General features: G+C 40.4%; 2 protein-coding genes across 5 annotated transcripts; one reads left to right on the forward strand and one right to left on the reverse strand.

Moving 5' to 3' along the window:
* Positions 1-26914: 26914 nt before the first annotated feature.
* qdpra (quinoid dihydropteridine reductase a) lies at positions 26915-40827 on the reverse strand. The gene is made up of 7 exons (XM_044040797.1): positions 40643-40827; positions 40463-40555; positions 39315-39411; positions 38210-38350; positions 35446-35554; positions 30012-30095; positions 26915-28942 (listed from the first exon to the last, which is right to left on the reverse strand). Exons 1-7 carry the CDS (start codon positions 40724-40726, stop codon positions 28840-28842), a joined length of 711 nt encoding a protein of 236 aa, XP_043896732.1. The 5' UTR covers positions 40727-40827; the 3' UTR covers positions 26915-28839.
* A 32683-nt stretch (positions 40828-73510) lies between these two features.
* Positions 73511-241981, forward strand: fstl5 (follistatin-like 5). 4 transcript variants are annotated; one of them, XM_044040724.1, is made up of 17 exons: positions 73511-73719; positions 109534-109675; positions 117108-117138; positions 137073-137321; positions 164266-164462; positions 168500-168620; positions 185195-185361; positions 189127-189138; positions 192590-192710; positions 203765-203926; positions 204568-204702; positions 218577-218603; positions 218847-218965; positions 226110-226259; positions 229602-229709; positions 231940-232064; positions 239010-241981. In XM_044040724.1, exons 1-17 carry the CDS (start codon positions 73673-73675, stop codon positions 239710-239712), a joined length of 2616 nt encoding a protein of 871 aa, XP_043896659.1. In that variant the 5' UTR covers positions 73511-73672; the 3' UTR covers positions 239713-241981. The 4 variants fall into 4 exon arrangements, with proteins under 4 accessions (XP_043896659.1, XP_043896661.1, XP_043896660.1 ...); XM_044040726.1 differs by lacking the exon at positions 218577-218603; XM_044040725.1 differs by lacking the exon at positions 189127-189138.
* The last annotated feature ends 11341 nt before the right edge of the window (positions 241982-253322 follow it).

The following is a 253322-nucleotide window of genomic DNA, read 5'->3' on the forward strand; positions in this document are numbered from 1 at the left end:
TGGTGACCTTTCACCCCTTCATTTGGTTTTGTGTATTAAAGGTTTTTTTTTGTGTGCCATTCAAAAAAAAAAACAAAACAAAAAAAACCCGTCTGTGACCAATTTGGTTTTGGAGAGTTTGTGATGAGTCATAGATGCTGAGTGTTACTCACGCCTCCATCAGGGCGGTGTGCTCTGATTGGCAAGAGGAGAAAACTCAACAAACTCTGACAACAACACTCTTCTGATTTAACTGCACCTTTACAAGTTTTATCTAAAATGACTGGCAGAGTTTCTCCTCCTCATACACCACGGTTCTCAACGCGTGGTACGTGTCCCACCGGTGGTACGCGAGCTCAAGAAATACTGTTCTCATGCATTTACCAGTGTACGTGATCGGTGTGGAGCTGAGGGAATAAGTAGTGATTCAAATATTAAATCGCAATTAATCGCACATTTTTATCTATTGTAAATGTACCATTATTTTTTCTCATTTTAATGCTCTTATCATAAATGTTTTTTTTACTGAGACAATATCTCTGTCACCCTGCGTATTTTGAGTATTTTGAGTGCACAGCGTTCACCATCCGTTAGCTTACTACTCTCTGGCCGGCTCGCGTGCCTGTTGTTTAGTTTCCGGTCGAGCTCGATCCGGTGTGATGTTGTAGTTTTTCGAACGTTACTAGTTGTTGTAACACCATGTGAAAAAAACGACAAAGTTTGCTCGTACAAAAAGAACGTTCATCTCGCCATAAAAAACATTGACGCCGTTAAAATGGGTTTGCGTTAACGCCGTTAATAAAGCGTTAAACTGACAGCACCAGAAATAAGACAACAACAATAATAATAATAATTAGAGTCCTCTTATCGCTCACTCCATCTTCATCTAATGCAGATTAAAGTATATGTGAGGAAGAGGAGGATGATGACGAGAGAGCAAATCATCACAATCTGACTTTTCTCTCCTGTATTTTAACGTAATGTTGTTACTTTGCGAGCTCAATATTTCAACACGATGATGATGATGATGATGATGACGACGCCTTTGTTATAGAGAGTCTGAGTTTTGTGTCCTGTGTCTGTCCTCGATGCAGGAACAGACAGAACACGTCTGTCATGTGAGGCTGCAGCTGCAGACAGAGACTCTGTGTTTGTCATTAAACTGCTGGAAATCTTCTTTAAATGGTTGTGACGTCATTTTTTAAATCATTCACATCTGTACTTTACTTTCTTATTTCTTTATCTACAGCCACTTGTTCTTTTACTCCACTGCATTTCCACTAACTGGTATTATGGTCTGTATTTATGCAGAACTTTTCCAGTCTTGATGAGCAGCTTTACACTACAGCCAGGAATTGAACCCACAGCCTTCCAGTTGAAAGACAACTTGCCCTACCACTGATCCACCATGGCTCAATCCTAACTCCTCACTTTTTTAAGTACATTTTATATCAGAAAATGACTTTTATACTTAAGTACAGTAATGTCATTAACTTTAAGACTTTTACTGAAGTAATATTATTAAAAAAACTGACTTCAACTTCTACCAAAGTCATTTTCTGGTAAAGATACTTTTACTTTTACTCAAGTTAAACTCAAACATGTTTATTTTTAAATATGTTTTATGCTGTTCAAATTTCAAGTTTATCATCATGTATTGTGATTTTTTAAATAAAACTTTGTGTTTTCTTCAGTTTAAATTGTCAATGCACTATTTGAACATGCAGAAACTTGTAAATAACTGCCAGATATTGAAGATTATTCTGGAAAAACGGGCAAAAACTCTTAGTTACGGGGCATTTTCTTGCCCTTTCATGGTTAAAATAACCAGACGGACACTTTGAGGCTGAGGTGTTAAAGGGTTAAATGTGTGGGTTGTCGTTGGTTGGGTTCGGGGGCGACAAAGTCTACGGCTGCAAATAATAAAATTAATACAATCAGGAGAAAAGTAGAGAATAAAGTTTTGAGTTCACTGAGCTGTTGCTGTAAGAAAATAAAATAAAATAAAAATGCTGAAGCAACGTCAACACAGAGCTTCACACTAAACACAGAAAAAGTGACAAAACTGCTACTTTTCACTCTTTCTCTTCATCAAAACTTGTTAATATCACGACGTATTGATTGTATTCTCAAAACGCTACAAAGCTTATGTCAGATTATTATTATTATGGGATTGTCATGCTCAATTTAAGTGATTGAAATGTTTTTTTTTCTCTTCTTGTCAGGATTTAGTGAGTGAAGCAAATGCAAAAGGATTTAATCCCATTTTCCACAGTGGCGTGTGCACCACGTCTGAAGCAAGAGAGACGGAGAGATTCCACCACCTCCATGTGTAGATTACCGTCACTGTTCCAGTGGGATTAGCAGATTGTAAACTGGTGTCGCTGCAGGATCGGCTTTGTTCACAGACAAGACCCCGTCCTGTTTTCCCGGGGTTACACAAGAAAAACGAGAGAGAGGGAGAGAGAGAGAGTGAGAGAGGGAGAGAGGGGGAGAGAGAGAGAGAGAGAGGGAGCTTGTGAGGCGTCTTTGAATAACAAGCAATTATAATCTGTGTTCAGTGCAGTTTAGACCCTAATGATACACATGGCAATTCTGTTATTTTCCCCCTGCTCCTTCTTGCCTCAACAAGAAAATATAATCCAGCTGAATTACATCCATGGAGGTGGTGATATGAGGTGTAATGCGAAGACTCACACCCTAATTGTAAATGAGATTTTTTTTTTTTCTTCAACTAAATGTCATTCTCCATCCACAAATAGACCATGACAGTGGTGGAGAAACGGTGGAAATGGTGGAGTAAAAAAAGAAGGTAGAGACAGTAATAAGCGCACACACACGCGCACGCGCACACACACACACACACACACACACCTTCAATGAGGGCCACTCTATGAAAAGCCAAAGACGGCATTTTACTCCATGGAAACAGACATTTTACGTCTGAAATATTCACTGCACTTTTTCAACTGTAAACATTTCCCATCTGCAACATTTGTCAGGTATAGCATACAGAGGTTATCATTATAATTATTTTTCTTCCCTCTCTCTCTCGTGAGGCACCTTCTGTAGATTTTTTTTTCTTTTTTTTTTGAAAGCCCAGCCTGTCTCAGCTCTGGCTGTTTGTAGTGCAGCAAGCCGAGGCAGCAGCGTTCTCTTTGGGGTTTAGCCTTTCAAAAGTCCTCGTCAGATTTCTAGCACAGACGTTACTTCTGCTGCTTTCCGCCCCCACATCTCTGCTCCCCCACCGCCGCCGCCACCTCGCAACCACATCTCCCCATCCTTCTAACCACCATCACCTCCTCCTCCTCCCCTCTCCTCCCTCTGCTGCAGATGTTTTTGGATGTGTTTCCTTAGAAAAGGAAGCGGCCGCACTCTGCCAAGTGCCGATTAAATGCCCCTCGGTCTTCTGCGGTGCCGGCCAATGGCTGTCGAGTGAGACGTCAGCAGGAGCGAGCGGTGGCCAAACATTCCGCAGACTGAGTGAGGTCACGCAGGGGTCAGCGCCGATGGCTGCCAATGCGCTCTAACAAGATCCTAATTACACGACATGCGAGCGCACGTCGGGAGAATGTTCAAGTCGTCAGCTGATACTGCGTGATACTAACGTAAACGCTTCACTAAACACGCTGTAAAAAAGAAAAGCCGTCACTGTCATGTGACAAGGACGACGTAGATGAGCGTTACAAATGTCAGAGTCAGGTGAAGCAGAGGGGCGACTATCCGTGTGCTCACACACCACGAAAGCTGGTGGTGTTCAGTTGTTGTCTTGTGGTTTCCTGTTTTATTTTGAAATCTCTCCTCTCATTTCAGATAACTTGCTACTTCTCCTCATGTTTCCTGCCAGTCTGATTGTCTGCCCCGCCCTGATTTTTTCCACCTGTTCCCCTCTACCGTGTGCATATTATGGTCTGCCAACCGTGTCAATCACACGTCCAGCATTAGAGTGAAATGACCGATGATGTGTCAAACTCAAGGCCAGCAGGCTGAATACGATTGGTCAAAGAAATTATATTTAACGTCACCTGGAGTCAAATTTACGTTAGCTAGCCTGTAAAAGAAAGGACCAAACAAAAGTTTGTGACTTTTTATGTTAAATTTGATCACCCATTTGTGAGTTCATTTAATCTATAAGCTCAGTTTAAACTTGAGGGCAAAGGCTCAAATTTCAATTTGTGTTGAAAACGTACAGCCTAAAAGTGCATCAGACCACCTGAGATAAATACCATGTGGTCCAGGAGAGGGTGCTATGAGAAAATGAATGTTGTTGTTTTCAATCACGAGTGTGGAAATATTCACGGTTCTACAGACAGAACCTAAACAACTGTGCGTGTTAGCTTAGCTGTTAGCTAAACGCCCCTAGAGGAGGAATCACAGTGAACTTGTACTAGTAAAGTAAGGGAGCAGTGAACTTTAAGTTAAGGGAATAGTGAACTTTAAGTTAAGGGAACGATCCCTGGTTCTCTTGAACATGAGCGTGGTAGTGAGACCTGTAGAATCATCCTGAAGGGGGTCGGGCTCAGTCTCCGGTCAGCGACAATATCCTTGTACCGTGCTAAAGAATATTGACCAGTTTGGCCGTAGACTTAAGTTAAGTTAAGCTAAGTTGTTTAAAAAGACTGAGCTGGGCTGAGCGTTGATATTGTATCGACAACAGATAAGTGAAAGCATAGTATTTGAGCCAGGGCTTGAACCTTCATGAGATTGAGGCGAACAGGAAGAGCAGCGGTGTGTGTTTTTGTGCCGCTCTGCTGAGTTCGGACACACAGGTCCGGCCACTGTTTGCAGGTTTTTGCACCACATGTGACAAATATTTACTGATAGGATTTCAGGTTGACTTCAGCTGGACTGTGCAGCTCATTAGCCTCACACTGTCCACACAATGACCTCGTTTCAACTCAGGTGAAAAACTTTTCCTCTAACAAATAAACTGCAAGAATTGTCACTGTGCTCATGATAATCTGATGAAGCACACGGTCCACTTCTCTTTAATATTTATTGCTCAGCCGTCAATTATTCCGTGTTGATTATGCACAGTGTAGCTCGGAGGACGTAGCGACGCGTTTGAAAGTCCTGAATTAACTCAGACACCTGAGCAACGCCAATGTCGACTCAGCACTTTTCATGCATTCATTTGGTGCAGATCATGCTTCGCATCCAGTCACCGTCTCATGACTGCATAAGAGGTAATGATTACTTGATAACTTTCATGTATTCATTTCGGCAGTTTCAGCAGATTCAAGTCAGAATCTATGGAAGTGGATTTGTGTCGATATTTTAAAACAACACTTTATGAATTAAGCACAAACTAAAATGAACCAGAAAATAAAAAAAATACACAAATTGCAAATAAAATATCGATTTAATCATTCAAAAATATTGTATAAAATATAGTTTGAACAAAAACCTTTTGTTTGTTCGCTCCAACTCTTGTGTTTTTGTGCTCTGTGATTTGTTCTTTGCGTTTTTTGTTTGTGATTCTGACCACGGGCGTAAAAGCAAGAGAGGGAACGTAAAAGAAAAAGTGAGGGAGCGTAACAGCAAGCAAGGGAGCGTAAAAGCAAGAGAAGGAGTGTAAAAGCAAGAGAGGGAACATAAAAGAAAAAGTGAGGGAGCGTAACAGCAAGCAAGGGAGTGTAAAAGCAAGTGAGAGCGTAAAAGCACGTGAGGGAGTGTAAAAGCAAGTGAGGGAGTGTAAAAGCAAGATAGGGAGTGTAAAAAGCAAGAGAGGGAGTGTAAAAGAACAAGTGAGGGAGTGTAAAAGCAAGAGAGGGAGTGTAAAAGCAAGTGAGGGAGTGTAAAAGAACAAGAGAGGGAGCATAAAAGAACAAGTGAGGGAGCGTAAAAGCAAGAGAGGGAGTGTAAAAGCAAGTGAGGGAGTGTAAAAGAACAAGAGAGGGAGTGTAAAAGAACAAGTGAAGAGCGTAAAAACAAGAGAGTTAAAGCAAACAAAATTCCGATCCTTGCAAACCAACAGTGTATTTCCAAACAAATAAAATACAATATTTTTAACCGTTAAATCACAATCACACAAATCTAATTCCAAATTCCAAAAGAAAAAGTTTTGTGATGTGAAAATCAGGCTCACGTGTTCTTCTGCTGTGTTTTAACAAACTACATTTGTCCAAAATCCTTTCTCTTCTCTCGGTTCACCTCGCCGTGAAAAGCATCAGCACAGCATTCTGAACAGAATCAATCAAAAAAAAAAAAGAGCGTCTGTGTTTCTGTGTTGCCTTAATTTTACAAACCAGGTTGTTTGGAGAGAAGAAGAGCGCGCACGCAGGTACAGAGCCAAGCATAACGAGTGTTAACAATGTGGAGGAGGTGAACAATTAGAGTCTATCATCTATCAGCGCTAATAACAACCTGCTTTATTCCCAATATTTCCTTCAGCTGTGAACCGCTCGCCCTCATAATTAGCGACGTGCTGTCGCGTATTTCACACGCGAAACAACGGATTTATCAATTAACAAATGCAGGCATATCAAACTTCACCAAAGTGTAACATCTGTAATGTCAGCATCTACAAAACGATGGCTAATCACCACGTTATGGATCAATAAGTGTAGAGAGCTAATCAATAATCGCGTGTCCGATATGAACAGATGTGTGCGGCCACGTCTTTAACCAACAACCAGTGAGGAGGACACGGCTGAGGGGAGACCAAACTTGATGTTCAGGAGAGAAAGAAAGAAAAATAGCTGGCTGTGCCGCTACCATCCCCCATCTCGTAGGCATGGCAGCAGCCTCGCACACATGCGCCTGCACACACACACACACACGGACACACAAATACACACGCACACAAAGCACACACACATCTCTCTTTGCTACCTGATGTGAGGCAGAGAGAATATTCCAGATACCAAACACAATGAATGTTCCTCTGCTCCTCGCACAAAACAGAGCACCACACTGTGACGACGGCGGCGGCGGCGGCGGCGCACAATTTCAAATAAATCAACACACAGTATTTAAAGTCTCTCAATTATCTATTTTACTGCAGGAAACAGAAAGACGTAGAAGAAGAAGAAGGATAGAGTGAATGTGAGGGAGAGAAAAAATGTATGGTATAGTTTGTTTGTGTGTGTGTGTGTGTGAATAAGTAAAAGAAGCAGAGTGGAGCAGCGCTGGAGGTCAGAGAGCAGCTGTGCTGATGTGAGCCGGCCCTGACGCTCGCGCTGCACCTTCACAGCAGCCACAGTGGATTCTTTCACCTGCTCGGAGTTGTTTCCTGGACATTTTCTTATCAAAGAGGTTCTGAACATTTTGTGTTCATTCCTATGCAGCGGGGGTGTCTGGTGAACATTAATATGCCATCATGATGTCACGCTAAAGATATTAATGATGGTGTATGTCACAGAAGTTCAAAGTAAAAACATACGTGTGATGGAGAATATTGAGTGTAACATACTGGAATAATCTTATTATAATGATTTTACACGTGTCGCTAACAAGCATGTATCATATTCTGTGTCCCGCGAGCCGCAAGTTTGACACAGATTACAGGCACTGGATTATCATTGCTAACAGAAATGCATGAACAGACATGAATTAGCGCGTAAGCTGAGACATAACATAAATGAACATTCTCATTTTCCTTGTTATTGTGGCGTCGACGACAGAAACTGATCCCAAAAATGACCGATTTGTTGCTGCTAGTAACGGCACAACTTATAAAACAACCGTATATGCTTTTTTCTTTTTTAATGCTAATGCAGTGCGACTCACAAAAGACTATTGTTGGATTACAATTAGTTCATTAATGTGCGAGACATTTGCAGACCCAAAATACTGCGAGCGCCGCTTCACTACGGGGGCTGCCAAAGTAAAGCCGTTCCACACACGAGTGTAATTACTAGTCGTGGTTCTACCTGTTCACAGTTATAATTATCATTACTCGTGGTGTTTTAGTGCAAAGAGCTGGGAATATCTGGCTTTTCAGAGTGACTGATTTAACAAATGTGATCTTAAGTGAGTTGCTTATCTTCACACAAAAAATGTTTAAATTTCATACAGAGCTTTTATTCAGAAAATGTATGAACATAAATATATTCTGTTGCTAGAATTGTGAGCAGAGCAGTTAGGTTTGGTGAGTAACTGTCCTTAAAATAACTACTATCATGTTAGGCTTAAAAGAAGAAGCAGCAGTAATTCTTAAAATGATAAATATTAACCGTACACGTGTGATCAGTGTGTCACACGCTTTTGTTTTTAACAATAAGCTGCTATTAAAGACCAATGAAGATACTATGTTTTGGTCCAAATATGAAATTGCTTACAAAACTTTTTGTAATGTAGTTATGAGCAGATCAAATGTGTCAACTGTACATAGAAAAACACTTAGAAAATAGATTTATATAGTTTAAATCAAATAGTGTCCATGAAGAGTTTCAGTCTGCCCCGCCCTGCTCTGCTGCTGTATACACACACATGCTCCCTCAATCAGGGCTGATAGTTAATATTATTACATTGTTTCTGTTCATGGAGACATGGAAACTGTAAATTAGTAACAGTATATACTTATACTATATATATATATATATATATCATAGAATTTGGTGAACGTGGTTTACTCCAGGATCTGTCACATTTAGTTTGAACGAGCTGTAGCTCTATTTTTCTTTTCCAGAGGACATCGTCTTACATTCATTTCCTGGAGACTTACCCTAACCCAGGGGTGTCAAACATACGGCCCGGGGGCCAGAACCGGCCCGCCGCAGGGTCCAATCCGGCCCACAGGATGAATTTGTTAAAATTTCACACTACGGTTACAATCTAAACGTAATGTCAAATACAATATTTTTTCTCATCCAGATACCTGTGACTAAATGCTGTGCCTTTTCAGATCCTGTGTGCTGTGTATATAGTATATTTGGGCACAATATTGTTGACATTGCACTTCAAGAAATTTCATGTGTAAAAATGTCCTTCATTAAATGTAAAACAAAGGAGAAAAAAAGCAAGGAGTTCTTGTTGTTCATAGGTTATTATGCTATTATTTTACTATTTTTACTGGTCCGGCCCTCTTGAGATCAAATTGTGCTGTATGTGGCCCCTGAACAAAAATGAGTTTGACACCCCTGCCCTAACCTTAATCCTAATTATTACTGTCCCAATCCTAATCCTGACCCTAGTCTTAACCTAACCCTGACCTCAGCCTAACTATAAAACATGTATTCACCTTAAAATGTAGTCATTTACTTTATGGGGACATGATTTTTTGTGACTGTGTGGACAGATGTAGGTCCCCACAACATAAGGAATACCAGATTCACACACTTACACCCACACCCACACAGGTTTGCACAGCTATTCTTCTGAGGACACTGCATTGACTTCCATTTATGTGGACAGCCTAAAACAAAGCATCATCCCTAACCTTAATCTAACCACAATTTTAATCTCATCTCTAAACTTAACCAGTTCCTGAGACATGAGATTAGGACCAGGTTTTGGTCTCCATGAGGACTACTGGTCCTGATAACACAGACACACACGGGGGTTCAGTGCTTAATGTATCCCCCGTGTTTACCTCACCAGGTTCAGTCTGTGTCCCTGTGTTTTCTTCAATTATCCACATTTTTCTTCTCCCGTTTTCTTTTTTTCCAGGCTTTTGTGTAACCACCATCATCCCAAAGACGATCAATAGTGCTTCAGAATTACAGTGGACTGTACTGGATGTTATCTCCAGGCCTGCTTATTATTGGACTCTGCATAGCGCTGATTCAGTTTGCTGGTGTTTTTTTTTACCAGCAACCAGGTGTAACTCGGGAATAGATAAGTGTTTGAACAGGAGCCCAAAAGCTTCTGGCAACTTCAGTCCAAATCAATGCTCAGACCAGGGCATCAGATCAATTGTTCCCCTCCAAAAAAAAAAAAAGAAAAGGACCGATACTTCCTGATTTCTCAACGTTTCCTGACTCGCTTCACTTCATGTCGTTTTTTAAAAATAAGACAAAACAAAGAATCTGGCAGCAGGAAAATGTGGCAAACTTGGGAGTTTTTGAAGCTCTGTGGGAGGTGAGAGTGAGGGAGGTGAGGAAGGGGCGGGTTTCAAATAATGAGCTTTATACACGCAGGTACAGTTGTGTTAAAATGATAGGAAACAGAGCAGAGACGCATGCAAATGTGCCCCAACAGTGAATCTATTATTCTGAATATGTTCAGAAACAAAAGGACAGAGAGAGAGAGAGAGAGAAAGTGAACTGCTTCCCTCACTCACTGCCTTAAAAAAGCAGGAGAAGGAGAGAAGAGAGGACGAGAGAGAGAGAGAGAGAGGAGGAGAAGGAGGGGAATGAAAAAAAGATGCACAGAGAGAGAGCGAAGGAGAGAGCGAGCGAGAGAGAGAGAGAGAGGGGAAAAAATCCTGGGCCCTGTTTCTTCTTCTTCTTCTATTTTTTTCTCTTTTTTTTTTTAAAGCAATGGCATCCTGTGTTCTTGGATGTGTCGTTGCCATGGCAACTGTAACTTGGTGACCTCGTTATTTCTGCCTAATCCCGGCGCTGAAATTATGGTTGCTCCACCCTTTTGCCTGGCTGCCCTGATAACATAATCATTGCAAATGAGGCAGGGGAACGGAGAGGAAGAGGAGTAGGAAGAAGAGGAAGAAAAACATTCGGCACATTTTTCTTTTTATACGTATGTATACATCACCACCACACGCTGCTGTATACTGTCCACATATATATATATATATATATATATATATACATTTTCCACGTGTACACCGACTGCTGCCCTCAGAGTTTAATGATGGGCCAGAGTAATTAGAACACACACTTAGCAATAATCGGCGGCGAGCGCTTGATTAACCGTATCGATTCCAGATCATTCATGAGTTTATTACAGTGAACATCGTTGCCAAGTCGACAGAAACAAAAACACGGCTCTCCTCCACTCCACAAAGTTTGTCCTGTATTTATAAAATGAAGACAAAAAGTAAAATCTACTGCAACATACAAGCAAACAAACACGTGAATTACTGATTTTCACTGTTTGATTGGATTTACTTTGCTTTGAAAAATTGATGGATTCTTCTTATATATGTGTGTGTGTGTGTGTGTGTGTAGATAAACATGCAAACTAATAAGAACTCCTCAGTCATGCCTATTCAATAATTCACAAAATTTACATATTATTATTGGCATCTCTCATTACCGCAGACCCAGACACACTTATGTATTCCACAATTTTTTATTAGTTGAGTTTTCTGTGGCATAAATTAACATGAATAATGAAGGACGAGAGCTCCTTTAAAGTCACAGAGTCAAAGACGTCGTCCTCATTTGTGTCTTTGTGCAGTCAAACAGGACACAGACTGTTTACCCGGGAGCTAACCCTGTAAAGTCTGACATCCATAGTTATTGATTATGTTCTACTTATATTCTGATTTTAAAGAAGGCAGTGCCATGTCAACATCATGTAATCTGAATAAGTTCATACTCTGTCCTGATCTGAGTCACAGAAATGAATTTAATGTATTATTATTAAACAGTTTTATATTAATTGAGAGGCATATTCAATTAATAACTCATTTTATTGTTTAAGTCATAATCTAGTGAGTTGGATTATTGTTGCCCATGCAAAAGTAGTACATGGTTTGCAGTGGTTTGGATAAAAACAAAAAAAAAAGATAAAGATGTTTTCTTGTTTTCATGGTGATAATCCACCATAGCTAATCCCATAAGAGGAATATAAATCAAGTTAATTCTTTCTTTTCAAATTCCTCCAGCTCTGATTAAAATCTCAACTCAATGGCAACCAATGTTGCCCCGGAGACAACAGATGACAATCAGCTCAAAGCTAACTCTGCTGCAGTAATTGGTACTTAAATAAAGTCAAATACCTGCTTTAAGATCCAAAATTTCCACTTAATTATTGTATTCACCTTGGTTTTGAATAGATGTAAAGAAAAGTGTGTACATGAGGCTCTCAAAGAGGGCTGCAACTATAACAATTGGTCTCATAATCGTCACGTAAAAAGAAAACTATTTTAAAAAATGTTAAAATGATAAGTGTATCATCAACCAAATCAAATAATTAGGATCTAAAATGTCTTGTTTTGTCCATAAACCAAAAATGATTAAGTTTTAATGATTTCAAAAAATAATTGACATTTAACCAGTTGAAAAATCTGGAAAAATCTGTCAAAAAATGAATTAATTATCAAAATAGTTGCCGATTAATTGAGTAAACTATTGATCATTTTTTCAGGACACACGTGGACTTTTAAAATCCTGTTTCAGTCAGAACGGTGAGTAAAGCTGTGGAATCTTCAAACCCTTAAGAGTTCCTAATAAAAAACTTACTCATTTGATCTTAGCGGCAGAAAATGTCACCTTCCCAAAAATTGCTGAAAAAATGTTGTATATTAATATTTTTTTTCCCACTTTAAATCAGTCAGTCTTTTAAAGCTACTTCAGCTTGAAATATACATAGCAAATATTAAATATATTTTTTTTAATTTTAACCCTTTAAATGCCAGAATGTTTACACAACAAATGGCTTAACAATAAAAAATGGCAGGAACTCTTAAGACAATAACAACAATCAGCAGCGACTGCAGCCTCTAACATCTCTGACCACGCCGCGTTCACTACGTGAAATAAGACTTTTTTTTCCACCTGATCCTGACTTGGTGGTCCTCACTTCTGCAACAAAGGCAGTTAAAGAAGAAACATGTGGTGAGGCCACCGGCGACCGCCGTGTCAGCTCAACCTGAGCCTGCGAAACACAGCACCTCATCCAGATAATAAAAGTGGAACTCTTAACAGATGGTTTTTTTTGAACGAGCTCTGCCGTCACCCAGAAAAAAGTTATTTATTAACCGTATTTCCAATTTTATATTTCGGTCAGCGCTCAGTCTGTGGCAGCGTCTGGTTTTCTTTTCTGCCTGATGAGTCAAATGAGTCAAAGTCAGAGGAGAATTATTGGAGATCAAAAAGGTTCTACGGCTACTTTTGTTTATTCTTCATTATCTTGTCAAAAAAAGTCACTCATTCGTCTCTTTCAGTAAATAAATACTGTGTATGTACTGTAATACTCGACAACATCATTATGTAAAAGGTTGTACCTGAGTGGTTGAACTGCAATTATATTGAATGAAGGGAGAGAAACCAACAGCACAAAAGGTTCATTCCTCCAGTAAAATACTACGATTAATTATTTCTTGCAAAATGACAAACATTCTGCTTATTTCACAGAGCATTTAGGCTGCTTTTTTTTAACCATTACTAGGTATATATGTGCAATATAGAGAGTCTTCTAGACTTTTTTTCAGCACAACCAACAGGCAATTTTTCATTTTCACCAACTACGTAAACACACCTGAGCGAAAAAGTCAGATTGAAGTCAAACTCTGATCCAATTTAACTGTTTAAAGTTTGCTTGAACAAAAACAAAAGAAACATAGATTTCGGAACTTTAAGTAAAAAAAAAAGATTAATTGAGCATGAACACTAAGGGTTAAATACAAAATTCATGTATCTTTACTTTAATACTTTAATTATTTCTTGCAATATTTCTTTACTCCAATAAATTTTACCTAAGTATCTCCATTAGCACCAAATAAAAATCATAAGAGGAGTCGGTAAATGTTCTGTATTTATATTTTTCACTTTCACTGTTTGGCCATTGACACATTCACCCACATTCACTCACACATTCATACAGCACATCAACGTGCAGCACAAACATCTTTCATACCCATTCACACACTGCCATGAGGAACAGTGTCTTGCCCAAGGACACATTGGCACACAGACTAGCAGAGATGGAAATCTAACTCGCAGTGCAGTGAATGTCATTTACTTTAATTTACTGTAACTATTGTCAGTCATTTTCTGGTGAGACACTTTCACTCAGACCCTAACCCTCACTAACCCTCACTAACCCTCCGCCTCTTACGTCTCAGATGTTTCCCTTCTCTGACACACCTGATCCAAATGTCCAGTTCATAGTTGAGCTCTGGAAAAGCCTGATAACGAGCCGCTCGTTTGAATCAGCTGTGTCTGAGGCACAGAAACACAAACCCAGCACATCACGATGCAGACGTTAGACTCTTACACTCCCGTCAGACCTGATATTAACCTTCTTTAATCTTCTCAGTAATCTGTGGAGAGCGCTGAATACAACTGGCCTGAATCTGCGGCGTGGACGTGATCCTGCCGTGTTTAACGTAGTGTGACTGAACAGAAAGAGAAGACAGACACTCCAGTAACGAAAAGAGATGACGTGATGATCAGTGTTGATGTTGTACATGCTGTACAGTCATCGGTCTGTATTTACAGTATATATAGCACCAGGGCCGGCCCAAGCCTTTATGGGCACAATTATTGATACAAATGTAACACAATAAAACGCATTACTTATATTATTATAACTGTTATACTGTAATTATACTGTAATTTCACTATATATGAGTACAATATCTCATATTCAATCCTGTTTATGTATATAATGTACATTCTACTCTTTTGTTTACCTTTACCTTGTAGATACTTTTCTATTTATCATCCATGACCGTTATCATTACTGTCTTTGCTGCTGGGACAATGTCCATTTCCCCAGTGTGGGACTAATAAAGGACAATCTTAATTGTTTTTCTTAACATTAGTAAAATCACAATAATGACCTAGGTTTAATTTGCCCTTTTAGTGTAAATTGAGTATGTTGATACTGAAACTTGAATTAAACTAGTAAACCAGTTTAACAGATGTGCACATTTCCACGACAAAATAAAAACAAATAACTTTCGATAAACACAATTAGGATATATTTAAATTCATCTAACGATATGTAGATTTCTTCAGTAGAACACTCGTACACTGAAAGCTGCTTTTCACTACAGTTCTGCCGTTCACTCACATGTTCACAGACAGAGACGGGAATGGAACCCTCGCTCTTGCAGTTACAAGATGACTCACTGAAACCAGAGGTGTCAAACTGAAATGAACTGGGGGCCAAATGAGCGTCTATTCTGGGCAAGAGGGGCTCCGGGAAAACAACTGCTGGGTATCGAGTAGTGTCAATAATGATCTTAAAAGTACAGAACAATATTCCATCATGATGTCAAAATAAAGATTTCAAATTAAAAGTTTGAAATCGTTTGTACGGATATGGAACGATGCACACAATAAAAACATGTATATCTATATAGTTATAGTATATAGTTGTGTGTATATATATATATATACACATAGAGTTATTTACAGTATTTAACTGGCAGTGTCATAAAGCTACAGACGCGATATCTTCAGTCATCAGATATTTGTCTAATTCCAGATTTATAACAAAAGCGTCTTTGTTTTTTTACATGAAAATACTGATAAAAACAAAACTACATGCAGAAGGACTTGAGATGTTTCTGATTGACCCCCCCGCCACACATCCATCCACCCACATACAACCCATCTTTCATTGAACTTCGACCCGGGATGTAAATGAGAAGCAGATGTGTAGGAGGCTGCTGCTCAGACTGAGGAAGCAGAAACTTGGATGTTTTGGACCCCGTTTATCTGCACGAGGCTCCGTCCTGGGACGTCCACAGAGAGACAGAGTGACAGAGACGTGCAGATGTGGACAGATGTGTGTGGACAGTGTGAGTGTGTGTGTGTGCGTGTGTGTAATCCGCCCCGAGAGAGACGACTGCACGACTCCCAAGAGGCTTATCTTGGTCAGATCCTGTTGCCTGTGTGGAAACTCTCCATTCAGTCACATCATTTTTTTTCCCAGTGTATAGTAAACCCCACACACACACAGGTTTGTGCAGCTATTCTTCTTAGGACACAACATAGTCCACCTTAACGTAACCTTAAGATAACCTTAACATAACCACAACCCAATTCCCCAAACCAGCTCCTCAGAAATGAGTTTATGCCTCATTAGGATCAGGTTGTTGTCTCTAGGCGGACGACGGGTTCTGACAAGGTCAGTGTTTACGCCAGAGAAGGTCCTAAAGAGGTAACAAATACAAGTACACACACACACCGCTGACCTGGATTTGACTGGCTGCCGCCTGCAGTATCCACCCACATCTACTCTGACATCCTGGAGTCTGCGTGTTGTAGCTGCGAGGGGGAAAAAACTCCTCGGTACACTTTTATAAAATGTTATTCAATAGAAATGTGAAAGTCCGGCTCGATAAGCAGAAGAAATAAAGAGAACAGCGTATGAGTGGAGATGGTAATGAGAGAAGTACAGCAGCATTAGTACACTTTATAATATTAGCACTGGTGCTAGTTATTATAGAATTTGTTTTTTGCTTATTTTAACCATAAAGGGGCCAAAAAATGCCATTTCTCCAGAATACCTTTCAATATCATGGATAAATTTACAATTTACTGCACGTTAAAATAGTGTATTAATGATTTAAATTAAGGTTCATTTAGAAAAAAACACCATAGTTGTACACAAACACCAGATTTTGCGCGTTAAGTTTGAAATATGAGTCGTATACAACACATTTAAAGTAACATCCAAAAACAGGCCACAAAATGGAAACTACAACAGCACGAGTGAAATTACCGTAATAACCACATGTTGGCTTTGACATTCTGATGGCACAAACCTTCACGTAACTACGGTAATGCAAAGTGCAAACAAAACAGGTTATTAATCTCACCTCAAAGTCCATGTTTGTGTCTAATCTGGAGCTTTTCATCCACATCACACACTTTACCATAATCTCTAAATAAAGTGATAATTGTTAACATTAATAATATATTAATAAATAACTGACTTGTAGATATCCGACAACTGACTCCCGACTTAAAAATGAGGTAAACATTGAAATAAAACGTGTGTTTCTGCAGGACTGCAGATTCACTTTTCAATACATGGATATTCTTGTATTTTCCTGTTGCTGTGTGTAGTTTATTTCATTTTATTTTATTTATTTCTATTGAACATACAAAGTTCGGGAGCATGCTGGGAGCACAGAGGCCTCCAAAATAATTCAAAAAACAGAAAAAAACTAGTCTGCGACTGCACGGGTGACGTTTCCCTGTGTGTTAACGATGCTTTTCCTTCAGTTTATCCAGGGTGAGTGGGTTTGTGTGTAATGATGGGGGTGACGGTGGGGGTGGGGGTGAGGGTGAGGGGTGGGTTCATCTCAGGGGAGAAAAGCTGCAGACATCAAACAGGTTGTGTTTCCATGTTGTGCGTTACACTGAGTTATCACGTTATAACCGGCACAGTTGAATTCTACCTTTTTCCTTTTACTCACTCCGTTTCGCTCCATTTTTAAAATTTTAAAAAGTAAAATAAAACTAGGAAGTGAACTGTCCGAGTTACTGAGCGTATAACGAACCTGTCGGCCTGTCTAAATAAACTGTACTCAGTCACCTTCCTTATCTCTCGCTGCATCTTAATCTAATCTCTGTGAAGTGAGGAGGAGGAGTCTATTTACGCCGCTGTGTTTTAACATTATGGTGATAACAACGTTACTTTTGCCACTTTTCCATGACACAGTTCCAGCTCTACTCGGTAACAGTCACGTCGCTTTCCATTACTACAGCTCCTCCTCAAGGTGGGCGGGGTCATCATAGTGCCTGCGACGCCCTTTTATAGCGACTCAAAGTCGCAAAGCAGTTGTTTTCAGTGTAACTGAATCATTAGAAACAGTTCTTTAAAGAGATGAGTTCCAGTACTGAGTCACTGAACTGAAATACGACTGAACGGGTTGTGATTCGTCTCACGATCGCCGGCTTACACCAGACTCCTCTGTTAAATATTGAGAATTTAGACATTTCCTTTGCTAAATGTTGGAGATTAACGTAGGATGTTTTAAGTCTGATCTACAGCAGCAATGTTCGGTTTGATTCTCGCGTCGGACGTCGCGCTCATGACTCTTCCAGTGACGACACTCTCTGACCAATCAGTGGTCGGCAAATCTGTCAACGCCACGTTTTAGTATCTGCTCAGCTCGCTTGGAACCTCGTCAGAGCAGGTACCAGGTATCAGGTACGATCGCTAATGGAAAAGCAAGCAAAGAAAAAATGTGACTTTCTGAATCGTCTGAGTCGTGCTAGAACTGCACTCTTTCAGAGCACAATAATTCAATAATTCAATAATTGAGATCTCAGGTGGTGTTTGGTTTAAAAAGTTTGAGATCGAATCAGTGTCTTTGTCACCAGAGAGGGAAAAAAGTGGGAGAAAATTTTCCATTTTTTGGACATTGAGACAAAAACTCAAATTTGTTTTATTTCAAATATATTGTATACTGTTCAAATTTCAAATTTAACACACAAAATCTGGTGTAAAACTTTTTAAATGACTCCACTATTTCAATGTGCAGTAAATTATAAATAACTGCCCGATATTGAAAGTTAATTTGGAAAAAACAAACTCACAAGATAATTTTCTGATGCACATTTTGAGGCTTAGGTGTTAAAGGGTTAAAAATAAAATGCTTAATTCTAATCTACTGCAGGGATTAGAGATTAGAATCATTAGCCGAAAAATCAACAGAAACGACCTGTGTCAAGCCCAAAATTCACCCCCTGGTGGCCAGATCAGGTACCGTGCACGACAGCTCTTTCATTTATACAGCTATTGAGCTCTAACTTCATAATTGTGTAGCAACAGCATGAATTTGTGTGGAACAAATCAATAGTGTGCATAAAACACAAAGACACTTTTGTTGCTTGGAGACGACGCAGGTGAAACCAAACACAATCCGGGTCTCTCTCGCTCTCAACTGTGATTTTTTTACTTGGAAACTTGGATTCTTTCTTGGTTTCGTTCCATATTTCATTTATATTCATATATTTTTTAAACGCGTATTTAACTATTTATAGTAGTTATCTTTTTCATTTGATGCCAGTCTCTTGTTCCGTCTGCATGTTTTCACCTCGTCTCTTCATTCACGTGGCAAATAAAAAAAGGTCCTTGAGACCTTGAACGTGTGCTCATGAACATGGACTTTTTTTTATTTTATTATATTTTTTTCCTTCATAAATTGCTTCTGAAAAGCAGAGGATTTGCTGTAAGAAAACATTTTAAATAAAATAAATAAAACTTCCCTGAAAAACTGAGACCATGTGTCACTGTGTCCTTCTGAGTGCTCAGAGAAGAAGAATCTGCTGCTGCACAGACTTTTATATACACACATATACAGTATGTATATGTATATATATATATAGTATATATATGCTCTTCTGTATGTGTGGGGGGAGGAAAACTCTGTAAAAACCCGTCTGTAGCAGAGTTTTGACAGAAAGTTTGTGCAGAGCGAGCCGCTGCTGTCAGGCTGTCGTTACAGAGGGAGCGACAGGAAAAAACACACATTCCCACATAATGTGTTGTGTGTAATCACAAATCAAAAACCCTGCAAAGGCACTGAAACCTCTGTTTGTGTGTGTGTGTTTTGCAGCTACAGGAACCACTTTTTATATTTATATATATATATATATATATATATATATATATATATATATATATATATATATATATATATATAGATATAGATATATATATATAGATATATATATATATATTCTTTTTTTAATTTCACTCACACACACTCACTCCTTTACCGTGTAAGAGTATGTGGAGCAGGTTCTCATCAGCCCATCATTTATTCATTGACATGGATTTTTCCAGCAGAGGCTCAGCCTCTCCCTCACTGAGCAGATGTTGAGCAACCATCTCGCTCTGCCTTGATCTTATGAGACGACCGGACCTGACGTTGCCTTTTTTGAAATAACAAACAAATAAATAAATAAATAAATAAATAAATAAAACGCTGTGCTGTGAGTAACTGTCACTGCTCCGGGGGCTTTTAATTAAATCCAAAACTTATCAGTCACATTATTATTTTTTTAATGACGCTGCCACTTCCTTCACTTGTGACTTAGTGCCATCTAGAGGCCGAGCTGGAAACAGCTTTAAAAAAAAAAAAACTGCTTGTAACATGGAAAATGTAACATGAGTCTTCATTATGTACAAATACAGCATGTGATGAATGTTTTCATACACTGGACGGTTTTTAAACGGCGTAGCGTTAAACTGAACGAGGCGAACAGGAGTGTGTGTGTGTGTGTGTGTGTGAACTCTTCCACAACATGTGTTTACATTTAAACGTGCGGCTGCTGTGTTTTGAAATTGTGTTACTTCCTGTCGTGGCTTTGACCGAGCGAAGTGAGGCACGTGAAGGGTTTGACACGAGGAGGAGGAGGAGTATTTATCTGCTGAAGGACAGATTATCTAATTACTCTGTTAGTTTTCTTATTCTATATTTATTCTGTATCATTGTCTTACAGTTCAAAGTGTTTTTGTGTGTTTTTAAAAGCATCTTTTGCAATTTGGTTGCATCAAGTAACAATAAAGTAACAATGAAGCTTCTGTTCTAACACAACTGCTCTGAAGTAAAATGAGTCGTTTTGGATTCTAAGCAGTTTTGACTTTTTGGACTTCTTTGTGGGTGAAAATAAGGGAACTGGTCTCCATGGGGGGGAAATTCCTATTATTATTAAATCACATGATTTTCTATGTCATAACAGAGGGAATGCAACAACACAAGTATCAGTGTGTGCAGTCTGACACTGACCATAGATATTGAAACTTGTCTCTTACTGTACGAGGAGAAACGCTCTCAATCACGTCGTCGAGTGGTCAAGACGACGGTGGATCTGCATCTGACCTGGAGACAGAGTAGAGAGAAGAACAAAGTCTGAATTCACCCCAAATCGTCTCCGAGTCGCGTTCAATCCAAGACGGCGGCCTTCGTGTTGGGTTTAGACGTCAGGATGTCCTGTACGTCAAACCCGACACCAGATGACCTGCTAGAAGTTTATTTGCGTCACTTCCAATTTTTCACTTTCACGCGTACATTTTCACCAGGATGGATGTGGACGCAGATAAATCTGTGAGTTTCTGGGGGTGAATGTTCACTTCTACATGTGCACCACAAAAAAGGGATTCATTTAGGGGAATAATAATAATAATAATAATAATAAGAAGAAGAAGACCCTGTGATGATGACATGAACCAGTGTCTACACAGTGAATTTGAGTAGTGATGTAAAACACAACAATTTAAAAGCGGTTTAGTTCCTGTAGGCGTGGCACAAAATGAACAAGAAGTATTGCATATTATCTCTTTACATAGTCATAGTTATCCATTTATTGCCGTATGTATTTTATTTATTGCTGTTTTAGTTGTGGTCCAGCAGGTCAGGTATTAATAAATTATCACGTATTTTAAGTCTTTTTTTACTTTGTTTCACAGGTTTTTATTTCACATGTTGTATTTTTTGAACAGTAACTCCGCCTCCTTCTTAAAACTGCAAAAGTATTTTTTAAAAAGCATTTCCATTCCTTTCTAATGTTACTTTGAGGGTTAAAGGTAAAAACATAAACACACATATCAGACTCTTAATAACATCTTCACGGGACCTCACGGTTCCGTCCCTGAACTGTTTCCCCCGTCTGATCCCGTTTGTTGTTTTAGTTCCTCGCTTTAAAAAAAAAAAAGCTGTGAGAGCAGGCAGCCAGGAAGCCGAGAGGCGGTTCCTGAGTTTTGGGTGACTTACTCTCACGCAACACATGTGGCGGCCGGTCCTTGGGAGGCAGCGGGGTCCTCCCCTGCAGGTCAGGTTACCCAGAGCAGCCGAGGGATAACCACTACCATGTGGCCTCACCTTCCATGTTCTCTGCCGCTCCAGGTCTGAATGGCTTCCACATGGCGCCGCGCCATCCCAGACGTCCAACCTCTGCAACACACAAACACACGGAGAGACACACTCAGAAAACACACACACACACACAACGACTGACGTTCACACGCCACGCACAGAACAGAGGATTTATAAAAGCACAAGCAAGTGCACAGTATATATATGTATATATATATATATATACATATATATGTATGTATATAGATATAGATAGATAGATAGATAGATAGATATCTATATCTATATATATAGATAGAAATCTATATATCTATCTCTATCTATATATAGATAGAGATAGATATAAACATAGATATACTGTAACAGTTAAAGTCATTAAACTGATTTACTTGTGTGATTCAAGTTCAGAATCAACACACTACAAAAGTGAGAACTTTTTTGGTTTTACTGCCTCTAATGTTAAAAAAAACGGGCACTTCCTGTTTCGTGGCGAATGCTCAAAAATCGACATAATCCCGATGGTTGCCGTGGCCACGCCCCTTTTGAATCTGCGATAACGTTTCATCTTTATTGTGTCTTGTAAAAATCGAGGCATTTTATGTCCGATCATCGCGAGTTTGTTCACGTACGAAATGTGCAAAATCGCCAAGATGGACGCCACATTCAAAATGGCCGACTTCCTGTTTTTTTTGTTCGTCTTGGGCTGTGACACATTTCCACCAAATTTGGTGAAATATGGTGCCACTTGGGGGCGCCACTGAGCCGTTTTTGCACCACTTTGACCTATTTTCTAAAAGATTTTTGCCAGTTCTGCCTCAAAAATGCGAACTTTTCAGAAGGAAAACAGTAAATGTTAAGAATCAGGTAACAGAGCGAGTCTTTACTCACTGAATATAAAAAAGGCAAAGAAAATATGGCGAGCAACGTGTCACATGATCGCCACACAGCGTCATAAACTGCACAAAATGAGCAAAAAGTGCAACACCCACAACGTCAACATGCACATGCACACGCACACGCACTTGCACACACATACATGGTCACACATTAACTCACTGCACAAAAGTGAAAGCACATGCACATGCAGGGCCGCATGTATTTGAATGGCGAGTGGGGGAAGAGAGAGTGTGGGGGCTTTAATCAGGAAATTCACCTCCAGGGGTTTTTCATCTATAAGCAGCCAGACTGGCCGCTGCTGCTGCTGCTGCTGCTGCTGCTGCATTCTCTTCCCCCTGCTTCACACACACACACACACAATGAATCACTCAGACAGCCCCGTGCTTGAATCCACTGTCAATAAAGCTAATGTTATCACAGCTTCCTCTGTGTGAAAAGTAATCTGTTAAATGTTTTTTTTTACATGCAGCGTGCGGCGGAGACAATCAACAATTACAGTTACCTGTTTAAATATCGTGTCTGATAACATCGCATTTATCCTGCAGCTGCTTTAATTGAATAAAATAATAATAATAATAATAATAATAATACCTATACATGCATATACAGGGTGTATAGGGAGAACATGTAGAGCCTAAAGGAGAGAATAATAAGCAAGAAGCTGGTCTGACCTCAAATTAACACCACGCTCTGTACACTGCATATTAAACTTTGTGCTTTACCGGGTTCTAATCATCAAATAAAGACCAAACCGGGGCAACATTACACTGCCTGTACAGTATGTTTGTATGTAACCTTGAAGCTTTATGCTGTTTGCAGACATCTCTGAAGCCACAGACACTTTCCATCATCACTCTGCACAGAATTGTGATTTTTCATAGTTCACTCCTCCAGATTTCTCTGTAATAATAATAATAATATTATTAAAAGATAATAATAATGTGTGAGCGTCAATGCACATGCTGTAAAATAATCCCCTGCGTGGTTTTAGGTGAAGAGAAAGTGCTGCACACTGTGAGAGGTGAGCTCTCGTCTTTGGTGCTGTATTTAACAGAATAAGCTGCACGAGCGACACTTGTGATAGGATTAATTAAAAAAGAGAGCGAGGTAAGAGGCGAGAGCCACTTTGTTTAAGTTGAATACATTTTTCAGTTCCATATTATGTGAAAGTAAATATAATAACAAGCGACGGCGGATCAGTCGACTCCTCACAACCTGATTGTGTTTGTTTTTACTTTATTTAAGCAGGAAAGTCAAATACAGAGATATTTATATTCAGGACGATCACAACGACAATAAAGATTATTTGCCCTTTTTTAACACCTTCATTTAATATTTGATTCCTTTCTTTGTAAAACTGTTCATCACTTCTTTAATACATTAGCATTTTTATTCTTCCGTTTGCCTGTAAATCTTTACATTATCCCCCCTCACTATCACCTCAGCCATCTTTCTCTGTATGTTTTGTATCTACTTTGTAGAATTTGCCCGTTTTACTTCATCTTTACTCGATTTATCTCGTTATATGAGGACGTAAAGTGACACGATACAAATAGTATATAAGTATAATTTGCGTCCTGCGTGCACTCAAAGCTTGTGTTTAACTACACGAGTGTGGAGTTTCCCCGATGTCTCATGAGGATCTCGTACTTTTGATCTTCACAAACAGCAGATTTGCACTCGTGACCAGTGTCACCTTTTATTTTTGATGTGTTCATGGATCTTCCTCAAAGATACAATAATGTATGATGACGCTTTAATCATTTTTCTCCAACAGCCACTGATCCAGCTCTGCTGTTTAAGTTATGCCGCAGTTTGTCATTGCAGTTTGTCATCAAATTTAACTCAAAAACAAAAACAAACAGTATTTTTTTACTAATTACTGTGTCCAGTAATTAGTAAAAAATGGAACTTTAATATCATTGACTGAGCAGAAACTGGAGCAGATGAACTTTTAATCACTGTGGACTTGTACCGTTACTCTGTAAGTGTTGTAATTATGAACTACCTCTCATTATTTCCACATAGATGGATAAATAAACCTAGAAACAGGTCAACAAAAAACCCCAAATCACAGGAGTAAATAATGAAATTCGAGCTTCTACAGTTCCAGGATAAACGCTGGTTCATGTAAGTCATAATCTCCAGATTTACATTCATGTGATGAGTAACATTCGTGGGTTTTGTTATCGACCAAGACGAACAAAAAAAGTCCATCGGAACCACGGCCTCAACTCAACAGGAAGTCGGCCATTTTGAATTTTGGTGTCCATTTTGGCGATTTGCAGCCTTAATTTTGCTTTGTTATTCATATATATTAGATTATGCTGGAATATCCTGGATTAAAACAGCGGGAAATAGTTTTGTGAGCACTAAATAATGGACAAAATCCAAAATGGCGGTCTCCCTGTTGGACATGGCCAAAAACACCAAATGACTTTTTTGTGCGCCTCGGCGTGACACACCTTCACACCAAGTTTCATACGCCTGCCTCGCTCCTGCTGCGTGCTATTCCTAAAAAACATACGTTTGCTTTGTGCTCTTATTACTGTTAGACAGAGACCTGGGACCAGTGTCAGATTATAATCTCTGCAGGGTTAGGGTTAAATTTCAGGCCCTCAGGCCTTTCGAGATAAACAAGGAGATAATGTGACATGACGTTATATAAATCAAAGGTTTTCCCTCGTATTCCCAGCGGTCCCCGACGACGTGGCGTGACTGAGACATGAGATTATTTAAATCACTTATCCTCCGTTTAGGGCCCCGCCCCCCGTCACACACACATATGTACAGCTGCAGCTTTAAAGAAGAGCAAGCCCCGCGTAAATTCTCTTTAGCGGCCTCCGCTGCACCTGTGACACACACATGATTTGCCTCCTCATACGTTTACGTCGCAGGGAAACGAAACAACATGCGTCCGTGGTGACAATTTATCTGATGCTCTGTCTCAGCCGTAATCTCTGATCAGTGGAAACGCTCCCTGGGATAAACATTGACTTGATCCCCATGGGCAATCACTCTATAGTGCCGGCATCATGGGAGGTAATGTATGCATAGACATGTTGAATTTGCCTCGGGCCCTTGTACACACACACACACACACATAAACACATACACACAGTGAGATGAATTGCTATGCCACCAAGAATAAATACATATCAGCAACAGTGAGCCGTGGTGCTTTGCTCTTTCCTATTAATCCCGGGCATGGTGATTTATTGCAGTGTGCTTGTCAACAGCCACACAGTCCCCTGGAACTGTGGCCCCGCCACGAGAAACAGTGGAGTTTAAGACTATGGCCCCGCAGCTGCCCTGTAGTCTGTTCATGTGCACGCCGGTGTGTGTGTGTATATGTATGTGTGTGTGTATATGTATGTGTGTGTATATATATACACACACATATCATATATACATACATGTATATACATATATACACACACACATATATGATACATACATATACATATATATCATATATACATATATGTATATACATATATATATATACACACACACACATATATATACACACATACATATATACACATACACACACCTCGGCTGAACAACATTCTGTGCAAAGAGAGGACAGGTCGGCGCTGTAATAATCTATTCGTCATAATAATCCAACTTTTAAATTGATGTCTTCCCAGATGTCGCTACTGTGGACATTTGCATTTTCCAAGGTGGAAAGGAAAGGCCCGGACGCTCAGCAGCAATAGCAACAGCAGCGTGAATACTAAAGAGCTCAGCTCTAACTTTGTGTGTGTGTTTTTTTACAGTGTATATAGTGTTCATCTACCGAGGATTAACTCCCACTTGATTAAAGCCAAAACACACACACACACAGAGAGGAGGTGCAGTGCAGCAAGTGCAGGAGACTTATTAAAGAGCTCCATCTAGTGGCTGTTACATATACTTACTGCAACTCATCATTTTCATTCTTGACTAAGCAGTGGAATGGATTTTCTAATGAATTAATAAGATGTTTGGTGCATAAAAAAATGACAAAAAAATACCAGGGATAGTGTTTTCCACACCTCAAAACAACAGCGTCCTCAAATGCCCTTGTAGTCCTGAGAATATTCACATTTAAAAGGCTGAAAATCAGAGAACTAATCATTGTATATATGACTAAAGCAGTGGAATGGATTCTTTTTAGTTAATTAATAAGATGTTTGGTGAATAAAATGACAAGAAAACAGTGGTGCAGTGTTTTCCACACCTCAAAACAACGTCTTGTAGCTTCCATAAACCAAATACAACCAGTTAACTCAAACAAACAACAGTAAATATTCACATTCAAGAGGATGAAATCAGAGAGCTAATCTTTTTTATGTGTATTTATTGAATGTCGATCAGTACACAATCACTACACAAAAAACGCCGTTTTCGAAACTCTGAGGCCTTAAATTCTTTTAATGACAGCCAACAGTATATCATAGATAAATATGTGTCCGTCTAAACTCAGTGTCTATGTTGGATTTGTTTTGTTGTTGTTTTTTTAAATAGGATGTGATGAAAACAAGAAAATATAAAAGAGAAACCCCCAACTCTTTCCTTTTTTTTTGCATAAATATACAAATCTATATTTATTTATATTCTTATATATTGTTGAGACAAAGAGAAAGTGACAAAAATAGAGAATAGGAATAGTTTTTTTTCCTTGTATTTTTGTTCATAAAAACGAGGCGAGCGGACTTTGAAATGTGACGCATTTCCAAAATTTCACAAATTCAATCTGATTTTTAAAAGACTTTAGTACTTTCAGCTCAGGTGTGTTTATTATAGATCATATTGCCTATAGTTTGTGCTGAAAACGAGGATGTAAGACACATTCTTATAGCCTCTGTATACGCAAAAAAGGATCAAAACACATCATTAAATGATTTACGCCCTCACAATCGGGCAGATTGTGCATTGCACTATTTTCAACCATCCACTCGTTTTGTTAACAGCAGTTTCCAAGGTCACGAGTCACGACTGAACTCGTATAACTCTCACTCTAAGTGAAAGTGCAGAACCATTTGCTTAATAGACTCTCGACAGGCCGACTACAGTGAGCCGCGTGTTTGACATTTACAGGGAAGGGAGTCATTCTGCAGCATCATAAAAACTGATAATCATCACGTGCAGTATTTTAACCTCCGATTTGAGAAAGTGATAAAAGAGCAGAGAGACAGAAAACATCAGTGAACTCTGAAGTGTGTTATACATACTAAAAAAAAACGGCCTCGATGAAGTGATGAGGAATGAACTTGAAAAACCTCAAATCCATCTTTTATTTTCACTCTTTCTTTTTTTTTTTATTGTGAACGTTGACACAGTTACAACACACAGAAAAAGCACCTTTTAACACACCGTGGACACCAAGGACACTTTGTCTTGACGGGGACAAACCGCAGCACTTTTAAGTGTATTGTACGTTTGGGAGAAGACAGCGGATTTATTTTTATATTTTTTCCTTCAAACCTTCAAACGGCGCGAGACAAAAAGGTCGACACATCTCACACAGGACGGATGCTGTAGGCGCTGAGCGTCAGACAAAATGACGTTATGAAGGGGCTGAAAATGAAATTTCAGAGGGGGCGGAGTCCTCTACCACCTGCTTTGACTCGTCTTGACATTTTCAAATAAAAAATCCTTTTCCACTATTGTTTTTTTTATGTTCTACGACAATTAAAAGGTGTAATTTATGCGAGGTGGAACGGTTCACACACCTTTAACTGTCTCATTTTCCATCTACTATTTATTACACAGGAAATATTTAAACAAAGCAAGACTGTAAGAAACGCACGTAAACCTGCAAATAAAATCATAGCTAAGAAAAATAAAATCGCATCTAGAGACTTCACGTAAATGAGTAAAAAACACTAATTAATAATAAAGATTCACACTTAGTCGTCACAGGTGATCACACGCAGCTTCAGCATAAGGACACGTACGCCATTTTTAAACGCGGGTTTTTTGAACACAACAATCAGCTTGTGATTGTCTTCCACAAATGGGAGAACTGTAGTGTAGTGTTGTGCAGCTAGATGGCGCTGTGAGGCTGCAATTTCAAATTTCATCCTCCTCTCCTCCAAAACAAGCCCATCTTGCTGTCTCTCTCTCCTTCCCCTCCTCCTCCTCCTCCTCCACCCCCTTTTATTTAGCTCCACTCTGTCGCCATCCCTCTTCTTCACCTCCAACCCTCTTCTCATCACTCCCATCTCTCCTACACTCCTCCTCATCTCTCCCCCCTCCCTGCGTCCATCCATCATTATTTCTCGCTCCCTCCCTAAACGAACACCCATCACCGTGTCCACACCTCCACTCTTTGTCGTCTACGGCGCTGCCACAGCCTGGGTTTCACCTCCCGAGGTCATCAGCTGCATCAGGCTTCCCGACGCCGGCCGCTGCACGCCGGTGGCCCAGCTGAAAAACGTCCTGTAATAAAAAAGAAAAGAAAAAGAAAGATGAGTTTAAGTGATTTTATTTTACCCAGCGACCAGGATATGCCACGTATCGCTGCGTTAAATCAACATTTCAATTCTGTAAAAAGCACCTCTTCCTCCTCCTCCTCCTCCTCCTCCTCCGTGGCTTGAACGCTTGGAGTGAATTTACGGTGGATTTCACAGTAAAGATGAAACATGAGGAGAGGAAAGAGGCGACTTAAAGTGACTAATACTTCCCAGTGGGAATTGAGAATGAGGCATTATTTTATTTTTTTTCCCACTTTCAGTCATAAAATTATGACGGAATGGAAAAAGAAGGGGAAAATATGCTGGAGGGACACGTGCCGTGGTATTACAAGAGATTAATCATTAATTTCTAATCTGATCGTGTTACAGTGTGAGTTTGAGTCACGAGGGAGAAAATGACTCAAAAATATCAACAATTGCATTTTAATTTTGGATTAAAAGGAAGACAGTGCATATGCTGGATTAGTTAAAGATGACTTTTTTCAGTGTACAGTCGCCGTGGAAATATTGGAATTATGCATACATTTATTTATTCTATAACTACACATGAACCCTTATTTCTATTCAGGCAAATGTTGCTGCCTCTCTGGATTATTATAGAATTTATTTTCAGTCATTTATTATTATTGTTATTATTATCTTCACTAAACAAATAAAGGGAGTAGTTTTTGTATCATAACTGCAAAAAGCGCTCATTTTAACTAGCATAACATTTGAACGTTGAATAATAATTTTCACAAAGTAATTATGCTGCAGATTAGACACGAGGTATTAAACAAACAAGAATGTAAATGAGTTAAAAGGACAAATAAAAATGGTAAAACTAAACTTAATTTCCCCAAAGCTTCAAACCTCCACAGGTTGTTTCTGTTCATTTGTTTCCTTCAGGATTATCTAAACTGGGTGAAAAACCTAATCCTGCTTTACAAAAATGATGTGATTAAAATAATCACTAACATTTAACTCAACCCTAAAAATAAAAAGTTGTTTTTTTTTAAGCCATAAATGGAACCACGATGATCACAAGTACTTACTCTGCAACGTACTCCAGTGGCGTCCAGGACCCGAAATCTGCGTCAGGCATGAACTTCCTGTTCATCGGCGTATCCAAGGTAACCCTGTTAAAATAAAGCAGATGACGCAAGAGTATGAAGCCAGACACACACACACACACAGACACACACACAGACACAGACACAGAGCTTTTGTTTAGATGAGGACAGACAAATTACATTTGAGTCACAAATCTGTTTTTGTCTTCAAATATCAGAGTGCATCATTTAAAAAGGGGACGTGACCATGTGGACACAGAGCAGCAGCTGCAGCAGCTGCATGTGTTGATGAAAGCATCAATATATGCATCACTGTTATTCTGTTAAATCACTGTTAAACTGAGACCCATCTTTGGCTGCTTAAAGTGATTTGTGGCCGTGTGAATTCTGTCATTTTGTGAACGGAGCGGATTTGATCTAAACATTTAAGAATTAAACTGGGGAACAATTTGTTTCAATGTTTTGTGATCATGCTGTGGCTCTGTCGAGGAATTCTACTGATAAAACTCAATGTTTACCAGTTACTTATTCAGATTCACAGCGATTACGGTTCAAGCAACACGCTGATAAAAGACTCTATCCTCAACTCAACTTGGAATTTGGTCATTTTGATTCCATTTGAGTTTTTCTATTGGCCCACATACATATTTATAATAGAATAGTCTTTATTGTCCTTGTACAATGCCACCATGCACCACAAAAAGACAAACAAAACAAAAGAACATCATTATACAAGATTAAAAAGAGGCATTCTCTTAAAATAAAGACATAAAGTGCCCAATTTTCTTCACTTAAGTGACCAGTTATTGAACAACAGTGTCTCTCCCTGCACTGCAGTGCGATTATCTACAGTGTGTTCCATAAGAAATACAGAATAAACTAAACATACATGAAAACCTGGTTGGACAAAATGAGGATTGAGGCTGTTAAATATTGGAGTAAATGATTCAGTTTGTCTCGATCAGCATTTCCCAAACTTTTCTATATGTGGACGCACTTTTCAAAGATGGCAAACTGTCGTGACCCAAAAATCACAATATAAATCACGACAAAAGCAAATATGGTAAACAAAATTATTTAAAAAATTAATTTTATGCTTGTTATTTAAAACATTTATACAAAAATCTTGTACCAAAAAGTTGCAAAAATTCTGCAAATTTCTCAAAAACCATGTCCTGTGACCCTTCTGTGGGTGCCGCCCCAGTCTTTGGGAACCACTGGTCAAGATGAAAGTTGGGCTTCCACATGGGGATGAATAAAGTCGTATTGTATCGTGCTTTATTGTAGACACTCTATAAGTGTTGTAACCATTCATCTTGATTGTACACGTCTATAGTGTCAATAAAATGTAAAAAAAAAAAAACTTATTTTAGTTTCAACACAAATATTACTCTCTGAAAACATTTTAAACCTGTATTTCTGCACTTTGCCCAGATGTAAAATAAAATCTGATAACCAACTGAGTACAAGTATAATCACAAAGACGCACTGTTGTGATAAAACATCCTTTTAAAGTTGCCTTTGCATCGCTGTGATAATCCCCATTATCTGGCGTTTGCAGGAGAACGCTACACTGCTGCAGTGTTGTTGTATACGATGTTAGAGGGTGTGTGTGTGTGTGTGTGGGGGCAGAGGCTGCAACAGAAATGCAAGTCATGGGGCTAATGCTGAACAGATGTGACAGCGAGCTGGAGAGGCAGTCCTGCCTTGTTTTGTTGGCAAATGCGACCAAAGAGAGAGCAGGAGCAAGAAACACCCCCACCCCCCTCCACCCCGTAGAAAAAGGCAATTTTCAAGCACCTCACGATGACAGTGCAAAAACACTGGGGTTTGAAATCCAGCCGGTGGGGGTGAAAAGAGAAGGCCGTGATGAAAAGGCTGCGGCGCGAGTCGTTGGTCTCACACAGATCATGTGCACGGCCACAGATGTCCTGGGTGAAACTGGCAGCCTGATCCATCTTCTGCTCCTTCCTGCAGCTTATCTTCACCTCACACTTACGCACCCGACATTACAGAAGGAGCGCGTTTGTGTGTACTCGCATTTGTTAGCGCTGCGTGACGTCTGCTGCCACGGAAACAGCGATCTTGTCGGTGCAGGAGGCCGGAGTACAGCCCTCGTGTGTAAAGTGTGATTTTGATTGTATTTACACAGTATATTCACTCACTAATACAGGAACAGGAACATGTGTTTACCCTGGATTATTGCCCTGGAATAATCTAGCATAGGCTGCGTTAACCCCGGGTTTATCCTGGATAGAGCTGAAACAACTCATCGATTACTAAATTAAATCGTCAACTATTTTGATAATCGATGAATCGGTTCAAAGCTTTTTTTTCATGATTAAAACAAGGATTTCCGATTGTTTAAGCTTCTTAAATGTGAGTAAGGAATCATTGAACGTGAATCATTTTGGTTTATGGACAAAACAAGACATTTGAGAACATCATCATTTCCAGGCTTGACGAACACCGATCAACATTTTTTTAGGGTTCTCTGATATTTTATGGACCAATAATCGACAGATTAATCGATGACGAAAATAATCGTTAGTTGCAGCTCTAATTCTGGACTGACCTGGGTCTCATGAGGCAGAACCTCATTACTGAGGAACTGGTTAAGGGTTGAGCATTAACAGGTTATGGTTAATGTAAGGGTTGAGGCTTTAGTCGGGCAGCACGCTCGCGGCGACCAGGAGCATCGCAGTGTGTAATATTTCTGTGCTGCAGAAAATAAAAAGCTGCAAGTTCATCTCGACACGGAGCACAACGTGTGGCTACAAGATAAATATAAAATAAAATAAAAACAGAGAGAGAGAGTCGCAGAGAGAGAGAATAAAACATGAGCAGAGAACAAACGGTGAACAAGTGCCTCGATCCAGATGAGGCTCCAGAGGTTTTTAAAAGGTTGTGCGTCTTCTTTTGTGTCTTGTTTTTACACGTTCCACTCGGCCTGTGAGACGGCTGTATAACGTTTATTGCTCTGGAGGAACGAGTTTAGTTTTAAAGTTTTGTCCTTGAAGATGCAGCGATGTCCTCCTGCTTGGACTTCTGAGAGGTATAAAGTTTTACTTTTTTAAGATTTATATTTTATTTGTGCAACAAAGTCAATTATTGTTATGCACAATTCCATGACACATATCTTTGCCGTCTGTTGTTTTATCCAACAGAGAGGGGGAACTTGGGTGCTCCTGTGTACTTACTGCTGCAATACTACAGGAAAGAGGTTATGACCTTTTCATGGCTTGTGTTTTGTGCCGTAGCTTCCTTAATTATGTCTTTTATTCGGTTTTCTTGTCGTACGTTAACTTATTTTCATTATTTCATTTGTTTAGGGGCTCCACGTGTGTCTGACTGATGGGTTTGTTTAGTGCATTTAGATGTCAGAAATCAGCTGGAAACTGCCTCAGAGAGAGCTTGTGGTCCAGCTGTGGCTTCAAACTCAGAGTGTGTGACCCCAGTGGTTACATTTAATTATTCCCCTCTCCTTCATTCCCCCTGTTTGTTCCAGAGGAATGAGTTTGTGGCTATAAATATAAATGTTAAGCACCAGTGGATGAATGAACTCCACTAACAATGTTTATATGTGGTATAGGATTTCATCATGGTTTCTTAACTTTACTAAAAAGTAATCTTGATTGAGTGTAGAAAATATTCCAAGATCAATGATGACATCAATGTGGATACTAGGTGCAAAAACAAACAACATATTTTATGAACCGTGGCTTCTCTCACTCATGTGGCACATCATGTCTTAAAAAAAAAAATGTTCCTCTTTGCAGAAATAAATGAAAGACAGACTCTGGTGTCTTTGAGAAAGAGGACCCCTTGTCTGTGGCACCTGAAGTGTTCTGTTAGTTTCAGAAGTGCAGGTGGCAGGTCAAACACAGAGGAGCTGATTTTACATTCAATTAAAATCCCATGGATGTGACTTCCCTCTGAATTAAAGATTTAAATGAAGACTTTCAAAAGCCATTTTGAACGTCTAATGTTTTAATTCACCCGAGGTGAGGGATTTGAAACAAGGAGAGTCAAAGGAGCTCAAATGAAAAATGTGATTTCATCTCTTCTCCTGCTGCTTTTATCACTTCAGTCTTTTTATGATTCAGCTTTTACGAGTGCTCAGGTCGTTAACCTCTGTTACATTAATAGGACCTCATTTTTTAAATAGATTCGTTTAATAAATTGGCCCAAGCATCATTCTTGCATTGTCTTTCAGGAAGGTTTTTTTAAAAAGACAAAATATATGAAAGTAAGTCATTATGTTTCTGTGGCTGGTGAGAAAACGACTGAAACTCTGCCACACACACACACTCTTCAGGAGTCAGTGAAGACTGTGTGATGAAAAAGCACTTCATAAAGAAAAGCTGCATCAGTGTGTTAAATGTCACTTGTAAAAGTGGTTACAAACTACACAAGTGTCGCATGAATGTCACCCTTCAGACAAATCTGTAGAAATTAATTAAACTACTCATTTATTCAGTTTGCCTCTCGACCTGGAGAAGGAACTCACATCTTGAGTGTCAAACACTCAGATACAGACGATATGTATGTATCTATATGTTATGCAGCAGACGTGAACATTTGCTGTATTACTGCAGTTCTGGGGACTGAATAACAGAGTAAAGGTCAGCTGACATGGGTTTCTCTATGAGCTATGAAAATCAGAGCGGTCCATAACAAATACATGGAGCCAAATTGTTTCCACATCTGCTAAAATAGGACATAAAATGTCTTCATTTAGATAAAAAGCAAACCATATATGTTATTATGTCGAGTCATAAAGCATTCATTAATAAAAAAAAAAAACTTTAAACTAACTAACCTTAACCTATATGGTTTGCTGATTTGCACATTACAGTAAAAATAATAAACAGAATTAAATAATAACATAACTAAAATCACACACACAAATCGACTTTGTCAAACTTTTGCATGTAAAAATCGAAAGTTTTAGTGACTTTTTAGTGAGCATTTATCAAAGTTCCTAGAAGTAACTGTACAGAAGTAAATGTGCATAAAGTTATAAAGCAGCAGATTACATAAATAGAATATAATAAATAGAATAATTATCCCAATTACTGATTAATAACCTAGAATACTGCAGTACATCATCCTTCATTCAAGAACAAGATGTAAACTAACCTACAAACCTGGACCTGGACCTGTTCTCAATGGTCTTATTTTGTCCACAAACCAAAATGATTTCATTTGAATGATTTCTTTAAAGCAAAGAAACCAGGAAATATTCACATTTAAGAAGCTAAAAAAATAAATAAAATCAGAAAACTTGTTTTAATAACAAAAAAAACAAAAAACGATGAATCGATTATCAAAATAGTCGAGTGAATGTTTCTACCCTAGTAAACTATACAAACTTCATGTCACTGTGCTGCAGATGCTCTAACGCAGTACTCACGGTAGGATCGCCACAGCAGCAGCTCCTGCCGGCAAGCCGCTCTTCTCTTCTGCGAGACTCTGACACAGCTGGTGGACGGCAGCTTTGGCCATGCCGTAGCCGACCATGCCTGAGGATTACAGCCGGAAAACATTCTTTCATTCATTCATTCATTCATTCATTCATTCATTGCACAGGTAGAGACACGCAGCTCATTAAATGCTTCACACGCTGTGCACAGGAGTGGACGGGTGATTTAGTGGAAAGAGGTCAAGTGGATGAACATCAGTGAACACGGGGAAGGTAACATTTGAGATTTTTCAAAGTCTGGCACAGCAGCGAAGCTAAAACGCACACCCAGGTCTTCACACTGTGGTGTAAATAATGCACAAATCAGTCTGAGAAATACAAAATAAACTTTTCTGAAGTCAGTCTCACACGAACTCAGAGTTAAATCATGTTTTATAGTTGCAGCATCTGGAAACACTGATGTTTCTCCCTCTGCATCCTAATGGCTCTCCTAAAGAATGCCAAGCATCTGTTTACGCCTCCTAAACCCGTCTCATGACAGGCTTAGATGTTGTAGAACAGGCCAATGGGAACAAGGGGAGGTGACATGACTGTTCATTCAAGCTTTAGTTGTTCTGCAAAAACAAAAGCGTGACTTTTTCTCTCTCTTATGGGAAGCATGAGTTAAGGGCGCAGGCTGCAGTTTAAAGAGCCTGAATTGATTTTGTCAATAAGCGCCTTAATTATCCAGATTGTTCATTAAATACAACTCAGTCACTGTGCGTAATGATTAGGGGACAATTGGACAAACAGTGACAGACAGTTGAGAATATATTAACTACATTTTTACACGTTTTAGCACGAAAAGCACAGGTTGCTCTGTTCAGGCAAGTTTCAGTGTCGTGACTGTCCAATCAGGAGGACAGTATAGTTTGTACGTGTCCTCAATTGCACCGCATGATTGCAGGCCGCGCTGCGCTCATCTCGCCCTATCAAACCATCTAATGTGATTCTAGGCTGTATATTTTGAATTTGAAACAGGTTTTTAAGGGTTCAAGTTGAATTATAACCCTATGACAGTATACTATATCAAATAAAGTGCATTAATGCAACTAGTTTGGGGTCAATTAATAATAATTTCGATAATAAACATTCATATTGACATACAAAACTTAGATTTGCTGATGTATGAACTTGCAGCATTAATTGTGTGAAAATCTCTTACTAAACCACACAAATATGGGGAAGAGATACATCTCTAAATGAAGTCAATCAATTTAATCAGAAACTAATCAAATTGGTATCTTAAGAATGGGAATAAAAAGAAAATCTTATTTTACAAATTCATACAAATTCATATTATGTGCTTTGTTTAATCAAAGAATGCAAGAAAGAAAAGTTTTCTCTCAGGGCTACTTATTTCACATTTTTAATGACGCCTTAAAGTTTTTATATTTTTTTACCAAATAACTATGATCTGGTGAAAAATAAAACCTCTATTTTAAAAGAATTGAAGCCCTGCCATGGGAGAACAATAAACATGGATATATGAGGTGATCCGGTCTCATTCAGTGGTGTTAACACCCCTCAGTCCATGTGGATAATGTCTGTGTACAGACACAAATGCTGAGTCATTCGCTTGCTAAGTCTGCAGCCAATGAGCTCGCGGGCCCGGGTGCCGGCTGCTGAGCCAGGGGTTTTATGCGGCTGTGGAGCTGAATCTCAGCCCATCACACAGTTGGCTTAGAGACAATCAGGTGGGCAGTGGGTTTGTTTGGGACATTCAACACCACATGACATCACACTGAAACCTCCGTGGCTGCCACAGAAGCTGGTCAGATGGCGGTAATTAAGTAATATTGCTGATCAATAATCAGGTACAACCATAAACGATACATTAATCTGTTGACTCATTATTTGAGTCCTGGATCCAGTTTTCCATGGTAAGAAATCACAGTCAATATTTAAATAAAATCCAGCTGTATACTTGTTACTATAAAATACAATAAATTGAATTCTACAGTTGCGTTCTTGTATAGTTTGTCTATAGCAAATTGCATTTAAAGTCAAACCAAACTGTGCATTAATTAAAATCGTAGCAATATATACATTCGGTGAGTAGATAGAAATAGATGACAATTATGCCACAAGCTAAAATATGTTAATATGCAATTTTAAAAAAAAACATTTCTTTAAGTAAAATACTGTGCAACATACATTTGCATCAATAAATAAATGTATTTATTCTTTATCTTCACTTTTCCTCATGTTTCTCTGCTACTCAATGATTTTCATGGTCAGTTAGATTGTAAACACTAACAAACTGTAAACAAGAGTAGGAGGGAGAGTGTGCAGGTCTGTCGCTCAAGGACACAAAACAACACGTCTGCTGTTGGACAAATGGGTCATTTTGAGAATAAAATTATAGATTTTTGTGTTTTCGAAAACGGCCTCTCTAACTGCTGAATCCCACTGCTGCCGTGATCTCATTAGTGCCCCTGGTTTTTGTGCTTGTTTTGTTTGTGGGATCCATTATATTGACACCATTTTTCGTTGTATCCACCTTTATCAACTCGTCTGATCAGGATGTCGATTCCCCGGTCAAAGCCCTGAGGTGCATTTTCTAACCCACATTAATGGAATTGACAGGTCGGACAACAAAGACATATGTGCGGTGGTGGCCTCCAGTAAATCAAAGTCTGCCTGAAACCCTGAGCGACACGTGGATGAACCGGGTCACCGTGACGAGAAAGGTAAACAGAGATGTGTGCCTTACCTGCAGTGCCTGACAGCGCTGCTTTCGCTCCGGCCAAAGTCAACAGTCCGCCTGGTTTCAGGTGCAGAGCGGCGAGGTGACTGGAGATAGTGGAAGTCCACACACTCTGTTTCCACATCAGGTCTGTGTTTTTGTATAAATCTGAGAACGACAGGCAAAACTATGACAAAGGGGAGTCTCATTTTCAGCCTTATATCTGTCGAACTACAAAACACTGTTGAATGACTTCATGGTCACACATTGCTGATTAAGCTCCACATGACCCTGTGTTTCTGAGTATAGCTGTGATTAGATCTTTTGTCGCTCGGTCATATTTGGAGACGACAGCGACACTGTGCTTGTGACAGCTACAAAACACAAACCTACGTACAGTGAATTCTACTGCTCAAAAAAACCTAGTTGTTCACCAGTTTGACAGGATAAACACTTCTTGTCCCCACCCACCCATGCACATCTGCTGCATACACACAAATGCTCCCTCAGACAGAGCCTGGCCAAAGTTACACACTGCCACTTTAAAAAGGAGATGCATTAGTCCATAAATCACAATATTATGTTTGGCTTTTAAAGGAATAGTTCAATATTTAGAAAGACCTTTACAGTTCATGATGAGGATTTCAACAACCCTCTTATTTTGGCTGTTACATACAAGTGGTCTGGTAGCTTAACGTAACATTTTGCACGCGTAAACTCACAAATCAACATGCTACGATTTATTTTGTTAACTTACACATAAAACAGTGTAACAAGTGTAAAAAAGAGAAAATTACATTTGACAGAGAAATAGGAGCATAATTTTATCTTGGCAGGGACCAGAAATCTCCTGCTTTTCCAAACTTAATGCCACAAAAAAATATACTTAATATAAAGGCCACTGTGCTTATGAGTTTAAAATAGCTGAACTCTCAATCTGTTACAAGACAGTTAATATACATTTTATATATTATATCCATCTTATCTATGTTTTTTATCTAATTGAATTTATATCCTTGATTACAGTAATAATAAAGTACACATTTATTGAGGTTGTCCTCAAAATTAGATATGACCTACTTCCGGGTAATAAGTGATTAATGTTGTAACAAACAAACAGTTGAACTCTGACCTTTGGAACTACATTTCCCTCCGGCCCATCCTCCAGCGACGCACAAGATGGCATCCACTTTATGTTCTCCTAGCAACTGGGCCACATCCGTCGTCACCTGCACAAAACAAGAGAGATATCTGCCATCATAATCTGATCTTTTCATAAAGCCTCAGGGCTTTGTTGAAAAGATCAGCTCACACAGCAGGTGGGAAAATGTTATTACATGTGATTCTGGGCTGCATTCAACTCAAAAGATAAGAGGAGATTCGGTTCAAGCACTTTCAGCTGTCTACATGAAATAAATAGTTAGTTGTAACGTGTTTTACAAAAGAAAAATGCCTTTTCTTGTGCTTTGTCTGGTTAAAAGTCCCCTGTTGTAAGACTCAAAACTGTGGACAGCTGCAAAACCTGTGAGTGAAGTCACAAGGAAGGGATTAAAATAGTTGGACTAAGAATATGTCTTTACTACATGCATTTGGAAGCGAATCAGAGCTGAAAATATGCAATAATAATCAATTTAATAATAATAAAAAATGAATAATGAACTACTGTAGTTGACTAAAAACACCAATACACAAATTGATAAAATCATGTTTTTTAGGAGGATGAGTATGCTTCATTAATGGAGTCAAATTAAATGACGTCCCTTAAAGTTTGATTTATTTGCTTATTTCAAATATAAACATACAGTACATATGCATAGAATGTTGGTGTGCGGTGAGGGCTGCAATAATTCAATTACTCACTTAATCCACAGCTAGTATTTTGATAAGCAATTAATGTGTGAGCAAACGAATGATAATTCATTTTACATTTTCTTCTTCTTGAAATTGGTAAAAAAATAAATAATAATAATAAAACTCTAAAATAATAAACAGCGTTTGCAGATGAGTGGACGGTGATGAGTGGTACTTGTACAGCTTTTCCCCTTCTTCTCAAATGGGACCCTGAACGCAGCATTAACTTAAAGCGACACTGAACCGGCGTAATACATTTAAATAAAATAATGATAATGACTTAAATGTATTCTTTACGCAACTCAAACTTGAACTGTTTTTACTTGATAGGCTGGTTGTGTCAAATTCACAGCTGACAGTTAGTGACGTGACTAGCCCGTTAGCTCTGATTTGTGTGAGTGTGTGTGTGTGTGTGAGTGTGTGTCTCACCTGTCCTGCCTGCTCAGTGAAAGATTCACTCATTTTTACTATCACGTTTTCATTCGCCTCGTCATTTGCAGCCATGTCGATGCAGGCGACCCACTGTTAAGAATAAACACACAGAATGACGCACAAAGACAGTTAGCTTGTTACTTTAGCGGCTGTTAGCATACGTTAGCTTCCACTCACCCATCCTTTGGACTTGAAATGTTCGACACACTTGGAGCCCAGTGCTCCCCTGCCTCCGTAAACGATTACCCGGTTAGCGGCCATGTCAGTGTCGTGGTCAGTGGGTGAAGAGTTTGTGGAGTGGACGAGAATGAGCTCCACACATAAATACACACGGAGGAGGAAGAGGAGGAGGAAGAGGCGTTTCTCTGCTGCTGCAACAAGTTGGTTGAACCGATGCTGCGTTCAAAGACTGTGGGAAACGGGGCGTTTCATCTCACAGGGACGTCAAACTCATTATAGACGGGGGCAAACTTAAAAATAATTTCCAGCTCGAGGGCCAGACCAGGAAAAATAATCTAAAATCGAGAACAAACCAAGCATACACATTAATTAAAGAAACAAATCAGAGATCATGTTTGATATCAAAGATATGTCATGTTATTGTAGTGAATGTGAGTGAGAATGTGAGTAGTGAGCTACCAAATCCCGGCTAGCTCACTGCTAGCAGTACTTTCTATGTTTTTGTATCCGTCTCTATAAAAATAAACCATACATTTACAGTTTGACACATGCAGTTAAAAACACCAAGATGATTACAAATCATAACAATGCTATACTGTACATTACCATGTATAATATAAAGTATAAAGTATAACACAGTTCCCCTTAAAGGTTATTCCCACTGCTGACTAAGTGTCTATATATATATATATATATATATATATTTACTAAAATGTTGAAATTTCCTGACTCTCGTCTCTCAACTTTTGTTGCAAGAAACTTTAAAAAGTGGGAAAGTTTCACTCTCTAAAAAGTAAAATGTTAGATGATCTTTAAAAAAAGAAAAGTAAGTTCAATGAGGCTTGTGTCTCTCCCTACAATTTATTTTTTCATACAGTGAGCACTAGATGCTGCTATAAGACTGTGATGGTGATGACACAGCAGTGAGCTACAGCCTTCCCATTATTTTGCAGTTGTGCTGTCTGTGCTGTCTGTGCTGTGCTGTGCTGTGCTGTGCCACAGCAGAGTGCCAACTAGACATTCCCGGCTCTCATGAATAATACAAGCACGACAGCCTTGGTTCCCCATCACTGTAGTGAAGCCCCCGATCTGTCACACTCACCTGGATGTGACACACATTTTTGCTACGGGAATAAATGGCTGGTTTGTCTAATGTGACACACACACATACACACATACACACACACTGACACACACTTTTTCCATTGTTGTACACAAAGGTATTATGCCATCCCCTCCTGCCTGTCTGTCTTACTGCCTCCTGCAGAAAAACACACATAGGTGCACATATACACAAACAAACATACATTTCCTTTAGACTGTGAGATGAGGAGGAGCTGTTTGGGTGATTGGAGTCAGTGAGGCCTGGACCTCGCTTCTTCTCCAGAGATGGGTGATGTACCAAGGAACACACACAATAATTATGTCCTACTGGGTGGTTCAGACCTGGGAGAGACATCCTGCCGGTTTCTGACAGTCGACAGAATTAGAAGTACGCCGCGGCACAGCAATCTGTGCCAGCTGAGGTATGTGTCAGCAGCTCAGCAACTCATGGCGTGGAGTGGACACAATAATGACTACAGCGTCAGCAGTGGCTGTAGCAGATACCGTGGCTGGAGAAGTGATGGCTTGACCAAAGATGCCAGCTGAGGACTGAGTGGTTGGTTGGTTGGTTTCCGTGCTGGTGGACCAGGAACTGGAAAAAAAAAAATTAAGTTCAGACATGTCAGTGAAGGTTCTCGGTCACCAAGGTCACTGTATCTTCAAAATAGGCAGTAATGGATGTAGGATTTTCGTTTTTTTTTATTATTATTTTAGGACAGGAGTCATAAAGGGGCAACATTTTACGCAGAGGGGCCAAGTGTATGTCCAACATCCATGCACACAAACCTTGTATTTCATAGGTGCATGAACATTTCACCACCCATGCCTTATACACACTTTGTTGTGTGTACACAGTGCTGAACAGATGTATAAGACCACCAACAAAAGCCACAGCTGCCCTAAATTAACAGCACTGTGACTGTACATGTGACTGTAATGGTTAATACACCAGTTTATAGAAACTCTATAACCTAAATTATATTTAAATGCTACTGTTATCCATGAATTTTAAAATGTACTGTTTTACAAAAAAAAAAAAATTGCAGAGCACATTATTATTTCTTGATTACCATGTCAAGTTATAGTTATTGTAGGGGCCAAAATGCATATTTGGTCTGTTTGTTTATTGTTTATTTTGAAAGGTCACTCATACTGTTTTTTTGGTCATGTCACTTCCGTTTTGATTGACACATGGGTGTGGTTTAATCTATACACCTGGGCACTCGGACGGGCGGTGGGTAAGAGAGAAAGGGGGTTAGTGGCGTTCCTGATTTATATTTTCTGTTTACCGTCAAATCGTCAAATAACCAAGAATAAATCGTCAAACAATAAACATCACTGGACTTGGATTCATTTGAATGACGCGTAACTGCCTGGAGCCCACCTAAGCCTCTTAGCGACCTTTTATAGGAAAACTGTCGCTACAATTAGTAAACAGAAAATTCAATCCATAAAACACCACGGCATGGACGGAATTCAACGTTGCTCTTACCGCTTGGATCTCGATGTTTTGCACTGAACGAACTATGCAACACATTGGACTCTTTTCCGCGGACGCCTTGGATCAGAGACATAAGTGACAGCAGCGCATCACAGCCATCGGAAACGGTATGTTGGTTGATCCTCCTGTGTATTTGTTTGAAGTTGAACACAGTTTGGAGAGGCTGCCGTTTTGTCCATTGGGGACTGTTTGTTTGGGCTTGTGTTGCGCGTGCTTCGTTTGTCGCGATCGGCAATTGTTTGGGCTGATTTGACTGTGTGGTGAGCAGTGGCCGCCGTGCTGTGCTGTTGTGTTGAAAATCGCATTGTGGCTGTTGCTCAGTGCTTTGGTGAATTGTGCACGTTGAAAGTTCACATAATGAGTGACGCAAATGAAATGGAAAATACGGAGAAGAGAACGGTCAAGCTTACAGCCAAAGCGCTGGCTTGCAAAATGGAAACTCTTCAAAAGCAACGTCAATCTAATGTGACAAAAATGAAAGCACTCTCACGCGAAATTAAAGAGCTCATGAAAAATGATGAAAATGCAAAGAAAGTGCAATTCAAACTGAATGAACTCAAACAACTGGATGAAAATGCAAAGGCAGCACATGAGTCAGTGATTGTTTTACTTCCCAAAGAGGAAAAAGTAACACAAAATGAGTGGTTTGGACGCATAATAAAACATAACACAGACTTCACTGATGATGTAAAAACATGGCTCTCTGAGACTGAAAGACACTTTCAGCAAGCAAGAAATGTGACTGCAGATGTGTTTGCTGCACAATCAGTCAACTCTCCCATTCCACCTGAAGAAGAGGCACCTGTTGCACCTGTTGAATTAAAGGAAGATATACCACACTCTGATGTTCCAACTGCCATTCCTTCTCAACAGAATAAAGCAATATCTGACATGCAGGATGAAATTAAACCAAGTGACAGTGTGTCAAATGTTACCAACAGGAGTCACAAATCACATTCTTCATGCTCAAGATTTTCCACCACCTCATCTGCATGCATCAAGGCTGAGGCTGAAATGGCTGCTCTTATTGTAAAACAACAAATGCTAAAAGATAAACATGCCATAGAAGCACAAGAGCAGCAGCTAAGGAGGAAAAAAGAGCAACTGGAGCTGGATGGAAACCTTGCTGCTACAATGGCAAAAATGAAGATTCTTGGAGCCTCAAGTAGATCTGGTGTGTGCAGCCACAGATCAAGAGTGTCGGATGGTATGAACTCGTATATGGAGAAAAAACAACATGAAAAGAAAACACAAATGACTGCCACTGCTGACGGAGACAGTACTCAAACCCGATCTCTCCCCACAGTGCCAGTGACAGTACAGTCAAATACATTAACTATGGATGCACATGTTACAATACCAGCCACATTGCCTGCTCCTAACAATGGTGAACAGAGCAACATGCTTAGCATCATGGAAAAGCAAAATGACATCACTGCATTAATGGTCCAACAACAGTCTCTCTCTTTAATGCCCAAGAAGGAGATTTGTCGTTTTTATGGTGACCCACTTCAATTTCAAACATTCATAAAATCCTTTGAACACAACATTGAAAGCAAGAACCCAAACCCCACAGATTGTCTTTATTATCTGGAACAATATACAGAAGCACAACCAAGAGAAATGGTGAGGAGCTGCCTTCATATGACAGCAGACAGAGGATTCAGGAAGGCAAAATCTTTACTGCAGGAGCACTTTGGCAACGAGCATAAAATTGCTACAGCCTACATGGAGAAGGCTCTTTCATGGGCGTCAATTAAACCAGATGACACAAAAACACTACAAGCATACACTCTGTTTCTAAGAGGATGTTGCAATGCCATGGAAGATCTCAACAACATGCAAGAGCTCAACATGTCAGCTAACCTGCTAATTATAATTAAGAAGCTGCCATATCGACTGAGGGATAAATGGAGATCTGTGGCATGTGATTTTCAGGAAAGGTACAAACAAAGGGCTACCTTCAGGGATCTGGTCAATTACCTTGAAAAACAGGTGAGGATTGCAACTGATCCAGTATTTGGAGACATCAGAGACACTCCAACACCAAGCAAGGATGGAAGAAGTTTTATGTCAAAACCACCTCATCCAAGAATCAAAGGAAGTACATTTGCAACCACTGTGACAGTTGCACATGAGAAAAATGGAAATGGACCGAGGAAAATGGAGAGTTGGCCGGCTGTAAAAAGGTGTTTGTTCTGTGGAGGTGGACATGCTTTGGAGGTGTGTTTCCTATTGGAAAAGAAAGCACATCATGAGAAAATCACTTTCCTTAAAGAAAATGGAGCCTGCTTTGGTTGTTTGCAGATAGGACACATGAGCAAGGACTGCAGGAAGCGACTCAGCTGCAACATATGCAATTTGAAGCATCCTCAGATGCTGCATATCCACCAAAGGAGATTTGAAATGGACAAACATCAAGCTCAAACAAAAGAAGAAGCTGACATCAGAGCCATAGCCTCGGTACAGACAAGTGGTCTTACTGGGGCCGGTGAAGACAATTGCAAACTCTCAATAGTGCCTGTGAAAGTAAAGGCCAAGAAGGGGAACACAACAGTGCATACATATGCATTCCTTGACCCGGGAAGCACTGCGTCATTTTGCACATTGGGGCTAATGACTAAGCTAAATCTCCAGGGAAGAAAATCTAATATTCTTCTGAGAACAATGGGTCAAAAGAAGGTCGTAGAAACCAGCATTGTTTCAGGCCTAGAGGTTACAGGACTTCATGGCACTGATTTCTGTGATCTCCCATGTGTGTACACTCAGAAGACCATGCCTGTGCATAAAGGAAACATCCCACATCAAAATGACATCAATCAGTGGCATCATTTGAAGAATATTCACTTACCTGAACTGGACTGTGAGATTGAGTTGTTGATTGGCTCCGATGTACCAAAGGCTCTGGAACCACTTCAAGTCATCCGGAGTGTGGGAGATGGACCGTATGCCGTCGAAACAATGCTCGGCTGGACAGTTAACGGACCTCTGGGAGGAAAAGATGATTATGCTCAGGAGCAGTCAGAGATCAGGGTTAACAGGATATCAGTTGTTGCACTTGATGAGCAGTGGGAGCAGCAGTTCAAGATTGACTTTCCTGAGTGTGTCAAAGATGACCAAGAGCCTTCAAAAGAAGATCAGCAGTTCTTGGATTTGGTATCAACATCTGCAAAGCTAGTTAATGGACATTACTGCTTTGGTTTACCATTGAAGGACAGGGAAATCTGCTTGCCTGACAATAAAAACTGCGCTGAACAGAGGGCACTAAACTTAAAAAGGCGTTTCCAGAGAGATCCAACAACCAACTTCATCCATTACTTCTCATCCTGGAATCAGTTGAAAAGGGCAGTAGCATGGATGCTCCGAATCAAAGGACTGCTTCTGCAACGAATCAGGAGGAGGAAAACAGCAAGTGGTGTTCTCTCGTTGCAAGGAAATCTTGACACCCATGAAATCCGTCTCACAATCGGTGAATTGGAGAACGCAGAGATTGAGATAATCCGCTTCTGCCAAAAGAAGAGATTTGGAGATGAAATCTCAAATCTGAAAAAAGGAATGAATGTTAAAAGGACAAGCCACATTCATAAACTCAACCCCATTCTGGACAAAGATGTGTTAAGAGTTGGTGGTCGCCTAAGCAGAGCAGCAATGCCAGAAGAAATGAAACATCCTGTCATTCTGGCCAAAGACTTTCACATTGCTGACCTCATTCTACGACATATTCATGGAGAGGTGGGACATGGTGGTCGCAACCATATGTTATCCAGACTGCGTCAGAAATATTGGATTCCTGGTGCCACAGTATTGATCAGGAAAAGCCTGTCTAAATGTGTTGTTTGTCGGCGTATAACTGCTACTCCTGGACAACAGCATATGGCTGATCTACCCCTGGATAGAGTCTCTCCAGATGAACCACCATTCACAAACGTTGGAGTCGATTACTTTGGACCCTTTGGAGTGAAGCGTGGCAGAAGTGTCGTGAAGCGATATGGTGTTATTTTCACCTGTTTGGCTACAAGAGCAATTAACCTTGAAATGGCCTCATCGCTTGACACAGACTCTTTCATCCATGCCCTTCGGCGCTTCATAGCCAGACGAGGCCAAGTAAAAGAACTACGATCAGACAATGGAACCAATTTTGTGGGAGCACAGCGCGAGTTGAAGGAAGCTATTGAAGGATGGAATCAAGGTCAGATCCATAACATACTGCTTCAAAGGGGAATAAACTGGATATTCAATCCCCCTGCTGGCTCACACCATGGAGGTGTGTGGGAAAGATTAATCAGATCAGTGCGGAAGGTTCTCAACTCAACACTAAATGTGCAAAGTCTAGATGAGGAGGGACTCCACACAGTCCTATGTGAAGCTGAAGCTATTCTCAACAGTCGTCCAATCACAAAGGCTTCTACAGATCCCAACGACCTTGAAGCACTCACACCAAATCACCTTCTGCTTCTCAAAACTACGCCATCCCTGCCACCAGGACAGTTTCAGAAGGAAGACCTATATGCTCGCCGCAGATGGAGGCAAGTTCAATATATGTCTGACTTATTTTGGAAAAGGTGGATTAAGGAATATCTTCCCCAACTACAAGAACGACAGAAATGGTCCAACATAAGACGCAACTTCACACCAGGAGACATCGTCGTCATTGTGGATGATTCCGCGCCTCGCAACTCCTGGTTGACTGGAAGGATTGTGGAGACCATTATGGACAAAAAGGGACTTGTACGTCAGCTTCGGATCAAGTCAAAGACCGGATTTCTGACCAGGCCCATCAACAAAGTCTGCCTACTATTGGAGGCAGAGGATCATTGACTGACCCAAACTGACTTTTGACCCCTTGACTTTGTTCCTGAACACTTGACTTTGACTAATCACTCTTTCCTTAGAGAACGTATATTGGATTACAAATAATGAAGAAAGAAGATCAAGAAAATATATTTATATACTATGTTGATTATGTCGAAATTGTAATTATTATTTGAAACATAATAATTAGGGGCCGGAATTGTAGGGGCCAAAATGCATATTTGGTCTGTTTGTTTATTGTTTATTTTGAAAGGTCACTCATACTGTTTTTTTGGTCATGTCACTTCCGTTTTGATTGACACATGGGTGTGGTTTAATCTATACACCTGGGCACTCGGACGGGCGGTGGGTAAGAGAGAAAGGGGGTTAGTGGCGTTCCTGATTATATTTTCTGTTTACCGTCAAATCGTCAAATAACCAAGAATAAATCGTCAAACAATAAACATCACTGGACTTGGATTCATTTGAATGACGCGTAACTGCCTGGAGCCCACCTAAGCCTCTTAGCGACCTTTTATAGGAAAACTGTCGCTACAGTTATTTTTGCATTTCTGAACAGAAAAATTTCTGGTTGCTTAGATTCATGATTATTTAAAATAAGTGTGTATGAAGTACATGTGAGGAAGAGGAGGATGATGAGAGAGCAATGGTCTTATTGTGCAATAGTGATGTTACTTTGAGAGCTCAATATTTGATATAAACTTTTGAGAACCACTGAATTTAGAGAAACATGTAGCATATTCAAATTAGCATTAGCATTTAAGCTGTACAGTTGTGCCTGAACAGCCATATTAAATGAAGGAGGTTTATTTTACTCTGCAGCTTCACTAAGTGCCACAAAATCCTACACACTGGTCATTTTACCACTATTTGAACATTAGTGACTTTTGTGCCCTCACTTAGCTGAAAATATCCCACTTGAAACCCCCTCCCCCCCACACACACACAAAAGTAAATAGTCAGAATTATTATTGAAATTTGCTTCCTGTGTGAGTTCAAGAGCATCCCTGACTGTGGCAGCTTCCAAACAGATTGCATAGATTTTACTTTTAGTCCCTGCGCGCACACACACACACACACACACACACACACGGTGGAACCAAACCTCTGACAAGACTGCAGGAAGCCAATATGCCATGTACGTTGTTTGCCAAGAAATAATTGCAGCACATGCTGTAACGTGCCCGAGAATCACAAATAAACAAGACACATGGTGTTTATTGAGATTTGGAGGTCATGGCTCCCTCTGCTTTCAGTCTACATGCTAAGCTAATACTAGCCGACTCCCCGCCTCTATACCCACTCAATTACATTCAACATACAAATCTAAAAACCTTGGAAAGTACTTTAATTAACAAAATAGTCATTTAAGACAGACAGTTTTTTCAGGGCAAGGGCTGGTTGAGTATCCCCACTGGTGACAATTACATTTCTTGGAAAAGTAAGAAACGGGGTGATCAACGTCATCTTCTCCCGTCTGAAGGAGTGACGGAGATTAGCTCTCACCCCCACGTCACTAGCGTCAATGGAAAGTTTAAACAGGCGTGAAGTTAAGCGCTGCTAGAACTGGGGCAGTGGTCATCAGCGCTTTAACGGAGTCCAACGCACGCTGGCAAGCAGGAGACCACTGAAACCTAAACTTCGGACTGAGCAAATCTGTTCTTACAGAACCCTCTGTAATACCCCGCCATTTTGAACTTCCCTCCCCATGATGACGCTTTCTCCCTCTGCACTCACAGCGCAAGGATTATAATCCCTGAAATGGAACACAGGTGCGTGGAGAGGAAAGAGAGAAGCTGCACGCAGCCGCACGGAACACTGGACCACTCTTAAATTGAGTTCCCAGAAAACAGACTTAGTATTTTATGAATGAATAACGCTTAAACAAATGTTGTTGGTAATCTTTTCACATACACCAGGCTGCAATAATCAAACCAAAAAGAATCCAGTTTGCGAGCAGTATATTGAAAACAAAACATTTACCGTGTGTTTCAGACCATAAAATGAAGGTGCAACATGACAAAAAAAAAATTTGTAATTAATAATTGATGTGTATGAAAAGGACAGATGTTGGTTTATAAAATTGAGAAAAGAAAATGAAAAAAATGATTTCATTAATAATCATTTACACAATCGTATGAACACATTTTTTTGCTCAATGGACTTTTTTTTCATTTTCAAGACAAAAACAAAAAAAAAACACAACAAAAGGATGTTGCGCAATCATATCAGGAATTTGAAATATACACAGTTCACTTATCTCAAAAATCTGGAAATGTCAACGTCTACTGCAAACTATTCAAAGGCTAAAGAAATAAGTTTTTTTACTGTGAAGTGTAAAATATCTTTGGTGGTATGTAGTCGGCATAGACTATCCATTTCTTATACAAAATATTTTCTGAGAAGCAAGTGAAGGGTTTAAATGAAGGATTTTCACAGTGCCAATGTGTCTGAGTGAGAGTGGATTCAACATCACATACACTTTTCAGCTATTGTGGAGAATGTATGAGACCCAGGTGGCTTTTGCTTTGTCTTGGTTTGAAAATGTGACGGCAGGTAAGTGCCTCTGCCACCGTCTTTTATCCTTTTTTATTTCCGATATAAGACGCAATGTCTAGACTTGCCACAGCTTTTGATATCCCTGCCTATAGCCGCACATATTCAGGAAACAGTTAAAAAGCAGCAACCTCTGAGTTGTAAGTAAAAACCTTGACTCATCACAGCAGGAAAGCACAGGTCTAAAGAATTAAATGGAAAATGGTCGAGTTCCATTTAACCTCCTCGGTTTCAGGGGTTTCACTGTCACACTGGCCTTAAACTACTCCAACTGAACAGAGTCCGAGTTTTTCCTGTTAAAAAAGGGCACTTTAGGTCATACCGATGTCTTTTGTATTATATGATAAGTTGATTTTCACCCAGTTTTAAATTAGACGTCTCCACATCGACCCTAATGGGAAACAATGACTCATGTTTGGGTTGTTAAAATTGGACTTGCATGCACAAATGTAACACAGGGAGCATGTGACAGTGGTGAAATGATGCTGAGAGGTTCCAAATTTAGACTGTATATAAAAATGTGGGCCCAGAAAGTGAAGCCATTGTCTAAGTGCCCGAAAAACCTGTCTATTTTTAATTGACCATTCACTGGCTGATTTATAGCCTCAGAAAACATCCTCCTGAGGAGTTTATGGCTTCAATCGCTCGCTTCGGCTCATCTTCAATACAGCATTACGTCTAGTTTGTAAATTATTGTCCCAATTAGAGTCAGATAGATGATAGAGCATGGTTTGCATTGTGGAGTGGACACAATGGGATTGACAGCCAGCACCATCCAATTAGTGCTAAGACGGCAGCTGCAGTCGGGATGACTGGTGTGTTATATTTAAGAGTTTTTAATTACAAATATAATGATAATAACTTTGATTTCTAAAGCTCCTTCCACAAAAGCCAAGGTCACTGTACCAGGAACAACACTGTAAGTAGAAAAAAAGACAAAACAATCAGGTAGCAAAAAACTGACGTGTTGCCGAGGTTTGGTTCGAGTGAGAACCCTGGCAGCAGAGTTCTGAACATGTTGGAGCCGGTCCAGGATGTAATGAATGCATGGATGAGCGTCTCAGCGACAGAATCAGGGAGTGAAGGCTGGAGTCGGGAGCTGATATTTCTATTTCTATTTGGTGTGTGTGTCGAATGATAGAGTTGAGTCAATAACGACACCCGAGTTGCGGATCTCCGTGGACAATTGAAGTGGGGAAGTCATCCACAGAGAGGACCAGATCCGCAATCAACTGGAGCGGGTTAGAAGTCGACCAGGTTTACGCTGGTACCTCTGCACCAGTGAATCAACACATTCCCACAGAGACCAACAGAGCCGCTGATTCTCTGTGGATCACAACACCAACACCTGACTGAATATGGTGACTCCTGCTCTCAAGAAACACTCGGCTTCAACAGAAGAGTTCTCTGGCCAGTGGGTGGAGGTACAGGATAACTCAGCTGGTAGAGCAGGAACCCTTTGGAGCAAAGGCCCCCTTCAGCTGCCAGGTTTGATTCCACCCATGTCTACCCCCTCCATCTCAACCTTTCCACGCTATACACTGTCTTCTCAAAAAAAGAAAAAGGAAAAGAAAACAGTGGGCGATGTCACAGTGAGCTGCCATTTAGTTCCAAATTTCACAAGGGTTGTTTTGGCAGCTCTGTCTTTTGCAACCAAATAGTCTGGACTGATTTCCTCAGATCTGAACGAGGACACACTGTGGTTGCATCCTTTTCTCTCACTCTGACTTCTGGGACATAAATCCTCTGCAGCTTCTGCATTCATCCTTCAAGCTGTGTCAAGCATCACTTTGTTGCCATTTGAAATCTCTGTTTCACTGTGGTTCCAAATGGCCACTCGGGGAGTCTTGGTCTGGCGCAAAGTTGCTGATTGCGAGGCTTTATGACTTGTAAATGTGTCTGTGTTTTGCTGAGTGACTTGGAGTGGGCTCTTAATGGGAGCTAATCACATTGCGGGGACCAGCAAGCAGCATGCGAGTAAAGAGGCAGACCTTTATACCTGATACATGGGAGGGAGGCTCAGTGGAGCCGCTGGAGTTAAACAATAACCCCCGTAAGTCTGGACCCACGGGGGACGGAGACACAAATTGACAAACAGTTGGAAAGACGACCCAAAAGAAATTACGAAAAGGTGAAATAGTGAGGCTGTGTTAGAGCAATAAATGTTCCATATCAATTCATAATATCCTTAGATTGATCTTTTCGTATAAGCTAAGTTTTTTTATGATGCACACTGCTTTGGTTGTGTTGGTAATTGCTTCAAAAACGTCTGACGGCATTTCTAGGCTGTATAGTTTGAACACAAAGTGGGTTTTTAATGTCCAAGTTTGAATTCTCACACATGACTGCACCGTGTGGCCATATAAAGTAAAAAGTAAATTAATATTTTCAATACTGCAGCAGGTAATCAAATGTTTGTGCATCAGTTCCATGAAACTATCTTCCGTAACCAAGCGGAATTGATGAATTGAATCAAAACAAATCTGAAATTGAATCAAATTGGAACTGTGTGTGCACCTAATCAATTCGGCAAAATACTGCAAACACAAAAACTACAAAAATACCAAACAGATACAGTCAGAATATATTTATAGGATGAATAGCCTGAAATACAAACATCTACTATATTTTATCTGATTTCTACTTGTTCATTTTCACCCACAAAGATGCTGTGTGGGAAACACGGAAGTACATCAAAATGTAAAACTGTCAGAACTGAATTTTGTTTCACGCCTCATCCATCTTCAGCTGCACCTCTGTATCTCCCACTGTCAGGATGCAGTGACAACATATGGTGCATCTCTCATATGCTCTTAGACAAATTAAATGTGCAATATTGCAGATTTCCTCTTTAGGTAGTCTGGGAAATCTGTGTCCTGTCTGTTTTGGGATGAGGATTTATCACTTCCACATCATCATAACTGGGAATGATAAGGAGTCTGTATGGTTTTATGCAGGAAAAATAATAATACTAAAGAAAATGTGCTCACTCAACACTAGATGTCCCCATTAGCCTTTAATACAAATGGAACCCACACCAAGCTGTTAGCAGTGTTCCAACATTTGTAAACATGCCTTTCTATTTTAAGTATAAATCAGGCAAATTAAGAGATTACATCGAGATTATGCAAAGAGGCAACCGTGTACATACTGTGTGGCTAATGGGAGGTAAAAGAATAAACATGACCCGGTTTATCGCCGGGCATCCTGTGGCATTAGCTTGTGAATAAATAATGAGCTCTGGAAACAAAACCCTGTGTATTCTGGGACAGGTGATCTAAACAGAGAGGATTAGACCGCCAAGCTTGAGGGCTGCAATGTCTCAGATCTCACAGCAGCTCGCCCCAAAGTGGATTATGAAATCATAATGGTGTCAGAAGTTTACTGGAGGGGCAGTGAGGGGCAGTGAGGGGAGGAGAAGAGGGGGTAAATGTGTCAGTTGACAGAGGAACAGACGTGTGCAGTTGATACAGGATAAGGGTATAGTTTGCCTCCAGTAAGACTTAAGATCAGCGCGGAGAAGCGATAAAGTGTGATGCTGTGTGATTCCGTACAGAGGCTGAGGGAGGGTTATTCACAGGAGGGTGAAGCTGTGATTAGAGAGAGATTGGAGGTAAAATCCCAGGGAATCTCCAGCGTCTGCAGGTGCCCATTGAAGTCTCACTTTCATGAACGTGAGGAAACAATCACAAAGGAGTTGTGGAATAATTGACACAAAATCTGCAGCACAGGCTCGAAAGAAGAAAGAAGTGAAGGAGTGCTTGTTTTTTAAAGGTGCCACCAGCTCCCGCTTGTCTGCACCTTGTGTTTTGGGATTAATTGAGTCTTGAACACCTTCAGTCTTGAACACCTTCAAAATTATAGCTAGCATGGTATAATTTATAATATTTATAAGAAAATCAAAACAAGAAAACATAGCTAGCTGGCCAAGTATCTAGTGACTTGTTTGAAAACTGTAGTGTAAAGCAGAATTACTAGAATGACCAATTCTTCTTCTTCTGACATATAGATGAATTTTGTACTTAAGTACAATGACAAAGTATTTGTACTTTGTTATATTACAACACTGGAGAAAAAAATAAAATGATTTAAGCAGTTTTTGAAGATTTCTGTTGTCACAGGGGCAAGTATTTGGTAAAACATATCCAACAATAAACATGACCTTAACTCTGCACCGCTCAGAGTCTGCTTAAGAAGTAAAAGTATGACTCTTCTGTGTGAAGACTTTTCAAAGAGCTTTAAAAGAAAGTGTTACGTGGCTGCGGTGTTTTTAATATTCAACAATGCTGCTGAAGACGATCATACAAAAGTGGTATTATTTAAAGTTTTTTCTGACTGATAAAAGAAGACATGCTATTCATTTTTGAAGTAGTGTGCAAAGTCAGAAACAGTTTAAAGAGAACTCGACTAGATTTTAACGGAGGTTTGACATTTGAGACACAAACATCACCGAAATCAACAAATCCGTGTTTTGTTTCAGCTGTTCAGACAAAACATTATTGTTTGACTGCGCCTTTCAATGACTTTAGACGCTGCAGCAGGAAAAATAAATCATTTCTATGATGTGACCTTGCCAATGTGTTAGAAGAAATAAAAAATCAAAACAAGAAAAACGGGAAAAGTTTAGGGAAACAGTCTTGATTACAGACAGATGCTGTAACAATATGATATAACACCTAAACCTATAAATGAAGAGCAGAGGCTGCAGTACCACTGATTCAGAGGAGGAGGGAGACAGCGAGCAGGACTGTAGCTTAACCAGCTCTGTGTTTGTGTACGGTATGTCGTTAAACTGCGATGTTTATTCAAAAAGGCGGTTACATTCTGGTGCATTTAGGTTTAAATTCTGTACAGGGATGTTTATCTGCCTCGGTCCCCACTAAACATGCATGTATTTTCATTTCCTCCAGTGGACACGCCCAGCAGTGTGACTAAAAGGTAGACTTTAGTTGCACGAGGATTAGGGGATTAGGGTTAGGTAAATTGGACACTCTAAATTGACCGTAGGTGTGAGTGTGAGAGTGAATGTTTGTTTGTCTCTATATGTGGCCCTGGGATGGACTGGCGACCTGTCCGGGGTGTGACCCCGCCTTTCGCCCTGTGTCATCTGGGATTGGCACCAGCGCCCCTGCAACCCTCATGTGGAGGATAAAGCGATTTTAGGATGGATTGGTGCACAAAAGAGTCGCTCCATCCATCATCTATACACTTATCCTCTGTGGGCCTCGTAGAGAAAACCGGAGCCAATCCCAGCTGACACTGGAATGAGAGGCGGGATTCGTCCAGGGCAGATTACCAGCCGGGTGTGTTTTCAAGATGGAAACAGGCGACTGTCTTCAACCAAACGCCTCCACAATATAGTCTGCTTTTTGTGTTTGTCGCTCACACCTGCTGCCTCGCATGCCTGCATGCTTTAATGTGTGGATGAGATTCAATTGATTTCACTGTAAACTGATGCAGGTTAAGTTTGTTTTCTCATTTGCTCCAAATTGATTTGGAAGATGTTTGGGCTGCACTTTTAAACATTTAAACTTTTCTTTCATTACTTCATTATTGATCTCATTAGCACTTATTGCACTAATATCACACTTTTTTCTAAGATGGAAAAGTACTGTTCAATATTTTATTTTAATAACTAAGAAAAGACATTAGGAAAAAGCTGTGAGGTTCATGAATATTAAGATCAAAAAATGCTGATGGATGCAGCAGTGACAAAAAAATAAAAAATCAGCCAACACTGTCATTGATTTACAATGTTTTGCTTCATTTGCTGTAAAAAAAAAAGATGATGATTTAACAGATGTGCAGCGTCACTTTTGTGACAGCGCCGTGATTAAAGATCGCATCGCTAAAGATATTTTCTCTTCTTCCCTGTCAAATAAACCACAAGAATTATAGTATCGATATTTAAGCTTTTCATTCCTAATTGAAAGACGGCAACTGCAGCCAAATCCAAAACACGCTACATGACAAACAAGTCAGTGTGTGATTGTTAACATCACTCTGCGCTTTAAAAAGCTTGTTAATTGCGGCGCACGAGGAGACAATCTTTGCATGAACTGAACATCTTTGTCTCCTCTTGTCACACTTCCTCAGGAAACATATTCATTTGTGTTAGGTTTGTCAAATCAGTGTGACATCGCTTATTTTGAAATCATTGAATCGTGATCACACCTCCTTTTGTGGAAAGGACAAAGGAAAATTGAAGGAAGGAAACACACGGACACAGAGAGGATTGTTGAAAGTACAAAAGAACCGTCAGATTATATATAATGAGATCTGATCATAACTTAGAACAGAATGCAGACGCACATATAAATTATAAATGTACGTGCAGAGGCTTGATTGGATGGTTCATTGTAGATGTAATGAAGCTCTCGTGGTTAGGAAATCTAGTCAGTGTCAAGTCAGGACACGGGAGACTTCCTGTCTAAGCACAAAGATGCAGAAGCACAACCTCCAACCTACCTTTAAAATGTGTGTATAATTTGTGTCTCATATGTATGAATTGTGTATAATTAACACAATTCCACACTATATGGGATATCAATGTTGCTAAATCAAGACCCAAATCCACACTTTACGACGAGAATGCTGCTCAATAGTCTTCACATATGAAACACATACAAACTTCTCTTCTAAAAATGAAAGCGCAAAATAACACAGGTTTCGTTAACAAATTAAAAGCTCACAGGAAGTTAACCCCATCATAAAAAAGTTACATTTTGAGCATCATTTACATGAACAGCTGTTACACTTCAAATTTCTAATATCAAAAACAAAACAGTTACTTACCTGTGGTCGTGGATGCACAGGGAGGTGTTATCTCGTAGCTCCTTAAAGCGCTTTTTTCTCCCTATAGAGCTCCCCCTACAGTTTTGAGGGAGACTGCATGTTTTTAACCACACAACCGTGAACAACCATCCATCCATACATCCATACAGTCTACCATTTTATCCTCACTGCTGTAAAATCTCGCTAAAACTCAGGATGTAACTCTAACCGTCTGGTGACGAGCGACTGCTGCGGAGCCAGAGCATAAAAAGTCTGTATGACGAGGAGACTGAGAGCAGGTTTGCTCCCGACGCAGGTGAGGTGATTGCATGCAGGAGAAGAAAAGGCGGAGCATGACAAAATATCCTTAATAGTTTTGTTTTAACACTTACAACTGCTGCTTTTTTCCATTACTATGTTTAAACATATACAGTATACACAGAGGGTATAAGAATATGTAATATAGCGTGTCTTATATCTTTTTTACAGCACAACACATGCAATATGATGAAAAAAGAATTCATTTTCACCAACCATATAAACACACCTGAGCAAAAAGTACTAAAAATGTTTAACATCAGATTGAATTTGTGAAATTTTCGAAACGTGTCACAGTTCAAAGAACAAAAAGAAAAGAAGAAAAACACCCGATGTTTGTGACTTCTGCACAATTATCGTTACTTATATCACTACTAAGAAATGCGATCTAAAATGAATCATAACTTTGACTCAACAACACATGAGATGATAACAAAAAAACACATTTTTTTAAAGCCTGAATATGTGACCTATAAACACACGCCCCCAGGATGTCCATATAAGGAGTTGGGTATTATTCCCATGACAAATGACCATGGGTGCACCTGCGGCACAGATCCACATTAAGAGTGACGCCGATTAATGTCTTCATGAATTTAATTTACATTAAAAAAACATCAGAAATGTTATTATTATTGTTATTAATGGCAGTTTTTTAGGTCGCATGCTCTATATTGCACTGTGTGTGTGTGTGTGTGAGTCCTCCATGATGTTATGCACTCACTGTGCTGTAAAAAGCTTGCAGCCATTTGATATGAGTGCAATTCTAAAAGCAATTTAATCAATGTTTGTTTTTACATCCACATTACACCATCGATCCACATGTAAGATCTCTGTGCACCTCACCGGCTTCAGTGTGCACATCTTGCAGAGATGTTGTATTTGAGGCTTGAAAAGAAGAAGCTTTCACAAAAAGAGCGTTTCATCTTTTTTTTTCCTTTCATTTCAGAGCTTGGTATTGGTCAAAATCTACTTCTTCTTCTTTTCACTCAGCCTATACGTGTATACCACCTCCTCCTCCTCCTCCTCCTCCTCAGGTTTACATTTACATACCACTGTAAAGAACATCCTTTTTATGCTATTTTATCCTTTTTTTTTGCAGTAAAACACAAAAAGCTAGAAACTATGATATTTGAATGAATAATAAATGTGTTTCCCAAACTGATTTTCTTTTTTTCTTTTTTTGAATCCTTTTCAGGTGTTTATGAATTATTCTCTAATCCACCAGAGAAAACCTTTAACATCTTTGTGAAACTAAAATAATGAAACAAACAAATGATAAAATATCCATTACAGAAACGAGAGAAAGCTACTTGGGTAAAACAAAACAGTAACTGCATTATTATATATTATTATTGTATTATATGACATGTTAAGTGTAAGTAGATAAAACATTAACATTAACAACAATCAACAATAAAGGAATGATCATAATTACAATAAAGGAATTATTTACCAAGCGTGAAAAATCTTGTTTTACTCTCCGCCTTCTTGCAATGTCTTGCAAAGGTTATCTCATGAATGAATGAATGAATGGTTGAAGATATAGAGTTTTTACACAATTTCATTTCATAACTTTACCCCCAAAACTGACACAACCTGATGCAACGTTTTTGTGCATCCGTCGGAAACTTGTATTTACCATAATTCTGATAGCACATGAGGACAGCATTAGAGCATTATTAGCACAATTAGCATTAGCTTCACCCACAAACAGATCTCAAATAAGGAAATCATCTTTACTGTCATTGTACAATCAATAATGCACAAGAAAATGCCGACACCAGATGGAGGGTGCAATCCAATCCAACTTTATTTATAAAGCCCTCTAAAAACAAAGTGTTGTACATCAGAGCCGCTGCAATTGAGCGCACCTGAATAAATGTGTCTAACATAGCTAACCGCTACTACTACAGCACTAAAGCTTCTAACCGATACTAGCCACTGTGCCACCGTGCAGCCGCAATAAACACAAAAGTCACTTTTGGTATTTTTAGGGAACGCATCAATCTGAGGGATTCAAAATGGCCGGCAATGAAAAAGTTGTTTAAGTGTCGTTAGGGAACAAAATTGTGTCGCTAAACACCGACTGTGTAGCATCTCTGACAGTTTTACAGAAATGGTCGAGCTGCCTGAGTGAAAACCAGGAGGAAACCGTTGATTTTGTCAGTCGTTCACAAACACAAAGGAAGCTACAGTCTGCGCTTCAGTCAGAACATGGCGACTCCTGGTTTACACAGAATATACAAATAAAACTATAAGAGCGACTGAACACGACCTGCTTGTCCGTCTTGTGAACAGGAAGGAAAATGCAACCACGTGTGATATGAAAATGGAAAATCAGTGAGGATACCTTCATGTCATGATGTCATCATTCTCCAGCACCCTCGCGCTTCTCTGTTGACAAAACTGCCGTGCATCCATTTCTGTTATTACGTTTTTCCACCGTGCGAGTTGAAGTCTTTACACCTCCTTGTTAATTGGCCCTAATGCTATAAATAATTACTGTCTCTCGCTCTCACTCTCTGTAGATTGTGACTCTAGTTCATCAGTGAGAGTCACTGTGTTTGTGTACTTCCACACAACCACTGTGTTCTCTTTTGATTCACTGAAAATGTTTGTCCAGCTGCTGCAACACAAGTTTAGAAGTCAGAGAAGATAAAGCAAAAAAAATCCCTTTTCTTTGTCTCTTTTATGGCTGTGATCTTGTTCCTGGACCCGTTTTTCTTCATGTCAAATAAAACCATTTCATGTGTTTGTTCCACTACAACACAAACTGTAGCCGAGGAAACACATCAAAACACTTGGGTGCATTATCTACATGAGGTTTTGATCAGTGGTGATCCACTTTCTGGTCCTGATCCTTCAGGGAGAAGGTTTGGCTGCAGTAGGAGGTGCTAATGATCAAGAAACACTTTTTTTAGGAACCATAAGGAGGTCCAAAGTCATGAAATATGCAAAACAGAAAAAAAAACTAGCCGTCTTAATTAGTAAGCCGCACGCTCACTGCTCCACTCTCGTTATTTATTCCATTTGGAACAGATATTCAATCTGTTCACAGTTTTATTTTCTTTATGAGTCCAGCACTGATGCTGGGACTGGCGTGGCGTCAGTGTGGTGACTGTATGTCCTACTTGGAGGGTGCTGTTGTTTGGGTGTCTTTGCTATTAGAGCGATGTTTGGATTCCCAACCTCCAAACGGCCCGAGACACACACACACACACACACAAAGTGCGGCGACTGCTGCATTATGAATGCACCAGCAGAGTATTCCATTAGGAATGACTCAGCAAAGACTTCCACTCATTTTCAAAGAATCACTCTGTGCATAAATGACTACAGCCGAGCAGTTAGGTGTGTGTGTGTGTGTGTGTGTGTGTGGGGTCTAAATGGGGATTTGAAACATGGCACTGGATTTGACTTTGGTAACATTTAATATTTCAGGCACTTAAGACTGTGTCTGGTTGAAGTCAGATTCAATAAAAATCATTTTCTGCTCTTCAAACATTCATGCAGGTATATCTAAAATATTATTTAGGTTACAGTAAGTCATAGAAGGTTATCACAGCGTAAAATGAAGCAGTCGTATGTTCTCATTGAGTGGAATGGTTCACTTTGCTTCAGTGTTATTTTGAGTTTTGAGTTTTTGAGTTTTTAAAAAAAACTAATTTTAACACGTGCATTATAAAATAAATCACTCTTATCATTCATTATCTATTCCTGCACTTGAAATGATACACTTATTAAGGATTTGTAACCTGTCTCCTTTATCTAATCGAATATTTATTATGACATGTGCTGCTGATCTCTCGGCCAGGTCAGGTTGGTTTTACCTGGTTAAATGAACCCAGTACAGGACTCTCTCCTGCGGCACCAGAGTAAACCGGTTCGATCAGGTCAGGCTGGAGCTAGACCGGCTCGGAACAACGTCACTCCCTGATGACCGGTGTCAATAACCCATGGAAGTTGAGACAAATTTAAATAGCATTTTCCCTCAAATGGCATATTTCCACCGGCTCGTCTCGACACAGTGAAGTTGCGTTCCCACTAACAATAACATAGTACCTGATACTTTTTTTAGTTTTAAGGGTTCCAAGCGAGCTGAGTGGATACTACGCGTGATGTCGCCAGACTGCCGGCCACTGATTGGTCAGAGCGCCGTCACAGGAAGAGACGTGGGTTAATCTGCAACCAGTTACCGGAGAAAGGTCTAAAATCTCAAGATTTAACAGAAGAGTTTAGTGGATTTAGAGACGTTACAAACCCTGCGGCTGTAATTCAGACGTCAAACAAATATTTTTAATGAAGTGATTCTAATGATACAGTTACACTGAAAACAACTGCTTTACAAGTCACGAGTCACTCGTTTGTGTGTGTGTGTAAAACCGCACTTTCACGCAGTCAGTAGTCACGTGTGGTTACACCGCTCGTTTTCATCCAATCACGACCTGACGTGCTCACCGTGAGCTCATTAATCAGATTATAGAAATGTTTGCCGCTGCTCATTTGCATGAAGTTGAAATCATGCAAATCAGAGGCGGAAACAACAGAGATTATCTAACGAGATTGCTGTAACCGACAGACTTATTTCTATAGAACCTTTAAAACAACGCGTGCATCGTAAGATACGAGCAGCAGCGGCAGCGAGCTCACACGTGCGCGAGCAAAGAAAGAAAAGAGGTGAGTGTAAACTCGCTAATGATCACACGTTAAACAGTGCAGGGTTATGTTCTCTCGTATGATTCATTGAGCCATGAAATGTTTCTTCCACAAAAGTTGTGTCACATTTTCTTTTCACTTGGAAGCCCCGCCCCTCTGTGCCACTGCACCGGCTTCCTTGGGATGTAGCTGTGTTTATTTGATGATGGTAATTTGGCCTCAGAACACAGTTTCCGATATTTCTTTTTAGCCCCAAACCCCCCAAAGTATTCAGTTCAGGCTGACATGAAACTGAGAAGAACAGAAAATCTGCACACTTCTGAAGTTGAAACCTAAATAAAAGCGTCTCGCCATCGCGGGGCCACGACACAACATGAAAAAGACTCCCCGTTCCCCTCAAGTCCCGAGCAGCAGCCACACTCATTCTGAGTCTTTGTCTTAAAGCCGGGAAAAGGCAATTTATTTTACAAGGCAACAGATTTTAACAACAACAAAAATGTGGATAAATTATTGATTCTTCAAACGTAAGTGGTACGAGTCCAATATAACAAACACGACCGAGCTAACTAGAAGGTCAGTTGTGACCTAAGAGAAAAATAAAAACACAACTGACTAATGGCCTCACAGGAGAAAGAAGAGGAGCAATAATAAAAATGGCAGTCGACCCCCACGGATCAACAAAGACAAATGAACAAGGACAACAACAACAACAACAACAACAGTGTGGCTGGTTAGAAGTTCAGGGTTGTAAAGTGTCTCTCACTGTTGCCATGTCAACCAGCTTCACGCATCAACTTCATACAACAGTGGACATCGTTCTGTTCTTATGGAGCGAGAACAGCGACAGGAAACTGAGGGATTGTAAATAAATATAAAAGTTAAAGATAAAACATTAAAACATTACAATCGCACAATCACATTTGTTTTCATTTCATTTTGATATTTTTATACATTATGAGGTTTATTTTTGTCAATTTCAATCTTTAGATTTTTTAAATTAAAACACAGAGTGTCTAGAAGCTCCTCAAACTCCAAACGTTTCAAAAATATAAGCGACACAGGGAGAGAGAGAGTTTGTCACCATTCATGACAAGAAGGTTAATTTTAATGATGTTTGAAGTTGTTCACCTGTACCTCTCATGCTTTTATTGTGAAGAAGCCACAATAAATAAAAAATAGTCATATTCACATGTGTAATTGCTCACTTTGTTTAAATACTTTTACTTTTACTTCTAATACTCAAGTACATTTCATATCAGAAAATTACTTTTGATACTTAAGTACAGTAAATGTCTTAAGGTACTTTAAGAATTCTACTCATGTAATATAGTAAAAGGTGATTTTAACTTCTACCAAAGTCACTTTCTGGTGAAATACTTCAAGGTCTTTATATTGTTTAAGATTGTTAGAATGACAACCAACTTTGAAAACTTGGAATTCAGTTAAACTAAAATGATCCTCGACACCAGCGGTGACGGCAAACGTGCTTATTTTATTTAGTGTGCGCTAATTCAAGTATTTCTTTCAAGTCTGTCAAACCATTTCCATCGAGGTCCGTCGAGTACTTTTCAACCAATGTGTTGTGACTGTGAATGAAACACTACTTAAGACTTACTTCAACATCTTTGGACTCTCGCGTCTCTGTAAATCACTGAATTAAGGAATGAGTTACCAAAATAAAACAATATTATTGGCAGAATCTCAGTGTAAAACCCACAGGTCTTGGAGTTCTGTTGTCTTAAGTTTCCTCAGAGTCTGAATGCAGGAGTTGATTCGTCAGCACATTAAGTGCTGCATTAAGTCACCGAGGTCACACATAAAGCCTCCGCTCGGGGAAGACGGATCCAAAATAATGTCAGCGTGTTTGAGCCGAGGCCGCAGAGTGGGGAAGTGGAAGCCGCATATGCTCAGCGCTAATGCAGCAGTCACAGTGAATGTACACAGGGATGACATCGCAATCTGGAGCCCGGGCTCGACACCGCGTGGTTTAGCGGATAATGGGATCTGAATCTGGTCACATATCACATCTGTGTGAGCATGCTCCTGCTCACACTCCCTGTACAATGTGTCACTATCTATTATAGTCACCACACACACACACACACACACAGAAAACTGTCCTCTGCAAGAAAATAACTGAATTCACTCTCTCTCTCGCACACACCCACACACACACTCACAGAACTGCTGAAATGACGAACACACACACAAACAAGCACAAACACACAAGCTGTGCAATCCAAGAAAACGTCACTGTCACACACACACACTCACTGTAACACTGTGTTTATGGGTCTTTTTTCATCCTCTCACGTGTTGTTGAGTCAAAGTTATGATTTATTTCCTGTCGTGATTTAAAGACGTTTTATTTTTTATTTTTGTTCATAAAAACGAGCAAAAGTGAACTTTGAACTGCGACGTGTGCATGGAAGAGTATGAGGGCCACGTAAAGAAGGACTTTAATCCTATAATTCTGACCTTAATCTCAGAATTGTTTTCTTTCATCCTTTCATATTTCTACACATGGCCTGAAAAAAGTCAGAATTCTGACTTTAATCTCAGAATTCTGACTTTAATCTGAGAATTGTTTTCTTTCATTCTTTCATATTTCTACACATGGCCTGAAAAAAGTCAGAATTCTGAGATTAAAGTCAGAATTCTGACCTTAATCTCAGCATTCTGACTTTAATCTCAGAATTCTGACTTTAATCTGAGAATTGTTTTCTTTCATTCTTTCATATTTCTACACATGGCCTGAAAAAAGTCAGAATTCTGAGAATAAAGTCAGAATTCTGACCTTAATCCCATAATTCTGACCTTAATCTCATAATTCTGACTTTAATCTCCGAATTCTGACTTTAATCTCCGAATTCTCACTTTTTTCTCAGAATTGTTTTCTTTCATTCTTTCATATTTCTAGACATAGCCTGAAAAAAGTCATAATTCTGAGATTAAAGTCATAATTCTGACCTTAATCTCAGACTGAATGCTGTTTTATTGTTTTGTTTTCTCTTCCGTAAGTGTGTTTACATCGTTGGTGACTTCTGTATAAACTGTACATTTAAACATCGTAATGGGGAAAAAGCAGCAGAAATGCTCTGTGTTCTAAGTGTTGAATATTTGTGGTCGACACAAAACATGTGTGTTTTGTGTAAAATGTAGATGACTGATTCCCTACTGAATTCACTCACACACACACACACACACACACACACGAGCAGAACTTGCTATATTTCACTCACAAAGACAACTTCTGTCCCCCGTCGTCCTCGTTTAAGGATCCGGGCATTAATTGTGCAGATGATGAATTAAAGGCATCTCAGCCGCCCGCCGTGTGACACACACACACACACACACACACGCGCAGATGCAGCAACATAATCTCCAGGATTCACGGGGAGAATGTCAGTGGACAGCACTCGCGCCATAACTTCCTCTTTTTGCTTGAGCAGCAGCACATGTGGCATATGTTGCTGAGTGAGCGTCAGCGTTGATCACGGCGACTCGTTTTCGGGGATTTACATAAAAACATGTCCAATATTTACACAGTATCAGTCTCCAGATTTACTCTGTAAACGTCTGTTGCAGTTTCGTCATTGTCCTGTTTTCCCTGCGAGAGATTATTTTGTTTTTTCCCCCCATCATCTTGAATGTAGGAAGGTTACCGAGGCCTCGAAGGTCAGGAGGGACATTTTTATTCAAGCAAACCTTTGCATTCTCTCACAAAACTTTTGTGTTTCCTCCCCAGGGCTCACCGTGCCTTGCCCTAGCCAGAGTTCTGCAAAAACTGGAACTACAAATAAACAGCTGTAATATACGAAGCACAGTTCTCTGGCAATATGTTGCCTTATTTTAGTCAAAAAGTGGCCAAAGTTCATAATTTGGCCTTCTTTAAATGAACAACTTAGATTCCTAAGCACAAACCAGACAAACGCAATTAAAATCGAGTTCCCGAGACTTGGTGGAAAGACGTTATAGACCAAGACGAACAAAAAAAGTCCACAGTAACCACGGCCTCAACGCAACAGGAAGTCGGACATTATGGCGATTTGCACCCTACGTAAATGAACGAACTCTTCCAAGCGTGGTTGTACAGACAAACGTGCTACGTGGTGAAAAGTGGGCGAAAGGTTTTGCAGATTCAAAAGGGCGTGACCATGGCAACCATTCGCCAATTTCGACCATTCGCCACAAAACAGGAAGTGCCCTATAACTTCGGCATACATTGACCGATCGCCTCGAAAATGTATACGTGACACAAGAGACCAACCACGAACACGTCTACGGACACAAACTTGACCCAACAGGAAGTCGGCCGTTTTAAATTTAGCACAAAACAGGAAACTGCTGCACTCCAGGACTGGGGTGGGGGACACAAGTCCTAGTTAACAAAGAATTCATCATACTTATGATTGTATGTTGACATGAATCAGTTAACTTTCAAGTGACAGAGTGAAAAATGAGATTAAATTAACATTACACGGTGGAGATTTGCCAGTTTTTAACAATGTCTTGTGCCGTGCGGTGGATTCTTTATTAATAGGTTATCGATCCACTAAAACACTGGACACTGATGAGTCCATGACTTACACGACTCTAATGATGCCATGAATACATCGGGGGAAGAAGAAAGACAGAAGCAGTGAGGTGTGAAGAAGAGAGAACAATAACACTTCTGCACGCTGCCAATATCTGCACTAAAACATATTTATTGCAACAGTTTGGACCAGAGGTCCTTATCTAATATTGCCACTGTTGCATTTCACTGCCGGTTTACTTTCAGAATGATGATGACACGTTCTTCACGCTGTAAAAAAAAACAACAACAAAAAACAAATAGACTTTATAGAGCAGTGAACATACTTGATCGATAAGTTAATTATCTGTTCTTTTAGTCGGATTCTTGAGTCAAAGTGCGGGCGAAGTGGAGGAGCTGGGATTCCAGAGAGCGGGTCGGTAATTCTCCTCGGCTGGAGCAGAACTGACCGTACGTGGAACGAGTTGCACTGGGACGAGGTCTGGAAAACGCAGAGGAGTCTATACTGAACCAGTGTGAGGTCTGAGAGACCGACGAGGCTCAGCGACGGTGACTAATGCTCACAAACTGCCGCTCCCTGCTCCTCACACACGCTTCAGGTGGAACAGACCGAGCAGATGTTCCAACCCAACACCATAGAAGGTTAAATGACTGTTACACAGACCATGATTACATTTGAAAACAACAGCTACATACACAACACCGAGCGTATCACCCACAAAAAGCTGAGAAGTTGCACATTAACGCCAACGTGTGGTTATTACGGTAATTTCACTGGCGCTGTTGCAGGAAGCCGCAGAATCAAGCAATGGCATAGACCGATGATCTGGATTACGTTGATGTACAGAATGTTTACATATAAACCTTAAAAATACTGCATCTCTTTTGAAACTGAACATTAAGGACTTTTTAAATTAAACCTCTCACTTAAACCACAAGGTGGTGCAGTGGCAATGGTTGTTGCCTTGCAGCAAGGGGGGCACCGGTTCAAATCCTGGTTTGACTGAGGGTGAATGGTTGTCCTTATGTGTCGACCCTGTGACCCCTCGCCACGACCTCCCTCCTAAAAGTCCTCATCACCCACATTTACTCATGTGTTTAAAACAGTGTTCGTTGTTGATGTGTGATGGAGAATTAAACGTAGAAAAGGAACTCGATTTATATCAAAACTCGGCAAAAACAATAGACTAATCGGGAAATAATCCATGAATAATACACATAGTTACATGCGTTCGCACACATATAAAATATCGGTGACCATGTGACTGTGGCACAGAGTCATGAAGTCATAAATAGCATCAACCTGACCAAGGTACAGTGAGGTTTTAGAGTCTTAATAGGATATTATGTATACAGCACTAATCAAAAACCAGCATGTACAATTACATCTTTGTTTCCAGCTCCGTTAGTAGCTATAGAAACTGTCGGGTTCAATAATCTCCCCGCGACAAAAGGATTTCAAATCAACGTCTGTGGCTCTCTGCGCGATGATGTGAAGGTTGTGTTGTTCTGGGTGAAATGTCACATTTTCCTTCCTCACTTGTGTGATGATAAATGTAAAATATTAAAAGAGTGATGTGTGAAACGATGCTGGTTTGAGAAATGATTTCACCTTATAACTTCACTTACTGGAGGATGAAGTGCCTCAGTCTCTTCTTCTTTCTTCACGGTCGACCTCCAGTATCATCGGCATCTATCAGAGAATGCATATCATTTATTATAATAATAATAGTCATTTATAAACATCAGTTAACGTTCTCCTGGAGAGTTTAAGGTCTCACTCACTACATTTGCGTCTTCTTTAATAGAAAACAATGTTCTAGTGATGAGTGAGGTTTTATTTTGATGTCATATCAAATTATCAGTATTTTTTTTTTACCTGCCTCAGTGAAGAGCTTGTGTCAGATCAGCTGTAGCACTCACAGCTTCCTTCCTTCCTTCCTTCCTTCCTCTCTCTCAGAAAAACGGTCATGTGGGTTCATGACTGCGAAAAAAGGAAATTAAATTAGAGGTGAAATATAAGTACAGCGTCTCCAGTAAAGCACTTAAGTACAATTTCAGATCGGGGAGACAATCTGTATCTCAGACGGAGAACTAAGATCCCCGCTTTTCTAACTTCTTCCTCTCTTTACATTTACGTGGCAACAGCTCTGATGGACTTTCGCTGCATTTTAACGTCATTTGATGCTCTCTTCAAAATGTCGAGCACACTTTAGCACAAGCAACTTGCATGAGAAATATCTAAATAGACAAACAATGAACATGAATTAAGTTTGATGAGTTGAAAAACAACACAGGAAAAGCCTTTGCAGAAATAAATACATATATGTGTGTATATATATATATATATACAGTGTTAAAATATACATTTTTTCTACTCACTGCGTTTTCATTGCACTTTTAATCCATAAAATGACGCTCAGAGAGCTTAATAAGATTAGGAGCATAACTGGATAACTAACAATTTAGAAAGGAAAGTTGTTTGAGATTCTTGAGCATAAGAGCCGGACCGACAGCAGGACTGTTTGGCCTTGGTGTTCCACTGAGAGCCGTTCTAGTGCTTTTTCCATTTTATATAACATCCACTTATTGTTAACATTGTAAACATTTCACTTTTCCCCTTCAGTGCATTTATTCAAACTGCTGCACTTGTTTAATATCGTTACAAATAAAATGTTTGACGAGCTCTGATGACAGTATACGTACATAAAAATATAATAACATAACATGAAATATAATATTTTACAGCTGGTAAACACTTGTTAAACAATTATTTTTCTTTTATGTTTAGCTAAATACAAGGTTTCTGCTTAAAGTGGAGCAAACTTCACAACAAAACATAACTATGGGTGAATGAAGGAATTACGAAAATAAAAAGTTGACAGTATGAATAACAGCAATTTTGGTCCGTTTGGTCACTGTCCATTTTTAAAACGCATCTTAAAACCCATTTTTACTCTTTGGCTTTCATCTTCTTTTATTGTGTTATTGTTGTGTTGTTTTTATACTTCCTACAGTATTTTATTGTGCTTTCTTAGGCCTATTAGGTCTCACATTTTTATATTTTAATTGTTTTGTTTATCTCTGATGTGAAGCACTCTGTCTCAGCTGTTGTTGTTTTATAGTGCTTTATAAATAAAGTTGGGTTGGATGACACTAAATGTCATAAACTTTAAGACTTTTACTGAAGTAACATTATAAAAAACAGCGACCACAACTTTTCTGGTAAGATACTTGTAAATATCTGTAACAAACAGGATTCCAACAGAACTGCAGACGACAGTAATTGCAACATTCTTACGAAAAGCTTTAACTTGTTGTTGTTTCATTAATGTTCAAGTGAAATATCTTGTTACTTCCTCAGCAGCAGGAGAAAGTTGCTTGTGATTATTTGTGAACACAAATAGATTTAGTTTAAATGTTGTGAGTGCACATCTGTCAGATGATTCCTCCTGAGGTTACTTTCAGTTTTCCAGTACAGGTTAAATGTTTCTATGCCTCTAAGGAAGGAGAATGTAGAGATTATAAATCCCTCTGAATGTTACGACCTCTGGGTTTTCTCCAGGCGATTTGTGTCGTGTTCTTTGTGTCTGCTTTTCTGTTTTCCTTGTTTTATTTTGTCGTGTGCACCTTGTTAAGCGTGACTTCCTGTCCTGATGTGAATCACCTGCGTCTGATTTCACCTGTGTTTGATTATCCTGCCTCGCTCCAGCATATTAAGTCTCTTTGCTCCTCACTCCAACTGAAACACAACTATGGATCATTTTGTCCAACGCTTTGAAAACGACACATAGGTATGTTTGATTTTTAACACACGCTGAGAATTGAACCCATTTGAAACCCCATATGTAAATTTTTACAGAAAAATACTTTTGATACTTAAGTACAGTAAATACAGGCAGAGAAAAAAACCATAGTATTTCTTGCGTACTTATTTCCAATGTTGGACGAGAGGAAAACAATATTTTCTAGCGGTCATTTCTGTAGTCCTTTTGAAAGGGGAGAAGCAACTGAATTATCATCACGTTATTGTGGTATAATTTGAAGTCAAGTTGTTGTGAGACACCCAGAACATGCATATGAACCTTAATTATGGTCTTCATTTACTGTAGGGTATAGTTTCTTTTAGTTAGATGTATATGTGTGTGTTAAAAAAACGTACCTATCATATGTGTCTTATTCAGGGGGTCGATCCATAATGATCCATATTTATGTTTCAGTTGGAGCAAAGAGAAAGAAATGAGAGGAGCACAGAGATTAAATATGCTGGAGAGAGGCAGAGATAATCACACACAGGTGAAACTAATCAGACACAGGCTCTAGAAATACAGTTGACTTGACTTGGTTACAAATATGTGAGTAATTAAACTCAGAATTAGAATTTTCCCTCACAAAATGAACCATTTTGACATTTTGTCCTTTTGTTCTTGTTAAGTATTAATCCTTACAAAAAAAAAATCAATCAACATTGTGTCTGCAGCCAAATCTGATTCTGACTCTTAATCAACGCTTTTAAATACTTCAATTGGTTTTTAATTGTAAATCTAAGTAATAAAATACAGCAAATATGCACAATAGAGTACAAATTACCGTGAAATGAACATAAACCACTTTCAAATTGATTAGAATTCTGAATTAGAGACTCTTTTTTCCCGGCCTCTGTACTCACTAATGTTTTAGAGGTCATTTGTCCTGTATATGATGCTCAGCTGAAGGTCACACAGACACTGTGCAGTGCTGGAATAAAAGAGTGAATACAGCAGTTTATTTTCACCACTCCATCGTGTGTGTGTGTGTGTGTGTGTGTGTGTGTGTGTGTGTTCCAGTGCGAGTTATTTACTCATGTCGTGGGGACCTAAATGTGACAACACACTCACGTTACAGGGACTTCTCTTCCTCATGGTGACATAAATCCAAAATCTCCATAACATAATTTATTTTTTATTTAACATTATTCCAATAATAAAAAGCAAGAAATAACTTACTTAAATAAATAAATAAAATAAAGACATTAAACAGCAGTTTAATCCAGGACGGTTACAGAAATGCTAGTCTTGTTTAAAGCCAGACATAATCCTTGTGTTGTAGAATATGAGAACATTAAGAACATTGTATAAAATATTGTGTAAATAATTTGGTGATGGCATAAAGTAGACAATAAATTGAGGGTTATACATATATGTATATATATGTGTGTGTGTGTGTGTGTGTGTACATATATATGTATACATATACACTAAAATAATATTAATTATATTTAATGAATGCTGTCATGTTAATGTGTGAAGGTTGTGACAAATTAACATTAGGGGAATGTTCTCTAAAGGTTCTATGAAGGTTGTAGAAAAGTAACGTTCTGAGGACCAAATGTGCAACCAAAAACTAACGTCAGGAGAACCTACCCAGCTAACAATTTTTGGTTCCCAGAACGTTACCTTTTGGTTGTGGGAACGTTACCTGAAGGTTACCCTTTGGTTGCACATTTGGTTCCCAGAACCTTACTTGGTCACAACCTTCATGCAACCTTTAGAGAACGTTCCTTAAAGGTTCCCATAACGTTCCCCTAACGTTACTTTTATACAACCTTTAGAGAACGTTCCTTAAAGGTTCCCATAATGTTACCCTATAATGTTATTTTGTCGTTTATTTTTGTTGTTTAATTTCCGTGAAGGGTGCAACCTTTGGGGAACGTTCCTGCAAACCAAAAGGTATCTATCCCTCTATATTATTACATGTTGGTTAGAATGAGGTTATGGCTCAAGTTAGTGCATGTACAACACATTTAGTCTGTTTGTCGCCTGCTCCAGGGTTAAGAATCAGTTTCGGTTAAGGATTAGGATTAAATTTGTAGTCGTGACGGTGAAGATTAAGTATAAAGTTTGTTTGGTTAAGGCTGTGGAAATGACTGAAAGTCACTGCGCGGTCCTCACGAGAATAGCTGCGCAAACTTGCGTGTGTGTGATGCGTAAAACCGCGTAAAACCCATCTTTACTTTTTTCTCGTCACCTTCTTTCTGTCAAGGACACTTGTCGGTTTCCCCACAGAGGAATTTCACCGCTCCACGTTCCGCGTCTGTTCTCTCCCTCTCTTTTTCCCCCTCCCCTCCTCTTTGGTTGCTTCTGCTCTCTTCTACTACGGGACAGTCGTGATTGGTTCATCCCTTCCTCTCCTCCCTCCTCCTCTCTCCCTCTCCCTCTCTCTCTCTCTCCTCTCCTCCCTCCCTCTCTCGCGTGATTGTATGTAAATGCAGTCGGGACTGAGCCAGTATAGGTGAGGGCTGGTGGCTCGTGCTGGTGCTGGTGGCTCGTGCTCTGTCAGAGCGGCCGAGGTGAGATTCTGCTGCTGCGCCGTCCGTCGGAGCTGTCCACTCTCCCGTGGTGCTGAACTCCACTCACACACTCACACACTCACACACTCTCTCCTGCACAGGAGCTTCATCTCATCATCTGCTGCTGCTGCACACTGGTGATATTTTTTGGGGAAAAGGATTTAACAAACCTCCTCTTTGGCTGCTTATAGGTGCAAACTTCTCCTGAGGACTCTCTCGCTCTCTCTCTCTCTCTCTCTCTCTCTCTCTCTCACTCTCTCTCTCTCTCTCTCTATCGCTCTCTCTCTCTCTCTCTCTATCGCTCTCTCTCTCTTTCTCATCTCACATCGGAAATTAACATCGCCAGCTGTGGATTAGACCCGCGCGCGCTCTCCAGATTGTCAATATAACAATAGTTTGTTGACAAGTGTTGCCTTCCTCCTCCTCCTCCTCCTCCTCATGTCGCTTGGATTATTCTCCTGGATGGTTTATATCTGGACACAAAGGTAAGAGAAATTAGGATTTAATTCTGTAATGTGTGTGTGTGTTTGAATGTTGTGTGTCTCACACACCGGGTTATTTCACCCTCACCATCATCATCATCATCCTCGGCGGATGAAGCGCGCACCAACTCTTCTCTAATAATCCGTCAGGTCACTCTTCTGTCCTCCTCTCCTCCCATCTGCTGCTTTAAGCTTTCTTTTTTTTTACCATTACATTTGACTTGTCGCGAGCTCCCGGATCCTCAAATCAGCAGATATGATGTGAAGTGAAGGTGTTTTTTTTTGTCCCCCATTGAACCTCATTCAATGTGTGTTATTATGTGTGTTTTTGGAGACGCGCTGCGTCGCCCGGAGCTTTTAATTTATCCTCTCAGTACTTAGTGTGTTATTCCCCTCTCTCTCTCTCTCTCTCTCCCCCTCTCTCCCATCTCTCTCTCGCTCCCTAATCCTTGAGTGACACCGTTAGCAGCAGTGGGATTATACTTTTGTTTTTCGTCCTCAGCTCTGTGCCTGACTCATTTGGCAGTGCATTACAGGCTCTTGCAGCAGGGAGCGATGGCCAGTAACTGTTTGTTTTGCTGTTTGTTGGTTTGGAATTATTTCATGGGGGGTAAAGACTGTTGTTGCAGCAGCAGATGGAGTTAAAACCTTAAACCAGATTAAGTTCTGCTGTCGATAAAACAGATCCTTTGAAGAGGTTCCTGCAGCAGCGACTCTACTCTTTTACCTCTGTGGGAAAAACAGGATCTGTGTACACTGTGAATGAATGAATGGCATAAAATGAGCAAATCCATGGATTTGGTGTAAAGAGGGTTATAAACAAGCAGCTCCTGAGATATTTATCACTATAAGAAAGGCTTCAAAATGGGAATATTTTCACATTTCGCCATTTTAAAGTTACTTAAACAACATTATATACTGTATATTCACTGTAGTATATGAGTTATATATGAATGTATAATTGTATATGAACACTTTTCTTCTCCTTTTTACTCTAAATGTCATTATTCATGCAAACCTATATCTTATCTTATAAGAATGTGCAATTTAGAGAGTCATATATACTTTATTTCCATCACAAATATGTAATCTGATGAAAAGGATGTTTTTTTTTTCATTTTCACCAACGATATAAACACACCTGAGAAAGAAATGACAAAAAAAATGGTTTTGTGGACAAAAATACAAGGAAAAACCACTCAGCACTGAGAATAAGTACTAGTGTAATTGACTTGAATTCCGTGTGTTTATCTAATCACACCATCTTTTGGACTTATTTACGTATTAAGGCTGAAGATACTTTAGATAATTTGATCATTTTGCCATTTTCTTGTTGCACTGGCAGATCATTGAGCTTGAAACAAGTCATTTTCCCCTAATACTGTAGTTGTTATATTTCCTTGTTTTTTAGAAGCATTTTTAAAGCCTTTATATGTGACCTATAAACACACACACACACACCCAGGAAGTCCATAAAAGGAGTTTAGTGTGTGTTATTCATGTGAGAACTAAGGGTTAAGAGTGACATGTCAGGAAATTCAAAATAAACGGATTATTTCTTGTATTAACGTTGGCGCACGAGCCAATTTTCCATGTTTTTTACATTTGCGAGTCATAATTTTTTTTAATCCAAAAAGAGACATAAACCATGTGATAATCCCTACCCTTCAGAGATTGTTTGATGAGCACTTCTGTCTTTTATGACTCTACTCTTCTTTCTTCTTGTTTTTGTGGTGGGCGAGATCGCCCCAAATCTTAATTAGCCTGGTGACAACTCTATTATTCTACAGGCACATTCAGGACAAAAGAATGAAAAGAATATATCGCTCAGAACTTCATCTTCATCTCCTGGGCAGCCTCCCTCCCTCCCTTCCTTCCTCCCTTCCTTCCTACACACTACATTCATTTCTCTTTATGTGATTCACTGCACACACATGCAGACACGCAGAGACATCCCGACGCTTCTCTGAACTAATTGCGATTGTAATTGAAATTCTTGTGGAGGAAGCACGGACGCTGCATTTAAAAATGCTCAGCCGTTCGTGGGAGTTTATACTTAATCCAACTCTAACCCGCCCCCCTTTATTCCCACTATGCATCCACTCCATCTGCGGAGAAGCTCTTTGAAACCAACAAGATAGAATCTATTTCAAGTGGCACCACTGCATGAAGGAGTGGATCTGGGTGGGTTGTTTTTTTTTAAGACCGCACCACTCGCTAATTGATTCTCCACTTGAATGAGAAAACCAGGGACCAAACAATGTGTCATCAATATCAGCTATAAAACAGTATATCATTCACAGTGTGGAGGGTCTACACCAGATAAATGTGCTACAGTCTTAGTAAATAACAAGCTCTGTTGTTGAAGGATGGGAAAGTGCATATACCAATAAATTGTCTCGTATCTGGTATTAATGGTGTAAAAAAGCAGTGGTGCTTGAGCCGATAGTTCCCTTTTTTTACACTTGTGAGTCAGAATTTCCCACTTTTAACCCTTTAACACCGAAGCCTTTGCTTATTTTAGGCCAGAAAATGTCGTAACTAAGTGATTTGGCCCATTTTTCCTGAATAACTTTCGTTATCTGGCAGTTGTTTACAATTGACTGCATGTTAAAATAGTTTTATTTGGATAAAAACACACACAGTTGTACACAAACACCATGTTTTGTGTTGTTAAATATTAAATTTGAACAGTATACGACATCTTTAATTACCGTAATAACCACACGTTGGTTATTTGATGTGGAACTTGTCAGCTTTCAGAAACTGTTACGGTTTTTTCCGACGGCACAAACTGTCGCGTAACTGCAGAGATGCAAAATTCGCAATGTGTCATCTCATCTCAGTGTTAAAGGGTTAAAGGTCAAGCTTTAAAAGCAGTAGGACTTCGTCATGGAGCTTTATTCAGGTTTCTGCTCTGAAATGATTCAGAATATCATCACAGATAAACATTACGGATAAACATTAACCATGACCTTAAATGATGGGTGCACTGATGTTGACTAAATAAAGTTTATTTCTATAGCACTTTTGGTCCTCAGTTCACCAATAAATGACAAACAAAATAAAAGCAATTGCATTAAACATTAAAGCATTGGGCGAAGAAAGGCAATAGCAATCATAGATCTACAAAGAAATCCTTTGTTTGTGTCATTTGGACACTAATATTTGTGAGTTAAAATGTTAAAATTAGCCACTGATTAACCACTACATTATAAATCTGAGCCAGTGTCACAGTGTTTGTGACCTTGACGACGACGTGGAGGCTAAAATATTTTCACTTCAGTAGGAAAAGAAAAAAAAAGTGCATTTGGTGCAAAATAACGTGCTATTTTTACTTTTTTCTCAGTGATTATCACCTCAACTGTCGTCAGTGTAAGTTTTTCCACCACACCAACAACAGAAATCACTGCTAACTCGAGATAAACGATTAATCATACAGTTATTTAATGAATCAGCTGATTGTTATTTACTTATTTATGTACATTTACACGTTCAGTCGCTATTTTTCTTTCAAAATGAATACGACAAACCTTGTTTTTTTACTTTTTATTCATGTGCAAAGTGTGTAAACTCAAAATACAGATTGCAGACAAAGACCGTCTGTGTGGATCAATAGATTCTTAAGTGAAATGATTTTGAGGGTCTGTCTGCAGGGGTACAAGGCAGGGGCGGGACTGTAGGTGTGGGCGGAGCTACAAGTTGCCCAAGTAAGTCAAGAGTTAACGAGACGGCAAGCTCTTGGAATAGGATGAGAATAACGACGAGGCCTAAATGCTGAGATCTTTCTGCAAAGAATAACGAGCCACTCGCGCTCCAGTAACAGCGTTCGTTCGACTGTTCCACGTGTTCAAGTAGAAGTTTTGTTGCCCCCTCTGCTTAATAAAACAATAATAACTTTAAGGAACAGTAGTTGAAACTCTAACTGACTCTAATACTAACACGCATCATTTGCAAAAGGATGAACTCTGCTTGTTGCACTGTTGCAGGCTCACCATTAGATGTCGCTAATTCTTGCACACTCCTTTATTTCCCTCAACTTCAACTTCCCTTTATATATCTATCTAGATAGGTAGATATATGGATAGATAGATAGATAGATATACAGTATATATATGGTGGTGTCGTCAGCAGACAGTGGTGTTAACAGAGCTTCTCCTCTTTTCATTACAATGACGTCCTTCAAGCCAAAAAGGCTTTTGAGTCAATATTTCTCTTTTTCCGCCATAGATGAGAGATGAAAGTGTAGTACTATATGTAGGGGAAATGATTAAAGTGTTTCAGATGTGAGAGGAGAAAGAATCACTCTCTCTGTGTGTGTGTGTGAAGGTGTGGGCAGTTTTGGGCGGGGCAATAAAAAAAAGGGGAAAATTGCCATCGTGCGGCTGAAAATGGCACCAATTTACCTCCTTTCCAATGATCTGAGGTGTCGCCGCGTCTCAGCGTGTTCAAAAATCTTTACCAAATGACCCTGCATGGTGTTTTTAAAGAGCACACTCTCTCTATTGTGGACAAATGCTGCTGCAGCACACTTTTCAAGGTCCCGCCCCCACACCCCCCAATTCCATCTCCACCCGCTGATGTGATGATCTCGCACAAGCCGTCTTCGGGGCGACTGTGCTATTGTAAGCGTTTGCAGTAGCTTCTGCTGGGACACTGAATAAACACGGGAGATCAAACAAACTGTACAGCCGAGCGCTGCCACCTTCTTTTTTTGAACGGCAGGGATTTACAAAATCCATTCTGTTTAGGTGCCTTTCATGGTGAACCATCACAATGCCAGCGCACAAATGTGATGGTGACAGGCTGTACAGTGCTGCGCTGGTGTACATGGAGCATGTCTTAATGGATTTGACAGTAAAGGGCCCACAACTGGAGCTAAATCACCGTAATGCTACGTTTGATTTCTCTGTTAAGGGTCAGTGCACTCGCTGTTTCTTTTTCACATATTCACACAAGGTTGTCTACAACCCCAGTACAATAAATATGCAGTAAATACACAGTCAACACCGATTCTTCATAAAAATGATTCAAAATGCTGTGTTTTTATTTGACCAGTTACACGACGAGTGCCCAGGAATTTCTGTGCAAGCTTCTTGAGTCCATCTCAGCTGACACAGGGACACATATCGAGACACACATACAGTCAATTTAGAGGGTCCAATTTACCTAATCCTCATATTATTATGTTTTTGGACTGTGGGAGGAACCCAGAGAAAACCCCACGCTCACCACGTCGATGATGTTTGTGCTGAAAAAAAAGACTCTGTATATACGTTAGCTGCCTAAAATCGTCTTAACACAAATCTATTTAAGTTTGCATGAATAATGACATTTAACCTAAAGTGCAGGAGAAGAAACGTGTTTAACTCGTATACTACGGTGAATATCCAGTATATAAAGTGCAAAAACGTTGCTTAAGTAACTTTAAAATACGAAAATAGTTTAGTTTTGAAGCCGTTCCTAGTGATAAATATCTCAGGAGCCGTGTTCGTTTGTTCTTGTTTCAACATAGTAATGGCCTAAATACTCTGTATGATGGTTAAAATACTTTCAAATAAAATAAAACACACTGTGAAGCATTTATGGGAGCACATTGCACAGCGTCACAGTTACATGTCAAATTAAAAACAGTTAACAACGAGGTGCAAAGTTCCATCTGTGTGTATGCACAGGTAACCTGCCAATACTTTTTCTACTTTATTTACATTCATCGATCTAAATTTCCTTCCACTATAATATATATGTACATATATATATATATATATATATATATATATATATATATATATATATATATGTGTAGTAGCCGTTTGTCAAACAAATAGAAATCAAATCAAACTTGAAATTATCCCTAATCAAAAGGCCACTGATGCACCATGGGTTGTGGTGTACGCGCATTGGAAAAACATGAGGTCCAAACGAATATCCAAAGTCAACAAAAAGGTGGTTTATTTAACCAAAAGTGCAAACAAACAAAGAACAAAAGGAAGTCCCATGCTTCTCCTGCTCAGCGGTAAAAAACCATCATTCCACCCAGGTGCATGCTGGTCCCTTACCGACAGCCTACCTATATAGCCTCAGGTCCCACTCTAACGTGCCCAAATATGAAACTAAAACACAAACAATAAACTAGAATACTAAACAAAAAGGTAATTATAATTAAATCAAATAAATTGATTGAAGATAATTAAGAATAACCAAAACTAAATACTCACTAAACAAAATACTAAACTAAACAGCACTAAATAGTAACAATTAATAAATAGCTCCAACATATATATATATATAAGATATGAAAAAGCAGCGTCGCTGTTAGAGAGCTCTATAGATCTCAGTGGCTGCAGTCCATCTCGGCTCCAAGGCCACGTCTCAGGCAGCACAGGAGGCTGCAGCAATAAATTAAATGTATGTATGCATTATATTTAGTACTTTTATTAATGGATGGGGGCCAGCGAGCGCTTGCTCGCTCGCCTGGCGAGATGAAAACACAGCTGGAAACGCGGCACTTTCCAGGGTAATTTGGCATCAGTTTATGCTGCAGTTGAAGACTAATTTGTGTTTCGCAGAGTTTTTAAAGTAAATACATATTTATATGTAATTCTTTATGGGATAGTACAAACTTAAGTCCTTTATTCAGCGCGTGAATCTGTTTCCATTGCATTTAAGTTTTCCTTGAATCTTCTACTGTATGTTTCCATCCTGCGTGTAAAATAAAACAGGGAAACCAGGGAAATAAGTCAAACAGTGAGTTGGTGTATGTCAGAAAATGTTGAAACATTTTAATTAGCATTTCCCAGTCCTCAAAGAAACCAGAAAATAATGTTTTCATCATTAAAAAAACACATTCAAAACAAATGTAATGCAAGTATTTGATTAATTCTTGCAGCCCTATACCAGGATTACATAATCTCACTCTGGCCATCTGGATAATCTTTACTATAAAACCTGGAGCACATTAATCTGGATGAGGGTTTGTCATTAGTTTGCAGAAACACGATTCTTGTTATGAATGTGGATGTGAGTGATGTGGTTAAACAGCTGGTTAGAACTTCTACGAAAAGATTTTCCTCGCAGATTTACGACATCCTTAAAAGACACTCTGGAATTACAGCACAACAAATCTCCCAGTGTTTGGTCTCACGCCGTAATCTAATGATTTGACAGACGTCTCATTACAGATCGATACTAAAACCCTCCTCCTCCTCCTCCTCCTCCTCTGCCTCCTCCTCCTCCTCGACAAATACTGTACGTTAGACTTGCTGGACGTCGCGTTTGTAACGTTTAATGTATAATAGCAAGAGTCAGGAGAGAGTGCATTGATCTCCTCATAAACTCGCGGTCCACAGAGTGAATAAATACAATCCTCAGCATGTCAGACGTCGAAATTTGGGTGCCACTCCCTTGGTGCAAAATACAATATATAAATAACAATTTTAAAAGAGAAAATAGAAATATTAACAATAAAATAAGAATATGAAATGTTGTTTACATTTTTCCAGAAACTATGACTATGTATAAATTAACATAAGATAACAAAATATAGCAGCAACTTTAGAACCAAATCGCAAAATTTTATATGTAGGCAAAGGTCAAAGGCCAGGGAACCAGTAGCGATTTATTCCATCAGCAGTTAATCTGTAAATTGTCGTCCATAAAATGTCAGAAAATGTTGAAAAATGTGAATTTGGTGGTTCCCCAATCCTCAAAGAAACCAGCAAATATTTGTTAATAGTTAAATTAGTATTTGATGAATTATTGCAGCCTATAGGAATATGCAAGTTTGGATATAACTAATGAGTGTTCTTTCTATAAACTATATCTGATTGGCTGTCAACTGAACATAAACTGAGCTGCTGTTCAAGACTTTTGGATGCTGAGGAACGTGTGTGTAGGTGTTTAAAGAGTGCTCATTTGACTGTCACTCTACATGGAGACTGTAAATAAAGGCTGTAAATACTTGCATTGACAACACTTCATTACGATACTTTACTACTATACTTTTTGTCGACAACATACAACAAACATGAGTCTCTTCGCTTAGTTTCTTTTTTTTCTCCGCTCTCATCCTCAGTTTGCTTTCTTTCGGTTGCTAGCTTGATGTTAGCGTGGCACCGCGCTAGATGTGTCGTTAAATTACTTACAAAAAGTGCATTTAAAGTGCACAGTAAACACTGTCTAATGTTTTATTAATAAATGTATTTTACGTCTGCTCCTTAACTGTTGTTGTTGTTGGTGTCTGTGACTTGTTTGAATTATGCTGCTGCTGCTGCTGCTGCTGCTGCTGCTGCTGCTGCTGCTGCTGCTGCTGCTGCTGCTGCTGCTGCTGCTGCTGCTGCTGCTGCTGCTGCTAAAAGAGAGTCTTAATCTCAGTGTTGACGCCGACTTCCTCTTGAGATTTGTTGACTTTCACACTCACAGTTTCAGCATGTTCACACCTGGGATTTGCCCATTACAGCCAGAGTGGAGCAAAATTTGGACAGAAATGTACTTTTCATACAGTATTTTCCTCTCACCTGTTTTTGGTGTATTTGTGGTGAGTTTTCGGTTCATATGACACAACAATAGTTACGTACAGATATTGAAATGGTGACATAACAGTGGCGTCGTAAATCTAACGCATTTCTACCGATATATCGATCTCATAGAAACACCGTCAAAGTCGGAAGACGCTCTAAATCTTCCTTCAGCGAGAATCTTGTGTTTAAATGTTTTCTGTGTATTTTCATAAACCTAATCGTATTTTCCGCCCCAACCTTCCTCAACAATAACAATTTTTATGTTGTTTTTTTTCCATCTCCCGTCCTCAAGTAAAAAATCTTTAACTGCTGCCAACTCCCATCTGTGAGTCTCTGCGTCTGCTTTGTTGTTTCCCCCTCTTCTTTATGAGCTGCAGACCCACACACACACACACACACACACAGATATGTTATGCCTCTGCCATGTGTAGGAGAGACTATCTCCTGACGTCCTTATATCTCCCGGCAAACATCTCCCGGTTTGTTTGAGGATGTTTCCTCCATTGTGCGCGTTGCCTGATATTGGGCTGTATACAGGAGGACCTCGTTGTTGCTGAAGAACGAGAAAGAATGAGAACAAGTTGTATTGTGATTTAAATCGTCAGCGCATGCTTAAAGGTGCTGGTTTTATGTTATCATTCTGCCTCGCGTTTGGTGAAAATGATGAAATGATAAATTGTATGAATGTGTCCTTCATCTGAAGACAGGCTTTGTCAAGCCAAATGTGACGGGAAGAAGCGTTTATCCCATTTAACAGTATTATACTGCTAAATGAACAGGATTTTTACATTGTGATAGTTTCCGCGGACGCTTCATTGTGTTTTCAGACACACTAATTATTATTGTTCCCTCTGTGTTTCATCTTCTCAAAGTTAATTTATAGTCATTTAGTCATATCACATTTTTAGTCATGGTATAAAGTAGCAATGATTGTGCAGAAGTCACAAAAATAGAGCGTTGGGCCACATGTGGCCCGTGGGCCGTGGGTTTGAGACCTCTGCGCGACAGCTTTAACTCAGGACAGTCGGATTAAAGTGTTTAGAATCTTGTGATTCTGAAAGTCTTCAGTTCTAAGACGAGATAAGCACACGTCACTAGTTTGTTCAGAATCAGCTGTTCATTCGTCTTACGTGATTTTCGTATTCCCGTAGCAGCCTCCGCGTTAAAACCACAGCTGTCCTCTGTGGGACGACGCAGAACAGGTCACTTCCACGGAAGCTCAGCTTCTCTGGGAGTCAGTGGAGCAGTGGGCGGGGCTTGGACACTGGGCTTCTGCGTGATGATTGGAGGAACCTTTTCATGACACACGCGACATCAGCGGAGCCTTTTCTGCCTCAGTCCCGTGTGGATTTTGCGTAAGTCTGTCGACAAACAGCTGCTCATTGTGTGTTATTTGTAAAAACACAACATAATTATTCTAGTTACTCTCTTGTTCTAGTTGTTTGTTTGCAGAATTTACGCATAAATAACTGGGTCTGAAATGAGCTTCCTGTGTTTGAAACAGCAGCTTGTGCCACTGCTGGATCTCTACTGTGAAATGTGTTAATTCTTCCTCAGATAGAGTTAAACTAAGGCCTGTGTGCAGCGAGGTTAAAACCGCTGACATTTTCACTGAAGTTTATGATTTTTATTATTTTTTTTTTTTTTTTTTGCTTCATGAATATGAGGCTGTGACTCCTGACTTTTCAAACAGCTCTGGGGTTTTTTTTCTCAAGCGTAGCTTCCTCCACTCCAGTGTCTGGATCTAACTCCAAGTGAATTGTTAAATTGTTATTGTCATAACCTCTTTCATAGAGCACCGCAGAACGAGGCTTTTGTGGCTGCTTTTTAAAAGCGAGTCTGGGTGAAATATGGAGGCCGCCCTCTCTCTCTCTCTCTCGCTCTTTAGCAGACGGTCAGACCATCATAGAAGTTTCACAAACCTTAAGGGTAAAGGTCAACGTGCTCTAGGATTGTGGGCTAATCCTGTCAGCGCACTGATGGCACATGTGCCTCGAGGCAGGTGCAGATTGTAAAATATGTCTGTGTGGGTCCGGTGGTTCTGGCGAGGACCAGATAGCAGACGAGACGGTCTGTCTTTGAGATAATAACACTGTTGTGTGCGCTTTTGTTCGCAGCGTATGACACATTTGGGAGGAGAGTGTTGAGTGTTGGGGGGGGGGGTGATGTGGCCGTGCGCCGCATTTCAAATGGTTCGCACTTCAGTGTTCACTGTGGTGTGATGGGAGTGTTCTCAGACGCGGCGCAGTCCATCAGCTCGCTCTGATTATGTAATGATTGTTGCCTCCGTCTGGTTGATCCTGCAGAGTTGTAATCACAGCCTGTGCTTGGTGACATTTTAAAATAGCCTATAAATTAAATACCTATAAACTCAAAGTCAAGGTGTTTAGCTGCGGCGGCCTCGTATGTGCAGAAGCCTGCGACCGTAAACGACGGTAACGCAGAGCGCGTAGTCATCGCGGCACATCCTCCGCTCTGCAGAGTGACTGCCGCGTGTGTTCTGGTGCTCACTCTTGGTCTCAATTTCGACTAATTGTGGCTTTTGGAATAATCTGAGCCTGTTTATAATTCTCAGATGTCGTGCCAAGTTACACAGAAATCCTCGGCATGACAAAGGATATATTAGAATCACTTCAATTTCTCGCTGGGTGGTTATTCTGAGCAGCGATGAATAATGCAAACGCACTCTCCGAGGATGAATTAGCTCACATTTTTATGAAGTATGAACTGGCAGGAAGGGCCCGGTCACAGTGTGCTGTCTGGCATTTCATAGACGACTGCCTGGGTGGATCAAAGACATGTGATATGTTTTAAGAAGGCCCAGAGCCTCTTTACAAGAGCTCGCAGCCTTTAGGCCCCAGAAGATCCAACGAGTTACTTTTATCAGCTTTAATTTCAGTAAATATCAAGATGTACACAAACATCCTGACAGAACGAAGAAGAAAAAGATAATAACAGCAGTAATAACTTTATTTGATTGTACTTTTCAAAACAAAGTTCTCAAATACAAAGTTGCGTTCCATAGAGTAAAACAAAGAAATAACAACAGATAAAACAGAAAAACTGTGAGTAATAAAAGCAGTCGAACAGCAGAATAACATAAAACCAGGCTATTTAATGTTTTAAGAGGTTAAATAATACTTTTAAAAGTTTTTATATCAGAATTTTCAATAACAAAACCACTCAATAACTCGACAACAGTTAATGTTTTCATTACAAGGTCCGTTTAGTCGGGTTTGTGAGGCTTTCACTCACATCGTCGCTGTTTGTCCATCTGTGAAGGAATTTCTTTAACGTGAGTTCAAATTTACAACGTTATGAACTCGTTCAACCAGTGGTTTCGTGTCTTGGTTCAAAACATTAACTCTATATGTCGACGAGAGTTAAACGCGGTGCAGTAAATAAATACAACAATAAACACGACAGCAAAACATCGAGGTTAGAACAAGTCACATCCTGTTCTTTGGCAAAGATTAAAATCCCACCGGATTTAAATTGACCGAAGGAGATAAATCAAAAATGAAATGAATAACTGACACTGGAAAAAGTGATGCGGTCATTTTCCTTGTGTTTAATGCTATTTTATTTTATTTATTTATTTATTTATTTATTTATTTATTTATTTATTTATTTATTTATTTCATGACATTTAGATCACTCATCACATAACAGTGCAGTTCACACAATATACATAACCGAAAGGGAATGCGGGAGAAGCAAAGCTTAACTAGTCCCGCAAAACCCTAAAAGTAGCTTAAAAAAAAAAATAATAAAAAAATCAAAAGGATTACCAGGGATACCTGAAAAAAAAAAAAGGCAAAATAAGTTACCGTGGCTGAGTTATTCTGTCCTGTCCAAATAAAGGCTGGCAGATTACAAAATACGCTGTTCATTTAGTCATCAGATAATCCTTATAATCAGTATATAGTAGTAAACAATGTCAAATACTTCAACTTTAAAAATGTACATTTCCTCAGTGACAGAGAAACTAGACTCTCCCTGCACCATCTTTCTCGTTTTAATTTGTTTTTCTCGTCATTTCCCGTAAACATGGCCTTGTTCCAGGAAAGGTCTTTGAGCACATCCCAAAACGACTCTAATGCTGTAGTACATACGCCAGGCCTGAGTGTGGCGCTGTGACAAAAATGGAAAAGAAGACGTGGAGCACGACATCGTTGTTTTCTCAGTATTGTCCGAGGGAGCTGCAGCATCGTTCTCCTCTTCTTTTGGTAGGAAAGCGTCCAGACGTGTACCACCACCCGATGGTGAAGTGGGGGTACTGCAGGACGCTGACGCACGCGTATACCAGGGTACGCGATATTCAATATCAGTATAGTTAGTATAGTTGAAAGTCTAATAAGGACTACACAAAATGTAGTAGAGTCAAAGTACAAAGTCTCACCAAATAATGATACTCGTGTAACGTACGGGTACAAAAGTACGGTAACAAATGACTTGTACTGAAAACACAAGAGATGATTTCATTTTAGCGTTTTCATGTATAAAAAGCCAAAAACTATACAAAACCTTTGCATAACTCACGGCCCAATAAGACAAATGAGAAGATAAAAAACCGGACTTTGTGAGTTCACAAAGTCATTTCTTTGTTTCTCTGCAGGATCCCTGAGGCTCCTCCTGCGATTCACTGAAAGCCCACAGACCATAAGAACAACACGCACAGTCCTGCTGAGAACAAAGCCGTCTCCTAACTTAGAAACACATCCGCGGCTCGTTAACGTTCCACTGATTGACCGGCTGAACTCTGGTTCACCTCAACTTTCTTTCTTAATGCTTCTTTGTCTCGGTGTTTGCGCGCACGTCGCTGACGTCTTTATGATTCCAACACAAGTCTTTTTTTATTTCCCACATACAGAATAAAAGTCAGGGAATAATTACATGAGATACTGGTGTTCTCTAAATGCAAATACACGCCTTTTTTCTCTTCTCTCTTCTGCTTCTGCTGAAGCTCCGTCTTTCTTCCGAGCGTCGAGGATCATTGAAATTCTGTGTTTGATTTCAAAAAAGTTTCTTTGCCCAGATTTGTACTGCCTGCCAGGATTTATAGCAGATTAACTTTCAAAAGTTATTCAGCTGCAGGGTTTTTGCATTCACGGCCTGCGTAGAAGAAGAACTTCTCCCTCATCCAAACCGTCGCCTCACATCGTCACACATGCACTAAATATTAACCAAAACAATGTCAAATATCACACGTGTGTGTATCAGGACTTAATTAGAGGTGAGTGGCAGTCGTGTGTGTATAAAAGCAGAGATAAATATAATCTGAGCACAGATGACCCAACAAATATGCTGCCAGTATTTGTGAGATTTCCTTTAGTGGTAAAAGTTTAACTGCAGGACACCGGGGATTCAGTAGGAGGCGCTGTAACATAGTTAGACTCACGTCGTTTGTTATTAAAGGGGCAAGAAATGCTCTGTTTTGTTTGTGTTTCTTTAAGTCAGAATTCAGCATAATCAGGATTTCAGTCTTATGAAGCTGGATCTGTTGTTGCTGGGTTTAACCCGGGGGCGTCAAAGTCATGTTAGTTTAGGGGCCACATAAGGCACAATTTTGGCCAGTAAAATAATAGCATAATAACCTATAAACAACAAATTATGAACAATAAATACGGTTTTATTTTACTGAGGTTTACTGGATCATTGGTCCTCTACACATGACACTTACATGATTATTTACAGTAACACAACCAGGTACTGATCCTCTAGAGCAGGGGTGTCAGACTCAAATGACCTGGGGGCCAATGAGCATCTAGTCTGGTCAAGAGGGGGCGGGTCTAGAGAAGAAAAGTGGAAAAAAAACAACTATTTAGTAGTGGGTGGGAAATCTAAGATAGTTATTATAATATTAGACAGAATTGCAAAGTAAAAGTGCTTGTTTTTGTTATGAAGTGATGTAGACTTCACAATAAAAACACATTTATGATGCACAAAAACAGAGAAATAAATAGAAAACTTAGCAAATAATGACGAGGATAACTGTAATTAAAACATGTAATTTAATTTTGAGTGTAATACATTTAATAAAGCAATGATTACAAACAAATGTCTTATTACTATTATAATAATAATATTGCTAGCAAATATGTATATACATATATATATATATGTAGTCTTATATTCTGTCTGTATTCTATAAACTGTTTGTTTATTTACAGATTCATTTTGGGTCATAAATACCTTTTTTTTATGTGAACTATGGATAAATTCTGTGAACTACTGAACCAGATTTAATTTTTATGATATAACTTTCCTCACCTCTACTAAACAGATGATTTTTGCCAAAACTATTTGACATTTTTACACTTCCTGACCAGACTAGACAGTTCAGTGGCCCCGAGGTCATTTGACTTTGAGACCCTCAGGCTAAGTTATGGAAGCGTAAACGAGGCCCCAGAACGAGGCAGAGGAAGGTGACTTAAGTGTCTTTGAGTGTGGCCGTCGCACAGGCCGCTCTGAGTGTTTCAGAAATAGCTGATCCACTGGGATTTTCACACAAATCTCTGGAGTTTACAGAGAAAATATCCAGTGAGCAGCAGTTTTCTCTGGAGAAAATGTCAGTGGTCAGATGAGACTGTTTTGAAATGATAGCATGATAACAGGAATTTCAAAGAGAGGTATGAGGATGAGCATCTCTGAACACTCAACACATTAGACCCCGGAGAAAAGAGACAAAACCAGGGAACCAGGATTTTTACTCTCAGTCATATTTCACTCGCTAAATTCACCAGACTCAGAGTTCACTGACTCATTAAATCATTAGTGTCGATTTCTTGGGATCTGTGAACCCTCACTTTTTTACTAGACTGCACACATTTCCCCCTCTCTCTCTCTCTCCAGACTCATTAGAAGAGGATGCACATCTCCACAATGGCAGGCAGATAACAGCAGTGTGCACCAGATAACAGATAAAGAAGGAGATTGCCCCAAGTTTAAATTTGTTGGCATATTGTGACGCATAATTCATTAACCCCCACACACACACACACACACACACACGTCCCCCTCCATCCCATTTCACAAACCGGTTATCTGTTTCACTCAGATATCAATCCAAAGCCATAAAATGTGATTACACTAAGCCTTAAACTGCTGTCCTGTATAAACCTGCCACTGGACTCTGGTTTCAGGTGGTGCTCTCTCTCTCCCTCTCTCTCCCTCTCTCTCTCTCTCTCTCTCTCTCTCTCTCTCTCTCTCTCTCTCTCTCCCTCTCTCCTCCTTGCGTGTCACCCATGTCAAAATCCTCTTCACCTCGGGTAATGAGGCAAACCTCTGAGCTGGATGTTGAATTCAGTTCAACACATCAAGAATAGGTTGAGCCAGAAGGTTGCGGGATTGAATCCCAGTTGGACCGAGGGCCTTTCTGTGCAGAGTCTGTATGTGTGTGTGTGTGTGTGTGTGTGGGGGGTTAACTGGATACAGGTTTGTGTCTGCCCTGCGATGGCCTGCCGTCTTGTCCAGCGTGTTCCCCGTCTCTCACCCTGTGTCAGCTGGGATTGACTGCAGCCCACTGTGAGCCTCATGTGGAGGATGAAGCGGTAGACGATGGATGTGGAAGAATACGTTATCTTTGACTTAACCTATCGTGGGATATCTGCGTGTCCTGTGTTGCAAAGCTCACAATAAACATTGATCGAGCACATTCTCTTTAATCCACCAGCTCGAGATCGTTTGACCAGCGATCCTTCCACTGTCATTAGCTATGTTTACATGATGATCGTTGGCGTGTGCGTTCAGTCCGAGTTGACTGTTTTGCCACATGCAGAAGAAGAAGAAGAAGAAGAAGAAGAAGAAGCTTCACTTCCACTTTAGCAGTAAACAAACATGTCTCCTCGTCTCCTCGCTGTCCACTCTCCAGAGAGACATGATCGGCTCGACCGTTTATATGAATGATGATCATTTAGAATGAAATGTTTGGTTCCCAGGACGTTCTGGGAACGTTCCCTGAAGGTTCCACCCCAAGGTTGATATGAAAAGTACAATTGGTTGTGTACACAAATATCTAATCAGCCAATCATGGGGCAGCAACTCAGTGCATGTATTGTAGACATAAGATAAGATAAGATAAACTTTATTTATCCCTCAAACGGGAAATTCACTTATCAGAGCAGCAAAAACATTTAAGACGGACAAAATTAGAGGCAAGCAAGCGATTAAAGAAAGTAAAACAGAAAAAAGGACATTATATACACTGAATGAAGGCTAGAGAAGTATTGCACGTTGCGGGTAAATAAATATAGTGATTTTTGTGACTCAGTAAGAATAAAAATACTATTCCACAGGCAGAAGGCTGAAGGTTGTGTAGTCACGGTCAAGGCCAGCAACTGAAGTGCAAACACAGAGACACGTTGTGCGTTTACCTTTTATATGGAAAATAAAAAGTTACAATCAATGTTCTCCATTAAAATGAAAGTAGTAAATTCCGTGTTTATCCTGGGGAAAAACACACGTGGTGAGACTTGATAAACAAAGGCGGAGTTTCGCGTCCATTGCTCCTCCACTTGCCCGTTTTGTTTGAAAATTATTAGTTGACTTGCCAGTTGATTTGGGGCCAAGCAAGAAATACTGCTGTCATTATGCAGAGTAACGGCTCGCTCCGTGCCACACTGGAGGCCCATTTGAAATTGATCTGAAAATGAATGCCGCACATAAAACAATAGGCAAATGTGTTTAATTACATCTGCTAATTTGTTCATCATGTCTCTGATGCGAGATGCTTCGTAGTAAACACCATTTAAAAAAGCTCCACTCGTGCAGAAAGGCTTGACTGAGCACAAAAAAACAATGCCACGCTTCATAACACCCAGTCACACCCCACAGGTGCAGGAAACGAGCACAGTTCTTCGTCTACGGCCAGTGATCAGCCCCGGTGGAGCGACGGGGGGTTAAATGCATCTAAACAGTGGATAATGAGGACGCAGTTCAGCATCGCAATGAAAATCTGTTAAACACACTGAAACCTAAAGGCCTGCGTTACCGAAACAATATTTAACAAAAGAATTAAACAGCATGCGATGAAATAACATTTTATTAATGTGCATAAAAGACTCTTTTATGCTCGAGCTACTTTGTCTCAGCGTTGGAGAAAAACAGATTAGATCTGCAAATCAGGGGGAAACGATGGCGTCTTCGCAAGTCGTTTACAAGAAAATCTGCAGTTCAGTCAGGAACACTGATCATAATTAAGCCAATCAACGCCACAAATGGAAATCCAGATAGACTTGGCATTGGACGCTTACAGGATTGGCCAAGCAACAAACTAAGCCAAAATAGGACCACCTCACACGAGAGAGCGTGAGGACTTCAGACTTCAAACAACTACCCACTCTCACTCTTATGTTGCACGTGTTTGGACTGTGTGAGGAAACCGGAGAACCCGGAGAACCCACGCGTACATGGGGAGAGAACATGCACACTCTAGGAGAAAGACCCTTGTTCTGACCGGATCGCGGGTCTTTGCTGCGAACCCTCGCTGTGTCACTCTAAATTGACTGGATTGGAACCAGCACCTCCCACGATGTGGAGGATGAAGCGGTAGAAGACGGATGGATAGACGGATGGATAGATGGATGGTAATGGTGCCAAAGCTTTGTAGTGAGGCATAAGTTAGGAAGGAGTTTCATTTAAATGGTGAAAACTGAGAAAATCTCCTGGACAGTTAGACTTGATTTTGTCTTGGTATTTAAGAAAATAATGTCGTGGCTTCACACGCCTGAAAGAGAATGATATCAGTTACATGTTTTGCAAAACGCTCACACAAAAGCAAGTTTTAAGGCCAAAGAAGACTCCCTCAGTGTGACATGGAGGTTCATGCAATTAGCCCGTGACACATGAGGATTTACAGAAGAACATTTAAGACACACAATGACAGAAATGTGTCTTTTGTGTAACTGCGAAAAGACGAAGCCCCTCACCGTTGAAAAACACTGGAGTTTTTTCAATGGATGTGTCACTGAGAAGGAGACTGTTTCTGTGTGTGTTGAATAATAAAAAGGTTTTACTCATTCATTTCCTACAGTGGTCATTTCTGACCTGAAAGTAAGTTCAATAAAAAGGCTAAAAAAACAAAAGTGAAATGAAAGTGGTGATGAAAAAAGGTCTCGATGAAAAACTCAATATTTCAGATTAGATCAAACACCGGAGGAAACGTGTGAAAATACGCTTTGGATGAAGCAATCCTGACAGATGTCAATGACCTGCTCCACGATCAAGGAGCTTCAACACGTAAGGACCATGAGGTCTCAGCCTCCAGTAGTTTAATAAGTAAAGTAAAAGGCAACCTAAGAACAATAAAAACAACAACAACAGCATTGGAATTAAAATGGTGCAATGGAGGAGCGACAGTGGAGCAGATTAATGTGGAGCTAAATAACACAGTGAGCTGTGAAACTGTCCTCAAATGCAGGACGAACTTCACCAAAGACTTGGTGTGCTTTGATTTATTTGAGCTTTTAGGCTGTTTTTGGCTTTCATTAGGATTTGGTTAGTTTTCTTCTTTGTCTTGCATTTAAGGGTGTCGTATTTTGTCCTGTTTTGTTGCCTTGTTTTCTGTTCGTCTTTCCCTCCTGCGGTGTCTTGCTTGGTGATTGCGTTGACCTGCACTGATTACATTGTCGTGGTTAACGCTCCTGCCTTTGCAGCAAGAAGACTCAGCTTTCCACATGCAGAGGCATGTGTGCATGGATTTCTCCAGGTTCTCCGACAGTCCAAACCTTCATGTGGAGTTTTTAGAGCAGTTTCTTGTTTTCACCTTATTCCTGGACGGGTTACTGGACCAAATGTTTATGGATGTAACTTATCGCAGCAGAAGCATCAGTAAACTAGTTCTTTTCCAGTGGCAAAACAGGGAAAGAGGAGAAGGAGGAGGCAGCAGCGGCGTGGCTGTGAGATCGCACTGTTCCTGCAACGCATGAGCATCCTGCAGTTTGAAAATCACCCCATGTTTGAAATGAATACCCCGGCTTGGTGATGTGGGACACTAAGACTCCTGCTTGGCTCTATCTCTGCCTTTAAATAAATAAGATTGTGTCCCGCCGACCTTATTGCTGTGTAAATACTGATGCACCTCGGAGGTTTTCAGACAGAGTAAACTTAATTCTTTACATTTATTATTCGGGGGGGGAAACACAGACACTGCTGCGGCGCATTGTACACAGTGTTAAAGTAACAGTGAAGGAGTCAGTTCAACTCTTAATATTAAACTTTTAGTTTATGAATTTAACACAATCAGAATTGGTGACACATTCACGCCGCTGTTTGAACTGTGTAGACGAAGGCAGGTATAACACTGAGATCAAATTGCGGCTCGGACCTGGCGAGGATGCACCTTGAACATAACAATACTTTTCAACCTATTTGAGCGAGGGGCCGCTTTTTTCCTCACATGAAACCATCAAGTTTAAGTACAGATCCAGGATGACGAATGGCCGCCTCGTAGCGAGCCCAAACAGCTCCTGCTGCTCGACGGTGAAAAACTAGAGCTGCCTCCCAGAAGCATTTATTTCCCTCTTCTATCACTTTCCCAACTTGGAGAAGTAACTTTTATTCCGTCTGGATTACTTTTTTTATTATTATTATTTCCTGTGCGCACATTAAATACCTAGATATATCTCAGAAAGCTCTGGACTTTATGAGTAAATCTGGGTTTAGGAGAGGTCTGACACCCCTGTGTGACTGTCTGTCATATTTCAGAGTAAAACTGCAGATTGTTTGATCTCCTTACCTGCTTTAGAAGCACCTCAATGCATAAATCTGCATATAAATAACAGCATTTTTACATCTTGACAAAAGCAGTACGGAGCGGATATTCAACACTCTTCTATGGAGACGTTTACGGCGACATTAAGTATGTAAATAAAAACAAGGGAATTAATTAGCTTTGTGAATTAGACAGAGTCGCGTTTACAGGTCATTTTTTCGAAATGTCACGGCGATCACACGAGAACACGGGGGCGCGGCTCGAGTGTCTCTTATTTGCTTATGATCCTGAATATCTGAGGGATGATTGAGGACGTGTCTCAGGTTTGAGCCGCAGCATTTCATGGCCTGTTCACATTTAGATTGTATTTGGACTTGAAATGAGCTCCACAAGAAAAGAGAAGAAGAAAAATACACCCTTTTTGAAATGTTCTCCCCTGAGATGAGAGGAAGGAAGGAAAGAATTGTATTTCTTCCACATTTTTCCCAAATTACCGTGCTATTAGCATCTCTTTTGTCTGGTGATGACAGTGACAGATTTGTGAGGTGACCTCCTGCAGGCACAGTCACACGATGACAGGAGTGAGAAAACAGATCACACGCTATACCGAGTGACAAACTCGGCGACTGGTTGAATGCGTCCACACCGTAGGTAAACAATAGATAATAATTTCTTTTCACTGTGACTATTGTAACCATGACAACAAGGGACATGCACGTATACCTTAGGGATGCTATTCCAGGACACGCTCCTATGGGGACGGTCGGAGTTGTTAATTTCTTACCTGTGATTTTACTTTTTTGGCAGTAAATGAATATGCTACCCATCTTTGTGTAGTTTTTGGAGCCTGAGAATAAGTAGAATAAGTATTTTTTCGCAAGGACTTTGGTTTATGGAGGGCTCAATTTTGCACTCGCGTGTTTCTTGCAGCCCAAAGAGATGCTTTTTAAGTTTAGAAGCAGAAGAGCAACAGCATCTACACATGTGAGAAAAGAAGACGTTGTTGATAAATTGGGATCTTGTAATCTTGTAAAGTTTTTAACTTGACCACCCCCTACTGGCCAGACTAGATGCTCAGTGGCCCTCAGGTCATTTGAGTTTAAGACCCTTGATACAGACCAGCGGTCTCAAACTTGTGGCCCTCTGATCCATTTCCTGTGGCCCTGTATGTGATGTATACTTTTTTATACGGAGATAAATTTTGCATCACAATTACAAGTCAACACTTTTATTTTGAAATTCCAGCCGCCTATTGGTCAGACTAGACACTCAATGGCCCCCAGGTCATTTAAGTTTAAGAGCCCTGCTCTAAATTGACTGTGGGTGTGAATGTGAGAGTGAATGATTGTTTGTCCTGCGATGGACTGGCCATCTGTCCAGGGTGTGACCCTCCTCCCCCCCCTCCGCGAGGATAAAAGAGGTAGTAAATGGATGGATGGATGGATGGAAATGTATCGCAATCGCAGGACAATTAGAAGCTGCACACGATGCAGTATCCATGCTGTCCGTCAGCGGGCACAGCTGCCAACACAGCTGGACGTCTGCAGAGAAACCAGCTCTCATTTCAGAGAGATGCTGCACGTGCTCTCACCCAAACATCTGTCACTGCGTCATATACAGGACGAATGGCTGGTGATTATAAAATAAGTGTGTTTGTGTCAGACTGCGTCTGGTGCCACAGCCTCCTGAACGAGGGGGCCGCGCTGATGTAGATGCGTTACATCAGAAACTGAAATCAATAAAAAAACTGACATGAATAGAAATTTAATTCTGTGTCAGTTAAGGATTAAAGTTCCGGCCTCACACAGTCGTCACGCTCCACAGGTTCTACTTCAGCAGCAACCATGTGGATTCATTGAAATTCAACATGTACCTGTGCCACAATAACTTTTTCAAAGATATATTACTGGTATTCACACAAAAAACAGCCTAATAATAGTCCTTATGTTGTGGTGTTCCACTGAGCCTGGGAACTGTTTGTTAAATGATGAAAATACACCAAAGGATATAATCTTCTTATCTAAATAACAGATTATTAATTGTTTTCCCAGGAAATGGAAATGTTTTATTTTTAATCCCAGCCAGTGTCATGGAATAATCTAAGAATATCCCAATCATGACAGCTTTCACACATAAGCCTCTAATCACCTGGGTTTTGTAGATATTTTTTTTGTTTTGTTTCCCAAGAAAAACCCTGTGGCACACGGTTGGTAACGTGTTTATCGCTCCAGCTGCTGGAACAGTCTGGAATAAACAGAAGGACGGGGCAGTTTTCACAAGCAGAGGCAGCATCGCAGCAGCTGAGTCCGTCGTATACAAGCGGGAGGAAATTTCAGCCTCATCAACAAAAACGTCAGAGGAGAACGACGCCTAGAAAATTTAATAGACAAGTGATCCCTGGCAGTGCGGCATTAAAACTCTACAGTGGTGATTATGTCGCTGCCAAGTTGTTGCCAAAAAACAAAGGAGGCGGTGTCTGTGTTTATGCTTTACAGCACAGCAGTAAAACCCAGTGATAAAGCACCAAACTAGAAAGTAGCAAAACAATATCTGTCACTGCTAAAGGTGACCTTTACACGCATCTATTTCTTTCTTTCTTTTTTCTTGCATCAAAGATAATTCATGACCTTAGAAATGGTTTGACAACAGCAGCTCTAAGTCATTGTCACGACTGGCCTTTTCTGGGGCTTTTTCAACATATTCAACGTTCCTCATCCATGAGGGGAAAAAAAGTCATTATGGTGAATTATGATATTAAAAATATTGGTGTTTTTCCACTACACAGTTCTAGCACGACTCGGCTCTACTTGGTTTTTGGCACCTGCGCTGGTGAGCTTCCAAGTGAGCTGAGCCGATACTAAAATGTGACGTGGACAGACTGTCGGCCACTGATTGGTCAGAGAGTGTCGTCACTGGAAGAATCAAACGGAACAATGCCGAATGAACTGTAGATCAGTTGAAAACACCTGAAAATCCCTGAAAACATGCGTAAATCTCTTCAATATTGAACAGAGGAGTTGAGTTGTTTTTTGTTTCTCTCACGTTTCATGTTTCCTGTTTTATTTTGAAACTTACCTCTCCTCTCGTTTCAGATTGCTTCACTTCCTGTGCCCCTGTGTGTTGATTGTCTGCCCCGCCCTCGTTAGATTCACCTGTGTCTCGTTGCCTCCGCCCACCTCATGTGTATATAAGCTGTGATCTGTTTACTATCGCCTGGTTACTGACTTCTGCCTTTGCCTTGCCCCTTTTTTGGATTTGTTTGTACTGAATCTGCCTTTAGAGACAAGTGAAGTGATTTTGTTTGTGCTAGAACTGTCGAGCAGAAAAAAAGTGCCTTAAATGATGCAGGTGAAAGCTCCTGCTGTAAGTGAACTTTGAGTTTTGATTGTATATTGAAAGAGAAATAAAAGGTACATTTATGGAGGCAAGTTGCATGTTGCAGCTTAATATCGCGCACTCTTCTTCTCCATTTGTCCTCCAGTTAACGTTAAATCTCAAAATACGATACATTTGTCTATTTTGGGCTGCTGTAAACACATGATGTGTAATTATTGTATCTTACATGTCTCACAACTACAGTGTTTTTGTAACATTAATTGATGATAAAGCCTTTTTTTAGCATGTGACTTTGTCCTCGTCTTAATAATTAAATGTTAAACAATGAAAATGCTATGTTTACACTAACGTTCGCCCCACACAGACTGAATCACTGAAAGTTGGGCTGTGAGTGATTTATTTTGTTGACATGCTGGCATTTGTTCTGGAAATTAACATGATCACATTTATCTTAATTTGCATCTCCATTAATGAATGAGCCGGGCACAGAGCTGTTATCAGCGCTGTAATCAGCAGCTTTGATTCACACGCTCTGGAAAGGGAGGGTTCTTTTTTGGCATCGACGCTGCGAGTGAGCCGGGGAAATGTTTTATGCCTTCATTCTTAAAAGGTGAATAAAAAATTAGATCCTGTAAAAGATTCACAGCCAGTACATGGCTCAATTTACATTTTTCCCCCCCGGTTTATAGCCTATATATTGTAGCTGCTTCAGTTTATAGCAGCGTGTTATGAGGCCCGTGTTTGGAAATGTTAAATGTGTAAAATAAAAAAATGTTATTAAACAAGTCCACATCTGGAGTCAAATATCAGATTATTGATTTTTCGTACCCTTTGTACTTCTACAATAGATAGTGGTGGGTTTCCCCGGCGGGGGGAACTCAGCAGTGTTTTCAGAGAGGTGGTTGTGGGTTGGGAGGTTGCTGCCCCTTCAAACGCTGTATTTCTCTGAGCTAGATACAACCTCACTTTCACCAGCCAACTCCTCTAACCTCGAGGCAAGTGCTGCCCCTTTTCATGAACCCACTTTCCATTTATTAACTGACTCGCTGACTGCAAGTTCTTGCAGAAGGAAATACAGCGCAGTACGGCCCGCTTTGAGTCGTAAGAGTTTGCTACTCTGGGAGAAAATAAAAACCTGTAATGAAGGGCCTTTTTTTCCTCCACCCGATGCAATCGGCTCGCAGCGTGTTCCCTTTCAAACCTGAAGCGTTTCATTTCTATGCACGCCATCGGAGAGGCAGCTGATGTTTCCTTTATGCACCGAAATAGTAACAGTGTCGTCGTATAGGACATAAGGACTTGAAACGTGAAAATTACTCACACAGTACAGGCACCGTGCAGGGGCTTAACATGAATTGCCTACTATATGTATGACATTCAGATTGAACCCTTTTTTTGTGGAGAACTGTTCCATTTTAAAGATTCATATGGCATTTTACAACATTTGCACAGGGGAGAATAAGGGCTGGGGGGTGGCGGGTTGTCACCTGTAGTTTTGGACGTGCTTTGAACTCGACGAGTCTGTTATCGCGACACGTGTGCATGCAAATGCCACGATAACTCCGCCCAAATAAGTCGTGCTGCGGCAGGGAGGCAGCAAACGTGCAGCAGATGCTCCAGTGTTCTTCAGATTATCTCGGGGAGGTAGCTGCACTACTCCAACCAAATTGATCTGTACACAGGAATACTGCTGAGCGTGCTTAAAGAGTTCTGCCCACAGGGGGTCAGGGATGTGTCAGCCGAAGCGTATTGTTGTGAAGTAGGTGGAGAGAGAGGTAGGGAGAGAGAGAGAGAGAGAGAGAGTGAGAGGGGTAGGAAGGGCAGTTTATTTGCTGATTTATAGTTCCCCTCCAGTGCCCTAATGGAAAATTTTGAATAATTTCTAACATGCCTCGGCCGAGAATCATAGGTTTACACAGCAGAATTCAGAGCAGCGTGAGCTGAACCGGGCTCTGCAGTCCAATGTGCAAGTGCCTTTAATTTTCTGAGCCCAGGAAGAAAGTCATTTTCCCTGTATTGACCTGGCAGGGTGAGTGTGAGAAGGTGACAAAGGTCACACAGTCTGAAGTTCACTATAGACTTCTATAAAACAAATCAAAAGAGTAAAAAACATTAAATCATCATACGTGGCACTAATCCATTTAGTAAGAGTGGGCGGAGAAATTGACATATGAGTGGCATATTGTGATATTTTGTGTCACGATATTAGAGACACCAAGTATCGTAACTTTTTGTAGCATAAAAACGTAGTATTGAATAAAAATATTCAGAGCAGCAATCAACAAACTCTGAGTATTCAAGAGGAAAATCTGAAAATATTGTATAAAAGTGACAATAGGGAGTAGACAAACCTTGCAGAATATTAATGTGTTATCCACCCTATAAAGAGAGAAATAGTCCCTTGCTTTCTTGAAATTGATGCGTTTTTCCACGCCTGTGATTTTTGGATATATTTGTGTGAAGAAGCAGCCGAACAGTCGTACCTAATAAAGTGGCTGGTCTATAAATCTACATATGCCAATAAAACCATCTTCAATGTAACACACTGGACTTTAAAATAATCCCTGCTTTACTTATACTGACTAAACCTTTTACAGTGTACTCTAGAATGCACTGAAGTAAAGATTTATCTGAAAATAGCAGCTTTTACTCCATTGTCATTTCACCTTCTGACCAGCGGGGGCAGTAGTGGGCTTTGCGTGGGGAAATCTCAACGCCATTTTGTCTACTTCCGGTTACTTCCGCTCTGTGATTGAAAATCACCTGCAGCTGGTCTTACTTGGATGTTTCCGTGCCTCCGTGTTTACTGCTTTACTCTGCAGATAGACATGAGTTTGTTCGTGTCCTCCTTTTCAAAAATAATTAATTACTTATTATTTATTTAAGAAAAAAAAATCGTCCAAATATGAGCTTTATTATCACCACTAACCGGCAGAAACGTCTGCTTCTCACGGATATATGCAAACATGGTCACAGTGGTGAACGTCACCAGGTGAGTTCCCTACAGACACATATTATGTGAATTAAGTAGACATTCAACAACGTTCATTGTATAAATATATAAATAAATGTTTTAGTCTGGTTAACTTAGAGTTAAATCCACCTTAGAGTAACAAATTAATTGTTTTAAGCCAAACATGCAGATTTATGAGCAAATTAAATCTTTGGGGAATGTTACCCTTTTGTTGTTATTGCTTAAATTATACCAAATTACATTATTATATTAAATTAATTAAGTTTTTTCAAACATATCTTAAAAGTCTCCTGTTGCCATTTTATGCAAACGCCTTAAATAAATTACTTTTCATTGTTTTATATTGACTTCAAGTAAAATATACGAACAATTGATTATTTTGCTTACCCAGGTCTTGTTTATGGGTATTTTATACATTATTGGTGCTGGGAAGAACTTGCACAAGTGTGGTAAATAAGGTGAATGCTTATTTTCGGTAATGTGTTTGATATTTTGAGCTGCATGAGAGTTTGTTGTGTTTTAATTTAGTCCACTGACAATGATGAGAACAGCTCTTCCGTCAGCACAGCTGGGTGAGACGTAGAAGCTTTGGGCTCAGTTTTGCAGCATTTCTGATTGTGCTGTAGTGTTCCCTGATGTAAATCTCCACTGGCTGACTTTGAAGCCCCGTGACTGCAGAAAAAACCCCATGCAAGCTCAGCAGAGCAGATAAATAACAGTGAGCAAATGAAAAAAGTGGGTATTTTCCCCCTATTTGCACTCTCCCTTTGCATTTTCCACTCATAATGAAAACAGAACATATCTGCCAAAGTGCTGAAAAGTTGCTGCCAAGGGAGGAGAAAAGCCTCAAGTGTCATTTCACATGACAGATTTCAAACAGTCTGGAGAAAATATTATGTAGGGAATAGTGTTGTTGGAAATTGTCGACCCTGCAGGACAGAACCGAACAAAACTTTGATTTTTAAATTACCATCACCCTTTGTGCTGTTTGCATTGCACCTGTCATCACTTTATTCTCTGCCTGCATAAAAAAATTGTGGCAGGAGTGCGGTCTTGTTTATGTGTTTATTAATCTGAGTGCAAAGCTCTTGAGAGATTTGATGACAAACAAAAATTAAAATCCCACATTTGTGAGAAGCCTCTACTGTAGATAAATGAGTGTAATTGTCATAAAGATCAAGTGTCTTTGTCAACACAGCACTGTGACCTTCGAGAAGTCTTGAGTCTCAAATTGGGAAGTTGTAAGTGGTTGTTTGGCAGCAGTTGACTGAGCAACTGTGTGTGTTTTCCAGCAGTGTCTCATTCTCCTTCATAGATGTTTACCCCACTCACACCTGGGAGCTGAATAGTGTGCAGCCACAGCACTGTATTGGAAACTTTCAATGCTGTGAAATAAAATAGAAAGAAATTTGAACTCTGTTAGACATAAAATGTGTCATATTTAGGTCCAGTTTCAGTTCAATTTCTGATTCGATTTAATATCGATTCATTTAGAGATATCTCACTTCCATACTTCCATATTGTTTCATTATCGAAAAGATTTTCACAGAACTAATGCTGCAAAAAAGTAATTAACATCATGCATTTATTTCTTTATTTATCATGACCATACAGTGCAACTCTAAAATAGTAATGAGTCATCATTCAAACTCATTCAAGTTCAAATTACAGCCTAGTATTGTATCAGATAGTTTGACGTAGCTTCTAGGTTGTCCAGCAGAGGGCACTGTGAGTGCGGCTGGGCGTGTATCGATGCTTATTAGAGGAATATGGCAGCGATGTTGTGTTGTTTCGCGGTGATGATGGAGAACACAAACTAAACTAAACTATTCTCTTCGGGTAAGCACTAACGACACCGACTGGGGTGAAAGACTTTGAATAAATATGTCATTGCGATTATTTTTGACTGATTTTTGCGATGGCAAAATGATTTGCGGTTTGAGAGGAAATAGTAATTTTGACATCATTATTCTCATTTTAATTTGAATAACAGATTTAAAATGATTACTGTGTGATGTTTGTGCAGATCTGTGAGGAAACAAATATGTTTTCTTCAGTCTGTAGAATATGATGTGTACAGGGGAGAGGACAATATTTTTGTATCTAAAATTCAAATGCGACACATAATTTAAACACATAAAAGAAATATTGCGACAATTGCAGTAGGCCGTATTGTGATTATGATAAAATTTCAATGACTAGCCAACGCATCTGAACAGCAGTGTGTGGAAGTGTTTGTCTGTGGTCACGCAAGAGTATTGCGGTCACATGAGACGGGAAATGGCATATGTCGAAAAGATCAATCCAAGGGTTTTATGAATCAATATCAGATCTTTCAAATGAAGATTGATATGAATTGTAAAATCAATTTACTCTATCCAGCCTTAAGTTATTTATTTTATTAATCCATTCATTTGGCTGCAGCCTCTAAATCACCAAAGCTGCTTCTACTCTGGAACCAATGCGACAGTTCTGATGATGCTTTTTTTTTTCCCCAGGTTGAATTTATGAGGCCTTACATTAGCATTCATATGTACATGGCAAACATAACACATCGACAGATGAACTAAGAGCTGGGTAGTTCTTTCGCAGCATGTGGCAGTACGACTTCTTTTAGATGTTATGACTGGTTGCTCTTGTTTTGGATCACGATACAAAAGACTTGTTGCCTTTGTGGTGGCAAGTGTTGTCAGCATTGGCTCATGCACAGCTTATTTCACTCTGCTGTTGTTTCTGAGACCTGTGTGTGTGTGTGTGTGTAAAATGGTGCTGCAGCATGAGAGAGATGTGTCCAGACTCTTTTAACATAAATATAGCAGTAATAATGGGAAATCTATATTCATTTTTCCAGAAGCCACAGAGAGCAGAATGTCGGAGCTTATTGACACGACTATCTTAAGAATTTTGCCCTGTGGCCCGTTTAATATTAGGTTTCTGTGCCCATTGCTATTCTTATTATTATAAAGGGAAGAGAAGAATTATCCATGATTTCTTTTTTATATCTACACATGTCAGGGTAATTGCACAGTTTTTTCTGTGTGAGAAATTAAATTAATTAAAAGTTTTCTTAAGAAATAGTAGCAAGCAGTGTTGGTTGTGGCTCGTGTTGCCAGTAAGTAGTGTTCTTGTTCTTGTGGGTTGAAATTGAATATTTTCTTCTTCCTTCATTTTGACGTATTAGGATTATCTTAAGAAATTGACACGTGGCACTGTCAAAAACCCATCTTTTAAAGGATCAAGTTCAAGGTCACTTCAGAAGAAACATTCCAGCGTGGCAGTGTTCAGAATGGAAGTAAAATCACCACGAGACAAAGACACAATGATATGTGTCTTTGCAGCAATCAGCAAAAAAAACCAAAAATGTACAAATGGAAGACTCCTCTGCTCACTCCCTTTTGTCCCCAAGCAAATCAAGAAACGTTGCATACAAAAAAGAACGTGGTTCTTGGTTTGTTTTTCGATAATTCAAATGGCAAAATGCATGGTCTGGTCCGGCTAGTTTGCATGATTATGCTGCTGTAGAATCATGCCATTGCAAAAAGTTACAAAACCAAATGATTTCTATTTTAAAGCACTTGTGTATTCAGTTTCTGCCCAAACTGTAACACTCTTTTCTGACTTCTCTAGCTGTTCTCCCATAAATGCACCCGTTTGTAGCTTTGTTCTGTATATTTATCAGGAAATTCAAACACTGTTGTCTCATCCCTCTGTATATGCAAGGGAAGTCTGACTGTAAATAATTGCGTTACAGTACAACGGGTCGCTTGACAGGCTTCAAAATTGGCAGGTGACTTACTCGGGGCACTAATGTGTGCAGTGCCAACTTGTTTGGCTAAGAAAAGGAAGTGAAATTGGTCGAAATCCAACCGTTCCGCCACCTCTCATGCAGTGCAGAACTTTTGTTGTGTAATGGTAACCGTGACCATTCAAAGAAACCCAAAAAATACACAAAAATAGACACACATTGAAAGGGTACTAAACTATATATATATATTTTTTTACAGCCCTGTCCATCTAAATGATAGACAGGAAAATCTGAACGCAACCTCTGCTCAGAATTTCCCGATGGACCATCAGCCGCATTCTAATTTTTCTTATTGCTCAAGGGCTTTGTTTAATTATATTTGAGACCTGCTCAGTGTAATTAGAACGCTGTATATTGAAGAGTTATCAGCAATAAGTCAGAATTGGCCTAAGCAGACTTAATGTATAATAGCCATGTGGGGGAGGGATATTCCTGGAGGCTGTTTTGGGGGAAAATCGTGCATAATAATATCAGGAAAATGAACGGCAGTTTTAATTATGCATTCCTATTTTCCAGAGTTATGACTCGCGAAACACGCGTGACAGCTGATAGTAAATTACAAATTACTGGCTAATGCCTTGCTGTGCGAGACACATGGTATCTTTAACAGATGCTGTGTTGTATGGACGTCTGTTGTTATGCTTGTTCCGTGCATTGAATGACAAAAATCTGCTGCATGAGACTGATGGGGCGAGTTGGCAAGAGTGGTGGCGGTGGCGGCTATGAGCTTGTCAAAACATGATGCATTGTGTACATAGTGGGAAATGGGGAGTCTTCATTTGAAAGTCAATGCTGAAGCTTAGACGTGATCCGGGGGACTTAAAAACCTAGAGCTAGAGTTATGATGGCACTCCCTCGGGGGTCCAAGGAAAACTTCTGGACCGTCTCTGCTTCTGGACTGTTTATTACTGTCTGCTGTGCTTCCAGGGCAAATAAATAAGACGTGAGACTTACAGTGCTGATACACACTCTTACACACACACACACAGACTTGTGCATGCTTAGACATGTTTAGCAGGAGATGATTTAAGTTGGGGTCCTCTCTCTAACATTGAAATGCATTCAGTGGCCCATTAATTGCTAACTTGTAGCTAAAACAAATTCAGTCCCACACAGCAGACCTGTAGTAAATCCTGATGGTGATTTTAATGTTCAGCTCTTGTCGCTTAGGTGTAGCGCTGCATCTAATGATCGTTATTATTATTATTTCTTTTCCATTATTGATTTATTTACTAAGTCATTTCTCAGCATTTGGGCTACAACGTGTTAGAAGAGAAAAAGTGAGAAAGGTTTCCAGAGTCTGTCTTCAGAGGTCACAACCCTCTGCTCTGCTATCTGTGGTTATTTGGGATAAAAACAGTTCATACAGCTCTACTTCAGTGACCAATTTAAAACAAAATTGTTACAGATACATTTTCTGTAGTGTAGTTGTACACAAGGTTTCTGTGTTAACTGGCATTTATTCCAACAATACGCCTTAAGATCATTGTCTTAAAAGGAATTAGCAACATCAGAAACAACTCAGCTCAGCACCACAGACCAAGCAAACATTGCTTCCATCTCATTGTGCAGCACATAGCCAAGCGGAAAGAGAACCTGGCTTGTGACCGAAGGGTTGTCGGTTTCGAGTCCCCCCCAAGGTACCCAATCCCCCTTGCTCATTGTTTAGGAACTTGTCGCTTTGTTCACAACTGTAAAATTGTTCCCGTCCACTAGGTAGCAAGTTCGATTTCACACCTGCAGAGTTGTCCCAGTCCGGTAGTTGGCAGGTTCACAGACCTGTGGGGTTCTTCCAGTCCTTAAAGTGACAGATTCCGTTCCATAACCGTGGCCAAAGTTCCAATAAAAAGCTCCCTAACCCCCTTTCATTTCTTGAATTGCCCTCTGGAGACAAATTCATTCAAATTTTTGGAAATTGAAATTGGAGATTGCCATTGTGCCAGTTGAGCAGTGGTGCACATGAGGAAAAGAAACGGACTGAATGACGGGACAATTACCTTACCAACAGTCACAAAAAAAGAACAGCTTTTTTGAGGAAAAGATGCTTGCGTTACAGCGTAGCTGGCAGTTCAGAAACTCGCAGTTTGATGTTTGGTAATTTATTTGTCAGTCGAAGTAGAACTGGAAAATAATTGCAGCTGTGACTTATTATAATGAGTCAAACGTCTGTGAGAAGCTGTGTCGTGTGACATGGTTAAACTTCTTAAAAACGGTGCATATGTCTCTGTCTCTGACACAGCATCCTCTCAAAAGTTAGTCCATTAATAACCCATTTAACACTAGGGCGCTGCAGAGAAGTTGATTGATTGTGCCAGCAGATATGGTAATCCAGCAAGTGCGACTCAAACACTGTGCAGCAGAGAAGTGGAGCAACAGCAGCTGCGGGCAGGTTTCCTACCTGAAACTGGAGAGTTTACAAATGCACAGAATATGAATATGATCACACTCTGAGGCAGCGAATAAGCCTGTTAGTGTCTCACGGCACAAAATAACTGTGTATGTGTGTGTGTGCAGGATATTATTAACTGTGTTTTTACAATGACTTTGTCAGAAACTGCTCACTGGATTATAAACCGGCTATTAATACCCTCCATATTGCAATGTCAGGGACTGACATAGTAAAATGTTTCATCTAATGACTTTGTTATGAAGGAAAAATGTTAAAGACCTAGTTTACATGCAGCAACCGTCTTAATTGCCTTCACATTTCAGTTTAATTTCCTTTGCCTCTACTTTTCTGTTTGAAGTTTCCACTTTATGTTTCTATGAATTCAACTGTGAGAAGTGGATACATTGGTAGTTGGGCTAGTGAGTAATCCAGCTATTTAAGGTGACTCTAGAGGCTTTTCCACCGCTGAAACTAGCACCAGTAACTCTGGACTTTACCAAGAGCTGGGGGGGGTGTTGTGACTGTACAGGAACCCTCTAGGTGGACCTTGAAGAGCTGTATAGACCTGGTTTTGCTCCAGCGTTTTATTTCAGAAGATCAATCTCCACAACAGCTCGTAAAATCTCCTCCCATTTAAGGTCCAGCAGCTCAGGTGTTTTTAAATCCGCTTTGTTACTGGAGCTCGTCTCTTTACTGCAGCATGGCTTGAATCTCTTTCATGTTTTACTGCTGTTGTCGTTTTGTTACGTGTTGCTGTAAAATACCTCGACTGTGGCGGCCTTACATTTTATTTAGTACCATCGCAGTTTAATAATGAAGTGGTTACATTTGGATATTAATTAATGTGATGTCTGTTCAGGCTCTGCTGTTTCACCACTCAGCTGATGAACACGCCGACGATGTTGGTGCCTTCCTCTATCTTCTATTTCTTTTATACCTCCACAATTCAACCTTTATTTATACTGATAATCTCATTGAGACCCAGAGTCTCATTCACCAAAAGAGACCTGTTCAACAATGCATAAAGTATCAAGTAGAAGCAGATAAACACACTAAGAACAGGAACAGGTTTCCAAAGAGTCTCTGCCTAGTGCTCTTAAAATACTTTTTTTAAATCCTCTAGTGGCTTAAAGATGGACAGCTTTAGTTCATGCTGTTGTGTATTCCAGTTTGAGGGAGCGGAAAAGGCCGCCATTTTACTCTCTAGCTCAGGATGTACTGAGGGAACAATGAAGGCAATGAGCACAGCCTATGACTGCACGGTTTGCATAACATGTAGGAGGATAAAATATTTGGCAGCAAACCAGGTATGGATTTGTAAATGAAGTTGTACCAATGCATACGGTTAATGATGACCAGTTAACGAGAGAGCACAGGGTGTAATGATGAGTGAGGGGTTTACAGCCTGTTGTAAATCTTAATGCCCCATGATGGATACCATCCCTTTATTTATCACTGTTACTGTGATGTAGCTGGCAGGTGAACATCACCCGCCACTCTGACAGCTATGGAAGAAAAGAATCGATAGATATAAAGGTCACGCATTCATAATTTATGGAAGAATAAATGAGTGAATTATGTGGTGAACAATGGTGACGTTGTTGGTCGTCTTTTATGGGGGGAATAACTTGTTGTGGCTGTGGGTTGTTCACATTAATATGCCTCATCTTCCCTGGTCTTTCACAGCTGTGGAAACTTTTTCGGTCCTTGGGAAAAAAACCCCCAAAAAACTGGAACTTTGCAGTGGAAACACGGCTCCTGCCAAGGTTGTCTCAGAGTTTGACAAAGAATATTGATTTATAAATGTCTGTGTCTGTAAAGGTTGAGCAAAAAAAAGTTCCAAAATTGGCAAACAAGTTGTAGCCAGTGCCTAATTATATGTATCCAGCTGTTGATATTTCTTTTTCTAATTGGATGTACTAGATATACCTCCTTCTGGATGAGTAACATTCAGTGCACAGACCAGGCTCTTCACACCTGTTCACGAAAGATGCTTTTAAAAGTAAAGGGATGGGATTTCAAAGCAGGAAATATTCAGTGACGCTCCAGGTGTCGAGCAGCGCAGGAAGGCAATAAAATTCCCATAAAGTCACGGAAATAAAGTTTCAGTGTTCCCTGTTTGTCCAGCACATCACAGTGTTACACAGACATGCTGGCACAACCTACTGACCTCCGGTGACGGGCAAGTGGGCCCGTAGAAGTGCCACAACAGTGCTATTGTTGTCTGACTCAGTGTCACTCTGTCAGAACAAAGAGGCGGGGTCACCGTGCTGCTGTCAGTCATCTCGCTCCACTGAAGGGTGATAAGAAAGCAACTGGTGGATGGAGATGATGTTGGAAGTACAGCTCGGTGTTTGCCTGTGAAAATGTAACAAGTCAAACTGAGTCAAATGTATTTATACAGCAGCTTGTAACAACGGGAAGATTTGTTGTGTGCTGTACACAGAACCAAGGGCATGGATGCATGGAGAGGGTGGATAAAAATAAGAAGGAGCAATTGCATTGCAGATAAGAGTGTGCGTGCAACACATAATGTACCTCCTGCATTCGCTGTATCTTGACTTTCGTCAGGGTTTCTGGGACATGCACATTTTCATAGGGAATCTCCCTCCACAAAAAATGGTTTTGTTTAATTCATGTCACGCAAAGGTCAAACTCGTTTTTACAAAGCGTGATGAATAATTGAAAATGCACTTATGTTGGAGAAGTGAATTCTCCTCATTCCCTTAGATAAATTTGTTTGGGCTGCATCGCTGCGAGGGTGTAGGGGAACAGTCTCAGACGCAATCTCTCTGCTGCTTCAGATGCCTGACTCAGACATTTCTCCTAATTGCCTTAACATATTGGCTTTTTGTTTTCTTTATTTTGACTTTCTCTTGTCTCTTTCTCCTTAATTGATCCAAAAGGTAGATCTAATCCCGCTGCATATTGATAGCTTTAGTTTAAACCCGTGACAGTTTGTGGTGCCTATTGTCTACACTAATTGCAGTGGACTTGATGTATTGTCTAGGCCAACAGGAATTGAACCTCCCGTATTGTCAGAGAAGCCTCCTCACCTTTATTGTTTGTTGTTTTTGATAGAAAAAGACCAATGAAGACGTCCAGATGGTGGTCGGCGGCGATTTTGCTGTTGGGGCTCGCTGTGCTCAGCGCCGACGGGAGACCCAACAAGGAGGGATTCGGATCGCCGCCCTATCGACCAGTCGTGAGATTCCGACACAAGGTATCGATCGCCTTCTTTTTCATTTACTGTCCTTAACGAGAGAACCGTGTGCTTTTGCCAAGTATAAAACTAATTACAGTGGCACTTTCTTCCTGCATTAGATGACTCTCCTGTGGCGGTTGTTTTTCTGCCCACTGGAAAAAAAAAAATGTAAACACTTGATGAATCATTATTCCCCCCTCTCTCTGTGCCAGGGGACGGTCTTTTCAAAGAGGACATCACATTATTGTGAGGCACAACAGAGAAACAATGAAAATGAGCTGTGCATGAAATGAATATGTGGCATTTTAGCCGCACGTGTAAAACAAACGACGTAGCTGAATTGTTCGTATGTTGTTTGTTTGGTCGTCTCCGTCCCTGCATTTAATGTTGTCCTCTAAACTAGCGTACTCTTGTTTTACTTCTCTCTGAATTGGCTCCAAAACCCCAGAGTAATGGAGCTGGATCAATTAGAGCCAGACTGGGAAAGAAACGGACAGTTTTGGCAGACTGTGACTTGGATCAAGCAACGTCTTTTTGTCTTGAGGCATTCGTCGGGTTGTGGCCCTTCAGTACATATTTCCCTTGCGCCCCGTTTGCAAGTCTGTTCGCTTGTAAGAGAGTCTCCTCTCATTCTCTCTCTTCAATCCAAGATTAAAAATTAGCTGTGACAAGAAGAAAGGGCTTAATTTCTTATTTTTTACATCAGACAATCTGTCATCATCCTACTAAAAATCGCATTTAAACCCACGTCTACATGGGAATGAAATGCAAAGATGGTTGTCGTTCAGTATGGGTACAGGTTAGGTATGACTAGAAACAGAGATGGAGGGAGACAGTGGCAAGAAAGTCACTGCATGGTATCAGCATTGAGCTGGTGATGGTCACACACATTCTGACCTTTCACACTGTTTATCCAGGGAGATGCATTGGACTGCAGATATCAACTGTACCCCTTCACCAGGAAACTGTGTGTCAGGGAAGTAAAAGAGATTTAAACTTCAGTATCGGAAAAAAATAAATAAATCCCGTAATGTGATCTAAGTAAACTGCAGAGATTGTGCTTATTCCAGGCTGTTTTCTACTGAAGGCAAAAGAAAGGCAAACAATCCCATGTTTATGTCTGCTTGAATGGTTTTGGATTTCAGCTTTGAAGATGTTGCATAACATTATCTCTCAGCACAGTGTGAAACTGCACCATACGCAGTGAGGGTGGCTTCAGTTAAGAGGAGCAGCTGGTGAAATGCATTTCATCACGGCCGCAGGATCTACAACACGTTGAGTTTAGAGGAGCTGCTTCAAGATGCATTCAAGCCACCTCTCAAATTTCATCTGCAAACACACATGCAGGCAACTGACCAAATGCTTAATGCTGCTGCCATCTTGTGTAACAGATGCACCACAAATGAGGTCGTCGGTGGAGTACAAATACATTTTTAATTACTTTTTTTGACAAAATGTTGGATTTCAAACCTTCAAATCATGTCTCTGTGACTATTGTGATGGTGCCTCAACTCTTACAACAGGGTGAATGGCCGACGTGATCAGGTTCTGCATCGCCTGCTTTGGCACTATGGATCTGCTAGTTTTTCGTCTATGCCACAAAAATAACTTTGCAGCTAATGCGTCATTAACCTTTGATGGTTTTCGGATCGTATCGGATTTTACCATTTCCTATTCCCAATATCTGATTCAGTGATTTTGACCAGTGTTGGACAAATACCGATAATTAATATTGTATCAACTGAGTGCTGCACTGAGTGCCAAGTTCGTAGCGTGTCAAGGAAGCCTTTTGACATTCATGTCAGACGGACAAGTTTCTTGCATTTATAGATGGATAACTGGCTCACATCATTCCAGGGTGGAAATAGTGTTATTTTTCTTGTGATATTACACTAATAATCATGATATGGACATGTAAACAAGGTCAAAGTCTCTTTTATATTAAACTGTGGAGTCTCTGCTTCACCTCCCGTGTACTTTCTCCTGTGCAGGTGCACAACTTTTTGAATTTCTCTCTGTTTTATTGCCTCTGTTTGGAACCAGTGTGACTTAAATAATTAAAGTAATGTATGTCCACATGTAGCACGGATTTGACGAGAAGCTACAAAAATGATGTATGTGCCTTTCCGGTCCAATGAAATTAATGTGCCGGGCGCTGTGATTACATCGCAGAGGGAATGTCATTACAGCATCTGCATACCATTACGATTCGTCTTGTGAGGGGACAGAGGTAAACTCTGCTCATCTATCCCCCTGTCAAATGAACCAGTGGTAATTTACAACCCTTTGGTGAAAAATGGCCACACTGTGAGCTCTTTTCCAAAATATGTAATTGGCCTTTTTGTTAGCTGGGACATATTCTGCACTGTTGGAGAGATTTCATTGAGGACTAGGTCGTCCACTTGCCAACACAGTTGAGTGAGCGGCATAAAAAACAAACAAAACAAAACAGCAATTTCATATTGACACAGCTGATTTTAAAAAAATGTTTTGTCCTTGAAAGTAAGGTAGCTTATCAAATGTCCTACTTACAAAAGAACACGATTTAATTTAGTTTCTACCTTCCACTTCAGATTCAAGTAAAACCATTTTGTGTAAAACTTTTAATATAATTTCCTCATGTTTACATTTGAAGCAATGTGTTTTCCTTCAGGCTAAAGTATACACCAGTGACTGTTAATGCTGAGGCCTTTTTTCCTGGGCTTTGGAGGAGAGTTTTTGACAAGGATAACAGGATAGGATACGACCTTATAAGCTGTCCACACAAAGACTTCAATCACCGCCAGGGAGTTGGTCATAAACAGCTGGCCACGCAGTCTACACATAATTCTCAGGGCATTATTTTAGCAAGTTGCTGTGAAATCCTGCACACGGGGTCAAGTATAGGACAAACATCCAGTCCATCAAAATTCAGCCCTAACTGTTATTGGCTAAAATTACGATATCACTCCGTCATGGTTGCTGTGCTGAAGCTTTTATAACGTGGAAATATTCTTCTTCTTCTCTTTTTTTTTTCAGGGTCCCTTTTCCTTTTGAGTTTCAGGCTTGGTCCTCACAAGGGACAAAAGCAATTATTTTTGTTGAGTTTGTTGCTCTGACACCAAGCTGTTTATGACAGGAAAAACAAAATGGAGGCAAGGACAAACTGTGTGCAAAGCCCCATGCATCCAGCCCTGGCTCAGCCACATGGCAAATCTAGATTAACAGTGGATAAACAGAGTGGGAGATTGAGACAGACAGACAGGCAGAGGGCGGGTAAATGAGATTGAGATAAAGAGGAAGGAGATGAGGAACATAACAAGATTTAATTCATGAGCATTGGTTTTATATATTAATGTATCTAGTTTGTAGTGTACAGACCTCTGGCATGTCAGAACAACACAAAAAAACAGTAAAATAAAGTCTAAATGTAATGTCTAAAACATTGAGTGCAGAGCTGAGCATCTTTTTTTTTTTTTTTAAAGTTGTATCTAAAAGGGCTCCAGCTCCTCACGTCGTCGGGCAGGGTTGTCTTATTTGCAGCAGCTAGATTAGTATGTTTAGTATCAGCTATATGTAAAGTAGCTGCTCTTATAGCTGCAGTACACAATGTTTGTGTTAAATATGGCTACTGTCAGTCCTCCCTCCTCCCTTCTCCCTCCTCAGATGGTCAGCTTTAACCCCAGCCATTGTCACTCATCTTGAAGAGCTGTCTACTTTCAAATGGCAGCCAGCCTGAGGCTGAGGTAACCAGCTTCTGTAAAGTCTCCACAGGGGCTGAAGAAACAGACACTGTATGAAGCCAATCTGCTGCAACAACAAGGTGTCAACGCCGATGCTGGTGTGAAGGTTTTTCACATGCTCCCCTTTGCTGCTTCACCTACCAGTGATTGACGTACAGGCGATGTACAGTCAACCACAGGCCACATTCAGCACACAGGAAATCTTTAAATTCCAGGGAAATGTTGGACATTTTTCACACATGTATTTATTTATTCTTTAATCCAACATTGCCACAGGTGAAGTTGCAAGTGTATTGCAGTGTAAGCTTTCCCAAATGTAGTTTATATGTGATGTAACTTTTTTCATCGTCTAAGAAGACATGGTCGGCAGGCATATTGTGCTTGACAAACTAACTCTGGAAAGTTTCCATGAAGCCGGCGCTCTGTTTGCACTGTTAAACCACATTCATAAGTTACAAATCGGAGTGTGCTTACATGCTAATGTCATGGAGCGTAGAGTGGGATGTGAAATCTGTGCAGGAGAAGATGGTATCGGGGGGGCTACAACAGGGTGAATGGCCGGCATGATCAGGTTCTGCATCGCCTGCTTTAGCACTATGGATCTGCTAGTTTTTGGTCTATGCCACAAAAATAACTTTGCAGCTAATGCGTCATTAACCTTTGATGGTTTTCGGATCATATCGGATTTTACCATTTCCTATTCCCAATATCTGATTCAGTGATTTTGACCAGTGTTGGACAAATACCGATAATTAATATTGTATCAACTGAGTGCTGCACTGAGTGCCAAGTTCGTAGCGTGTCAAGGAAGCCTTTTGACATTCATGTCAGACGGACAAGTTTCTTGCATTTATAGATGGATAACTGGCTCACATCATTCCAGGGTGGAAATAGTGTTATTTTTCTTGTGATATTACACTAATAATCATGATATGGACATGTAAACAAGGTCAAAGTCTCTTTTATATTAAACTGTGGAGTCTCTGCTTCACCTCCCGTGTACTTTCTCCTGTGCAGGTGCACAACTTTTTGAATTTCTCTCTGTTTTATTGCCTCGGCGCTCTCTTTGCACTGTAAACCACATTCATAAGTTACAAATCGAAGTGTGCTTACATGCTAATGTCATGGAGCGTAGAGTGGGATGTGAAATCTGTGCAGGAGAAGATGGTATCGGGGGGGTTGAGAGATGAATCCAGTGAGTAAGAGGGAGAGAGAGAGATACATGGATGGATAGATGGATGTGTGGGCGGTCAGCCAGCTAGCTGTGACGGGGCAGATCAACCACGGGTCGTGCAGCTGGGTGCTTCACTGTCCCCCAGAGTCTCAGGGCAGCAGAGACGGGCCTGCCAGCAGCCATCGGGGAAATCAGTCTCTTCTTACAAATGAAGTGTGAACACTGGCTGCCATATGCAAATAAGCCCCATTTGATATCCTCCCTACCTGTAGTGCACTTCCAAATGTCACCTCCTTTGCAAGGTGGAGGGGATGTGAAGAATGTCAGAGAGCCACAGGTGCTTTCTCTGCGTACTTGGTTGCAGTTTTGACAGTGTTTTGTACAAATATCCATACTTGGCTGACGGCTCGCTACCACATCCCGTTGAACTTGCTGCGACGGTTCATTGTTTTAATAATTAAAGCATATTTGTAGTCATGGCAGCTGCCTGGTTCTTGGAAATGTTGGTTTTGATCCCTCTGACCACTTCAGTCTCAACAACTCTGTTCGCACTCTCCGCACAGACATTTGTGGCACTTAGCGAAATAAATCCCTCTGAGTGGTTCATTGGCCACTCAACCCAAGATAGTTAAAGTGTGTTTAAAATCAAACCGTAAAGCAAAAGTAGCAGGCAGCAGTGCGAGTGTATATTATCCATCCTGGCTTTTAAACCCTTGAGTGAGCTGAGATATTTTGCAGTCAATATACATTTAAAGCAGACTTCTTGGATACAGATGCAGCGTTATGCTTTTAAAATACTCCACAGCGTCTTACTTAATAATTTCTTTATTATTTAAATTGATTAATGTAAGTATACTTTCTGTAAACCCAGTAAGTGGGTAATCTATTTTCAGCGGGCAGTCAGGGACTGCTGCTCATTATCGACAGTTGACCTGTTGCACAACACATGTTCTCCCTAACACCACAGTGCTGTAGCTGTTAACAAGAGAGACTTCATTTTCTGCACAAGCACAAGAAGAGAAGGATGAGCTCTGCAGATTTCGCTGTAGGGAAATCAAATATTTATGCCTCTTTCTTTCATATTCATGGTTTGTACAGAGCAGCTTCCTTAGAATAGTAGTCCTGATGGCAGCGTTTTCTACAACCATCATCACTGCGTTGAGATTTTGCCGTGCACCCAGGTGGTCATTTTCTTTGGATGTCTCTGCACTTGGGTGTCTCATCAGTAAATCAATCTTTTCTGTCAGATATGTATTCCTTCAAATTGTGTTTAATCTTAGAGATAATTGGGAAGAACTTTGAATGAGACAACAATTATCATGGGATGGAGAATGCGTGTGAGATCTATAAATTGCTGGAGGAGAACCATGATGTAAAAGAACACATTCATTTTGTCATTTTGGGCTGGGCTTGTATGGTAAAACTTATATGCAGATCATCAAATGAGGTGTGTATTAGAGCTGCAACTAACGATTATTTTCATCATCGATTCATTGATTCATCGTTTGGCCATAAAATATCAGAAAACCTTAAAAAATGTTGATCGGTGTTTGTCAAACCTGGAAATGATGATGTTCTCCAATGTCTTGTTTTGTCCACAAACCAAATTATTAACTTTTATTGATTTCATTGTTAACCAGAGCAAAGAAATTAGGAAAATACTCACATTTAAGAAGCTTAAACAATCGGAAATCATGTTTTATTCATGAAAAAACCTTTGAACCGATTAATTTACTCATCGATTAATAATCGATTTATTGATCGTTTCAGCTCCAGTGTGTATTGACGGGTAAAACAAGCTGTAACCATGGCAACATTTGGGTGAGGGACAGAGCAACACACACTTGGCCCAGATTTCATCAACCGCATCGGGGCCGGGGTCAGTTCTGACAGAACTGTGGCTGAGCCGCGTGCTGACATAATTTTGTATAAAATAAAAGCCAGCTAATTGATTATTTATTAATAGTGGTGATAATATGCTTTTGTATCTTTGTAGAGAGCTGGTACTAGTTTAAAAAAAAATGTCTTGTTTTGGCTCCAGCATACAGAATCCTTCATTGTGATCTCTTGTGTTCTGCTGCTGTTACGGGCGAAGTGGGTTTGTCTCTTATGTCCTGGCTATGTTTTTTTTCCTCCCTTGCATGCTCTCAAATCTGTTTTGGGGTGACAATTTGCCAAGATGCTTTTTCATATGTTAATATTCCCTGATGTGTAGGTCACGGTTTGGCAGTATCTGCATATTGTTTTTTTTATTTTCATTGTCTGCCACCTTCATTTCTTTGTCATTTCTTGACACGGGGGAAAATGAAATGCTTGCAAATGTCATATTTAAACGCCACTACAGAATTTCCAAGTCTTTAATTTTCTCCGTCTGTCTCTCCTACATCCATTTTTTTTCTCCATGTAATACTTCCAAAGCATTGAAGTTCAATACTCGGGTATATTTTTGTGGTCCTTGGTGTGCTGTAGAATCCTGACTTGTGTTTCAGTTGTGTTGTTGATGCTATGATGTTGTGGTTTATTGTAACTCTTGTTCTTTTGTTTTTTCTTTCAGGATGGGGTCCCAGAGACCTTGAGGATAAAAGGTGAGTTTTCTTTCCTTTTGTCTTTTTCTCCTTGACGTGCCGTGTACATCCTGCACCGGGCATCATGCTGGTTACTTGTAGGAGGCCACAGCATGACTTTAGCTCAGCTGCTGGAAAATATGTCAAGACTACCTGTCATGTAAAAAAACTTTTTCATGGGAAGCTCCAGAAAACACCAGATACAGAACGTACCTCAACAAAAGCTCTAAAATGTATTTGCATTGCTGTCATTTTGTTTGCAAATCCTTTTTAATTGTTTAGAAACAAGGAAATCTCACCTGATAATCACATTTTAACACAGTTGGCAACCACTCTAGTCGGGGGAGAATCTGCTGTGATGTTTTTCTCCCCCATAAAGCTTCCCTCTTTCTAATTTTAGGTGGAGACTGAGGAATGCTTTTGTATTGTATCATGCCCGAGTTACAGTTGTTACTGTTACAGGACAAGTGTTGTATGTGTGGGGAAATGGCAGTAGAAAATATGTCCACAACTTCATTATGGGCATTGAACTGTGATAGTTGTATTAATGGGAGTCAGTAAAAGCAACTTTCTTTGTATGAGGGTTTTCAGTCCTACTGTAATGTTGTGTTTTATTGAGGTTAGTAGAAGAAATTAGATCAGTATGCTAGCTATTGATTAAGTTGAGATTTTAAATTTTAAATAATTAATTTGTAGGTAAGCTGGCAAATATTCTGATTTGAGGAACTGGAACAGTTGATTTTAGATTGACTTTAGTTCTCAAATGTATAACTCTGGAAAGTTACCATTAATGTATACAGTTGTGTTGTGGATGCATTAACACACCATGGTCTTCTTGCTGTTTGACAGATGCATCTCATCCGTCAGCCTGTCACCTTTCTAATACCTGATCTGTCTCCTCTAAACCAGAGTCAGTGTCAGTCAAAAGGTGATCCTGCTGCCCAACATGTCTGCCACTAAGTGTTTAAAAGGTCCGCTAAATGGACGTCTACCCATTTTTCTTCACCGGGGAAGGTCGAAGCAGTAATTGTAGAGGGTGCATTACCATAAAGGGCGGCCCCAGCTGTCTGCCGTGATTCACTTTAATGCACCATGGTCTGTAAGCTGAGAAGGGAGATCTCACTTTGGCCAGTTTTCAGCAAACTCATTTACAGCCCCAATAACGAGAAGGCAAGCGAACTGTAGAGGAAATCATAAATAATTCAAGCATCACCCTGTACATTGGCGGCTTCTCATTATTATACAACTGAGGTCAATCTGGCATTAAAACTTCACTTTTACACGATGCTACGTCACAAGCTCAATTATCAATGGACATCCAGAAAGGCAGGAAATGCAGAGAAATGCCATTCAGTTAACAAAAAAAACCCCGAAACAGCCTCCTGGCAGAGAATAAGTGGCGATTGAGACCATTTTAAAATTCTAGCAGAATGCATTTGTTATGGATCTGACCCTCCACCATGTCCATAACCTGAGGCAATCCCACAGCTCTTTTTTAATGTGCCTGTCTGTTGTTTTTAACATTTCTCCCTTTAAAATCTAAATGAGGTGATCGTCTGTTGTATTGTAGATTGGCAAATTTCCTCTCAGGCCCTTCAGCGTTCAATTGTTTGAGACCATTATATTCCTCACCCGATGATAGAACGGTGACCGGTCTTCACCTAAATTGTGCTGTTACCCTGAGCAAGATGGGCAATTTCCAAAATGGATGGATGGATATTATATTGCTCCGTTTGGTGGGAATGAGAAAACAAAAAAATAATTACAGTTCGTGGAAATGCAGCGGCCTATAAACTGGAGCTGAATGTCAGCGCGGAAGAGACAAAGACAGAGAAATGCCAGCCGTTTTCCAGAATGCTCTCTTTAATTGGAGTCCCAGAACAAGCATGTGCCACATTCACTGAGCTTGTTATGTGGGCTGCAGCAAGACCTTGGGCTGCTGGTGAAATGCCATTTTATGGAATAAATGGACTGATTTAACCATATGAAATATCTGATAGAAATCTTTGAGCCAATCTCACATCCTTATTACAAGTAAAATGTGTCAGTGGTGTTATCAAGGAAGACTTGTGCTTGTGCTTGCACGATTGAGAGAATGCAATTTTATTTTTGATTGTTTTTTTTTGCTTTTGCTGGATTAAAAACATTCCTCAGGCTTTTAGTAAACAGTGTTATAGAAGCTTTTCATTGTTAGGATTGTCACACTTCTGAGGCCATACTAGAAATCCAAGATGACCACTGTACATTAGTCTCAATCAAAATATAATTGGAATCGCATCACTTTCAGCACAATTTAAAAATTCATGCGTACCAGATTAATCTTCCTATGACAGTAATTATATCTGAAGACTCTCTGCATAATCTCTTTTGGAGGCATTGATCAGTTTAGTCGGGTCACACCTGTCCAGTCAGTGATGCCAAGGCCATCTACTTTGGTAAATGTGTTGTGGTCGTATTACTGCAGCTGCATGATAACGACATTTCCATCGCATGCCAACCACAGTGAGGTGAGTCCAGAATGAAAAGGCCACATTCTCCTGTGTTTGTTGTTGGTGGTGAATGTAATCATTGCTTTAAGGTTCACGTGCTACTGTATTTTAGCTTGTGCGATGAACTCTCTTCTTGCACTTCTATGAGGAACGCCTTTTGTACTGCATGTTCATGCAAATTTCCAATCTGCCAATTGTGCAGAAAATGCACACAATCATGCAGATACAGGTCAGAGGCCTCATGCTCCCATGTAACATTATAATAGGGGATATGTATTTGTTCTCAGTGACTTTGACCTTGGCGTGATTGTTGATACCAGATCGGCTGGTTAACGTATTTCTACAAAGAGTCTATATGATGTTCAGTACTGTTAGGATACACATCCAGCCAGGGCGAGTTCTGTAGACATAAACAGCTTGTTGATAAGAAAAGGTCATATGGAAATGGCCCCACTGGTTGAAGCTGACAGGAAGTCTGTAGTAAACCAGATAACCACTCTTTGCAACTATGGTGAGCGGAAAACAAACATGTTGAACCTTGAGGCGAGTGGGATACACAACAGAACAGAAAATCTGAGGCAACAGTGGGCACAGGCTCACCAAAGCCGGACAGTTGAAGACCGAGAACATGGCCTGGTCTGATTTATCTAGCTTTTTGTTGAATTTGCAGGACGATGGGTCAGAAAATCCTTGGACTCAACCTGCCAAGGTTGATGCTTTGGCCCAGTTTGTAATACCACTGATTAGCATTGGTCATGGTTCAAATAAGAGAGCTTGTTTGACTTATTTTGTCGTTGCTACGTCAAATTCAAAATTCTCTGAACATGATGGTAACTTCAGTGGCCTCGCCATGTTCTTGATCTAAATTTGATAGAACTTTCTCAAGATATGGTAGAACTGGTGATTCAGCTGCAATAACATGAGGACAACATGACCTAGAATTAAAAAGAAATTGTGTCGATTACATGTGACAAAAAAATAGGCTATTTCAAAAGAAGGAAGACTCACATGGGTGTGCTTTTTAAAATGAAGTGCTCTGCAAGTGCAACAATTTAAAAAAAAGTGGCTTACAGTGATGATAAATTAGTTTGTAGCAGGAAAAATAGGGTGCTCACAGCTGTGTTTTAATATGTTTTTATGCTTTTGTTAATATTTTTAAGTGTTCATTTGAAGCTACCTGAGTCAGATTTGATTTAACAGCATGGGACGCCACTTCACTGACTGGGTGAAGTGCAGACTTTTCTTGCATGTAAATATGGCCACTGAAGATTGATTTCCCCACTGACAGACTGCAGAATTAGTATTAAATAACAAGCAAACATTCTCGACTATTTCCATAAGGTAAGTTGAACTCCGCACTAGAACAAACAACTTGTTTTGTTGCCTGTCACTGATATTTATGTCCTCCTGATCTATGTTGTCTCCCATTCTTTCATATGCAGACATAATATATTAATCTGTATGCATATGGAGCGGCCTCACCCCCACCAGACCCAAACCCAAAGCAGCAGCACATTTAAATAATTTAGCGGATGCAAACACCAAGCGCTAAATTGTATATTAATTCTAAAATTACACACCACCCCCCTGAGCTACGGCTACACTTTTAATAACTCGTCACAGCTGCACAGAGGAGCGGTGAGTACTGTACTGAACTGCACAGACAGGATTACTGGAAGACTCCCTGTTGTTCCATCTCGCCTTTCAGTGTTTGGCCACTTTGTAATTTGTAAGCTTTCATACACTAAGTCTTAATCAAGTTACTGTAGATTGCTTTCAGTTTATTTCATTGGGCAAGGGCAGCAGTTTTTTAAACACACCCTGTGGGAATGCACTGCAACATCTGCTTATGAGCATCACTCACTTGGAAAAGTTGGGTTAAAAAAGACCTATAGGGTTCTTTTCTTTTAATTCTCAAAGGATTCTCTGAAAGGCTTTACTGGCCATTTATGCTTCTTGACCTACTAAGCAGAGCAGTGAGAGGACAGTTATGTATGGCCTAAATAATGTACAGTTCAACTATTCACCTCCTCAAGGGAGATCACCAGCCATACAGTACCTTCAGCTGTCACATTACACTTCAAATGCGATTGGACAGCACTTTTACTAAAATACAGTTTCTGATGATTAAGATAATATTACATGTGGTGTGGTGTCTGCCTCCCAATTCTTAAACTAATAATTTGCTGGATTTAAAAATGCTTCTACTACATGCTAATGCTCTTTAAATGATGCAAATCTTAAAATATCAAAGTACTGTATAAATTACAGCTAATACTTAACATGATTAGCATCTGAGAAGGACACACTGAAACTTTAATGGTCTTTCTTCCTGAGAACCTTTAATTCGGTCCAAGAAATGTCTTTGGGCTTCTTGTTTCATTTCCTTGTATGGAAATGAGACATTTGCTGTGGTGTCTCCTTTTTTTTGTGCGTCCAGTTTGCTTATCTTGGTTTCCGTTTACATTTACTGACCGCTCCAATCATGATTAGTTTAAAACAAAATACATAAAACCCATATTTAATGGACATGTTTTGTTGTAATTGCCATGTGACCAACTTTGTTGACAAAGTCATTTTATTTGACATGACATTGGCCTTTTTTTTTCCCCTTTCTCTTTTTTGTTTTCTGGTACAGTTGACGCCTGCACAGTTTTCCACTGTAGACAAGGCTTTCTGGAAAGCTTCCCCTCTATTTTGATTAGTGGAAGCACCACTGTTGCCAACAACATGCAGGTCAATGTTGTTTGCCAGTGGGACCCTGCTATTGTGCTTGCTGGTTCAATGATTTATCTGACTGCTACAATTTAAAGTGAGCAAAAACATTAATGACATTATGTTGGCTGCACCTGTATTTTCAAAATATACCCATCTATTAAATTAACCATCCAAACTAGGTTTATGCATTCCCAAGGGAAGGGAAGGTACCCTCAGAGGTATTTGCATTTACATTTACTTGACCATTAATTACTTCAGCCTGTGTCCCAAGTGTAAGTTGATTCCTAATTCGATCGATTCATATTGTGAACCATTGAAATTTCTCCTGCATTGGCATTAACTTCTAATGAGCCAGTATTATGTGAGAAATTGTGAGAAAAGTGTTTGGTAAAACGCACATTAAATGAGATGACCAGGGATTCAAGTTTTCCGTCGCTATGAAAGATTTACATCAATGGTAAAAATGAATGACACATGTTTTTGTTGTGGTTTTCAGGCATTAAACTGATGCTGCTCTCAATCAATAAAGCTAGCCAGAGCGTGGTATACCCCTGCAACTGCAAGTCTTGTATAGCTGGTCTCTGTGCTACTTGAACAGCTGTCAACTCGTAATCAGTGTTTATTCTTACGACTTCGGTAACGCAACTGAGACGCTTGCGTTTCCTCCACCACTGGAACCTCTGGTGTCGTACAGATACAACTTGGTTCCCGCTGGCTTATAGCTGATAACTGGCCTTCAATGAGTCTGGACCAGCACTTTATTTTCATACAGCAGAGCAAACATGTACCACACAGCCCTCTGTTACTATTCCCGCTGTTATTTAGGAGTTTCATAGAGACTGTTGCTGCTGACCATCACACAAACACTTTGTCTCCTTTTCTTCCTCTCAACTTTTTCACTTTCAGTACCCACAAGGCCGCGCCCTCTCTCAAAGGGCCAGACTCAGTTCGCAACACATGTACGTACAGTATGTGCTGTATGTAACGGGTGGATTATTTGTATGACTACAAAAAACATTTAAAAACACTAAAATGACTTAAGAGCAAACTTAGAATACAAAGGCTGTTTGAAATCACCATCTTCTTTTAAAATGCTATCAATCTTGAGTATTTGAATGGTGCATGGACACATTATACATGCACAAAAAAAGGGGCCTCTCTTAAAGTGTGGGGAATATTTTTGGCTTTAATCCCTGGATGGCTGTTGGCTGTTTGACAGTTTTGCTCTATGGTCTCTGCATTGACTTGACTAGTTTTGAACTGCGCCATTGCAAATGAATAGAAGATAGATTTTTGTTGACTCATAATTTGATTTCTTTGAAAAGCAAATGAGTTTCACACTTGTGTTAATCAATTCTGATGCAGAAAATTCCCTTTTAGATCCAGGGTAAAAATAACACTTTCAAAATATTTTTGTTTTCTATTCTATAGATTTTGAATACTGATTGCACAAAGGTTCAAATTGAAGATAAGGAGGACAATTATTCATGCACAGAATCACTGACTGACCGTCCACAGCCATAGGAATAACATTTATGAGCCATTCACCGCTATACCGTTATGGCATGCAATTCATTTTCAGGTCTTTGAATTACTTAATGAACTTGTGCTAAACTGCTTATTTGAAAATAACAACATGCAAACACAAGGATAGAGAAGGGTTTGATAGGCATCATGGCGACCATCAGCACTGCCAAAGGAAGCATAACGTGCTGCACACTTAGCAAGATCAACAATATTACCATCAAAACTCATCTTCAGCGTATAAATGACTCCCAGGTGGTTGATGCCCAAACCCTACCCTGGATGTGTTGTATTAAATGGAGTGAGACGAATCTAATTGAAATTCATCAATAATTCCCAGTGATTTGCATGGTCCCATGCTACTTACAGTGGATAATGATGCGAGCTTGGCAGTAGAACTGGCTTTTTACCCATGTGAAGGTCAACACGGTAATCACAGGAAGGAGCATTATCTTGAAGGACGGTACCTGCTCTCAACCAAGATTAACCTCCATGTACCTTTTTATTTGTTTTTTTTATATCTGAATGATAGAACCACTTCAGTGTACAAACATGAAATACCTCCATGAGGAAACCACTTAGCCAGGTCTCACACAAGTACTTTTGTTCTTACACTCTTTTGTATCTATTTTACCTCCATAAATGTGTAGACTCGTATGTCTTACTTTGACGAGCAGCTTGATAATAATGGCCTAGTATATTTAAGTATGAATGGACCATTTGAAAACAACACACTGAGCTTCATGGTTTGTCTTTCAAAGGTCTTTTTTCTGTTGAACTGCTAGTATCACTGTTTGAAAATAGAGACATATAAAAGTTTGACTGACGGTACGCTCTCGTTGTCTCGTGTAGCCTCGCTCTCAATAGGAGGTTCGGCTCATCACTGCCGTTTGGGGGGAAAAAACAAAACAGAACTGGGAGTGTTGTTTTCTTCTGTACCTTTTATGAGCAGAAGTCTTAGATGGTTTTGTGCGTTCCATCATGGCAAACAAGCCTGACTCGCTCGCTGTTTTTTTTCTTTTCTTGTCAGACGGGATAAATGTGTGCTTTAATCCTTTAACGTGCACAGCGTGAGGATTGTATTCCGCAATTGTGCCCTGCTTTGTGGCAGTAGATTTGTTTCTTTTGCCCTGTGAAAAAAGCCCCCGCTGAGTTTAAACGGCACAATACTGAGGAGGATAGATAACAAGACCGATGATCCAACACTCTTAGCTCTTCAGCCTCGGGCAGAGAACGACAACCACATGACATTAATCACAGATAAGATATACATCACTTCAGAATTTTTTTAAAATGTTGTCAGTGTTAAAGACAGCATCTTGGCTAAAAGACTTGATTTTTGAATTCTTATCCCAGGTTATATAAGACCAATAGCCCCTCCTAGTTGATGAGCATGGACAGATGTATATGACCTGTATGTGAGAGGTTACCTGGTTTAGGTGCAGCATTTTGTTCCAGGCATTTCGACTTCTGCTGCTGCAGTAGTGCTTTGGTTAGTGCTGTTTGCTGATATTAGTCAAAACTGGTCAGAAGTCTTTTAGCTAAACTTGGAGCTATTTTAATAATCGGTTATTTGATTTTAGCTTTCTGGTTTTTCAGCTTCTTAAGTGACATTATTTTCTAGTTTCAATTCTCCATTTGACAAACAAATCACTTGACATGTGGGAATATTGTTTCGAGGTTTGGGAAACACCAACAAATATTTTTCATGACATTTTATGGACCAAATAAACTTGATTAATCAAGAAATAATCGACAAATTAATCGATTAAAAGATTAATTTAGAACCTGAGACTTTATATTCTGTGCCCTACATCTGTCTCGTTGTTAAATGTGATTGCACTTGTAATTGTATCATAAACCTTAAAGTTGACTGCTCTTAAACCTCTGCACAAAACCAAAGGATTATTTTAATTACATACCATACCATATCATATCATACCATGCTGTTGGCTTGGTACCAAACTGTAATTTTAATGGTACAGCCTGAATAATGTCAGTACTACCAAGCACTAAAACGTCTCCGACGTCATGTGCCACATAGAACCATGAACTGCTCCACCTCTAAATGTGAGCTAGAACACAGTAGGGGTCTGAGATAATAAGGCAACAAACTGAGTTCGAGCCTTAACCAGACAGGTTTTGTATCCAACGTTGAGCTGTTGGGACATATTTTTCACAAATACAGCTCAATTTTTGTCATTACAAAGAAAGTGAAGCGCTGAGAAATGGTACTGTTGGGAGACAAAGTCAAGGTCTCGGTACCAGTACTGGTGTGAATTCAAATGTGAATGGTCCTCAACAAACACTGTACCTCAGCATCATCAGAATCCAAAATATCCAACATGGAAAGAGAAACTGCTCAGTTTTACCTATTATCCCGACAACCCACTGTAATGACAGTAGGGTTGGGGGTGCTTACAATTGGTCAGCAGTCTCTGATAAATGGGGTTGTTGGTGGAAACGCTCTCAGTGCTGCATCTTGATGTGGACAGAGCGAGAGAGGAGCCAGGCCCACGTGTTCAGTCATTAGGCGAGGGAATGAAATGGGACGAAAAGTTGCCAAGTGGCTGCCAGGTGCTCTCATATCCACTCTGTAGCACATGCACTCATCCAGGAACCCCCACACAAACCACTGTAAGAGGGTGGAAGTAACACATTTTCTTTCTGCTGTGTTGCTGAAACTGAATACATTTTAAAAAAAAATTTGTGTTTTGATAATGACTTGTTTTTTTCCCCACATCACTGCATTTTGTGCACGTGATGTGTATGAAAGTGTAAAACCGGAATAAATGTATAAATATTGCATCGCATCTGTTGTGTTGAATTCACTATCTTTTAAACCGTAAGAAGATTATTCAAACTTAATAAAAAGCAGGTGCACATTAGAGTGATGCATTTGCAGTGTCAATTTTATAGCATTAGCTGACGCTTCAGTCACATTGTGCATGTGTCTTTGTGCAATAGTAGGGAATCTTTGACCTCCAGGTGAGACACTGCAGTCGGCCACACAAGAGGGTCTATAAATATAAAAACAGCCATTTATAGGGATGACAAATAAAGAAGTCATGGCAGCACTTAATTTTTTCCTGATAATAGAAGAAACTGTACGTATGCAAGGTCATAGTCAAGGTGAAGTCATGTAGCTGTGTTCACTGCTGACAAGCGACTGTCAAGAAGGAAGATGCTGAATGGTGCACTTTGCAAGAGCGATGAGGACAAGAATGGTGTAGTTTGTGGGGACACGCTTGCAGGGATGTCCGACTTTGTTGTAGTAGATGTTAATGCTGTTAAATATGATGAGATATGAAATGGTTATAACTCTTAATATTATGAAGGCGTTTACCAAAGTTGCTCTGCTCTTCCTCGTTATTTTGCTTCAAACTCATGTTAACAACTCTGAAAAGAATTGCCATGCTTGCAAGATGAGGGTTAAATTTGATCAATTAATGTTCACTTAGGGCAATTTTTACCTGTGTATGCAGCACCTCAGGCCATGTCCACACAGGAACGGAGCAAACTTTCAATCTTTTTCTTTGTCATTCTAAGAAATCTTTTTCCCCCTTCTATTTGCAAATTCCCCCAGTATTTGCTTCTATTGACCTGCCCTTGACAGTAACCTTGTAGTAGTTATTGTTGACAGTAGCCTTGTGAAGTTGAGAGAATGTGAAGCCTTGAGGCTCAGGTAATAGTTGAATTCTGGAAGAGGAATAATATTTTTTTTTGCTTATAATTGAAAATGAATATATACATTAAATGAAGAACTTCATTGTATCAAATCAAATGACTCCATAATAATAAAAGAAAAATCTCCGTATCCTAGCCCATATGCATCAAATCATTCTTCAAAGAAAACATGCACAGCTATGACAAATACCAGGCAACTATATTCAGTTTAGATGGTTTAATTTTAAAGTAAAGCATATTTTCCCCAACTCCGTTCTTTTAATTTTAAATGTGAAACATTTAGTTGCAGAAGTGGAGTCACAGATATCTTGTTTGTAAATTATTGAACATTTAAATGAGTGACATTACCTGTGCAAATGTAGTTTCAGTGCATTTCAATGAATCAGCATTTCACTCCATCCCTGACTGATTATGCTAAGCTTATGACATTTCTAAGTTGTTCCGTCCAAAGATGAGATTAAATTACCATCTGTAATCACACTCAGCTGACGTGGCAGAAACAGTGGCAGCCTAATAATTTTTCAAAACTCAAATAACATTTGAAAAGTGATGAGCCGCACAAGACGAGACATGATTGTGCCGGATTAGTCTGTTGATTCACCGGAGCTTTAATCGCCATGTGACTGATTTCCCATTGTTTTCCTGCTCTGATTAAACTAAGGTTTTGGCAGCAGGAGAAACAAATGCAAAAATGCTCCTCACAGAGGGGCAGGATGGTCTTTTATGGAATTTTTTGTTTTATTGATTGGCTCAGTGGCTCCAAGGTGCATTGATCTGATTCTGCTTGATTGTTTTTGCAGCTATTTTTGCTTTGGGCCAACTGTCTACTGGTTAAGATCGTTTGGTCTGTTGATGAGTGCATTTTTGTAACCAAACCTGACTTTTTGCTGTTGATATAACCTGAAGGAGAAGACATTGCTCAAAGGGTTATTCCCCACATTTTTAAACCACTCTTGCAATTAGTAGAAAAAAAAGACAAGCTGCATCAGAAAGTAATATTTAATGGGTGTAATTTATCTCCTGGAACACAGTGTTTGTAGATAACAGACATTGTTTCTGCATAAATTGTGGGTAAACAAAGATTTAAAGCTTTTATGCTAAAAGAAAACGCTTTCACGACTACATTAAAGGAGCCTTTTTGCTTGTGATCAGTGTCAAAGGAGCCTAAATAATCAGCTGTAATTCAGAGTTGTAAAATTAAAATAAAGACCATTCACCTCGACAGTTATATGGAGCTGTTGTGGCTTTTATCTTGGAACCCTCTGACAGGCCACAGAATATTCCATGTTTGGTTTATTTACATAGTTTAATTTGTATTTACAGTATGTTCTTTGTGCTCTGCAGACTGGTGTATGATGAATGTGTCAGGCAGCATATTATGAATAAATTGACCATGACTTGATTTCGGTGCTCTGTTAGATTTTACAAACACCCAGCACAGTCTATTTGTGCGCTGTCAGTTGTGTTTGTGCAGAGCTGCAAGATGAATGTTCGCCATACAACACCCTATTGCAAATATGCCTCCTATACCTGCCTGTCCCTGTTTCTGACTTGTTCAAATGTGTAATACATTTCCCGCTTTGCTGTATTTCTTCGTCTCGCACAATCCTGTCATACCCAATAATTGAATTTTTTTTTCTCTTCTCAGTAGTTTTGACCCTTAAACTTTGTGACTGCTTGTACTTGTAGAGAAAATTGCATTTCACTGTTCAATCACCCCCATTACAGTTAAATGTCTCGACTGACAATGCAAACGTTGAGGGTTGTATTTTTACAGTTAGAAATCAAGGACGCCAACTAATGCTGGCACTGTTACCAATCAGCAGATTGCAGAAATTGGCTTTCTTATTAAGGAGTAGGTCCTTTTTTAATTAGTAATAATACCAAGGACTTGTCCTCTGTTCACATATTTGAACTGGATTGAATACAAATACAAAAATAGCTAAAGGAAGAGCAGGGGAACATTAATTAAAATATGCAGCGTATGATCCAAACATCCAGTAGTCACTAAGGTGTTTGTCTGACTAAGGAAGTCAGTGTGGTTACATGCATGGTAAAAGTCCTAATTTTAGTCTGGCTTTGGTCAGTTTTCTTAACGTCAGTTAAACAAGTTAGTTACAGTTCATAGTCCGATTACTCCTACATGTGTATGCTTAGTTGAACTTGGCATTCTGCCACAAACCCCCCCCGGTCTTTGATCCAGTACTGTTGCCAAGAAAAGACCAAATAAACGATGACGTTGGCGAGAGCCAAAGCTACAGAGAAAACCCCCACGTTTGACTATTAACATGTACAGCAGGTACGAAACGTACAGAACCACAGCACGATCCATCTCGCCATTCGTGTTTCTGTGATGTAAAGGTCAACAGGAAACTGTCTCAGTACACACTACCAATAGAGAGATACAGCGCCACCTACGGAGGCAGAGTCAGACGGACACAGGCAATTTCACGTCTACCAAGCTGAACTAGCACAGTTTCCTTTAAGACTTGTGCTTTGCTTTTTAAAGGAATGATTATGGAACGGACTCATTGAGGTGGAAGGGAAGTCATCAATGTTTTAAACGTAGTGGGTTACTCAGCTCCAGAGGGTTGAAAAAGCTCTTATGCCTCAAATAGCTCCTCGTAAAATGTTCACGAGTTGTTTATGCCACCAGGAGTAAAAGTGTTGTCACAGTGCTTCAATTAGCATACAAGTGCTTTTCGGGCAGGTGATGGATGCACGTCTGCACCTTGGAGGCAGAGAGAAATAAGAGTTTGCCTTGACATGCGTGAAGTCGAACATCACAACACGACTCGTGGCTGCTTTTCTGTAACTGAGCGCCACCAGACAACTTATTTTTTTTCTTTCCTCCATCTAAATAAAATGAGGATTTCTGCCATGAATGCTTCCGGTGAAGTTGTCACGTACAGTATATCTCAAAACTTCAGAGCACAGGAGGTTTTGTGAAATGACAGCTGAGTGTGCAGAAATGATTATGCATATTTACATTTATATATATGTATGGAATTAACTTCAGCGTGTGCTTATACTTCTGGCTCAAGACAGCCAGGTTTATTTTAAATGTGCTACAGTAGCCTCTCAAAGTAAAACAGTAATTGCTTTAAGCTGGAATTTGCTTACGGAGCGCGCCCTCTGGAAGTGTGGCAGGGTGTGGACATGAACTTGAAATGATAGCATACGGATTATTACATAGAGCCAAGCATATACATTTTCCGAATAAATGAAAGTGACCTTGTAATGATGTGTAGTCTAGTAATCGGTATGACTCGTAACCTTAAATGATGAAGTGTGTTTATTGTTTGACAATCCTGTTGAATCAAACTAGATTCCATCCAACTTAAAGACAATGAAAATAGAAAATTATGTCCGTTTCCATCTATTTCATTATTCACATTATTTAGGAGGGCGACCCATAGCACTGCGGGCTAACGTTTCATTTGCCAGATAACCAGAATGTTATCTTGGTTGCTACCCGGGTGAACATGCAATAGATGTCGCATAGCCATGGTGTCTTTGTTAATGTGATACAGATATTAGCATTTTGTCAATTTGGAGGTGATGTGATGACAACTGGAAAATGGTTCCCAGTAAATTTTAACATCTCCAGGAAACAAAAAACTTAAATCACTATACTTTTTTAAAATTATTATTATCTCATTGCAAATCTGAAATGAAATCTGCAGAACCTGTGCAATGTTACAGCTCAAATTGGCTGAAAATGAACAGTTGTTCCAGGTCATTAAATTCCTTTTGCCATAAATATGTCACAAATAATTGACTCTCAATAAGCTGATGACTCTCTGGAGCAAACTGTTCCTGAGATACCACTAATGGTCACAGTTTAATTGAGTCAATGTAGTAGAAAAACCTCTGTAAAGGCAGATTGGACAATTTCAGACCTTCCCCCATGAATAAAACTTTTTATTTTTATTTACTTTTACAGCGAGGTTGGCTGAAAATACAGATGCATGTGCTTCTGTGGATGTTTGTGCAAATCGGTGTGTGCAGCTCTCCACACAGCCTCGTCTACCTGACTGTACTTTCAAGGAACCATATCGAGTAAAGTGTCAGCCATCATGAGGGAAACTGACATTGTTTATGAGCTTGTGTAAAAGTTTTAGTATTGTTTTAGTAGTTGTTTATTGTGATTTGCATCCCCTTGTTCTCCTTCATTGGCCTTGTGGGCCAGCTGGAGTCAGTGCACCGAGTGAGCTCAGAGCCTCTGACTGTTGTTTACCACACTGTGCTCTCTCCCTCAGGAGTCTGAGCTGCTGCAATGGAAAACATCAGATGGGCACCAAACTAACAGCTCATGGTTTGGGTGGAGAACAAAGGCCTCAACAAAGAGGCAAACAAAGTACAACGTATTGAAGAGGAGACGCTCATCCAAAAGTGAACACCCCTCAAAGCATTGGGGCATATTGCTCAAATGGGTGCGAGAATTTAGATGCAGCATAAGCACCAGAGATTTGGAGGCAGCTTGCATTGCTTTACAAAGACAGCAGGTGGTTACACATTTTGCGGAGGGCAGTTCCCATTAATGGAACTTTGTGTTGTTCCCTGGGCTTGTCTATTTGCGGTGGTATTGGGGCTTTGATCCATCTGCAATGACTATCTGATTATGTTAGCCTTGTCCCTGTACATCAGTGATCCCTTCACACAGTGTTCACCTCATTATGCGAGCACTGAGGGATGATGCCCTTCAAATGGTGCACACAGGAGTAACATATGTCTGGACCTCAGTGTTCCCTTCATGCTCACAGTGGAGATTTCAATGTTTTACTTGAACAGTTTGTATTTTCTGCCTCCTTTTGTTTTTAATAAGATAATTCAGACCAATTTTCTCTGCCCCTGAATGTTTTCTCCGTGCCGAAATCAAAGTTTGTATTGCTACAGTTTTTGATTATGACAGTTTAAACAAAGGTCATATGGTATATTTGCACCAATGCCTTGTTTCTCTGTGAAATATTCCTAATTTACTATTCATATTCTCCTAGTCTGTCCGTCCATCCAAACAACCAAATAATAGCAGAGACAATTAAGACTCATCACTCGCTAACATAAACATTTATGTGTTAGGCAGCTGTAAAGTGGAAATGACAGCAACTACAATCTGATAGATTGGGATTTCATGCAGCTTGTACTTATAGTGTGCAGCTCTAGTATCGAACCATCAGCGACGGCTTTAAGTAAAGTACGTTTTTATCAGTGATGTTGAGACGTCGGGTTCATGTAACCTGCTGCTGATATAAAACTCTTAACAGTTTCTATATCCATTGATACCACAATGTTGTTTTCTGTCATTTTCCTGTAATTGGATACAAAAGGTACCGATGTATGCTGGAAAAAACAACATCTGTGACTGCTGAAGACACTGTATGTGTGTTTGCAGAAAACCACATGCTATATTCCTCCTCAGTTTACACTGCATGTACATAGCCTGAAGCTAAATGCTCATGTCATCACATTCTACCCATGATATATGGCCAGTGATTTATCAATCCAATCACCACTGTTCTGAAAAGAAATTCAGCGATCAGTGGTGAAAGTCCTTGTTGTGCGTGTCCTTGGTTTGTCTTTGCCTCGGATTTGTGCTTCTCTCCCGAAGTTTGCATTATGGAATAGAAATGCCTTGCTACCTACCTGCTTCACTTCACGACTTCTTTCAAGAAGTGGAGGAATTTCCAGCACAAAACAGACAACTCCCAGAGAATGGGAACGATCTGCACTCCTGCATTCACCAGTCTGCTGTTTTAACCATGTGCAGTCTTTTTTGTGACATGTTTTTCAGGCACAAAATGCGACAGAATGTCAAAAGAGTGGCAATGACACATCTGCCTGTGAGTTAGGTCGTCTCTGCTGTTAACCGTGACCTGTGCTCCTTGTTTACAAAGTGCATATAGTACAATTCGGGTTCACACCGAATATGAGGCATCATGTATTTCTGCACACGTTCTTGAAAAGTAATAGGTCGTCGATGAATGAAAGGCGGCGCACTGTTCCTCATTTGTCCCTGATGTCAGCTGACGACCAGACTGCTGGACGTGCATACTGATAACAAATGACTACGCCCTTCGCTGACCCTGCTGGTGGCAGAGGGTGCCTGGCTGTGCGACACAAATTCACTGAATAATCATTATGCCAGGGAACCGCTGGGAATTAATAAACTAGCAAATTGACTGGCTCCAATCAGGTCACAGTGTACACACTTGTTTCTCATCTAAATCCTCTGTGACGGCGAGAGGATGACGCGGGGGCTGTGAGCGAGGAGATGTTTGGGATGTGAACAAGGCTTACCACTTCATGTCAGCTTGTTTACTCTGACGTCCAGCTGCTAAATCCCAGCGTCAGATATTCATGAGCACATTTAATTGAAAGTCACATTGCCGTCAAGAGTGAAATTAAAGGACTTAATGACACAGATAATCTCGGGGAGCGCCAAAAAACTTTGAAAATTCGTGGTTTTTAAGTGTGTCAAAAAACAACAAACCCTGCAATTACTTTAAGATGATGATGTAATTACATGCAGCTTTCTATTTCCTTCTGTAATTTTTTGCGATGGAGTGATACTAATTCAATGTGATGCATTAGACTTTAGAAGCACTTCCTTTTTGCAAATGTATTACTGTTACCATCTGCTCACAATGGATGTTAATCTTGCTTTTCTGGTGACTTAGGAGACCTTTCTGCTCAAAGCCAAATGCATCATAGATTGTAATTAATGCCACGGAGCACTGTGCAGTAGTCAATATTTATTGGTCTATGGTGAGACACGGTGTGCAGTGTAAAGTTTGTGGATGCCAAACTGTGCTCCACAGTGGTGTTGCAATGTTTTTTTTGGTGCGCATTTCAATTGGGCACATATCTGTAGGAAATGCAGTGAAACTCCCAAGAATGACCATCATGTGCAGGTCAGAGGGCCGACTTTTCATTCCTTTATGCACATTATGGTGACATTGGCACAGCAAAGCAGGCGTTTGATGTGAATTTCTTGAAGACCTCAAACTCCAAACTGTCTTCAGCCTTAACCTTGGTGGTTTTATTCAAGATGAACATGAAACCTAAAAACTATAATCCCGCTTTGCTTCTCCTCTCTCTGTTTTGGTCCCTTTTAGGAGTGGATGCTAGAGGGAAATAAATGGAAAAAAACATTGACACCAAATATTTGCAGATGCTTTCACTTTGAATACTTTGTGATGACGGTGAACTTTTTGCAGACACTGTCAAAAAGAAAAATTATTTTAGGTTAGGGATGCATGATATTGGGCTTTTTGCTGATATCCCTTGTGGTGTAGGGAGTGCTCGGGCTGATAACTGATAGCTATACATATAGATGCGTATATGTGTGTATATATATATATATATATATATATATATATATATATATATATATATATATATATATATATATATATATATATATATATATATAGTATACATTATATACTGTATATAATATATATTATATACAGACAGCTGCCTATATATAATGATCTGTGTGTGTTTGTGTGAAGAAGACATTAGTTGTGTAAAATCAATCTGCAAATTATCAGCGAGAGCCACGGATAGACAAAGATCTGCAGAATCCCAGCAGGATTCGTCTTTGTTATGGATTCAAGATAACCCAATGGTTTAGACCAATAATATTGAACTCTGACAAATAAGTTGATATGCAAAGGGAAAGTAAAAAATGTATTTGTTTTTGTTCATTGAAAAAGAATTCAGGAGACCATGATGCAGTCTATGTTGTCACAGATTTATTGAAAAACCGCTGTGCTGGGGTGCTTAGTGTTCAGCTTGTGTGTTTAACATTTGAGGCTGTCATTGAAGTCATTAAATCTCCATGCTTGCCGTGACATTTAAAAAGATTTATTTTTTATATTTATTGTTACTCTCATAATATAGCCAATTTTCTGAAGGATAGCACACTAATCATTTCAATTGCAACGACCTTTTCCCAAATGGAATAAGAGGTGGACAAATGTATAATCATTTGTAGTCATAGCCATCAACCCATTATGTCCTTAACTTTATGTACCATGGAGATTTAACAGGATTTTCTTCTTCTTTTCTCTCTGTTTATTACATCCCTTTACATTCTGAGACGGAACATATTTTTGATGCAGTACATGTACTGTACATCATGTTTTTTTTTTTCAGATCATACAGATTGAGTCCACAATAGAATCCTCAATTGAGAGAAATTCAAAGTAATAACACTCTTAACGGTCCAGTGTGTAGAAATTAAAAAGAAAATAACAACCAGTACAACTAATTGATTGTACAAACTGTTTATTTGAGCCTTTTCAAATTCATATCAAAAGCATGGTTAACTCTATGGAGGATACCATTTTTGGTCCCCCCGTGTTTTTATTCCAGTGGATAAATACATTAAAAATCTTCAGCTAGTTGGTTAACTAAAGGTTACATAGGCTCTCTAACACACTACAACGTGCAAATTCACCAATAAATGTTACCAAATTTACAAATTATCTTCCCAGACATTTTAGTCATTCTCTGTCCCACAGTTTATCACGTTATTTTAGTCATAGATTACTCAGTTTTCTGTGCTACATCAAAATATATATATATATATATCTATATATATATATATAGATATATACACGTGTGTGTGTATGTATATATGTATATATCTATATATATATATATATATATATAGATATATACACGTGTGTGTGTATGTATATATGTATATATCTATATATATATATATATATAGATAGATATATATGTGTGTGTATATATATGTGTATATAAATGTATATGTGTACATATATATGTGTGTATATATGTGTTTTCTCAACTGAAAGCAATGTACAAGCACTGTACATTTGTACTGTATAGTTTCGGCTCGATAATGAGCTTTTCCCCCCTCTGCTACTCCACTCATCCCCATGGGGAAGTTCTCCTACTCCTGCTTCCTCCACACTGTGGTCAGAGGTCAAGGTCGGCCGTAGAACTGCAGCCCCGGAGCCAGTCGCAAATGAATGTTTCACTCAAGGACTGTTTTCCTGCTTTTTCATTTTGCACCTCAGCCCTTAGATCAAATGAATACTCAGTGGCATCTGACCTTTTGTCACTCTATGGAGGTCATTTTAAGTGTTTTAGTCAGCAAGATGGACTGCTCCTTCTCCACTGTTATCTGGTTGTTGAGACAACCTTATAAGTGACGAAATGTGTTCTACGCTCGCATATACGCATATATTAGCAAACAAACAATATAATAACATTACATATCACAGATGTTTTTCTAGGCATGGCGTTTGTGGTGATACTGGGCTTCATACGAACACACTTCCTTTAATCCTTCCTGCAGTAAGTGCTTTCCAGAGAACTTGTGTTGCATAATTAATGAGTTTGACAGACACATTGTTCGTTGAGGAAAAACATCATCCAGCATCGATGGGGATTCCCTAAGGCTTGATGGGACTGAAACTGCGTAAATGAGGCCCACTCGCTAATAAGAGCTGTATTGACTGATTAACACATGCTACTTTTTGTGTGTTTTTGCAGGTTTTTTGGGACACAATGCTTATCCCAGTCCATGTGAACACAAGTACTGTGGCTTGGGGCGCCACTGTGCCGTCAACCATGAGACTGGCCAAGGGGAGTGCAAGTGCTTGGATCAGTGTAAACCACACTACAAACCTGTGTGCGGCTCAGATGGGAAGCTGTACCAGAACCACTGTGAACTCCACCGGGCCTCCTGCCTCGGAGGACACAGGATCACCATCATGCACAGTGAGGAGTGCTTCTACAAAGGTAAGCACTTTGTAGAAGACCTTTCTTTAATGCAGGACACTTTGTCTCTGCTCTGTACCCTCTGCAGCTGTGCTTTCCACTAAAAGCTGAGGAGTTTGACCTACTGTGTTGGTCCACAGGTCCATACATCAGTCACTAATGACCTAAAAGAACAGAAAAGTAAAAATGACATGAAAGGGGGCTATTATTATCACCTTTGAGCATGAGATACAAGATGAGTAGGAACTTGCCTTAGCAGATAAATGCAGTCTCATGAGCTAATCGACAACGCCAGTCTTGTTTTGTAAACAACCAGTCTACCACCCTCAGGTAATTCCCTTCTGGTTTTCTGCTTTTGGCATGTTGACATAGATCATTTCGATCCAAAAGCTAAATCACTTGTTGAAAAGATTGCATTTCAGCGGTTATGGTCAATAATAATAAGTGCTGGATCACTGTTTTGTAAAAAACAAAACAAAAAAACCCTTGATTAATCTATGGATTAATCAGTGGATTAATCAGTTAATCGATGGAGCAAATTCACATATAATTGATTTTATTTCTCTGAACATAAGATTCTGCATTCTGACTCGTTTGTTGCTGATAGAACTGTCCTGAATTCATCAAGAATCTGCAACCTAATTTGGCATCAAGAAAAATAATGATGTTGGTGAGCCAATGAGGGGGGTGGGGGGCATCATACAGGGAAAAACATGATGAGAAGAATTATAATTACGGTGGTTTCTTTAATGATCGCAGTAAAACAATTACCATTGTGAAGTAATTATACATGTTCTATTGTATAATGTAATGTGTCATGTCAGAGTACAAGCACATATAGTATAACAGATGTGAAATTAAATCAAACTATTCCACAATGTAGACCATTATAGGACTGGGGACATGAAACATACAGTATAACGCTGAAACGTTAATACAACTTAAAGAGCAAAGGACCACTTATAATGCTCTTTGTAAAATGCATCACCTGGCATAGAGGCAGGAGCAGGTGGTCGAGCTGTTGTGTTCATATTTCCCCAGAGATGCTTGACTGCCTTCTACCATTGTACCATTGATTGTATAAACATGCCAATTATTCTTGGTCCCTGGAAACAAAGCTACTCTTCCTTTTGTAAAGCTTGGTGTTGTTGAAGTGAGAGTTCCTGACACCCATCCTCTTTATGTGGGGTGAAGGGTATTAGTTGCAGACAGCTCAGATAAAGCATATTCTTAGTATTCACAGACAACTGAACACGTCTGCGTTGATTCTGCTTAGCTCCTTGGTAACTTTGAGATGGAGCTCGATAAAAGAGAGGGGAATGTTTTGATCTACATACTGTTGAGCATGAAACTCTGTGGTAGAGCTGAGCATGACTATTCAATTATTCACTTGATTATAAAAAAAAAAGTTGATCAGTTACTGTGACTATTGGTAATATATTAAAAAGATCCAAAATAAATGTTGCTTATGTTTGTAAAAACAAGTCTTTCTCCTGTAATGACAACTATTTGCTAAGCAGCTTCTCTGAGCTCAACATGCTGTAGATCCTGCAGAAGTGATGAAATTTACCAGGGTCCTTGAATGCATCTTGTTACCTGCTTCTGTTAGCTTTTACGATGAGCACTAGAGTGTTTGACGAATTCAGTGATTAATACCATCCAATATTCCAATCTCTACTATGTGGTTCTCCTTCCTTTACTTGAATTATGAAGCTAAAAGTCTGGTATATTTAGCAACAGCACTGCTAAAAGCCGGCGACCAAGAGCCAAATCCCAACACCTTCAGTCGTATTTTAGTCTGTGCTCCAGTCATGCAGGAAGTACTGAACTGATCTTTTTAATTAACCGATTCTAATGATTCAGTACACCAAAAAGTGCTTTGCTCTTCACTATATTGTGTCACAGCAGTTTCGTGCAGCTGTGCTATTAAGACCCGACGTGCCTGATATCAAACCGAGTAGAGTCAAGTCTTGCTAGAACTGTATTGTGTAAAAGTGCCATGGGTGTCGGAGTGTTGCTAACAGAAGCTGAGGGTTGTGATGAATTAAACTTATTAAAATGAGTGCATTTCCAGTGGATCAATGGCCACATGATTTAAGAATATCAAACTTAGTTGGGAAGAGGAAGTTACACAATATGTCTGCCTGTCACTTACTGACAGGCAGTCTGACTACAAGGGGACGTCATGCACAGTTGTTTGGCATGGGCTTGTAATCCTCTACCCTAAACTTGTTCGTTTTGCAGCCTCTCATCTTTGAGGTTACAGTGACAACCCTGATATAAACTGCCTTGTAACAGTGGTGCAGTAACACTGTAGGTGAGTTTGCCAGTGTTCAACAGTCAACGCATCCATTCTATCAAAATCCCAGAGAGACATTCAAATCAATGATACATCCCTGGCGGGTGTGACAGCCCTAATCAGCCTCTCTCATGTGTCCTGTCCTGCCAGTCTGCCCCCTCCACATCCAATCACTATCTACCCGCAATGCAGACAAGGATATTTGACCAGTGTCAGGCAATCAATATCAGATCAACAGCAGCCAAAAGACGGAATAAAAAAGACAAGTGCCTTTTTTCCTCCTTCTCATCTCATCCCCTTTTCTTTCCAGTTTTTCTTTCTACTGTGACTGACGTGTAATCAATTTCACATCGGGTGAGAGTTTCAGGAGGACGACTCGGGAACCTGCTGGAGTGATTAGTAATCTCTGCCAAAGACATTGTTTTCTCTTCAAAACTTTCAAATATTGAAAAATAAAACTATGAGTGATAGAAATGTTGTTTACAGTCTTTAAAGCCTTACATTTGAAATCGGAGGGAGCGCTTCATATATAATCGGCTGCAGAGACTCTTCTTTGTTGCAAACATAAAAGGCGCCATGACAATTCAGAGGAAATGGATAATTGAGCAAATGGAATAGAGCTTACAATAAAATCTAGATGTCATTATGATTCACAAGTTATTGGTTGGTAAAAATGGAATGTGCCCTCAGTGGCTTGTTGAATGTGTCACTTGATTATTTGTCCTCCAGGTAATGAATTTAATTTACCTAGCAGTATAGAGATATATCCTCGTTATTCCAGCATAATGATGCATTTCCTGCTATTCAGTTTCAGTGGACTACACATTTTTTGGTCCCTTTTGTGTCTCCGTCTGTGTTGGGTGCAGATTTCAATTAGTGCGGTGATTACTTTTCAACCGTGTTAGCAGCTGGCTCTGTCGATGGTTATGTCTCAGTCTGTCAGTCCACCACCCGGGTCACAGCCATGAAATTGTGTTACAGAGTGTTCATGTTGCCCAGAGGATTAACTAAACCAAGTAAGAAGTCTGTGAAGGTTCTCAATCGTCCAGGTTATTGTTTCTTCAAGTGTACAGAGGCAGCTGGACCTGAATGGGTTTTGTTGAAGGTGTTTCACTTCCTGTCCAAGAGGCTTCTTCACGTTTGACTGCCTGGTAGGAAAAGTTAGGTTATTTGCATACTTTTTCTTTTGCTTCATCATTAGAATTGGTTATTGGTTACACAAATCCATATCCTCAAGTTGAATTCTTGCCAATTTTGATTAAAAGTCTTGTCATGGACATTGGTTTATCGCCAAAGGCTGTACCTGCAAAACTGTCTTTAATGAACGTGTTGAACGCTGTCATTGCGAACAAGAATGCACGGTATCTTGCCAAATTTGTCATGATATGGCCATTATGTGTGTGGGACCAGTGCAGCTTCTCTTCACAACAATGTCTAAGCAGCCATCTGAGACAAACGCGCTGTGTATAAAGTTACAAAATTCAAAAGTAACTCCCAAATTCAGAGTGTTGCTCTGTAAATTCTTCACAGTCTCCTGGACCTCCTGGAGGGTTAGGGTTGGTCTGTGTGTATATATATTATGGACTATATAGTATAGTCTAAATATTAAACACAAGTTCAGATAAAATAAAATGGAAATTTAAAAAGAATAATATGGATTTCACAGGGCTCGAAGCATGTTGACCGTAGGTCAGAAGATCACAGCTCTCAAGTGCAGCCTTGCAAGTCCACTGGAATGGTTATAGATTTTAAAGTGTTGTCACACCCATAATTCATTTTCTGTGTTCTGAATCAGTTGCTGATTTTTTTAAGGATGTGAAAACATGTACTGTATGTCAGTGTTAGTGCTGGTTGTTATTCTGGCTCAATAAAGGAGGGACTTATCTTTTTTTGAAGCTGAATTTGTCATTGGAAAGACAGTAATTTCCCTTACTTCCAAAAACCTAGTGCACTCTGCCAGTTAGCCAACAGTGATGCATTTAGAAGATTTAGTTATGCTGAATTGAATTGATCACTAATGTATAAAGCATTTTACCCTGACGTTAATGGCACACATTGCAAATACAATATATTAACATTAAATTATGTGTTGGCGAGATTTGGAGATTGATTTGTTCGCTCAGTTGTTGCGACCAGTACTTTATGAAAAACTTATCATCGCTTATCTTACTGTCCATTCATCTGGGAGTCGATATATAACAATAGGCTGTTAAATTAAAAACAAAATATTATAAAGGACCTGTCGGTGCAGGATGGATGATATGCCCGTTTCACTATTGCTCTGCTGACTGCCAAAAAGTGGCTCATACTTGTTTGTTGTTAGATATACACAGTCTAATGAAACTGTAATGAGCTGGTTTTTAATTTATCAGCCACTTACATTCAATGGCCAAACAGTTAGTGGAAAACCTAGTTTTAATTATGTTTAAATTGAAATCAGATGCGAGAAAAACCTTCCACTCTGCCACCGCTGCTGCTACACTACAGCAGTTTAAACACAGCTCGTCCTCCAGTGTAAATTTTCATTAAACATTGTGTTAGTAATGCACTCAAGTCACATCACTTTTGTTTATATTACAGATTTACATAATAAGTGCTCTCTTGGGTAGTGTATGGTATTGCTTGTTTTTTTAGAATTTAACACCAACATCAGTTTATTCATACACAGATGTCTTAGATATATAAATATACACTGTATTCAGCTGCCATGGTGATGTCTTCATTGGACCACATGATATCAGGGTAACCATAAAACTTAAGTCAACTGTTGGGTCCCAGTCGGATGGGCCTGTGTTGGAGATGGACATGGCTTTGTCAGCCAGACCTTTTCTCTGCCCTGTTATCTGCTGTGGAAGACGGGATAAAAAAATGACAGCCTTGGGTTGATTGAAGCTTCTCATTAGCACTGTAAAAAGCATATGACCCCCATTTTCCCTTTGCACTGCTTGTAAACTTAGCCAGGATTGGCTCTGATTGAAAATTAAGTGGTGAACAAAAAAAAGCCTGTCCAATATTCAGAGGGCAATGTGTGTGTGTGTGTGTGTGTGTGCGTGCGTGCACGCGCATGCATGAAGACGAGCAATTTCTGCGGCCTCAAGTGGAGACAATTAGGGCTAAAGGCTGTGGTGCATCAAGTAAGTGGTTTCAGTGCATTCAGCATATCCAGTTATCTGGGAGATCACACATTTAGAAAACTGTCAGACATTTGGATCTATGTAAATCCTCCGGGCCTGCAATACACAAATTATTCTTTTTTGAATACTTGCCTGACTTGTGGTTGCACTGCATACTTTATATAACCATGCTGCTGTGTCATACCCATATGTAAACGGAGCTGCTGCTGGTTGTATCTAGAAAATTAGTAGTGCAGTCATACTAATAACTCGGTTATTACAATCATTTTGACCTCTCTACCATTTTACCAGTTGCTATAAGTAGAACAACAGTCAGGTTTACTGTAGTCTCAAGTCTGCAGGGTCTTAAAAAGTCTAAAATACAATAATCTGAATTTTAGGCCTTACAAAAAAATCTTAAATAGAGTTTCGCCAAGTATTCTTTCATTTTGGGGGTAAATGCGTCGATTTATGTGACGTTAATATATAACAACAGAACAAACACGGAACCGGTAACTACAAACGTTGATTGCAGCCCGCTCAGAATTTATCAGCTCACACCCAACCTGAGCCAGTCTGGCAACACGAGGATTGGATTAGCTTGTTACTTGCACCAAAATGGGGAAGTGCAGGTTCAATGAAGCGTGGCTAAAACGCAGTGATTTCCACGAGTGGTTGAAGCCAGTTGAAAACCAGTTGAAAACCAGTTTCAAGCCCGCTGCACCTTATGTAAGAGGACGCTACAGCGTGAGACGTTGGAAATAGAGGCTTTACAGGGGACATGCAGAGTGAAGTTGGAGAGACACAAAGCGGCCATCAAAAGTCCAACAGCAAATCCTTGGCATCAGCCATTATTGTTGTAGCATTGAAGTCGGGTCCTCCACACTCGCACACACCACATGCACAGTCTTAAAAAGTCTGTAGATGTAGATACGCTGAGTCTGAGACAAAGCTCAGCTCTGTGTGCAACAAGAAAAAACAAAAAAAAAGAAATCAGGGACGTGAAGAAAATGGGAAGAGACAAGGGCAGTGATGTGATCTGATGAACACACAGAGACGGGATGTGTTTAACCCTTTGTGGATGAGAAATTACTCAGGGCGAGAGCTTTTCTGATTTTGCATAATAGTAATAAAAGAGCAGGAGAAATCGATACACGGTTGACAGTTGATGTCCCATGGCAATTTATAAGCCATTGACTTGGTCACCAATCATTTGTGCATATTTATCTAACATGGAAGTGGAGAAGGAAGTCAGTCTTTGAGTATTTTAGAATATTAGTCATTTTCTCACATCACACATATTTAATAGAAAGTGCCATCTCTTCTAACACTTATGATAACAGACCCTAAGACTGGCTTTACTGATGTATTTCATATTTTTTACATACTCCAGTGCATAATGACTGCATGATCAACATTTTTTCCAGTGATATCTAATTAATTTCAACTCTCACCTTTTTAAAGTAATGAGGAAATTCATGAATAACTCAATAACTAACATTATCAAAGTAAACATTCTGTAAAAAGTAAAAAGAAGGGTCTTTCTCAGTCAGGTTATAGTGTCTAGCCTTGATGCATTTTATGTTGTTCACACAAATACATACAAATGCAGTTAACATGAACGTCTCGAATTAGGTTGTGTTGATGAAAGTGAGGCTTGTTAAACTGCAGTACCTTCGTTGTCAGATGCTTCCTTTGAATCTTAGTAGAACAAACTCTTGGTGGACAACTCTCTTGGGCTCCACCAAGAAAAACATGATCATGATGCGTCGTAGCTCTGGGACTCTAGAGACCTTCTACTTTAACGATGTGTCTGCATCGTTCCCACCGGAGAGAGGCGCTCCTCTGAGATCAGTGAGATGAGCTTGTGTACAGTAAAAGAGAGCGTCCTCTCACTCTCTTTTAATGAGAGACCTGGCGTTGTCATCAACAGTGGTGCCAAAGAACAAGCTCCTCATTAAAATCTAGACCTGTGGATCATTAAATCTGCAAGGACATCCAAACCATTGTCACTCGCACGTTCCCTCTGAGGTCCTCTGTGACCTCTTCTGTTGGTTTAAGGTTTGTTTGAGATGTTGGAAACCAAAACCAAACCCCTTTTTTTTTCCCCAATTCATCCAGATTATATTGTCATTATTGTTGTACCACATCAAGTGAAGTAGGATCAGACAGTCTTTAATGAATGAGAGCACACGCTATCACACAGGCACAACAGAGGCAGTGTGAATTGACACCACAGGAGAAGCAGGGATACCATGGATGTTTGTGGGTTTGAAAGTGGACGTTTGTGACAACAGCCTTATCACAGCTGTGAAAAAATAAAGGTCAAAGAGACCATTACCTGATGGAGAGATGCCAACACGGTAACATACAGTCAGCCTTGAAATTCCTCAGCCTCTAAGCTCAATGCCACTCCTCATTGTATCATTTTTACTGGAAATTAGTTCTTGTCATGATGATGATGATGATGATGATGAGTACAAGGCCAGAGTCAGGTGGCATAATACCTGAAAATTTGTTTCTCTGCAGCTCACTATTTTCAGCAATGTCTCTGCAAATATGAACAATGCAAAGATGCAGAATTATACAAAATTAAACTGAACTCAGCGGCCCCCGAATGAACGCGTCATCAGGAGAAAATCTTGCAGCATCCGCTCCTTCTGTACCAGCGTCCTCCGGTGCGGTTGTCGGAGGTTGGAGATGATGCCCAAATGCTCCGAGGGGAATCTTGTATGATATATGTAGTTATCTCCGCGCTGTACTCTTGTCTGCGTCAGTATATTTAATTGTACAGCATTACCGCTGCCGGCGCTACCGTTACGGTTCATCGACAAGTGGTTATTGACAATGTTGTGTGTGAATTCTCCAGCATATTATATTAAAAACGCTGTAAATGATAATTGTTTAGAGCAGTGACGTTTAGCATCCGCACCATATGTCTCTGTTCCAGTGGTGGAATTGACGTGTATAAATCTCCGTCTTGGTTAGCTTCAGGCTATCGGAACACAGTCTGTGCTGGAGTGAAACAAAAAGTGATGTCGCTTTTGTTTCATTGATTTTCTTTTTCTTTTGCTTTTTTCCTTTTCTTTCCGGCTTCGTTCTCTTGACAAAAGCATCTGTTAATGATAGTCATATCACTGAATACATGGCACCGTTAGCCTACCTTATTAAAGCCAAATGAAGAGTGATGCAGACTGGAGATGGATGACATCGCTGCAGGGACCAGCGGTGGAGCATTTGTTGAAAACTGATATGACACAGGAAATTTCAGAGCACAATGGTGTCATCACTCTTTATGTATAAAGCTCACAGAAATAGCTCTCCTCGTGCAGCAGCACTGGTGAAGGACAGATCATAACCAATGTTAATACAGATTCAATTATGTGCCGAGATGGAAAACGAGATGAGGGCGAAACTTTATGTCAAGGTGAATCAAAATTTACCTGAACATAATATGTGATCTCATAGTTTTTTTTTCCCTTTTGACAAGACACTTATTATAAATCTCCCACTTGCCTTGTGCTCTGCGAGACACGTTTCCATTCCTCTGCCTAAGATTCCACAAACGCAAGTCGTAAAAAAAAAACCCCGATATTTGTCTTCCTTGTGTTACTGATCGAAAGGTGAAATCACACCGGATCATGGAGTACAGAGGAGTTTCAGAGGGAAAATGAGGGTGAAAAGCCACTGCAGATGGCCAGGTCAGTTAATATTTACTGAAGGATGGTCTGGAGCTGCTGCACTCGTCTAATTTTAAAGCCTGTAGTTCATGATTTTCACAACCCTGACTCCTGTCAAAGTGACAAAACACTGAAGCCCCATCACGTCGCGTAAATTAGCTGCTAAGTCATTGGTCATAGGTTTATATGGCAGCTGCTGTCGTAAATGGAATACTCTCTGTATCGTCCACTAAATTATGTCCACCTGATCTGCTCGCCTTATTTATGTCGACTGCCTGTTTTCCAAAGGCATCTTAAAGTCACCAGATGTTGGCAGTCACTTCAGCGACAAGGTGATAACTCAGCGGGCGGAATTTGTAAACTGTACTCGTTTGTTTTTGTTTTTCTCAGAATCAGAATCAGCTTTATTGGCCAAGTATGTGAACACATGCAAGGAATTTGTCTCCGGTTTTATGCTTAGCACACGCTGTACATTAAACATGAACATGAACATAACATTACAGACATTCAACTGGAAAGAACAAGGACAAAAAAGTACAAAAAATAGTAGAAAAATAGTGAATATTTTGCAGTCCAAACATTATGCAAGTTGGATAAATTTAAATGTGATTACACTTGTTACACTTGTTTTTTTTTTTTTCCAAAGACGTTAGACTGCAGTGAGTCATAAATTAACAACAACAGCTGCGTCCTCAAGAAAGGTGAAGAGCACCTCAAGACACCCAGACATTTACAAAGTGCAGTCATTTCTCCATTTGTTATACTAAATGTGCGCGGTCGTGAAGCGAGATGTAGGAAAGTGTGTGTTGGTGATTGGATTCTTTAATTTTATTCAGTCAAACACAAGAGCTCTTTATATGTGATCCCAATACACAAACGTGCTGTAGATGCTTACGTAGCCCATGGAAAATAACTTCTGTGCAACCTTTGTTTCCATTGTTCAAGTCAGCCAGGCAGTGTTTGTGAACACGATCACAACATATTAGAAAAACTTTTGAGGGACAAATGTGGAACAAACATTTGAACTTGAGGAACAACTAAAATAAATAAATAAATAAAAGTCAAGGTGACAGTCACAGCTGTCTCATTGTCATGAAGCTGCTATTTTAAACACCCGGAGGGAGCGTCATGTTCATCCTTTGAATCAAGGATGAACCGTATGACTTTAAAAAGAACATAAAATGATCTGTAAATCTCATATTTTCTGAGATTTTTTTTAATGAATCCCTTCATTAAGGTTGTCATAGATCCTGTATATACTGCAGCCTGACATGTTAAGGCATACAACTGCAAGGTGGTATGATATTATTTTGATCCCGCGGGTGTGAGGTGAGGTATTACAGAGGTGTTTTTGATTCTGACACCACCTGCTCCGAGTGTTGAGGGAGTCTTATGCACAGGAAACTTAACAGCCGTCACTGTGGGGCTCATAATTTATCCGCGCTTAATTGAAATGTTTACCTTAAACAAACAGACGGCATAAATTACACCTAATTTATTAGCTGCTTATTATTGAGTCATTTGAAGGCAAAGTGTTTTTATTGACAAGTCTGCAAATTGCTTTAGTGTGAGTCCAGACTGCAGCATTGTCTTGATTCTTTCACAGCAGTTACATCTGTATGTATGAAATGACTCCTTTTTTTAACCAGGTAATCCCACTTCTCTCTCTCGCCCTCTCCAAATAATTACATCCAATTATATCCAGGGACCCTGGAAGATAATCTCACACTTGTAACTTTTAAGGACTGTTTGTACCCCTTTCTTTTTGCTCAGTTGTGCACTGGTGAAGTGCCTGGGGCATTTTTCCTTTACCCTATTTATAAGCACATTTAGCACCAGCTGCTTTGTAATGTACAGAAAATGCATATTATCCTGGCAGTCGTTCGGTGTTAAATTGTTTGTGAAATGGTGGTTAGTTTGTTTATAGGGGTTTTATTATGAGCAAGTCTCAGAGGAGCTAACAGAAGGAAAGTAAAACTCAAAATGGAAATGCAAGAAAAACATACCAACAAGGTTGTGATAATTGCATTTTTCTTTAAAAAAAACAAAAAACACAAGTCCCTCACCAGCTCTCTGAGAACATATCAAGGACATTCTGCAGCGAAGGTGGAATTATAAATTAAACATTTACATCACAAGGAATTAATCTTTCTTAACTGAATCAATCATTACATAAATTAATAAAGTAAAAACACAAAGTATAAAAACGTGAAAAAAAGTGTTGTTTTTTGAAGATAACCACAAGCTTATCATAAATATTACATAAAACTCAGCACTGTATTGATTTGAAGGACAAGCTCAGCTTTGACATGTTGCAAAAAAGTTTTGAATTGAACATTTCTAACCTGCAGTGTGTATATGTGTGTGTATATATATATATATATATATATATATATAAAAAAACTTTAATCATTATTTTATGATACATTGCTCCTCAAGTACAGAGGCCAGTCTGTTCATAGGCAGAGACACATGTATACTGTTTTATTTATATTTATTCCATTTTCATGAATGCACAGTGGCACAGGCCCTGCAGGCTCGTGCATCACGACACAATGAACTGATGCATGTGAAGCTGCGTAGGCTATAAATAAAACCATCACTCAAAGCATCCAGCGTTCATTTGCATGTTCATTATGTGCCCAAAAATGGCCAATTATTCCATCAAAGCGTCTATAAAGGACTGAGCTGTGGCTCCTCACACAAATGTATGATAAAGTAGCCAATTTAAACATGTTCCTCCTCCCCACTCTAATACTGACGCTGCAGAATCGCTAATGCTCACATGAAGGCAGCAGCCAGCTACAGCTAATGCACCAGCTACTTCACTAGGAGATGTTTTTGGATTAAAACTATTAAATCCAGTAAAGTAAGTACATTTATTTCTCTGCAGTTGCACATTTTCAGGGACTTGCTGCTTTGACGGCAGGTGTATTAATAAAGAGCCATTGATCAAAAATACATTAAGATGACTGTTCTGTCCTTCTATCTCCTCCTTGTAAGCATGTAAATTAATATAATCCCTTAAAGCCTCTGTGGGCTCTTGATGAATTGGCCAATTTCATTCTGGTGCAAGTGTGTTTACACTGAGTGAATGGGTTCCAAAATCATTTTTTTTGCAGCCTGCACAAGGTGGCTTTCCATTAGAGGAATTGGTTAAAAGCTCTTCTGCTGTGCACGCTATTATCCTGAAAAGTTTTCATTTTATTGGTCTCTGCCTCACTCTCTCTCTCTCTCTCTGCCTCTCGCTGTCTCTCTGTGTTGTTTCCACCCACTTTCTCCTTCCTGGATCTCAAACCTTTGAACAATTTGGTGAAATAAAAGTGTACAATCTTTGCCAACATAGCTTCAAGCAGTGTGTTTGTGTGTAAGTCACAGATAGAGAGGAGGAGAGTGTGGAGGGGGGAGAGGGGAGAGGGTTGCCTGTGTTGCAGCATTGTGGGTGTTTTCTGACACAGTGTTGACTGCATTCTATGTATAAGACAACCTAAACACGACGTCGTGACACAGTACGGGTGGGTCAAAATATTGATTCGGTGATACATCGCTGTCCTTCCTTGTGCAATACATTAATCCATACGACAGGGCGAATATTGATATTTTAATCAATTTAAAGCGGGATAATGGTGGAGAAAGAGATGCCCCATTCACGTTCAATACAGTTTATTCTCTATGTTGTGAGAAATACTGCATTTTTAATACACAGATATCGTGATGTATCGCTATATGACTGTCTTGCAATATATTGATCTTCACAGAGTTGTGACATTATTGGTATCGTGGACATCTGGAGCTTGATTTAGCAGAGATGGAGATTCTCAGAACCATCCATGTACTGAAGCACCGCATCATCAGAGAAAAACAGTTTATTCTTATCTGTTAACTATTGTTTCATCAGTTGACAAAGCAGCCTCCACACAAGATCCTCTCAATTACTTGCTCTGAAGACAAGGTCTTTGTCACGGAACTGTTCTGTGTGCTGAAGCTCTTGACTGCATCACATGGCAGTGTTGTAGATGATTCAGTTCGAGTGTTTGAGTCCCTAACCCAATTTAAGTCCCTCTATGACCTGAGTCAAGAAACTAAATGTGGGCCCTCCACAAAAAAGGAATGCTGTTATTGTATGGAGCTCATGTGTTTTATAACTAGGCTCTGATGTAAATGGATGCAGACCAAACACAACATTTAGGGCATTTTCTTTGTAAACAAATACACCTCAGCTTCCACACTTGCAGGTTTACTTACCCACAAATGTGTAATAGCGTTACACTACTAATACAGCGATATTGCAGCCTTATAGCAGCAGTGCTATATGTCCTGTCCAAACACAATCAGTGTTCACTACTCAATTTTAAGTTCTGATAATCTGGATCTCTATCTACAACACTATTGTGTGGTCCTAAAAGTAAAGCTATCCAAACACATACACAACTTTTCAAATTGATATGGGAAACTTTAAGGCAAATAGTTGTGTATTTTTATTATTTTTTTACCTTTTATCCAGAGGTTTTTGTCATTGATTTATTGTGGCAACTCTTTTATAATTGCAGTCAGCGAAAGGCTGCCAAGAACATCAGGACCACAGATTCACCGCAGACAGCTAAACAAGCTAAAACTCAATATAAAGCTCTGTTAAGCTGATGGTACCTGCTGAATTGGATGGTAATAAATCTCCGTAGGTCCATCACTACAAGTGACCCGTTTCACATTGATGTTGTAAAAATTGCTGCTTAAAACCGTCTGTTATTGAGTGTAATTTTAATACGGTTGACGGCTCCGGAACAGGCTCCTCACTCACGGACCTTGCCTGGAGGTCATTTCAGGTAATTTACTGACGCTTAAAATGTACAACAGGCATGCCTTTGTATTTTCTGGGTGTGTGCTTTTTCATTAGCAATGATTTAATCTCCAAAACACATTATGACAAGCCAAGTGTTTCGTGATGAAAAAATAATTACATTACATAAATTAGGCTGTGATTTGGTGGGAGCTAAGAAGTCTAATATCATTAAACAGAAGACATTATTGATGAAACTTTAAAAATGTCCTTTAATTTTCTCACTGCTATGATTCACATAAGTGCAATAGCTTATTTGCAATCCTTTGAAAACGTTCACACTGTAGATATTAAACTCATGCTGTATATATTGTAGGGTTGGGTTTTATCCGATACAGGTGCCTACTGTATTTTTTAAACAGTTCTCAAAACGCACACACTTTGCATAAACAATGCCCTTTTATTTCCAGGGCCCATAGGCGTCAGATACACGACATGTCCCCAGCACTATTTATGATCAACAATTTTGTCCCCACCATTTTAAAAAAGTTTCCTCCGGCTCACCGTCTTTCGGGTCCTATTGCGCACACTCATGGTCCACCTGTCCACGCCCTGGAAGCGGTGAGCAAGTTTGATGCCGGAACAATGGGGGGCGGTTAAAAAAAAGTCAGGCACCCAAATGAGGCACAAACATGTTGTCTTGTTACTACCATTTATGTCAGAATCGAAAACCCTGATATATTGTGGTCACTCAGTCTTTACTGCACAGTATTTTTCCTGTAATGCACATTCATAGATGTTAGAGCTGCAACTAATGAGTATATGTTTGGTCCATAAAATGTTGATGTTCTCAGATGTCTTGTTTTGACCTCAAACCAAAATCTTTTTAATGGAGTGTTTGACATTAAATAAACAACAAACAACAAAAAAGACTATTTTATCTTATCTCTTGATAGTTTGATAAGATATTGTAGCTTTTTTCCTTCTCCCATATTTAGAAATTGCAGGTATATGGCCAGTGAACATGACTGGAATATTGATTTTGTCAAATGTTTAGCACATATCTAGTGCAGTCGGTGGCCAATCTTCTTTGATCTAGGAGTGGAAACTTTTTTTTTTCAGTTGAGTTTGAATGAGAGTCTGTCACAAGCGGCAATGACTGAGCTGGCTGCCAATATGGCAGATTACACCATACATCAGAAAACATTCCGATTCCTGACAAAACATCAGCATGAAAAATGCTCGCTGTGGAGACACAAGCAATGCTTTACAGGCCGTCTGACCTCGGCCTGTTTGTTCTTCGTCTCTGATGGCCAAGGTGATCAGAATGCACTTCAGCGAAGAAACATACAAGATAATGAGAAGATACCACAGCAACGGTGTGTACATTTCATATTTCATGAATCTGATGTGGAAGATCTCACCAGGGAGCAAGGAAACACCAAATTCCCCTGTCATTTTGTGCTTCATCGACACAGTATTAGACTGCCTTTGTACATTAACATAGGCTTTAATGTGAAAATGCTGGATTACTGTGGCACTGGAATGTGAGCTGGCCACATTTGGAGGGGTCATAAAAACAGTGTGTGGGTGCTGGTGTAGTGGCCAGTGGAAGTTGAGACAAAACAACCTTGTTTCCATCTCAGTTTGAGAGCCTGAATGCTTTATGAACCAATCAATAAATGCTGTAGACGGTGCCATATCTGGGGCAGCAGATCTATAGGAATTCAACTCTTTATGGCTCCCGGCTATGAGGCCAGTGGCTAGATAGATGATAATAGATTCTGTTAACCTAATGGTGACCCCACAGTGGGAATAAAAGCTAGACTCTGAGGGCATTGTGATAATCAAGAGTGTTGCAGTCAGCGTGAGTCTTTTCCTAAGACTAGGGGATGTGACTGTGAGATGTGACTGTGAGATTGTGCACTTTTATTTTTATAACATGACACAAGCTTCTACATGAAGCTGTAAATATCCTGGGACTTCTTGGGTTCACAATACAGACTTGCAGTAAACCGGAACTGTACGCAAACATTTCTGAAGCTGACGAACGTTCTTCACGCTGATATGCTGGGTGGAAGGAGAGGTAACATTTTCAAATCACAGAGGCAAATGGAGACAAATTTAAATGTCAGTTGCGTCTTGTAGTCAGCAGATAAACGGTTTGGGATATTACAGCAGGTTAGCAATAGAAACTATAAACTGTGCAGGGTTGACAAATCTTTTTCAGAGTAAGGGCTGTTTACTTGTTGCTCCGGCAGCTTTTGTATTGTACTGTATGTCGTGCTCTTTTTATCTGCGGGAGAAATTTGCTTAGCAGACGGGGAATCAACCACAACTCAACAGCCACTTTTCTTGTTGTGTTTTAGCACTGGGATTTTTTAGAATAGAAAGTGTGTTACAAATAAAATGTGTTATTATTATTATTATTAGTTTACATTAATTTACTTGGTCTTGAAAATACTGTAACTAGTAATTTAAGTAGCCATTTTTACACAAACAATCCGTTCTCCGTAATGCATTTCAGGCATAACATTTGGGGAATCCTTTGGTCGTGTTTCTTGAAAATTGACAACAAAATGACAAAAGACAATAGCATGAGTCTAAACGTGGACTGAGCCTATGACACAATGAAGTTGTACTGTATTTATATTTTGTATTTGCAGTTTAACAACGGGACTTTCTAGGCAACATATCCTCACAAAACAAACGCTGCATGGAGTTGCTGCCAGCACAAACGTTTCAGCGTCACATTAAAAGTGTCTGCGACACAGATTGACTTTTCTTTATGAAATAGTCACAGTGGGTTTGTCAGTTGTTCATCAAAAACGTGTCCACAGAACAGCCACGGAGATTTCTGACAGCAGACCAGGTTTGAAAAATGGCAGCGGGTAATGAAACGAGAAGGAGCCGCCGCAGCCGCAGCAAACTGTTAGCTGAAGGCTGCAGGCGACAGGCTACTCACCTCTAACTTCTTCTACTGTGCCCTTTCATTTCCCAGTTTGGGCAGCGTAAAATCAGACCATGATTGCTCACAGACTGACCAAGGACAAATATTGTCTATAACATTTAAATAGTACCTACCAGTATTTTTGAAGGTCCGGTTTGTAAGAATTGGTGACATCTAATGGTCAGACAGCAGATTGTAAGTATTGAAGTGTAGGACTTTTCCAGTCCTGGATTGGGAATTACTGGCCTTTGCATAAGTGTCACTTTATAATGTGAAACCCATGCTTTGGCATGTCTGTTTGTTCTGGCTGCTATAGAAACAAGGTGGCGCCAGAGAGTGACCTCCGTAAAGCAAGGCGAATAGTACATAAATGTCTTATAACAGGATTTAAACCCTAAATTAAACCCTCCTAAATATTACACACTGGACCTTTAATCTGTCGTTAATGTTGCTGTTGTCTCCAAATCAACCAACGTTTGCTTTTATGCATCAACTCCATGTACTGGAGAGATGTTTCCATGTTTAATGTAAAGCCCTGGTCTGTCAACACAGCCGATGGCCCAGCAGTAAATAAACCGTACTCCTTAGTCTGTCTGCCGAAGTCCAAATATAGACCTGGAGCCGTGTGCTGATTTGATGTCTCTGCCTGTGTGTGCTTATCCCCTGGGTCACTGTCCTCTATCATGTCATCAACAAGACCTGCCACTGAAGGAGTAAGCTCTTTGTGATAAACTCCGTTGAGCTCATAGTTGAGAATTGAACAAGGCCTCCCTGGTCATGCTATCTTGTCGTCCTTGTCTCTCTGCCTCACTTTCTCACTTGACCTTCTATCTCCCTTTCTGTTGTGCATGTGGTGCCACAAAAGCTGCTGGAAATGTAGTCTAGACTCAGGGTAGAAGGTCCAGAACTTCAGATTGTCTAACAAGAGTTATTTTTAAATGCAATATAATATCTAAGTATTTGGGCCAGTGCCCGTGTGGAGTCAACAACTGACTTTCATATCAAATAAATATATAATGAAATCAATTTTTAACAAATTCTAATAACATTATTTTTTTTTTTGCCATTTTTTCATGTTGATTGAAGCACTGTTATAAAAAAAATATGCTCGTTTTCAAATATCAGTTGGAAAAATAAAACGGGGCTACATCACAAATTGATTTGAACATAAAGCACTTTAGACACAAGTATTCAATAAAAAATGTAAACAGGAAACAAGGTCAGTCTTTTTCTAGACGTGCTTTGGTCTTGTTTTGATAAAATCTCTGTTGTGTTAACATATCTCTTTTCTGATCATTCCATGTGAAGGTACCTTCCTTTTCATGATCATATTACTCTTACTTCCTTCGTCTTTTCCTGTGTGTCCAGTAACATACAAACGAGCCATCAAATGTGGTCATTATCAGCCATTTCTGGGTTCAGATTATGGTCTAAGATTATGGTATAAACTGGAGCTTTAGCTCACAATTTTGCAAAGTAATACGTTAAATAAAATGCTGCCAGTGTTTCCCGTTTCATATCAAAGCACACGCCATGAAGCTGGCATGGCCACGATCTAAGAGAGTTAAAAGAAAAGCCTGTTTAAGTGGAAGTAGTCCGGATTCATGCGACTGTAGTGCATAGCGGCAGATGGCATTGAGGCTGACATTCCTTAACAAGGAGATCTGAAGACTCCCGAACACCTCTGGAGGCTGCTGCTGGAGCCCGGCGATGAAGAGGAGGGTGGGGTGTGGGTGGATTGGATTCTTTGCGTAAAGTCTCCTGGATGATAGCGATCTGCTTCAAGGTGAGAGAAGAGGGGTGAGTGAGGTAATACATCAAAGATTAAGACATGAGGAAGAGCCGTGAGCCTGATGAAAAACTGGAGGGTGAGAATTACACCAGCATCTGGGGAGGAAATGGTAGTGAGCCTGAACGAGTGAGAAAGTAATGATTTAGTACTTAGATACCTACTGAAGTTCCCAAAGAAAGCATGGTGAAGAGACTCTTGAGGACTTCAACAAAACACCCAATCTGTGGCTGTGCAAACTCAGATCTTCTGTCCAAGAAGTCAAATCTTAACTTCATCCTCTAAAGACATCTTCATGTCTGTCATTAGGCCAGCAGTCCTTCAGTTGTTGCTTGTTGCAGGGCTGCAAATTAGATTACTGAATGAATCATCACATATTTTAATCCTTGATTAGTCTTTTTAAATGTTTTTTTTGGATTTTTCAGCTTTTGTGGTTTGTGGACAAAGCAAGACACCTGAGAACATGACCATTTCCTGGTTTTCTGACATTTTATCGACCAAACCAAACCAGTTCTCAAAAAATTATCGACACTGCGCTTACTACTACAAATACTACACTTTACCTTTCCCAGCACAATCCCACAACTGGTATTTCTACTCACCGAATGGTGTTTGGTCATGAATCTTCTTTGGTCTTTGTTTTTTGATCACCCCGCCTTTATCTCTGTTTGACCTGTGATTCTATGTGGTGTTCAGAGTTTGCAACACGTCGATGATATTGGTCGTGTCTGGTGACTTTTTTTTTAATCTGAGAGTTACAGAACTTGTTAGCGACTGAAAAATGGGACTGAGAATTGTGTAGTCGGAATAGTGTTATATATTTAAATGTATAGGTATATATGTGTGTATATATACAGTGTGTGTGTATATATATATATATATATGTTATTTTTTTAAGCAATAAAAAGGAGGAGATTCTTAGGCTGTAGGAGCTCAATGCTGACCAGGAATCCAATCTAAAATGGAAGCAGTATCATCCTAGCGTGTGTGAGGTGTCTGTAGCTCTGCTGCCTAAATATACATTTTAAATTCAGTCAGGTGTTAGAGCAGTGACACTTCTAGTTGCTCTTTAAGATTGCAATCAGTGTAACCCAGTTGTCACACCGAGCTGCCTTGATGTATTGTGAGTCGGGGCAGTACCCACTCACCTGGAGACAGAGATGGAAAAGCAGGACGAGGTGGTCGGGGCACGTTAAGGCAGGGCAAAGATGGAAAGCTTCAGCAGTGTGGAGTCCAGCTATTTCACTGAGCCATGTTTTTCTTTGTATAAATAAAACAGTAGTGCTTTTAACGGGGCAGGTGGAAGAGGCAGGGGGTGGCTCGCTCACTCAGTGTTATGGCCTCAGTGAGCAGTGGACAGGATGGAGATTGCTTGCTTTTTTCCCCTCACTGAGTCCACTGTAGATTCCAGGAATGCATGATTAGCATGTATTTTTAGCTCTCGACAGAAACAGCAGAATAACACGGGCACCAAACTGCATGTTGCAGGGCAGTTTCCGAACATGTTGAGTCACACAGAAGGTTCAGGCTGTAATGGGTGTCAGGCAGCTGAATTTCATGGGTGCAGAAATTGTTTTCTGTTGCTTGGCACCATCGGCAGCTGTAGGTTCATGATGGTGCACAGTGGTTCTCTCTTCAGCAGCTTAGGAAGCAGGAGTTAACCGTGTTATTCCAAAAATCCTGGCCAGTATTGCAGTAAAAACAAATTTACAAATACATTAAGTGATATAATTAGTGAAAGCCCTACCACATGTACATTAAACCCAACTCTGTTCTGTCTGTAAATGCTTCGTGTGACAACAAAAACAAGCATTTCTGTTAACCTTCATGCTTCATCTAACTTGCTCATCACAGAATGTTCCAGTGTTTCCCTGTGGATGGGTGCTATCATACTCAGGAGAATGCCATTATGTTTTGGAGAGTTTTGGGACGATTTTCCCCGCTTTATGTGAGGACTTTCATGTGTGTCTACAGTAAATAATAATAATAATAATAATAATAATAATAATAATTTAATTACTGATATACAAAGAGGAAAAAGTTAATGTTGCAGTGAACGTGTACACAGTAATACAAAGAGAAAGCGAACAATGCTGTACTTTTGTTTTACATTAGTAGAACATTCATCTCCACAAATGTCTCTTTACAAATCACAGAAGCACTTATGCTTTTCAAGTGGCACCATTTTGAATAAAAAAGTTTTTTTCCCCCAAAATGTTGATGTAATATTTACTGTTGCTGTTCAAATACTGTTCATATTGTCGTTTTTACAAGTCCATTTGGCACCGTTAATGAACTTTTATAATAAATGGAATGTGTTAGATCTATGACTTTAAATCAGAACAAATGGTAAAGTGTAAAGATCTTTTCTTGACAGTTATGAAGCTATATATGTCTCCTAAAAGAAGTAGTCATTACATGGATTTTTTGGGGTCACTGTGATTAAATGCTGGCTTATAATAACACCTTTTCCACATCATGACTTTGTTGAAAAAGGCTGCATTGCTGAATTGATTCATTGGCGCTGTCAAAGGAAATTATTTTGGTAAGAAAAAGTACAAAGAATGTACTGAAATTTCTTGAATATCTAAACTTTTGTGATTGACCTTGATGACGTTTTGCACTATGAATGTTCTTCTTAAAAAAAGGCCTGCAAATGATCCCTGGCTTTTTCAGTTATATTACAGATTCTGTTTCATCTTCCACTAAAAGGTTTGATGTTTTCTGTGTTTTTTTTGGACAAAAAACATGGATACTAGTCTCCATAAATAGCAGAAATAGTTACCCTTTAGATAAAATTCAATGGGGAAATGGCTGACAGTCTTTGACTCTTGGTTTTGAATTTTAACATCATTTCTTTGAACATATCGACCAACCTGCGGCTGCTTTGTATCCGACTAATCATTAAATCAATCATTTCTCTCTCTCTGTATAGTGCATATATGACCATTCACTCTGATATGTATCCCCATTCATCTCAGAACTTTATACAAACAATTCAAAGCATTTAAAAGATAAATGGTGCTGGCCTTTCATGGTGGAGTACGGATAGCTGCTTGCACGTAAGAAACCTGAGTGATTTGTCACAAAGAGGCTTATTGAGCATTCAAAAGCAAAGGGGAAACTAAACTACTAGTCTGTGCCCTTCATGTGCCATTAACAAGCGGTGATAAAAACTCTAACACCATCTCCCGTGAAAACACCAGTACATTTTGCCTAAAAGCCACTTTGGCAGATTAATAGTCTCTCTTTCAAACTTTTTTTTTTGAAAAACTATTTTTTCAAAATCTCACATGGCTAAAATGATTGTGACACGTTGGGTGTAAAAGCGTCCGTGAGTGAATGAAAAACTTTTAGAGTCTGACTCCACACTGACCCAATTCAGTTACATCAGCAGCAGCTACCCACAGAACCTGTTAGCGCGGGGAAGTGTCATGTTTTTCCCATGGATTCTGCTGAAAAATATCGTTATACTGAAACGTTCAAGTTGGAGTCTCAAAGTCGATGTTTCTATTACTAACGACTGGGGCTGTCACTTCAAATGTAAGGTGTAAAGTTCAAGTTCGAGCTGTAATGACCAGAGAATGCATGTCGTCATGTAGACCATTTAAAATTGTTGCCCTTAGGATCCAACAGAGGGCGCTTGTAGGGTTTCCATCCATATTATGACAGTAACTGCACAAACTGCTTTGGTCACCTGGAGATGCAAGCCTACATGAGGAAGACTGAGGAGCATGTTATCATCCGTGGAGAATATTGTAAATAAAAAGAAAGCCTCGACTCGATCCTGATCAGTTTGGCTGGGTCATATAATCTTAGAAATCAAGTTGGGCTGTTTGACGTAACATTGTTATATTTGAGTTAAAAGCTGTCTGAGCCTCCTCCTGTTGTCAGTGATTTCCAGTTTGTTGTTGTGAATTCTCTAACTAGCAGCACTGTTGATATGTACTATTTGTCATTAAAAATGTGTTCAAGCTTGATTTCCTTTTTTCTTTTTAAGTGACAGCCCTATTAACTACTGTCAGCTTTCCTTAGATGGCGTTCACTTGGCTTGTAATTGGAAGTTGTAAACGAGGACTGTGTTGTCATTAGTATGTGCTATAAATGAACAGACTTGAGATGATTACAAAATAAAAATAAATGTGATTACATGGGGGAAAGAAAGATCTGGTGTATTTGACATGTGGTAATTAAGCTGTAGCAACTCGGAGAGCAGAAAAAGGAAACCGTTCAAAGTTGGATGAAGCTCTCGTGAAAGAGTGAAGCTTGTGTGAAGGTCGGGGTGTTTGTTTTGGAGGTGTGGTAAAAACATTTCCTTTTGTTTTAAAAACGCATCCAAAAACCACTCTCTTCAATCAAACGTGTCACATCAGGCTTTCATGTAAGAAACGTGGTTCCATTGGAAACTGCCCAAAAACAGTTGGTCCTGAAAGTCTTGAAGTAACGTTTACTGACAGAGTTAATGTGAAAAATGTGTGGAATGGTGCTACTCCATATAATTCTTGTCAGTGCTGTGAGAGACACTGATGACGGCACCAAGGCCACAACCATTCTCCATCACCATTCTGTATTTCCATTACAGTTAAGTGATTGTGAGATGGGTTTTTTAAATGTACCTGAACACAGCATTTTCCTCCCCTCATAAAACGGGATATTTGTCTGACTTTTAAAACTCAGTTTCGGCTTCTTCACTGACAATTTAAATGGATAATGTTTACAGCGCTGACAAGTCACTGATGTTACAGCGATATTTGTTTTTGCTAGCTGTTTGATCAGCCAAACTATTATGTCAAGTAAACGGCTGCGCTGCATCATACTGTGTTTGTAGTTTGGATGGCTAAGATGTCAGCTCAGCCCCGGGTTTCACCGGACTGACAGTTGACCAGTGGATGTTTTTATTCAACTAAATTGATTGGTTTTGGAGCTGATGTGGACTGTTTTGACTGATTCCCATCAAAAGATACACCTTCAAATAATCCTGTACTTCACTTTGTGCTGGTCCTGCTCCGGATATGCCGGAGTGCCTTTACTTTGAAATGGATACAGGATGTGCTGTGTGTTAGTGACAGATTAACATTGACTTCCTGTTCAGAGGAGCTGCGATTTGCCTGCGGTAGCGAGGCGTTAAATCAGTGAGTCTTCAGTAGCAAGCTGAGAGAGTGAGAGGAAGGGGTGTCAGTGTCACACTTTTAGAGAGATGCTGATCATTGTGTGTGTGGCGTATATAACTCGGGGGGGAGGAATGTGGAAGTAACATCATCAAACATCTTTTATTTTTGTTTTGATGAAGAGAGAGAACTAGAGACCCCCTAAATTTGGGCGTTCACTTTTTCTTTTTGGGATGGCTCAGAGCACCCTCTGCTTGACCACGCAGTAATTACTTCAAACAGTCTGCTGCACTTCTAGTTTCCCTCAAGTTTGATCAGACATTTGAAATTTGAATGAAGCGCTGCAGCCCTACAGGAGTAGCCATTGTCTAATTATTCCCCCGCCCCCTGTAGTCATGTTTTTTGGATACTTGCGCGGTGGCGTGGAGACTGTGTCTAAGTTTGTGTGTACACTTTGCAATTTGTATGTGTGTGTGTGTATGTGTGCATGCATGTGACAGAGCATGTTCCTTTGACGTCGCTGACCTTCATATCCCCCGGGTAGGCCAGCAGCCATTTATCTTTTATTCATTTTGCCATTTGTGGCCAAGGCAGCTTCTCTGCCACTGACGCTTGTCAAAATAGCCCCGGTCCCATGATATGCAGCCGGCTGCAGCCTCAGTGGCCTGCACGCTCACAGCTGATGCAGCGTTCAAGCAATTAATTAAACCTCTACACTTAAGAATTCACAAGTCACTGTCGCGGTGTCAACAGCCAAAATTCGAGTAGATCTTCCACTTGGTTTGTCGTCTGCAGTGGCTGGTTGAAAGAAACGCCACCACGTTGTTGTTGTTCACACCCCGCTGGAAGCTTCAGACTGAGCGTTAAGCTCTAACATCTGTCAACAAGTCGGTTCATCTCTCACAGACAGGTGAAGGTGCAAAAACTAACAGACGCATTGTTCTGCGTTTCCTCACTCGTGTTTAATTCTCTCCATCTGGCAATGTAAGGATTCAATAATTCAGTTCTCCATTAGAAAACAAAGCACAGTGAGGGGGGATTTGTGCTGTGGGTTACATTAGCACACAGAGGAAACAACAGAGATCTTCTTAAAACAAACCGTATGTCTTGCTAAAAGCATGTGGGACATTTTCTTAATCATTTTACACTTTGCTTGTGAACTGATTAGCTGTTGAGGTGAAGATTAAAATATCATGTTTTGGTGAGCGTCTGTTTCGAGATTTCACACAAAGTCATCGCAAAACCGGGTTGACAAGGAAGGCCGCAGAGAAGGTTTATGGATGTTGTTAAGGAGGACATGAGGACAGTTGGTGTAACTGAAGAGGACACAAGAGATGGAGGCGGATGGTCCTCTCTGGTGACGCCGAAAGGGAGAAGAATCGAGTAAAATACTGGGATGCATCACTTTTTAGCCAAAAATATACAGGAATATGATTCTTTTGCCCAGTCAATGCAACCGATCCTGCGTCCGATTCCGCAGAAGTAGCTTGACTTTAAAACGTACCTCTCATTTGACATGAACCCACGCTGATATATTGAATATACCCATAAATTATTTCCTTTTTGCCATGGGGTTACTTTTAAATGGAGCCTAAACATTTGAAAATGAGGATTCAATTATCATCACAAACCTGCAGCGCCGCCGCACACATGGACCTGTCACGGTCAGGAGAAATCCAGCTGCTTCATTCCCCTATTGTCCAATAAAACATCCATAAAGGGTTTAGCTCCTTTTAACAGGCAGACTCCAGGATCATTTTCTGCTTTAGCCATGTGCACCCGTGCAGCCCTCGGGCAGGAGTCCCTCTGAGGTGCTCCAGAGTAAAACTGCATAGATGTTCAGCAACGAACACAAAAGTCGACCTTTATTAACAGGCCAGGACTAACTCAGTGCTCAGCAAGCGGCTCTCTGCTGGTTTTTATTCAAAAACAGCAACATGGACAGAAGACGGTACACTAGTTATTTAACTGCATAAACAGCTCACGGGTTGATGATGGATATTCATGTATTTTCTCTCATACTCTTCATATCTGGATGAGCAGGGCAACATGAAATATAAATAGCCCCACAGATGCCTCCAGTTTTTATCAAGTTATAAACTAAATATTTGAAAAGGTCGACCCTTCTCAGTCTCGGGGACTTTATGAGATGAAAATGACTTCTGCTGTGGAAAAGTCTCTTGAATCTAAATAGTGGCTATTGTCAGGATAACACTAAGCGTCTCATGTAAATACTTGATTGATGCTCCAGCTGTTTGAATAAGGACATGCTAGGAGAAATCCACAAGAACAAACAATTGAGATCCTGCACGTCTGAGAATGACACGTAACTGGTTGCTGAGATCGCTCCGATTCTGCTTAAACTAGTCATCAGCTCTCAGCACGCATCAAGTTCTATTGAGTGGAGATCTCATTATCGCACTCACTTAATCATTCTCGCCCGATCATCCAGAGAAAAGTTCATTTGTCTCGCAGCAGCTATTTTCCCCCATGAAGGTGATGACACTGATGTCACAATCCTCCCCGAGGATTTGCAAAGCGTCTCTGTGCACAACAAAGTTTTCCTCGTGGGCTGAATGACATCAGCTAATGCCACGTTTTATGAGAGGGGAAAAAAAACCCACTTCCAGATTTAACAATGTGAATTTGACGTGACACGTTTCAACCTCTGGTTCTAGTCATTATTTTCTCTTTACCTCGACTCTCTCCTGCAGAATCTTTCATGTTAGAAGACTTCTTTGAACTCGAACCTTTGTTGGCGGATTGTAAATACAACACCACCGTGTTTTTTTCTGTTGCTGTCAGGGTTAGCTCTTGACACTTGTGTGATGAATTTGTTCATCAGGTTCTTTGTGAAGACGGTGCCGCTGCTTTCTTAGTTTAGTGGCGTTGAAAATGCTGCACAAATGTCTCTGCTTCTGCTCCCATTTGGGAAAAAAAACAAACAAAAAACCTGTTATTGTGATGCAGACAGGTAAGTCATAGAAACTCATTGTTTAATAATGTGGGTCTTCTCCCAGGTACTAATTGGCTCAGATTTTTAAAATTACATCTATTTTTAAGTTTAGTGCTTTTTAATCATGGCCCCTTTTCAGCAAATGAGTGTCATTTAGTTTGGTTTTTTAGATTTTGGATATTTTTAGTAACCTAAGTAAAACAGAAACATATTTTCCTTACAGCTCTTACACTAGCAATTATTTGTTCCCTCCCCCTCTAACCATAATGCTTCTTTATTTTCTTTTATTTCAGATGACAACTGCAGACTGAGCGACTACCGCCGCCTGAAGACCAAGACCCTGGATCTGCACGACAAACGATACATGGGCTCTCGCATGCACGGCGCCCACAAGGACAACATGGCTGCCAGGAAGCAACTGGTCGATATGATGTTCAAACGCTTTGATGCGGATAATAACGGTCAGATAGATTCCAGCGAGCTCTCACAGGTGAGCTTACATTTTACACTTCGTTGAGTCACTTTCTGACATGATGGTGAATGCAACAGCCTCTGACGTCAGCTAGCACTGATCCTTTCAAGTGTTTTTCACTTCCCTCTCACGGCTGACAAAACAACATTTACATAAACAAATAATAATGAAAAGGAGACCGTAAATGTACAAACACCCCATGTGCTCTGGTGTTTAAAGCGCTAACTTTGATGTCTGTCTTTACTTGTGTCCGTTTTACACTCCTTACCCTTCCCTCTGGTAGCTGTGCTACATGGCTCTCAGTAAATCCTTTGAAAAGCAGTGTGGTTCAAAGGAGCTGTGTGCTCATGGGAGGCTGCAGCCTTTGACCAGCGCTGCCATGAGGGGTGGTTGTAAAAGAAGCTTTTTGTTTTTGTGGATGCCATGAGGAGGGAAGATATTCTGTGCATGACAATAAACCCTCCCAGAACCCGAGGCCTGACTTAATATAAAAAAGCATTTGAATAATTGAGTGTAAGCAGCCTGGAGCATTTTTCCGACACCATGACACCAAGTGCTGTTCTTAGGTCAATTTCCCGCTGATAGAATAGGATACACTCTCTGTTCGGGGGGCACCTTGGTTAGCTTTGTCAGTATCCTCTGCCTCAAATGTTACATTAACATGAATAAATCTTTCAATTCAGAGTTTGAAACATCCGAGTAATGCTTTAGAAAGTGATATTTTTTTTGTCTTATCTTCATATTATTTACATAATTTTGCATGTTTACGCGTTCACTGTGCCAGCGTGAGAGAAACCGATGCTTCAACATGCCCTTCAACCGCCCAGATATTACTCCTGACAGATTTTCAGGTCTCTTGGTGTTGTGTTTAGTCTGTTGCAGGCTAAGCTATAGAACTTCACATTTGCCCCAGGCGTTTTAAATGACTAGTGTCAGGTATTATAGTTTGCATTTTATATTCCAAAGTGCTTTAAAAGGGTCAGATATAGGAAACTCTGTTCTAAAATTGAAATATCAGCCTGTGTGATGTTTGAGTGTTGCGAGCCAAGCCCTTTAAGTACCGTCTGTGGCCGTGAGGGTAGTTAGGTGTGTAATTCTGGGAAATTATGTATTCTAGAGAGTTGTTGTTGTTGTTGTTGTTGTTTGCTGCAACCCGTACTGCAGATGCAAAACAAAGTGTACTGTATGCCTGCATGCTTCACGTCAATCATCACTGTTCCCCACAGTTGGCTGCAGATTTAAAGATGTGTATACTTCATTTTCTGTACAGCAGCGATGCCTGGGCTGTTTGTTTTCCACTGACAGGCTGAGTTAATACGGCGCCATTGGCTTCGCTGCGATACGGTTCAGAGCCAGAAAGAAGTGCAGAGAAAAGCCTCGTGCTCGAGGTCGGGGAGGCCTGTATGCATAAATATCTTTTCAGGCGGGCAGAAGCGCTGCTACCTCCAGCAGTGATGCAGCAAGCGTAGGGACAGCAGAATGAAGGTGGATCATGGTGAACTGTGGCAGAGGGTGCAGCGCTGGACCACGTTTATTGTCATCTGCTGTCACTGTTTTAGCACAACCAGGCTTTTGAGTCATCCATTTTCTCATGGGAAACAAGGTTCCCGGTTATCGCTTCTAAATTGGTGACATGACACAAGCGAGTCAGAAAGTAAGAGCACCTAAACTGAGAATGGCAAGTTTCATACAATGTCAGCAAAAGAACTAGAAGAGATTTTAACTATCTGTCAGCTGCAGGGGGCTATCATGAGAATCAAAAGGGGTATTTTCAACAGTAATTCATGGCTTTGACTTACAAGTTGCTCTATAAGAACCCTTGGTTTCTAATTTTATCTTTTTATGTCCCCTGGACTTTTTTTTGCTTTATGACTGCATCGTACTGATCTGATAAATCACTTCACAAAGTAAGGTAGTTATGCCATTGACTGCGCCTTTACATGAAGGTGCCTGGATGTAAATGAAGTCTTTAAAGAATCAGCACGATGGCTTTAGGTGACAGCAGCGTTTCCGACCATTAGCTCATATCAGAAGTAATCTACATCCACACGACCACAGCTGCAATGGTGTATGTGGTGAGACCAGGGAGCAGATTTTCTCTGCTTAGTTTCAGAGAAATGCCACCACTCCAGTTGTAGTTGGAACCTCCAACCTCACCAACACAACAACTGGTATTGGTAACAGTGACTCGGCAGCATTTATTTTAGGGAGTCCTAAAACTGCTGCCTACTGTGGACAGCAGGTGCAGCCAAAGTAGATGTAATGTGTCACAGAATGGATTGTTGTGGTGGTAAAGTTGCATATTCTGTCTGTTCCCTCTTGTGTAAGTGGGATAACCTGAACAGTGTCCTTCAGTTTCACTTTTTTGGCCAAATGTGATATTGAATCTCATTCACAATGAATTTCGGATTGTGTTACATTGAACAATCGACACATTTTTAATCCTCACTCGCTTCAGGTATAAAAAGTGCAGAATTTAGGGTTTTTTTTTGACAAAAGAATCAAAGTGGGGGGAAAAAAATGAGACAAATGCAAATGTACTTTTAATGTGAAAAGCCCTCAAAAGTGCTCTGCACAAGCAAAGCACTCTGTTATCAGCAGCTGAGAGAACAAACCCATTGCCGCTGCCATCGTGCCCCGCAGCGCCCTTTATAATTGGAGCATTCTCTGATCTTATTTGAAATTCTATGTTGAAAATCTCTCATCTTGGCTGACTTGACTTGCTGGTGTAGTCACATGGAGAGGCACAGGGAGCAGTTGTCACTGACCTTTTAGACTTGTGTGCCCTTTTTGAAATGGCAAATCAAAACTTACTTCCCCCACTCATGTATGGAGGACAGAAGGCTAACAACTTTAGCATTTGACTAAACAAAGGTACAGACCAGCTGTGACTCTCATCACCTACAGTGCTGGCAAAGTCCAAGGCCACTACTAACTTTGTTGCTGCTAAAATACATATTTTTGTTGGTCAAATACTCAGATCGTTGATATTTTGATAGAAATGATGTGAGAGAACCGACAGCAGCCATTTTGACATGATAAACAATGTTACCTGTGACATTAATTAGGATTGGACTCAAATTTAAGAACGTCACTATATCTCCTGTTGTATTTGAATAAAGATATTTATTTATTGCCATTATAGCGTTGCTATAACAACAAGTAACGTATATCGACAAATATAACCTGAACAAGAAAGAATATGGTGTTGTTGATTGTTTACAGCTGCTAATTAGTGTCCCTTTCTTTGTGATATTATTGTTCATATAAAAGCAAGAGAAGGTTTTGAAAGATTTGAAAATGCATTTTGTTCTTTTGTTAACATTTATTAAAAACTTAGCATAACATCAGGTGGTGGAAGATATCAAAGTTACAAGTAAGTCATCAGCTCTTTGTCTCCTGTAGTATTTCAGGTATAGACTAAAGAGATGCCATCACAGGTGACTTTGTACATTTACATTTTTGGGGAAGGGAAGTGCATTGATCCGATGGATGAGGTGTGTTGTGTAAAGCCGTCCCTCGTGATCAGCGCTTTGACAGCTGATCTAGCGTGATAGATGTTTTTCTGCCGGCACCAGGCAGCGGGTGGCGAATAGGATCATGCGTTAACATGAAGATGAGAGGATGAAGATTAGATCTGCACAGTGTTTGTGGTGCCTCATTTCAGAGGAAACTGTAATACATTTGTTCTCTTTTTTTGTTGTTAAAACTGTGAGGGTTTATGTGTACGTTTGTTTTACTCTTTAAGCGACTTCCTGTCTACCGTTTTTAATTTTCAGATACTGGTAAGAATCTACCCACTTATGGCGTCATAACAAGTATGAAACTTTCAAGAAATACCTTTCTGGGGAAAAATGTCAATCCAAACAATTTACATTTCTTATTTTTTTGTTGTTTTTGTGGCCTTGTATGTTCCAAAGAAACCCTGTTTACTTTCACACATCAGTGGTGTTCAAACGCAGTTTCAAGGAGGCAGGCTTGATGATGAGGAATGAGGAGTTAAAGACACTGTGTCCACCTCCTGTAACCAAACATCAATGCTCTTCTCACTCAAGGTAATCAAGCAGGAAGGTCTGTCCAAGGATTTCTCTGAGTGCACGCTGTTTGACCTCCTCAAGTACAGTGATGTCAACGATGACGAGCACTTGACAAAGGAGGAGTTTTACACAGCGTTTGGTGAGTGCAACATTTTCTATGTTAAATATTTTATGATAAAATATGTATTCTAAAAGGAATTAAGGCCGTGCCGTGCAATATCAATATTGGTGTATTTTTAATCTCCTTTAGTGTTTTATTGTCTTGAAGTGTGTTGTTTACATAATCTTAATGAATAAACATTAAGACAGAGGTGTCTGCATCACCTGTCACCAATTTGTCATCATTTATCCGAATAGAATGTCTAATGTCTGTGTGCGACCTGCGACAGAAAAGGAAACTTCAAACCATGGTAACAACAACAACTGTGGCAGGAATCTGGAAACATAATTAACATATATTTTCTTAAGCCTTAAACTCTCTTCTCGCCGCGTTGCTCGTCTTCTTGGTGCTTTCATGTTAACGGCATAAATACAAGCTGTGTGTGCTCCATAAAAAACACAGAAGGTTTTATAATTACATTTTAATTGTGATCTTAAAAATCTGAGGTGCAAATGACTCGTTAACATCTGAACTGACAGGCTGTTGCATTCGTGTCTGTTGGTTTCAAAGTTATGATGACGATACGTTAGGAATGGAGGTTCACTCTCTTTGAACTCCAGGTTTGTTGCCAGCTGGGATGGATCAAGGATTAAAACTGGAGTTGGAGCAAAAGGAAGCAGGTCCCAATGACTCCTTTCTCCTTCATCATTAGGAAACATTATGATGACAGGTGCCCCCCCGCCCCCCCCTCTGTTTCCTCCTCATGATTTCTTTCATGGTTCTCCACTGTTTGACATTTTCATTCAGCTCAATATCCTCTGACAGAATATCCTCTGACATTTGGCCGGCTTGACACATTTACCAGTGGGAGAGAATTCATAATCAACCTTCATCTCATCAGCTCTTTGTATTTAATGCGTTTCCTTGAGCAGGCGATAAAAGACGCCACGAGAGCAAATGGCAAAGTGAAAGAGTTTCATCTCGTCTGTTAATCGCCACATCGTGTGTGTGAATGTGTGTGGGAGCGAAACCCTTCTGGCAAATCATGATAGGAAATGGACCTCGGCCGAAAGCTGTGTTTCCTTAAAGAGTTGTGTTGCCCTCAATCAGATTTTTTTATTAGGGCCACATTGAGAGAAAAAAAAAAAAGTACAATCTTGTAGTTACAAGAATAAAGTCGTACAGTTACAATAATAAAGTCGTAATATTGTAACCTGTTGTTTTAGAAGAGGAGAGTTGTTAAAATGAGGGCTGTGGAGCATTTCATGGAATTCTTGGAGGAAACCGCTGCTTTTGTGGCGGGGGAAATAGCTGGAACTGGTCGACTGCAGGGTTATCGGTGGATGCATCAGCAGCCGCTCAGAGGGGTTTTGTGGTTTCTCATGAAACAATGCGAGCAGTAGTATGGCATATGGATTCCATACTATGGAATCCTATGGAAGTCTTGATGGATTCAATCAAGACTTTATTCATGATTTTTTTTCTCAATGTGGCCCTAATACTCCGTCGTAGTTTTCTAAAAACTTACAAGGGAAGGAAAATCATGTACTTTTTTTTTGTCTTTGTCAACAGTTCTGCTTGACGAGAGATTTCCATGCTCTCTACAGGAGCGCTCCGAGCCATTTCACCTTTGTTCACCTAATACGGAATTTAAATAAGTGTTTTACATACTTGGAGGTCATTGTAGTTCTCAGCAGTTTGTTCACTTCTTTGCGACATTCATCGGGGGGGGGGAAACAAAACCCTACTTCACTTTGCCAAATGCTCAGGTGCTTTAAAGATAGGCCCTCGATGTGCCTGTGAGGCAGCTGAGGAAGAAAGGCAAATAACAAGGTCACAGAATCCCCTCCTCTCGACACTAACAGCTGTATTAAACATTTCAATTCATCTCATTTCAGCAGAGCTCGTTCATTCGCGCAACCGAGGGGGATGACACAGTTGGGTTGAAAAGAGCAGATGCATCAGAATCAAAAGAGGTTTCTTTTTATTTGGCCTCTTTTCTAAACATTATCATCAGTGGTTTTTGTCCCAAGGAAAACAAGAAAAAGTGAATAGACAATAAATCCAAAGCTGTTTTCACTTCCTGCACCAACTGTAGCCTGAAATCTGGATGACGGATCGACTAAATCAAATGTTCTAAATGATTTAAGACTTGTGAGTTAAATTCCAAAAAAAAAAAAAACAGAAAACGCATTTAATAGCGTCAGCGCTGCAGGCTGCCGATCTTCCTGTGGTAAACATTGGATTGGAGCTCCAGCTAAATGAAGTACATTTTTCACTATTCAGAAAGTCGAGTCCAGGCAGATTCTGACGGCAGTGAAACTAAACCCAACTGGAAGTCATGACTCATGTTGTTTTCTCAGAAACCCGATGTATTTAGATTGAAATGAAAAGCCTGCTGTATTATCACCACTGTATGCCAACCATATCATGACATTGATAAGATTCATCTTAGGAAATGAAAGCGTTATTGGAAATCAATACTTGTTAGGATTATGTTATAGTCAGATTCACTGCACAGGGCCAATCAATTTTATTACAGCTTTTTTCATTCTAGATAGAGTTGTAATGCAAACTTTCGATGTCATGATTATAGATTTTCTTAATACGATTATTATCGGATAATTAATATCAATATTATGATTATCGTAACACTATGAATGTGTAAAATCACATGAACACTGCTTATAGGTCTTAAAGTTTCATTTATCTTTTGATCGTAACATACTTAATGCAAACACACAGGGTATAACACTGTCTCTTTACTTTTTATTTTTCAACGGGGGGGGCGGGGGCACAGGCTGCTGAGACAATGCAATCACAGGCGTCGTCTTCAGTAATGCTTCGAGTCATGGCTTTGAACATGTACTACATTAACTTGTGGCAGATGTAACTAGGAGCTGAGCAATGCAGCCGACTAACACGGGTGGAATTATCTGGACTTACAGACTGCGGTCACGGTGCCCGGAGGCAAAAAAAACAAAAAAAAAAACATTTATAACAGATAGTTTCTCAGTTCATTGCTGACATAATCTGTGAGTGGCAGCTGTAAAAAAAACTACGTAAATACTTAAAGCGCCGTCATAAACTGAGCGGCATCATAAAGTAAATCTGTCGATCCGCTGTGTCCAGAATTATGGCACAGCTTTGAGACTAACGGCACTAAATGCCATCTGACTGCCCATGAAAACTGCACCTGTCTGCAACTCTGCTCATGAGGACCCTGCACGCACCTTTGTGGAATATTCAAAGTGTGCCACCATTGTTTATCAGGACAAAAGATAAGACGTTAATGCCGATGCATTATTCATACCTCCGTTAGAAGGAACTGGAAGGGGTTGAGAATCAATTTGCCTCAGCTCGCAGTAAGGAAACTGTCTGGCAGGAGTGATGTCTTTTAATTAGATGATGTTACAGATATGAATGATGTCTGCCACACTCCTGATAGTCAGCGCCTTGTCATCGTTGAATAATTCGGTAAATAACGGCCCAGTGCATCATGGGTAAACAGATAAGGTGTCATCCATCATAGTGTGATAAAGTGTCATCAACTTTCAGTAGACGTGTCATAGTACATTGTGGTGTTGACTGCCATTAACCACTGCCAGTACAAAAGACAGACGAGACATGGTGAAATAGCCTTGTCATTCAGCACAAGGGACAACCTTGGATATGTGTGTATTCACTGTACAGTCAAAAAAAGTTTTCCTAAAATTGTCCGGAGGGGATTTATGTGAAAATGCAAATGAGGCAAAAGTCAGTCAGGACAGTTTTACTTTAACGTTTCCCTCCAGCTCTGGGCCAAATTTAAGGCAGAATATCAGAAAGAGCCTGTCTGAGATTACACCAGGATAATCTCCTGAAATGTCACTGGCTAGCGAGTGTTCTGCCTCCCGCGTGTTCGACCCCAGTCGATCCACTCAGTGTCCGGGTGTCTGTTGAATTCCTGCTGTGTATTCAATATGTAGAGTTCATGTAGTGTTGGTATATACACAGTACAGAAGTGATGCGTTACTCAGGGATTCAGTGCCTTTGCAGTAGATGAAGTTAGGGCACTTGGTCATGTTAGCGTAACTGTTAGCAAAGATGGCGGACACTGTTTACATGCTGGGAATGAGGTCCCGTCCCGCTACGAGTGGGTCAAAAAAGTACGGCGTTAGCATTGCAGTTTTGCAGCCTCGGACCAAGTGTCATTGGTGGGCACGTAACAAAGAAAAGAATGAAGATATTTCTCGACTCAGGGGAAACTTGTATACATAAACTTCTATATATATATACTATCATATACTCATATTACACTACGCTCTATGTATTTGTAATGTTCGTATATGGCAATCTGCAACAATTCTGCATTGATGCTGCATCCAACTCTTTCTTCAGAGCCTCTGGAGTTGGACACTCTGCTGAGACAAGATTAGAACTATAAGGGAAAGGTCAAACTCACAGTTTGCCACAAAATAATATTACATCCTGATTATTAAAGGGGAGTCTGGGACACCAGTGTACACCAGTGCACCAGTGAGTAACTTTGTTTCCTGGTACCATACCCATGCAGTGAAATCTTCCGTTGGGTAGTTTAAGTCAGGTAGCGCTTTAAAAATCTGCTAAATGTGAGGCAGATTGTGACTGCACGCTTGGGCCAATGTGCTGTTTAAGCCCTTTTAATATGGCTGTAGAATCACTGGGGGCTTTGTCTGTGCACCATGCAGTTTAAATGTTATTAGTTTGGGTACACCTACTAAATGTGTTCACTAAGCATCCAGACGTGCCGCTTCAGACATCAATGAAAACGAATGTGCAAATACTTGGAAAGAATCCCTTGTCTGAATGCTCCCTCAGGCTACTTTGTTGGCATTAAACCTTTCCCCATACTCTCAGGTCCACACGCAGCAGACTTACAGTGCATCATTCTTTATAAACACCTGCAAAAGGGCTTATTTCCTCGTCTCTGGTGGGTGTTTTTTTGCCGTTAGATTTATTTATTCAGTACACTTTATTTATTTAGCTGATTCCCAGTAATGGTCTTAATTGCACTTTTCCATCAAGTAGCACAGTAACGCAATTTGTGCTGCACTGTGGTTGTGTATCTCACCGTGCTTGTTGTTCTTGGGTCCCAAGTTATTGATCTGAACCCTGACACCTCCTGACAGAACACACAGCTTGGAGATACAGCTCTTTGATTTGTGCTGAGGGTATAGAAGCCTTGAAGTGCCTGTTACTCTCCTTGGAGACTGTTGGAAAAACCGAGACGGACTGAAATGTGATCTATCACACACTGTAATGTTGACGTGGCCCTCATAGATTCCTTGACTTCTTATATCTATCTCACACAGTATAAAATGAAATCAAATGCCTTTATTGTTATTGCAGAGTGTGCAGAATGAAATAGGTCTCCCGTGCTACTTGTAGTAAATAAATAACGGGTAAACAACTGTAGATGTATCCAAAGACACATCAGAAGGTCATGTTACACACTCTATAAATAATATCTGCACAGACTAAGGTTGCACAATAGTATCTCTTTGTATTCAGTTCCGTCTATTATATTCTAAGCGTTCACAAAATCTTGACACTGGATCTGCCTACAGCAACACAGTTATGGCACGGCATGCTTTGGCACCTTAAATGGCACAATTAGTTATTTTATTTTTGAAATACATTTGCATTTAAGCATTTAGCTGATGCTTTTATCCAAAGTGACTTACAAAAGAGGAACGAACTACATAGAAGTAGTCTTGGAAAGAACTCCACAAGATAGTAACAGTTAAGGTGGATCCAAGTGCAGAAGAAGATCGTGCAGGGCAGGGGGTAAAAGGTAAGTGCTAGGACAGAAGATGCTCTCGGAAGAGCTGGGGTTTCGAGAGCTTCTTGAAGATAGATGGGGACGTCCCCTGTTCTGGTCGCGCTCGGCAGGTCATTCCACCAGCGTGGAACCACACATGAAAAGAGTCTGGATTGTCCTGTGCCGGGTGTTGGCACCGGTGGACGACAGTCCTTGGATTAACGTAGTACTGGTAGTACTATAAGCCTTTAGGAGAGGATTTACTTTAAGTAGGTGGGAGCAGACCCATGAAGCTCTTTGTAGGCTAGCATCAGGGCGGTTAAGGGTAGCCAGTGGAGCTCAATGAACAGAGGGCTGACATGTGTCCCTTTTGGCTGATTGAAGACCAGGCGCACTGCCACATTCTGGATCATCTGTAGCAGACCAGTGCCTCTACTAGGAGCTGGGTAGCCTGTTGAGTTAGGTACAGTCTATCTGTTAAGGTCAACCGGTTATCAAAAATGACACCCAAGTTTCTTACCATCTTGTAAGGAGCCAGAGGTAGGGAGTCGATATTCATGCAGATGTTATGATGTATCACTGGCTTGGCTGGGATGACCAGCAGTTCAGTTTTGGAGAGGTTTAGGTGGAGGTGATGGACACTTATGTGCTACAGAAATATTAGTGTCATCTGAAATGGGACTGATTCAATGACATTTGCAGGGTAAGGGTTGCATTTTCTTTTTGCTCTGAGGTCACAAGAAGGGTCACATTTAAGTCAACTGGACTGGTTCCTGAGCTACATTTCTCTTTGGTCAAAGAAATGTCCTATGGAAGACTGCACCGGTTTACTTCATAGTTTTTTAGTGTTTTATGGTACTGCCAGTTGAAAATCAGTGATATGCTCTGTTGCCAGCTTATCTAGCCACATTAGGGCAGCTAAAGCATCTTGATTAAGCTGAGAAATTAATCTTATCACAAGGTCCATTTGGTACATGTTATGAAGCTTTTAATCATATCATATTATTCTCATCAAAAAATACTATTTGCCCATTTATTTATTTTTTTTAATGGGATAAAGCCTCTGCAGTTACTGGCTGTTTAGAGCCACTCAGGTGGAAAAGGGCAGAGCCAAGGTGGACATTTATCTCAAAAATCTAAACACCGATTAAAAAAAAGAAGATAACAGTACATTAAGGTGTTGCACCAAATGGATCCCACAAAATGAACATAGTGGAGCTCTGAAGGCTCCATCTGTCTTTCATTAAAACACTGCAATGATCAGATTTTAAACTCAGAGATGAATTGCAATTGGTTGTTCAAGGTCAGTGTAACAGTTAATCATATCCTGCAGGACGTCAACTTCACTCTGACAATGTTCTGGTGGAAGTAAAACAATCCCTGGGCAGTCATTTTGGTTTGAATAAGTGTAGAGCATATTGGTTGTGTCTTGTGATTTTTTCTTTGCTTTTCCCCCTTCATTCTTTCTACTTTTCTTTAATTTCATGCCGTCTTCTTTCTCATTTTCTTGTTTTAAATGCAAATTAAATTTGCATTTTCAACTTTGGCGTAATCCCCTACATTTGCAGAAAGTTTGCCTTGCTACGAAAATGAGTTGACATACGCTCTCTGCTCCTGTGAAGATTGTAATTAGACATTGAAACAAACAGCTGGGAAAGCTCCTTCCTTCCATTAAGACAGCCACGGCACAGTGACAATTAATGGATACTCAGGCTTTTACTTGTCCTGACCCCTGCTGAGCATTCCATTCATAAACCGCCACAAGTGGTGTTAAATTGGTTTCATAATTCATGGTTCATTTTCCAATACGTGCAACCCTGCTATCTCCAGAATGTATTAAAGAGATTTAAAAGAAGTTGGATTACTTTTTTCTTTCTTTTTTAAAGTGGTCCTCAATTGAATTACAAGGGCCAATTTTCTCTGCAACTCTTTTCTTTCCTATTCAACTTGATGACAAAGGGATGTCTCATTTGTTGCAATGTTATGTTTACTGAAAACAACAATTTTCTGTGGAAAAACATGATTTGTTTGCCATTCATTATTAAAGTTTTACCTCTGAGCTCCTCACATTAGTTGTATGCACCAAGTCCTTGACAATCCTGCAAGCACGTAAGAATCAAAATGATTATAACGCACAACGATATTCACTCAAAACAAATGTTGTGACTATGAATCAAGCAAACTGATGGCATTCATTATAAGGAGGCGTGTTTATCTTGACTGGTCACTGATAAGAAGCACTTTGAGTACATTGTTGCAGTCGCAGCATTCTCCTCATTGTGTGATATAATCATCAACGATTAAGAACCACTGTCTTTCTGTCACTTCAACAATTAGACATTCACATCTACACTGGATTTCTTCTACCATAATTATTCCACCACGCTTCGACAGCAGCCCAACAAACATGAGCGAGTATAGAGTGGGCATTTCACATGTTGCATCAGCTAAAGGCAACTGTACATTCCCACAGGAACCAGAGGGTTAAGGGTAGGTGTACGAAGGTGGCTGCATGATGTAAAATTAACACAAGATGCCTCATTAAATTCTCTCCATCAAACCTCAAGCTACATACCAAAAAAAACCACAATAAATCTAAAATAATAAACAGTTGTGACACAATAATAAGTTCTAATTTACAAATGAGAGGGCGCCAACACCAGGTCAGTTAACGGCATCATCGTGTTCAGTTGGCCTACTAGGTCAAACAAGTAACACCAGAAAACAAATGGGTACAAATAGAATACAAGCACAAGCCAGCATTAATTTAAAACCACTGCAATTTGGAGTAACTACTTCCTTTTATTCCCTTTTAAAATCTTTTAAAATTGTCCACAAGTTGTTCAGCCCTATAAGGGATATTTGAGTAGGAGATCATTGGTTACACTCTGTCCTTACCCAAATAATGATGAATTAAGATGTTTTAAAATACTAGCGATTCAGCTAACTTGAAAAAACAGCATTTGTTCTTTGAGTTTTCTACAGCCTGGTAAACACAGTCTGTGCAGTTGCCTTCTTGCTGCTGCCACTGCTGACAGAGCAGTGAGGCTGTAAGAGGTCACAGTGTTTTTAGATGAAGTGAGTGAACGCTTCAGAGCACTCACATGCCACTGATGGCTCCGGATTAAATTCCCAGTGGGGCGAAACCTCCTCTCAAAAATGTATATCTAATGTCTTCCTCCTATAGAATTTGCTTTTCCGGCTGTCAAGATTGTTTATCAGCTCAGTGTAAACAGATTGCCGTATTCGTCGTCTCCACCCGACATTTAACATCTCCTGTCAAGCATTTGAAGGTGTTTGTCGTGCACCATTTGTAGCTGTGTGGCTCGTGTGCTTCTGCAGATGTAGATACAGACCTTGCAGAAAACACAGACTTCCAGCAGGTAAAACTGATTGATGCTAAATATACTGCTCTCTTAACAACACACAGTTAATCTGATGTTTCTTAGTATAGTGAAGCCGTCACTTGATCCTTTACTCTCAGTAAAATTTAACACCCTGGCTTCGCTGCTTGTTGACTTACTTATTGCATTAAAAGAAAACATTTTTTATTTGTTGTTTTCTAAAAGGTAGCTGCGATAAAATGAGTCCAATTAGAGCTCCTCTTAGGTTCTGTTGCATACTAATGCCGTGCGTCCCTCAGGATCTCTCCCAACAGCTGCTTTGAAAGCAGACTGGAGGCTTATCAGCCAACGATAATACACTCACTCAGGCCACGTGGTAATAGTTTAGTTATTTTTATATTTGTAACGGTAGTGGGAAGAGAGAAGGTAATATCATCATGGCCTTTATACCTACTGAAGGTCATTTATTTTAGTTAAAGCATTATTATTATTATTATTATTGTTACCTCCTCCAAAGAGTTTACTTTTTCATCGGCATGGGTTTATGTGTAAGTTTGTCTTACACTTAAAGGTGCAGGTTAACGCTCTTGTTTCCCATGTTTCACCATAGATGCACAGATGAGACTGGTGAGTGTAGTCAAGCCTGCTTTTGTCTTGGATCAAATGATTGTTAATGGTTATTTAAGTGAAAAACTTTAAAAATGCATCATCAAATTTGCAAACTTCTTCCAGCTAAAGTTAAATCTCCCACGTAAACAAACCCAAATGTATTCAGACGGATGAATTCACTGGTGCAGATGTTTGAAAATGACCGTCTCAGACAGTGTTGACTCGAGCTATTATCTCAAAGACGCTCAGATGATCTTAATCTCACGTCTGTGATGTCGCAATAAGCCTCCCGTTGTTTACTGCTGTTTAATATTTCCTCGCCGTATGTTTACTTTTGCAAAATCAATGAAGCACAGTTTCAGTAAGTGTAAATCAAGTGCAGGACAAACGCGGCACAGGAAGGGAAATGTGAAGTAGAAGGAAAAATTACAACCTGGAGGAAGTTAAATATGAAATATCTCAGAGATATAAACATGGTACATTATAATGTGCTTCACAGTGTCTTTCTGGTCAATATTCAGTGTGCGTCCTACCATTCTCATTTCCAATTGCTCGCATAGACTAAGATGAATCTGCATTGTGTTGTCTGAAAGAACAGCCTGGAACGGTGTGAACACATGATTGAATTTTTCCCTGTCATTAAGCAGAAATCTCCTGATTTATTTGGCAGTTGTTTTCTCATTATGTGGCTTATATAAAATCATTTTTCTTTGAGGTGTTCGGTAACATGTGAGCTACAGAATAGAACTTTTTTCCGTCCCTGTCAGACATTTGAAGTCCACAGAGTCGCTCATTTGCAGTGTCAGAAAACAGACTCTGTTCTTCTGTCTTTGGGAGCAAGTTTGCACTTATCCACCGAGCCAAGATCAGAGTGTTCACATGATGTGTGCTGCGCTTCCTTGTGTGTGTTTGCGTGTAAGCGATGACTACTTTGCATCAGGGAAAATACTTTTTTTTTTTATTTATCTCCACTTCAAAATGTCAAAGCAGTGGGGGTTACACAAGTGTTCAGCCTCAGTAATGTTGAACATCACTGAGATGGAGAGAGCGTTGGAGGAATGAAAGACTTGGTGAAGAGAGACGGAGCAAGCGAGCATGTGTTTGAGACAGACAGCGACGGAGCATGATAGAGCGCGGAGTACGGAGGCTGCCTGAGCGAGCGAGCTGCGATTTGTCTTCATGCACCCAGCCTCTCGCAATGTCCTGCAGGCCTGGGCTATTTTCCCTGACAAGCTTGTTGCCTCCAGTGCAATAGGTGATTTACCTCTTGCCGTGTCACTGGCTGACGTCCCATTCTGGGAGCAGCTCAGAGTAAATCAAGAGTCTGGACTTCGCTGTTAATCACTAATTACAGGTTGGGCAGTGAAGGTTGATCCTTCCCTGGAGGCTGAATCCCTCAAGCCTCAAATCAGACGAAAAAAAGAGGAGCCAAGGCCACTTCCTCCTCTGATAAATCTCTTGCAGAGCAGGTGCTGGACTCAAAGTGTTTGAGTCAGCTCCAAATGCCCAGACTCCCATCTCTCTGAGGAGTTTCTCATTGTGGTCAGATTCTAGCCCTCACTTCCTTTTTTATCCCTCCCCTCCTTCCCTCTATCCGAGAGCCAAAGCTGTGATGGAGCACGCCTGCCCGTCTGTCGCCCACTTTCATCTTTAAATTCTCCTTATAACTTCACACATTTCTATCCCCCGAGGGATCAGTGGCAAAATCGAGTTTGTTGCGTGCAGCGTATTCCAAAAGCATTAAGATACAAGGGGGCTGTAATTGAATGGTTAGGGAGGACATTATTTGGTGAAGATTTTTTGTCAGTGTATCCACCCACCAACACCTCCAGCACCATGGAGAGCGCCAAGTGGCTGCACGGTTTGTTGATCTGCTGGTTATAGTGTTATTAGTGTCGGGAGGAGACGGATGCGTGACTTAGAGACTGTTTCATTGTCCCTGCTCTGCTGTTTTTTGGTCCTTATATATATGTATTCTGTTTTGTTTGTTTCCTTTGGTCAGTTATGGTTCTTTTTTTGACATAATCTTAAACACACACTTGCCCTTAAAGCTGCAGTAGGCAACATAAGCCCCCTTTCCACCTATGGTCCCAGCTCGCCATGCCACAACACGGTGTAGATTGGTTTTCCACGACAAAATTGTTTACCTACTCAACGTAGGTAAACTAGGGTAAATTATACATGGATACAAGAGTATCCATGTATAATTTACCCTAGTTTAGGGTATTAAACTAGGGTAAATTTCAAGTGCTATTAAACAGGAATAGCACTTAAAATTAAATGCAGGCCCTTGCAGACCTCACATGGCTATAGTCTTTGACAACCTTATTTTTCGAGTAATCTTGGGTTTCCATGGATTAATTGGGGATTATTAGTGACAAGATGTGCATTTTTAGGTGCCATCTAAATCTGACTGAGCTGATTGACACAAAAATAAAAACTCCAATCCTTTGTTGTTGGTTGACATTTTGCCATTGTCTTGTTTTACCAAAGAAACGACACAGAAGAAACCAGCTGATTACATGCCGTTGAACATTTTTCTGGAAAGAGAATTTGTTCGCCAGACAAACAGGGGCGTTTGAGCTCCAGCTCTGAAGTTAAATTAGCTCCATCCAGCAGAATTAAATTTTGGAAATGTAGGGTGCAGAGAAAAGCTTTTTTCTTGTGAAATGTTATTTAAATATTTGTTTTTGAAAAGTTGTTCCTCTGTAGCTTGGCCCTGTGGTATAAAGTGTTTTTACACCACAGGGATTTTATACTTAAACTCAAAATCTCTCACCTTTCACACAGACTTTGACTGATCAAACCTTTCCCATCAAATCACTTGTCACATTTTGATTTCCACATGGTGAAGGTTTCTTTATAAAGTTGGTGATTTCCTTTCATATATAGTTTTAAACTCCCTCTTTTTAGATCAATACGCAGTGACAGGACATCACAGGACATTTTTATCACGGCCCAGTGACTCATGCATGAATAAATCATCGTTGCGTGTTGCATGTTAATGGATGTTAGAAGCCTAGGTTACTTATTATTATGACGTGATTTGATATGAATAATATTACCTGCATTGTTCTCAGCTTATAAGTCAAATAAGCACGTGCATTATCAAAATAGCATATACGTTATTTTTATTTTTCCATTTACTCCTTAACTTAATGCTGCAATGTAGAAGTATGCACTGCAACGGGAACACCTGTAATAAAATGCAATGTGATGCAATAGCCTTGCAATAATATTCACTATACACTAGTTTCACGGGGCTGATCGTGTTCAATCTCTGTCAACTGTCTCACTCTATGTTAACCAGCCAAGTTATTATTAGCGCTGGATTTTGTTGTAGTGGAATATTTGTTCACATAATAACCATGTTCTCAAAAACATGTCATAGGTTAGAAAGCCACTTTTTTATAGATTTCCACTCATTTTCAATTCCTATAAAAACCACATTTTCCACACAGGAGGGTCAAATGGATGATCACCATTTACGGTCTTGTTTTTGCTTATAGTATAATCATCCACACTTTTAGTTCTACTCCGCTCAGAGGAAATAGCTGATATTAATCCTCTAATTTTTATGTAATCCTGGCAGTGATTTGCCCAGGCTTAAGCAGGGTTTTCATGAGGCCAAATGGGAGATTAGAAGTCTTAACTTTGAAGCTTTCTCACCGAAAACGTGTACGAGTTGTCTCACGGCTCTGGTCTGATTAGGAACGGACCTAATGGGTGAGCGAGGCTTCAGAGTTCAAAGACCCGACATGTGGATTAAACAATGGAAATGAGCGCGAAGGTTAAAAAGCATTTGCAGGCCTTTGGTCGAGCGGCCACCAGAGTCACGCTGTAATTGAAGGCCCTCTCATCCTTATTCTCTAGGCTGTGGAAAGTGAACGCTGTTTGCTGGACCTTCGCTTTCATTAGGTTTTGTATTTCATGCCCTTAGGAGCAGAACAAATTGAGTCTCTGTTTCCTTTTGCTCTGCTGCTCATTACCCGAGAGAAAGATTAAAACGCATTCACTCACAGGCCACATTACATACAGTAACACCGTCGCAGAGCGCATGAGTGGACATCGTACTCATCGTCTCATCAGAGTAACCGGACGCACAAAAGACGTTAACCAACCGTAGCATTGCTGACCTTTCACCTCTTCTCCCTGGCCTTTCTTTGAGGCAATGGAGTTAGTTTGAAAAAGTAAATGACCACAACTGGAATATATAGTAAACTGCTGAGTTTCATCGCTAGTTCATTAAAGGTCAGGTGTGTAACATTTAGGCTTGAAAGTGTAGCCTCATTACAGTGCCCTCCTATAGTATTGGAACAGTGAGGCCACTTCCTTTATTTTTGCCATAGACCGAAAACATTTGGGTTTGACTTCCAGGTATTTACAGGTGTGTTGTGTTGCCCAGGTGTGTCCTATTACATTGTTTACTCAAACAATAAATAGCACTGAATGCTACGCTCAGTTTGGGTGAACAACAAGCCTTTGTGAATCTGAGAGAAGATGGGAAATCAATCCCTTTAAACCCAAATGTTTTCAGTGCATCACAGTTCCAGTACTATAGGAGGGCAGTGTATATGTGTGGAAGGCAAAAAGTCTTGATTTACAGAGGCTGCCGTCTCGCACTGTGCTCTGACTCAATGATTTAATGATTGAATAATTTCTGACAGAATTCATCAACAGACAGCGACACATGGTTACTTTTAACTCCCGTTTCCATCATTTAAGTGACTCATCATGGGTTCCTGCTCGCATAACAAAACGTTTTTTTCCATGTGAACATGATGCACTTGAGCTAAATGTTTGCTGTTTGTTAGAGCGATTGCTCATATTTACACCTTTACCAGCAAATGTCTTGTTTCACTCAAGGTAACGACTATTGTCGGCTTCAATTCTGGTGAAATATAACCCGACTTTTGAAAGTTGAACTCTCGTCTGCTCTGACAGAGACACACACAGACGCAGATCCCTCCTCAGAATCAACAACTTAATTTGTCCGTTACTGTTACAAGCACCATTAACGTCAGTGCTTATTCATTCTACAGGATCTCAAAATTTAGCCCTGGGGCCCGTTTAATATCAAGTTTTACTGCACGTCCCTAGATGTTATTAATTCTGACACATTGGGCTTTTAAATACTTAGGATCCCATCTCTCTCTCTGCTGAGCGTCTACCACATGAACAGAGACAGATTCTTCATTCATGACAGAGGAGCTGAGCTGAATTTTTCCATCTTTTTTTTGTTCCACTAGAAGAAGTGAAGATCTCCCTCAGATCATTTCGTTTAAATCGAGCTGTAACTTTATGGAAATTTAGATCAGCAGCGCCAAAGCTATGCTTCCTACCCCAGATGTAAAGTGTAGAGATCACAGCCACATGTCATCATTACCGTGCGTAAACATTTTTGAGGCGTTGCAGGAAACACTGAAGCAAGCAAAGCAGCAACTGTGCTGCAGGTCTGTGTCTGTGTTTCCATTGGAAACGTCTCCTGACAGATCAGTGGTTTTCTTTTCTGTTTTTCCCCCCAACATTATTTTCCTAAAAAGGATGCACTCTTGTGCTTTTACAACAACAGCAGCAGCAGAGGAAGAAGAAGAAGAAGAGCCTGCCTCGTTTTAAACCTTCAGAACTCTGAGCATGTTTAAAATATTCCGGCTTTTACTGACAAAGCAGCGCGCTGCAGATGAGGATCTCAGCCGTCAGCAGACCAGTCGCAGCGGATGCTTCCCAAAAGTGTCTGTTTTGTTCCGTTTGCTAAAAAAAAACCGCAGATGCATAGAAGAAGTGCATCCTCGGGGAGAGCAGTAGGAAAAAAAAAAGTACAGCTTCCATTATCATATCCACATAAATTATGCAAAATATTTACAGAGCATTAAACTTAATTCCTTCCCATTACTTTGGAAAATTTCAATAATTGTGCCGCCTCAGTGCATCTTTAACTGTACAAACGTCTGCTTCTGCAGCAGCCAGCTGAGATGCTCTCGTGTTTTTGTTTTCAGGCGTCATTTGAATAAAAATGATGTCGATGATATTTTGTGATTGATGTTTTAAGCAGTGCAGCGCTGCTAAATCTCTGCTGCACAGGCAGAGCAGCAGAGTTGATTTGTCTCAAAGCTTAAGGTGGACTCACATCAGCCCCAATGTGATTTCTTTTAAATCCTCAATTTGAGTGGAAGTCTATGGGGAAAGTTGTGACTTGATTTCTAACAACACTAAACAGTTAACAGTCACAATCTCTAGTTTCTTGGATTGGCGTTTCCATTCAGACGGAAAACAGATGATCAAGCAGGGCACATACGAGTGGACACCAGTGTGATTGACAGCTTGTACCGTCCAGTAGGAGCCTGGTTGCAGGGTGTTTCAAAAACGTTAGATTTCAATAACTTGCTACGTGGCCAAGCGGTTGGTGTAGTGGTTAGCGCTCTTGCCTTTCTGCATGGAGTTTGCATGTTAGCCGCGTGTGTGCGTGGGTTTCCTCCGGTTTCCTCCCACAGTCCAAAACATACAATGTGGGGATTGGGTAAATTGGTCACTCTAAATTGACTGTGGGTTGTTTGACTGTGTGGTCCTGTGATGGACTGGCCTATCTGTCCTCAGTATTTGAGGCCCAATTTTGGGAAAATGAAGGCCCCTAAATAGTATTAATATCATGAGGTATTCAATTGTGTCCATAGAGTTTGAGTGCATGACTGTATTTATTTTCCTCCCCACATTTGTGAAAAACAACGATGCGCAGGAATGATTACAGCTTGAATGTGTGATAAGGTCTTAAAATATTTTGAAAAAGTCTTAAAAAGAGACTGAAATGAACCTCAGGATTCCTGCATATACCCCGCTCCTGTTAAGACAGCCTGTCGTTGTTTTTCCCCTCTCCTCCACAGACGTGTACCTGCTCAACCTCCCAGACGACCAGAGAGTCCGCGTCACCACGGTAACAGTCGGCGAGAGCACCGTGTTGACTTGTGCCATCACGGGGGAACGGAGGCCTCCCATCCTGTGGAAGAGGAACGAGCAATATCTCAACAACCTGAACTTGGAAGACATCAGTGTAAGTGCAGCCTGTCACCATTCATTGTTTTTACACAGGTGGAAGAATCCATAAATATGTAGATTCAAAAAAACAGACGAGTAAATGCACTGATAAAAATTGAAATAGGTGAATGACTAATGCGCTGTGAAAAAGGTCTAATTACTACATTTTCAGGTCATAAAGCATCATCGCCCTTTAATGACGCTTTCAGAGACGATGCCTTTATTTTTTGGTTAGAGCTGTAAATATCAGGTCATTTCACGCCGTATTTCTCTCTTTATCATATTTCAGATTTCTTTTATACGGAGCACATTTTATTTGACTGTTACCGTCGTACTTGCTTTGTATCCTAGATCTGACAATAATCCAGGATGTCAGTTTGGATTATTGTTGTTTTTTGTGTTTGGAGAGCGATGAGGGGGATACCAAAGGAGGAAGGACCTACTTTTACAAGCCTGTGTGTGTGTGTGTGTGTGCGCGCGCGTTAATCTTCATGCGTGGCTCCACCGAGGCTCCTCCCCCTCTGTGTCACTTCCATCCACATCAAAAAGCAGCAGGGATACTTCTGTGGCATGGTACAGAGAGGGCAGGTCTCTTCACTCTGTGTCAGGACTGAGCGAGCTCACTGTGACACTGCTGTGCATAATTAAGTCAACACTGTCGCAGCAGATAAAGGGAGACCCAGCGAAGCTGCTAATGTAACATTAAATGTTGATGACCCTTAAAATGAGTGAGAGGCTCCCAGCTGTCGCCGGTCGTCCTCGGCACCATCGACTCGCACTAAACCGGTGCCGTGGTTCTGGTCGGTGGTGACGTGTGATTCCAGTAGAAAAAGAAAAAAGAAAAAAGAAGCTGCTGAAAGCCAGGAGTTGAGTCGTAAAGCCGTGCACTTAAGAGTTAAGAGAGTTTTCCGCCGTTTGCCTCCTCCTCTGTTTTTCACTAAGGCACAAAAGGTGTATGCATATCCTACAGAGTCAGAGTCTGTCCTGAAAAATTCTGCAGCTCCTGTGGAAGATTTAAGAAAGCAGGAATAAGCGTGAGGTCTTGCAAGGTCGACACAGCCTTTGATATATCATTCATATGTTTTTTTTTCTTCCCAAAATTGTTTTACTACTTGCCTCCTTTGCACATTCCGTCGAAGTACATTTTGTTTCATGTGCTGATATCGCCTGAAGACATAGCTGAGTTCAGTGTCCTCACCACAGGTGGTCTTTGTCTGCGCTTCACACACCATCAGCACTTCCCCTCATGACTCGTACACACACACACACACACACACACACACAGGTACATTGTTTAATACAAATGTCAGCTCAGGGATCAAAGCATCTGCTGTCACATTCTATCAATTATAGCTTTTTAAAAAATGTGTTTTTGTAAGTTGATGATGTAGGTGAAGGACTTGAAATGACCTTTAATCCTTTTCATCATAACTTGCTTCAATGTTTTTATTTATTTAATTTTTTACTTTTCAACTTTATCTTTTTCCCATTACTGGGACAGTGAAGAAGAGAACAGTCCACCTCGCTAATCAATCAAACCTTGGCCTTTTGTGGGCGGCCATCATACTGTGGGAGGAAACATCAACATTTTATTTCAGTTCACAAAACTCAAACCCAGACATACAAAACATTGTGGGGCATAAAGCCCCGGAGGTAGAGCAGTGACCATTATCTTTACCCCCGTTCATGCTGACTCTCCGTAGCACAGACAGTTTTAGTAGAAGATCAATAGAAGTGCCACATCCTCCTGCATCTGTTGCCTGTTCCAGTTCTAAATCTGAATCTTATACTTTATTAATCCCCTTAGGGAAATGATTTCTCTGCATTTGACCCATCCTAGAGTTAGAGTTAGGAGCAGTGGGCTGCCACACTGAGTAGCAATGGGGGTTGGGTACCTTGCTCAGGGGTACCTCAGCCCTTTTGACCTGGTGAGGACCCTCCAATTACAAGCCAAGTTCCCTTTCCACTTGGTCACGGGCTGCCCCAAAACAGTGTTCCCTGACTGCCAAATCACTAGACCACCAGGGAAGTTATTGTTATTGGTACAAGTTGCTATGTTTACTTCAAACAAACCAGCTCTGTGAACTCAAAGGCAAAAGTTCCCCAAGGTCAGAATTTTATTGCTCTGAGATCTCTTGGTTGAATTTATGCTGGAAGGTTGATTTGGAATTAAACAATAGCTCAATAACATTGATGATGATGACGGTGCAGCTTCTTGAAGTAGAGATACCGGAGCGGCTAACCCGTCTCCTCGCTGCACTTTTTACCCCTCTGCTCTGCAGCTGTCAGATTCTTTCTGCTGGTGCCTAAGAAAGCGTCCAGCGACAGCGTGAGCTTGTCCACCTCTTACTTTTAGAGCAGTTGTCCTCACACTGGCCGTCACCGGCGAGTGAATGAGGACGAGTGCAGGAGACGCTGTGCAAACCACACATCACCAAAAGAAACTAGCACTGGAGCACGAGCGCCGCGCCGACGCTGGCTTAACCCAGATTTATATTTGGCTCTGAGACTTACAGTCAATCACTGTTGATCCTTCCAGAGAGGAATAACTTCTGTCTGCACCTGGCATCCCCACACACACACACACATTCTAAATTGCCTTGCAGACAATTTCCTTCATAATTGCTGGCTGTTAATATTTGTGAGCAACCACTGCCGGCATTAATGAGAGTAATATCCCTGTGAGTTCACAGGGGAGGGTAATGCAGTCCAGCCTCACAGGCCGTCCCAGGTTACACTGTGGTTATTTTTGAAAATGCTCACATTAATCCCAGCGATGAGCTCGTGTCTCAGAGTTTACTCCAGCCTCTCCGGATTTTTGACAAAGCAGCTCACTGTGATTCCATGAAGTTGACAGTTACTGGCTGTTACATCATCATCATCATCCTCATCATCATCATCATCATCATCATCATCATCCTGGGCTGTCAGGATTTATTTCCTTCCCTAGTGGACAAAGCAAAAGACAGTGTGTGTGTGTGTCTCTTTAGGACATTTTCTGTCGTAAAGACTGACCTTGTCAGGATCAGTAGTCCTCGTGGAGACCAAGACCTGGTCCTGATGAGGTTTTCCTAAGGAAGATTTTAAACCTGGTTAGGTTAATGTAAGGTTACGTGTATATATATATATATATATATATATATATATATATATATATATATATATATATATATACATATATATATATATATATATATATATATATATATATATATATATACACATATATATGTATATATGTACATACATATATACATATGTATATAATACATATTGCTGTGGGTTTTCCATCCCAAATATGTGTGTTGTATTATTATTATTATTACTAATGATTGTATGTACAGTCATTAGTTATTCTTCACATGCTTCTGTTTCAGGAGGATCACGCTGTGTAACATTATATGACAGATAAGCCATGAAGTCATGAATCACAGTGGCCGGTTGTTATCATGTGCAAAGATGTATTTTTTACTGTTGAATTAATTCTTATAAAGTGTTTGAAGGCAGAAAATCACACTCGCTGAGATTAGACCTGCACACTGTACTTAGTCAGTAACAGGGTTACATTTGATAATCAGTTAAAACCTGCTCGAATATTATTGCCCGTCATGATTTGCTTGGCTTAATTGACAGTGGAAAAAAAACCCAGTTCAATGTAACTTTATTACAAAAATACAATAACACAAGAAGGGACTTATGTGACTGTTTCTCTGACCACTGTGGTGTTTCTGAACAATCCGAGTCTAATTCTAACTTTTGTGTGATTTCTCCCCAACAACAGATTCCATCTCAGGTAGGCTGGTGGTTTTATTTGTCTCAACAAACCGACATAAGTCACTCTTTTTTTTTTTCAAGTTATTTGTTTTGTTATCTCATTCACAAAATCACATAAAGCCATAGTGAAGTCCCTGCAGCAGATGCATGAAGCCATTTCTCGGGGGTTCCTGCGCAGTATGGAAAAGTATGGAATTCAATGATGTTATTATTAAGCATGGAAAAAAGTCTGTGTTGTTTCCAGACTATTATCTCACTTTCTAAAATAAAATCTATCATTATATACAAATCAAAACAGGTTTACTAACACAACATAGCCTACCTGTAGATGATATGAAACTAATCAAGCTGGCTGTAGAATGTCTCGGGTTACCACGGTTACCATGCGACTGCGATTGATAGCAGACAGATAAAGGAAATAAAGTGGGAAAATAAAGCTAGATGCAAACAATGCTTGAAATCTTTCGACATTTCCAACATTTTAAGCCGTATGCAGCGGCAAAAGCACCGTCGTCTTGTAATTACTTGGCAACATAATGGCATACATAATCAGGATTTAAGGTACGTGTTAAAAGTAGGATTATTTTAAAACCATTTATTTACACAACAAGCATCTAACAATCTAACAAAGTCTGGAAATTTGAGTCTGGAAAAGTATGGAATTTTTGAAATGGAAACCGTTGGAGCTTCGATTACTGCGTCATTAATCATCCACATGTGATCTGCTTTTGTCGTTGGGAAACTTTATTTCTCTAACAATGAAAGAACTTCTTTAAAGGCATCGTCACTACTGGAGGTCAGCTGCCGAGTGAGGTGGCACTTTGGTGTCCTTTCAGGAGTGACCCCGGAACTGACAGCTTTATTAATTATACTTTCTTGAGGGCCATGGCCTATTTTGTAAATCCACCTCTACCTGCCCTTGTCTCCCTTCCATCTGAGTAGCTGAGTTAGCCCGGGTTTGCTTTGTCTGCAGAGAGCCGGGTGCCGGCTGATACGAGCTGAGCTGAGCTGCGGTGGAGGAATGGCGTGGACAGCCTCCACCGTGGCTCGTTCCAGCCCTCTGAGTTTCATTTCTCCCCCAATTCATTTTTCATTTAAGAAGGCGACACAATATGCTCCCAGCCCAAGGGGCTAAAACGCACCATCGATTTCCCCTCATATTGTGAGGCTCTGATGCTTCACTCAGCCCGAGCCGGCACCGAGCTCATGGGTTACATCCAAGCACGTCGGGACAAACTGATGAACACACTGTATGCCTGTAAACACGACGGCTCGTGCTTGTTTGTCGACTGTAAAGGCGAAAAAAAAAAGAGCTGAACGCCAACGTGTAAACAGCCCCGCAGAGATGTGAACTCATCTCATATGAAAACCTGGTAAATAAGCCTTTTTGGTTCATATGAGAGAGCGCGCTGCTCCGTTACACAACTGTGCGTTAGAGTGCGGGGTCGTTCTTCAGAGGGAAAAGTTCAGCCCCACTAAACGATGCCTAAACCTTTCTTTAATTCATGGCAGACGATCAGGAAAGAACACGACGTGGCACTTGGCCCTCATTAGGTCGGCGAGGAGCGAAGTGAAGAAAAGTCTAATGAGTGCCGAGACACGTTTCACATGGTCCAGGAAATCCACTGTGCATCAGAAAGTAGCCCAACGTACGAGAGTGACAACAGACGCTGTTTCTGGACATGCTTCGTGTCATCACTTCTATATTTAATTAATTTAATAGAGTTAGTTTTTCTTTTACTTCTCTGACGTGAATTCAACATTAACAAAGGCAGTTTCTCACATTGCTACAACTGCATTGTTATTATGCTGATTCAGCAATATTGTTTTTCCTGTTTGTGTCACTGTCTATTCAACAAATCATACATCAGCATTCAATCTTTTTTTCCTGATATTTATATGCCATGAAACATCTAATATCTATGTTTTTTTTTTAGTCCACTGAGAATGAATGGAATCCTCATCTGTCTTTGATCCAGTGGGAGGAGTTAGCAACCAAAAAAAGACAGACGTTGTAAACCGGAAAAGCTCTGGCAGGGAATCGCTGACTCACATGTTCTCTCGTTAGGCTTTCACAGCTGTACATAAAACAGTCCACGTCACAGTTTACAGTCCTTCAGAGCACTGACCGAGGACTCCGAGTCTTTAAGACCGCCGATTATTGACCCGTCACCGTCTTAATGGCTCCCCGATCAAAGCAGTCTGGAACTGGGCCCCGTGTGAAAGGTGGAGATTGAGACACATCTTCTCTCTGGATTATAAGTGATTATCTACATTGATCACAGACACACATTATACTGTAGTTTTTGCATAAAGTGCAAAAAACATTAATCAGTCAGTTATGATCATCAGTTGTAAAATTAACTCACAATCTCATATATTTAAAAAAACAATTTAAACCTCCACAAACGCACATGGAACAATAGAAGAACAGGCACAAATGCCAAAATGAAGATATTTATATAACACGGGCAGGTTGGACCTGAGCGCTGTGATGCTGTGAAGTTGGTTTTAATGAAGGTAAACAGGCTTGTGGTCCACAGACAGGTGGATAAACAGACAGGTGAGTGGTCAGGCGAGCTGGCAGGAGTGTGGGTTACTGCTAAACAAGGAAACACAGCAGATAAGTGCACCGGGGAATTCTCTGGAAACACACACACACACACACACAGATGCTGCGTCTCAAAGCAGTTCACTCTGACAGGAGGACACAGTTTGTCCCAAATTTGGCTCCAAAACACAATTGCAAGCGTTAACTGCGACGTCTTTGCCCTCTGTGATTTCACACGATGTATAAGTTACATACTTTACACCCTCATTTTAACTATTAATCTTGTTTAAGATTGATTCTTTTAAACATCTTGACGTCTTATTGAATGGATATGAAGTAAAGTAAAGGTTTTTAAAATACTGTACGACTTTATAATTCAACACCGTGTTACAGTGTCTTGTCAAGATAACTTTTTTTTACCATGGTCTTAACGAGGCGCCAGACATTTTGCTCTTTGCCAGATGATGGGATTCATCACAGCAGCAGCGCCGTCACTGGGCTCATTAGCCTCTTTGTGGAGGAATTCATCATGTTTCCGTTCGGTTCTACACACACGTTCACATCGTGGATCGGTTTTTGGTTTAATCAACATGTCTCTGTGTATCTGTGTGGCATGGAGGTTACACGTTAGAACACTCCATCAGATTTCATCATTTTCAACCCCCCCGTTGTTTTCTGTGACACCAAATGGCTTTAACCTCTCACTCAGACATCGCTCCACTGTGGACGAGTGTTGCATTTTTCATTTCCTGCACCGTGAAACATCTGCACACTCCTGGGCATGCCGCATTCCCCCCGGAGCCGTCCATCCCATCTGTAAACGCCGTCAACCGTCACTGCTGTGTCTTCCTTTCCATTTTACCCTCAGTCATCAAAACTCTCCTCTTTTCTTCTTCTTTGTCACTGTCTCTGTCTCTAGGACTTTGGGGACGACGGCTCATTGTACATCACCAAGGTGACGACGACCCACATGGGCAACTACACCTGTCACGCTGACGGCTACGAGAAACTCTTTCAGATCCATTCTCTTCAAGTGAACGGTGAGAGGCACACACTCGGCACACGGCACAAATAATCTTACCCTCGACTCTCATCTGCCGTGCCTCTGTGGTCGGCGGCAGAGTCGGACCATCGAGTCTCTCTCGTCTCTTTGTAGAGTAAACAAATCATTCAGCTTCTGTAGTTCACGGTAGATTTTAGTCAAGTTAAAAATGAATCCAATCTCCACGCACACATCGTCTTTCCTGTGACCGTCATTGTTCCACGGTGTGTGATGCTGATATTATGTGCAGCCCATGGCCAAGAGGAAAGGAATCAGGCTCACAACTCAGGACCAAGAGCTGGGATGCCCATGAGCAAGGCACTCGATCCTTGTGTGTGTTTACTGTTGGTGCATATGTGCTGCATTCTCAGTTTTCTTTATTACTGCACATGGTTACTTTTTCCATCAATGAGTACAAGCTGTCAGAAATCACTCTGAATGTCCTGAATATGACAAACATCATAAACGTGACTTTGGCCTGAACACATTTACAGAAGTAAATACTAGGGATGCACCGATATGACTATTTCCGCCGAAACCGATATCCGATATTAATATTGCTGCTATGGCAGATAACCGATATCTACCGATATCGATATATGTTTTAAAAAAAAGTTTCTGAGATGATAAAAGTTTGTACAGAATGAAAATCACGCAAGCTGAATTTTTGAATGTCTTCCTTTATTTTCAAAACAGGTTTTTAGAAACCTTTACCACTTGTAGCAAGTGTGTAACTAAATGAAAGTACAGTTTAACTCCCTCAACTCACTAAACTCCTGTGAGAAAGTTTGGATCATAAATTACAAACATGAACATAAATAAAAATAATACCCTGCCAAAGTTACTGTAACCGAGATAAGGGCGTCTATACTGGGTACGTAAATAAAGTCAACAACCCTTCCTTCCGGCAACAACAACCGCGCCACTTCCCTTCACAATAAAACTACACAACAAATATGAGAAACAATACCTGACAAGCTCTACTAAGAGCTGCCATAATAAAAGAAAACATGTTAAAGTACTTTATCAAACTTGCCAGTATTCATGGCAACCAGATATTTATTCAATTGCAAAACATCGGAAAAGTAGCGCCGACTTGGCAGGTTCAATATGCGCTATCAACCGTCGGAACCCTCGGCCGCTCGTCAAGAGCAATCATTTCCATTACCTTGATCGTTATTGCTCTGGCCACTGTCTTCCTTTGGTCGAGTTCCAGCTGCGCTGCTTTCTTTTTGTCTGCTGCCTAATGTTACTAGCGTTAGCTTCCTGCCGTTGTTTGTGTACTTCGGGGTGGCGGTTTTTCAAATGACATAATTAAATTTGTGGTATTGAATGACTTGACGCGGAACCCTCCTCGCATTACCTCGACTTTGCAAGTGTTGCATAATGCTTTTCACGTATCTTCTATTGACACCCTGAAAAATCGCCCACACCGCTGACATTCTCTCTCCTCAACACACACACACACATCTTGTGCTGCGCTTGCGCCACTGACGCTGTCATATGCCCAAACAAATGCCGCATGGCCTCCCCTTCCCGACACACATACACAAACAGCAATTAGACGTGTATAAACATCGGTTGTTAAAATCGGCGCAGTTTTACTCATTGAACCGATGCCGATATGTTAAAAAATGACGAACATCGGCCGATAACAATATTAATGCCGATATATCGTGCATCCCTAGTAAATACTGAAATGACATCAAATTAGTTTGACTCACTGACAACATTCATGTGAAAAGTGCTGGTATGACCTTGTCTGTAAAGTGGCTACGTGACGGTAGCTTATACCACAGCTCCATCGTCCGAATAAGGCCCTCAATCCTCGCTAACATGGTTCCTCCAAGTCAGTGGCGTTTCCGAGGTATTTGATTTTTGTGCGACAGTCATTACGAAACTCATCTTGTGCGTCTTGTCCAATTCTGTCAGCTTTCAGAATACTGGGCGCGTTTTTTATCACTTGCTCTTGGTTTTTTCGCTTTCCTCTGCCATGTTGCGCTAGCTCCACTCACGCACTGCTCAAATTATTTTGATTATTTGGAACTTTATTGTTCCTTCGCTATAATCCGTTATGTTTTGTCGCTGCAACGATGCAGAACTGACCACGTCTGCATCGTAGAAACGATTAACTCTATTAACTATGCACCTCTACTGTGTAGCAAAGGGTTAAATGCAGAGGTCACGCTAATGAGTGTGTGTGCAAAGAATGACTAACTCTAATATCACTACCTCGAGTATCTGCTAATACATAATGTATTTACCGCCTCGCTATTTTAAAAACATAATTCTTCAACTGTGTGTGTAAAAAAAAATAAAAATAAATAAATACAGTAGAAATAAGCAGCCCACAAACATGACTCAGTTAAAAATGCTGTTGCTTATTTTAATTTAAATGTGTTAAATAAATACATAAGATTCTTGGATTGTTTTGAACTTTGCATTTTTATGTCAGACCCGATCCAGTGTTATTTATTTTTTTGATCAGTACTGGAGTGATAATGATACTGATACTGAAGTCGTCATCATCAGCTCACCCCTAATTATTAATATTATTATCCTTTTTCTATTCCTGAAATGAAATGAATTGGTGTGCCGGTGAGTTACTAATTGCAGAGACAGTTTTGTATTCCTGCACGCTGTGGCTTTTTGTTACGCTGCACCACCACCCTGCCCTGTTACACCAGTCTTTCTCTGAGATAAAACCCAATTAAACAACATTAATCAGGCAAATATGTGTTCGCGATATAGTGATTTTGCACCTAATATTATTTGAAACAGTTGAATCCACTTTATTTTATGAAGAAAGTATATTTTATTCCATTTCAGATGCCAGTTCAGCCTGATAGAGACTGTTCATTGGTTTGGGAGAGCGCTCGGTCTCAGTGGTGAGCCGTCCAGGTGAATTCTGGAACAGACGCTATGTAGCGAGGCCAAGAGGTGAAGTGGTCGAGCTTGTGCGGATGTTTCTCACACACTGGCTCTAATGAACTGAATCTGAATAAACTACAGTGCTGTAGCTGTGGAACGCTCAACGTCTCCATTACGACTTTGACGGACAGCTGGCTCATTATCATTCCTTATGAAAGTTTGCTCTGAGGTTAATTACAATGATATGCGGGGCTTATTTTAACAAACATTGTGTTTAATGGGAACGGAGTGAATCCCACGAGGCCGATGACTTTTGCTGGTAATTGATACTGAAACTTCGCGGTGACCTTTTCAACCGCAGCCTCTGAATTCTCTCATTCTCAGTCTGAATGGGCGAAGCCTCCGAGGACCTCCTCCGTCACCCTGCACTGATGGCTGAGATTTTTCTAAAACTCAATTAAGAAGTCGCTGAAATAGAGGGCAACTCTGAGAGACTGCGTTCATAACGCTGCCCGTCACTCTTCAGCCACCAGAGATTCATAAGATACGTATTGTTCCGGGTCTAAACCAGAGGACCTGATGCAATTTAGACTGAATATACATTTAGAGGAACTTCTGCTTTGGTCTTGATTTCTCCATTTATTATTAACGGCTCATCAGAGAGCCCATTTTTCCTACTCATACGTGTATTATCCGTGTGCCTTTATCAGTAATCTCCATGAAGTGGCTGTACTAGCTCTCTACAGGGAACCATATTATCTTGAAGATGTTCCTGTTGTTTGTTTTGGCCTCCCTTTGTCGCAGTGAACCCACTTCACCTGCAGGAATCAATAAACTTGCATCTAATCTGTACTGGGGCTGAAAAGTGTGTCCAATCTCCCAGCCACTTTAGCAGAAAACAAATAGTTGTTTGTGGGGTAAATTAATAACCGTCTAATACACTGACCCGTTCTGCTGCCAGAGAAATGAATGTTGAAAGCTGCATTTATTTTGAAAAGGAAATTTGAATTAGTATTTTTGACGAGGTAAAAGCACAGTATGGTTCCTAAAACTGTGTTCACTAGTCTGCTGGGGCGCCATCTTTTATAAATAACTAACTTTTCATGTGTTACTCATTTTATTACAGTAGTAGCCTCTATATCATGATATATTAGATCTATATTACTGTAATTCATTGTGGAGTTTTTTCTTAAGTCTGTAATTTTACATTACATTGTCATCTGCTTAGTTTCTTTTAAAAACATAATTTGTCTCTGAGTAGGCCGATCATTCGAATGAATATCCAGTGACCACTGTGCAGAACAGAGCAGGACAGCAGAGAGTGACGGACGACGTGCCGTCGCAGTAATAGCGAAACACAAACGTGTATTATTGTGTAACAATAACACACACAGGGTGTGCGTTATTGTTCCAGTGCAGTCGCCTGGTGTCTCTGTGTCGGAGTGGCGTGTGTCACCTTGGCCGCAGTCACGCAGGGGTTAACAGCTCTCAGTGACGTCTCCCTGGTGTGGAGTGATTTAAAGACTTGGTACAACTGTTGGCCAAGTCTAAAGCCACGAGGCCTCGCCGGGAATTAATGTGAGATTTTTAGAATTTAAGCCGATCCCCTTCGAGGTTAGCTGCGGGTGGCAGGTAAAAGGAGACGGGGTGTTGGTGTGCTGATCGAATGAGATGGATACAAAACTGGCCCCCGGGAGCTGGAATGTCAGGTGTGAAGGAGACGGAGGCAGACGTGACGTTGTAGCTGAGCTCACCGCGGCGCTCTGGAAGCAGAATCTTTGATCAGCATCGGACTGTCTCCTTTTCCCAGACTTGCCGGTTTGCTGTGACAAGTCCCAGGTTGAATGCTGCCGTGTCGCAGTTCTCCTTGGGGAGCGCGTGACAGTGTTGCCCACATGGGACTTGTGTCGCTGTATCTAGGCAACGTGCGGCAGGTGAGACACGGCATGCGGAGACTTGTAGACTTTGAGAGCTCGGGTGGGGTCGCGGGGACACTGCCATGTGGGAATGATGTGTTTATGGGACGGAAAAAGAATTGTTGTTGTTTGTAGTCGTTCTTTTAAGGTTGACTTTTTCGTTTGTGATTGTGAACTTTTACATGTCGCACACTCAGGTGAACATTATTTGAGATTCAAGCCATTCAAATGTCTAATATCTGCAACTGTTTCCATGTCAGTCACAAACACATAAAATGAGACCATCTTTAACCCTAAATCAAATGACTACAAAAGAAAATGGCAAATCCTCTCACTCTTTATATTGATAATTAAAAAAAGCATTATCCTAGTTTCATCTATAGTTCACAATTTCTTTGGACAAATATTATATTCCAACGTCTTTAAATTGTGTTTAGTTGAATGAATAAGATCATTTCCACCTCAAATCCTTTCTACAGCTTCAGTAATTTTAGTGTTTTCACTTTTTTCCACTAGCGATGTGATGTGTTTGTAACACAGTGGAACCGTATCCTGGATTTCTCTCATTATTATGGGATGTGTGACGCTGAGTTTAGAGGGTGACTGTGACTGCGAGGCAGCTTTTATCGTGGTGTGTGCGTATTTGTCGTGGTATGTATCCGTGGTTTTTAAAGCATCATGTGTGTTATTATTGTGAGTTGTTTGCAGGTACCTGAGTCACTTCTCACAATCCAGCACTCGACTGCCATGGTTTTTTTTTTTTTTGTGAGTTCAATTTGATTGAGGAATTGCAACAAGTCTGCCAGGCTTAGTTGGAAATCTCTCAGAAGTGTGACGGTGAAGTCGTCTCCTGCCGCGCCGTTTGTGTGCTCTGTGCTTGTGTGCGTCCGTGTGCGCGCCTGCTCGTCTTCTAGAGTGTCGCGGCCGTCAGGAAGCTCGCTGAGTGATTGACGACTGACTGGGGAGCTTTGTGATGGAGCTGTCATCCCCGCTGTGTCGCATTCTCCTGGCGGTGGCTCTCGTGACACTCTCAGAAACACATCAGAATGCAGCTCCTTCCACATCTCGTCTTGAAACGAGTTTGGAGTGGGGGAAAAAAAAAAATCCCACCAACCGGCTCTGTCCTTTCATTTCTGCCACCGTCCTGGCAACAGAAAATGTCTTCTCGGTTTATACCTTTATGTGGTTAATAAGGCACCTGGTAGAAGAAATAATCATTGTTGTTGTCCATGGATTGAGATGAAGAAGCACATAATGTACAGTATGTGGTTTTGTATTTGTTTAGTTGATGATTTATTGTCTGAAAAACCTTTTTCCACTTTCACAGAACTGTGTTTACTTGATATGCAGAGACATGAACCGAACACAAACCTCAATATCAAGGATTGTGTATCTCAGTCATTAAGTTGACCTGATGAAGAGGTCAGAAATATTGAATTTTCAACATCTACATTTGCTTTAGAATTTCAGTTCACAGTCGAGCTGCATATTTGGTTGTTAGGAACCGAGTTAACGGTTGAAATGTCTCCTAACATGTACAACTATCATGAATCTAACCTGGTCGTTTGCAGACACTGTTTTCCATCGTTATCCTGCCCAATTTAGTTGAAGTGAATCAAGTATTTCACGTGGCAAAATCACTTAGAAGCAAAACAACAGCCCTACTTAAATCACTCTAAAATGTGATCTGGAACCAGGTTGTAGTTAATCTCTCATTATGTGCATACAAGCCCTTAGTCCAAAACAAATGATTAAAAAAAGTGTAGTGTGATTTCCTCCTCTCTGGGTCAACAAAAATACTCGATATGCAGTGAAATGAGCAAATTAGAATGACAATGTTATGATTTTTAGAATAAAATGCACCGCACGATAAAAGGTGCTAACTGTGGGACAGTCATATACAGTAGTTACATGTAAATGGGGAATACCTGCACAGAACTTTGACAAGGATGTGTGACAAACTGGGAGAACTGGCTTCACTCCGCCCAACACAGATGTTTGGTTGACTCGGGTCCATGAAATCTGCTTCTTCTGCCCGAGCCAGCCTCTAAACACCCATTCTCGGCTCTGATTAGACTCAATATAAGCAGACCTCTCCAGATTAAACTCACACTTTTGTTGTGACCTGTCTGGCTGCTGCTGCTGCTGCTGCTGCTGCTGCTGCTGCTGCTGCTGCGGCTGTGGTTTTTACAACATCTGACTGGATCATAGGCAGAGTACTTGAGTGCCGAGCGACAGCAGCCAGCTCCATCTCCTCTAATCACAAAAGCAATTTACCCAAAAAGGTGTGTGAGATGAGATGTGGGCTCAATGTCATGCTATCCATTTTCTGTCTGGCTCAATAGCATCAGAAGATATTTCTATATACTGTGTGTGTGTGTGTGTGTGTGTGTGTTGGCCCTAACAAAACACAGATCTGATTACACATTGACAACTTTTGCCTGTATTTTCAGCACCTGTTTTAGGCCTCGGGTAAATTGAATTCTCTCAGTTAAATTCAGTTTTTTTAAAAACTAGTAAGTGATGGATTATTGTGTTGAAGGAAAACCAAATACCTGAGAGGCATCAGGTATTGATGTGTGAATGTATATACATATACTGTATATAGTCCTTTAACGTACTTTTTTACAACATAATTTCTGCCAAAAAAATTGAATTAAATTTTTTATCTACATTTACATTCAGTCATTTTCCTACAAACCAATGAACACCTGCTAAATGTTTTAATCATCCCGTCAGCCGAGCATGTGGCCAGTAAAAACCACACCAGTACTGATCTGATGTTTGATGTGAACATCAAAAACATCTGCACAACACAAATATAATCTGTGTGACTTTGAAGCTGTCAAGTCACCAGATCAGAATCTGTGGAAATGATGATGCAACCATGTCGACACTGAGCAGAATCTGAGAGGAGAGTTTCAAACGTCTTGAAAAATCCATGTGTCCAAAGCTTCATGAACGTATACTGTATGTAAACTGTATAACCATTTAAGGCTGATACGTTGTCCTCGGCCTCACTCTACAGGACTTTAGGTCATGAAAAAGGACTTGTAGATACATCCTAAGTTTTAATTATGGCAGCCCTAATTAAGGGAACTTTGTGAAATTGCCTGTGAGGTTTTATTAATGAGGGGCTCAAGGGAACCTGCACAGTCTAAGCTCACAATGTACAGCTGTTGATTAATAGGCTGCTGTGATCCGGGGGGGGGCAGAAATAAAAGTGTGCACCGCGTCTGCCTTGACCCAAAATTACCCGACACTTTCAGACACACACGATTTAACACAATCCAGACATCACAGACACAGATCACGCAGCAGATAAATCAGCCGCCTCATTATGAGAAAGATACAGTAGCTGATTTACATTTGATTTAAAAATGTGTAAGAATCAAAGTGCAGTCAATTAATAAGGGATATGTTATTTGAGTCAGAAAAGTAGAGGAGGAAACGCTGTGGGTGATGTCACTGGTTCTCCTGTGAGTCACGGTTGCTAGTTTCCTTTTAGAATAAAATAGATGATAATGCAGGCTACACTTAATTACAATGCTATGGTGTGACTGATATCAGTGACAGTGTCCTTGATAAGATAGTATCTGTACAGATAAATACTTTTTCTTGTAACTTTTTTGCGGTGTAACGGCTCCATCCAGCTGCCGTGTCACACACACACACACACAAAGCACATGACATAACCACAACGTAAACATGTGTTGTGCAATACGATACAAAACAATTATAGCACAGATAGCGAAATCCTTTCACCGGGTGTTTGACCCCAATCACCATGTGTTTTCATGTAGTTTGATGACGAATTGTTGCACAAAAGGGCGGCGTCGCGGGTTCAAGGCTCCCCTTTATTGCCTTTCATCGTGTTAAAAACATGGAGAATGAAAATTTAAAAACGTGGTTGCGGTCGCCGACAGTGTTGAAGGCTGATTCAGTGAGGTTCTGTAAAGGTTGACCACTCTGAGCAGATTTTTATTTGATGAGACACTTGAGCGTTTAGAGCAGTGGGCAGACACTCGTGACAAACCCTATTACAATGTTGGAGAATGCTCAAAAAGTTTAAAAAACAGAGAGAATTTGTCTGCTGGTCGTCACACCCTCGTCTTCTTCCTCAGTGCCGTCCTCTAATCCAAATACAGTGGGTGCTTTATTTGCTCTAAACTTATTTGCTTAACTGCCATGTAAGTGAAATGGTTGTTGCCCTGTAACATCCCCATTATTATGTCACAGGAGCAGCAGGTCAGACAGCTTCATATAGTTGGACTAAGCCTGAAATCACCAAGAAATCTTTGAGAAGTGGATCTTATTGGTAAAAATAAATCTGGGCATTCAATAGGACCCCATTGATCACTATAGTATTTTAATTGCAATAGTAGTTTGGATTCTGGCAAAAACAGGATGAAAACAAGCACTTTAAACACAACACAGCTTCTGCTGTTCACTGTGCCATGCAGCTCCATGTTTCTAACGCTACATTAAATGACAAAAACAGTTATGAAAAAAGAATTGGAGCAGTAACCAGCAACAATAATATGCACTAACTGTAACCATGACATTTCCTGGTTCCTTTTCTCCATATAAACAAATAACTTTTTTTTTTTAACCTTTTCTGATATTTTATGAAACAAACGATGACTGTAAAATAATCGACAGATTAATCGATTATGAAAATAATCGCTAGTTGCAGCTCTAATTCAAACACGCTCAGTAATTATCTTCTGAAGTTACGTTAGTTGAGTAAGTACTGTGCTCATGTACTGTGCTCATTGTAACATGTATGCTACTGCGCAAGTGAATTTCCCCGTTGTGGGATCAATAAAGTACAATCTAATCTAATCTAATCTAATCTAAACACTGTATGAACAAGGCGATGTCGTTCTCACAGTTGAAATGAATCTGCACACAGAGAAAAGAGGCCACAGCTTTTCGTATGTGTGAGGAAATTAAGCGTGAGTAATAATCTTCACTCAGAAGAGCTTACCAAGTAAGTGTCTCTGTGTACTTTGTTCACTCAGCCTTGTTAGTGCTCAGGGGCATCGGCGTCGCTGCAGTGTCTCCGTCACTCTGATTGGTAAAGTAACCTGGTTGCCATAAGAGTCCTTGGCAGCCCACTGTGGACGGCGCGTTGGCAGCCGGGTTGAAGTAAACGCCAAAGCCCTGGAGTGCCGCGGTTACCAGATGGCCGTGGCAGCAATCTTCAATTGGTTCGCTCACCTGACTGAGTAAAGACTTCCTCTAAACCCGGTGCCCACAGGAAATGGCCTGCACAGCACGTCTGCCTTCGCCGCCGCTGCCAAGTCACTCGCTTCCACCCTCTGCTCACGTTTCTGAAAAGCAGGACACTGATTTGGGCCACGGAATTATTAGAGATCGCCGGACTCGTGATGTCAAGATGGAGAGATTTGATGCCCCTGTTTAAACCACTGCCAGGTTGTCATCCTTGTATATGACGAGCTGCTGTGGAGTTTTTGGTGATTTTAGTGGGATTCTCCTCACAGATGCTACTGTTTTTTTTATATATATAAGTTTGTTTTTTTAATCACTGTTGTGTTATTTAGAGAAGGCTCCTTCGCTTTAATGGATTATTCAAATTCATCCTTTTGATATTTTCCATGTTTTGTGGAGCAGGACTCTTAACAGGTTAGCTCCGCGGGTGTAGCGCAAAACTTGTGGCATATTTTGAGCCAATGCATAAATACATATTATTATGCGTTTGTGTGCTTTATTGATTTATGTTGATTCATGGTTCTTGGAAGTACAGTAAGTGGGAGAGTTTTTATTTATTTTTGCTTCAGGGTAGCGTAAACAAGGGAGAGACTCCAGCGTGAGAGTGGCACAGAGTGCAAGAATGTGTAACAGTGTGCAGCGGAGCGACATTTACTCTGTGCTTCACACATTTTGTTTCGTCTGCCTCTATCCTCTCATCTCCTTCCTGACAAAAGGTTACACAAAATCGATGACTGCCGAGCTAAATCGATGACATCTGAACAGGGGTTCTTTCCCTTATTTATCTATCTGATTTGTTTGGCTCTGCAGATCATGTTAACCTTATCTAAAGGTATTCAGCAATGCTGAAAACGCACTTGATCCTATTAATAGTGAGTGCTAATGCAAGTCTTGGCATCTTCTGTAAAACTTCTCATTTAATAAGGTCGCTTCATTCCTCAGGTGCTACATTCATAACAACCAGTTTAAGAGTGCGTTGCATTTATTCATATCTCTACATCCCCCCCCCGTCTCCCTCTTTTACCCTCAGTTCCTCCCGTCATCAGAGTGTACCCCGAGAGCCAAGCCAGGGAGCCAGGCGTCACCGCCAGCCTGCGCTGCCACGCCGAGGGTATACCCAGCCCCCAGCTGGCCTGGCTGAAGAACGGCATGGACATCGCAACCAAGCTGTCCAAACAGCTCACCCTGCAAGGTACGCGAGTGCGGAGTTAACTGCTTACTCCATGAGCACTTGTATATTTTTATTGCCCACGCGATGGCTTCCATTATAATTTTACTGCAGCTCTAACACTTTAAATGTTACAGTTACTTTTACAATCGCTACCATTACCACTTACACAAATGTCACTGTTATCGCTGCTGCTTGACCGTGAATACTGTCTGTTCTGCTCTTTATTATTCTTTACATACCGTTGACAATAACAGTGTGTAAGTATTTCTTCTGACAGACGTGTGAGCCTTGAGTAGCTGAAAGGTTGCTGGACGTTTTGGTTAGACGTCATTCATTGTTGTTGCTGTTTTCAGCCCAAATTTCACAGGCAAAGTTTCAAATGATTTGTAGGTTTGTCAGTAAACCGTGACGTGAGACACTTTTCTTTTGAGGCTGCACAAAAAACCCCCAGTAAATATGACACACAGCATGTGGTGGTCGGCTTTGACTCTTGTTCTTTCTTTGAACTCCTACCTGCCTCTCTGAAACAAACCCCCTCACTCTTCTACTTAACATGTTGGAGAAGTGTTATGTAAGAGAGAGATGGAAGCATGAAGACTTTTATCTCCACACAATCCCCCTCTTCTTCTTTTGTTTGTTGTTGTTTCTGCGTCTCCGTGAAGCTAACGGGAGTGAGGTGCACATCAGCAACGTCCACTTTGAAGACACCGGCGCTTACACCTGCATCGCCAAAAACGAGGCCGGCGTGGACGAGGACATCTCTTCGCTCTTTGTGGAGGATTCAGCGCGCAAAACTCGTATGTATATGCAAATGACGCTGTCCATATTTAATGTTTTTGTCATGCAACGATGGATGGAGGTACTGTCTTCACACTGTGTCACATCACGCCTGCTTTCTCACGCTCATTCTTAAGCAAACTTTATCGCGGTGCTTGGGAGAGATGAAGTTCTGCAGCCTAGAAATGACAGAAATGCCAAATATTTTCTTTTTGTGACCTAATATATGAGCATTTATTTCATTTCACACAAATAATTTGAAGGTTAGGAGTTTGGAATATTTGTTTCATCAAAAAAAACAAAAAAAAAAAAAAATGAAAATAAGAATTTTAACTTTTTGTCAACTGATAAACATCAGTAACATTTTGGCAGTTATTTAAGTGTAAACAGTGTTAACCTTAGAATAAGTTGTGTTTCTACAGTGGCCCCGAAGGGACAAACCAATCAGACTGAGTGTTTTTTTTGTTCAGCTGTAAGCAACATTTATAAACATTATAACAAAGTTATAAGTTATAAACAGTTAAGACAAACAGAGAGGGCTTAATATCCACTCCAGATTAAATATAGGAATATGCACGTTTAGACATATGTGCAAACATTATGTAAAAGATGTGTAAAGCAGCAAGTGATAAAAAAAAAAAAAGCAAAGTAGTTCTGGTCTGGACGTCCTCTCTGCAGTCTCACCATTAATGTCATTAAACATGTTTCCCGGCACGACTCACCACACCTCGGCACGGCATGACTCTACGCGGTTTGGTTGGTTTTCCATCACAGTATAGTACCTCCTCAACATGGGCGGGGTCATCACACACAAACTAGTGACTAGTAAAGCAGTTATTTCTGATGTACTGAATCAGTTGATTATAAAGATTGTTCACAGAATCGTTCACAGTGCTTCCTGCATGACTCCGTCTGACTCAGTCACAGAGCCACAGCAGCAGTGCTGGCGCTAAATACGCCACACTCCTCTGTTAAACATTTCCTTTGATAAATGTTGGAGATGAACGCGTGTTTTCAGGATGATTTTTAAGTCTTTTTAATTGATCTACAGTTCGGCATTGTTCTGTTTGATTCTTGTGTCGGACGTCGCACTCTGACAATGTCACGTATAGAATTGGCTCAGAGCAGGTGCTAATAGAAGAGCAAAAAAAGCAAAAAAAGACGTGCTGGGACCATGTCGTGGAAAAGGGGCGTCGCACACACTGGACATTTAAAGTCATATTCAGTGTTTTGCTCAACTTTAGAGTTGAAGACACACAAGTGACCTTCTTATTCAAATCTGGAAGCATTTATTTGGCACAAGCAATCTCCTCTTGTTTCTCCTCTTCAATACAATCTCATGCTGTAATTAAGTCTGACCTTCTCAGAAATGTCAGAATCCGTCTTTTGGGGTTCAAGACCGTAGTTGTTAGTGTTTTGTTTTGGGTAATTAGTGTTTCCCGAACAGCGCACACACACACACACACAGCCACTCTGCAGTCAAGTCACACGCCTCTCATGTTCTCACCTCCCTTACCTCTTACCGCAGAACCCTTCACATGTCATCCCCATAATGCAACGCTTCCCTCCCCGCCTGTCATGCTTGGAGAGGTCAAGTCACTGTGTGCTGCCTGATGCTGCTTTGGGAAAGGGGGAGGGATATTACCCTTTTTTTTTTTTTTTGTAAGCAATCCCACAGGACCGAAGTTCAAAGCGATATTAGCACACAGCAACGTTAAAGAGGGAGAAGAAACAGACTTTACTACTCTGACATGTCTCTGGCCTCAATGTGTTACTGACTGTATGACTCGAGTCCAACTACATGAATATCACCTTTTTCTAGGAACTAGTTGAGTGGGTAAATGGAGGCCGTGCTATCTATTTTCCATGGATTAACTGCCTCTGTGAGCCTGGAGCTAATGTGGGGTGTTAGCTCCCAGCGCCTGCAGTCATCAAATACTCAATCCCTCGCTTCTGTGCTGTAAATTAAACATCCTGACGAGTCGTGGAGTTCGGTAAGGAGGCTTAAAATCTAATATCTATGCACAGGTTACATGTTTTTAAGAGCCAATTTTGCTCCTATTAAATTGTTAAATTGTCACTAATCCACCAAAATGAATTGATTCTTTTTTGCTTAAATCAAGAGGCTGGAAAACCTAGCAACCTGTAACCTGTACATCCATATACAAGGTATATGGATCCATATACAAGGTAAAAATGTAGTTGTCTTTTTATGACCAAATGTCCAGAACTTGAAGATATCGACCGGTAAATAAAATGCCAAACTAATAATAACCAAATGGAACCAAAACACGTTTATTTATATTATGATTCAAACGACAAACCCCCGTGTATTTTATCAGTCCATCATATTTCTTTTAGTCACTGCAGTTTGATGTGGTGAGTCCAGGTTGCTGCGTCTTTGCAGATAATCTTTTCTTTGACACATTAAAAGCCTTTTTTCTTTTAAGGATTTCTTAGCATTGAAACACCTGCCGGGTTTGATGAGTCTCGTTTGAGATCTGCTCGTCGTCTCACGTCGCTTTTGTAAATGAAAGCGCTGATATTCTGGTCTCTTTTACAGCTGGAAAAATGTTGCTAATTGGCTTTGGATCTTATATAATTCACCGTTGCAGCCGCGTGGGGCCGTGCTTCTGTTACGTTTCAATTATTTCCAAGAAGTTTTTTTTACTTTATCTCACCCTCTGTAATGATGATACGCTCAGAAAATCAGGATTAGAAGGTTAACGGTAAAAAAAGAAATATGAACTCTGAGACGGGTCAGTATCGTCTTCCTATCATTGAATTAATGATGTCTGTGTTAGGAGGAATTATGCAGCAGAACATGTTTTTATTTTAACAAAAACGTGTGCGTGATTTGGAGATGAATTATGAAGAGTGCAGCAGAGCGAAATCTTATTTTTCACAAGTGTAATATCTCCATTAACTTGCACATGAATAATTAGTGTGGAAATATTTGACCATTGAACATTGATATAAATCATATAGGAGAAGAGAATAATATACTTTAGGTGCTTTCCGCTGTATAATTTCCCATGAACAAAGGTGAAACAAACAAACACAAAAGTCATTAAATCTATGCGAAGGCAGCAGGTTTGAGTTTTGACCCCCGCTTGTTATTTGCATTGCCTTGGTATCTGATTAGCCGCTGCAGATGGACAGATTTTCTTATTGGGTGCTCCGAGGAGAGGGCAGCTGGGTGATATTTTCTAGGAGAGCTGCCAGCTGCTGTCGATACGTCAGCGTTTAAGGCCAGAGCAAAACATCTGGGAGTTTTGAGCTGTCTGTGTGTGTTCTGCTGGTGTTTGTTAACGAAGCATCCTCAATCACACACACGCGCGTTAGCGTTCTTTTTTACCTTAACAATTATTTCCCTGTTTGTGTTTGTGGATGCATTATGTTCAACACGCAGCTGTTATTACGACAAAAATGCTACTCGGAAAAAAACAAAACAACACCAGTGTGTTATGCCAAAATCCTAGCAGATGATGTTGCAGTGAATATTTAACACATGCTTACACACACTCAGACATGTATCACACTGAATTATCTCTGAACTTAACAGCACTTCTCATTTTTGTCAAATACATTAGTGATGCATCAAGCTGGTTCTCTTTAATGAATGGAAATTTTATTCACACGTTGAGTTTTCAAATTACCAGAACTTGTTTTTAGTCAAAAAACAAAAACCCCAAAAACACATCAAGCATACAGAATAAAATACTGAAGAAAACACACACACAGCTTTTTAGCCTGACAACAATCTTCAAAATCATAATGCAGAACAAAAACCTATTGCCAGACAGGGATGGGATATTAAGTAACTGTTCTTAAGTGGAGCTAACCCCGAACAAGCTGCCCCTGGAAATAATTTGATGAAAAGTAATTTTGAATCAGGTCGCTTGATAATCGATGTCCGTCTGTGTCTCTAAAAGTGCAGTCTGATACAGTTAGAGAGCATTCATTCATTCATTCATTCAGTTTTTTTTCTTTTCCTCAAGTATGAACAGTTTCAGCTGAGCCTCCTGCTTCCATTAGCTCCTGCTGAGGCAACCTGCATATAGACTGTAAACACTAGATTCCAAAAAGAGCTTGTGGTGAGGTAGAGCCAGTGAGCCAGTCATCTTTCAACTCGAAGGTTGTGAGTTCGATACCCTTAACTCTTAACCCTTAAACCCATGTTGCTCTTGACGGCTGTACCGGCAGCGTGTGAATGGGTGAATGGCAACACTGTAAAGCAGCTTTGAGTGGTCATCAAGACGAGGAAAGTGCTGTATAAAGCCATTTACTCTGCACTTGTCTGACGCAGCCGTTTCCAACCTTGTGAAACAACTGCCTCTGCTTTTCCTGACATGGCGTCCACCTCTCGTCTCATCTCCGCTAATAATCTGCTCTTGTTTTCACCACCTCACTCATTTTTACTGGCAACGATCAGCAGCCCCTCGCCGACCTTGAGCGCTCATTTTCATTGACACTCAGCCGGCCTTTACCAGCTCATAAAACCCGGCAGAACCTTTCATACGAGAGGTTTTTTTTGTGGTGCTGGGCCCATGATACACTTTGTTTTTGTAGACGAGCAGCTGCATGTGTAACAACCCTGCACATCAGTAACCAGTAACCAGCTTCCTTAGGAAGGCTCACATTTTAAAAACAATGTAAACATAATGACAACACACCGAGAGGATGTAGGACAATGGAAGGAAAACAGAGAACGCTTAAGTAGTGACACACACTCGTTAAGTTTCTTTCAGTGTACTGATATTTGTTTGTGTTGTTCAAGTGTCTTTCATTTCTGTGGACTCACAAACTGCAGGGGATGTCTTACATGAAAGACGATATAATAAGACATATTTACCTGTGGTCTACTAATCATGTCCTCATGTGCAGACTATAATCAGACTATAACACACGTGTGTGTGTGTGTGTGTGTCTGTGTAAATCACAATCATGTCCAAGTCCTCTCTCAAAACTGCAGCCTTGTGTCCTCACAGAGAGTGTGAATCCATATCGGCTCCATATGGTGCCGCGTTCTGGCCATTTTACACTCTGGCTCCGTTATTACATGTTTGTTGTGCAAACGTCTGCTTTGACATTCCGGTTTCTGTCAGAGACAAAAACACGACAACTGTCTAACCTCCTCAGCCGCACTAAATCCAGGTCTAGACTAAAACTCCAAGGTGTCTTTCAAAGCCCATTTCTCAAATTTAACCTCTAAAATATGAAGTAAACAAAAGTATTGAGAATGAGTGGAGTAGGAGAATCCTCAAAAGTTTTGTATCGTAGCTTCTTTTTTGTTATCCTCACAGAATCAGCATTCTAAAAATAGCGCTTCCGAGTGGGAAAAATCAAAAATGCAACTTTGGGTAAACGATGACATCATAGCATCGCTCCTCTCCTGCTCTTGCTTTCACTGTCATTCTTTTCTTTACAGAAAAATATAAACTCAGAAGTGTTCAGTGTGCTTTGAGAGAAGCTGCAGGATGATCTCTGAGGATGATTGTGTGATATAAGCAGCAGACGCTCCGGAGCAGCTGCTAAAATTGACCTCACGCTGAGATTCTGTCAACATATTTTCTCTAAAGATGAATCGACTTGATCAGGACGTGAAGCATCAGTCGTGAGCACATCAGAGAAATAAAGAAAAAAGACAATAAGACAATGTCCTTAGAAACCTTGAATAAGCTTTTTGTCTGTATAAAAATTCCCCTCTGGTTTTTCCTACCTTTGGCAGAAGGCCGCGGTAATTTACAGGCACTGACTCACTTGTCTTTGTCAATAAAATGGGCATCATTTTTGTGTAAGAAGCAGGATCAAGGGTCCAGCGCCGCTCCGTACTCAGGCACCGACAGCTGTGATTCAGCTAATAACACACAAACACATTCCAGTAACGTTAGGGCTACCATAATTAGTAGATTACTAAATTAATCCCTCAAAATCATCATTTTTCAGGTTTTGGACGCACTGATCAATATTTTCTGACATTTTAGGGACCAAACAACTAATCCACAGATGAACTGAAAACTAACTAGAGCTGAAACTAAATTACTAAATTAATCCACAACTATTTTGATAACCGGTTCGAAGCTTTTTTCATGATTAAAACAAACTTCTTAAATGTGAGTATTTTCTTCATTTCTTTGCTCTGGATCACAAAGAAATCATTAAAAGTGAATTATTTTGGTTCGTGGACGAAACGAGACATTTGAGAACTTCATCATTTCCAGATTTTTGACGAACGCCGATCAACATTTTTTAAGGTTTTCTGATATTTTATGGACTAAACGATTGACCGATGAATCGAAAAAATAATCCACTGATGAATCAGTTATGAAAATAGTCGTTAGTTGCAGCTCTAAAACTAACAGTGGCGATGATCTCTGTGCGTAAACCAGCAGTTACTACAGCATGTACATAGCAGGCACTTTGCACTGTCTCTATCAAACAAACCTTATTAATAAAATAAGTTAAGTTAATAAGCTGCAGCCCTGAATAATGTGCCCGTGATTGTACATGAAAATGCATCAGGAATCTGACTTTTGTGGAAAGCAATTAGCTCATTTCAGAGAAACCATGTTTACGACCTGCCGTGGGCCACTCTGTGAAACGCCTGAATGAGAGGGAGAGAGAGCTGAATGCTGAACGAAGCCGCTCGTCAGAGGACTGAATATGATATGAAGCAGGAGATGAACGAAAGTGATGATGAGTGAGGCATGAATGAGCTTCTTCAGATGAATTTGCCACAGAGGGGATTAAAGGTCAGAAACTGAAACTGAAACGTATTGTTTTTTAAAATGTCCCCATGTGCTTCATTGTTTGGGAAAACCTGAGCAGTCTGTCACCAGGAGACAGAGCGCCATCCATCTCTGACAGCCTGCTGCTAAACTGGCATAAATATCTGCCCTTCACAATGTGCCAATTATTTCTGTAGTGTCAGAAGAGCTGCGAGGCTCCGAATCAGCGTTCGCTGCTTTAGACTCTCCAGCGTCTCATGTCTCTGCGTCAGCGCCGCACTTCACGCCTCATATCAGGGATTTACAGGCTCACGTGACATACGGTCATTATAACGGCCAAGATTCTGCTCCTGCAGCCACTGAACTCCGAACAGCTCATACACTTAACTAAAGTTTAAGTTATATGAAGACAACTTCCTTATTTCAGTCTTATTTAGGGCCTCATGCTCTCGCTTTCTCATCGTCTTCTTGCGTTTCGAGTCTTTTCTTTGTGCGATGGCATCATGGACATGCTCCATGCTATTTGTGTGGCAGCGTTACAGCGCCATATAAAGGCCTGGCATGTATACTGCAGTGTTTAGAGTCAGTTGGGCGTAGGTTGGTGTGACTGTTGTGTGATTGTTAATTTACAGTTTGTCAACTGTTTTGTTTTGCGCCCTCTGTCTCTGAACTCCTCTGTGATTGGACACAACCTGAGCCTAGAGGAGGAAGAGGAGGAGGAGGAGGAGGAGAAAACACAAGCCCAATGTCACCCCCTCAACCTTTAAAGCCCTCTTCTCTTCCAAACTTTTATGACATCACCTACAAAGTGCCTGAGTACGAGAGGCTATAAGGACTTGAAAGGATATGAAATGGGCACTTAATGCTCCTTGATGAAGCTTAAAACATGAGGATGTATGTGTCGAGTTTGGGACTTTTTACTTGATGCTCTTTACTTTCTGTTGACTTATGGAGTGGACGAGGGACTTCACTGCTGACTCCACACTCCTACTGTCTGAAACAGGAATGACTTTATGCCACTACACGGCATTAATATAGAAGTTAATCCCACCACAAAATTAAGCAAGGACGATGTAGCGACTATCTGATCGAGCGAGGGGCCACACGCGATGGCGAGAATTGAACAACACGGAAGGATAAACTCTCTATCCTCTGTGTTTACGTGTATTTGCACTTCCTCGATGTTTGCTGCTGTTGTGAAGGCGTTTGTTTGACCATTTTTATTTTTATGAGCGACGTCTGTTGCTGGTTTGTTTTCGGTGGCTGGCTGCTCTTCCATCATGGCTGCAGCTCCAAGGGAAGGGGGAGAGTCAGCAGTGAGTTTTTATGACAGTGAGAATAAAGCGGTCGAGAAAAAGCAAAGTTCTGCTTTAAAAAATGACTGCGTTATGGTTGATTCTGCGATGTCAACATGCGGACTGGTCACTCCTATGCCTTTTTTAAAATGTTGCCATCTCAGGTTACCATTTAGTGTCTCACCCGCTCACTGTTAACTGTAGGTAATTGCCTTTGGCAAAGTCAGCATAGATGCCATAGATACTTTTGGAAAGTGGCCATAAAAATTTGAAAATGGAAGCCAGGGAATGGCCACAGTGGGACAGAAATAAACCCTCACCTCACTGAGTCCGTGAGTCTTTGAGGCGTGGACAAAGAGGTCGCTGGATTGTTCATTATATGCTAAAATGGAATTAACACCAAAGATGAGACTCACCTCAGCTTTAGTCGTTTTGGTCGTTCATTTCATTTTCATTTGCTCTACTCACAGAGCTGATTAGCATATAGAGGGCGAGGCATATATGGAGAACATGGCCGAGCAGCTGCGGTGGCGCTGGGTTTGTTTTCAGTGTCGGTGACTTTATCACCGTGCGCACCATGTCTCCGCCCCCCTATTGGCAGAATATTTTAATAGGTTAACAGTTGCCTCGCTCACAAAGGTTGATGTAGCTTTGAAAAATAAAGTTTATTATTGGATGCACATTGTTTACAGGGATGATGCATCTTTCAAAAGATGAAACGCAGAGCTGGGGGAGGCAGCTTAAATGAGAGAGCGTGTTTTTGCAGACTTGGTTTCAAAGGTGCCGGCATCAATATTCAGACACGGTTTCACAACTTTAATCTCCGATGTCTGTCGATGTTTGTCTCCGTATTGTGACAGCACATGTTGTACTGTTGCAGGGGGTTTGATTATAGTCTCTGTGGCATGTGACTCCTGCAAAGCTCATGAATACGGCGAGCACTCCTGACAAGCAGTCAAACTCGGATGCAAGTTAGTTGCTTAAATTAAGTAGATCATAAAACGGGTACCTCTGTGTTCTTTTGTACTCGATGTCCTACTCTGGTCTCTCCTCGCAGCACTTTGTTCAATATCTATGGTTTATTGTTCCGTCCTCTGCTCCCACTGTAAGTGACCCTTACATACAGCACATGGAGTCTTGGAGCTTCAGTGGGCAGAGGAGGAGGTTTACTCAGGCATCCTGCAGAACATCTCCACTCAGTCGTGATCTTAAAATCCTATATTTGTGACGCACTGCGTGAGATCACGTCTCCAAAAACACAGTTAAAGCCACAACTTTCTCTGTTTTCTTGACCTTGAATGACGTTTCTTCTTTTTTGAATTGAATTCTTCAAAACATGACAAATAATCCTTGATTGGTGTTACTGATGAGTAACTCTTCACCTCCCTCGACATAAAACCCTGGCCGTTTCATGCTCGTAAATCCCCTTTATTGCCCCTTTGATGAACCTTTTACTGTCTGTTTTATGGACTGCGCTATCTTTGCCTCACTCATCTTCACACTGTCCTCATTTCATACTTTATTACACCCTTTCTTCACCATTATCCAGAATCCAGAAGCTTTTGTTTGGATTAAACAAAACGAGGCACTGGGTTAACTTAAGAGTGAGATTCCGGGAGGAGAATCTAATCAGTGAACTCAGTGAGTGTGTGGATCAAAGCCCTGAAATCTCCCTCCATCTCACACGGATGCGAACAACTTCCTTCACACCGAGGCTGTTTTATTCCACACTATCAGCCTCCGCCAAAACGGCGTCCGTGTTTCCATCAGCGGCGTCCCTCCCATCACACAGTGTTGGACGCGCTGTCGGCAACAAGCGGCTCTAGTGACGCCATCCACGAGCTTTCACGCTCGAGTTATTTTAACACTCAGTGTGTAAAAAAAAAACTGGCGTTAATGGTAACATTGGTGCCCCGCCTTTTGCCTTATGTCCGTTGGGATTTGCTCCATCTGCCCCGCAACCCTCATGTGGAGAAGAAATGAATGAACGAATGAATGAATAACAGGTTTATTTTACATAAAAATAGATTCTCATTTATTTATTTAATGTATGTTATTTAAGCTTTGATGTTTCAAGCTCTCTCTGCAGTAAGTTGTACTTTTACAGGGAAAACTCTCAGGGATTGTTTTTCTTCGAGGATAAAGTCTTTTGAATATTTTCCCCCCTAAAGACACGACGCAGCCTTCAGTTCCCCCACAGACTTCCAGCTGCTCGCTCTAATTCTAGTGCAGGAAAAGTTACCTTTCTGTTGAAGTTAGCCCCGCAGTCGTCAATCATCTCTCAAATACATGCACCACGCAGCTGCTAAAAGCAAAAAAAATAAAGAGACAAATAAATAAATAAATAAATAAAATGATTAGAATTTACTGGCTGAAGAATGGGTGGTGAATATTTAAAAGCTGGAAAAAAAACTGTAATTACTTGTTGAGTTATGTCTGTGTGGTGCAGAACGAGGAGGCACAAAGAATTCAAACGGATATTTTTCATCAGTGTTCACTCAAACACTAGAGAGAGAGAGAGAGACACGCCATGATTTCACAGCTGCTGTGAATGAGAACATGAATTATGTCTGTGTTTTAAAATGACCCTTCATAAAGCGCCATTTTTACAAATGATACATGAAACTATATTATTGTGTTGTTGTTGTTTTTAACCATGACTGAGTTACAAATTCATCCCGTGCTCTTTTTTGGATAAGTTTTAGAAAATGAATAAAGACAAAGAAAGAAAGTCTTAAAAGATTTAGTTTGAGATAGAACAGACAGGACGGATCAAATATAGTATTCATGAACTTTCCAGTGTCTGTCAGACAGATTTGACATTTAACAGAGCGCCTGTTTATTTGCAAACAGTCCCCGTCGTCAGCTCCTCTTATTTGAATATTTTCAATGTCACATTGTCAGCCACACACTCTCTGATTGGCTAGATTGTGTCATCAGTCTTCAGTGATGACTGGATGTCATGTTAACGTACATCACACAAAAATACACGTCCAGTGTGCTAAGGCCTTAACACCAGAGCTGTGTGTGGCTGTGCTGTCAGTGGACGTTGGCAGGTGCTCGGCTCAAGTAACGCTGCAGAGCGAGCATATTTGTACTGTATCAACACAGATTAAGACGAAGGAAGTTTTTCACTGGCGACAGAGTTTTTTTCGGTGATAAAGTATTTGTGTACTGTGTATAATTGAAGCAAGACTCCGACACACTGCAGGGTTCAGTATTTCCCAGAAATCTCTGGGACAAACTGAGGAGAGCGGCAGAAAGACAAACGTGCACAGGCAGGGCCGTCGTCCTGCGTTCCATTCTGCATTTCTGCCGCCGCTCTGACCCAATTAGTCCACCTGTATTATGCATTCGCTGTGTTGTGCCACGCCGCCGCGGTGAACACCACGGGCTGTTTGGCCCACTGTCGCAGCAGCGTGCTCTTGTAAACAGATTGAATTTATGTAACCTTGCTGATGGGAGGAACTGCAGAGTCCAGGGCGGAGAGGGGGAAGTGTGGCGCTGCCGAGCCCACAGTGGAAACACAGTTATTACGGCCAGAGAGAGTGAACTCACCGCCTACAGTGGCAGCCAGCTTGTTTTGTTATATGGATGATGAAGTTGATGTATGGTCCTCTTGTATGCGCAGAACAGCGCTGGACTTTCTGCCAAGTGATGAATAGCATCAATACTGTGGGCTATTGGAAAAGACCTGGGCTCACAAGATCTCATCTCAACTCCTTTTTTCCATTTTCCCCCCATTTTCCATTTTTGGCACATCTCAAATAAATTCTATTGTTTTTCTTTATGTTTTGTCCTTTCCTCTGCTTCCTTTCTTCCTTCCTTCCTTCCTTCATTGTCTTTCTATCTGCGGATCCCACTCCTTTTGTGTAACTTTTAATGAGCTAAAAGGTACGAGGGAGTGCACAGGAAACACATGACAAAGCGTTTTGGAAAGATTACGGCTGACTAACGGCACAGCCGTGTCTAGTCGGCTTTGTCTCCCCCCTTTTCTCTCAGTCTCTCTCTCTCTGTGCATTTGTCCACCCGAACAAGAGGCTGTGGGAATGAGCTTTGCATTAGAGGTTAGATTAGAATCGGATGTGAATTGGGCAGGAAATTGGATTGTAGAGTGAAAATGCCTTAAAATGGGAGATGTGGTGGAAAGCATGGAGAAGATTGGGGGGACAGAACAAAGGCAGAGAAGGTCGCGGTTAAAACGGCAGCGTGAGAGGAGAGTATTGCTGCTCGTGGGCTGGAGAACAATGCTTATCGAGTGGTGGAATTTTGCAGTCGTGTGCACATTTTGTCACCGATGCTAAAACGCGTCTATACAGATGTGTTCATTTTTGAAGTGAAAGGAAGTATAAATAATACTTGATATCTTTCATCAAATATTCCAGGTGATAAATGTGAGCTTTAGCCTCCATCTGTGTTTGTTTATATTGTTTTTAATTTTTTAGACAGAAAATTGAGAGTGACGGTGTCTGCGTTTGAGCGTCGTTGAAGAATCATTACATGATAATTGGAGATGACAACAAGAACCTCGGCTGTAGTTATCTGTGGTGCTTCATGTCTGTCGTCAGTTTCCTCTCCTCTTTCAGTCGTCTATGTTTAAGCGCTCCTTCACTCATTTTCCTTCTCCTGTAGACGAGACATTTTTGAGAGGGGTAACGAGGCTTTTTAGATGTGGTGCCATTCAGCCTTTATGATGCTCAGCAGCAGCCAGCTGCTCTCTGCTTACATGCATGGTTTTAAAGTGCTCCTAGCTGCAGTGTTTTTTTTATCTTTATTTGTTTGCTGCCCACAAATGAAATGTTATTTTGTGGATATAGTGACTGCACAATTGTCACAAATCCAGCATATTTGATTTTACACATTTTCCCAATCGTTGGCCATTTTGTGTCAAAATATAATACACTTCTTACATATTTCACCTTTTTAAATATTTAATTCTAGTTGACTTGTACTGGTCAGGTCAAGCTATATTATTTTTTATTTAATTATTTAAGCCAGTCTGTTAATAAGTTTACCCTGTTACGAAAATGTAGAATTTATGAACCTTTTAACCCTGACACAAATACTTTTATTGAGCTGTATTTAGCAAATGAATATAATCTAAATGATTGACAAAAATCCACTTGCCATGTTTTAAACATGTTTGAGGTTGAAAAATGAGAAGCAGTGTTTTTTTTTTATAATAATAATTATTCACTTTAGATTTCCACTCAGCAGAGACCGAGGTTTTTGTAAATACCTTCTCCTTCTTCTCACCTCATCAGTGGTCTCCTCTGCGAGCACTCGCTGGCTGCTGTGTTTCAGGTCGCTCATTAAAGCAATCAGAGGGTTACGTAGCTTTCATCCCACATTTCATGCCGTTAGTCACCTCCAACTGAATATAACGAGAAATTAGCCATTATAGGGGCTGGTTTTTGCCAAAGAAGGAGAAGCAGCACTCTAATCACTCCTAATTATTTATGATTATCATCTGAGCCTGAGACCTGTGGACTACTCATGTGTGTCTAAGCCAGCTTATCCATAAAACCCATAATGATGGCGACGGGGTGATGATGTGATATCAGGTTCACATGAGTGCGTTTGAGTTACAGCATCCAAAGATCATAAAGTATTTACTGCAGTTTGTTGACCGCACTCCATTTTCCAGTGTTTGGTATCAAATTATTTCCAAGCAGAGTGCTCCATCGATTGTCTGTTGCAATAGGTGTCAGGAAGACTGTTTCCATCAAACTTTCATGTGCTCGTCTCTCCTCTTTGCACCAATAGGAGTTCATGTGTTTGCTTATTAGCGTTCACAGAGGGGATGCTATTGATTCCCACGTTTATGTTGACCCATGTTTTCCTCTTTTTTTTTTTTCTTCCTCACAGTGGCAAACATTCTGTGGCGAGAAGAAGGTACGTCTAGACACCGTCTGCTCCTCCGTCGCATTCATTAAACTGAGTTAATTGAATTTTTGTAATAGGGTTACTGAACTGTGATGAGGAGGATTAAATGATTTGATGCTTTTGAAGGAGATAACAGTGTTAAAGGCTTATTTCTGCAAACATTCACACTGGTGTCGAGTCCCGAGCTATTCCAGGGGTGCGTAATGGAGCTGTTTTTGATTTTTGTTTCCTTTTCTTTGGACTCTCCTGCAGGTCTCGGCATAGGCAACATGTTCTACGTGTTCTATGAAGATGGCATTAAAGTCATTCAGCCGGTGGCATGTGAGATACAACGACACATTAAGCCCAGTGAGAAGCTGCTGGCTTTGCAGGTGAGTGTTCAGGAAAGCGGTGACTCACTGCACATGTTCTTTTTCTTGACTGTCGGGCAAAGTTGGACCCTGTGTGTGTCCATGTGGACAAAAGTCTGCTGTGAGAAGGTCTATTATGCCAGGTTTATTCAAGACACACATGAGCATTGTACACATGTTGTATGAGCACATCATTCCAAAGATCACTGACCGCTCACTTAGGTATTTTAATCCTCATTTGATATTGTCTTTCACAGTGAATATACACAGTCTTTGGGGGAAGATTTTAAGCCTGGAATCTTCTGCATTCACAGGCAGATAATCCTTAATGAAGATTAGAAATAAAGACGAGCCAAAATCCAACAAACATTCTCCTTTAACTCTAACTCCATTCTTACGCCTCACCGCTCGTTTGATTGGAAACAGCGCATGTTGAAAGGAAGGCAGAGGCTTGGCCCAGATATTTGCTCTACACCAGAAGCCCCAGAATATTGGACATTTGCCCCCCAGAGGCTACTTTATTATTAGATGATATCTGAAGAGTTGTTACAGTTATTACAATGCACGTATTTAAGCAAAGGCGTCAAAGCCACAGGGTGAAACTCTGTGAAGCTTCAAATTCTGGATTCATGTAATAACAAGCGCTGAAAGGAAAAGTAAACTGATTTTGTTTTTCGAAAGCAGATGATTTTGTTGTAGTGATGCAGGCACTGTATTTAGTTGTTTTGTTTTTTAAAATCCAAAAGTCTGCTTTGAAGTCGTCAATGACTCTGTGATGAATCTCATTATGACAAGGGATCAAGTGACTGTGTCGTGAAAGCTGCTGTAGAAAGAGACAAAGCCACAGGCAATTATCACCAGACTGTGTCTTTCACTTCATTTAGTCACTTTGTGTCTCTGGTTTTTTTTGCAAACATAGCGACTTCCATTAACCTTGTTTTCCCGTCGCAGCAGATGGGGGAAGAAAAGTTACCTGTTTTTAATGTTGTGGTTAATTGTGTAGTGCAAATTTCAAGCTGCATCTGATCCACTCTTGATAAGGTGCATAACACTTGTGAGATGTTCTCCTCGTCATGGAGCATGTCCCAGGAATATCCCGTCATTTTATCCAGGAATTCATAAAAACTTGACTTATTTGATGTAAAAAGTCATTAATATTTGGACATTATTGTCTGGTCTTGTCTACGAGACCTTTTATTATTTTAGATCTACTGTGTATAATGTTGTGGAGTCTAACAGCTGGCTCTCCACCACCAGCACCAGTGTAATAATTCAAGGCATCATTTGGATTATTCTTAAGTAAAGTTGTAAACTCTAAACAATCAAACGACCTGCACGTCTCTCTCGCCCAGGTGTTGTCTATAAACTGCAGATTTATAGCTGTCAGAGACTCATTACACTGTTGAACGCTCCCCACTTTAAATTCTGATGTTTTATTACAGCTGAATATTTTGCCAAAAAAACAAATAGCGTAATAAAACAAAAATGTTATGAGGAACTTTTTAAAAGCGTAAAGCCTTTAACGTTCTCCACCGTGACGTGTAAACTTCTGTGATTTGAAAGAGTAGAGATTTTTTGTGTGTGTGTGTGTTTTCAAATGAGAAAGTGTGTGATTGATTGTGTTATTTATTTTTTCGCCAGCCTGGCGTCTGGCTCAGTAATACCTCCTGAAATCAATCATTACCAGTCAATAGAGTTTATACTGGGAAGAATTAGCACAGACTCTTATTCATGGGAGCAGGTGAAGCTTCAGTGCACCGCTGTTAGACTTGCACATTTGCCTCAAACCGATTAATACCGTATGAATAGTGATGTCATTGTCTCCACCATCGTGTGGCACAGTGGTGGGTTTAGAGACAGGTCACGGAGGCAGCCACCTCGCTCCCGGCAGCGTCGGGGAAACGCACGGTGGAAAAAGAAGTCTGGACTCCTGTGATCTAGTTTTCAGTCGCTCATCGGTGCAGCACATCGATGAGTGTGAGTCTGTTAACCTCATTATAACTTTGCTGAGAAGCTCTCTGACGCAAACACGGATAATGTAGTGGCAGGTCCAAAAGGTGGCGCCGTGGTGAGGATTGACATAAATGTAAATCTTGCAAACATCGCGAATCATAACGCATTTCCTGTCAAAACAATTGCAATTAGATATTTATTCAGAATTGTTCAGCCGTAGAAACATTATACAGTCTTTAGTAAAACAAAAGAACAATGCATTTATGATGAAAAACAAATCTATAAATGACTAGAATAGAATAGAAATAACTCATTTTAACTTGATGTTACGTGGTGGGCCACATGAATCCATTGGGGGGGCCACATGTGGCTCACGCGCCTCAAGTTTGAAACCCCTGCTCTGCCAAATTAAACATGCAGATCACATAAATGTATAATTATTGCTTTTTTTTAAGGTTTGTGACAGTAAAAATAAACAATACATTAATTACTTTATGTCAGGCTTAATTATTTATGATTTCTCCACAAACTCCTGAGGTAAATATCTGTTTCACTAAGTTCCCTGAGTATCAGCAGCCTGATCTACAGTAAAGCCATGTTCAGTTGACCGGCCACAGTTTCATCAAATCCTCTTCAATTTGTATTCCATACGGATGAGATTTGAAAGTTCACGTCCAAAACCAATGTCTTGTGTCTGACTTTCATGTTTCAACACGACTGCTGTCTGTAACAGCACGCACACACACACACACACACACACACACACACACACACACACACCTGCATGCCTGCTCAGTATTGGAGCAGGTCATAGTCCAGCATATTTCTGGGTGAGATTTAACTGTAGAGGACGCCGCTCTCCTTCATTGTTATTCTGCCAATGCACGTCAACGCTCAGTGAATTCTGATATGACTGTTGTCTCATGTCACGTGGCCTCATCCTGGATATATTATTATTGTATATACTGTATGACTGATCCAGGACCACACGTGAAGTGACACAAATCTGAATCTGGTCAAAGTTCTGCGTCCAGACAGTCTTGACAAATCTGATCTGGAGTCACTTCAGCCTGGAAGCTTGAACGAGCTGTAGAAACAAGTCAAATGACACAAGTCCTGTTTCACACATCCTGGTATTTATCTCGTGTCGTTAACCCCTTGATTTTATGGCTGTGAGTTCTTCTGCCACGTTTTCCAAGAGAACTTTCACTTTCAATATCTGGCAGTTACTCAACTGTTTAGGAGTCACGGTACTGACAAGCTGACGCCACAAACGTGCGACGCGCTGGTGAATCTCGTCCTGAGGTTCTACCGTAACGACACGTATATGTGTGCAAACTCTATTTACAAATCCAGTCTACGGCGACAGGATGGCAACAGAAGTGTTAATATAAAATGGTTTTAAAATAGTTATTGATAATCACATGGTTGTTTGTATCAGTGCTGTGAAGTGACTTCACTGAGAGACCAGTAAGGTGGAAGCACCATTTATCACCGGCAGCTCTCCGGCAGCAGAAATATCCGAAGCGACTCGCTGACAGATTTACACGTGTTCTCGGAGACGGTTTCCACTGAGCTGCTTCTCATCCAGGAGCCCTGCACTGATTGGATGACTGTTACACATAATGCAGTGCCATAAATGCACAACAATCAGCCGCGCGTGAGAGCGGTGAGAGCGGTGAGAGCGGTGTTTGTATTAGGATATCAATCACTGCGAGTGCCGCGCTGCCACTTCAGGTGCTGCCTCGGGGGGGGATTGCTGCTCAAAGGCAAGGCCGCTCCCAACATGGCGCTCGTGTTTCCTCCGTGGCAAAGAAGCCTTGATTGATTTGTTTATAGTAATCGCACCGCTGATCCATTCTCCTTAACTACCAGGAAGAGTGTTTAACTGTGATACACACAGTATCAGAGATAACACTCTGATGTCCAACTGTTGAAAAGTCTATTCAGGAAATATCTTTATTTCACTTCCTTCTGCAGCAGCACAGAAATCCAAAGTGCTCTAAAGGGACATAATCAACAGTTCAGTGCTCTTGTTCTCACTTATTTTGACCTGACTCTACCAGCCCGATCTCTTGATTTTCTTTTTCAGAGAAGTTCTTTGTGGTGATGAACAAGGTCAAAGTGTGTGAATATTCAGCATTTCATCTGAAATACCCACTCTGCTCTTCACTGAAATGTGCTCTGCATGATCAGACTGCAATCAAATGTGACGTGACAGGGCAACAAGGTGCAGGTTTAATGAGTATACAGAGAGAATGGCAACCTGTCGTGACTTCAGACGCAGGGATCTGAACTTCCATTTCTGAATCGTCGAGCTTTGCGATTTGACCGGCGTCGTGTTGACACTGTGCACTGCTCGGCTCGACTCGCGTTTACACAGTTTAGGTATCAGTCACGTTGTTTTCCAGGACGTCATGGTGGCGACCAGAGCAGTCCTTTCTGGTGTAACTGAATCATTAGTGAAACAGTCGTTAAGCACAGACACAGTCACTGAACGGCTTGTGATTTCAGCAGAGCTGTCTCTAAATACACCAGACTCCTCTGTTAAATATTGAGTTTATAGACATTTCCTTGCTAAATGTTGGCGATTGACGCACGTTTTCAGGATCTTTTAAGTCTTTTTAACTGATCTACAGTTGTTCGCTTTGATTCTTGTGTCGGACGTCGAGGTCATGACGACACATTTAAGTCTGGGCTCAGCTCGCCTGCAGCCTCGTCAGAGCGGGTACTGATAAAAGCACCAGGTTCTGTCATCCGGTTCTGATGGAAAAGCACACAAACACGAGTCGATTCGAGCCGTGCTAGAACTGTATGGTGGAAAAGCACCACAAGTGTCTATTAGATGACACCGGCTGTCAATCACGCCGGTGTCCACTCGCACGTGCCGTCATCAATCGTCTCTTTTCCTCTAAACAGGAATAAAATAAACAAAATTTGCATCGTGTTCTATTAAATAACCAGTAAATAATAAATCGTTTTTCTAGCAGTCACCAACTTGATATGCTTATTTCCTAGATGGCTTCACATTCTTACCAGATTAAACAAAAGTACAAATGCAATTGTGTCCAAACTAGCAGTTATGAATAAACCATATACAGATATGAGACCGGCAGCTTCATGAATTGCTAACATTTTGTTTTGTGCTGTGTATTTTGCATGTATTAAAAAACGTCACAGGATGATGTGACAGAGGAATCAGTCTGATCTCACATTAAACCAGATTATAAATGTAATTAGGTGAAAATCTAATCTAGATCCGACGTGTGGATATGAATGTGTAAATGGTGTAAATAGTGTAAAAAGCAGTTTGACAGTTGATTCAGGGGAAGAGCCACCAAGTTCCTGCAGCTGTCCTGCATTTTTAAATCCAAATATCCGTCCAGGCTTGTGTTATGTACTTTAATTACTTTTGTCCCACTAATAGAGACCGATCACGAGGCAGCAGAGACCAGATCGAAACCTATCGACCTCATCCACAAGGTCATATCTGTTCTAGAGAGACACATCGACGTGTTAAAGTGAACGACATTTAAGTGTAAAAAAATGTTTATTCAACTCAAACGTGCGGTGAATTGTCAGCGTGGATGAGTTTGGTTCATTAAACCGACTCGGCCTCAATGTTGACTCACTCTCACGATACAGTCGCTCAAACGTTTACAAGAGCAAGTGAAGGAAATGAAGGAAATTTGTATTTGCGTCACATGAAAAATGTGTTTTGCGTTTGGCATGTTAATAATCTACAGAAGTGTGGGTCGAATGGTAAAACACTGCATCACGCTGCATGTTTTCCGCAGTTTGGATTGAGAGCTTAGAGAAACACCTGGAGGGAACAGAGCTGTGGTGCGCTGCTACTTTGCCTTAACATTCCTCTTTTTGACACGTTGGGTGTTGCTGCTTTACTGTTTTCCAGCAGATTTCTTCCCCACAGATGGCTGACGCTCCGTCTCAAATATATTAACTCTACAAATCATCCAGCAGCTTAACTGGGGGAATATCAGAATCCTCATATTTCTCGGCCGCACTGTTTAAATGTCATCATCCACACGGTCACGACAGTAAAGAGTCAAAATCCTTATAGAAAAATACTTCACCGTAGTATTTTATGAAGTATCTGTTTGTAATTGTTGTTATTGTACTGTGTGAGAAAGAAGAGCGTTCTGTAACAAAGAGGAGAGAACGCTCATCTATTCTCTGTATCTATGTAAATTGTTAACACGTTGTGCACCCACATACATGCAGAGACATATGCAACACACACAAACACAGCCGCCTCCATTCACACCCTCAGCTGGGCGTCAGAAGTTCGCTTTCTCACCTCTTAAAAGGTGCAATAAGTAAGACTTTTACAGCGATATAACACAAAATGACCACAGCGTGGGTCTGCAGGGATTTCACATGGTTCAGTAGCACTGACTCACCGCTGACTTCAGCGAGTGCAGATATCTCTGGCTTATGAAACCACGGAAAGATGATGACGATGATGCGTTACCACGACACGGAAAGACACTGCAGATGCAGCGAATTATAAACCTTGTCAGGAGGCCAAAAAATGCCAAAGTACCGTCATTGTTTTAAAATGAAGCACTTTAATCTGCCTCTAGAGAGAAAATAAAGAGGGCAGGGATGAGCTGCTTACTGCAGCAGGGATGAGATAAATCCTGCCCCCTCCAATCCTTTACATAGTTCACTGAAGTTCATACATTACCTAATGTCCTTCCACCTAAAAGACATTGGCCTGTGGGAAGGCACCTGTCACAGGCGGCCTCTGTGGTTGTAAATACAGTGCAGGAGAAAGAGTCCTTCATTCATCCTTGCTGGCCAGTAGCTCCCTAAATCATCCCACAGAGCCAGGAACAGGCGCCTGGGCACAGCCTATAGGCTTCCAGGGCCAGGAAGGGGCTGAGGAGGGAGAAGAGCTCCACAGACAGAAGGAGGGTGATAAAGGTTCCTGTTGCCGCTGCCAACACTGGCAGCCGAGCATCCGCAGATCTCCTGTTCCGTGTGATACGTGCGGGCAAAAAGGCAGCAGCTACGGAGAGATTTCATCTATCCAAGTTGCCAAAGATAAAGACGCCTCACATTATCACAGGTGATAAGACTGCGAGTAGTAAGCAGCGACCGGTAATGACTGGAAGAAGATAATTGTTTTTTAACGAGCTGCATTTCCTTGTGATATAAAACACTTCATAGTTTCTTTTGTTTTCGTCAGGAGGAAGTGTGTCCGACCTCGCCGGGAGACGTGGTCCAGAGGTGTGTGTGGTCATCAGCGGTCAACGTCAAGGACAAGTTCATTTACGCAACGCAGCCGACCTTGAACCGAGTGCTCATCGTTGACATCCAGTCTCAGAAGGCTGTCCAGGTAACGTCACCAAAGAAGAATAGTCCACGTTCAATGAGAAGTTTCAAAGAAAAAGTGACTTTTTTTCCCTCTTTGTAAAAACCTGCAAACTCTGTCTGTCTCCATCTGTACAAACAACCTCAAGGTTGCACTTGTTTAGTTCCATTCTCTGTTTTCAACAAAGTGTTGAACCCACAAAAAAGTGTCCAGAGTTGGAAGTTGAAGGCGACGCCTTTATTGTGATAAATGATAAATATTGTTAAACAGACATGTTAGAATACAGTGTCCTTCATCCACGGTAAGAAAAATATAGTAGTTTTGTGCTGAATTCTCCAGCTTTTACCCAAGTTCAACTTTTTGGAAACATGTTTTTTTTACTTAAGATATGTCCGGACTTAAAATATTCTACTTGAGTAATAATTTATTAGGATATAAATACACAAGAGTGAGCGCTGTGGTGTTTCTCACACCGGCCCTGGTGAGATTCAGGAGGCTGAATAAATCACAACAACACTTTTTGACAGTTGACTCCGGCCGGCGTCTGTAATGTGGGCAACGGTCGGCGCTTTTTCCACATGTGGAACGTTTAAAGACTCGGCGCGAGGAAGAAAGTGGTGAGACACGCGAGGTCGAGAAGGATTTGCACATCGCCGACTGCAAGGATGTTTAAACCGAAACTGTGGAAGTGCTTTGAATCGCTCGGTTGCCTGGCAACGGGCGCACAATGCAGCTGAGTGATGGAAAGAGATACTGACATTCTTTAGACTGTGGATGTCTGACAGCCAATCTTAATTAAAGGCTGATCTAAAGCAACTATGAGGCTGCCGCTCAAAACATTTTATTTCTCCGTCTAATTGTGTTATCACCAGCAGCTGTGCAGTCACACACCTGTAATTTTCAGATCCATAAAATGAGGTATGCATGTTGTGACACCGCACAGTAATGTGCATTTGCACTCTATATTCTTAATTGGACTCCCACATTGTTTTTTTCAGACAGTCTTGTCATAACATGAAGACTAAACTGTAACCAGAGGCTGCAGAATCAAATCACAGATGTGTTCACTGGTGCTCTGTCCAGGCTTTTGCAGACCACAGAACAAGACAAAGAAAATACTTCTATAATAATTACACAAAGAGCCTCAAAGCCTCACATGATATGAAGAACAGTGCAGGGGCCCGGACCAAGGACTTGTTTTGGTTATTTTAGATCTGGTTCTTTTTGTTTTTTCTAAAATATCTGCATTTCCTAGTTTCCAACACTCGCTAAGAATCTTTCCTCACAGTTTATTTGTACCTTTAGTGCTTTCTTTACACAGTGATCATTGATTATATAAACCACTTAGCAGAATTATGTTGTCTATTTTCATTTTAGGAAGACGGAGACTCCTGTGTTTGGAGCAGGTGAAAAGAAGAGTGTAAAAATGAGCAGATTGCACCTGTTATTCTAACATGTTATATATAACATGATATGTTTCATCAACACGTCTCGTCTCCGCTTCCAGCTGCTAGCTACAGACTGTGGACACGACTCAGGCTGACATTCAACATTGCTCCCAATTACAGATTATTACTTTTTTAGTTCAGATCATTTAAAAGTTTATTTTATTTTATTTTTTTTAGATCAGACAACTGATGATTTTGTCTCGTCTCTGTTTCAAACAAGTCAAAGTGCCACATTTCAGCTTCAACATCAACGTCTTTGACCTTGAGTTGAGCTGCTGACCTCTGACGTGAGCGGCGTTCATACAAACTGCTCCTGTCAAGACTTCCACTTAACCCTGACACTGTGACCCCGGCCGTGTGTGTGTGCAGTCTCCGTCACAGGTGGCGCCGGAGAGACGATCCGCTGCCACCTCGCTGCACCGTTTGCTTCCCTGAGAGGAAATGACACGAGTCCCCCTGTGACAACATTCACTTAAATCATCAGCGTCTGTGGTTTTAATGCAGTTGTGTTTTTCTTTCTCGTACTTTTACATATAGATTACGTTCTATATGTGGGCGGCCTTCTCTGTGGGCGTGTCTGGGGATGAACTCCAACATAAGAGACTTTTTATGGCTCAATAGGATTCATGAGAAAGTGTACGTGACCATCCTGTGATCTGTGGATCTTTCACCGATCATCCAGCTCCGACGTTCCTTCCTTCTCTCACTGGTGCTGTGAACGCTAACGGGGGAAATAAAAGCCCCACAGGTTGTGAAGTTTTCAGGGCAGCCCCCCCTGGTGGCACGGGAAGCCACCATGAAGAAGATAGTCGTCCCACAGGCCGCCACAAGCTCATTATTCGGACGCCTGAAGGTTCAGCTTCGTTGCATTGTATTAGCGGTTGATAATTAACCACCTGATCCCATTTCTCATTTCAACTGGCAGGAAAAAAAAAGGTCTCCTCTTTGTTGTTTTATAATATGCCTAACATGCATGAAACGCTGCTAATGAGAAAATGAATATTGAAACTCACCAATTAAATATTTGAAGACTTGTTTTTTTTCCTTCTTCTGTGTAGATTGTTGCACACAGTTTGTTTTTCCCCGTGCGTCATCTCACGACAGATTCCTCTGTGGTCACTGAAGTTACAAGAGCATATTGGGAGGATTTTAGTCATATTCCTCAGCCAGAAAGAAGATGAGAGTCAGGAGGAAAAAGAACAACATGAACACCTGTTTCCTCCGATGACTACATGCTCAGAGATTAGTGGGGATTCAACAGAAATTCTCATCTTTTTTTTTCTCTTTTTTTTCATCTCTGAAGAGCTGTTCACTCTCTCAGTGAAACAATATATACTTTGCTTAGGTAAACAACACCGCGAGGACAGCACAGCAGCACAAACATGACATAGAACGTAAACCGAAGTTGAAAGGAATTGTGGGAATACAGGATTGCGATGATTGCTTTCTGTAAATGTTATTGAAAGAGAAACAAACATCTTCTCCTCCACAGTTTCTCTCGTCTCCGTCTTTCTGCATTCAGCTGGACATAATGTGCAGGGAACACTTCTCTGTCACATGTGACTCATCTTTCCCTTCTGACTCGCCGCGTGTCAGGCAGCGGATAAAGACTGAAGGCAATTACTTCAGTGTGGTGAAGCAATTGTGTGTCACCACTTGATCTGAAATGCAGCTCGACGGCAAAAAACACCTTGTACATAAAAAGCACACCTTCAGTCTCTGCCTTGTTAGAGGAAGACCTGCTCCTGTCAACCCCGATGCATTAGTGTGCGGGGAAACTTTTCAAAAGCATTACCACTGCACATCAAAGAGGGATCTCTTCAAACGCAAAGTCTAGATTCCCTTTTAAATTGTTATTCTGCAGCCCCGCTGTCTTTAAAGGCTCACTCTGGTTTGGTTTGTGTGTGTCTCCCTCCAGACGGTCAGCACCGACCCTTATCCTGTGAAGCTCCACTACGACAAATCTCACGACCAGGTGTGGCTGCTCAGCTGGGGAGACGTGGAGAAGAACTTCCCCACTCTGCAGGTAAATCCACAGTCTACTGTTCAGTATTATTCCTCTTTTCTATCCTGGTACATAGAAGCACAAAGAAGCAACAACTCTCAATGATTCTGTTTTTGTAACAAAGTAAAATGGCAGGGGAAAAAAAACACGGATATTACAATTTCCTGGAACATAAATGGACATCTTCAAAAAAAAAACACACATAAATCAGAGTCGGTGACAGATTAATTCATCGAACATAAGACAACGACGAGCTGATTGTAATGAGATACCGTGTGTAGACATTTCATGAGACTAAATATTGCAGTAAAAGAATGAAATATTATACAAAGAAATTGCATATTTGCATATTTGTCTACACAGGAAATCCACAAAGTGCAAGTGCAGCGTCAGCTGACACGCTCACGCGCCCAAACTTGTGCTGCGTTTTGTTCTCAGGTTGTAGAATAACTTTCTTTTCACATTAGTGACTTACCTACTGTATATCATAAATAACCTTATTATCACCACCGCAGGAGGCCAAGGCGACTAATTAAATGTGAATTCCTTCTTGAAGTGTTTCTCCTCTTTTTCCTCCTCCACCGTGACATGAAACGTGGCATTAATCACTGCAGCCTCTCTCTGTGATTTTCATTTGCCCATGTGTTTGTCCTGCCTGATGACGGTAATTAATAGTCACTTACAGTGAGCACTTGACACATTTTCAATTATGTTGGCTGTGGACTGCGGCCCAGTGGAATTGAAGTAAAAACAGGAAAAAGAAAGGTGTTGACTAATGGTCGCACGTCTGCAGAGTCCAGAACCAACAGAGATGTGGGCGCTGCATATGTTTACAGAAACATTCGTATTATTATTATCATTCAGAAGATTTATGACCACGATATGCATTCTTAATTAAAAAAATACTGTTTGTATTGGCAACAAATTATCACCATCACATTTATTACATGTGAATAAACAGACATGAATCTGTAACCGTCCGATAACCATTTATTTCCAAGCAAATCGTTCTATAGTTACAGCTTTAACTTTGACGTAATGTCGTTTTCTGGTTTTGATTCTGACATGATCTGATCTTACAGTTTATTTTCATCAGTTCATCTGAAACATAATCAACAGTTAAAACGTTCACTGAATGATTTATAATTTGCCATCAAATCTGCTGTAACTTAATCTAATCAACCACAAATGTTGATAAAATATTCTTCTGCACCGTTCGTACATGACGTATAGTCGCTGCAGCGAGCCACAGTCGACAGTTGTTGTTTATTGGCCTCTTAATTCATGTTAGATTGCTGTTGGAGGAATTGTAGCCTCTTTAATACATAATGTAGTTTTTTTACACACTGGTCAGGAAAATATGGACGTTAAGAGTCTCAAATTCAGCCAGGAAATCAAACAACTTGCAAAGATTTATTGGCCATGCACGTCTGACTCCGCCTCCGTAGATGGCGCTGTACTGTATCTCCCTCTATAAGCTAGTGCGTATTGGATCAGTTTCCTGTTGACCTTTGTGTCACCGAAAAACAAACAAACAAACGGCGAGATGATGTTGTTGTTGTTCTTCATGTTTCGTTCCTGCTGTGCACGATAATTGATCAATTAGATCGAGTGTGGAACACGTGTTTGTGGTGAAAGACGCCGCCGCAGTCGCTGACTTTAAGAAAAGCAAATTATTGTCTTTGTCTAAAACACACTGAGTTTGCTGCTGCTGCAGCATCATAAACCAAAACAGACAAAAAATGTTAAATATTTCCAGATTCTCAGCATGTCTCCATGACTTATATTTTCTATGAAATAAATCAACAAATATCTCATCCTTTTGATAGTATCTTTTCATTCTCCCGTTGCCTCTGACATTTATCTTGATTCAGCTCGAGTCACGACGGGATTTTACTTGAGAATCCTGCTCCTCGTCGCCCGCACTGAAATTCACAAAGCAGGGTTTGTGCTCTGTGGCTTAATCAAAGAAAACAACACAAAACAGCCTACACACAGAACTCAGACGAGAGTGACAACAGAGCACATCACCTCCCACTGAGACGGCCCCACATCTCAGCAATGAGGGGATGTTACAGTGCAGTGAGTGCGTACGAGCAAAGATAAACACCATGGTTTTGTATGAGGAGATTCACTGATTCAATCAAATAAAAACCAGTATTTTTTGTCCTCCGATTGCAAACTACAGAGACTAGAGACCGGCAGCATCGAGACTCGTGTTAAACCGCGTCCTCTGTTGATGTTTCCCCAGGTGATCAATCAGGCCAGTGGAAGAGTTTCCCATCACACCGTCCACACGCAGCCCGTCGGCAGACGCTTTGACAGAGTGGACGACTTCTTCATTCCCTCCTCCAGCCTCATCATTAACCACATCAGGTACGATCCAAGAACTTATGCAAATTCATTTTGCAGACTGAATTCATCCCATTGGCATTTTCATCTTTATTTTCTATACTCAATACTTTAGTAATGAGGCGGATGAGCGTTTTGAGTGAGAGCAGGTGGGCACTTGTCTGTTAATGGAGGTTTGGGGAGAAAGGCCCCGGTGGTCATTTGAGCTGCAGACGAGCACATGGCCACTCACCGGTAAAACCTGTGCATCAGCGATGTTGAATTAATTCTTTAAATCTGAATGTTATGAATCAAATGACGACAGAGTGAGTTAACGGCGACTGATCACATTTTAATTACCGAAGGTTCAGTTTACCACTCAGAGCTGCTTTACGCCACATTGACACAGTCATCAGGAGGTTAAGTGTCTTGTGTTCGAGCCGGGGATCAAACCCACGACGTAAGGACAGATGAGTGCTTCTAATAAGTAATATTAATAATTTACCAGCTATTGTTTGTTAATCTGTTTAACTATCGGTTAAAGAACTTGAGATTTTAATATTTATTGTATTGTACAGTCGCACAATACTGCATTCATGTTAAAATGAAGTTATCTTTATCAGGTAGAGATGTTTGTAATATCCTCACATGACATATTTTTATTGTGTTGGATAAATAGATAAATGTCAGTATCTGCCTCACACTGTGGCCACTGAGTGGATAAAGGAGAAAGTTTCAGTATCCACTAATGAAACCTGAAAAAAACAAACAAACAAACAAAGCAACTCTTTCCCATATCAGCGCGTCCTTATGCGAGCGTCTGTGAGGCAGTGTGGTATCTGTGGAAGCACCAGCTCTGTCACTGAAATGAGGGTAGGCAGTGTAATTATGTTGCTAAGCATCCAGAATGGTGAGTTAATGCTGATGACCACCATTTGGACCAAGCAGCACTAAATCAGCACACTGTGGGAATGCTACTAAAGAAAAAGACTCAACTCAAAGTTCAACTATTACAATCTAATGTTCTTTTTCAAGAGGCAATTCAACGCCCTCAGTGCATATGTGTTCACAAATGCTCTTCTACTTGTGTTCTCACTGAGGGAAAATGGATCCGTATAAAGCGCTAAGACATTACAGGTGAAAGGCAGAAGCCACACTTTCATGAGCAGCTGTCATACGTGAGCTCAACGTGGACGGAGAAAAGCAGCTTTCAAATGCTCGGCTAATGTCAGGGAGAGGCCAGGAGCAAGCGGGAGGTCTGCAGGATTTCAAGATGCTAATGGTCTGAAGGGGAAGAAGGAGAAGGGGGGGGGGATTTGGTTGCAGGAACAAGTGTAATTAGATCCACTGAGACCTGTTGGAAAGGTTGAAGGAATGTGTGGCCGCTCGGTTTTGCCGCGTTACGTTTGAAGCGTTTGCTGTACACGACACCTACTTATCATTCCTGATGTTCTTAATGTAAGCATACTGATTACTGCTCCGGCCAGGTCTGCTTATCATGAATGTTTTTACATCACTGAGAGCCTGAACCTGCATAATGGCCTTGACAGAGTAAACATGTGGCTGGTGTAATGGCGCTCTTGGCATTTCAATTACATCCCAGATGCTTCTCACTGTACAGCTGCAAAAAAAAAACAACCTTCTAACTAACAATTCAACTCATTTTCTTGAATATTTTATAGAGCAATAATAATAATAATAATATTATACAATATAGCAGCCTGGGATTTATTTATTATTCTCATTTAATATACAACCATAGATTTAATTTTGGAGGGAATTATGAATATTTCGTGTTGGGATTACTCACAAACAAAAACATTTTGATTAACGATAGTAATGTAATAGTGTTTTTGTCTTCTGTCAGTAATTGACCTTCATTCAGTTTGTGTCACTGAAAAACATGTGCACATCATCTGTAAGTGTGAACATATCACAGATATGGAAGAAACAGGCGCTTTTCCACCAGACAGCATGACTCGGCTCGGCGTCAGACACGTCATTTTCCATTTCTATAGTACCTCCTCAATGTGGGCGGGGTCATCATAGCACGACTGCATGAAACGGCCACGGCGTTGTTTTATACACGACACAAACACACACACTAGTGACAGTCAAAGCAGTTGTTTTCAGTGGAAGTGGAAAAAAAAAAGATTAGTTCAGTATTTCCTGCATGACCGGAGCACAGACTCCGCCTGACACAGTCACTGAGCTGAAATACAGCTCACAATCGCCAGCTTTCAGCAGTGCTGTCGCTAAATTCACCAGACTCCTCTGTTAAATATTGGATTTTAGACATTTCCTTATGTTGGAGATGAACGCATGTTTTCAGGACTTCTGAGTATTTTTAACTGATGTTCGGTTTGATTCTAGTGCCTGGACGTCGCGCTCATGACTCTTCCGGTGACGACACTCTCTGACCAATCGAGTCGTCTGAGAGTCGAGTCATGCTTGAACTGTCACAACTTGTCGTAACTTTGTTACAAACCTATTAAACAACATTGTAACAGAGGTGTGAAGGAGTTCAGCTGAAGTAAACAAAAACACACTGACGTTTTATGTGTGTGTGTGTGTGAGACTCTTCTTGTCACAGTGCTTATTCTTCTAGCGGCCGAACCGCGGCGCCGATCGGTCGATTTAGCAACATGAGCGGTTAGTGAACAGCTGACATGTTCGGTAACTCTCACACATTATTTAATGCTGGGGGTGGGGATTCCCCTCAGCATCTACTATAAAGCCAGCAGGCGCTTCTTGGAGCTGTCATTCATCATATACATTGACTTACAGTCAGGCAACTCTGCATGTCAGCACAAAAAAAACAAACAAACTGCTATGTGTTATTTTTACACACACACACATAACAGTATCCTGCAGCTCAAGCTGCCCACACCTATTTTTCACAAATTTCTCTTCATTGCACAAACTGCCTTTTGGCAAAACAAGCCGAGCGAGATGTTGATTCAATGTTTTTGGTATGCTGGAGGATGACTGAGCAGGAATTGCTGGGTTACAGATATCTATTACAGTGCAGCAGCCACTGTTCTGTTCCGTGGCCCCGGGATCTTTAACTAAACTGCAGAATAAACATTACTTTGAGGTCAATAATGATATACGTGTCGTAATGTGCCAGAGGCTCAGAGCGTATACAGATGTAAAGTTTATAACACGCATGAGATGCATTCAAAGACCCTGGTAAATGGCATCACTTGTGTGGGATCGACAGTGTTTGTGAGCTTAGCGGAAGATGCATTCAAGAAACCTCGTAAACCTCATTAAGTAAATGCTTCATCACGGTAGAAAGATATGTTCTCATGAATGCAATCATTGATAAAGAGTTGTTGTGTATTTTTAGTATATTACAAATCATTTATATAATTAAGCAAATCATTTTATAGTCACACCCATTGCTAGTTACCAAGTGTTTGGTATTTTCTCTCCATACACAACTTTACACACAGTGTGTAAGCTCGCTCTCAATAGTTGTGTCTCCATTTTAGTTTTTCCGCAAAATAGAAGCAATTTTTCTAAGGTTTCAACAAACTTGCAGGTGTTTTGCATATGAGCCGTAATTCTAGTCTCGCGACATTTTTCTCTTCAAATCTCGTCCCATGAGACTCTGAGGAAAATGGCTGAAAGAATTTTTTGTTTCCATGGTTTTGGAACTGTGATCTCGACTGGAAACTGCTGTTGCTATGATCGTTTTCAGCAGAGGTCGAAGGCAGCGTGTGAACTACACAACTGCACACTGCCAAACTTCTATATCCATGTCTAAAGAACCCCCTCATGAGAGCGTACAAATGTTTCAGCGACGTTTGAGAGGTCGTTCGCTTGTTTGAAGTGTCGGCGTTTGCATTACAAGTTTTTTTATTGTGATATTTAGGTTGTGTGGCTAACTTTTAAGGCTAATGGAAACACAACTAATGAAATCGATAACCAAAGTCCTCATGAGCGTCAGCGACTGACGTCGTTTTGTATCCCAGATGTTTATGACAAACATGGATCAGCTTTTTTAAAGTTTGTCACAGACGACGACTCCCCTCTCTCTCTCTCTCTCTCTCTGTTTTCTACTAAAAGAGAGTGATTGGACTCGTCTCTCCAGCTGGTGAATCCCAGCTTCGCTGAACAGCAGGTCTGTTACTGTGACACTTCAGTGTTTCTGATCCCTGTTTCCAATAACTATCTCTACAAGGCTTTTATTGTGAAATATTTGCAGGGACTAGCAGTTGCACAGCCACACACTGAGAAGCCCTGACAATTGATCGAGTACAGAGGAGGATTTAGCGCATTGAAACGTGTATTATTATTATTGTTATTGATGGTGATTGTCAGAGGTAAAGCCGATGTAGATCAAAGCAGCAGTTGTGCACAGGCACGCCATTAAAAGACGACCAAAATGAATGAAACGCTCCATTACCTTTAATATAAATACAGATTTCTATGGAGTGTTGGAAACATTTTAGATATTGTTTTACAGAAATCCCTCCTACATGAATCTACCATCGTCTGTGGAAACTGAATATTCTCAGTGTACCAAGACGAAGATGACGAAGTGAAAATGAAAGAGTGACCACTGGCCTGATGTGGAGAACCAGAGAGAACTGTTAATGCATTAATCAATGGTACGAACGACAAACAGCAGCTGTGGGTTTGGCTGAGAGTAATCAGTGTGTGCCAGTGACGCAGCCCAGCTGCCTTCACATCAGAGCACAGCCAAACAATGTCTGATTATTCATTTATGAAAAGGTGAAAAGTCTGTGAAAATGATCATTTCAGTGCAGGATAAATGCGTTATTGACCTTTAGCTTCCAAGAATGTTATCGATATCTATCGCAGCGGATCTGCACTGCTTATTGATTCATCACAACGGCCACTTTATTGAATACAATCCACAGCAAAACAATTACAGCAGTGTTTGACAGGCAAATCACCGGCTGCCACTCCCACAGGGATTTTATTATAAACTGCAAATTGAAAATGAAAAAATGAAGAAAATGTAATCCAACAAATGAACTTTAAAGTTAGAGATTAGATTTGCTTAAAGAAAAAGAAAAGCATGGACTCACAGATGTGGATAATAATGTTTGTCTCACAGATTACAATTACAAGCTCACCCTCGATAAACTAGTGCACACATGATGGAAGAGAGGAACATTTTTTTGTTGCGCTACACAAACAAAACCAATCCCTCTGCCGTCGAGCTGCAGCTTCGAGTTTTGTGTCGACGTGCGTCCGGAGTGAGATTCTGAAATAACATCATGGTTTCATAGTATTGCATTATGTGCTTTTACATGAATTAAATGATGTAATATATTGTTTTAATGTCTCTAGTAAAAGCTCTACCAAGTAAAATATGAAGATGCTGCTGTATGTATGCATCTTCAATAACTTCAGATTATTGTTTACAAGGAAACGGACGAAGAAGCCTGATAGGAACATGAATAAGACATGTGAACACGTCAATCTGAAAACTCTGATCCCAGACAGAGAGAGCTGGTTTATGCCGATCGTGATTCAGATCCTCGTTCTGATGGTGACTGATGCACAAGAACGTGACATTGACATTGAACTGAGGATCAGTTTTTCATTCTTTCCAGGCTGAAAAAAGTGTGGAAGAGGAAGTCGAGCTTCTTCTTCTTCTTAGTCCGTTGTGACTGCACACCTCGATCAGATCATTCGATTTTGTGTCCATGTAAAACAGAGCGACTGTTGATTGACGTTTGTAGAAATCATCCTCACGCAGCACACACACACACATCTGACTATCCGACCGCTCGCAGCGATTATGCGGCGTCACTGCATCGACGCAGAATCAAAAAGACGTATTCTTTTTAAAAAACAACAACAGCAAGCCTGTTTCTATCAGAACTCCGGTCTCAGTGAAAACCTACAAGCACCCTCTACGTTTAAACTACGTGACATCAGAGCTCTCAGCTGCAGCCAGTGTGGGAAATTTGATCTCAGAATTTGCCCAAGGGCACATCAAACCACAACCTTCCAGCTGAAAGACGACACGCTCCACCACTGATCCACCCACACACATGTAAAAGTTATCTTCTTTGTAATTATTGTCACACACACACACACACAAAGCTTCAGGTCTCATCTTTTATGACTCGGCTCCACCTCGAGTCTGGACCTGACGGACACAGCGACCTCACGATCAATGATTTCCTCCACCGGGACGATGATGACGATGATGACGAGCTTTGTGTCACAGGTGCAGACGGCCCGACGCTCAAATGGCATCAAAGATGATGAGCAGCGGCGTGGGCTTCACGTGTCTGTCGGCATCGATCAGCTGCTGTTCCCTCTGCTCTGCTCCGCTAGAAGCTAACGTGCTATTAAGACATTTCCTTTGAGGGTTTTTTTTTTTGCAACGATTAAAAGTCTGAGATAATTCTATTAGAGAGGAAAATATAGGTGATGTCTTACTGCCAACACAAAACAGCCCGTCATGTGACCTTTAAAGTGGTTAAATGGACTTTTATTTCTTTGAAATGATGCCAGTTGAGAAGTCTTTTAATTATTTTTTATCACTTAGCATTTGTTATTGCAGGTTAGCGTCGCGCTGCTCAAATTTAACATTTGCTTCTTTTAAGAAACAAAACTTCACCGTCACAGTCAGTAAAATAGGAAAGGTAAGTAGATTTAGTTTAACTTAGTGTTGTCCTGATCAAATTATTATGAAATGTAGTCGATCTGTAGATCATCACGTTATATTCATGAAATAAAAAAGCTCAATCTTAGTTTTGTGCATTATTAGTTTTGAGTCATGATGGAGCCACGCCTTTTTTATGACTCCTCCACATCAGGGTCGCTGGTGCCAATCCCAGCTCTGACCTAAATAAGAAACAAACAATTTTCGCCATGTGTCCATCACTAAAGCCGCTGACATAAACATCTGGAAACATTGTGACAATTATTGTTGACTTTGGGGTTTGTGGTGGCGCGCCATCGATTCCTGTTTTCTTCTCTTTACGTTGTGTCCAGGTTCGGCCTCATCCTTCATCGGAATGAGCCTGTCCTGCACAAGATTGACCTGGAGACGACCACGTACGTGAAGAACATCAGTCTGTGGGAGTACAACTGCATCCCCAGGTCCATAGCGCACACGCACCTCGGCGGCTACTACTTTGTCAACTGCAGGCCCGACTCCACCGGCGCCACGCAGCCGCAGCTCGTCGTGGACGGCGTCACCGACAGCGTCGTCGGACAGAACCGCGACGTCACCGGCGCCCCCTACGTGTCCCCGGACGGCCATTACCTGGTCACCGTGGACGACGGCGACGGCCTGATGAGGATCCAGACGATCTCGGAGCGCGGGGAGATCCGGGAACCGTTCGACATCCACACGAACCTCCACCTGTCCGACCTGGCCTTCCAGCGCTCCTTCACCGAGCTCCACCAGTACAACGTGTTCGGCAGCTCCGGCCGCCAGACGGACGTCCTGTTTGTGGAGCTGAGCTCGGGCAAAGTCAAGATGATCAAGAGCTTGAAAGAGGCCACAAAGTCGTTTGAGTGGCCGTGGAGCAGTAGGAACAGGGTGATGGCCGGCAGCGGACTGTTCGGCCAGTACCTCATGACCCCGTCCAGAGAGTCCCTCTTCATCCTGGACGGACGACTCAACAAGCTCAACTGCGAGATCACCGACGTGTTTAAAGGCAACGTGGTGGTTTGGGTCGGGGAGTCTTAGGTCAAGACCTGAAGGAGATTTGTTTGGGTTTTTTTTGTCAAAGTTACTGTTGCACTGAATTCTGTTGCAGATTCTTTTTGAGGTGGAAGCACGACCGGTGAACTCCACTGATTCACAAACCAAAATTGACCATCGGTGTGTCCCCTGGATGAAGAGCCCTTATCCAAAATAGTAAGAAAAATGCAAAATACACAATTTATTGGTGTAGTTTAAAGTTTTTTTCTCTCACTGGGTGATTTGGTCTTTAAGTCGACATAAAAAAAAAAAAGCTGCTTCACATTTTCCTCCAATTGGTATGAATCCGTAAATATGTGCAACTTTTGCATTATTATTATTGAGTGTGGGAATGCTGTAGATAATCTCTGAACACAACAACTATTTAATTGGCAACAAAAAATGATACAAATATATATATATATACATAAATATATATATATATATACATATAAAAACCTGTAAGTGGAGAAGTAACTCTTGTAATTTAAGTTTACCCATCCCTGACTTTTTCCTGTGCCTTTAAGGAAAACTGCCCTCCATCAGCGGAATTAGTGTAATTATTCCCAGTGTGACTGCAAACTCCACCTCGTCCTTTGACCCCGCCCCCTCCATTCATAGTGAGCGTGGTTCCCCTCTCGACGCAGCTCTAATTAAAATAAACCCTCGCTGTGATCCCACCCCCCTTTGAAGTAGAGACGAAGCGAGTGGTCGGTTAAAGGTCGTGTGCCCTGTAACCTTTGACCCCGGCTTGTTACTAACGTTTTGGAATGATGATGATTTTTTTTTATTTTTTTTGTTCCTTTTTCCGTCCAAAGCAGAAAAATGAAAGTCAGTGCTGAGGATTTTTGAATCGCACACTGTACAAATTTGTCAGAGAGTTTCTTAGCGACGAGTCGATAGAGTAACACGTGTGTGTGTGTGTGTGTAACTTAACACAAAGAGAAGCATAGCGGAGTTTAATAGAATAACGTGTGGATGATGTTTTAATGTGCACACCAGGGGAGTGGGGGGTAGTTTTGTGTGTAGAAGGTCTTTGAGGAGAAGCTGTGAACGACATTGTCCCCGAATGCTCCTGCAGTAGATCCATAGCTGACAAATCAAAGACACCGTTTCCAAGCTGGACACACATTTCTATGCATTTTCACCCTTTGACTCTGAATCACTATGGGCAAACTGTATCTCCAATTTAGTACGGACTTTTGATGTGTACAGATTATATAAAGTCATTCTCCTTGTTTCGATCTTACGCGTATATACATATAATATATATATTTCGGTTTGATTTGACCCTTTTCTTTGTTTTTCCTTCCTCTCACTTTTCAAGTCCTTTAACCCTTTAACACCGAGCGCGTCCTCAGACTTTTGTGTTACCGTAGTTACGCGCCGGTTTCCTGGAAGTTAACAACGTGGTTATTTCGGTGATTTTCACTCACACTGTTGCAGGAAGCCGAATTATGGGATTAGATTTGTGTCAATATTATTACAAACAACCCAACACTAAATTACCCTTCAAAAATATTGTATTTTATTGTTTGAAAATACATTTGTGGGCGGGATAAAAATAATTGTATGTATCTAATGTTCATAAACTGACAAATGTTAGATATTTACAATTATTTTGTCAGATGTTGACGTGGAAAACAGACGGACAAAGAACAATAAAATACAATATATTTGATTTTTTTTTTCTTCTTAAAAAGTGTTGTTTGAAAATATTGACATAAATCTAATTTCATAGCAAATCAGAGTCTTTGTTTATAGAAACGCCTGTACATAGTTTCCATTGAGACACAAAACATCAAACAAATGTTACTTTAAATATGGTGTACACTGTTTCAAATTTCAAATCTAACAACAAATGCAACAACTTTGCATTTCAATTGTAAATAACTGCCAGTTATTGAACGTTATTCTGGAAAAATGGGCCCTTTCATGGTTAAAATGAGCAAAACCTTGGTGTTAAAGGGTTAAACGATCTGTGGTGTTGTGTAAATAGCAGCCGTCACCGCGAGTCCCTCAGTTTCTCACGAATGTACAGATTTGCGCAGGTTCCATCCGCCATCGTCCTTTTTAAGAAACGCCGTCACGAGCTTGTCATTGAGCCGCATCCTGTACTCGAGTATGTTGTGATCACATAAGCACTGCTTTCACCTCCACGTCACCATGTCTTGTACGTTTAAACTCATGTGATTGTTATTTACATGGGACAAAGAAAAAAAAAACACGCTTGTCATTTTATTCAACAATTAAAAAGTAAACCCTGAAAATAAAAGTGTGGTTTTCAGATTCTTTTTTCTTGTAAATTAAACAATCTTTTTTTTTTTTAGACGAATGGTCACATTCTGAGCAAACGCAGCCGGTCGCCAATTATTTGCTCCGAGAAAGATAAAAGCAACAGTGAGGTCAAGACTCCGCCGCCTCATTGGGTTCTTTTATTTGGCAGCGCAGAGTTTGTTCAGTATGATTATAATCAGCAAAGACAGAAAATCCACTTGGAAAAAGGTGAAATACTTTGAAAGCAGGGGCAGTAAAGATTTTTTATTTACTCATGTGGGGAGGTTATTTACTGATTCATCTTATTTATCATTCTATGTTACAAAAAGGATTTTTACGGTACGTTAAGGTGATTATTCTCGTTAAAAGTCCAGTGTGTAGACGTTGGGGGGGAAATCTATCAACAGGAGCTGAATATTTACATTTATGTTGGAAGTTATTTATAAACCAGAACATTTAGAGCTGTTGTTTTTCTCTTTCCTGACATTACAGGACAGTAACAACATGGTCAAATTCAATTTCCAGCTATAGTTATTATAACAGTACTCGTGTGGTAATAAGTAGGGATGGAAGATATCACACAGGTAACATTGAAATGAACTTTTCTACAGTAAAAAGCCTTTTAGCTGAGTCATGTTTGGACAATTTGTGTTACACAGTTGAAGAATTACGTCTTTAAAATGATTTGGTGTTATCAACAGCTTCATACGTTCATAAACACTGACTCGAGTGTGATATGGGTGATATCTAGGGATGGGTATGAATATTAGATTTGATCATTTAATTATAAAAGGTTTGTAATTATATCAAATAATATAATACTCTTGTCCCCGCGCACTGCCGCTGTATACACCCAAACACTCTTGATAGTTTGTGTCTATGACGACCAAACAGACGCAGAGCAACATTAACAGCATATCAAAGGTTACACACTGTAGCTTTAAGGAGAAATCTGAATCCGAGAGAAGGAAAATCTCACAAACACAGGAGGTGCAATATCTGATGAAGCCACAGTGAGCGTCATTTTTCAGTGAATTCATGTCCTGATCTTATTCCACAGACTTTGTTTCTCACAGATTTGCACAAATATCACGCAGTTTTTCGAATGAAAATAAGAACAACAATGTAACAACGTAAGTCGCACAACAATCGCAATTCCCGTCAAAAACAACCGAAAATTAGATGTTTATTCCTGATCGTTCAGTCCTACAAGTGACCAAGAAAGATTCCCTCTGAAATAAATGTGGAGGTGAAGAAATAAAGAAAACTGACACAGTGAAAGTGCGTTAAAACGCCATCGTCACGACGACTGCTCCTCAACTCCCTTTAATAAAGACGGACATTTGAATAATAAAGAGATTCCTGGCACTTCCTTAATCATCTCTTGTCAGTCCTTTATCTTCTCGTGGTCTCACACACACACACACCTGCAGCACACTCTGCATTTCTCGATTACTCCATCCTTCTTCTTCTTCTGCTGCTGCTGCTGCTGCTGCTGCTTATTAACGTCGCCTCACCTGCCAACAGTTCAACCTTTCTGCTCCGTCCATATTGAACCACCTGATGACTGATTGAGGCCACTGATGGTGCTGCAACCTTGTGCCAGGAGCAGGTCCTCATCCTGCATTCCCCTGCATACGCCCTCTCCCTCTCTCTCCCTCTCTCTCTCCCTCCCTCCCTCTCTCACGCTCTCTCACTCTCTCTCGTGGATTGTAATAGTTAGGACAATGGATTTTCTCTCACAGGGAATGAAAACCTTCCTCCACTGCAGACTGGACTCATGCTCATCACAGTGTGTGTGTGTTTGTGTGTGCAGACCGACTGTGCAAAGTATAAAATATTTTATCAATAAATCATAAGGAGATTAAATAAAAAAAAAAGGAGAATATTTGTAAAAATATTACACTAATAAAAGAGAAACTGAGACAAGTTTGTCAAATATCTTTGAGATTATAGCTCATATGTTAAGTAATTCCATCTATTTTTAAAATGTTAATATTAAGAATTGTCATGTAGGTTTATTATAACTGAATACATATTAAGTAATCTATAATTTTGGAGTCTGACAGGAGCTGGAGGCCACGCTTCACACATAATTTAGTTTAAAATTGACACACGTGGATTACGTGGAGGTAATAAAACCTACATTTTGAATCGTTTTAACAGATTAACGCCGGATTTATTAAATGAGAAAAGTTGTCTGTGACTTTTGCTCCCGACTGTGTGCGAAAGTTAAAGTTTCCACATTTCAAAAATCTTTGGACATGTGTTGACGGCGTCAGCAGCAGCTCAGGATTTGCTCCGACACTGACAGCAGCTGAGACGTCTGTCAGGACACGGCGAGCAGAAGAAAACTCGGCAGTGATGGCCGACGACGGCACAAACTTGTCTCGCAGACACAGTCGACTGATTCCGTCGTGATAGCACCCAGGTTGACCATGACAGGAGCCACCACCTGCACTTAACATAGACCTCGTCTGTCCCTTTGCTGTTTAGTGTGCTGTGAAGAAAAAAAAAAACAAAAACCTGTCCTCAAGGTCGACGCGGGGAGGAGAAAGTCCTCGGAGTTAAAGTGGAACGTCTTCCCCAGCTGATTTTACAACTTTCCTGCCATTCGTGCCTCTGTCACTAGAATATAGAGCTTCCTGCACCGTGTGATAAAACCTAAACTCCGTCTTCCACAACTGACAAATTATATCTGCCACCCCGTCTATAAACCCAAAGGTCAGGATTATAAAAAGTATATAACCTGCTTGTATTTTTTTGTTTATGAGGAGAGATCAGCAGATTCTCCTATAACACGCCAGCGTTTCGCCGAGGCTGAAGATTCACTGATTTGAGATTTGAAGACGCCACGTTGAGCTTTGACGGATTCTAACAGGTCATCGGGGATAAACGAACACTCGGTGAAAACAAATGATATTACATTGTTTAATAATGAAACTATTTTGACAGGGATCCTTGAATTCAGAACCCAGTGTCAGGTTTCTAAACGAGCCCTTCAGGCTAAACATGCAAATGTACTGAAGGTGCAGGTACAGTCAGAGTATTCCACACACAGAACTGTAGTCCTTGGTTTGATAAATGCAGACTGTCACAGGTCAAACAAACGCGGGTGGTTTTGTACATTCACTCAATCGCTCGCCAGGTTAAGTCCATTATTTCTGGCATCAGGAGGGATTTACTCGTGTAAATCTTTCTCAAACGCACTTGGACTTGTTCCACAATCCCAGTACATTTTGTATCATCACATAAATCACAGAATATAAAACTCAAAAACATTGGCAAGCAAATGTTAGCAGAGATTCAGTTAAAGGCTCGTACGCGGACCTTTAACGTCATAATTACTGCAAATACCAAACGTCCCCTGTTGTAATAACTGCCCATGTCGAACAGTGTTTGACTCAAAGACATTATCAAACACAACAAGCCTGGATTCCCTCTAATAATAGACTTTACTGCCATAAAATAACACAAGTAACTCAATTAAATTGGCTGAACTACATCTGTTGATTGTAAGAGAACCATGTCTGAAATGTGGCTGCAACAATTACTCAAATACACACAAATGACCCCAAAGCAGCGGAAATAATAAGAATTATAATCTGAACGGAAAGACGGGAGCCGTTTCGGCTTTCTGAAATTGGTCGATTAATCAGTTATGAATCGATTACTAAATTTAAATGTTTTTTTCTTGGAGAATTAAAACAAGGTTCTCTGATTTAAATGTGAATATTTTCCGGGTTTCTTTGCTCCATATAACAAAGAAATCACTAAAACTGAATCATCTTGGTTCCAACTGAACCAATTGTTCAGGTTCCAAACCAAATCTTTTCAGTTTGAACACACAAATTCAGTTTGGGAAGTGGCACGGAGCCCATCAGTCAGGTCTGATAGTATTGACACACAAGACATTTTTCATTGTCTCTGCTCGCAAAGAAGAAACAGCAAAAGTTGTGCGCTGCAGCTTTAAATACCAAGAGTTACTCCAGCAAAGATATTCCCGTCTTGATAGAGAATATTCTCTTCTTCTGTGCATCAACAAAACTATAATCTTCAGTGCCTAACATCACTTCAGAGTCTTTGAACATTGAGTCTTTGAACAGAACGCAGAGAGGGAGAGAGGGAGAGAGGGAGGGAGCATTAGCCCTGCAATTTAATCCCAACTTTCCCCCTTAAACTAGTGAAAGTGAAAGTGTAGTCAGACGGCATGAAATGGCTCACATTAGCGTGCCGCATATTAAAAATGCTCTGTGGCTAAATGAGTGCATTGTGCTTCAGTATCTCATCACTGCAGACCTGAGGATCACACATCATATCAGTGATATCCAGCTGAGATGTGCGCGGCTAAATAACGTTGATATGTTCGCTGCCCGTACGCCAGCATGTTGTTCTCCTCAGAATCTGATTTTGTTTGTTTGTTTGGAGGATTTTTAAAGTCCTGTCTTTGATGGAAGATTTTTCCTCAAAGTGAAAAATGAAAGAGTGGCTCATTGTGGCTCATTATGTCAAATCCTTGTTTTTCACAACATATTTCTTTTCAAGAAAATAGATCATTCTCTGACAGAATAATGAGGACGATGTTGGAGCTTTGTTTACGCTGCCGCTGACATTTTAAAGCCACTTGGCTCAGAGAAGCTAATTTCTTTGGCAAACTTGAGTCACTGTTCATTCACAGGTACTTTAAAGTGTTGCTTGTACATTAATAAAAGTAATTCATCTTATCTTTACAGTCAACAGTTGGCAGAACCCATGATATTTTTCCTTCAGAGTGTGGAAACAGTTGGCTAAGCTAACAAGAGCAAGCGTTAGCTTTAGCCACCGTTGCTAACAGATGTCACTTTCTGCTAATGATCTTTTTGTTGCGTAAATTCCACAAATGCACTTTTTTATTTATAGATAATGTTTTATGTCATTAGTTTAATTTGTGGATTTCTATGTGTATATTTTAACCCAACGTAGAACAGAAACTGAGCATAGACAGACAGACAGGTAATGTGAGCTAAACGAAGCAAAACAGGACACTTTTACTTTTTTCTGCTTTAAAGTGGAACATTTTGTTGATTTTAAGTTGTGTCTTTGATGGAATTATTTTTGATGGGATTGCAATACTGTTATATTTTATAAGTTATATTTTTCTTATGTTTGTATTTATTTTAATGTAGAAATAGAATCTGATTTGTGTGATAAGATGAAAAAGAGACGAGATAAAGGGAGTGAAACAGGACAAGATTTAACCAACGATAACCCACAGTAATTTATTCAAATTGTAGTCCTAGTTACATATGCTGTGTTGGACGTGAATTGTTCTCTTACTTTTCCAGTTTTAAGTATTTAAGTTTCTATATTTATTTATCTGTCTCTCTATGACTGTCGTCATAAAACTCCCCATATTTAGAAACACTCGTGTCTTTTCTGTTCTTTAGGTTTCAGTACATTGAGTGTTTTTAATAATTGAAACAAGATTTTACAGCTTCTTAAATGTGAATATTTCCCGGTTTCTTTGCTCCATACAAAGAAATGATTGAAACTGTTTGTTTTTTAGTTTGTGAACATAGTTTTCCAGGTTTGGATCAACATTTTTCGACATTTTCTTAAATTTTTTGGGACTAAACTAATCGATTAATCAAGAAACAGATGAATCGCCTGCATTGGTCAGATTTGTTGGTGATGATTTACTGAAGTTAAAAGCAGAAATATTGACCAGACGGCAATATTAAAGTTGTTTCTTCTTCAGTAGCACACATTGGTAGGAAAACATGTAGACTGCAAACACTATACAAGCCTTTTATGTTGCATCAAATCCATTAACTGTTCGCCTGAGTGTCCACAGCGGCTTTCACAGCTCACTGTGCGACCTTGGAGAACACAACACGAGTGGAATGGAAGAGAAATCAGTGAAACTTTCCTTCTCTAACTAAATCCTCATTCCCATTTTGGAGGTTTTTCCTGTGTTCACAGTTTTACAAATCACTGAAGGTCGACATTGTTAGATTCGTCTCTTCACTAGAGCAGCAGGACACTTTTACCCATGGGCCCCGGAGGATGGGGTTTTCGGGGCCAGCCAGTCGTCATTAGGAGAATTTACTTCCTGCTGTTAAGAGAAGGAGCAGATGTGATGCTCGTTCTCCTGGGCTGCCACACACACACACAGTGAGATGCGTCCTGCAGCAGAGGAAACCAGTCTGGAGAGCAGCTCTGTCACTGCCAGGAGGAAACATCACACAGCTCTCTGCAGCTTGACGACTCTCAGCCAAAGAGCCAGCTGTTAGGAAAGGCGAGTCAGAAGCAGCCCTGTGGTTTTTAGGCCGAGAGGGACTCCTTCAATATGCAAAGCTCTTCACTGGAGGAGGAGACTGCAGAGTTTTCTTGCAGCTGTACATCAACACATGGCATTATTTCAGCTTCTCCCTTTAGGGGTCACCACAGCGCATCATCTGCCTCCATCTTGTCCTCTTCTGTTGCACCGACTGTCCTCATGTTCACCTTCACTACATCCATGAATCATCTCTGCGGTCTTCCTTGTCCTCATGCCTGGCAGCTCCATCTTCAACCACCGTTTGGTCCCTCGTTGATCTCAACCTTTGACTCTCCAAACCGTCCAACCTGAGCTGTAGCTATTCATTTATTATTAGCCGATAAATCAACCTTGGACGATAATGTCTCTGATCTGATTTTTTTGCTTCTTAAAAGGTGAATATTTTCTGGTTTTTGGACAAAAAAGAAATTTGAGATCATTTGGGGGGAAAAGTACAAACAACTAAAACAAAAGTCAACGAAAAATAATCAACCGACAAATTGATTGAAATAATCGTTAGTTGCAGTTGAAGTGGATTATGTACAATATACATGAGAATGTGCAGATAATGTTAAATATTAATATAATAATAAGGTATTTTTATAATTATAATGTGGTGGAAAGGACAATGTGCAAATCTCAATGGCTTTTTATGTCGTTGGCTTTTTACATCGTTAAATGTTTTATGTCAATTAGTGCTGCACTTGGTGAACTGTATGTGTGTGTGTGTGTGTTTTTGTTTACACGTTGCCTATGTCACATAAACCTGCCGAGGGATTACGGATTGGAATTAGCCAATGGCTAGAATCTGGCACATTTCTAAATGAATGAAAAAATTATAAAAAAAACTTGATATGTTTATTTTTCACGTTTAGTCATTTAATCTAAATGTCTGACAGTCAAATAAATCAGAAGTTTATATAAATTTTATTAATTTAATTTTTATTCTTTTTAGGAAACTTCAGTTTGTACTTCTGCTTTTGTTTATAGGCATCTTTTTAATTGACTTTTATTTTAATATCACCAGCATTTGAATGTCAGCCGCTGTATTGAAAGATAATTAGTAAAATTATTATTACTTCCACCAAGACTTTGACTTTTTTGTTGTTTGTATCCATTTTTTCCACATTTGACTTGTATGTGTTTGTGTCTAAACTCAAAGAGAAAAGATAAAAGATATTTTGATTAAATTCTCTGGGCTGGCACAAACTGTTGTTGCCATGGTTACTATACGTTGGCATCAGCTTCAGGTTAGCGGGAGGAGGTAACGCATTGTCGTGCTCGATTCCACCTTTGCTTCCTAAGATCGACATCGTGGTCGATCAATTTGTATTCGACTGGCAAAAATGATCTCATTCGACAAAGAAAAGAAACATATCTTTATATATATATATAAACGACTGCGGCTCAGGACAAAAAACCAGGCCATCAAGCCTCAGGAACTCTCAGTAGAGCTGGGCATAGATCAGGACATGGATATAAAACCATTTCAGACAGAGGCCACATTAAATCTGAAATGGAAGAGGTTTGGTCCAATGGTTCTCGCTCCACCCCAAGAGCACTCCATCAATCAGGTCTTAGATGGAATCCACTTTGAGTTAAAGGCAAACGACAGCCTGGCCGGAGTTTGCCAGATGCCATTTAGGTCATTCTGGGAGCTCGAGGGAAAAGGGCTCACAGTTCTGATGAGACAAAAAAATCGAAGCCCAAACACATCAGGCCAAAACCAGGCTAACACCCTCTGTACGGTTCATATAGCATGATGTGACGGCTCCATGCTTCTTAGCAGCGTGGACATGGAGGCTGATCACAAACCAGCGGCACAAAGAATAATCACTTACGTTTGTACGTCACCAAATTCTACAGCAGTGGTTCACAAACTGTGGTTACGCAGGGCCGTTTCTAGCTTTTTGGGGGCCCTATGCGAGATCCTAGTTCTTCTACGATGAAGAGAGATCGCTAACCCTTTAGCTCAAACTGTTTCTCATGAGGATCACACAATCCTGTCACGTCATTATTCTGAACAAAAACGACGTGTGAATGTAAAGACCTACAGTATGTAACTGGCAGAGATTCTGGAATCCACGGGCGACAGAGTGAGCCGCTTGTGTAGTGATCACTTATTATCAGGGACGCCACACAACACTAATTAACTTTAATATCTCGTTTAATGCTTTTACTGAGATGTGGAAGCGTTCTCCAGAGTAAGACGTTCCTCTTACGTCCACAGACTTCAAAACTCAACTCACATAAAAACACACAACTGCATCTTTAATTCTCTCTCTCTCTCAGTGTAACACTAAATTGCCGGAGTGCTCCTCCAAACATCGAACAAACACTAGATGAAACAGTTAATTGATAACAAAAGGTCGATGCCGTTTGTGAGTTTAAGGAAAGTTTTAACTTTGCTAAATTGTAATGCTCTAAATGAAGCAGGAATCGATTCACTGCAGCCGATGTGATTTCCCTGAACGCCCTCTGTTCACATGTACGCGACGATAACCACATCTGAACCCCGTCACTCTCATCTCATCAACGGGGGGAAAGTGGTCTGAAAAATGTCCTGACAAGTTGAGACAATGCGTGCATCCTGGGTCTAACCTGGCAACGCAGGTAAGACTCATTTCTTATTCTTATTTTCTCATAAAACCTTCATTAGTATTCAGCGCCTCAGGAGTAAATACGACGTGCTCTCCAATATGAAACAGAAAGATTGAATGAGACATTATCACAGCACATTGTGCTGGGACTGAAACAAGCTTACGATGTGATCATTCAGCTCTGGTTCACGTTCACGCCACAGAAAAACAGCTTGATCCGCAAGTAAAAATGGGGAAAATGCAGATTTATTCAAATATACAGTATGTGTCTACACGCTGGCGCTAAGTTGTGCAATGCTGAGTCAGTGGGGGTTTATTAAAGTCCTCATTTCCATTCACTCTGCTGAGAATCTGGTCAGTATTGTCAACTTTAAAGGATTTAGCTGCTCTCATCTCACTCTTGTTGGAAAATCTATGGTTTCCTTCAGTTATTGTTTAAACTCAAAAGGTTTAGTTTGTCCAAAGAAGACCCACTCTTGATGTTAATATATAATTATTTTGTATTTCATTTTGGCAAAATGGAAATAATTTCCATTTTGAGACTGATTAATTAATTAGTTTAGTTATCTTTAACTCGAGCAAGGGCTTCCCTCCTACAAGGAACAATTTGTGAGATTTTAAATTAAATACCAGCACTTGATTACCACAAATATATTCCAGTCCATATTTTGCTGTTTTACTGACATGTTTTTACTTTTTTCACAGCACAGTGGATACACATCAGCAGCTCGTTCATCCGTCGCATGGCCTTTGTTCTTCTGACCATCTCGCTCATCACTTATTCAAATGTCACTTCAGCCAAATCTCACGGCTGCAGCTGTCGTCATTAACCTGTATTTTTGTTCATTTTGTCGAGCGGTGCCCGCGATCACTGCGGCGGTGGCAGCACCTCTGTAATGAATGCTGGCAAACGCGGTAACCTATTTATGAACCACAATCATGTTTCATTCTAGTTCCAACGTCTAACAAGAGAAAATGAAAAATATGTAAATGAGCAGAACTATAACTTGACTGTGGCTGCCTTAAGACACAGAATAGGTAATCACAAAGAGGAGGGGGAGGTCACAACTGTATCACCTCCGTCTTCTTCTTGCTTTTCTTTCCTCAACACAGAGTACGAAAAATAGAAACTAAATTTGCTCTGTATGTGTCACAATGGAACCAAAGATAAAACACACAAAAGGTCAAGACTGTTATATTGAAATTAGACTGAGATGATCCAATTATGTCACTGTATTGTATTAATGATATTGCACGCTGCTTTTTATGTACGTAAATAAATGTTTTCTTAAATCCACTCCTAGCCCACTTTATTTGTATTATAGAAAATAAACATGTCTTTGAAACTTTGTCCTTTAAACTGTGACTTTTTTGAGTGATTTTGGACGACATACTATACTATGACTGTTTTAAGTGATTTTGGACGACATGCTATACTATGACTTTTTTAAGTGATTTTGAACAACGTATTATACTATGACTTTTTTAAGTGATTTTGGACGACATACTAAACTATGACTTTTTAAGTGATTTTGGACGACATGCTAAACTATGACTTTTTGAAGTGATTTTGGACGACATATTAAAGTATGACTTTTTAAGTGATTTTGGACGACATACTAAACTATGACTGTTTTAAGTGATTTTGGACGACATGCTATACTATGCCTTTTTTAAGTTATTTTGGAAGACATACTATACTATGACTTTTGTGTGTCATTTTGGACGACATGCTATACTATTACTTTTTTGTCTCATTTGGACGACATACTATACTATAGCTTTTTTGTCTCATTTTGGACGACATGCTATACTATGACTTTTTCGTCTCATTTGGACGAGATACTATACTATGACTTTTTTGAGTGATTTTGGACGACATACTATGCTGTGACTTTTTTAAGTTATTTTGGAAGACATACTATACTATGACTTTTGTGTGTCATTTTGGACGACATGCTATACTATAGCTTTTTGTCTCATTTTGGACGACATGATATACTATGACTTTTTTGTCTCATTTGGACGACATACTATAATATACTATAGCTTTTGTCTCATTTTGGGCGACATACTTTATACTATGACTTTTTCGTCTCATTTGGGCGAAGATACTATACTATAGCTTTTTAGTGATTTTGGGCGACATACTATACTAAAGCTTTTTGAGTGATTTTAGGCGACATACTATACAATGATTTTTAAGTGATTTTTGGACGACATACTATACTATGAGTTTTAAGTGATTTTGAATGACATGCTATACTATGACTTTTTGTCACATTTTGGACAACAAACTAAACTTTGACCTTTTTGACTGATTTTGGACGACATACTATACTGTTACTCTTTTGACTGGTTTTGGACGACATACTATACTATGACTTTTTTGACTGATTTGTGACAACATACTATACTATGACTTTTTGAGTGATTTTGGA

The sequence above is a fragment of the Solea senegalensis genome, linkage group LG12 (assembly GCF_019176455.1).
Source record: "Solea senegalensis isolate Sse05_10M linkage group LG12, IFAPA_SoseM_1, whole genome shotgun sequence".
Classification (NCBI taxonomy): Eukaryota; Metazoa; Chordata; class Actinopteri; order Pleuronectiformes; family Soleidae; genus Solea; species Solea senegalensis.

What these genes read in the sequence shown, in the direction of transcription:
- fstl5 (XM_044040724.1), top strand. Translation starts at nt 73,673, where the DNA reads ATGTCGCTTGGATTATTCTCCTGGATGGTTTATATCTGGACACAAAG. An exon ending in AGAAGCTGCTGGCTTTGCAG is followed by an intron (nt 218,966 to 226,109) that starts GTGAGTGTTCAG and finishes TGTTTTCGTCAG; the next exon opens with GAGGAAGTGTGTCCGACCTC. An exon ending in AGTCTCAGAAGGCTGTCCAG is followed by an intron (nt 226,260 to 229,601) that starts GTAACGTCACCA and finishes GTCTCCCTCCAG; the next exon opens with ACGGTCAGCACCGACCCTTA.
- qdpra (XM_044040797.1), bottom strand. Translation starts at nt 40,726, where the DNA reads ATGGCCGCTAACCGGGTAATCGTTTACGGAGGCAGGGGAGCACTGGGC. An exon ending in GCTGCTGTGGCGATCCTACC is followed by an intron (nt 30,096 to 35,445) that starts GTGAGTACTGCG and finishes TTATTTTAACAG; the next exon opens with GGTTACCTTGGATACGCCGA. An exon ending in CCACTGGAGTACGTTGCAGA is followed by an intron (nt 28,943 to 30,011) that starts GTAAGTACTTGT and finishes TTTTTATTACAG; the next exon opens with GACGTTTTTCAGCTGGGCCA.